The sequence below is a fragment of the Phaethon aethereus genome (assembly GCF_964289735.1).
Source record: "Phaethon aethereus genome assembly, chromosome: 12".
Classification (NCBI taxonomy): Eukaryota; Metazoa; Chordata; class Aves; order Phaethontiformes; family Phaethontidae; genus Phaethon; species Phaethon aethereus.
Window position 1 is genome coordinate 7,110,641 of NC_138588.1, and position 288,358 is coordinate 7,398,998.

The window sequence follows — 288,358 nt, forward strand, 5'->3', positions numbered from 1 at the left end:
ACATCCACCCCAGACGGGCAAATAAACCCAGACTTCCCCTCTCCTTCACTGGCAAAGAAGGTTTGCAGGGTCTCCCCATGTAATTTGCATGGAATTTTATGGTCTTGCCCTCCTTCTTACCCTTCTAGTTGATGAAAATATATATATAAAAAAAGAATAAAACCCCTGCACATTTATTTCATTTCTTGTATTTTTATTTAAAAAGGTTTGCTAACAGCAATCACTACCGTGGCCCAGGCCCCTCGATACAACTGGCTTTAGCAGCCCCTGTGGCTTCACCCCTAGTCTGTCCCTCCTCCGCGCCGGAGACAAACCAGGGAAATATCTGGCTTTAACAACCACTCCTGAATCGCAGGAAGCTCCTCGGGATTGCAGACTTCTTCCGTCTTGCAGTTTCACTCTGTCCCCTCCTGTCTCAGGAAACCCCAAGAGCTTAAGCTGAGGTTCACAGCCAGGTTTAGCTTTATCCTGCAACTAAACTCAAGTGAAAATAATTAAAAATAAAAAAAAGCCAGGTTTTAAAAAACTACATAAAAGAAATAATTTTCTGGACTTGGAAAGAAACATCCCCTTGGTGCCAGATTAACACACATTTATCCACTATAATGTTGCTTATACCTTAATCTTACGCATCTTCATCTGACACTAATTAGCAAGCTGGAGGCTCCTATGGGCACAGGAGCTTCTACGTCCCAAAACATGAAAATGAGCTCTTCCTTTTAGCACTTGAAGCACTCAGTTTTTAAAGAGACAATGTCAAGTATTTCAGTCCCAAACTGTACACTTTTTAACTTAAAAAACACAGCAGTAAGAGGCACGAAGGTGACGATACTCAGCCACGAAAGCATTGCAGCACGTGTCCGAAGCATGTCGGTGTAGTGTTATTTGCTCTACCACAAATTAAACCCACACTGCCCTCACTGAACCTTGGACTCACCTGCATTTTGGCACTGAGCACTAATTAAGAGACAAATAGAGTAGGCTACAGAAGCAGAAAATTAAACAGGCTGATCAGACAATCTAGTTACTTCCCTCAAAAAACCCCAAACTTACAGAAAAGCAATGTGGTTATAAAAACTTCTTTATATTCTGGGTTGTCCCTGAAAAAAGAAAAAAAAGGGAAAGATCATTTCTTTGATGTTCATCACTAGACAAGCATCCCATCAAGATCCATCTGACATCCTATTTAATTGTTCAGAGTAAGAGCTAATTGGAGCTTGAAAGAAAGGACAGAGCAGGACTTCAGGAATACAGCGCTGTATGCTGGCTCTTTGCGGAGAAAGTGAAAATAAATTATTTAGAGTTGACAAAGTCCCTTGAAGTCCTGCAGTCTTTCTGCTTGGCTGGGTTTCAGGCCTATCATCGATATTTCAGCGGTTATTTTTGGAGGGGGAGAGAAGGCAGGCTGCTTAGCAGGTAGCATTTGGGAATTAAGAGCTAGATGTACTTATGGTTTTCACGAGCCCTGACAGATGTTGAGCGTCTTCGACTGTGGCACAGTAAGACACTTAATACTAATGGTGCCGGTTTGCGGCAGCAAAGCTCCTTCCTGCCACGTTCCAGCATCTTTGCTCCTTTCTAAATTGCTCCTTAGGAAAGGAAGAGAAAATACACGCTCAGCATCCTCCTCACTATCCCCCCGGCTCAACGCCGATGTGCCCGGTCTCTGGAGGCCCTCACATCTCTTTTCCGAGCAAGTGCCACTGGGATCAGCTTAGCACAGCTCCCCACCACCTCCCGGAGATCAAGCTGCAACCCAGGAGGCTTCTCCCTCACCTCTCCGAAGGTTGCGCTCAGCCCGGTGGTCCACGTTTCGCATGGATCTGTGCGTGACTCTGCCGGGCACGGGTCCCTGCTGGGCAGGAGACAGGTCCTGCTCGGTGCCGCAGGCAGTCCCTCGGCCGTGAGAGCCGCCAACAAACCTTCCCTGCCCACCCCGCTCCCTGCCCCTTCCCCTCCCCGCCACGAGCACGGGGCCAAGAACGTGCCTTGCTGCAGAGCGCCAGCGTCCTTGGCCAAACAAACTAACTACCAACCTCGGACCAGTCACGACAAACAGCTTAATGTTTACCCATCACCTAACATACCCTCAAAAACCAAGGCCACCTTCACACCTTTTGGACGTAGGTCGAACGCCCTTCCGAGCCCAGCAAGCCCATGGCAAGGGGTCTTGCCCAGGCCAGTCACGCCAGATGCTCCCGCATCTCTCCTGCCCCTTCCTTGGTGAACACCAAACAGTTATAATACTCAGGTCAATATATATAGGTACCACGTATATATATTTGTGTCGCTGTTCTGCGCATTAACAAAGACAACCAACCCCACCAGGCACCACTCGTCCTTTCCACCCCCTCCCCTCCTCCCGTGACTGTGCAGGAACGCGGCCGGGGACCACCCTACGTGGCCCCATCGCACTCCCCCACAGTCAGCTTCAAGGCTCCCTGCTGATGCAGCGTCTTTAAGGCTTTGAACTCCAAGGGCATGGTGTGCGGGCTGGCCTGCGAGGTGTAGCCATACTTCAGGCTGTCGTAGTAGTGGTACTTGACCGGGTTCTGGTTCTGGTCCAGGGGAAAGGGCCAGAAGCCGTAGAGATAGATCTGGCTGCAGAAGCGAGTGGCTAAGGTGTACATGAGGAGGCCGGTGGTGGGTCGCTTGATGTGCACCTTGTTCGTTAGCCAGTACCTGCAAAGGCAGAGTAGAGGACAGCATGTTATTCCCCACACACACGAAGCTTGTGTCTTGCACGTTCTCCCTCTCCAGCCTCTGACTGAGATATATTGGCGTTTCAAACGGAGAGGTTTCTGACTAGCAGAAGAGTTCTCCATGCCAAGAAAAAGCCTCTCTAGGGATTGCTTCATGAATAAGCATCCTCCTGCTCTCTGTCTGGTGGTTACATCACACTTGTTGCTATGGCATTGAAGCATCTCATGCCTCGGCAATCCTTTATGAAAAACAAATTGCTTGCAACAGCGGCCTTCAGTACTTCAGCCTACAATTATCTTCCAATCAACCTAGGAGATCAATACCACAGACCAAACCATCAAGTAGTCTACATGTCAAGTAGACTCCAGCAACCCCGCGAAGCAGACACGTTCTCACACACACGCACCGATGATTTTCATTGATGAATGAAGATTTTTTACTCTGACAGTAAATACAACGGAGCTGGAAAAATGTTTGCCTTGGAATAAAGGGTCACCAGGCTGAAAGAGCTAAAACACACTGCTGTGCTCCCATTACACCCAGCGATTACTACTGTAATCCTAGACCAAAATACATCACCACATGTCGCAACATCAGGCTGAGAGAGACACAATATGGCATATTGCAATATATAACATGCGATGGTCAGCTGTGGCTCACTGCTGAAAAGTGTGTTAGTTTTTATGAGGGATGACAAAAAGAAGAAGGGAAGGAGGCACCCTGTAGTGACGAATGAGCAGAAATAGTATCAGCAGTTGTATTTTGGGCTGCTGAGAAAAGTTATTGCAGCATCCACATCCCATAAGAAGATGTTTCCAGAATTTATTGCACGGGCAATTTATCTGGTTTGCTCAGCAGAAAGACACTGTCGGAGGAGCAAAATCAGAAAGAAGAAGGTCTGGGGGAGGTAGATGTCCCCCACTTCTGCATTCCCTTCTCCTCCAGCACACCTGATGCCGCGGCTTCCCCACAGCAGGCAGGCATGGTGCAGGCAGCGCATCCCGCCATGTCGCAGCCCGTTCTTGCTCTCGGACTGTTTTTAATGGATATTTCAAAGGGCCTGAGTTCAGGTGAGTGACTGGCAGCACTCTGGATAAAAAGCATGAGGAAGCGGAGCAAAGCACGTGGCATTTCCTTGCCCTCACCCAGAGGTTTGGGATCCCGAGCTGGGTCCCGCTGTCGCACGCGGACCCGCGGGAAGTGTCTTGCTCCTCATTCGCACTTTCTGCTGGGCTCCTGAGGGGCTGGCACTCACACAGTGGGAACCCTTGGGAGAGCTGAGCCTTAATCCTGCAAATTAGCTTTTCGTGAAAGACATTAAAATTTAGCAACCGAGGCACAAAACGTACTTGCTTGTTCTCAGCCAGATAAGAGAAAAATTGACCTTCCTGGGTGAATCAAATTCTGGAAGCGGAGTGACCTCCTTGGCACGTGCAGGAAGGGCACGGTCATGTTTACTGGGGTCCCACACCCCAGAGGTGTCCAAGCGCCTGTAGTTGTAGCAAAACACAAGTACAATGTTTTGGGTAGGTCCTCCTTGCCTGACGCGTCCCCTTGGCATCCAGCACAAAAAACGAGCAAGAAACTGGGGGAAAACGGGTGAGAACCAGTATCTCAGAGGTACAGCATCAGCACTTGCTGTGCCTGCCCAGCCATATGGGTTGTGCTACGGGGATGCAGCAAAGCTCGCTGCGGTGCCAAGGCAATCTTCTCCCACAGGTAGTCATAAAACAGCCTCCTTGATGAGTTTATGGGTAAGCACGTTAGACCCCTGGCATGCGGAGAGAAATGGGAGATTATCACAACCATTTAATGCTGTGAATTAAAGTATCCTTACGCAGCAGGGAAGCTACCTGGGAAGAACTGTCAAGCTACATTAAACTGGCTGGCTTTGGGGGAAGACAACGGTCTGGGATTGTCCTGCAGCTACTTTAGCCAGAAAACTCTCCTTCTATCAATTTACCAGCTGGAGCACAGAAAGATACTGGTGACCTTACACCTGCCCGAAATACTAACTTTCGGGTTTTGTTGAGAGGCTGTAAAAGCTCTATGAATGTACAACGACCTTGACAGCATGATGGAAGGGACCCTTGCACACGAGTACAGGGCATTCATGTGACCACCAATGCTTTAAGCATATTAATGATGACAAAAATGACCTGGGTCAAACACAGAAGCGCCCTACAGAAGCAAGCCGTCCTCTGCAACCCAGCACGCACAAACAGCCTTACCAAGACCAACAAGTGTGCGCAAGCAGTACCCAAAAGCAGCCCTACCAAAACCAACCCGGTGTATCCACCTCAGCACACAGAGCTAGTGAGCAGTCACTCAATAATATCGGGGTAGGGAACAACAACAATTCCGTTTCTCATAGTAAAAATTAAAAACCTGGCTCTTTCACCTGCATTTCCCTCTATTGCAGGCATGGCATTGCGAAAACAAGAAGGATGACAAACCTGGCTCCTACAGCATCATAAATTCTCGCCGCTGGCTGCAGCTTTGGGAGGCTGTGATGGACTCCAGGCTGTCCCAGCCCACCCGCAGAGATGACATACCTAATATATAATGCCCAAACCATAACATAGGCCATGCCACAGCACTTGCAATTTTTTCCCTGGTCGGTGAAGGTGGGAAATCCTCTGGTGAGGGCTGGGGAATACTTCTTAATGACTGGTTTGTGACGGGAGTGTGGGAGCTATACAGGAGGATGTTCCTCTTATCTCTGCCACCACTGGCCAGCTGAGACAGCGGCCACATTCCTGGTGCAGGAGACAACAGCTGGGGATGGAAATAAAACCTAATTAATTCTGTAAATCCAAATGAGGTTGTCTGGGCGCACATGGGATGCTGTGTCAACAGCGCACCTTTAATATGTGAGGTCCGGGATTTTAATTAGGAGGAAAGATAATCTTGAAGCAGGCAGTAATTATTTTTCAAATTGGCTACACCAATCACCATAACTATTAAGTGCAACATTTTATGGAAAGAGACAGCAATTAAGAGAGAAGAGCAAAGAGCAGTCCTGAAACCCAATACCCCCTTTCTCAGAGCCATTCTCACAGCATGGACCTCCTTCAAAAGCCGGTGCTGTGTCATTTCTGTAAATTAACCCTCAGGGCTGGAAGCAGCTACAGAGATAGGCTGGTGCCTGAGCGGGGTGCAGCTGTGAACGGGAACCATGATGCTCTCAGGCAAAAACTGTCCGAGACAACTCTTGTTTTGGATCACGATAGTGACAGATGGAAAGTGCCATCAGATACTCAAGGTTATCTTTTGTAAGGAGGCAGGCTAGACACAAGCCCCAGCACCTATCTGAACTAATACTTCATGGTAGCTAAGGACAGAAGCTTCAAGAAGAGCAGCTCAGAGAGTCTCATCCTAGCTGGTAGGTGGTTCTGGTTGCTCCTCAGCAACATCAATTTTCCAAAAGGTTTCCTAGAAACTTAAGAAGTCTCCCAAGCAGAACTGCATAGCACTGCTGCCGGCTGCCTGACCATCAGCGTATGCCTCCGGCGTGGGGAGGAGGCACACGAGAAGCGACCGCTGGATTTGGACCTTAAAGGCCAGTGGGAATCCTTCAGGAGACAAAACGCTCTGAAATTGCCCCTAGGAAGCTGCAGCTCCCACCTGAGTCATGGAAGGTGGTAGCTTCCACATTGCACATCTGGAGCACGCACCCCACTGCGCTGACAGCCCTCATCCTCCCCCGGCATCACCGAATTCAGGGAGCAGAGCCTGGCCTTGATTTGGGCTGAAATGCCGAGTGCAAAACTCCTCCCTGCAGGCAGTGTTTGAGGACTGCTAGCGAGGGCAGGGTCCTGCTCTGTGCTTACCCATCACCTCCTGACCTGTCTGAGGAAACCCTAAAGTAACTTGTACCGTCCAGGTAAGGGTTAACTTGCAGGATAAAATGAACAGAAAGTCCATCGCCCTGATGAAATGAATAAAAGAAACCCAGGTCAATGAAGAAATCCAGTTTCAGCAGTATTAGCTGCATTATTTAGTGATGCAAATCAGGAATAATGCAATTTCAGACTCTTTTAAAACAGCTTATTCATACTAGCGTGATACAAACACAAGCTGTTGTGGAGGTGCTAGTCCTTGACTGTCAGAAGCATATTATCAGTCTGCCACACACATCCTGCTCCCATTAATACTCATGAAAAACCAGCCACAGATAATCAGAGCAAGCGCCCTGACCCAGGTTGGTGCAGGCGAGGAGAGGACTCGTTGCTGCTGGCATGGCACAGCACGTATCCCGGCGGCTGGGTGGATGAAGACGAAGTGCTGGAGCCCAGGGAGCAACTGCTATCCCCCATCCAGCTTCTCCCAGCCCTTTTCTATCCATGTATCCCATCTCCTCTGTCACCTCCACCAAAATAGCCAGGAGCCACGTACAGTGATGAGATCTGTGCTGGATGGGTAGGAATGAGCAGGTCCCCGTTCAGATTCATGCTAATGCTGACTCCAAAAGCTGGAAGAGTCGGGCTTAATCCCCAGGCTGGGCAAAGTCCAAACACCAAATCAGCCCTCTATATCTGAACTGGGTCTGTACTGTGTGGCTTGGGTCTAGTTTTAGTGACCTGGCACAAGCAGGTCAACGCTGAGACTCAACACTGAGTCACGGGTAAATAACTCTTTGCTCATCCAGGTCCTCAAATTTGTGGTGCTCTTTCAAACACACATTGTACTCAACACCCTCAAGTTAAACCATTTCCCAACAGACAGAAGAAGAGGAAAGTAACTGGGAACAGGATTACCCTATTCCTTTCCCTTTCCTTCTTTTGACAAGAAAAGACTAAATCTTCTTTCCAATTGACCAGAACAAATTAACTGTCTTGGCATCCTAGTGCAGACACACCACAGCTTGGATACAACGTGCCTCATTTGCTCCATTGCAGAAGGGGTGAGAATAATTGCTCGCACAAGGGTTTGTTTGTGGGATATCCACTGATCTCACCCACCCGTAGTTTTACTGGGCATTCATAGTCCCCCACATGCTATCCCAGTCACACACTTGTGAACAGCTATTTTTTGCCCCCTACAGACTTTGGCCATCTTCATCCCTCACCTGGGTGCAGGACCACTGTCCTTAAACAGTCTGTGAGACCAGAGAGCTGCCCCTGGGGGCAGATATTTCAGAAAAGCCCCTGTGAGCTTAAGAACCATATGGGAAGAAGCATGAAGGAGCTTGTTTAGAAACCCCACAGCTAGGGGACACTGGCTAACCAACAGCAGCACCGATCTCCAGACACAGAGTGAGAAAAGATGAGCTGGGAGAAGGAAAAGCAGCAGCTTAGGTTTGACATGTTAGAGAAAAGGGGAGCCTGTGGAGGGATGCAAAAGAGCAGGGTGATGCGATCAAAGCAACAGGTTCGGAGAATAACCTGCACACATGTGTCCTGCATGGCTACAAGCAAGGAAGGGCTGTTGGAAAGGATGCGGCGTAATCAGGACACGAGGAGGGACCAGGGGAGGGTTTCCACCATGGCTCAGGGATGGGAAAGGAAGCTTCTGAGCAGCATTGCCCTGAAAAATCCGCAAAGACTTAGATGTTGTTTGGGTGTGAGGACCCTGAGAGACATCTGAGGCAAAACGTTATGCCCCACCAGACTGCACTTCTGAGGATACGTGGCAGAGCTGTGCTACGTAAGCTACAGACCCCGAGCATGGCGATCACTGTGGTGAAGAGCACACGTGAACTGTCATGGCTATTTGGATATTAAACCTAACAGGAGACCCAGACAAGGAACTGGAAGATTTACTGATTTTTTTCTTTTTTTTTTTTTTTTCTTTCAAGAAGCTCTTAACAAAATCTTATGGGATTAGAATTGGTTGCTGCCAAGATACTCTCATGATGGACACAGTGAGAAATGCTAGACTAGATTATACAAGGCAAACTGAAACATGTCCATGAATTCTGCTCAAGGAGTGATAGTCAAACCTCCAGACAAAATTATTTTCCCTTGCTTCCTGCATTTCATGTTATTTTTCTGACAAAAGCTGCTTGGCAATAGGGATTACAAGGCTTTTTGGAGACACTAACAGATGACTTATAAGGGGCTTGCTTGCTTCCCAGCCAGGAGATGAGCAGTGCGCTCGCTGGATGAATTGCTCAGGAGACATGTTAGAGGATCGCTCCGAAGTGAGTCACGCACCCCCGAAACGCATGGCACCGTCCCCGTCCCCACGAGCTGGCTCCCTGCCACACCACAACTTTCCTCCTCAGCCTTAGGTAGTGAGTCAGGTTCCTTCTGAGCTCCTCCATCGAAATGCTGATGGCTCTCTCCCCTCCTGGCATGAAGATGGGGAGTTTAACCATGTAAGAAAGGCCTCCCTCCGTCCTACCACACACATCATCCAGAATCATCAACACAAAAAACTACCAGCAAACATTTAAGGCACCCTCACAGCTAGGAAGGTGATGCCTCAAACGATGCTGTTAAGGACAACAAAACCAAATGCTTTTTAGTTATCTCTGCAATGCACACTCTACAAATGCCCCAAATGCACTGAAAATTATAGGAAAAATGCTCAATTGCCACTGAAATGCATTCTGGTCTGGGGGAAAGCAGAGCAGGACAATAAATAGTGGTTCAAGGAGGAGTCAAGAACTCACAAATGTATTTCGCTGGTAGTGAAGGAAGAAAAGACAAAGCTTTCGTAGCCAAATTGAAGTCAGCTGGGATGTTAGACTTTGCAAAAAGTGCTATGCCTTCAAAAAAAGAAAATACATAAAAGAGTGTCTTGGCTGAAAGACTTCCCCATTTGTTTGAGATTTCCAAATCAACTCAGGATAGATTATAAAGGGTAGCTTTATCCAGCAAAGGAGGAGATGGGACATCTCTGCAACTGCAGCCCACTGTAGCCCAGAGGGATGTTCCATGGGGCTTTGTGGATTATCAATTCCCTGCTGCATGCCACAAAACGTATTCGTTTCACAAATCTCAGATCTGCCAAAGAAAAGTATAACACTATGAACTGGCATGTTCCTCAGAGAGAGCTGGAGAGACAGAGGAAGTTGTTGGAGACCATATTCCTGTAACAACAAGGAGCTCATCAACCAAAAATATATGATCATCATAGGAATTACACAGTATCACAGAAGATGATTAAGTAAAACCCTAGTGATTCCGGTCAGTTTGACCTGAGGAAAGACTCTTTTCTCATCCCAAACCAAACCATATGAATCACCCTGAGCAGATGGTCAAGACAACCCTATAGGTACCTGAGAGACTTCCTATACAGCTCCAAGAGCATCAGCACATCCTCCTCCTCAGCTGTGGCCAGTTCACTCAATACTGCCTGAATCACTCTTAAATTCGACCCGGAGTCCAAACCTGAGGAGGCTGCACTGAGGAAAGGGTTAACATTGACTCTAGCCTTCCCCCAGCACAGCCCTTTGCCCCCAGTCCTGGGTGGTCCCTCTGCACAGCTCCTTGATCAGGCCACAACACAGTGGCTAGGTGCTGAAGTGCTCCCATCAATTCTAGCTAGCGGAAGGGCCTGCAGTTTTAATTATATTAATTGTTAATTAGTAGGCATCCTTGTTTTCCTGCTGATAAGTGCGAGAGCAGGAGGGCAGGTCAGGCAGCAGCTCCCTTGGCTTAGAGGACACCCCCTGAGAAGGATTAGCGCTGGTTTCTCCGGCTATAATTGAATTAGTGCTGCCTCTGTGCAGCCATGACCCACCTTTCCCCATTGCCCCGCAGCCCAGTGACCAGCCCAAAGGACAGGATCGAGGTCTTGGCTGCAGCTCAGTGCAGGTACTCGGAGCCTGTCATCAGCATCAGTTAGTGACCGATGACATGCTGGTACCATATCTATCCCAGACATCCACCAACAGTGGCCACTTCACTTACTTGCTGGTCTAACTGGTTGCATCCCTCTGAGCCCTGGTAGGTTTTCAGAAACCCCTGTTCCTCACACATGACCCCATTAAAACCCAATGGGACACTAAAACATGCAAAAGGAACACACTGTTCCGAGCCACAGGGAGAGGGGTGCATCACTCCATGCACCAAGAGACAGCGCTGAGCCCTTGGACTTGTCCCAAAATCCCTACATCCCCTCCAACCGTGCAGGACCTGCCAGCCACCGATGGTGGCTCCGACACTGCTCTGTGGGAGATGCATGGGGACAACCAGAGTGCCAGCCAGCCCGGCTGGACTGCAGGGCTGCAGCACAGGAGGGCCAGAAAGGTGCTCTGAGTTGGAAGATAAGCTCAGCAGCAGAGCTTGTTGAGGCATCCTCCTCCTCTCCTGCGGGAAAGCGATGCCCAGCCTTTGCCAATCCCTCTGCAAAGCTTCTTACAGGAAGTTTCTGGCACCAGGAATTGTTGCCAGCACAGGATTAGCAGCTTGTTGATTTAAAGGGCTTATTACAGGAGCTTAATTCTATTTTGACAGATGAAAGTAAGTCAATTACAGCTAGAAATAGCTCAGAATTTGGGTTGTGGGGTTTTTTTTTTTCTTCCCCAACCTCCCTTTCTGTGAGTTGTGGTATCGTTTTCTTCCTTTTACCTCAAAGCCAGCTTTTTCTGTAAGATGTCTCTCTGGCCCAGGGAAGCCTCAAACACAGGCGCTTGGGGCAGACATGGTTCTTCTTGTCCGTTATTGCTGCCTGCAATGCACCGCGGCACCAGACCCTCCACTGCTCCCAGCCTGCCTACAAAGCCACCCTTCACACCCCTCTTGCCTGGAGCACCCCCTTAGGCTTGATCCTGTGGGAAATGACCCCAAAATCTGTCCTGTGCCCACCCCCTGCACTGACACGCAACCTGAGCTGGGACAGAGCAACACCCAGCATGGACCAACTGACCAGAAGAGCTGAGGCTCAGAGGTGTGTGGGCAAAGAAGTGCTCAAAGTCATCAAGAAACATTACTGTTGAGGCTTAGAGGTGGGAGCATCAGCTACATGAGTGAAATCCCATCTTGGGAGATCAACAGACTTTTAGTCAGGATCGGAGAGGACAACTACTGCCACTAAATCATCTCCAGCATAAGCCACCGCCTGCCCAGACTCCCTAAATATCTAATGAATAATGACTCTCACCCAGAGAAATAAAGCAAGAAAGCAAGAGCATACCCCATCCCCAACCTATTTGCATGGAAGTCTCACCCCTGGAGCTCGCTCTCTTTTATAACCTCCCCATCGCCACTGCACCATCACCTGTGTCTCCCACATGCCTGAAGTTGCAATAAGGGAGCAAAAAGACCCCTTCCTTGCCTCCCAATAAATCCATTCACCATCACCCTGTCCTATTTATCTGACCAGCAGGACCACACCATGTCAGCACACCAGAGACACTCTCACCCTCGGACGGCGTGCAGCAGGCGCAGCGAGGGGTAGGCGGTCCTGACGTTGATGTGATGCTTCAGGATGAGCTCGTTTACCCACTCAACTCGCTCCTTGCCCCCCTTGGCCATGAACGCTGGGATCCAGAGGATGCTGCCGTTGAGGCTGTGGAGGCGTTGCAGCAGCTTTTCCCTCCAAGTCTCATTCACCAGGTCCTCAAAGGCCCGTTGGATGACCGAAGGGTTCATAGTCACCAGGTCTGTCTTCATGCCCACGTCCTGTGAGTACTCTTGGACAGGGGCCAGGTTGCACCTGCGAAGGGAAACACTGAACAAACAGCCCTTTACAATGGATGCGAGAGAGGGCAGTGACAAACACGAGGGGTGTTTGATGTGAAAAGTCGGGGCCAGTGACAGATGTGCCCATTCGCCCTCGCTTTTGGGAGGAGGAGGAGGGAAAATAAGTCTCTGCAATAAATTAAAGAGGCTCTGACCTCGTAATGATGAGCCATCTTATTATCAGGCCATCATTCCTCAACATGCTGGCATGTGTGCACATATTTCTCTAGGGCAATGCTAATAACAGACATAACTTTGGTGTCTGGTGGGTGGGTCTGCATGGATCGGTATCTCTTCTGGTGCGGTTCAAAAATAACACATAGCAACAAACCTCCCGTCTTTGCTGCCACGGCAGATTTGAACAGAAACGGCCTTTCCCACACAAGGAAAGCACTCGCCTCTTAATTCTAGTCCTGCTGGGCTAATCTTATCCCAAGTTCCTTTTCTCCTCCTGGTGAGTCTCAGCTAACTAACAGCAGACCCGGTGGCACCGGCAGCGACAATGACACCAGCGGGAGGTGGGTGCCAGGACACGACCTCCACAGGGTTTGGCTGTCCGGTGGCTGTGACCTTCAAAAAACATCTCTTTCTGTAGTATTAATTGGTGCCTCGTCTCAGGCTGTGCATGCCATGCAGGCACATGCGCTCCCTTGGGGGCTCCCACGCCACGAGCTCCTGTGCCATGCCGGCGATGAGGGTCGAGGGGCTGCGGGATAAACTGCCAACAAATCACCCTCGTTATACAGTGGTTTCCTACAGCTCCTTGAGGGGGCATCTGCCGCTGTTACGGCATGGCCGTGCCATGCATGTGGCGCTGGGTAAATGACACCAGGGACCAGCTGACGGAGGGATGCAGAGAGATGCTCCCCCAGCATGGCGGAAACCAGAGGGTACCCATGTTTTAGCACATTGTGTGCTCTCCTGCGGTGTTTTACAGTGAAGTTACAGTATTTAACGAGCAGGAATTGCATCCTAACCATCTGCCTTGATAATCAGCCGTTACTACTGTTTCCCCTACTTTACAGATGGGGAAGCCAAGGGAACGGTGTAAAGAAAATCCAGCTACTGGCACGCGGGGCCTTTCTGATCCACTCATCGCAGGAGTAAATTCACTGAAAATGTAGTGATCTTCACCGGATCTGAAGAGCGAAGCTGTATCCTGGACAGAGAGCCCATCACTTGTCACTGCCAAACCCACTGAAAAGGCGACCTGGGTGGAGCAAAACCTTCCTCAGAAAGACGCAGGTTCAAGTGGTGGCTCAGATAACCTAGGGTGGGAAGAGCACGTCCATGCCAGACCTGCGCTAGCACACATGGCTGGGAGAAGTTGCTCAAAATCCCAATCCTTACACCCAGAAAAGCTTTTCTCCTGCAACTTGCTCCTCCTTAAATTTTCCCAGAACTGCAATAAACAATTTTTCCCTTTGCTCACTCTGGTTACACTTAAGGAAGCAAACAATACCGCCCCGTCCCCCGCGGCCAGGACGGAGCAGCCAGGCAGGCTGGAGCAGGGGGGCAGAGGTGACACTACCCTCGTTCCCACGTCACGCCGGGGACCGCCTCTGTGAGCCGCTGATGGATTGGGCTGTCCTCATAATAGACTCGCCAGAAAGCAAATGTCCGCACGCACATAAATCATCGGCGGACTCCTGCAGTCCCTCAACGCACGGATATACACGGGTTTCGGGGAGGGGAGGGCGGGCGCGTTCCTCCTCTGCACTTAAGCGTTTTCTGTAGCGAATTCGGTGTGTGCCCCAGTGGGGGTCAGGACGTGCTGCTGCAGGTCCATGGGGCCGCGCATCTGTGGGGACATCGGTGCCGGGGACGGAGCGGTCACAGGGCGTCAGACCCGGCGCGCGCAAGCGCGGTGCCAGGGCACGGCGCGGTGCACCCGCTGCTCGCCGGCAGAAGCGATGTCTGGAAGGATTCAGCTTGTGTCCGTGGGAGAGTCCGGGACAGGGTTTATTTGCAAGAGGGCAAGTATGCTGGAAAAGAAGAGCGAGTGCTTGGGTCTGGGGGTGCTGGGGGTTAATGGTGCCCTGGGGGGCTAACGGTGCGCTGTGAGAATACGTGGGTGTGTTTGCAAGGTCGGTGAGGGAGCTCTCGCTGGCTGATAGAAGAGTTTGCAGCAGGATGTTTGCATCGGCGAACCTACGCGTGCACACGGGGCTGCAAGGCTGTGCCGCACCACACGGCTGGGACTCCAGCCCCTTTCCACCTCTGAACGCTCCCCAAGCCCCCCAGCCCCATCGTGTGTGGGGGCGGTGGGCCCCTACCTTATCACGAAGCTGTGTGCGTCGATCTCGGGGCCACAGCCACTGCTGAGCAGGACCCCCGAGTTGCCCACGATGGCGCAGGTGGGGAACTGCTTGCCCTTGAGAGGCGAGGTGCGGGGCAGCAGCTCGTACAGGTTCTGCGAGACGTTCATGGTGCTGTCCCTGTCAAAGACGTAGTGGATGACGTCCCCTGGCTTCAGTGTCCCCTTCAGCACCGAAATGTCCTTCTCAGCATCCAGGAATTTCAGGATCTGTTTCCTGAGGACAGGGAAGGAAACAGCCCCATCAGGTGAGGTACAGAGATAATTTGGGTCATACATAAGATGAAGTCTTGCCTCCTGCCTGCCCTTGCTCTGTGGGCAGTCCCAGCCAACTGATGCTCTCCAGGAAGATTTCAAAAGGTATCTCCATCCGTTAAGACGCCCGTTCCTTCTCCACCCATCCCTCCCTGGAGCAGGCCAGCATGGCCAGCCCACCAGTAGTGGGGGGATCCCTGCATGTACCCTGGGTAGAGGATCCCCTTCCCCCCTCCACATCCCACCGCCAGCGCACACTACTTCCACTTGGCCTTATGGAAAGCCCCTTATGGAAAATGGGGGCTTAAGTGCTCCTTGTTTTGTCGTTGCAAGGCCAGCTGGTTCAGCCAGGAATTCATTTCCAAGCGATCGCTTACAGATATGAAGCCTAGCTCAGCAGGAGATAAGCCTTTTATTTCTTCCTCGACTTCCTTAGATGATATACAGAGGCAATTTGCCAGCTTGCACTGGAGAGGACCAAATCTGTCTCTTGTCCTATAGGTAATTACCAGTACCTGATCTTCAAAGAGAGTGTCTGGTTGTGTCTCCATTTGGATGAGGCTGGTTTAATGTTGTGCTTAATGCTTTCATTACTTCTGTCAACAACAGCTGGAGACGAAGAGTCATTTATTACTACTTCAGCTCTAGAGAAAAGAAAGATGGGGAGAGGGAGAGAGACAGGATCCGTTAGCATCCCAATGGCACTTCTAATCACTGTCTACAGCTCCGGATGCTGGAATTCAAACTTCATCAGAAAGGCAAAATTGTAGTTATTAGCTAAACAAGAACTGAAAGCCTGTTTGTATTCTGCTACACTCAAGCAGACAGACAGAAATCCTTAAATACCTGCTCGCTTACCCGAACACAGACTTACAGCCAGGCACAACTCTACAGAAAACACAATCTTACACATCTAGCTGTTGAAATTGCATGCACACAAAAATGCAAGCAGGCTCTGCAAAGACAGGCTGGCAGATGTACACGCACAGACAAGACACCCCAGACCTCCCAAAATTCACCGAGACAGCTCCTATGCCGGCAGCCGCGGTTGCTGCCTCGTGGTTGCACATGAGCACCCCAAAGCGGAGCCAGCTCAGCTCCTGCAGCGGGTTAAAACCCTCATCAGAGAAGTGCAACCTTCACTTCACCCAAAGGAGAAATTAATTTAGCCGAGCTGCTGGGTGCCGCTTGTGAGATTGGGCTGTGAGCATCCCGTATCGAACAGGGGTTGGCTGGCTCGCTGGTAACTCTTCCGACCGTTAGAAGAGAGCATGAGGATTTCAGGATCCCAGCTTTTAATCCCTGCTCTAAGAAGCAAATCAGCCCCAGCACTTCAGTGTCATTTACATCAAATGGCATGAATTAAGGGAGCCTCTGAATATTTGATTCCAGCCAGCCGTCCTCCAAAGAGAATATGTGAGCATCTCATCAAGAAGCTGTGCATGTGTCTGCAGCCCCGAAAAAACCTTCACACTTCAGAGCACTGAAAAATACACAGTCAAAGCACTCGCTGTCAGCTAGAGGGAATCTCCCTCTCTCATGCAAAGGGCTTTTCCAGCTGGGAAATGGTTTGTAAATAAATACTTTTATAAAAAACATGTAAACCCCAAGGAGGGTGAAGAAAGAGAGATGGGGCAGAGCTGGTGGTCCAGGCTCATGGACAGTATCCAGCTCCTGGGAGCACATCTCCAGCCCAGGGAAGGAGCTCCTGAGGATACACTGTGGCTCACACTGTGTAATGTTTCAGAAAGGCACGGAAATGTGTTTATAAATGCTGACCACCAGTGTCCTTGTGTGTGTTTGTACGGTACCTCTCCAGAGGCTTGCCAGTCGAGGCTGTTGGATTTGCTTGCGTCGCATTTTGCCACGTCACTTCGTGTCTTGCAAAGCTTACTTGTAAGGTGTCAAAAATCATAAAGGAAACAGGGTAGAGAAACCTTGGGAATAACTACGATTTTTGGGGGTTTGTCCATTTTCTGTGTTTTGATCAGTTGTGGTGACATCATCACAGAATGACATCACTCTTCCTTTCTTGCGTGGTGTCACTAAGCTTTGCAACCGTCCCACTTGGTAATGCCGGGCTGATGTGAAATCATTGTAAAAATAACAGAGAGAGACACTGAATGAAGCTGTGATGCCATGAAATGACTCTGCAATGGAGCGACGTTACTGAAGTGCATTACGATAAAAAACGAATGAAGTTCCCATGTCAAAGACAGCGCGCTCTCTTCTAATAGCATGTAGTAAAACTACGAAAATGGCAACTCTATCACTGACTTATTTTCACAATAAGTAACTCTCTCCCTCTCATTGCCTCAATCACCGCAACTTGCAGATCCTTGGTTATTCACAAATGATTATTGCACTGAGCTGGGGGAAGGAGGGGGAGAAACGATTAAGAAAATGCAAAGCAGAAGTGAAAAGAAACAGATACATTTGCTAAATAAGAACAGCACTAGCCAGCGAAGAGAAGCAGCAGATTAATAGCTGCCTTACAGCAAAAACAAATGAACACAAAATCTAATTTACAAACCTATTAGATTTGCTATGTAAGCTGTTCACAGCTGATCTGATTGTACCTCTGCCTCCAGAACTCCTGCAAGACAAAGGAAATGCATTATTTATAAACCCAGCTCCTCTTTGCCACGCATTGTTCAACAGTCAAGAGATCCTGCTCTGATGGGCTCCGCACGGAGACACGGCTGCGCCGTTCACGTCCCACCCCATCCAGAAGGGAGACGTCCAGATGCCTGTGAAGGGCTTTTCACACCCATCGTCATCGCTGCCCTGCTATGACCGTCCCATCATTCTGGCAAAAAAGCTTCTAACCAACCCAATTAATAATACCTGTGCATCGAGCCAGCCATCAAAGACATCTGGTCTCCATCATCAAAGCAGCATGCAGCCTAGAGGCTGCATTAAATACATCTCTACCTTTTTTTCTTTTTTTATATCAGGTGTTACCAGTGCATAGAGGTCTCCTCCATCACCAGGTTCCCAAGGGACCTCCCCTGTCCTTCTCAGAAGGGGACTGAGCTGAATGATGTGGACAGGATTCCCACCGCTGTTTTCAACTTGGTCTTTCAGTTCAAACCACACAACATCTCCATTTTAGCCAGACCGAGCCACCAGCCTCCTGGGTGACTTGTGGAGATCTTGTCCTCACAGTGCACCTTCTCCCAGCTCCCGGTGACCCAGGCCAGGCCCACAGCCCCGTTCCAGCCCCCTCTGATTCCATGAGTGCCCTGAAGCCCCTTGTCCTCACCTTTAGAGTAACCTGGCTGAAGCCGTGAGGCCAACTCAGTGCAGTCACTTGCACGCTGGAGCTGACACCTCAAAGTGACAGCCTTGTCACTCCCATGGCCTGACACCACTGCACAAGGACGGGTGCCAGACCTGCCTGAGCGAGACCTGTGGGAACGGAGAGCCCAAGCTTCCAGCACCAGGCGCTAGGCTGATCCTATAATGAAGAATAGGTGGGACCAAGCCCCTTCAGAAACCAACGCCACTCGTAAGACCCGTCAATCCTCACTTAAAAATAAATACATACAAGTATTGGTCTGCATCTAGCTGGCTGCAGAGCCTCTTCTTGCCATAGCTTGCTATTTTCAAAGGGGTCACAAAGAACCAGTCGCCCACTTTGTGATGCTCAGTGGGAGCTGGGCTTCGAGTCGGACACATTTTAACTGCCACGTGCTCATTGGTCTGTGTGATTGTTTCCATTGAACAGATATCAAAATGAACATGCTCATAAAGCAAACCAAATTCTTTATTGTTACCTGGATATATATACCTTAATGAAAATGTATCTCAGGAGCACATACTTCTACCAGTCCTAAAAATATCCCGAATGAATTAGATATAAATGAAAAAGAAATAAGAGTGCACCAACGTTTGGTGCCATCAAAAAAGATTTTCAGACTTGCGGGATGCGATGTAAATCCCTTCGTTAGGCTGAGCACAGCCCTCAGCACCACATAACAGCAAAGCCTTGGAAATACCGTGACAGTTGTCCCTTTCCTCCCTCCTGCCAGAGAGCATCTACAGCCAAGTCAGAGCGATTCCTGCTCCAACACTCTCCTCTTTCCTTTGACAAACCTGAGAGTCAGCGAGCTGTTTCATTTTTTGGTGCATCAAGGGAACAGCAGGACTAGCTTATTCCTAGAGCCTACTGGCATTTAACAAGCCTCCGCTTTAATGGGGTTCACTGCAGGGTGTGGGAGCAAACTGGATTAGTGTGCAAACCACGCATCCTTTCAGAGACATCTCCGAAGGAGCCTTCCAAATGGGATTCACACTCCTTCACACTTGCTGTAAAACAGATAGGGACTGGATTAAGGGCTTAGAAAAAGAAATGCTGCTCCCTGCACAAGTGCTGGTTCACAATCTCTGTGAAAGGAGAAAAAAAAAAAATCACAGAAATTAGGAAGTAGAGAAGACTTGTTAGCTCCCACCTCATCCATGTTTTGCAGTTACAGCAGGACTGATCTGAAGCATCACAACATATTATTCAAATGCATTTATCCAATCTCGCTCTACATGCTCCCAGCCACAGGTCTGTGCATGTCTCCTTCTGAAATGAAGGCAGGCATCGGGGCTGGGGATGCTGGACACGAGGAAGACAAGTTGAGAGCACATCTCCCAGGTCACTGTGAGCAGAGGTGGTGGGGAAAGTCGGCTGCCCAGACTCCCTGCTGAGCAGCCCCTTAGTGACAGTTTTGGGGGTTACTCTTTCCCACACGCACGCTGTGAAAAGCAAAAGTTTTCAAACTATTGCAGTGGAAACAGAGCACAGAGTGTTCTGCCGTCATATATGAACACAGAGGGGGCATCTCGTCGGTGGAGAGAGCAGAGCTCTGCTAGCCATCTTCCTGTGACTTGCTCTGTGGCACTGGGCTTTGCTGGCCACAGCCACTGCTACAGGGCAGCATCTGGCCCAGCAGCAGCCAGGATGCTCTTGGTGGACACCCGAGATGCTGGTAAAGACACTGCTCCCCACACCAGGCTTGGTTTCTCTCTCTGAGCCTTGCAGATTGCCTGAAGCTGAGACATGTCACTTGGCTGAAGGTCTCAGCTGAATCCTAAAATGCTCCTGTGAATTCAAAACCATCAACCTTCTGGCCCTTTGTGTCCTACATTGCAACTTCTGGACACCTGCCCTACAATCTCCCTTTGCACAGTCACAGACAACGTGCGCTGTGAGTATAATACTGTGGGCTGTATTGCCCTGTCCAGCCACGCTGCCCAGCTCAGCCCACCACCCCCAATACCAGCCAGGCAAACCAGCTGCTCAAAACACCCAGAGTTTAGTCAACTGTGATATTTTCCAAGGTCTGCCATACTTCATTACCAACCCAGGCAAGCCAATATCACTGTAGTGCTTCACTTTGCCCCCTGGGAAGAGGAAAACATTAAGAAATGGAAGGCACTAATTAAGAGGCACATGTTAAAAAAAACAACAACAACAACAACAACAACAAAAGTCAGCCCATTTTATTATACCTTGCTGACCTGGAGTTTCAAATCTCTTGGCTTCAAAAGGCAAAGACCAACCTCGATTAAAATTGCACAGATAAGCATTGATTTTTAAAAGCTTTCTAGTGCTACACTGTGTTTAGATTGAATTGCCTTATTAATCTAGTTGTTATCAGTTTGATTGTATAGCCAGCTCCACAAAGTACCAACCTGCTTCCTAATCCTATTATTTACAAAATGCTCTTCTTTTGACTTCCGCTGGGATGTTTTCCCGTGATAAGTCACATCTATATGTGCTAATGCCATATTACTGGCTTATGACATCCTTTCTCATTTTTGCTTTGAGATTTTCAAGCTGAATTTTGACTATCTAAGATATTATATAGGTCAAAACATTCTGTGCTCAGATGTAAAGTGACACTGATTCATATATCAGAGGATAACAAAGAAAAATTGTCTTATGGTTCAGGTCCAAATTTTCTTGGACGAATAATTTCTGACAAATCAGGTATGCAAAGACTTTTCTATTCACAGGCTATGAATGGGCTCTTTAGGGTTTTTGCTTCCTTTTTCATCGTTTCCCACTTCTTAAATGATACTCTTAATTGTTGCTAGGTACGGTTTGGTCTTGCTTCGAGCAATTTTGATACATGAAATCAAAGCTGCTTTGACTGAACAAGTAGGTCACACAGCCTCTTTGGGCGAGAGGATCTCTAAAAGTAGGCTTTATGCATCCATATTCTCAGGCTTACAAATTAAAAAATGTGTTTTCCATGGATATTTTACAACGCCCACCTCCAACTCCTGCTTCCCCCCAACCTCTGCGGCAGAGGATACACAGGTGGGTGTACGAGAAGCATGAACTAGCCAGAAATTTCAGCGGTACCCAATCACTCATTTAGCCACATTTGTGGAGCCCATGTCTGGTAGAACAAAACCTCTGCTTCCTCCTGACCTGGGGCAACCCAAGCCTTCCTCTCCTCCCTCCTCCACAGAAAAAAGAGATAACAACATCTCTGTAACCCCTTGGAGGATTGTTAAACAGAATTCATTCATCTGAATTCCTGAGAAAGGGAGTTCAGAGCACCACAATTTTTATCTGAGTTCAAATGATTAACACCTACTAATTCAGTTTTCACAACCTGCTTATGTGTTAGGCGCATTTTATGATGTGGGGGTGAAGTGGCTGGGCCCTTAACACCAAGAATGACAGTTTCACAAGCCAGGACAGGAGCAGGCACTATGGGCTTACGGCAGACCTGTCCGCTTGAAAATGCCGCTCTTTGCTTGCTGAGAGCGAGTACAGCTCTCACTGGGCGATTGGGTAGGACACGTCACCCAGGAGACCACGGGAACGGATCTGAAAAGGTGCTTTTCAGGCTGGTGAGACATGTAGCCATTGGTCTCCTGAAACGGCTGCAGGCTGTACCCATAAGGCAGTCTATATCTCTTAAAAAAAAAAAAAAATTGCCATCTATATTTACTTTACATTTTAAGGGTGGCTCTGATGTTGTCCGCAAGACCAGAATTGCTATTTTCTACCTGAAAAGCACACAAGTGTCATGCCAGGCCTGGTCAGGGACCACCCTCCCAAAATCACTGTCCTCCCAACCCACGGGCTGTCCCCGAGGCAGCTGGGTGGGGAGGGGACGCGGAGCAGGATGCTCGCAGACCCTCTGCAGGATGCTGCTTCGTGGCCCGACGGACCCCGGCACCGTAACTAATAGGTTTGGAGGAAGGAACACATTGCCCAGCCACTGAAAATGAGCTACAAACACATAGATCGTCCCCCCCCTCCCAAACTCGGTACAGATTTTGCTCCTGCTGGCACTCACAGCGATACATAATCCCGTGTGCATTCACAGGCATAAGCCAGACCTCGCAACGCCAGGAACGAGCTGGCGCCTGCATGCCGCCTCGCTTGAGACGGGCTCGGATGCGCCGGCTGCCCTGGGAGCTCAGTGAATTCCTTTGGCTGGCCAAGAGCAGCGCAGTCATCAAACTAAGCCGCGTGCTCCCCGAGTCCTCAAGGAAAGGGCAGGATTTGCTCAAGCCAGCGTGGCGAATTGTGGATCGGGATACAGCCTTCAACCCTCCCTCCTCTTCCCTGAGATTCACGGTTTGTGCTGAGACCAGCAGAGCAGCGAACGCGACTGCAGGGCTTTGGGGGAAAACTGCCACATTTCCAAGTTGTCTACAAAAGGGAAATAACTGGCTTCCAAGTACCAACCTGTCCAGCCTGTCCCAGAGGGTGGAGAAGTAATCACGTCCCAGGAACCCAAACTGAGCAGGAACTGACCCCAGAGGCTGGTCCCAGGATTACCCAGGGACTGTATCCTGGCTCTCCAACTGCACATCAGGGTCTTGCTGTAAAGATGGGAGAAGGCCATGTTCATCGGCAAGTCCCCTTGTGGGCTTCTCACCAGACACTCAAGTGGTTTCTGTGGGGTTTAGGTCAAAGCCCACCGATACCCATAAAACACTCTGCTATCACAGAGAAGACAAAAAATGGAGAGGAAAGGCTTCACTGCTGGTTAGCCTCACACGTACTCAGCCAGCTCACAAACTGGAAACGAAAGCCAAAGTCAGGTGAGAAGTGCTGGGATCAGAGATGCATTTTTGACCCTGGAGATCAGGTTCTTGAACACAGCATCGTGCACCCTTCCTAACACCAGTCTTCATCCAGAAACGCAGCTCTCACAGGCTCCTTTCTCGTCTCGCCTTCCTGCGTCACATTACATGACGCACCAGGAGGAGCCAGGACACTTGACACTTGCAGATCATTCCCAGTGACATTTCACCCGTCGCTTTTGAGGCTTTCATCCAGGGGTGCGGTGGAGATTGCAGTTAAGAGAAGCGGTCACCGTTGGGTAGCCCTGTGTACCCGCACTCTCCCAGCAAGCAAGGTTCCCTCTGTAGGGACTAATTTGCAAGAGGTTTCTAAAGCGTTTGTCTGCTAGGATGAAAGATCCTGCAATGCATCTTGATGAGACGTTTGAAATCTCACTTCGATGTGTTTAAAATCTCACTTGTTCATATTGTCACAGCTTGGCAGCCTGAGTGTCAAAAACTTCCTAAATATCAGGTGCTATTTTTACTGCTCCAAGTTTCATTCTTCTGTCGAGTCATACGACCACATTTGGGAGAGTGTGCCCATATCGTGGCTTTCAGGAAAATCACCTTGCCCCGCTGGGGTCCCAAGGCAGCTCCAGCGTACGAGCGGCGGGGGCAGCGCTCCCGCAGTCAGGCTGGCAGCGCAGCGTCTCCCAGCAAGCCGAGGAGTCCCGGTGTGAAAGCGCCAGCCGACGCCATCGCTCTTGCTCATGGCGCTTGCTATTACCCGCCACGGGGAAAGGCAGATCTGCAAACCAGCCTTGCTAATTTGGTCGCTCCCTGCCATGCCCCAGTCCCACCTCCCTCGCGTCACCCATCCTGCGGGCTCAGGGACTGCAGCAAGATGGGAAGGTTGGAGGCACTCCGCAGCCCTACCCGTCGGGTGGTAACCGTGGCTCCACATCAGCTCTCACGTAAAGGAGAGCAGGGTTTGGCCCTGAGGTTTCTGCCTGGCTGCACATCGCTGTCTGTAATCACCGCACGCGTACGCCGAGGATGCGGGAATCAAGACGCATGGGTTTGCAAAACAGAGACACCTATTGCTTAATAGGGAATAAGTCAATTAGGCTGAAACGCTTATGTGACAAACCCAGTGAAGAATCAGCAGGAACGGCACAGCTCCGATGACTGAAGAACACGAGGCAACGGGAGGGATGCCCGCGGCAGCCTGCCACCAGGACGCTGCCCTGGTGGGGATCACTCTGCCCTGGGGTAACCAGAGCACCACAACCAAATCCCTGTCCCTGCCTTGAGCTACCTGCCCCGAAGCTGCTGTAAGGAGCAGGAGGATGCTCGGAGCAGCCTGATGGTTACTGCTGCCCGGCAGGAAGCCATGGCCCAGGACTTTCAGGCTCTGCCCCCGAGCCAGCACGCTCCTTCCTCTGAGCCAGAAACGTCCCTCTCGCACCTGTAGAGCATCAGGTCTCACATCCACATGCATTCACCATAACGCCAGCACTGCCTGACTCGATCACCCCGTGATGCTCTTGTGTTATCACTGCTCTAAAGACAAAAATACTCACGCGCTTGTAGGGCTCAAATGTCACACGCTTCTCCTCTCCCATCCTGAGTACTGGCAGGACCTTCTTCATTCCTTCATCTCAGGTCTTCCATTAGAAGTTTATTCCTGGAATTGGTTCAGTTTCTTTGGCTGTTTTAATGAAACAGCCAGCAAAGAAAAAGACATTGAATCAGGCAAAAAGGATCTAGTGAGGGGCTTGGGACTGGGAGGTATGCGTGTTTGTGTATTTAGCTTTCCCCAGCAGGAAAGGAGAAGGAAAAAACCCCAAGAGCCCTGCAAAGACCTAGAAAGGAGCTGAGACAAAAGCCTCACTGCTTAAAAAACATGTCTATGCTATACATTTTTCCTGAGATAGTTTTTTCAGCCAACAGAGCAGAGCTATCGGGGAGTGCAAACAGCAAAACATCGGTCTTGCAGGAGATCCTGTCAACCTGAGCATCCGCGTCCCAAAAGGCAGAAATCCCAGTGGCTCCTGCAGCATCTTGGATGCCACATATCTTGGGAAATGGGAATGGTGCAATATGAAAAGATATCGTGTCTGAGGGGCTGTGGGTCCTCGGGCTCATCTCCCACACCCATCTCTTGCCTACTTTTCCCCCTGCTCTGTGCAGCCCCTTGGAATACTTAGGGTCTCATGTGGTTTCCTCTTCCACTGTTGATGTGGATGCTGAGGACTTCTGGGCATCCTCCTGAGGTGGTTCTTCTGTATGAGCATCCTCAAAAAAACATCTGGTGCCTACACAAAGAACGCTGGTAAAGCCTGAATGAGAGCTGCACCCTGCAACCAGCAGCTGCCCAAGCTATTTGCCCATCATCACAGGCACTCCCCACACAGCAACGGAGCCATCCCAGGACCTTCGCGGGGACTTAGTCCTCAGGTGACAATGTCCAGATGCCAAATACTGAAAAAACAATAGTGGTTTCAGAACTCGGCCTCCTCTCTCCTCCCCTGGCTCATAAAGCTACATCGTGGAAATCCAGGCAGCAGCAAGAATAAGTTTAATTACCAACTGAGCAGCTGCTGGTTGACAGTCGAGTGTGCTTCTGAGTGTCTGGAAAGGCACTGGAGATGCCTTATGACGATGCTTAACCTTTGCAGGGGGAACACGGCCCTGGCTGTAGCTGCTGGCCGAGAGCTTAATTATATTCCCGAGGATGCCGGTAAAGCCAGGGCTGGGAGGTGACGGGTCGCGGTGGAAGAACCGTCCTTCGATGCGGAGCTGCCAGACACACGGGCGATACCTGGAGCCCACTGCGATGCTGTTTGACTGAGGGAAGCCTTGGGAGAACACTTCAGAACTGTGTCGTGACTGTGACAATATGTGCTTTTAAAAGCAGTCCTGCCTGTGGAGAGCGCTGGATGGGGAGGGGTGGCGTGCTCAGCATGCAGATGGCCAGCCTGGGGTTTTTTTGTGTTTGTTTGTGATACTCCCAGTGGATTTCTGTATGCAGTAACAAGGACTTTATTTGCAGTAGCAGTAAGAAAGAGTCCAGCACTTAAATTTGGAAAGAGCTGACCGGGTGCACAAGCAGCCAGCTCAAAGAATCAAATGTCGTGCAAACCAGGAACCTCAGAAGGGTCAACAGCAGGGCCAGCCGAGTTAGCGGGGTCAGGGCGATGAAGCTGCTGACCACCTGGCAAAGGGGAGCGTCCCTACAGCTGACGGCGTTCCTTCCTTATTGTGTCACCCTCAAGAGTGATGACCATCCCTGGGCTGGTGCAGGGACTCTTCCTAACGGGGTTACCTGATGGCAGGACATGGCATTTGCACTGTGGCATCACTCGTTGCTTCAGGAGGGCTGCTCTGGTCCCGCTACCCACGCAGCGGGCACCTTTACCATGTGCTGCCCGCCCGGCGCATCTTCCTTCCTGCTCCTGGCCCGCCCTCCCGCCCCGCACGCCGGGGGGTTTTGGCAGCACCGTGCCCGTCTCCCTGGATCAGCCCTTTCGCTTCCCGATCGGAGCCAGCGCTGCTGCTGAGGACGCATCGCCCAAGGCCACCACCACTATCAAGGCTCCTGCTCAGCCAAGACAGGAGTTGTTTAGATTTACTGTGGGAACAAAAGAAAAAAGGAGATGTAAAGATGCTTTTTTCTTTGTTTTCTTTTTTCTATTGCGTTGCAAGGGGCAGAGCTGCTGACACCAGCCTGTTCTGCCGTGGTGTTTGCTGAAGGACACCTGAAACTCTGCTCCCACAGGGAATTTACTGCGCCAGACAACTCCCTTGTTTCCAGAGGCAACTGGTGACAGAAACCAGAGAAATGGTAAAATAATTATTGTCTAATATTGTAGTTTGGGCTTATTTCTTGCTGCTGAGGATGACCCAGGCCCAGGGAAAACAAATGATGGAGGCAGTAAGAGGAAGTCTGTCTTTGGAACAACAGGTTTTTATAGCAACTGTGCCCGTAGATGTATTTAAGTAGTGCTGGTCTCAGGGATGAAAAAATAAAATACCTGTAGCCTGAAAGCCCAAGGAAAGATAAAGGAGCTCCTGTTAAATGCTTTCCTGGAAGATCAAAAGCACATCTGGCACACAGGTAGGCACCAACGAACAGATGTTTGAGCAGAATAACCATGGTTGCTGCAGAGAATACAGGAGAAAACCGAACCCTCTGTCCATGTCTGGGAGAGGCCGGGAGGGATCTGCCGTGTCACTGCTGGCCACGGACCCAGGGCTTCGCTCTCCGCTCCCGAGTACGGCAGTAGCACGGGGGAGCGGGCACCGTACTGCTGGCGGCTGAGTCACTTAACCTCACCGTTAGCTGCTCAACAAGCCTTCGCTAAATGAACCAACATTTGCAACTCCTTGTTCTCTGCAGGGAGAAAAAGGTTTTCTTTGCCTTCCAGACTGGAATAGTGCATTTGCGGGGTTAGAGGTGGGAAACAAAAAGCTCGCCTGGGAAAAGGGGAAACTCGGAGCACTTGTGGGAGCTGCTTTGCTCTCTTCATTGCTCTGGTCGCTGGGGGTGGGACTGGCCATGGCTTTGGCAACTCTGCACCCAAGAACCGCTGGCTGATGAAGTGCATCCTCCTGCCACAGCCACTGCCGTCCTCACAGGCAAGCTTAGAAATTCCCTCCTTGGGGGTCTTGCGAGCTGTTGACAAGAAGGACTGGACGAAAAAGTAACTTTACACCAACTGTACTGGAAAGCCCTTAGAGGCACCTGTTACGTTCATGGCACTGGGTTTTCTTTTTGTTCCGCTGGACTGCTCGGGGGTCTGCTAGTTCTTTCGATCCTGCTGCTCCCAGCCCTCCTGCCAGACACCGCTTCCCTGCTCCTGACATCCCCTTGGAGCTCACGGAAACATGCTACGGAGATTCACCTCCTTCAGCTTGCTCTAGGCAGGAGCACAGGGGTTTTAGATACGTCTTTGTGGCAGCCACCCCTGCTGGAGGGTGAAGATGGAGATGAAGGAGTGCTTTACTGGGAAGAAGGGGAGCTCTGCTGCCAACCTGAAATTGGCTGCTTGAACTCAAGTTATCCTCAGAAGAGTTGCACTCAAAGCCTACACCGAATATTTTCTTACTCAAATTAGGGCTCCAAGATTGCTTTTATTTTCCAGCCCAATGCGTCATGGGTCTTTTGCTAGAGCCCTGCCATACCCAACAAGTACAAAGGTCTCTCCGTTGGCTCCATTTCCATGAACAGGGTGCCTGTGGGCTTCTGTCCTGCAGAGAGGTATTACTCCTCCAGACCAACGTGAGTAATTGCTGGCTCACGTGCACCCGCTGTGTGAGGGCACAAAATGTATTTTGGTAGAACATAACACTTTTTTCAACAAAACTTCCTGGTGGAGAGCAAGTCTTAGACTGACTCTGGGTCAAGTGCAGTAAATCACAGTCTAAAAGACCTAAGCAGGACATTTATACTCCATGGACCAACCTTGACAAGAAGCGTTATGTCTACAGCACACTGCAGACCACTCAGAGCAAGCACATCAGCCACCATAAAGGACACAAAATCTCTTTGTGGCATTCCTAAGCCTTTGCAAGGCAGGCATTAGAAAAGGGCACATGAGGCAAAAGTGGCAATTTACTGACAAGCTTCTAGGCAAGCCAGCAATATTAGATACTCCAATTCATCACTTAAAAAGAGCAGAATATAATTCCTCTTGTAATCAGGATAGAAAGGCATGCGGTCTGGACTAGCAGAGAAAAGGTTGACTGGTATTAAGTCCAACCCATTACCAGGTGTCAAGTGCTCCCTAAGATGGCTCACACGCTAATTTGAGAAGTCACCTGGTGGCAGCGGGTCACCAGCTCCCTCTACAGACAATCAGGACACAGCCGGACCCCTGCAGAACTGCTACAGCAGACGCATAATAACAAAGGGTCCCTTTAAACTGCCACCAAGGAGCAGAATTTTCCTCCTCTGTCACCGGCAATAATTATTCCACTCGATGCAGAGTCCTTTGTCTTCCGCCGCGGCGAGAGGTCCGGCCCGCTCCCCTATCCCGGGGTGGATGAAGAAATGGCTGCGATTGCATTAGTGTTCCCCAAGACAGATGTGAATGTGTCTTTTGTTTCCTTCCAGGGAAACAAAGAGCCGGAGACGGAGCGACGGAGGGAAATGTAGACGCCACTGGGCTGCAGGAAAAGTTCAGCAGCCCGGAACCAGGTGGCTGTTCGGGAACAAAGTGCCAAGACCATTCGCAATGTTAATACTTCACCGCGGCAGCACACGCCGACAAGCGCGAGGAGCGAGCCAAGGCGAGCGGGACGAGCGTGCCGCCCGCCCGCTGACATCCCGCAGCACCGCCAAGCATGCAATTCAAGCGATGCGTGTATAGGTGATACGTATCTATAATGACAGGGATATAGCGGGATGAAAACCCACGTGCAGGGGTGGCTGCAGGGCGAGAGGAACAGACTAATGAGAATGACACAGCATGAGGAGCAAGAAACTGCTGAATTTTCATCCTTGCCCTGACACCTCTTTGTTTCAGCATCTCCCATTTGCAGGAGGTGGTATAATAATATCTGGAGGAGCAAGATGGGACTGCTTAAGGAGCAAACATCTTCCTCAGAATCATCTGGCAGGCAGAGCAGCTCCAGCCACCCTCCGCTCCCACCTCCCTTCACCTGCGATGCTGGGAACTTATTGTCCAAGGAAACAGCATGATTTTTTTTTTTCCCTTTTGCCAGTAAAATTATACTCTTACTTTGTACCTAATGAACAATTTTGTTCTTTCTTTCTGAGATTTCTCAGTATTTGTAGGTGAGAGAAATATGTTCACCCCTGCTCCCATCTGTATGAGGCATATTCTCCCAAAGACAATCCAAATCACAGGCAGGGGGCAGGGTATGTGTAAAAGTGGGCAAGCTGTTCGCTCCTCACAATAATTAGAGAGTGTTTTGATGCCAAGGAAAAAGAAGAAAAGAGTTGCATGTGCCTGACTTTCCCAGCCCCCCTCGGTGCCGTGAGCCTGCTAGGGGACACCTGGCCGGCTCTTCACTTTCGTTAACGCTGGGGCTGCGTGGACTAAAGCAAAGGTGGTGTCTGTGGGTATGGAGGAGGATCCTGAGCCACACGATCCATCAGTCAAATATTCCTGACCTGGGGAAGAGCTGCACAAAAACGTGGGACCTCCCAAACCTCTCACAGGGAGAAGTTGTTCCCTCCTGGACACACAGAGCGCTCCCGGAAAACTTTGGAAAGGTCTCTTTCTCTACACTGTTGTGCACTTTTGCTGTCACACAGTCCCCTTTACCTACAGGACCTGTTTGCAAAAGATGCTGCTATCACATGGACCTCGAAATTGAAAACCCTTTATCATCCCCGGACCTGTTGCAGATCAGGCACTCAGCTCTCCCGCATCTCCCCAGCAATATACTTCAGCCAGGTCAGAGCATCGCGTTGACCACCACTGGTACCACGGCAGCACAGGGGGTTGAAGTGCTCTTTGTGCCAGGCTCCTGTGCTAAGAGCTTAGGGTGTAAGATGAACAGTGTTTGGCCCCTTGTTGTGTTTGGCGTAAAGGAGCTCGTCAAACCCAAACCACTTCAGAGATGCAATGGGGAAAAGAAGTGGGTGGGAGAGGCCAAAGCAAGAGAAAGGGTGACTTTGCCCTACTTCATGATTACTTCTTAATATAGCAGGGTCCCAACCTTTGCTCTGTGCATCTCTGTATCAGAAGGACAGCTGATGTGGGAGCTTATCTATGAAAAACCAGTCTGGGATTAACATGTATCAGAGGGCACTGGATTTCAGGACCCTTCCTTCACCCCCTGGGGCGTCGGGTACTCCTCTCCTTTGCTAGTTACCTTGTGCACTACAGTTCCTGAAATGCTGTATGAAACAAGCTGCTCGCTATTTCTACAGAACTCATCTGACCCCGTTGCCATCTCTGCCGCTGCGCTGCTTGGCAGTACTTCCTTGGAGGAACTACAGCAACAAACTCAGATGCCAGGGTTTGGAGATAAGCAGCCAGCAAACATTCAATTTCCATACAATGTACAGAAAAGAGAGGAGAAAAAAACCACAACACTGGGAATCCCTAATGAACCAGGGTGAAAAACAGGACAAGTAAGTAACAAAACAGAATAGATTTTCAATAAGGGCACAGCAAGTTCTAGCGGACAGATCTAGCAGATAGATGAAGAGACAGAAGAAAGAACCGATGCCAGAAAAGACAATGGGAGGAAAGCAATGGGATCGGAGCCGCCTGTCCGATGGGGAAGGTGCTTCAGAATTTTTTTAATTTCCTTTATTATCATATAGATAGTGCCAGCTCATTGCAGAGCAACAATCCATCTAGCCTAGTAACCTACAGCCCGGTGCTGGATGCTTTTGAACGAGGCTACTGACCTTTAAGCACTTCTTGCCCGTGGCACCCAGTATAACATAACAATGAAACAATGACAAACATCACTGCATTTCATTTATAGTTTCAAACTCAAGTACCAGGTATTTGTTTTGATGTAACACAGTGGGCAATGCCACCCGGTCCCAAACAGAAAGACCCTGTGCCGTTTGGGTGCTACGAGTGCACCCCACATTACTAGAATTACTCGATTTGTTTTCCCACACTGCTGTAGTGAGTCCCTCAATGCAAACCCTCCTCTCCGCATTTGTTTCTCTCATCCCCTAAGTTTCCAGGCAGCCCTCAGAGATGGGGTTTATGGAGTGGGCATAGTGTTGCTGCTCTCCTCAGACTTAGGGGCTGCTTTAGCCCCTGCCACGCACAGGGCACCTGGTGGTGCCCAGGAAGGGGTGATCACAGAGCCCCTGACACAGCCTGGGGGGGGGACAGACAAGTGCGTTGAGCTCTCCCACCCTGCTCCATCACCCTCACCCAGCTGGTCCCTGCTCAAGCTCTCCCACCCTGTGCACCGGTCCTGCTCCAGCATCCTGCAGACTAGTCCCTTATCCATCGTCCCCACGAGCTGGAGCCCCCTCCGCCACACCCATCCTGACCGGCACCGGCATCCAAGCACCCAGGGCTGCAACTTGCCCCACCATCCCCGGCCAGCAGACTGCCTGCACCGGTATCCCGCCTGGGGACCTGCTCCGCCAGTCCATCTACACCTGAGCACTGCCCGCGCCCAAACCTCTCTCTCCAGGCCAGTATCTGCTCCAGCATCCCCACCCAGACTGGTACCCGCTCCAGCATCCCTATCCGGACCTGTACCTGACTGAGCATCCCCACCCGGACCGGCATCTCAGCGGCTCGAACGGGAGCGGTACCAGCTCCTGCACCCGTGCCCGGGCCGGCGTGGCTGCCTCCCGGCCCCGTGCCCCGGCCTGCCCGGCGGCGGGGCGGTCCCGCCCGGGGCTGCCGCCGGCTCCGCGGCGCTGCGCGGGAGCGGAGCGAGCTCCCTTCCCACTTCGGCGCGGCAAGAAACCGGGAGAGCCAGAGACAAAGAAACTGTCCGGGCTGCCCCCCCCCCCCTTCTTCTTCTTCTTCCTCCTCCTCCTTCGCCGCCGCCGTTCGCCGCCGCCTCCAGCACCCCTACCCTCCGCGCCCCTCCGCGGCAAGGAAGGGGGTATTTACCCGCTCTCCTCCTCGATCTCGGAGATATCGGCGAAGATGAGAAAACCGACAAGCAGCGTGAGCAACGCCAGCGTCCAGCCCCGGCACGGCAGCGGCATGGCTCCCGGGCTGGACCGGGCCGCACCGCACCGCTCCGCGGGGTGCGGAGCGCGGCACCGCGTCCCGGCGCCTCCACCGCCGCCGCCCGGCGGGGCCGCCCCGCCCCTCGGCGCCCGCGGAGCGCCCGTCCCGCCCCGCCCGGCGCGGGGGGGGAGCGGGGGGCGGGCTCTGCCCCCGCCGGCGAAGTTTGCGGCGCGTCCCGGCAGCGGCGGGCGGCGACTGCGGCGCGTCCCGGGGCGGGAGGCAGCGCCGCGCCCCGCCGGGGGAGGCGCCCGCCGAGCTTTGCTCGGTGTCGCCGCTTGCGCCTCTCCGCGCTGGCAACGTGGGTGCGGTAAAGCGGCTCTTTCGGGGCGAAAAGCGCTTTGTAAGCAAAGGCGGTGAGTAACGGATCACACCCATCTCTGTTACCGTTAATGCCCATTCTGGCAGCGATAATCCTTTGCGTTACCATAAATACTGGCCGTCGTAACCACACCGGTCCTGCCACGACTCTTTACATCTCGCTGGTGTTGGACTGACAGAATTTGTTAAGCGCAAACCACACGAGGGGCTCAGCTTCGGAGGCGCTCGCTGCGCCTCTGCCACGCTCGCAGCCCCTGCCAGCAGCCTCCTGCGGCCTACAGGCATACCCTTAGGTTTTGTTACGGAGAGAAAAAGCTGCGGTTTCTATCCAGAAAGGGAGGTGAAAGCGTATGAAAGTTGGGAGGGAGGAAAAAGACACTGGCTGGACCAAAGAATGGCCAAAACAAGACCAAGAGGCCCTTTCCCTTCATCCCCGTTATCTGTTAGTCCAGCGCCAGCCCTGCAGAGGAGAGACCGGCCTGGCAGAGCATCTCCAAATCCCAGCATAATTCTTTTGGATCAGAAAGTTGCTGAAAATCAGAATATCTGGTGATATATGCACCACCGAGCTGGAGAGGGACACAGTGGATTTATAATGCAGCACATAGATAGGAGAAGCACAGATGTGTTGAGAGCGAGAGATACTAATTGCTTACATATTTAAAACAGCATCTTTAGTCTGAATGGGAGGCACCATTAAGCAAAACAGAGCTATTAACAGGGGCCACTTGGAAAGCTGCCATTTTCCCTTCTGTGCACGGTTTTTTGCATCAGTATAAAAGTATGATGCTCAGGGCATGATACGCTGTCAATGTTGTGTGATTCCTACTGAGGACGCCAAGGTGCTTTGCACCGGGGTAAGCGTGTCCATACGTACAAGGATGCATAGCACCGGTATTGTGTACAGGAAGGCATACTCAGCAGAAGACTTTTCTCTTTATCTGGATTAAATGGTGGAAGGAGTGTGTTACGGGCCAATATGCTTTCCCGGGGATTCTAAAACTCTTGTAGAAAGAGACAAACAAATCACTGTTACATTTATAGGTAAAAAATACAACATAGGTGAGTCTGGTACAATTACACTGTAGTATATATGGCAAATTTACAGTCCAGTATACAGCTTTTATAATAGAGCGTGTTCAGGCCCCTGGGGAGAAAGTGATTTTAGGTGGTGTAAGTAGCCTCATAATTTACCTTCCGCATAAATCTGAGAAAAGCCTCATTTTCCTTCTGTTTTATTCTTCTCAGACTCCTTTTGCTCACCCTATTCTGGAGTTTCACAGCGGTGTGACTGCCCTGAGAATGAGGAAACAGGCTGAGGTGACCTTGCTGGTGCAGGGACTCACATCGGGGTTTCCAGAGATGCAGCAGGGCAGAGCACCAGTCCCCTGTGATTCGGGAGCACCGCACCGCAGCTGGTCTCCCTTCTTACACATCCTTGAGAATACAGATGGACATATCTGCTCCTGCATCTTTTTCAGCTCCATCCCAGGTGGTGTTTCAGCTACTTTTGTCTGATCTTTCCGTTGCAGTTGCCAACCACGGTGGCGATGTGCAAGAACAGAAATCTCGACGGAGGCTGAGCAATAAGTGGGGGGATCGTTCAGTGCAGGGTGGGAATCAGTTTGCCTGGAAGAGGGCTCTCACAGGGGCAGGGACATCCTATCTGCTGAGATGTTCCTTCTGCTGAGGAGTAGCTTGTGGTAAGAGACATGCTGGGATTTGACTCTGCTCCTGCGTAAGTGAATGGAAATGCTGCTGTTAACTGAACTGAAAAAACCCCTCCTTGCAGGGTGAGCTGAGAGTTAAGCTTGATGCCCTCCATTGGAGAGCTCCATAGCTCAGGCCTTGCACAAAGAGCTCCGTGAATCCTGTACTGGGTGTCATCTGTTGCTTTATTCCTATGAAAGATGTAGGTCGGAAAGAAAGGTCACTCCTCAGCTGCTCAGGCTTCAAACACAGGGACCAGGACCTTGAATTTTGCTGGTTTTGAATGAGGAGGCAGTAAGCTATATAGAAGATGCAGGAACTGTGCAGCTTGCTGAATTATTTTGTAATCAATTAACGAGGCTGTGTAACAACACCAAGTGTGACTCTGTGATGAAAACCTGGAGATCTTGTTGCATTGCTGAGGGCTAAATTCTGCACCATCAGGAGTCTTACCATGGCGATGGGAAGAAATGAATGCAATAGGTGCTGACTGCAGGAGAAAACATTTTACTCTGTATTCACTCGGAGTCCATCCTTCACAGCATTCTGGCCAGATTTGGGGGAAGAAGAGATAACGCACCCTAGTTTCATGTTGCTTTTTGTCCTGAAGAACTGCAAACTGCTTTGGAGCAATCGCTGTAGTTCCTCAAGTGTTGTCATTCTGCACATTCCATTCGCTAAGAATCCTCACATGATTCAGCTTGAACAGGTGCATAAACGTTGCAGGATCGGGTCCATAAGGATCCAGAGCCTCAATTTTATGTCTCATTTGTAAGATGGGTTGCAGGAAGATGAGAGCAAACTGTCACAAATAAACTGTTGTGGTAGAGTAATATGTTCTGAAACAGAATAAGAGGCTATTATATCTTCTAGTTCCTAATAATTTGAGGAAATAATTCTGTATCCAGAACATTTGCAGTAAATACAATATGGTGTACTGAAAAAAAAAAAATCTTAGCATAACAGCAAAAGTAACTGCACCAGAACAATATTGCATTTTGGTTCTTTGAAGGGAGAAGAGAAAAGAAATGGCATGTTTACATTTTCTTTTGACCTTTGAGAAATATCAGGAGTATGTAATAGCCATATTCACCAACAATAGCTCAGAGGATTCAGGGAATAAGAGTTAAACACCCAGGGACATTTACAAACAACTGGCAGAGAGGCGATGAATTTAAGATGTGGGTATGAAAGTGTGCAGCAATAATACGTATTTAAATGTATTTTATATTTAATAATATAAATATAATAATAAATATTTTATATTTAATATTTAAAATGATTTTAATCTATATGGGAAGCATCATTGAGAAAGGTAGTGGCTCCTGAACAAGCAAAGAAGGGACAGAGAAGATGAACCACAAGGTCTTTTCCATGCTATGACGAATAAGACCTGGCGCAACAAGAGGTCTCAGAGGACCTTTCTCCATCAAATTCATAATGCTGTAAAATACACATAAGCTTTGTCTTATCTGTCAGCCAAAATGAACAAAGTTTACAGCCCATTTTACACAGCTAAACAGTACTCTGACGCAATGAACGGGCATGAAAAATGGGAGCCTGTATTAACCAGGGTCGCAATGTCTCATTGCCTCATTATTGACAACAAACCTGCCTGTAGGTGCTTTCTCCAGTGAAACCCTCAGTACCTGCCCCCAAAATCAGGCAGCTCCCAAGGGGCATGAAGTGTCTTTTCCTTCCTAGTAAGTTCATTAGCAGGAAGGAGGATGCTGATTCAGTAGGTTTGATGCCCTCCATCTTCTCCTGGATGCTCTTGCTGGTGTCAGTGCAAGGAGAATACCACCCCAGCATCTTTGCTTATGGCTGGAAAAATACTGGCAATAATCAAGCAGCTTCCAGAGCTGTCAGGCCCCTCACCTGGCTTTATTTGCTCTCAGGTAAATGCTTTCCAGCTGGATCCCAAAGCAGCTAGGTCCACTACTAAAGTGCATTCACCTGCCTCCTGGAGGAGTTGTGAGTCTTACTAAAGGACTCTCACATGCTGGACAAATTAATGCTTGTTATAGGCAGGGTGATAGGAACATGGTTTGCTTTGAAGAAGCAGACAGCACTGAGATACAGCCCTAGCAGAGGCATTTAGAAGCGTTCTAATGTTGGTGAATCTGAACTTAGCCACATCAGAAGGGTCTGTAACTTTCTAAGGTCCATCCCCTGTTGAACTGAGTGGAGAAGCATCCCTGCTCCTCATGTCTTAGGCTGGACAGGAGAGCCTTTTTTTCCTTGGAGGAAGAGCCAAAACCCTCACGATTTTATCTTCTCAGGGATTTTTGCCATTGGAAAGAGGACTTCTGTCATCTTCCTTATACCCAGAGTGGTGTAGCAGCAACAAGAAAGCTTTGGTGGTTCGCAAGAAAGGGAGAAGAAAATTAAACTGTATTAATTTCAAGCCCTATTAGGAATTTAAGAAAGTGAAATCAACAGAAAAGGATGGGAACATGACCTTATTTTCCCAGTGTCTGAAGGGGAAGTGCACACAATAGAGAGACAAAAACACTCACATCTATAAAACCAGATCAGTTTCTTTGATGTTGAAGAAGAGTTAAAACGCTGACACAAAGTGGCATCATTTGACTGGTGTTTAGATGATGTATCCTAAAGAGAAAAAGATCAAAAGCAAAAAAACCCAACAACACCCAAACCCCACCCCAAAATCCCGAAACTCAACCCCATCCATTAGTCCGTTCTATTTCTTTCTTGCTTGGAGAAAATTGCAAAAATGGTGTGATCCACACAACATTTCATCAAATGCGACTTGCCATTGTCAGAGCAAAATGTTTGATATAAAACAAGAGTGATCCTTCTTTCTTTGTGGTCAGATAAGCTGGCTTGGATTAATAAAAATGCCACATTCACAATGATATTGATAATTTGCATGTGAAAAGCCTTCCACCTGATAATGAGAACAATTTTTCAGTTTTGCCGCCACTAGTCGCAAGAGATAAGGTCTGCCATCCTCCCCCTCACAATTAACCACGGGCACACACAAAAAAAGGGAAAAGGTAGAAAAAGGGGAAAAGGTAGAATATGTGTGACAATCGCAAAGTGGCTGTTATCTGAACCCGACGCTGAGGTATTGATATTTGCGCTGCGGAGCGGGCACGCTTCTCCAGCCCGGCCGTGTGCGCGTGCCGAGCCGGGCGCCTCCGGGCCGGGAAGGCAGAGCTGAGTACGTGCTTGTAGGAAGTTTTTATATTGTCGTAATGGCTTTTGGGGAAAAAAAATCACCCCTAAACCAGTTTGCATTCCCCCACCTTTTTGGTTAGCAAACCACTGGGTGGCAGTGCTGTGTGCACACAGGTGTATGTACACACACAACGGGGGGGACAGCCTTTTTTGGGGGGTGGGCTCAAACCTGGGCATGTTTTGCTCATCCTTGATATACTGAAGGCCATCGCAGCGCCTAAAGCAGAAGGCAGGAGAAAAAAAGGGCTGAAAGATGTTTCGACTTCGAAGCGCGTGGATTGCTGCGTTTCCATCAACCTGTGCGAAACCCCCTCCGCAGCCAGGAGGAGTGAGTGCCTGAAGGTCATTGCCGGTGTCGGCACCCCGGGCTGGTGCAAGCTGCCCATCCTTGCCTGCAAACCTGCACGAGCAACATGTACCTTGCACGGTCATCAGGGGAGCAAAGCAGCCCTTCGCTGATAGTCCTGACACAGAAGAGGCACAAGTTACCTGCTGTCTCCCTGCCCTAACCCCCACGCTTCGCCCTCGCTCTTCCCACCCCATAGAGAAATAACGAACTGAGCCAGGCCGTATTTCCAGTGACTCAGAGCGTGCACGTCTGCTCGGTTACGTATGAAGCATGCACATTTCTTGCATACAACCAGCAATTATTTGAATTCAACAACTCAATCCCCAGAGACAATTCCAAACCGGTAAGTATTTCTCACTTATAAAGGTAGATATTAAGTGTCTGATAAACAGATATAGGTTTCAGATGCCAAACCGAGACCGAGGTTTTGAATTTTGCCTCTTATCTCAGTTCAAAGCAGCTAAGACGTGGCATTTCTTTTCGGTTTGTTTCTGCAGCACACCTTCGTCGCAGCATTCCTGCCTGCCTTTCGTGGCCCTTAACGCACAGGTCTCTATCTGACTCTAGTTTTGGCCTGTTTGAAGTTGGCAGGTTTGATTAATCTTGTCCTATACTTGACAGAAACCCAATTACCCTCCACAACCGTGTCAGTGAGGTAAATCTACCTAGTTTGGATAAACAATCCCACCTGTGGGATGAAGAAATAAGCTGTGTATGGGCACAGCAAAGTATGGGAGGGGGTTTCTTGTAAGGTGAACTTGAGATAGCCGACTGTTCCTGCCTATGAGAAGTCAGAGTGAAAAAGAGGGATGGCAAGGGTGGAGAAGATGACACGAGAATAGATAAAGAGGAGGAGATCTTTATGACCCTCCTTTGGGGCCACCCAAGACAGTGCTGCTAACCACTTAGAATATCTATCACCTTAGTGATGAACACACCTGGGAAAAGCTGCCAGAAGGCTGTCTTGGTTTTCCTGGCCTTCTTACGGTCCTTGGGAAAATTTTGATCTAAATCTTTGCAAAATGTGCAGATTACAACAGCAATTAAAACAACCAAAAAAAGAAAAATAAAATTGCATGCACACATGGTCCTTTGCAAAAAGGAAAACATGAGATTCAGCAATATGTTCCATTTAGCCAAAAAGACAAAATCTTAAGGGGCGATGTAAAGAATGTAACTTATTCTTCTCTCCACCTCTTGCTAACAGCTAAAAAAACTGCTGTGCAAAAGGCCTTAATGCAAGACCTCATTTCAGCTCTAGAAAGGCACTTGATTTCTGTCTACAGTGACTGTCGTTTTGCCCTCCATCAATAATAGATGCTTTTTTCTCCTTTTATACTAATATTTCTCATCCTTTGTGTCCTTTGTGGTGGACAGAGCTGCTGAGTGAATTACTTTGGCTTCAGAATAAAGGGAATTTTGAAAGAGTAAAGTAGGACAGAGGGTTTTCCTCCAAAGAACTCTAGCCAGAAGCTGGAGGGAGAGCATGGCCACCAGGTTAGCCCCTCCTGCAGGTGCAAGCACAGAACTTCACCTAGAGCTCGCCTCTTCGTGGCCAACACCGAGAAAAAATCGCCTACATTTGATCCCAAAAGCTCTTAGGGCATTGCAAACTCCCCAATCACAGTAGGAGTAGCTGGGACAGGATATTTTCAATTTCATACTAAATTATTAATTTAGGGGATCCTAAATTGAAGTTTTGGAATACGTGACCCCGGTTGTGCAGCACCACACACTTGAAAACCCACCTCTTTGGAAACCTGATTTGTCAGTCCAGCAAGCACGTTCCTTGGGAAGGAAAATGTCAGTGCAGCTTGTGCCTAAATGTGATTTTTTGTTCTCTTCTTAGATCATTAGTGTCCTCTGTGGTGAGGAATATGAATGATTGATCTGCTGCCGGCTTGCACCTCGCACAGCGAGATACCAGCAGAAGGGGGAGACTGCACGGAACACTCCTGGCAGATTTAAGTGCTCTGTACAAATGTAGAAGGAGTAAGGAGAGAGAAGAGGAGCCAGCATGGGGGGGGGGGAGACCACAGGCATGTAACAGACTTCCTGACCTACTGATTTATTTATGGCATTCCTAGAGGGGAAGAAGCCATGCAAAGATCAGGAGCCTGCATGCTGCAGTAAGTGGTACGCCGGCATATATTTAGCAAGCGACGATACATGGCACAAAATCTACAGGGGATGAGGAAAGGCTTCCACTCCTTGTGAGGTTATTGCATGATTAAAATCAAGGAGTGAGGGAGTTTTATTTGGAGGAACAAGAAAGATTTCCCTTGCTTCTTTCTATAAATAAATTACAGGAAGATTCTTGGGTTTGCTTCCTTGAAAGCCAGGGTGTTTCCTCTCCCAGCACACACCTCACCACGCTTTCCCCCTGGTCTGGCCAGTTCAAGGGCCTCCGCAGGGAATTTTGGATACTGATAACCATCTCGGGTCTGTAAGGGAAAAGGCTCCGTGCGCACCGAGGTGCCAAGGAGATGTATTTCAGGGCGAGCTGCTGTCTCCAGGGTAGGTGCACAATGAGAGGCGCGTTGCAGAGAATAGACCTCCGATACAGCACATGAAAAGGCAGAACCTGTGTCAGCTGAAACCAGTTGCAATGTTCCCCGGCCTGACACATACCTGCACTGGCAGATGGGAACGTTTATGAACGTACTGCATGAGGGAACGGCACAAAGATTAACTCTGAACTCACTGAAAGGCCTGATTCTGCGAGATGCTGAGTCCCTGCAGCCCCTGGTGAAGAGCCCATTACCGTGGCCACCACAAATAGATGTCATCAAAGTGGTTCACCTTCGCTCCCACCTGGAGCAAACCCTGGATTTCACCAGGATGGTGCAGCCGCAAGTGGGACCTGCAGAAGCATAGCAGGGGACTGCACCCAGCCGTGGGGAGAGCAAGGGGGAACACAGAGTATTCGTCAGACCTTTCGCATCACAAAATATTAAGCCCTAAATGAGGACACAGTCTCCCTTTAGAGCTCTTGACTCTGTTGTCTAAATTTGACCTCATCGGAAACAGAATCTTTAACAAAAGCCTGGGCCACGCCATTGCATTTCTGAATTTAGCTTCTGGTTCAGCCTTGGGGATTTCAGAAGCAGGTAACCCTGGTGGCCTGAGGCTCCTGGAGATCTGTGGGGACACAGGGCACCATGTATTCCATGCACCAGCTGTGCAAAGCTGAGGATCTGATGACTTGAAGAAGCATTAACTTGACTTGAGGAGCTGGATTTAATTACTCCAGGCGTGGACTTAATGCTTGGACTTGCATCCCAATCAAACTTGTCTCTTGTTCATAGATGCCTAGTGGAACAAAATAATCTCCATTTATATATGGGAATATAATAATCAATCAAGCTTTATCACTCCTGTTTCCGTTCTAGCAGCTTATAACCACATCATAAAAGCACATAATGAAAACATCATAAAAACACACAGTAAAAACACATTCACCATGCAAGTATTGCCATCTTAGCACACCCTGGATAGAAATGCTGAAGAGTTCTTGAGGCTTCTGGTATGTACTAGTAACCTCCATAACACTACATCACACCCACCCTTTCCACTCGAGGAGCACTATCTATTTAAATGACAATGGTTATGGAAGATGCATGTAAATGTTAGGATTCAGCAAACAAAGAACATGAAAGGTCTCCAGAAGAGTTTTGCCCTCTTGGTTTTACAAGGTTGGTTAGAAAATTCTGTGAGAAAAGCCTCTTCAGCTGCTTTGGTTGTATTATAGACCGTAATGGAAAAGCCACGAGATGGGTGTTGTATTAACACTTTTCTTCCCTGTAATTAATATTAAGGCTCACCTTCACAGGAACTCCTTTGCTTTACTTTGAAGGACGCAAAAAACTCACTCTGCCTCCCTGCTCTAGCTTAATTTTCCTTTTCCTGACACTTTTTAATATAAAATCATAAAATGGTTTGGGCTGGAAGGGACATTAAAGATCATGTAGTTCCAACCCTCCTGCCATGGGCAGGGACACCTTCCACTAGATCAGGTTGCTGAAAGCCCCATCCAGCTTGGCCTTGAACACTTCCAGGGATGGGGCATCCACAACTTGTTTGGGCAACCTGTTCCACTGTCTCACCACCCTCCTAGTGAAGAACTTCTTCCTTATATCTAATCTAAACTTACCCTCCTTCACTTTAAAACAATTACCCCTTGTCTATCACTACATGCCCTTGTAAAAAGTCCCTCTCCAGCTTTCTTGTAGACCCCCTTCATGCACTGCAAGGCTGCTGTAAGGTCTCCCTTGGGCCTCCTCTTCTATCCTTGCTCTAGCAGAGCATGGTTTGCTCTCACTGTAGAAGAATCAACATTCTGAACCTGCAATAGCGCCTGGACTGGGGGAAGATTCTGCACCCTGATAAAAGATATTTGTCCATGCTAACTCTGCTTTACACCCAAACTGTTTCGATTCATGTCAGATGGCTCTCGCTGTGTTGCGTCGAGATATCAGGGGCAGAGTAGTAGCACTCTTGGACTTCTTTTCCCACCCCATGTGGCAGCGACTCCTTTATCTGGGAAAAGTTGCTTAGGTCAAAGCCTTGCATAGCTGGCCACTGAACTTCCCTCTTGTCCCTTCACATATTTCCCAAGTTTCTCACAGTTATTTCAGTGAGCGAATACAACAGAAATTAATCATCAATCCCTTCAGCGACTTTATCCTTCACTTCAGTAGTGCCAGAATAGTTACCACTCACTTTAATAAGAGCCTCCTGAATTCTTCTCACTTTCAAAGATTTTGTTCTGGGTTTGAAGCCATCATTACAGTGACACTGTGAACTTAAGGGCTGAGCTACAGGTTGATTTTTGTATTTTTTTTTTAAATCCACAGATGTTACTAGCAACATCTAAGATGACTGAACCTGGTTATCTTAGAGATTAAAGGCAATATTGTTCCCAATTTTTTCCAGCTGCTTATTTTGTGTCTTTGGGAAGCACTTTGTACTCACATGGCTTTGCTTTTTTTCTCCATTACTTTTCTTTCCTTTGTTTGCTTGGCACTTTCATGCAGAGAAAGGGGAGAAACATAAACTAAGCAAATGTGATTTGATCACAGAGCTGGTATGGGGCAGGTACAGTCAATCGCGTTGCCTTGAACTCTCTTGTGTGCAATCAGCTGGAGTTTGTTTGGAGAGATTCCCCTGAAATTATGTAGCACAAAGATGCTGATCCAAAGCCCACAGTCAAGGGATGCCTTTGCACGGACTCTGGATTTGGTGTTGTATATATGTAAATATTCCCCCATATAATTTACAGATGTGGGAAAAGCTGGAGGTTGGTTTACCAAAACCCATAGATTGCTTCTGGCGCAGAGCAGAAATTCCTGGCCCCTGTCCTTCGGTTCCTCTCATGAAACATAAAACCACCAGAAGCATTTTTTTTCCAAGTTCTCAGCCTCTTCAGAGACACACTAAATTAACCTGAAGTCCCTTGGTTTCCCTTAATCTTACAAAAATGCAAGAGGCAAAGTAAACCCCATATCAGCAAACACATTACAGATGAAGGCAGCAAAGCTGCCCCCCTTACACCAGCTCTGAATTTGATCCCTGGGATTTTAACTGTTCCTTTATCTACTGAAAAGGAATGTTAAAAAGTTTAATTGGCATGTAATGAGATAACTATAACAAGTTAATTAGTTCTCAATTAAATTGCATTTACCATACATTCTGAATGTGTTGTTAGCAATTAAGGACACCTAATGAACTTGCAGCAGCAACTGAGTTTACAACGATAACAAAAAAAAAAAAAAATGCTCACACGTGGTTTCATAGAGCATTAGAAGCGACAAATGATTTAATAAGTATGTGGTTAAATCACCATATCTTGTGCACCCGCCGGAAGGGGAACATCCAGGAAATTTATTCTGGCACATCTTAACGGGGTCCGGGAGGAATCAATTTGCTTTCAGGATAGGTCTTACTGGGGAAAAAAACTGTAGGAGAATTGCGAAGGAGAAGGGAAAGCAAAGCTACAGGATAAGGTCAATTGTTCTTTTAGACTTAAGAAAGCATGACAAAGAAAGAGCACGACAAACAGTTGGTATAAGGTGGAGATCCTGAGGTGGATGAGGGAAAAGGGTTAAATTCTTTCCTAAAATCACTTAAGCAGGTGAGTATATAGAGAGCAATTTGTGTCTGTGCCTGGAGTTAACCTCCCCTTAAGGCTTTGAGCCATTAGAGTGCCACACTGAATAGGCATTAGAAGGAACAAACCCTACAAACTAATTTACATTGTAATGAATTTTTAATTGAACCAAAATCTGTTGTTTCTGTTTAAAGATGCAGTGTTGACTTTGTGGTCTGTGCTGCTGAGAGCCAAGTGAGATCTTAATGTGATAAAAACAATGATAACGCAAGCTTAATTGGGTTTGAAAGCGTGCCTGGTAAAGTGGCATGGAATAAAAATGTTACGTTCCCGCATCGAAGCCGAGCAGTGGGGCCGGACAGAGCCTGGACCGCTTGGCCGTCCTGGCTGCGATGAAGCAAAAACCAGAGCTGCTACTTCGTGCTAGTGCAAAGCTCAACCAATTGCATGAGCGGTGTGGGAGAGAAAAACCTGATCCCACACGCAACAGGATGACCCACAGTAATTTTAGCTCCATCTTCTCCTGCCATTAGATCCAGCTTTAATGACAGGCAGGACCTAATGAGGTTTCTCTAATCACTTTTCTCTTCATAACAGGCTATATCCAAATACCAAAGCCTGGGAATTGCCGTTTCCAAGGCCAAGACTTGGAGGCAGCAGCTCTCATCCCCTCTCTGTCCTGGAGCATGCCTCCAGCAAAATAAACAGATACTCCCCCTCTGCATCCAAGCCTACCTAGAGCTAGGAGCCAGGAGAAGAGCCCTTACGCAGGAATTTCTGATCAACTGCACTTGGATTTCACCAAAAATGCTCCCCACTATTTAGGTGCACTCATTTGCTTTCTCTCTGAGGTACCTGTAATCCTGTTGCAGACACTTTAAGGCATTTTGTTGTTTTGAATGTCTGGTACAGAGTAATTTGCCAAGTTGACTGTGGCACACACATGCCTAAGGAGCTCAATGAAATGGCAGCAAAGCAGCTATTTTGACACTAGTTTCTTGCAGATCTTCTTTCATCCTTCCTCTGGCTGCCTCTGCTCCTGGGAGGATTGCTCTGTTCATAGCATGCTCGGGGTTTCACATAATTAAACCCCGGTTTTATCAGGTATTATTTATTAGGTTATTGTTGGTTTGGTTGTACAATGAGCGTAAGCTGGGTACACCCCTCACCTCCACAGAGAGCTTGAGCATCTGACACTCTAACGAACCCAAATAAAATCACAGCAATCAAAAACAAGCTATGGCAGCAGCTTTCAAAACCTGTTAAAATCACCATGTGAGCTTCATCTTCAATATCCTGCTGCTACCTGCCAGGTCCTGCATTTTGCACCAATTTGCTCCACTATTGTTCTGTTACGACACTTGAATTTATATTGCGTATGAGTCACTAGCCTTCAATGCTGAACTCTGTCCTTTACATTATATGCCATGTTATTTTTGACTTTTAGAAGGAAGGGTTCCCTTGACCGATTTATTTTATACCTCCTCCCGGTACCACTGGGCAGTAATTTGGTTCCCTGTTAGCATGGGCTGGAAACGTGTTCCGTCTTAAAGAGAGCAAGTTTGTCACTAAAAGCATCCTTGCATGCATAGCAGGCACAAAACAGTTAAGACAGACACCTTCCACCTTGTCACATGCCTGAAACTCTCCTTATTTCTAGTTGGAAGCAAGCAACTTTTCACTGCTGCATCAATTTTTCAACTGCCGGTGACTTCACCTTCAGAGGCGTTAAACGCCAACTTCTCTTTCCCTACTTTGCTGCTGTGTCTCCGCTGCTGCTCTCTGGAGCTAGATCGTCTGAATGGAGAGAGCCACAGCTCTCCTCGCGCCACCTCGGCTTGGGAAATTATTCCTGCCCACCCCTCCGTGCTTTGCAACAGCAGGAGCTGTCAGCCAAGGCTGCAGTTGCTGGGTGCGATAAGCAGAGTGCTCCAAGAATAGCCCTTAGTCCTGACGGGGCATAATCCCAGAGGAGCTGGGACACTGGGAAGTTAGTGGAAGGGGAAAGAAGTCGTGGGGAATTTTGAATTTCCATCAGGGACACCAGGACCCCCAAAGCCACACATACCGAGAGGTAGCGCACCGAGCGCAGGACTCAGCAGGCTCTTGCCTTGGTGTGAGACAGCACAGTGGGGGTTCACCTGCCCGTAGCCGGTTATCAGGACCTCTCTGTGCAGGTGAGGTGCTGATGAGTGCTAGCTTCCCAAGAGCAGATCTGGAAGAGGTTAGTGTGTTTCCAGCGTATTGTGGTCTCTCTAAACTCTTTTTTCGACTTGGCCGTTGAGCATGAGCCGTCCCAGAGCTGGAAGGCTGGACGCAAATCCCGTTAGCAGTGCTGGGAAGCTCGCAGGGGACCGACAGAGACCGAGGAGAGGGCTTTTTGCATGTCTTTCTGCTGCGCTTGTGCAGGAGCTTGTCACTCTCTAGCCCATAGGAACAAGCTATCTTGAAATCCAGGAAACAGCTGCTCAATAGCAGAGATGTCTTTGCATTTATACGATGATCATTGCTGCAGTATGTGAACCCAGGCTTCTGCAGAGAAGTTCTAAACGTGGGTGGGTGCCCCCTCATTTTGCTTCTTGCTTCTTCCCTCAAAAAGGGTCTTTCAGCAAATTGCACCCTTCCTCCCCTGCCTTTCTCTTCTCTCTTTCTTTCTCCTCCCTCTTCCTGTGCTGCTGCTGTGAGAAGTTAAGTGTCAGCTGAACAATTTTCCATTTTGCTCTGACAGTTGCAGACATTTGAGGCCACCTGGAGCTCCTGCGGCACCAAGTGATGGACCAGGCCAAGGGAGCGCCGTCTCCCTCTCTGCTGAGCCTCAGCGGTGCGGCTGGCAGGTCCTGATGAGTGCCGCAGCAGAGGAGTCTCTCTGCCATAGAGGTCATCTCCTAGTCAGCTGAGGACATTTCTGTGAGGGATTTGTAGCTGAGGGCTCTGGCTCTGAATTTAACTTAATCTGCCTGATACAGGCTCTCAGACCCAGACAACATTCACTTTCCTGCTTTCAGAAATAGAATGATACTCAGTAAACCACTCTGGATGCCAGACAAAATAAATGGCAGAGAGGTGAACTACCATTATTGACTGTCAAGGTCTTTGGTGTCTGGTGGGTCCAGCTGTCGTGGCACCTTCAAGACCAGACCTTGTTGCAGAGCCAAGAGAGAAGCACTGGATGTGCAGCTGCAGATGAGTTTTTCAGAGCAGGCCTGGGGGGTTGTGCACTCCAAGACGTACCTTGGAGGTGTATCTACTGCTGGCATCAGCCTGCAAGCAGGGAGAGGGTGGGATGTGGAGCTGGCCATGCTTTTGCTGAGCTTTCACATGGAGTGGGCACAGCTGGTAAGCACAACAAAAGCTGAATATCCATTCCCAAGTGCTACCAGTTACAATTCACTCAAACACTTATTCCAAAGTTGCTTTTGTGATGGGATGGAAAAAAAAACCACACCTGGCTGGTGGTCTTTTTGCCTATTTTAGGTGCCTATGGACCAGCACTACAGAAAAGACACTTCTGAAGTGAAGGATCCCTTAGAGATTGTTTCTATCCATAGCTCTATGTAAAATCTCTCTACTTCTCCCCCACAGCTGAATCAGATCCATTGATCTTACACTGCAAGCTTTGCCTCTCCCTTTTCACCTGCTTCTGCCTCTGTTCCACAGAGTCTGGCAATGATTTCAAGCTACAAGAGCGCAGTCCTCATAACGAGTCCACTTGTATCACAAAGCCTAATTTTGGGTACCTGGAAGGAAAATATTGGCAATGTCTTTAGTTCTGAGAGAAGGATGATCTTGCAGTTCTATTTAGGAAAATGAGGACAACGAAGGGAATTTAGTGCAGAAGGGTCCACAAAATGTCTGTTCCACATACTGCAGGCCACAAAACACTTCCCATCTCTATTTACCAAACTTAATGTCTACAGGAAAAAGTAGGCCCACAATGCATTGTGCTGCAGGAGGTCTCCCAGTGTCCTCAGTCAGCATCTTTGGGAGAGGAAGGTACCTGAAAGATGGGTTAACATGAATGTTGCTGCAGTGGTTTAAGATGTTGCCTCCTCCTCAGAGGGGAACATGGACTTAGACCTCAGTTGCACCCAAGCAGGTTCTGGCATCCTTCTTCAAAGCCACCTGCACATTGTGCGAGATACAGACCTCTGTGCAGAAGAGGCTGAGGTGCTGAGGGGAGAGAAGCTTTGACAGATGGGCAGCAGAACAGCTGGAGGCTGTAATTCCTTAAGCTATTGCAGCAGGAATTAATCTGCCAGCGCTCTGTAACCAGGAGGTCCAAGGAGTATGTGGCTGTACGCCCGTTTCTAGTAAGGCTTAGGTCAATTGTGATCTTTTTGTTCCCCAGCTCTGTAATGGGGATAGGCATAGAAAAGCTGTCTTTTTAAGTGGATTGATATAATTGACTCAAGCAGAGATCAAAAACTCCTAGGAGATTAGGACTATGGTCATCTTTGAATGTGAGTAGTTCCTAGCACAACAGAGCCCTGACTTTGGCTCTTTGACCCCTACTGCAAATTAAAGCGTAATAAATTATATAATGGATAGAAGAACCTAAAAAAACCCCAACACTTCTGCCCAAGAAGGTAGAAGTTATTTTTCAATAGCACACTTTTCAGGTTTTCACCAGGGTTCAGCTGCTTTTTGAATAATGAAATAGATGAACAAGTGAAATACATATGCTTAAACCACAATCCTAATTGAAATACATTATGGTCAAATAGGGCATGTTCTACACAGGCAGAGATCAGTGCGATAAAACAAGGAACAAGACGGCATAGTGCTTCAGAAGTGTTTAAAAGCTCTTCCTGTTCGGCAGGAGTGGCTCACATTTGCAAAACATTTATTCAAGTCTTCGTTGAAAATAAATCCTTGAAGGTAGCTGTGCTATTGAGAGGTTGCAAAGTGGCAGTGGCCTCTTTAATCATTGTCCCATTCAAGTCCTAATCAGCGCCGCATACGCAGGAATGAGTGGTAGGAGCTGAGAATCACCTCCTCAGCAGGGTGAGGTTGTGTATGTCTCTTCTTTCTAATTAGAAGCTCTATTCAAATGTTAATCAGCAACACCATGATTAAGGAGGATTAAGCAGAACACTTGGGCATCGCTTCACTGATGTGGCTAAAGAGGTTTTCCCTTTCTTGTAACAAATAAGGATGTTCTTCCTGGTGGAAGTTTGTTTTCCAAGTCCCGTTTGATTTCACCGTAGCAGCGAGGTTGCCACCCCTCCTCCAAAATGCTGCTGCGACGGAGGGCAGTTGTTTTGCCTCCAAGACCTTTTGTCAGCCTTGTGGACCACTGGTCCTTGCTCAACATCACTGGTCTGCTGAGGGACTCAGCCACCACATCGGAGAGGAACTTGAAGACAACAACTTGGAAATACTGAAGACAAAGATGGCCTGAGAGAAGGTCACAGGAATAAGCTCTCTGTTCCCCCGATATTAGCTTTGAGCTCTCTCCTCAGTTATTCCAGTGCTTAAATGACCTTCCTATCCCATCTCCTCCCTGCCAACTAAGGCTCCTAAACGGCCCTCCTTAGATTTTTCTTTAGAGAAAAGAAAAAAAAAAAATCACTGGTCAGGTGAGATGAAATCAAATAAATCTGAGCTGAAATGGAAGAAGTCAATGAAGGAATATTCATAACTGATGGAAATGGACATAACTCTGGGACAAAACCACTGGAGATTATATCAGGATGACTCCAGACCAGACAGAATAAAGATGGACCACGAAGCAATGGGCAGTTTTCCACCCAGAATTTCTCTGCTTTCCCCTATTCAAAGGGAAAAGGCGCTACATGACTAGAGACCATGTCCTTTTCCAACACCCTCTCCCAAGGTGCCTACATCACATGCCATCCCTTGCTCAGCAATCATTCCCAGGGCCGTCCTGAGCCCCATAATTAGAGGAAACAAAAAACTCTTGTGTTTCTTCTGAGAGATGAGCTCAGCTGGCACAAAATGAAACCACTTGTCTAATGGTCTAATATTTGGAAAAAAACCCTTCAAAGAGACTGTACTGGAACTGGCAAGTTCTCCAAATACATGAAATGATTTAATTAAAGGTGACAATCTAAACAGAAATTTTAGTGGATAGTGATCTCATTGTAAGTCTGCGTTTTGCTATTACAAAAAGTTAGCAGCAGGTGAGATTGCCCTCCCAAATCAAATGTTGTAACATAACCAAAGTTCTGACACAAAAATATTCCTCTGAACTCCAGGGCCAGGGAGAACTGCCTTCATTTGCATCTTTCAAAAAAAAAAAAAAAATCAAAGCAATCACTTCATTTCTGGTAGAGAATTTGGATGCTACCTCTTGCATCCATGCATAATCCTCAGCACAAGCGTTCATTAAGCCGTGATGATTCACGACTGGCTTCTCCAGCTGAGCCACAGGATTGGTTCAGCCCTGAATTGCCCTCGCTATCCGGAGGCATTTAACTCCGGGGGTGACAACATACAGATTGCTGCGGGTATTTTGAGGCTGACTCTGCTCTGCAAAGTTAAGTGTTGACTTCAGCTGAGTTTCTGACAATACAGAAGTAGGCAAGCAGGGATTCGACACTGCACTATATATTATATATGATTGCTTGGGGCAAAAAACTACCAGTGTCTTTAATTCTTCTTGGTACTGTACAGGGAAAAAAATGATGGCAATGATAGGCTTTGTGTGTGTGCAGAGTACTTCCAGGCTAGATTAGTTTTTAAAGTCAGCTAAAGGTTAGCACAGAATCGTCAGGGACTTCTGAAAATCAGGGGTTTTCAAAGTGTACAATTCCCATGTTGAGATGCTGTTAGCAGTCAATATCCAGTCTGAATCTCCAAATATCAGCTGGGCCTTCAGCACACTTTTATGTCACACTAATAGACATACACATCCCAGCCACCACCCCCTAAAAGTGACTTGTCGAACTGAAGTCCTGTCCTATCTAATGGAGATGGATTGTAATCCTGGGAGGCGTATCTATGCCAGGTGTGATGTATCCAGCGTGGACAGCAATGATAGTGGAGGTCCGATGGAATAGACAGTTGTGTAAGCTATACAAGCTCATGGTCTACTGACCCATGGCAACATCCACATCCTTCCACTGTCACTGCTTGCTGGTACCTGCACTAGGTAGATTAAGTGTGGCTAGATCAACCTGCCCACATGACAGTATAGTTATGCAGAAAAATCAGGGCAGAACTGGAATTGTAGCAAAGGTGAGTAGGAAACAGTTGTTCGCTGTTGGTGCAGTAGAAGAATGGGGGATCAAGTGAAATTCTCAAATGGCAGAGTTAAGCAAATAAGCATTTTGCACACATAGTTAAACTGGAATATACTGCCACAGGATTACATGGAGGCCAAAATATTCATGGCCAGAAAAAACTGTCAAGAGCTGTTAAAAAGATAGACTTAAACATTGCCCAAAGAAGTGTACACACTACTACTGCCTAAAAGTGAAAGCACACAGGGAGATGTTTCCCCTCATTCTTACTAAAAGCTTCTGCTGCTGACCAGTGTTACAGACAGAAACCAGAGCAAAGCTGATGTTTGGTTCGGCCGAGTACAACCACTCTTACATTCTTATTAAAAAAATGTTTGTTCATGGACTTGTCCTTTCTGGGGGCATTCAGGATCTCCTGATATAATTTTGACAAATTTTGGAAACTAATCAGACAATCAAATACACCTTTGACTGATGCTGGATGAGGACTGTCTTGTTGGCTGATTGCAATTAATCCCAGGAGTCCCTCCATAGCTTAATGGATTACCACGACTCCTAGAGGTCATTTCTTACCATCAGAGCACTCCCAGGATAGAGGAATCCCACGTTAGCAATGCCATCCATGTCCTTCGGCAGTCAGAACAGCGTTGCACACCGCTCCTCGCGCCCAGGGTCTCAGTGCCTCTGTTCCTCAGTGCGAGCCAGCAGACTGAGAGGAGCCGATCTCAGCTTTGCAGCTGCCCGAGTCTCCAACATTTTGCTGCTGTCACCGTGGCTGTGTCTATCCAGCATAATTCAGCGCTCTGCAGAGCTGTATCAGCCAGCTCCGTGTCAGGCAGCATCTGCACTATTGGCATCTGAGCTGCGTGCACGTGGAGCTCTCTGGAAGTTAACATATACTATTTCTCACCCACTTTCTCTCAAAGGGCTACTTTGGTATCTCTTGCACCTTTTCACCATGGAGACACACCTTGGCTTAACTTTAAGTACATGGTGATGAGGTCTGACATCCTCTTTGCTCATTGCTGAAACTGTGAAGGCAAAAGACTGCAAAGAACAGCTATGTCAGGCTGTGCCAACTCGACACGTCTTGCTGCACTCCTCACCAGCCTTGGGGAGGGGAGGAGGAATACTGGCGGCATTAACAACGCACCAGAAGTACAGACTTACAGTTCCGTGTGGTAGCACAGCATCATCGGATTCAGGGGTGAGGCTTTGCAGGGCAAGCAGCCCGTCCCTCATGGTTCCTGCATGCACAGCCACATCCTCAGCAGTCTGCAGGAGCCCTGCCGGCCCGCCTGCTGCCATAAAGGTCCCAGGTGGTCCAGTGGGCATGTTCTGGCCACATCAGAAGCCCACACCTGGGGACATTTTGCCTGCAGCATAGGTGGGTCACATCTTAGGGCAGCCTCAGGTCTCTCCTTACACTCACTGTGGAATTGCTGTTTCAAGAGCTTGACCTGTAGGCAAGGGTGAAATGCTCTACTAATGAGCTGCTTTTCTTAGCTAGACTGAGATCACCTGGTGCCGCTTAGTTAGGGACATCCAGTAGGTACCACTGCACTAGCACTGTCCTTGAGAGCTTAGGAGAAAGACTGGGAAAGGATGAATTCCCTGTCTCCATATCTTTCACTTAAGGAAAACGTGGCTTTGCATCAGACCGCTTCCATATGCCTAACTATTGGGCACTTTCATCTGTCAATAAAATTCCCTTAAAGCATTTAAAATTAAAAACAAAATCACAGAGCTACAAAATGCTGAGGTTTTGGTCAGAAATCATTATGCTTCCCACATGCTTAGCAATATATTCATATCCTTCTCACTTGTTTATTTCAGCTAACAGCATCTCCAGAGATGTTCTTCCAACCTCACCTATTTCTTGGCTTGCAAAGAAATAAAAATCTTGGTTGGTGATCACAGACAGGTGTGATGAAAGCATCCCAATGAGAGGTACAACACTGTGGCCTGAGTAATGGTTTTCTCCCCTCCGGGAGGCAGCACATATCAAGTGCTGAGCTTGCTCTTCTAGCAGGCAAAATTCTGCACCATTGAGTCTACATAAACAGCTATAAGTTCACTTCATAGGGCAAGAAGAAAGCAAATAGATAAACTCAAAGTACCTCCCTGCTCTTGTCTTTACCCCATTTAACATCCAGGTGTGAGCATTAGTCTGTTGCAGTAGGTCATTTGTTTTAAGATTGCGTTTGGCTCGACAGGGAGTCTGGCCAGAAGAGTGCTCCGTTAATCTGACAAGTTCCCGTTGCTCTTCCAAGCATTGGGCAAATCTTGGACGAGCTGGTGCCTCGAAGGCATAGCTCGGTCCTGCAGGGAGGCTGAGGAAGGGGCTTTACTGCTGAGCAGCCTGGAGGAAATGTCCTGGCTGACCATGCCAGGTCTCCTCTGAAAGCAGGGGAGGAGGCAGCTCATCTTCCTCTGGAGCAGGGCTGAGAGCTTTCAGGCTGCCATGACCACAACACCCTTTTCCAAATTATGAGTTAAAGGAGTGGTGGATAAACTGCTAACGCTAGTGTGAATGAATAGATTGGTTGCTTTTTAGGGCAGCAGGGCTTTGCTTCACATACAGTATAAAGGATATTTCTGTGTAAGACACTGGGTCCTACCTCAGCCTGAGCTTGGACACTGGTGGGACCCAAGCTGGATCCCTTTGCTCTTGCAAAAATCAACAGTAGTTGGAAGCAGCTGCATTTTACTGACATGTCTTCCAAGATGCTCTAATTCTCACCTCCAGGCTGCTTCATGCCATCCAAAGGCACCCTCTTAGTACATCTTCTCTGGCATGTGTAGGGAACCTCTGCCATGAAGACATCACCGTGTGCCTGATTTCTTGTAATGCCATCCACTGCCATAGTCCCAGACAGCCTCTGAGCAGAGATCAGACAACACAAACCCTCTTGGGGCTCACCAGGGATTCTGGATGCCCATTCTGCATATGTGGTTGACAAGCAGGGGTCCAGGCAGCCTACCAGATCCCACTTTGAAGCCAGGCTTCCAATACGGATACAGTAGTCCTTACAGCAGCAATGATCAGCTACAGAGCTGTGGAAAGATGGGCAGGCCAGGTTCATTTTAGATAAGGTAACAGTGAAAAAATGACAGTGTGACAGGCAACTGCATGAGGGGGAAATCTCTCATGCAGTGAAGGCTCTACTGACAAAATGATGCAACTTCCCAGCGAGTGCTGTTCAGTCAGCTCCAGAGCTTCAGCTGCTGGTGTTTCTCAGATGACACATTCCAGGTGGGATTCTTGTCCAAAGAGAAGGAGAAAGGGAGTGAAAGCTATGAGAGATGTGGCTATTCTGGGATAGAGAACTCCTTGAACTAAGGACAAACATGCCCATGGCACTGCACAGTTGGGTTTGTATTTTGCTTTGTTGCAAGATGCTGAGTGCTCTCCCAGCGAGGTCAGGAACCCAGTGTTTATCTACAAGCACCCATCCTCTGTCTTCCCACCCCAGTTGTCCCCACTATGCATGCACATGCACATAATTGTCATCAAATTGCCAGAACCTGCTTCTGAGGGCCAATATCACTAGTCCAAACCCCTGGACGTTACACAGGGCAGGGTGCAGCCGCTTTGTCCGCCTGCTGCAAATAAAGGGCAGCCTGCAACAACTCCGGTGCGGCCAGTCGGGCACGATGCTGGGTGAGAAGCCCACACCTCTTCCCAGCGCCGCTCCTGGCTTGCCTTAGCCCTGGTCATCCCTTTGCCGCGTGGTGTCCAGAGCTGGCGCATGCTGTTGCACACATGCATCCCTGAGGGGTGCAAAGGGGTGGCAAAAGGGATGGGGAGGCAGCTCCAGATAAAGATTTTTGGCCGCAGCGCTGAACACTCCTCTGCTGATGAAATATTTATGATGACATGTTGCCTAGCAATGACCAGATTGCCCTGAACAGGGAGGAGATAAAATATACTATGGGATGCGGGAACCAAGGAGAGACTGTGAAGGATTAAAAAAAAAAAATCAAAGAAAAACCAACTCCAAATGATTTTACTGGGCTCAGAACATTTTACTAGTAAGAGATAAAAAATAGATTTTGTTCAGTAAAGTGTTGGATTGGTCAGACTAATTTCACCAGCTAGGTAGAAGGCTTACAGGGATAAAAGCAGGCAGTCAGGAAGCACTTAGCTGTTATGTAGCAAAATGGTTTATTTTTGTCACTGCTTGGTGATGTGTGTCCGGACAGCACTGTCCTATGGTGTTTTCTTCCCTCTCGTTGTCAATGTGCCAAAGCTAATTAAAGCGAGCTGGGTCTATCTGTGAAGTGGGATTTACTGAAACAAACTAATCAGGAAGGCAAAAATAGCATGTTTTTTTGTCATTTGGTTGGTTCAGAGAGAGGATGGAGAGGAAAGCCGACACAGGATGTTGTCTGTTTTGCCATCTGATGCTCCCTCATTCGTCCTGGTGTATATTCAGAGCACTTTCAGGTTGTTTTTTTGGTTTTCACCTCCTAGATTTAGCCCCATTTCCAACAAGCTGAAGAGCCAACAGGTGAGTGGGCTAGCATTTCTGAAAAACAACCACTTTAAAAAAGCTGCCGGTACATTTGCTGTTTGATGGACCTCGGTATAAAAGAGGAAAAGGAAAAGAGAGAAGCCCTTTTTCTGTGAAAAGATACCATCTCGTGACTTCATTCGCCACATTTGTTTGCTGGAGCCTTTGCAGAGGCCAGCTGTTAATAGATGGGCTGCAGGAGCCTTCTCATTCAATTTATCACCAGTCTTGCACAAAATGATTCTGCTGCTTTTGCAGGGGCACAGTCAATCTAACTATCTATCTCACATACCTAGAGAAGCCCTGATTACTTTACCATTGCCTGGCAGTCTTTATTCTTCCAAAAGCCCTGTGGGGAAGGGATTGTTGCTAGCTCCATTTTACAGATTCACAGAGGAGTAGTGCCTAAAGCCAGAAGGGAACTTTGCATCGTCCAACCTAACAGAGATTGGGACATTTCATCGCTTACCTCGATTCTGTGTGCATGGCTGCTGTCCTCCTTCCCCATGGTACCCCATCCTGCCACCAAGAGATGGAGACTCCCTGGAGAGCTTGTTGCTTTGGTTAACCTCTTGGGAAACTGTATTTAATCTCAAATCAATGCATGGCTGATTTCAGCTCCAAGCTGGACAGCTGAGGCACAGAGAGTCTGAAGCCATGATCCTCAAAAGCAACTAGGCTCTTCCTTTCACTTTAGGATTCAGTGGGCTTTAAGCACCCAAAATTTCAGGGGACTTGAATCTGTGAGTTGCTCAGGGATCCCAAAGAATCAAACCAGAGCTCCTGCATTGGAGATGCAACACTGAACACCCCTTTCCTACCCTCAAGAGGAGCTCTTTGAGGGTTTAGTTTCAGAGGTTTTCACAATCCCAAGGTATTCAGTCAACCTGGGGGCTGTTTGCAACAGCCACAAGTGTTTTTTTTGTGGTGTTTTTTCACTTTTGTTTTTTTTTTCCAAACCATTTCAAAGTAATCCCCAGAGGCTGTAGTGGAGCCTAGAACATGGTTAAAGTCCAATCTCAGAAGATATTGATAAACTGGCGAGAGCTCACAGAAGAGGAGCGAAAAATATTCAGGTCTGGAAGAGGTGACTTACGGTGACAGCTGAGGTAAAGCTCCCTGTGTTGGGTAAATGATAACTAAGCAAGAAGGTACTAATGGCAAATCTATTTGAAAAAGTACAAAATATCAAGAACTGGTTGACTGTTTCAGGTGGGTGCATGGCAGTGTGCTGGGGAAACGTGGGGGCCCGCTGGCAAAATAAGCTGAGGAGTGGTCACATAGGGGTCAGAGGAGCTAATGTGTGACTTTCATTTGGGAATTTCATAATCAGTCTGGAAACAAACCAACAAACCAACCCCCCCCCCTCCCCCCCCCCCCAGATATACGGGATGGACTTTCCTGGCCAGATCAGGAGAAGTGCTGTGCGATGGGACTGGTATTTTCCTCCCCCAGTTCTTAGCACGCTCATGGGTTCTGGTCCCAGCAGGTTTCTTCAGGCATTTTGTTGACAGCTTGAATTTCTGCACCGCTCTGGCTTCATGGAAGCTTTTTCAGCTTCATCATTTTGACAGGCCCATTCTATGACATTTTCTCCTCTGCTGGGTTTGCCAGGCAGAGGCGACACACACTAGCCGAGCTCCCAGCACTGTCCTTCCACAAAGCAAGCCCGGGCACCGGCCTGACTGCAGCCGTGCTTGCCAACCTTGCAGCTTCTCCCCCCAGCTTTTATTCAGAGCAGATGTTTAGCTGGGCCCCTTGGCGATGTTTGCTCAACTGCTTGCACGGTGGAAAGAAAATCCCTTTCTCCAAGGTGGGTGATCACTGTGGAGCTGTACGATGGCATTGGGGTGTTTGTGCCAGCCTCTCGCAGCAGTTTTGGGGACAAGGTTACCTCGTCCCCTCACGACTCTCACTCAGAGTCAGCACGGAGGAACTAATTGCTGCCTTCTTTAATAGATAAACCAAGGGCTGTTTAACCTTTGATGACTGAGTGGATCTGGGAAATGAACAATTTTAAACGCAACACATTGTACGGTCAAAAAGAAGCAGGATGAGACGGCAGGTCCGTTCAGCTGCTAAAACCGAGGCACAAGGGACCAGAACGTGACCCTCTCTCCTCCATCCAAATAAAAGGCTGTCCATCAGAACACGAGTTCGGGAGTGGGGTGATCAGATACGACAGGTTTGTGTCAGGAGCCAGGCTGATCAATTAGCATTGACGGCCTGTCATCGGAGAGATATCCCCCTTGGCACAGCATCAGATAATGCTGAGTCAAAACCATGCCCTTCGGGCGATTTCAGAGGCCCTCATTTCTTACCCAATGTTATCACTTTTATTAGCAGCTGGAAGCGCGAGGTGCAGGGAGCGCAGGGAGGAAGCCCCAGCTCCCCTGGGTTCAGTGCCTGGCTTTGCCAGTGATTTGCTGGATGCCCTTGGAAAAGCCAATTAAGTTTTTTGTTGCCTCGATTTCTCAGTTGTACAATCCAGAGCTGTTTGCAAGGACAATTAACTCATAATCTGACTGCAGTTTCAGGCTTGTGGTTTGTAAGAGGAAGGCATGATTATTTCAAAAATCAGGTATTGAAAGTATTAATAGATTTTTAAGGCCTGAAGCAATGACTGTGCTGATTTATTTATACAGCATTTGTTAACCAGACTGCAGAACTTCTTCCAGCAGTATCTACACCGCAGGCATGCCTATAACTCCTGTCTGTGCTACAGGATACCCTTTAAAAGAGATGGTAAGTCTTGATTTAAAGATCTCCAGTGACAGAGACTTCATCACATCTGTAGGTCAGCTGTTGAAAGGCTTATTTACCTGCATTGCTAAAGTCTACTGTATTGCTAGTCTGAGTGTATCCAGGATCAGTTCCCACTACGAGAAGATTAAAGAGCTCTAAATGTGAGTAGTCTCTAACCCAAGTGGGAAGCTGCAGATGGTGACTGAGTGAGCTCTTTGCATTCTGGTGGATAAACTGAATAGATTAGGGCTTAAGTCTCTCAGAATAAAGCAGGTTTTTGAGATCTTACATCATCCCTGGAACTCTCTCCAATTTTTCCAGCATCTTTGAGTTTTAGATGCCTGAACTGAAGTAGGTACCAAGGCTGATCCCATAGACATTGCATTTAAATGTAACATCTCTGTATTACTTATAGTCTCTTTCCTTATTCATTCATGGCTCATATTTGTGCTCTTAGCTACAGCTTTGTGCCGGTAGTTCATGTTTGACTGATTTTCTACTGTGATTCCCTATTTCTATTCCAACAGAGTTTTAACACTCTCAGGATATCTGTTTACAACCTGATCAATGTTTAGACATAAGGGCAGGATGAGTAACTTGATATTTTGATCTAAAATAACTTAACAAGTGCTCAGAACTCAGTCTGAGTCAGAGAGGTGGAGTGAAATTCACAGCTGGAGTTGTTCAACCAACTTGAAAGGATACCCTGGACGGAGACTGGAATTAACTTCCAAGGTGGGGTTTGCTGCTGCAGCACATCAAACCTGGCATTAAGCTTATGAAATGCACTTTTTTTTTTTTACCCTCACTGTGGCTTTGAGCAAGAACCAGCTAAGGGAATTACACAGGATTAGATGCTGCAGACACTTATTCTACATTTTTATTGCTGAAATGGGAAAATAAAGAGGATCCCTGACCTGATCTGGGACAGTAGACCAAAGTATAGCCAGGAGCAGACGAGCTTGGGTTACCCATACAGGAGAGAAGACAGACAGGGAGAAGAGAGTTTCACTGGTGCATGTGTTACATCTGTTCTTTGCTGGCACCTTATTGAAATACAGAGTCTTTGCAATACATCTGTGGGTTGCTGTGGGACCGCAGATGACAACCCTCATGTACATCCAATAAGGACCATTCTCACGTGCACAGCTGTGGGGCCACAACACCAGAAATTACCAAAAAATCTTTGAGTCACCAGGCTAGAGAAGTAAATTAGAAACAAAACATGTCCATTAAAAATTAATTAAAAAAACCAACCTACTGCTTCAACATGATAAAGGGACTACAGCTTTCAGACATGCCTTCGTGCAAGGGAGGAGGAGGGTGTGTTTTTACAAGGATCTGATGGAGTTGTCTCTCAGAGGCCACCGGCACCTTCTTTGTTTGCTCGTCTTCTGGTCAGATTTCCAACTTCTCCGCTTTGTTCTGTTGCTTTACGTCCTCCACTCCTTGGCTTGTGAGGAGTAGCCTAAGAGGAAAACCAGCAGTGCAAAGTCCCAGCTCGCCCTGGGATGCAGCAGTGTAAAATGCTGATGCTCTTGCATCTCTTCTGTAGGTCACAGAGCAACTCGCCAGAGTCCGACCCAGGTGGGAGACTCTAGGACTTGGCAAGAGGAGCTTTCCTCTGCCGATCTGTGCCGAGCAGCTGGCACGCACCCCGTGCTTCCACCATAGCACTGCTGAAACCTGACTTAAAACAAATTAATTCCCTGACAAGTATTGCAAATGCTCCTAGGAAAAATAACCCTGCGGTGTCCAAAAGACTTCGCCTTGTCACTGCCAAGAAGAGCTGGTGACTGCTCCAGCTATACGCTGGTTGCTTCTAGAGCAGCTTGCACAGACCTAGGATGGTGCAAATCTCTGAGGAGCTTCCTTCTACAAAGCCGTCATCATGGAGGAAGACAGAAATCTGGATGAGGAATGCAAGGAAGATGCAGGACAGTGGAAGAACAGACCGAGGAATGGTCTCTGGGAAAAGCTCTGTGGGATGTGAGGGGTATTGTGGTGCAGGAAGAGGGGATTTCACTAAATAGAAGGTAAGTTGTGGTAAGAAGCAAAAAAAGCCAGGACTTGCTTTAATAAAAAATGAAGAAAAAATATGAGAGTGGTAGAGAGACCTGCAGAGAAACCTGGAGTTAAAAACTACTTGCTTACCTGTACTAAAACCAAGGTTGGCTAATTCCAATTAATAAACCTGAGTTAAGAACTCAGTTTTCTTGCCAAGTGGATATATCCTATTAAGTAGAAGGCACGGTGAAGACAGACAGTGGGCAGAAGGGAAAAAAAAAAGCATACACTGAGCGAGAAGTGTCAGAAGGGTCTACCAGAGGCTATACCAAAAGAGCAACAGACTTGAGTGTTAGCTTTGGAGGGGAATAAAGGGGAAATTGGGGGAATGGAAAATAGAGATGAGAATTGTCAAAACTGAACGATGGCTGAAAATCAGGAACTATAAAACCAGTGGAAAGGGAAGCTGAAGGGAATGGGGACACTAGCAATAGTGAAAGGAAGGGGAAATGGTTTGCAAGGGTGAACAGGAGGAACAAGTTTCTCTGCAAAATTCTGTATTGAAAAGCCGTGATCAATCACATAATGAAATGTTTTGGCCTCTGGGAAAGTCCCTGAGGAGCTTCACACAGCGCTTCCAGCTGCTGTGTTCAGACAGACAAATGTCATCTTCTCGGAGGTTTTGTGCTGCTGTGTGCTGAGCTGGACCATGGGAGCAGGCAGTGCCATGATCAACCATGTCATATATTAATGCTATCAAATTATGGCTCTGTGGTTACTGGGATCTATGGTGGAGTATGTTTTACTCCCGGTAATAAACGTAGTGTTTCCCTTGGGATGTCAATCAATAAAATACCTGCACCAATTGCTATCGATTTATTCATTCATTATAATACTGTACAATGAAAACCAACACTCCTGCATTATCACAGCCCCTGCAGCAACAGCAGCTCTTGCAAAACCCATTTTGCACAGGAAAACTCAGGATTTCATCTGGGCACAAACCTCTGTGAAACTCCCAGCGACTTCAGCTCTCCACTGGGATGCCAAGGGGCCACCACCCATCACTTCTTATTGCTGCAGACAAGGGACTGACGTTCACTTTTGCCTCTTCCATCATCTGCTCCGAGTGGGAAAAGAAAACCTCTCCCTCCTTTCTTTCTACCTCCATTCAGCAACAGAGAACAAAGGTTCCCCTAAGTGCAAGCGTAAGCTTAGATATCCCATTGGTTACAAGGCAGGTTTGCAGCCTCTAGAGATGCTCGGCAGCACCGTGATTGGCTTTTCTTAATAACGGTGACAAAAGCTCCTCATCCTGCCAAAGCAGCATTAAAACCACCTCTGCACAAAGGGCCGGGCGGGCAGCGGCGATGCCACGGGGCTGACGGCTCTCTCCCAAAGATGCCCGGCTTCTGCTCTGTCGTGTTTACAAGGCAAGCGGGTGTTATGCTATTTTTGCCTCACTGGGATCCTGCCAGTATAACAAAACCTCCTCTTTTTTACCTGGGAGGAGGAGAAACCCTTAAGTTGAAAGACTAACTCTGATGTGGCTCTGAAGCTGCTCCGGAGGGACAGAAGCGACGCAGCAGTGCCTCCAGCCTGGAGAGCGGGGGCTCGGGATGGGGCTGAGGGCTGGATTTTGGTTTTAAAAAATAATAATAAAAAAATCTGTCTTTTGCTATTTCCATACTTCAAAAAATGCTGGGGATATCAGGCAGTCCCAGAACAAGGCTGCTGGCCTATAGTACGATATGGAAAGAGGAGCTTCCTTTCCTACCTCGCTGGTACCCTCAGTCATGGCTTCTGGCTTTGTTCTGGAGATCCGCTGCTCCTCCAGATGCCTCTCCCAGATGTGAATATAAGTGCTGGCAATTAGAGCTAGCGCAGGCAACTAGACTTGTGGGGTTTCTCTCTGGTCTCACCTCATCTGAGTGAGTCAATTAATCTCCCTGCATCTCAGTTTCTCCGCCTGTAAAACAGATAATAATGTGGGCACCACCCAGCGTGGATCAACCGAAGTGCTGGCATCTCCCTAGCTGAGCGGGCTGCAGAGGTATGATTTTTTTTTTAATTTATTTGAGGAAAGTAAATTGCCGTTGGCTGACTGGTGGTCATTATACCTTCCGAACTGCTAGCAGCCTGTGCCCACCTCCAGGATTCAGTGGGTCACCTCCAGGACCTCCTGCCCGCTCCATCTCTGAGCTATGAGAGACCCTTCTAAAAATAACAGTACTGGCACTTCTGCTCCGGATGCTTCAGTTCATCTGTTTTTCTTTTTTTAAAGTGCTGATTTCCATGACACAATGAGGAAGGAAGAGAGAGAAATCATTCAATCAGAGGTGAAAATAATGGCCCCGTTAGGCGGTTGCTGCTGAACTGGGCAGCAGGAAGGTGAACTGCAAACATCTCACGTTGGGAGCAAGGGAGTGCGGAGTGTAAGGGTCTGTGTTGCAAATAGCTGCTGGTCTGATGGGAGGAGAGCAAGGCTGCAAAGGGAAACAGCCCCAGAGGGACAACGCAGCTTGCCCGGGGCTGTGCAGTTGGAGTAGGAACAGGGTCCAGCTCTCCTGGGAGGACAGCCCGGCCCCCAGATCACAAAACCTCTCCACATCTCCCTCATCCACACCGCATTATTCCTCACAGCACTACAGAGCATTACTCTGAGCCTTTCTTGCAGTGAAAAGTGACCCAATTAGATTTCAGGAGGAAAATTTACCAATTAAGTAACTTTTCTATAGAGAAAATTGCTGTGCTTGGATACCTGGATGCCGTATCTCTTCAGGAGGAGATGTCCATTAGTGCTAATTGTGCTGGTGGCTTTGGTAATGGAGACACTGGTCTGTTTGGAGTCAGATGGGCAAGCTTAATCCTATTTCAGTTATGCTACTGAGCAGATAGCGGATGTTAATTACTTTAGTCACTAATTCTCTGGATCAGAGTGTAACCCATGATCCAGAGGCGAAAAGTTTTGTACCCCATTATCATACCCCGTGCACAAACTGACGACTCCAAAAAACAAGCAACATGTTTAAATTAATAGTCATTTCTACGTGCTTTGTGACAACTCTATTTTCAGCATCTCCTCTTTAAACACTCAGTATTTGACTGCAGAAAATGTATTGTGTTAAAGCTGGGAAAGCTCTTTATTGGGTATTTTTGGTGTACAATGAGTGCTTCTTTGGCATTAGTCCATCTTATGTCCACTTGGATTTTAAGGTGAGACTAAATGGCTCTGACATGAGTACAAGAGGGTGAACAAATTGAAGAAAATGTAATTGGAATAAATGAACTTTCCAAGACTCAAAGTGGACTGTAAGAACCACCACTCTGGAGTCTGGAGAGTCTCCACATTCCCCAACAACAATTTATTCCAAGAAAAAGCCTGTGGCTCTGCAGCTAGTGGTGTGTATGCAAGCAAGACATGGGAGCTGGGGCAGGCTGCAGCCCTCCTCTGAAAAATCCTTTGTGTTCTCACCAAAACATATACTTCCACACAATAGGCTAGCCATCTTGCCAAAATTTCAATTTTTCATTGGGAGACTATAGATTTGTCTATGGAAACCAATTTCTTCTGACAATTTGTAATTTAGAGACCAAAAGTGGTGGTTTACTATCAAATAATAATAAAAAAATTCGCAAATTCCCGCCTCTTCTCATTTTCTCTTCTCATCCAACCCTCCTCAGTCTGTGCTCATCCATCTTAAAGCATAATAGGGAAGGGATTTTTTTGGGGATGTGGGTTTTTTTGTTTGTTTGTTCTTTTTTTAATAATGCAGCCCTAAAACAACATTTGAAATTCAGGCACTGACATCTCTGAATGGGTGCACTGAGCCTTCAGAATAATTTTTATGACAGGCAGACAGGTGAAAGGGAGAAATCACAGGAGGATTCAAATGTCTTATAAAACACAAGAACCAACCTGAGAGCTCACAGGATGCTGAAACAGATGGCTTTCTGAGAGGTAATCTATTTTCTCAATTTGGTGTTGTGGAAGACACATAAAGATTTCCTAAGGAGAAGACAACTCCTTGTTTTTTGATAAAAAGGCACCTGCCCTCCATGCAGCCAGTACCTGAACAAAGAAGAGAGATAAAACTGGAAAGAAACAAAAAAAAATTAAAAATCAGGTTGCATTTTTCAAGTCTTTGTCGGAAAAAGGATGTGGAGAAGGTGAATACTCCTAATTACTATCTGGGAAGCATTCACAGAGACTAGCTTTGGGGAAGCCTGTGGCAGGTTAAGAGAGCACATCAGCAAGTGCGCACAAATGAGGAGGTACCTGCTCAGAGAAAAAGAATGCATAAAACATCCTGCTTATGCAAATGTATGATGATGACATTACCAGGCACTGATTAGGAAATAAATCTGATTTGTTTAGCGCCCTTTTTATCAACGATATACTGGTTTTTCAAGGTATCTGGTAGCTGTAACCTTGGCTCATTCCTCCTAATTTGGCTGTCCCCTGAGGTTGGGTCCAGTACTGTGGAGATTAGCAGGGGAGGGAAGGCTCCTGCTCGAAGGGTGTCGTGCAAGAGAGACTCCAGGTATGGCTGGTGGATAGGTCAGAGCGGCTTTTGTGCTTGCCACAGTTTAAAAGAGCTTTTATCCATTCTGTAAGCTGGGTTGTTCTTGCTCCTAAGGATGTTCAGGTATACATCAATTCTTCTCCAACCTAGTCTCCAATCTAGTCATGCAGCAGAAGGAAAAATACTGAAATAACTTACAGAGTAGGTTGGTTAGAAGTTCACTTCTTGCTGTGTTTATAATGGATTGTAACTTTCCAGTTTTCCGTGCATGGGCAGAGACATCAGGAAATGGCAGGAGCACGCCACTGGTGTCAGCGGATGTGGTCCCAGGTATCCAAGAGCAGCAAGTCCTGCTTTGATGGTGTTCATCGCTAGGAAGATTTTTCTGATAAACAGTGGCCGTTAGCACATTCTGCAAGTGCCTTTTCTAAGCCCGTCTCATCTTGGCATCTGTGACCTGTGGAGACTGGTTCCTAACTCTATAAATTGGCAACAGATCACATTAACAGATGGCCTCGAGTACACGTGTGCCAGGATTCATGTGCATTTTTTTTTCTTTCTTTCTTTTTTTTTTTTTTTTTTTTTTTTTTTTTTTTTTTAAGAGCCATGTGTGGACTCTATCCGTATGTGGCAACACCTCTCACGTCTGGGATCATGGCGATACACCTTTGTTAGACAAGAAAGGAGCCGTCTCCATTTGCGATGCGGTCCGAAGCCCTCCCTCACGCTCAAAAGGAGCGGAGCATCTGTCTGGTTTGAACAAACAGCTGTGCCGGCGTTTCGGGTAGCTGGGAGCGGGCTGCTGGCAGCCTGCACAAAACAAAGCCACTGGCATCCCTGCAGTCCTCAGCAGACTCTCGGTCTCGGTAGATTTTCCCAGTCAAAGGAAACCTCAAGCATTCCCTCAGCTGAGATTCCCATGACAGCCACAGCACATGGAAAATGGGGCGGGGAGTAGGAATTTTCTGGCAAATGGCAGCAGGTTGCAGACAAACCCACAGAAAGGACGAAGGGAGCCTGGGGTATTCTACTGCTCGGGGCTGCCTCCACTGCAGAGCTGGGCAGGGAACCTCTTACAGGTTGCAGCTAAAGGACATAGGCACCCGCTGACCTAGCAGACACTGGTTTTGAAACTTTTAGCTTAATTTGCTTAACTTCAGGTCTGTGTTATTTACCTGATGGAGAAGGACTCGCCCCTTTGTCTTCCTGAAGATCGCCGTGACTCTGCTGCTTCCCTGGTTGTGCCAACCTCATTTTTTTTTCCTGGGAGAAATATGTCATGCACTGATGTGTCAGTCACTTCTTCAGGGATCCTGAATCTATTAAAAAGAAAAACCTGGTTTTAAATGACATGTCACACTAAACTGTCTCATTACCTCCAAAGTGAGATGAAATGCATTCTCTCTATGTATTATTTTTTCCCCTATGTCTCAGTGTTATTCTTCATTCATGGGAATGGTGCTTAGTCTGGAAGATTATAGACTGGTCATAACCAAAGAAAAGGAGAGAAAGATTTACTCCAATCATGTCAAAGGGACCTCAGTGAATATTAACTGACAAAGTATAACCAGATCTCAGCACACCCTCATTGCCCGCCTGTGAATTTATCCGGCTTGATAAATGGGAGCAGTTTATAGAGCAGGCAGAAATTGATATGGAAGAGGTTTCTATCTGGAATGCTCTGTATAAATTACTGGATGCTTATCTGTGAGTAATTCCCTTGCATATGCTAACTGTCCAGACGCTTACAGCCTATGGCAAAGACATTAGATAACCTTCGATTCACAATTGCTGGGGGCAATCTTCACGCTAAATAAATAGTTCATCTCTTTTGGACTCAAATGATATATCTGTTTGCAAGCATCACAAGTACCGGTCTAGAAATGGATACTTAAGCTATAATTTTTTTTAAGCTGTCCTTCCTTTTTTTTGTGCCTGCAATTTGTGTCTGCACTTTATGTAATTTAGCAGTCTGCTACTTCTGCCTTGTCTATTTTATCCATCAGGTTTCTAATGTGCCTACCTAGGTGCCTGTCAGGTAGATGGACAGTTAAAGACATGATTTTTTAGCTTACTCATTCTTGTTACACACACTCCATTGAGGGCAAACTACTACAAGCACATTCTCATATTTGCCCATTAGGCAACTTTGCCCATTGTTCTCTCTTGCTACAGACCTTTGTGCTGAGCTGAAAAGGAAATATTTTTTCTACTGAGCTCTGCAGGCTTGAGATCAGAATTCATCTGAGCAAAAAGTGAGGCCAGGATGCAGACAGGGTGAAAATCAAGCACTCAACACGTAAAAAGAGCATCTCCCAGCACTCAGACAGGTGAGTGACAAATATCATTTTCTTTTGACATAACTCCCTCCACCCCAGCTTAATACAGACATTGAATAGTGTTTGTTTGGCATAAGCTAGGTTTATAGCTCTATTTTCTAGAAATAAAATCACTGCCTCTGGAAGTCAAAGCAGATTTCCTGCCCCCCCGCCCCCCCGGAACTGCATTGGCACTCACAGCCCCTCTTGGAGGCCAGTGCCAACCAAGTGTAAATGAGCCAGGAGGAAGTTCCTCACACCAAGAGAAAACTTCAGGTTGCCGAAAGGCTCCGGGCAATTTACAGCAGCAGATCAAAACCAGATGGCTGGAAGCTGCTACTTCTCCAGTCTTCAAGCGCTAAGCCAGGGATACCCATCCTGTTGCGACCCAGCTGCTGAGCCAGGGAACTTTTCAGCCTTGTGGTGAAAGTGAACTGAAACTGCAATCGGTGAACCAAGAGCACGTGGCCAAAAGCTGTGGTGTGCTGGGAGACGATCTGCTGTCCCTGCCTGGAGGGACACAACCTCCCACGGATGGTGGGCACAAGGCTCAGGTGGTCCCAACTGCTGCCTTCGACTTAAGTCTGCTGCTACACATCAGTCAAAACACGCACCTTCAGGCTAACCTGGAACAAGCTGAACGAGAGGCTCTGCGCTGACCTCCTCACCCCAGCCATGAAATAATCTGGAAATTATTATTAAAACCTGGGCTTAAGACACTATACACCCAACAATGTTCTTTGCTCTAACTATTGCTCCCTTATCAGTCATGCTGGTAAGTGCAATTTCCCTTGGAAGGTATCAGGGAAGCTGGCTTTGTTTTCTGGATTTGTATTTCTCAGCTCTGGAAGAGATGCTGATCCCATGTCTCATTTTTGGCATTGCCAGGGTCCCTGGCAGAAAACTGTGCACAGATCTCTCCACAGGGAAATACCTCATTAATCAAGTGTGGACAGACCTCCTTGCTACTTTTTTCCCCCCCATGATGGTCAAACATGTCATTTTTGCTCCTAAATGACGTTGCCTGCAATTCTGCACAGCACAGCTGCATCGCACAAGTCTCAGCGGTGGCAGAGGGTCTGGCGCTCAGCCTGTATCATTTGGGAAAGGAGCAGCACTTCCCACCAGGCCCCTGGGATCTTGTAGAGATGCAGACACAGAGCTTGCCTTTTGGCAAGCTTCTTCCACCTTTGGAGGTTCAACAGCTAGTGACAGTCCATTTCTCCCAGTCAGAGCCTCTGTGAATGCCATAAGCTATGGTACCATCTCCAGGCTTGGCTGCCATCTCTCTCAAAGCCAAGACTAACCCAGCCTTTCCCCAATTTGCTGTGTGAAAGCAGCCCCCAGCATGGCAAAGCTAAGTACCTGGAGTTCATACCCCCATCTGAGGTACCCCACTCCCAGATTGGGGTATCCCAAAGTCTTAGGAGGTGAAACAACAAAATGTCTTGTTCCCAATAGCTTTCCTGATGATGTCCAATATTTTGCAAGGTTTTTTTGGCTGCCACTGCACGTTGAACTAATGATATTGGAGAACTGTCAAGAGTGAATCCAAGCGTGCCTGGTCCAAGCTCAGTGCACACAGAGATGGCTCAGATTATTTCCCCCTACATTCATTATGGTCAGTTACACCAAAGCTCAGATTTAGCTATTCACTCAGTTTTCCGAGCTCCTTTTGAGGTTCCCCACTATCATGATGACACTTGACTGCCCAAAAGACCCAAGGTCTTCCTTCTCACTCCAGTTGTGTTGCTAGCAAAGGCACAGCTGAAGGGATGCCCAGTGTGGTTGGGTGTCAGAGGAGCAGATACTGCACATGAAGCTCAGCTCTCTTTGGGCCTCTTGGCCGCGATTTCTGCTCAGAAATCAGAAGGCAGAGTTTACACCACTATTATTTTTTCATGAAAAGCTGACATCATTGACTATAAAGGTCAATGAGAGGAAGAAACCTCTTTGCATTAGTCTCTTGAGCTGAAATCTGGGAGCTGCTGCCCATCTGCCAGAGTAACGCTGGACATAGGCCCACAGTCCAAACTTAGCAGCAAGCTACCACTCCACTAGACCTGACCAGTGCAAATAACATCTGACACTACTGCATGCCTGTGATTTGGGTCGAAGAAGCCTTTTTCTGCATGCTTTCAACAACTTACACAAATTTCTTTAGACCCAGGATCCAACGAGTGTCCTATGCAGAAGGAAACTGAGTGCAAGTTTCTTTCTCTGTCTCTGCAGAACCACGCATGTTTCCATCTCAAAGGAGAGAAAATCTAGATGCTATTTCTGCCTCCACATGGCTTGTTGCAACAAGGACCCTCCCTACTACCTTTCCCAGGGGGGAGAAGAATTGCCTTCACTTCTAAATTTAGCTTTAATGAATGCAAAATTAATAAGGTAGCAAAGGAACTTAATCTGGTTAGCAGAGCAGCAGCAGAAAGCACAAGATGTTTGCGTACAGCACTGTATTTTGGTTTACTGTGCAATTACTGTGCAATCCACGGGAGCATTGAAAGGACTCAAGGCTCCTGAAACGTCAGTGGTTTTCACACACACACACAGATACAGTTGGGTATGAGTTAGGCAGGTAGTCCTTACCGCCAGTGATGTGGCAGAGCTGTATTTGGCCTTGGGCAAACACACATGCCTGCTGACTTTGCTGCTTGGATGCTGTTTACGAAGGGAGAAATAGCACAGGTTGGAATAGATACAGTTCTGTGCAAAATCATCCACTTGCCACAGCTTGCAGATGTACTTCACTCCTAACACATACCCTCTGGCTGTTCCTGCTATCATCCGTGCTCTCCGGTCTGACAATGCCTGGGTTTGCCTTTCTCCTCCAGTCCTGGAGCACTACAGAGCTCTGTTCGTTCATCTAAGTTTGAAGCAAAATTATTTGCTATATTTCTCTAACTCCAAGATCCCAAAACAAGACTATCAATGCACCTCAGCCTTGCTGCAGACCCAACTCTCCGAGTCTCTGCTGATGCCCTTTGGTCCTGACTTGCATTGTTCTTTCCACCCTTCACAACGTTGCTGAACGCAGCTAAGCTGCATTGGCAGTACCGATCTGCAAAATATCTAAATGGATAGGATGCCCTATCTGACTTTCGCAGCTGGGATTTTGGATTTACATAAAACGTTTTGTCCAAGGACCCCAAATACTCAACAAACCTTACAATCCCAAATTCCTCGGTCCATTGCTGAGAAGTAACTCCACGGGCTGAAGAAAACTGGCACCGTTGTAACCAAAGTAGATTCTCTTCCCAAAAGCACAAAGAAGAACAGGTACAAAGAGATAAATTATTCAGATGCCACTGCAGGGCATTTTAAGCCAGGACTCCAGAGTTAACACCTGGCACTTGTCAGAAATGGCAGAGGACTGTTCATGATTGTAAATGATCATGACGTTTCCTTTGGTCTTATATGAAAGCTGAAACTCTCCTCAGAAACAGTCAATTCCCCTAGTTCTGTGCTGATGCCACCACTTTCTACAGAGTCCTGAGGCTTCTTGGAGGTCTCTGGACCAGACACAGACAAAAGATGTGCAGGCTGAATTTCAAAAACATCTCTGCACCCACAACTTCCAGTGAAGTCATCTGAGGAGGCTGCGATGCTCCGAAAACCTTCCCTAATTAGATCAGCAGTCTCATCACCTCCTGACAGAGCTTGGTATATCCTCTGGCTTTTAAAGGAATACTGTATTAAAACCTGAGATCTGATAAAATTGGCGCCTTCCTGAATGCAGAAACAAATGTAAGGACAATAAAGTCTCCCCTCCTCACAGTTTTGAGTAATGGTAGCTAGAGAAAAAACACTTGTTGGTAAAAAAACATGACCCTTTTCATCCAAAGGGATCTTAGTGGCAAAAATTTTTTTTTTTTTTTAAGTCGGAGGGCATTAACAACATGCTCAGTCAGTTTGCTCACTTGGTTTTCAACTTTTTCAAGGCTGTGACCACACATTCACAGAAAAATAAATAGATAATATTATCATTAGTTTCTCACTAATTTATATAGGCTTATTTTCAGGGGATGAAGCAGATAGAAATGTGTATAAAAATAATTTATGGCTATTTCAGGGGATGAATGAAAGCAGTAAGCACCATCAATTATTCAATCAAGCACAGAGGCAGCAAATCAGCCATGTATGAGCAAATGGCTCATATGAATTCCAGGGTCAGTTATCCTCCTATATAAGATATTTCAGCAGTATATAAATTAATACAAAAGGAGGGATTCACATTTCAATGCTCTCAGTTGCCTGGTGTTACATAGATACCGCATGTTTATTTATCATTGTTGGGATGAGGGTTCATTTGTATGAGCAGACATAAAGATGACGCTGGATCTGCAGCTCATAGCATTTGCAGGTTAAGTTGATAGGACAAGGAAACGGTACCTGGGAAAGGCGGCATCATTATTATTATTCCCATTTTACGGGTGAAAAGCGAAGGCCTAAGGAAGCAAGGGCAAGTGGAAGTGTATAAAGGACTGCGAAGTGAATCCTCAACGCATGGTGCTTGAGTCATGAGGCTTACGTCTTCTCAAGAAGCTCTACACCTCAGAAATCCAGCGAGCAGCTGCGAAACTGCAGCTTTACCCTCACCACATCCAACAAAACAAACAGGATTGAGAGATGCTCAGAGATAACGGGCAGCCCAGAGGTCATCAGGGAGCCAAACCCTCACATCCGTAAACCCCGCGGGCGAGACCTATGCAAGCCAAAATGAGCAGACACAGGGGAAGTGTTTGTGAACATTTATATATAAATGATGCTTGAGTATTTTCCTTGGAGATATTTCTGACCTTTGCCATCGATGTTCATACAAATGGTATTTTTGTTTGCAGGAACAATTGTGCAAAGTGAAATGCACAGAAATATGCATTTGAGTGAAGCTTCACTACAAAGGGGCAGAAATCTCTTTGCTGCGGATAAAAGTTTCAGTCCCTGAGGAAGCGAATCGAAGAAATACCATCTAGGTAACACATTTTGCAAAACAGAAAATAGCAAACAGCCAGATGCAACTGAAATGAACTCGAGGACTGAGATACATCACAGATGTGTTTGAATAAGGAACATTGTCATAAAACCCAAGCCCATTCGTTCATGAATAATACGGGACCAAGAGACAGGTCCGAATTTGTCATGTAAATTATTTACTGTAGCTACGAAATGGCCACCTGTCTAGGCTTGCGGCAGTGTTTGAACCTAGGCCCTTTAAATAGAAAAGTAAAAGATAAAGTTGCTTAAGCTAAAGAGGACCTTCGGGGGGGCCTTGCACCTTGTTCTGCTGGTGAGGTGCATTGTCAGTGATGATTTTGTCCATGGCCCCCAAAGGACCCCAAGCCCCAGACAGCTGAGCCTACGAGCAGGATGGCCAAAATGCCAGAAGGCAGCAGCACAGCCCACCACCAGAGAGAATCATCTTCTCCAGAGGTGGGGTTTAGGCTTAGTGAGATTCTAGCTTTTAATACAGAAAAGCTATGAGCTCAGGGCAGGGATGTCTTGGTTGGCAGAGGCACTTCCTATAGGGGATGGACAGCAGCTCCACAGGCCCATCTGCCAAACCACTGTGACCTAACACCGAGGAGACAGCAGCTCTTGGAAACACACCACCTTCACGCCCAGCCACAAGCAATAGCTAAAGATAGAATAAAATCCGCACTGGAAGAAATCTAAAAGACATTTTGAAAGACTCTGTATACACCCTTACATGCTTACCCCAGACGGTTCCTACCATCTCAACTCGGTCAGCTTGTCCGCAGCGACTTGCGGCTCTGATCAACCTGAGCTGGAAAAGAGCAGAGCTGCTCAGGATTTCAATGTGTTGGGGGTTTTTTTGTTTGTTTTTATTTATTTTTAAGAAGCTGTTGCTCTACAGAGTGTTTCCAATCTACAGAGTGCTTCCAAAAAATCCCAGCAGATCTATAATAAACAAGAGCTACTTTTGAAAGCCACCCGGCATACTTGTTTTAAATAACCTCTCTTACTCTCCAATTGTCTTGTTTTTCTCAGGGTTGTCATAGAGAGGAATATATTGATGAGTTAGTGGTGTGTCAGATGCAAGTGAAGTAATTTACTCTGCTCTTGAAAGCATTTGGTTTTGACCTATTTCTCCAGTGTGTGTAGCTACAGCATCTCTCTGTTCCTTCATGTCAATTTGGACATCGGGAAGAGCATCCTGCGGCAGAGGTGGTGCACAGACGTGGTTAATGCTGCACTGCCTGGGACTGGAGGAGTATCTGTCATGTTCAATGCATCTTGAGAAAGCGGACACCTCGTAGCAGGGAAGTCAATAGGTTGTTTAGTTATACCGGGCTTCTAGAAGGCAAAAACTCATTTTCATCTCTCTAAAGAAAGGAAAGGTCTTATATATCAGTGCATTAGATCTTAAGAATATCCCATCAAAACACAAGCTGCTGTAAAGGTTGTTACCTTTTAAGAGAAATGTCTTACTGAAATCAGCAAGGTCTTTGCTCTCTCCCTTATATGAGAAGGGTGATGAATGAAAGCAGGCAGCACGTTCTTAGGCTGTTTTCCCCAGAAATGACCCAAAGCTTTTCTTCCTGCTGCATTCCAGTTTTATTTGCACATAACTAGAAAACTGGAAAAGAAGAGATAAAGGTGAATGATGCCAGGCCAGGCTGTCTCAGAGTTTTAACCATCAAAAGGCTTCTTCAGCAGATGTAGCATTACCAAGAGTCCAAGTCAGCACATATAATGTGGATCAAGAGCTACCTACAAACTCCAGCCCTTCTAGAAGGTACAAACACTGTTGAAGACTTGCCTCTGGATATTTTTACCTAACCTTGCTGAGACACACAGCTTTATTCCCAACCCACACAACACTTCTGTCCTTTTCAGGTATCTCCAACAATTACTCCATTCACACTGGAAGGCCGCATTGCCAGTAGAATAGTTTTGATTATAGAAGTATATTAACTAAACATGCTAATTAACAGATGCCGCCTTTTATTGTCTCACATTTCCACTATCATATGGCCTGCTGTGCTCTAACAATACTTTAAAATTCTAGTTTTGTCTCCCCTAGCTTTTAAATACCCTTGCATTCTCATTGCAGCTTTGTGTAGGGATACACACGCAAAAAAAGAGAAAAACAAACCATGTATTTTGCAGACCTTCATGTTCTTCTGAATGCAGCACCCAAAAGGTTGCTGCTGTAGCAGTTGCTAAAGCCTTCACCAAAGTGATGACAACATTTAATTACAGCTATAATAATACATGACCAGGTAGCTAATTCCAGTGATGGCAACCACAGAGCAGGGAAAGGAAGGAAGTAAAAAGGAACCAGCTCAAATAATATTTGCTGAAAAGATGATCCTAAGTGTTATTAACCTGATTCTCCTCTGCCATCAAAATTACACTGAGGTAGCTCTGGTTCAGTAAGAATCAGACCCTGAAAGGCAACAAAATCCTTTCTGTTAACAAGCCCATAAACTAATGGCACTTGAAAAACTTGGCACACCAGGCTTTATGACCCACAGTGAAAACAGATTAGATGTCATGCAAGGGCAAAGAGAGTCCCCTCAAACCTCATCTTCAGCTCCAAAGCGTGTTCCTGTGATGAGCAGGCTTTGGTTTGCAGCTCAGTACTCTCTTCTACATCTCCATGTGCATTTGTAGTTCAGCAGCATGTTTATGATATTGGGAAAAATAAGTTAAAAAATTAAAATCAAACACCTTTTTGTTCAATTGTCATTTCAACAAAGGCAGGGTTATGTTCTGACTTCTGGCTTCCTCCAGAAATCTACATGTCTTTCAAGTTGCTCTGCTCCTTTCCAGAGGCATTTAGAAGTTGTGTGGGTGTTAGCACTGGATAAGCACCCATTTCAGTGGGGAATTAGTACATGTTCTGAATGGAGAAGATCTGCTTTGTGTACACACAAGGCTTGCAGGAAAGAGGTCCCCATGATTTCAGGTAAATGCATTTCTAATTAATCTAAGGGGAAGGGTAGCACTCAGCGCCCTCTAAGGGCTTCCACGACAACATCATATCAATCATTCATATCATCAGTTCAGCAGTCCCTTTTTTCTTGCATGCAAAGAGAGGGCTGGAGAGATGACAAGTTTAATCCCAGAACCCATCTCCAGGAGAGAAAAGCAGGAGGCGGTTCCACTCCAGCCTGAACATTTCCTAGCCACCTGAATTTCTGGTTGCTGAATTTGCCACATTTCTGCACTCGCCTGCTCTAAGAAGCCCAAGGACCCCTGTTCATCTTGCACAGGACATCTTGAAGCCTTTAAGGGCACGTTCACTCCTCACTGAGTCCATCTGAGAATGTCCCCTTTTCTCTTCCACCCTTCAGTAGATATTTTCCTATCTTGCTGTACAAGATGACCATTTTTATTCTTTCTGGCCATCTCTAAAGGTGAAAATGGGACCTCTGCTGAGCACCATCACCCCAGGCTCAAGGCTTTTAATGAAAACCCAAAATTCCTTCTATTTAAGGCCAGGGAGGTGACTAATAGACTAAACAGCCAGAGAGGTAGAGGAATGGCTCTGCTGAAAAGCACTGTGGCAGCCAGCAAGGTCCATGTGCTGAGCTAATGTTCACACAGCCAGCACACCCCGTGGACCTCAGGCAGGGAACAAACTCCCCTGAAATGCATCTTGTCCTTCTCAAGCTCATATTCAGCTTTTCCCTATCTACAAGGCCAGTGAAAATGCCACATTTCTACAGCTGCTCTTCACCTTCATGGATTTTCACCTCTAAAATAGTGATCCTCTTACTGAGGCCTCTGTATTCTGCAAAAAAAATCAGCTATAGCTATGTAGTCTTTTGCAGCCAGTGCTGTGTTCCTCCCATCTGTGCACAAAGGCAGTGGGACACGAGCAAGCTCTGCCCCCCAGTATGGTGCTCCCAGTAAGAGGGCAAGCATTGCCCCGGCAGGGCAGCGCTGGCAGCTCCTTCCCAGCCCCTGCTGGGAGCACCAGGGAGGAGATGCAAATTTGAGCAGACACAAAGCCAATTTTAAAATGAATGTTTGCCTCAGACTAATGGGGCAAATGCACCATTGGCTTTGATTTTTAAATACATTAGTTCTTTTCTCAAAGACTGAGATCAATGGAAAAAGGAAACCGAGTGATGGATAACCCTTTACTTGCTTGGGGATAGGATTTATCCTCGTACTGTCTGGCAAGAGCGTGGCCTGCTGTTGGCGACTGCGTGCTCTTGCATTTCCCTCACAGCAGCCGAGTCTGCTCCCATTTCTCAGGCAACCACCAGGTTGGTGATGTACTAGAAGTATTTACCAGTGGGGTCTGGACAGGCGAGAAGCATCTGTGAAAATTTCCAGAAGGTCTATATGCACTTGTATTTCAAAATAGAACAAAATATTGAATTACAAAATTTCCACAGAAGTGTAACGTTAAGCAGAAAAGACTTCTTGAAGGCAATCAAAACATTTCATTTTGATAGAAGTCCAAACACTCTAACTTATTTTATACGCTGATAAGATTCAAGCTACATTTTGCCAAAGAAAACTCAAAACGATCCAATTCCAACAAGACACTATGGGCTGAAGAGAAGGTTTCATTTGAATGAAATGTCACTGAAATGGAGATATTCCCACAAAAAGTCCTAATTTTGAGGAAGCGACTTTTTCTTTCCCCCCCTCACGGGGAATATTCTGACTGGCTGCATTTAGCACTTGGTCTTTGCGCTTCACCTGCACAATTCAAAGGCATTTGTGTGGAAGGACAAGTGCCACGTCATGAAGGAGCTGGAATCCACCACAGAGGAGGTGACAGAGGAGATACCTGCCGGGGACCAAGACTCCTCCTTGTGCAGGTTGACTCATGAAACCAGGGCGAGTCTTGGCGTGCAACACCCCCACCGAGCAGGCTGAAAGGATTGGTCATTTTTCCCCTCCATCCCTCGTTTATCCGCCTCCATCTGGTTATCTTTCGTGCAGATCGCAGGCACGTCTGTTGTCAAAGTTTGCGGCGCGCTCGTCTTCGTTACGGCCCCTTCGGTGTCAGGGATGGGGGTACAGCACCCCCCGGGAACGCGCCGAGCACCCTCCTTCTGCCCCATAAAAAAGCCTCCTTACAGCGAGCGCCCGCGTTCACCGAGCCCCAGGCGCAAGTCTCCCGGCTACCTGCGTGACACAAGATGTCCTCTGCCGCACAGAAAGCCAGCGGCACGGAAGCGGCGGCGGCCATGAATAACGCAACGGTAGGTAGCGCGGCAGCACTTTGAAGGCCTCCAGGTACCGCCTGTGCCTAAGCCCTTCGCCTCAGCACCCGAGGCACAGGAGCACAATTCGGCACGGGGCCGTCGGGAACACGCCCGCTCTTCAACAGCGAGATTTGAGAGAGAACCCTGCAGGCCACCAGCCTGCCGCCAGCACTTGCCTGGCCTCGCTGCCTCGCACGAGCCGCGCGAGCCAGGCGCTGTCCCTGCGGAGCTGGGAGATGGGCAGCAGCAAACTGGAGAGCTGTGGGTCAGCAGGCAGCCGCCTCTTGCGGAACGTCCCCTTTCTCCCGGTAAGGAGACGCCCGGGGGCCTGCAGGGAGGAGACGGCAGGGCCCAGGGCTGCTCAGGGCAGCCAGGACACAAGCTGCCTGCAGCTCCCTGAGCACAGGCAGCTCCTGGTCATGCAAGGACAAGCCCACGCTCCTGCCTGGCCCGTATTTGTCACGGGAGGGAGAGGAAACCAGAGACACGGGATAAATGCTTCATTTTGTGCTTCCATGAGCAACATGGGATCTGTCTGTCCTCCCCGACTGGCTGAGCAGGGCTCTTTAAAAAAGGTTTCTGGTACAAAAGTTCACAGTTCCAATGACATGTTTTATCCTTCCAGTATTCCCCGCTCCTGACCTCCAGATTGCTCTTTGCACAATCCTTACTGGGGTAAGCACGCGTCCTAGCGTGCACGCCGGCAGCAGGCACAGGAACAGCTGAATACAAAAGCAAAACAAAGTCTTTTAAGCCTGAACAACTACCTCATGCCACTCAGCCAGTTCAAAGGCACCGTAAAGATCACCTGAGGCTTCAGGAACTGAGCAAACCTGGCACAGAGCTAAGACCTTCTACCTGGACACACAATGACCTGCTCAGCCTGCAGCTCCCCATCACCCATTGCTGCCTTAAACCGAGCCCAGGCTCAGAAGACCGCAGGCAAGCTGGCCTTCGGAAGGCTGCCAGGGTCACACCCTCCACAGCACCGTGTCAGGCTGGCAGCACATCAGCAAGACTTACCAAAGGTCCAGGGACAGCAAGAAGGAGACACATCAGAGAGGGCTGAAGGAGGCAGATAAACTTTCTTACGCTGTTGATGTGCCCCATCTGTGAATCCTTTCTAATTAAAGCCCAGACACACACAGAGCCCTGCTGCTAATTAGGGAGGGCTGAGCACTGACACATTAACCTCCCAGTCTCAAAACATTAACTTTACCAGGTGTAATATCATCTCAGTGACAAAAGGTTAATAATCTGCATCCAAAACAGAATCCAGCTCCGTAAATACCCGATTAACCGGGTTCTGTCAGAGGCAGCAGCAAAATGCAGGGTCTAGGATGGCTGGAGGGAGGCCCTGAAAAGCCGGTGTGGTGTGTGCTGGTGTGCACGCCGGCTGGGGACCTGTAAGGACTGGCCAGAGGAGTATGGAGGAGTGATCCCTTCAGAGGGTGTCTGCATAGGCTCCAGCACCAGCAGTAGCTAGGCTGAGGGAAAGCAATAAAATGAAATAAATAAAAGATTCTTCGCTGTTGTTATTTAGCAAAACATTTTTTCCAGCCTTCCTCCCTCGCTCCGTCCTTCTGAACTGTTCTCCAAAGCTTCCGTTGTTTGAAAGTGAATTCAAAGCAACACTTGGTTGGATTCAAGTTGTATGCAGTAAAATGGAAGGGTTTTTTCTAATTTTTAATCTTTGTTTTGCCTTCTGCCTTCCAGAAGAGGGAACTGGAAAAGGGAACGATAAAAAATGGAATAAACAAGGAATAACTGAATATTCAACTCAGTTTGAATGCAGTTGCCTCATTTAGCATCATTTTGTGGAAGTTCAGGAAAAAATGATTTTCTTTTCACAGAACAGATTTAAAATATGTGAAATAGTGGGCCAAATAAGTGCTTACTTTTATTCTGACCAATGCAGCAGCTAGAACAAGCAGAAATGGGTATCACCACATTCTCAGGAATGCGGCATTGCGCTGGCCCGACCCCATGGCACTGGGCGCGCTGATGAAGGGAGAAGCCTCTGCAGCTCTCGGGGCAAGAAGAGCTGCAGGGGCTCAGGGTGCTTTTGCAGAGCTCAGCCGCTTCACTGAGCTGTTGCTACTTCAGCTAAAAGCTCTTTTTTTTTTCCTTCATAGCTGAACTGACACAAAGAGTGTCAGACACATTTGTCATCCATGAGACCGCCAGCATTTTTCCTAACTGCTCAACTCATGTTCCCTCTGAGCTCCTCCTCATCTTACTGTCTTCCAGGTATTCAAGTTCCCCCATTCTGTAACTGCCTAGGATGTCCTCATTCTCTGTCTCCTTTTCAACAACCATTAACTAAGCTTCATCTTTCCCTTTCCAAAAACCTGCCTTACCTTCTCTGTGACAACCACTTCTTCACCAGGACCTCTCCTCTGAAGGCACTGCATATGCACGGGAACAGGTTCAGCCCCACTGTCATTTCTAGCAAACTTTCAACCTCAACGCCAAATCTCCAACCTGAAATCTCAACTTCTCTTTTACTGAAACTGAAAACTTTCTGGGAGAGATGGAGTACAAGCCCAGCCAGTCAAACTGGGAGAACTGAAGAGATCATCCAGTGAGACAGGAGAAGAATGAAAATAGTGTTTTTAATATCATTTACAGCAAACTTACAGTATGTATTTCACATCACATATTTCTAAACTGCTCATCTGGAAAATATAAGCTGCAAAAATACAGAACACAGTACTCAAAATATATCGAGCATGTGGTTTCTCTTTTTTTTTTTTTTTTTTAAAATCAATTGTACAGTGAAACGTTTCCTTTTCCAAACCAGGTTTTGGTTTATTTTGGAAGTGCTGCTAAACACCTGCAAAATTAGCAGCAGCCAAACCAGCACACCTCAAAGCCCTTTCTGAGAACCACTATCCCCTGGGCACTGCAGGAAAAGACTGACCTACAGCCCGAGGCAGGGGAGAGGCACCTGGGCTCATCCAGGTCCCATGCACACTGCTACAGACCATCTGTGGAGATATCCTACGCGGGAAGAACCTTCTTCACGTACAACCACACACAAATGCTGCTCTGCCAAGGTGACTATGAAGAACAGCAATGGTATGAGGGACAAACATCACTGACTGGTCTGGTATGGAGCCAGGTAGATACTCCTCCAATATTGTGGAACCTGCACAGAGCTCTGTGGGGGAGTTTTGGGCCATAGGTGTGACAAACTGCATGGGGTGGTCTTGTTTCTCCAACAAGACAATCAATGTGGAAGCACCTTCCACACACTGATGAAAGATTACATCCAAGGCCAGCCGCAAACACTTGCTAGAGAATTCCTGAGCTTCTGAAGGCTGGAGGGAACTCTCACAAAGAACCTAGTTAACAGGGCACGTGGCAGACCTGCCTCACTGAAATGTGTTAATTCTGTTGTTACACCATGGAGAAACACGAGGATGGAGAAGGGAGTGGGTTAAGGAACAAAGTTAGTTCCTAATGTTCTTATTTGCCAAAAAAAAAAAAAAAAAAAAGCCCCTCAATGTTTGCCAGAGCCACAGAGGGGCCAGCTGGTTGAGTTAAGAACACAACTTCTTTCCCAATCTGCTTGGAATTTTAAGCTCTCAAGTTTGCTCAGCTGTAGCTGCTGCTAAGGGATCTGAAGGGTGGAGAATAACCAGGTTACATAGGCAAGGCATATGCTCTTGATCAACTTCTGCATCAGGAAAACAGGCAAAGAGAAATCAGCCAAACTAAAACATCGCTTTTCCTCCACCATGAATGAAGCATGGCCAAGGAGCGGCTGGGCAGCACTGTTGCTTCTGCTCACAAAGTGCGTCCAGCCAAGACCTGCTCTCCTCTTGCGTATTTAAGCTGCCCCCACTCCCTCCACTATGGCTGGTTTTCATATGGTGCTTGTGTCTCATCTATACAGGGTAAAAGGAATTTTAACATTTTCTTATTCCAAACATTTCCCACCTAATGCCATTTATGCGCTTCTAGCTCACAAGACCCCAAATGTCCCCATGCCTGGAATGTGATGGAAGTACATACAGCAGGGAAAAAAACATTTCTGCAGACTGCATTTAACTTGTATCAAAATCCTAATGAACACCACATTTATTGTACTTTATTTACATGGTAGTCACGTATAATATAATACAATACAGCGTTCCATTTGCAGTGGTAGGCACTATGGGTTTTAAAAGGTCACAGCTCTTCCCCTGCTCCCATCCCCACCGCTCCTCCCTGCGGACATGGTACCGAAGCGAGCCAAGAGCTCCCTTCTGCACAACCTCAGCGCTGCTGCACTTCTCCACTGAACCCTGCTCTGAGATGGCTCCTTCCCAAAAGCAGATGATGGGAGCCGCTTTCATGTGCTAACACGGAGACTCCCGAGTTTTGGTGGTGGTGGACCACTGGCAACCCTTAATGTTTGTCAGGGACAGTTATGCATAGCCTCATCACCATGCTTTGCACTGAAAACATCGTGAAGGCAATGTGGGGCTGTAGACAAGCGACAGACCTCTGAGCACAGCTTATAGGCCACCTGCGATCAACAGAGCACAGTTTTGGTCCCACTGTGCTTAAGACTAGGAAAATGTCTGTGGGTCTTCAAGAGGGATCATCCTCTTCCCATCAGGCAGAAAGCATTGCATGACGGGGGTCATTTCTTCCTTTCAAGTTCATACAGAGTTGTGAGGCACTGAAAACACAGCACTGAGATGTAGTTTACATGGAGAGGGAAATGCAGTGGTATTTGTGCGATGCCATACCGCAAGAGACAAGGGTTCTGAAGGGCTAAGATACACGTGTCAGGGAAAGATGCCATTCGCTGTCCAACCAACTGGCAATTCAGTTGGGAAGAACTAAGATACGTTAGGCCATATGCAACTCTCTGATTCCCGAAAGATTTTTGCTTTCGATCTAAGAGCTGTGCAAACATCGCAAATAAAATTTGCACCACCTGCTTCACCTTAATACCAATTTGTTTTTGTCTGGGTTCATACCCTTCTCGTGTTTGCTCTCAGCAATTACTCAAATGAACGCAATAACTGGTAGGAACACTGGAAGAGAGAGAGAATTTCAAGCATCTGTGAGAGAATATTCCTGGAAAGTGGATTGTGAGTTGGAAGCCAGCACTTTGGCTGTCCTGGAGCAGTGCATGTCCAGTGGTGCTCTGCCCGCTGGCATTGAGCAAGGAAGATCTTGCTCAATTCCTAATCATATACTTTTGAACTAAACATTTGTACTGATGAGAAAATTCCAGCCTAGGGAACTCAGGGAGCAGAAATATCCCCCACGATTTCTATGTCCAGGCAGAGCAAACAGATGTGTATGAAGTAGAAGAAAGCTTTTCCACACCCCTCCAGACCACAGACGATATGCAGAAATGACCTTGCAAATACACTGGAGGCATTTTCTTGGTTTTCTCAGCAATTCACAAGGACGAAATAAATGGGAAAATTCATTTATGAAGTTGCTATAAATTATCTGCTGAGTTGGACTTGACAAGTTTCTTATTGCTTTCTGCCATTTGAGGACACCAACTTTGTGTAGAACAAGCCCAGCACTACAAACTGTCAGGGTATTGCTAATCTTTTACCTTCCTAGAGTATGACACTCTACTCTGCTGCACTTAATCTGAAAAACGTGGGGGAAACATCACAAACTCATAGTATCCTGAAGATGCCATCCCTGGAGTCACTCTATTCATCAAACAAATGACCGAAGCAAGATTTTGACAAGCAAACCAGCATATACACTACAGGCATCCTACAGTCCCACTCTTGCAGCCATCTAAATGGATTCCTCTGTCCACGTGGCTTCTCCTGAATTCCCTGTGTCCTTTCGGGACTGAGGGATGCTCATAGCCCAGCAGCTGCGGCAAGACTGAAGCTGAAAGAAAAGCGGTCCATGTTCATACTCTGTCAAAGAAAACACTGGTACTGCTTCCGAGTACACGGAGCCTCCTTCTGCGCCACTGGATTCAGGGAATAGACAATGGCCAAAGATATTACTTGGCATCACTAGCTAATAAAGAAGTACCTAATGCCTAAGAACTGCTGAAAGGCCATTTTTCAGCGAAGCAATTCTATTAAGACTCAGATTGGCTAGAAATGTCAATGGAATGATAGAAAACATCATTTGCAGCCTAGAAGTAATAGATTTAGTGTATAAAAGCAGAACAAACCATAATATTTTGAGCATATGTAATACTAGGTGAGACCTGCTGGCATCCCAAGCAAATTTAAATGCCAGTCAATAACTCTGAGCACCTTGTATTGACTTGGTAGAGCTGAGCTGTGCTTTGCCATCGGGAGGAGGGAAGAACTGTGGCTGGAGAAAGGAAGCTGATGGTCATTTTGGAAGAAATGCCCACAAACCGTGGGTCTTGGGAAGGTAGGGCAGGTGGGTCTTATCCAGCGGTAGATAATCCTTTCAGGAACTCCGGGGGGCTCAGCCACTATGCCCTGGTTGTTCCTTTCCTCCTTGGATCAATCTCAATCATCAGATAACTGAAGCTGAGCCTGGCTCATGCCAAAGGCTCCCATCACTCGATTGCCCGTCTGAATAAACTGCTGCCTACGTTCACACCAATTGTATCTTGCCTGCCTTGTGGGGACAGGAGGGTGTCATGGTGGAGGAAAAGGAGAATATCCAGAGTCTCCTGGAGTTGCTGCCAACAGAAAAGGCGAGCACAGCAGCAGCATGGGGTGTTGGGAGAGCTGAACTCAGATTTAGGTCAGAAAAGCAAAAACTCCTAATACAAATGGGAACAGGTTGGTATTATTGCTAATATTCAGGGGTGCTTTTCCCTACACACAGAAAGCCTGTGAACTTTGCAGGCATTAATCAGATCTAGAGAAAGAACAACAACAGACCTGCTTCTGTCTGCAAAGATAGTTCACATGAAATTAGGGGGATCGGTAAGCATGGCTGTGTCTAAAGGCAGGGTGAGAATAAGTCTAGAAACCCTTGTGAATAAAGGAACAAAGCTGTTACCACCGCAGTCCAGTGAAGTATTTGCACATGTCTTTAATACTGACAATTCCCCATGTCACCTGCCAAGAATAAAACAAACATCACACCAAGATTGTCCAAGTCTTAAGAAAATACTGAGCTCAACACACCCAGCTGTGACAAACTCTCATATGGCAGCAACAGCCGTGGCTGAATCAGGGGCTAAAGCTTCACAGCTGGTAGCCTTCAGGTTGTCTTGGGTTTGCTGCAGAGTGAAACTGCTGGTTACGAGATGGAATCATCTTTCTGTCTCCCAGGACCTCATTTGCTGAGAAAAAATACGTCTGACTGAGACACAAAGGTAAACCCAAAGTACATTGCCTCCAACAGCAACGTAATGAACATAAAACTCTGATGGGGATAGGAGGGACTCCAAAGCCCATTCATTCCCTTAATTTAAAAAAAAAAATTGTTCAGGAAGAAATTGCCAATGCATCTCAGCCATTTGGAAATACTCCAATCACTTTCCAAATGTCTGCAGACCATCAGTTCAATTCTGAAGCATTTTGAAGCATAGCTAACTCAGCTAATTGAAGCAAATTCCTCTCTCCATCTTTCCAGCAAGGTGAGACCCAACTGACATTAACAGTAGCAGCACTGAGTAGTTCAGTGCATCTCGCAGTGGTATGGCAGTGTGAGGTCCCTATTAGTTGAACTGCCGAGGAATGGAAGCTTTGTCTAGATAATTCAGGTGATGGCCTTTTCGGTCCCACTGTACATCCAAGATGTGCTGGGGAAAGTCAGGTGGGTGATTTCAGTATGTATAAAAAGAAAGTCTGAAAATGCATCCCCTTGTTAACAAGGATGCAATGGAACCGATTCTAGTGTCATCTGCACCAATTTTAGATTGGGGTCCCCTTTTGATTCCACTGGGGCTATGCCAAGGTGGCATCTGTGCAAGGGAAAGGAAACCCCAACCTGAAGTCATGCAAGGCAACTGGACAATCCCATAGAGACTGCTAAATCTCAAATAGTTTATTTTTTTCAAACATCCCATTCCTTAGCTGACAGCCATGCAGGGAACACAGTGCTTGGAAATGTCAAAATAACATTTCTGCTGAGACTGAGGTCTCAACAAGACCCTGAATTTCAACGGCCCTGAATATGGATTAAAAATTTCCAACATTGGATCTGGACTGCACAGCTCTGACCGTGCCCCTGTTTCTGTTCCAGGAACGGACATTATTCTAACTCCATCCTTGTTCTTAAGTTTCCTGCACGGTTAAGGCAGTTGCGGGATGGAAGTGAAGTGCTGACAGGCAAAGGCCCATACTGCAGTTTGGGAAGTGGGAGAACGTTTGAGACTCTTCATTTGTTATTGTATAAGAAAAATTGGGTCGCAGGCAAAACTAAGCTTGTGGGTTTGAAATAAGAAAAAACAAAGAGCCTGCTGGAATTGATAAAGGTTTTGGTCTGTGTGTTTTCTTTAAGCTCTGTTCTTGAATCTGTACCAAAGCACTGACAGTAAAGCCCTTCATGATGCAGGCATCTGATACATCCTTAAGAAAAATCCCAAGAGTGGGATGGGGAGAGAGCTTTTCAAAAGTCGCATTATCAAAAGAAATAAAACAACAATCACGCAGGTATTTTAAGTTACAGCTTAAAAATAATGTAAGTAACCCCATTGAACTGAGTCTCCCATACATACCAAGAGGAGAGAGTAAATGAAAAAAAAAAAACGAGAACAAAAATGAAAACGTTAAGTACCCTGGAATCCTGTTTCTATAACTCTGGTCAAGGGGGACTTTTGACTGTACTGACAAACCACAGCTCTTGAACACTGGGAGTTTGTTTTGCATCATGTCAGCATGCTATTCTCCTTCACCTTGGACTTTCAGAGGGGAAAAAATGAAATTGTGAAAGGGGTTATAGAATTTCAAGCAATCAGGCTTTTAGAAAGGTTCTATTCTGTGACATTTGTGTTTGAGTCTGAATGTGTGTGTATAGCACAAAATTATGAGCTAACATTTGAAAAGACAGCAATCTAAGTAATAAATTTGCAGAATGAAGAGAACTGTACAGAATAATTTCAAAGGCTTACACTTAACAATTATACATATTTTATGAGACGGTTATGCACCCTGTGCCTTTTTTAAATTCTTTGTTCTATGGATGCCTTATCTCTATTTTAGCAAACAGGATATACTAAACCAATCTAATGGTCTAAAAAGCATCATTTACCACCCAACATAACAATGGCACTGCATAGCTTAGTAACTTTTCTTTTTTCCTTAAACTCCTAAGTGATTCCCAACATGGCTGAAAACCAAGAATCAAATATTTGCAGTTACAGTATTTGTCGAGTATTTGGCACAGTGGAGTTTATTTGATACACCCTTTTTTGTTTTGCCCTTATTGTTGCTGAACATATAATGCTGTGCATAAACTACACACACACATGTAAAGTCAGTCAAATGGAAGCAGTTTGATACCCCACACCCATGTTTCAATGCCTAGTTAAGAGAAAAGTCTGCTAAAAAGGTGTTGAACATGAGTGGAAAGTTATCAACCCTCTGTAATCGTGCCAGCTCTGGGGTGTCCACTGCCAGCAATGGACAAGGACCTGGGGACGATCAGCCCCTCCACCAGCTGCATGGAAGTGACGTCCAGCATTCGGTTCAATGTGCCAGGTTACTTCTCTAAACATCTGCAAGTTCACAACAGCTTCAAATGCAAACAAAGGAGCTTTTTGATTATGATGCTAACCCTTAAAACCCTTCTGACATTTAGTCCACTGGAAATGGGTCTGGTTCCTGGAGAAAATTCATCAAACACAACCAATTTGTATTGCTTCCCAGCAGGAATGTTTTGGAAAAGAAAAATATGCATGCAAAATAAGCCTGACCCAATGCTTCTTGAAATCAGATGAAAGCTTTCTCATAATTTTTGCAGGCTTAAATAAGACTGCATTGCAAAAGCAAAGCCAGATCTGCTCCTGCATGGGTGTCTCTTGAGGATCTGAATGAAAATTTCAGAGGTGATCAATGCTGGTCAGCCCCTGCTCCCATAACCCAGCCTTCCACAGGAACACTATTTGCACATCTAAGGGCAAAATGTGGCCTCCAGGAGGGAAGATTATTTCACCTTCGTCACATGGATTCCACTGAAGTCAGTGGAATTTCTCAGGTGAAAAAAAGTATCAATTGTGAGGGCTGCAGGATTAAGGTCAGTATCCCTTTCATCTTGTACACACGCGCACGCGCACTTACTTTAAAGAAAACATCCACCACACAACTTCTAGATTGCAAATTATATATATATCTTTAAAAACTGGAGAGAACATAAACAGCCTCTCCATATATATATATATGTATTCACTGAGTCACATAGAGTATGAAAAAACTATATTATGTAAATCATCATATTATCTATAATTCTCCAACTGACAATTGTTTTTATAGAGACACAGTGCATTTGTTCTTTTTTTTTAAAAACGTATTATGTGTCTTCATTGGCTTGGTAGCATATTAGAATGAAGGCGTATGGATAAAAAAACACAGAGGATTAAACAAACCCCTCAGTCACATTACGTTTGGGAGAATTAAACAGGATCCTTCCCCAAACGAGCATAAATAAATCCTCCCTATGGAAAAGTGTCAGCGATTTAAGGGTTAACATAGATTTGAAAATAATTAAAAAAAAAATCTTATTAGAGGACTACACAGACAAGTATTTAGAATTCATCTCCCTTTAAAAATGACAGCACGTTTGGCAAGTGTGAGCAAATGTCTTGAACTTTCCTGGGTTTGAGAGATCTGAGCACAGCTATTCACAGACAACCACAAAGCTGCAATCTGCGAATAAGCCTCGGCTGCAAGGGCTGGGATACCTCTGACAGCATTGCTCGCCACCTGGAAGGTTTCCAGCAGCTTTCAAGGTATTTCTCGTGGAGTCGTGGCTGGTGACAAGGTGTGACTGGTGGAACAACTCCAGCACCGCTCCCTCTCTGCCGTCGCAGGAGCGCAGCGGGTTTGAACAGCACCCAGACCGGCTAACCCTCAGCCCATGCTGCGGTGCTCCGCGTACCTCTGGGACCCCGTTTGCAACTGCAAATGCCTATTCCAGCATGGCCGTTATCACCTTGCTTTCTCTATGCCTCATGGCCAAGCCTGTCCGTTTGCCGAGCTCTCCGATGAACCTCTGCAGGTGCCCTTCCTGGAAGCTCGTTCTGTCATCAAAGGGGCTGGTACCCAGCCACAGCGGCTCCCTGCTTTCTCCACCACCCCACAGGATGTCGCAAGTGATCCCACTAGATGATGCTGTTCTCAAGAATCCTGGCTGGGTCTGACTTTGAGAAAAAGACAAAAGTTTCCTGTGTTGCTGTTGTTGTTTTGCAGCTGTGTTTCTTCATTCGTGCTCTCTTCTTGTTTTTATTAAAAAGGACCTTTGTATTATTAATATAGTTCACCCCTCCACAGTCACTATAAAACAGACTCCATATTTTCACACCACTCATGATCTTCAAGGTTATAGATAAATTTTGTCCTATGGGATTGATTTTGGGGCACCGAGTCCCGCCCCAGATTGTCTAGGGTGAGAGTAGAGGCAAAAAACTCACTAGTGCTGAGACCACCTTCGTGGTTCTTGATATATCTTTTATAGTTTTTCCTCAAGCACTGCCAGGTGGTTGTATATAAGATGAATGCAAAAGACTTCAGGGCTATAGCAATACTAACATACAGGTATCTATAGACCACGTTGTCGTACAGCGCGCAGGCTCCTTGCTCGCCACAGAATGTGCTCCAAAACAGACAAGTGGAGTCAATTCCAGCCCCAAAGATCAGTGGAGGTGGGATAAAACCTGTCAAAATAAGAGAGACAAATCATACTTTTACGATCCTTATGATAAAGAGAGAAGATGTGATTGCAGTGAATGGAGAGAGAGGATACTTTATCGAGGTTATCGGTCCCAGCTGCAGCCTGTGATTCTAATTTTTGAAGTTTTAAATCAACCTAAACAAAGTCTGTGGATGAGTTTTTAGTTTGGACTCAACATCTATGGAAGAGATTCGTGCTGATATCAACATGCAGGAAGGATTTTACTCAAGTTTAAGTGGCTTTTATTAAGCTTCTCGTTTGCCTAATGAGACTGAGTGGAGGGATAAATGAAAGAGGAGGAGGACAACCTTGCAGCTTTCCCTCTGTTTAAATATTGGTAATTCTGCACTTTGGGGTGTTCACCTGAAGGATGTCATAGGATTCCAGTTCAGAGCTTGAAATCAGCTGGGGCACTGAGGTCTGGTTTTGGACCTTTCCCTGACACAGAAGAAGGTTTTCTCTGGGTCTAGGGAAAATAAACAACAGCCTCCAATAGATGCCAAAGATTAAATCTGAAAGGAAGGGAAAATTTCAGTGCACCATTAAATGAAATATCACAGCAGGATTCTCCCACAGCCATTGCAGCTAACTACTGATGAGCGTTTCTCAATCATAGTTTGCAGCAGAGCTGCAATCTTCAAGCAAAGTAATCACTCCAATCTCGTTTAACTAATAAAAGCAATGTTTTCCTCCCCTATTTTTCCCCATCCTGCAGGGATATTGTAGAGGGCCCCTGCTTCACATTACCCCAACGGTGGTTAGGACATCCACGTTCCAGCTTTGCCGTCCCCAGCCAGCACACGTGCACCGAGTGTGCAGCACTCAGAAGAAAATGTGGATGTTCTACATATGTAAACCATCTCTCTTCCTTCTGCTATGTTTAGGGGCGGGAGGGTGGGAGTGGATAAACCCTGGAAAAAGCCCTGATCAGTAGAATCATTGCTGTAGGTTAAGGCAGCAAGCAAAGGAGAGCATCATAGCTACTGAAGCCAAATAGCGGGTGGGCACCACCACCCTCAACAGTATGACTGTGAGGTGCTGTGATGCCTCAGACTCTATACATGTGTAGGCAAACAGACACAAGGACTGCAGTTTCTAGACAGAAAAGTATTTAATCTTGGATCCAGTTTCACCATCAACCTGGATTTCCACGCTTTAAAAAAGATACCTTCCTTCAGCTTGTCACGAACAAAATAGTGACATTCATGACACATATCCTAAGACTACAAATAAATTGTCTTCACTGCTCCCTGTAGTAACCAGGATCTCTTTATTTTATTTTGTTGATGACTAGAGTTCTGCAGATTTTGTTTGATCTTCTTTACATGTTAATAAATGCAGGAATTAAGAAAGGCTATATGGGCTGTTGGTACTCATTTTAACGAGTCGTTAATAGGACAAGTGTAGTAAATAAAAACAGATGATACAAAAGCAAGACAATCCTTTTGTTAGAAACACTAGTTACAATCATCATGGCTAAAAATCACTGGTTATGCTCTGGAAAAAATGTCAGTGCCAGCTCCCTGTTTGTGATTTCAGTGACTGGAAATCCCAGACTGGCCTAGTTCTGCTTCTCAGTTAAAAGATGCTGGGTTGGATGGGGTTTTTTTTGAAACCTGTGGACAAGTACGCACTCAACCTGGAATTTAAAAACTCAGCTGGGCTCCTGTCAGAAACAAGCAAAGAGACTGTGCTGCTGAATGCAGTTTGTGTGCCCAGTGCTGCACTGGTGCTGGATGCCACCTAAGGGGGTAACATCCAGACGTGGCAGTGACCATGGAGCCAGGAGCCACACGTTTTCTGGACTAAGAGAAAACTGCATTTGGGCCATAACTTTGAGGTGTGAGCCCCTACTTGTTACCATGGTGAGAGATGTTGGTACAAAGCTTTGGAGATGTACAGGCTGAACTTCAGAGAGAGCTATCATCCCCATCTGCTGGCTTCAGCTGGCTTTCCAGGTTTTCAAGATAATTTGGCCTGGAAATTGCTCCTCATAAGGAGGACCTGTTTTCATTGAACTCCAAAGCTACACCCATGTGCATGCAGGCACGGATGTGGAAACCTTAAAAAAAAAAAAAAATTAAAAAACTTTTAGCAACCAGTGAGTGTTTCAGGTCGTTTTTACCAGAGTTCAAGAGACTCACAGGAGCAACCTGGTGCCTAGACCCTCAGAAAAAGGAGGTGAGGGGTTGCACTGCAGACTGGAAAGTCCTTATGAGAGAGAAACACCGTGTTTCTGTCCTCTTGGAAGAGAGGCAAACAACATGGACTCAGAGGAAGAACAAAAGGAAGCTCCCTGGTAAGTGGAGACTTTGCTAGGATGCATGGTTAACACCATCCAGAAAGGATGCATCCAGGATCTTACAAGTCTAAAACTCTTTGCCATTCCAGACATTTCCATTCCAAACCTTTGGCTTCAATGGCATTGCTTTACTCTCTTCTCCAGGAAACTGCAGTAATGCTTTTATACGAGGACACTGTTAGGCTGCTCTGTCACAGCAGAATTCCTACAGAGTAAGATAATACATCCAGGAGGATACCTGGAGAATTCAGTTGTGTTTCATGTTATTACAGTGAATATTAAAGAGATTCAATCATGTTTTACCTCTTACTACAAAGTGTTGCAAAAATTTCTGCTATTTTATTGCAGAAACTGTAGGGCTATATAAAGAAGCTGCTTCTGTCTTACTGAAATCTATTAGCTACGATTGCACCTCCGGGTCTCATACCTCCTATATTTAATACTCTCCTTTGGTTCAAGAAGCAGCCATAATCACTCTCCTCTTAAGTCAAAGCTTAAAGGTGAACTGAAAAGCTTTTAAAATAAATCAGTAAGGCTATTCTCAAACCTCAGGTTGTTAAGGGCAAGATTTGGATACTCTTGCTCATATTGAAAAGTATCTTTCCTCTTCATTTTCTGTGGGTTATAGCTACATTGCTGATGTGTTTCTGGATGTATTGTCTTATTTCATGGTTATTCCTTAGTGACAGAACAACATATAAAGTTTAAATTCTTGCTATGGCTTCTTTATTGGAAGAAAATAAAAGATCTATTCAACTTAAGCACACATGTCTGAGCCTGGTTTTGGAGGAATGCAAGATGCCTCTATCTCAGGAGGTTTCTCTCTTTCAAAAGGAAAAGATAAAGAAAAAATCTTCCCCCTTCAGTACTTTTTCCTTTGCAAACAACAGCCCACAGCCATCCTCCTTGCACGCTTGCCTGCTGACACTCCTCATTCAGCCAGCGAGAGCTGAAGACAGGCCAAGACCTGAGAGCAGCCCCGACAGCTCAAGAAGATGCTGTCTTTGCAAGGCTTGAACCAGAGTTGACCCAAGTCAACCCAAAAGCTTCTCTGACTTCTCAGAGCTCTGGATAAGATCACTTGATGGAGCTTTCTCTGTGACTGCAGCTACTTCACCAAAAGCAATGAAAATCTAATTAGCTTTATCGTAAACCGCTCTGGGACCCCCATGTCCCTTTCAGCTAAAGGGCAGTAAGTTGTTAGAAAAAATAAGCAAATAAATGAGGTCACTTACTCAAAATGATGTACAATACTGGGATTTCAGTCTCTTACTTCCTAGTGTCTTTGAAAAGATGACATTTTACTCTCCAGCCCATTCCTTTGAAACTGGGGGGTCAAGCAGGGAAGGTACTGCCCATGCCCAGCTCAAAAAGTAAATTCCACCCTCACAACACACAGAAACCCAGTGCAGGAGATGGACCCACACAATGATGAATCACAGAGGATTTTTCCCTGAATCATGAGATTAATGAGCTGAAATATAGGAGCTTTAAAATAGAAGCCATCTCTTCAAAAGGGGAAAAACCCTCCACCCAGATACAAGAAGCAGGTGAACAACAGCCCAGTGTGTTCCTTTTAATTCATACATGAGAAGCACATACTGGTCCAGATGAACAGCCATTTGCATTTTAATGGGATATTAACCCACAGGAAGATACAAGGACTCAGCCTGTCTCATTTTACTATTTTCCTTTCTGAGACACCTAACGGAAGGGACCAACACAGCATGTAACACAGGTCCTATCCCTCAAAGGAGGATGAAAATGCATATCCCTCTACTTCAGCAATATGCAGTACAGCAGTAATTTTGCAAGCTGCTGACATGTTAATAACAGCTATAGAAGAGTAACTGGTTGCGTGGGATCATGGCAGAAATGGTCATTTCTCATGCAACAGCACATTTTCTTCCATTAGCACAATTCAAATGGCACGAAAAGCGCCTTCAGGAGCCTTGACGTGATCTCCTTCATAGAGAGGGCTCAGAACCCATTGTGTCAGACCCCACTCATAACAACCACAGTATTGCACGGAGCAGACATCAACTTTTGCATGTTAAAAATACAGTTTTCCATGAGGAAGGAAAGGATAGGAGAGAAGAACATGAAATTTTTGTACCTACCTAGCAAACGGAGAAGCAGAAAAAGCACCCCCAAAGCGTAAGACTTCAGTTCGGGGCTCACGGTTCTGTAGGGAGGAGGGAGACAGAGAGTGAAATCGATTCTTGTTGTTCTGCTTTGATTAACACACCCCGTGGCCATTCTGTGCTGTCAGCCAGGATACCACCATCACCTCTTCAAAAAGTCATTAAAGGGGTTTTTCTTCTCCCTTCGCCTGAACTGCCTACAGCCCCAAAAGTAATTGCATCAGTGATAAGTTCAGGAGTTTAGCTAAGTCATTAAGAACAACAGCTAATCTTGTCATTGGATGGGGAAAAATTAAATTCCCATCCCAGTAAATCATCATTTATGAGCTCCCCATCATGCTTCCAGGGCTCCAAATGTGGGGAGTTGGTAAAAGAGAAAGCTTTGTGTTCTGAGACTTCCCAGACTACAGGGAACAAGAGAGGGAAGGAAGGCTGGTGGACCAAAAGGTTCAGTCAGTCCGTTAAATCAAAACTCCCAGTAAGGAAGTGCTCAAGATGACCAGTTTTCCTGGGCGTGAGTTTAGCATATGAATTTTTTTATGCTGGGAAGACAACAGTTGCGCTGCCTTTTGCTACAAACAGAACCCACTCCATTGCATTAGAGTTATCCTTCAAAGGTGCTTTAAAAATAATTCCTGGCTTTCTAATTTGCTTAGCTCAAGGATGCTACTGGCTAAAGTTATCCTCTTGTGGTAGGCTCAGCAAAGCCTTTGGAATTTCAGAAATCATTAATTTGGTCTTAAATCTTATAATAGTATTTTATTTCCCACAGTATATAAAGGCTGGGAAAGAAGGACAGTGATCCCCACATGAATAGATTCATCACACAGGGGAACTTTAAAGGCCTCAGCTGCCTCTTCCATTAGCTCCTTACAGGGGTTTGTAGTCAGCACTGCTGGTGACTCCCATGGTGGCAGTGGTGGTCCTCTGTATCAAACTGGAGGGGATTCAGACAATACTGATAAAACAGCCAGATAGAGCAACAGGTTTTAAGTAAAAAGACGACCATTCTGATCACCTGCCCTCATCTCACAAGTTATACAGGCCACGTAACACCATACCATGATCCCTGCATGAAGCCTGTGACCTCTGGATGAATTTTGAGGCAGACCCCCAGGCTCAATATGAAGCCTTTAAGCCATATCCTTCGAAAAATGTTCTAGTGGTTAATAGCTTGGCTCAAATAGGGTTCTACAGTTGCATGGGAAATGAAGGAAACAGAAGAAGTATTAAAATTTATTTTATGGAAAAAATAGATCATCACGTGAAATATTCACTGTGGGTTTTTAATTGGTGGTGGTGTCCTTCCATCCACTTTTTTGTATTTAAGACCAAAGTCAATCCCCATACCTTAAGGCAGAATAAAAGTTGCCACCTGAAGACATCTCCTTTTCTCTCAGACTACAGCAGTGAACAAACAAATTGCCTAGACAAGACACCTAATTTGTAGACATTAATTTTTAAGTTAACCATAGGAGCTGTTGATGCCACTTGTCACAGACACGGACACCAGGGACACACTCTTAGGCCAAAACTTTCTTTTAGCAATCCAAGATGGCAGTTGCAAAAGAGCACGAGGTGCTATATGGTGAAGAGCTCTTCCTCGTACAATTTAGTAGCCACCAGTGATTCTGAGGGAAACACAGTTACTAATCTGGATATGTGAATTGTTTATTTCCTACAGCTGTGAGATGAATATTTTTAATATTCCCTTCACTTTTCTTATTCCCTTGTATTCTTCTGCTGGCTGGCGACTGGCTTCTCACATTTGAAGTCAACACTAAGGCACCTCCATTCAAGATCCTCCAGATGCTGGCAGCTCCCTTGAACAAAGAATTCTTCAAACTTCAAATTATTTTTGCCACAATATTCATCATGAGAAATTTGATTTCCCTTTAGCTACTGTAGATGCAAAGAGAGAAACAAACTAGTAGGTGGAATATCTCATTTTGTATCCTGCAGGGAGACATGCTCTCACAGAGCTGTCCTCTCCAAGATCCACTCAAGAGTGTGTTTCTAAAACAGACTGTATTGATTGAATTTTATTGGAATTTTCCAGGCAGCAGAATGGATCTGCTATTTATGCCTCTGGTTATTATTCTCAGTAAGTGACAGCCCAGACAGATAAGTAATTCTGGATAAATGTGGGCTTACATATATACGTATATCATAAGGTGAAGTGTTCCATGCGTCTGGAAATAACACAAGGTCAGTTATTTGAATAAGCTACTTTTGCACACCTATTCATATTGGCTCAACTCAGAGATGTCCTTCAGGCTTTCAAGTTCCTTCTGTTCTCGGACTTGGTCCAGGGTGAGCGAAGTTAAACTCTAGCCAGGGGGTATTGACCAAAGCTAGCCTTTGCCACACCCTGTCATTTTTCCATGGTTTCTAAGATCTCCAGGCCATCTCTAAAGGTATCTTATTAAGCCACTACATGCTGAGAACACTGGGCTGCAATTCTGCCCTTCCTGATATAACCACCTCACTGCTTGGACTGGAAGCTGCACATCTGTTTTTCCCTTCCAGTGCGAATCCCAGCCTTGGTAAGAACAAGCCCTACCAGCTTTCTTTGTGGCATCCCTGCAGGGATCTTCTCGGTTTGCAAGCCCAGTCCCTCCTCACTCCCATTTTACCAAAGCTGTACTCGAGCAAGTCCCATATTCTCTCTAGCAGGCCACTACTGTAGGCACTGAACTCGGTGGGGCCATGCCATGGACAAACCAAGCAAAACAGTGGCTTAGAGAGAAAATGATGTAATTAGCACCTGAAACAATGGGGCTGAAATTCAGGCAGGACTGCTTGGGCTTTCACATCCCCAACTCCTGCCTGCATATGAGAAAGCCTGTGCCCATAGCTCCTCATTTGCTGAGGAGGTTCAAATTCTTTTGAAAATACTAGCAGCTCTTTCAAGGTGTCTCCACCAGGAAGTGCTTTAGTCAAAGGAGGATTTTCTGATGGCTCGAGCGGAGGTTCAGTCCAAAGTCATGGACCTGGGGAAAGTCAGTGCACCCTAAAAGGCAGAGGCCAGGCTCTGTGCAGGACCCTCGTCTCCCTGCAGCTCCCAGCAGTACCCCATGGCCCCCCCAGCCCTGCTCCCACTGCAAGAGCAGTCCCCAGCGAGCTCATCGCATCCTCCCAGCAGCGGTCCTACCTGATGAGTATGATGACTGACGGCGTCTGCGCCATGGCCCCAATCATGCTGCAAACGCACATCACGCAGAGGAACGTCAAGAAGGCCTCTTCGCAGCCGGGACTGGGGCATTTGCCGGGAACGACGGTGGCATTTTCGGCAGGGACCGAGGTGAGGCACGAACAGCCACTGAGGTTCTGCAGAGAAGCAGAGGGGTTCAGGAGAAGTGACAGTCGCGGTCCCCATCACCTGCTCTCTGTAACGAGGGCTTGCCAACAGCAACTCTGAATCCTCTAATGGACAATTAAGTAACTCCTAAGTGCTTATTTGAGGGGTTTTGGAAAGAATTTCAGAAGCGCGTCAGCTCTGATGCATGCTACCAGCAGGGGAAAGCCATCCCTTGGCTTGTTTCTTTTCTTCTGCTTCTTTCAAGTCTCTCCCATAAATGTCACTGCGACAAAATTATTACCAAGTTACATCCCTTTAGAGGAGAATAAAGAAACGATCTGCGCCTCTGCGACAAGGAAGATCCCCAAATTATGGTTCTAATTACTTTCTTATTTACCCCTGTCCTCTTGGCTGTTGCAATTAAACTGAAGTACATTAAAAGCAGGTAAATCTGCAGCCTGTTCTTGGCTGTGGGTGCGGTGTCTGCTTGCAGCACCCTGAATCCTGGGAAGGAGCCACCCACGATGGGTGCCACGGCTCACCAAGAGCTGAACTATCACAGCTTGGTGGCACAGACACTGCTGGACCCAAGTGCGCTACAGGGCTAATAAATGACATCTGGTTCAGAGGGACTTGTGTCGAGCAAGAGAAACTTTATCAATATGTGATCAGAAGGAGGGCGAAACAACTGCATTTTTCTTTGGTGTCTCCAGCAAGTGCAGGATGTGAAAAGAAGCTTTGTTTGCCAGTCATAGATATAGGGATTTTTTTTTATTTTCTAACTCGCCCTCCTGAATTTCTGAGCGGGGGATGTCAGTGCAATTAAGGCACAGAATACTACTAAGAAATCCCTTAACGAATACAGAACGAAACAATCATAAATGATTCATGGCTTTTCTTCATCAGCCCGCTGGGTTTGCAGGTCACATGTTTGTAAGAGGAGTAACGCCATAAAACACAACATGTTGAAAACCAGCTAAATCTCCTCCCCTTCCCCTCAACCACGTTCAAGCAGAGATTCCTTTGCTTTTCCACTGGGGTCCCCTTAAGACCATACAAAACACACTTTCTGGTTCACTGCCTCCAAAGATAAGGATCCATGGGGACGCTACTCTAGCCCTTCTCACACCAATCTCTTTCTTCTGCATAGGAGTCAAATGATTTTCTTCCAAGTAAGTGCACGGAGGGCAAGAGAGACCGCAGTGCAGAACTCCAGAAGAGCTGGAGTAGACATGCAGGTGCCTTTCTGGCTGGAAAGCAGTAATTAACATAACAAATTCCTGTGCTGTGAGTTAGAAGCTGCCACCTGAAGGCTTTGAGATGGTGACAATTAGCACCACTGCAGTGGTGTTTGCACAGAGACAACAGGAATTGTAGCTCCTGGCTCTTACCTCAGTCCATTGCTAGCAACCAGCCTGGACACAGCCCTGTGAATTAAAACCCAGCTAAGTCCAGGAAACTGGACTAAATACCTGCACTGAAATATCCCGGGACAGAATTCCCATCACAGCAAATACGCAGAACTGGCTGCTTGTTTCCCATGGGCTCTCATCAATGAAGAGAAAGTACCTGTTTCTGGCAACAGTGGGGCAGATTCTCCTCCCATTGGTGTGATTTTTTTACAAACCACAAGACAGGTCCCCACCTCCACTGCCTGAAACTTTGCCCCTCAATCCACTTTTTTGACCATTTTGCACCAAGGTGCTAGCCCAAAGCAGTGTGAGTAGTTTGTACCAACTATATCTACTTGCTTAGCACTGCACCTCATCCTTACCTGGGAGATCTTTGATCTTTTATCACTGACATGCTATACAACTCTCAGACATTAAACAAGGAAACATCAAAGGTGGAGTTTTACCTTTGTCCTGTGGAGAGGTAACTTTTTGCTACCGGTGCTAAATTGCTATAGATTCTCTTGTCTGCAACCCCACTGCATTCAGCCACACATTATTGCAGCCTTCCACTGCCCAGCAGCTTGCACACCCAGATTTTCTGTGTGCATGTGAAGCTGCACAGATGCAGAGTTTGCACCTTTAACAGCATCCTGAGTTTGGGGTAATTATCTATGCAAATCACCCGTGTTTTTAATTTCTCATTTTTTAAACCCTGGCTCTGACAGAGAAGGGACGGGCTGATACTTCAGTGCAAAGCCATCAGATGCCAGCATGGTAATGCCAGGCTGGAATTCATGTAGCTCCAGCCAAAAGGGGACACTGGGAGAAGCAATGGCATCAAACAAACAAGATGCAGTCAAAGGCTTCGTACACAAGGGTCACTCCCAGCAATGGCTTGAAAGAGAAATTCCTGAGGGTGCCAGAGCTCTGCCTATCTGCACTGACACTCTACGGCTTTTCAGATAGCTGTACCCCTGCAACCAGCTCAGTCAGAGAGAAGAAATGAAAAAGAAAAAACTAACTGAGCTACACATTGCTTTTAGAAATTATTCACAGAGGAAAAGCAGAGAGAGGCAGTTAGAAACGTCCAATGCAGTAAAGTTAAATAAAGCATTCAGAGAATTTTATGTCCCAGCAAAAAGCAACTCTTGGCTCATCACAAGCACATAACATTCACAAGACCCTTTAGACAGGTCATTACCTGGATTATGGGTTTAAAACCTGGTTTGGCAATTTGGCTTTGCCTCAGGGCCATTGCATGGCCAAACTGGTCCATAATTCTTGATAATGCCCTTTCCAGAGGATGCTATTGCTTCACTAATTTGTGTTCAAAATGTTACTGCAAAAAAACCCCACAAAACAGTGATGAAAAGAAGCCCAAGATGATGACGAAAAGGCAAAATAAGAAAGAATGAGTAAGAAGGAGAGTGAGGGAGAGCGAGGTTTTTGCTCAGAGGTTTGCTCTTGCAGAGCTTGAGGTCAGGCAGCTGCAGACTAAAGGGGCAGAGCTGAATTTTCGTTGCTGGGCTTTCTCCAGAGGAGGCAGAGCTTCGCCCTGAACCACAGAGTGAGGAGATCGTTCCTGCACTCCAGCCAGACCACACCTAAGGGCTTGGTGAACTGGTGAGACACCATTCTGTGTGCCCTGTACAAGCTGGCTTCCTGTTAAAATGATTGCGTTGCCTCCCCAGGTGTTGACTTGTCTCTTGTTGGGAGGAGGAGGAGGAGAGAAGAGGTTTAAGCAGGCCGACCTCCCAGGTCATCTGGGCTGTGAGGCTGCACGTGCTAGCAGTGTGTTCACACCTCCACTCCCCGGTGCTCGCAGGTGCTTTGTCTCTTCAGGGCAGGAAGGGAGGTTTGAAGTCTCCCCAAAAAGGAAGGACGAAGCCATGGAGGGATAATTGCATGTGGTGAGCACTGATGTTCCTGCAGCTGTGAATGTCACTGCAACCAGGCTGACCTCCCACAGGCTCCACACAGGCGGCGTGGCAATGGTCACCATGCCTGGCACCGACCCAGGCAGGGTGCAAGGACCACAGGAACCCCACCAGTTCCCACCTACAGGAATGGCAGGCACTCATTTTCAGCATAACCCAGAAGACATTAGCATTTCATCAGCAAAAAATGGACCAGCAGGCTTTTAAGATATTGTTAAAAATACCCCACATCTTCTTTACCCAGAGATGGTTTGGTCTTTAAGAGTTTTCTAAAGAAAATAAACTCTTAGATACAGAGAAATGAAAAATGCAGAACGTCTTTGGATGGAGTCTCTGCTCCCTTGACAACTGCTCTTGCTGCTGCCTCAGAGCAAAGCAGGGAGAGAGAAGCAAGAGGAGTGGAAGGAAAGCTTAAACAAGGGTGAATAAAATCAGGATCTGGTCGTATGTGTCTAGGAACCAGATTCAGGAAAAGAACAAGAGAAAAAGAATAAAAGGGACTGGGAAGGGCGAACATGGGCAGGTGGAGAAGTGGGGAGATGGGTAGCTGCAGGAGAAAAGAGAAGCTGGTCCCACAGCCCAGGCTAGCGCTCTCACAGAGTTTCTGGGTTTTGCCAGAGGACAGCCCTGCAGATCTCCTCTTGTGTTCCTCTGCTTTTGTGCTGAGGAGAAAGATCAGAGGAGTATGACGATGGGAAACCCCATCCTGCTCTGTGGGTCACTCTGGCAGACTGCTGCCAGAGTCAGCAGGCATTTATACAACAGAGCAAAAAATGACAGCGGCTCAGGCCCATCTGAGGTATGAGGTTAGCTTTTGGGGCTGTAACCGCAGCTGGCTGTAAATGAGCTACTCTACCAGATACACACTGACCTCACGCACTCGCACTCACAGAACCATTTCTACAGGCGAGAGGTCCTGGGGAAAGCCCACTCACCGTGCTGCTGCAGCCAGCAAAGCAGGCAGATAAGTATGTGACCCCGTCTGCCCCACAGACTGGAGTGAAGGAATCAGTTTGGCATTCACAGTTGTTATTGCAGGGGGAATATGGGTCCAGAGATGAGGTTGGAGTTGAGCTGTAAAAGAAACAGAAAGAGAAATTGTATCAGCCATCAGTGGTATGATATCAGCCAGCTTTTCCAATTGGTGCCACACAAAGATGGCTCTGAAGGGGGGTAGTTAAGGCAAACAAATTACAAGATGCAGTGGGCAAGCTATCTGGGTCTACAGCCTCTTCTTGGGGACAGAAATGCCACGGTCACTAATCCTCTGCAACAGGGAATCAGCTGGGGCTGCTCTGTTACTCCAACAAGAAGCCCCAAGGAAATACTAAGGGATGCTGCAGAGATTGCTCTGTATTCTTCTAGAACAGTAACCGTGAGGTGACGAGAGCCTGAAGTTGTCATCTTCTGAAGAGTCGCCACTGCATACTGAGGAGCACCAGAAAAGAAAATGCAGAATAACTCTCTCCAAGTCCTGTGAATGCTACAGGGTTCCATGTGGCTCATTTCTCCCATCAAAATTGGCCTGGAGCCACACGCACTTTCTCCTCACCATATCTGAATTTCCAGGCATCTAAAACCTGGTTCTACTCCTTAGGCACTTAAATAAACGTACAAAGCAGTGCATGTCGCTTACTGCCAGGAGAAACTGGACGGTGGTGTAGACCCAATGCTATGTAGGTGGCCCTGGGTTCAGAATCAGGTCTGGCACCTCTCAATTCAGTTTAACCGAGTAAAACGCCGTTGTCAGCTACAGGTACTCAACTCTCACAGCGATGAGTGGCATGAAAACCTCCCAAAGCAAGAGCCCTGTGCAACACTGCCTTCTATATCCTTGCTTTATAGGGTTGCCTAAGGGCCAGAGCTGCTTGAAGGCGGCTCGTCGAGGACAATAACATGGCATTTACGTTGGTAAGGCTGCGTGAGACCCTGAAACTCTCTGCGGACTCACTTGTTTCCATAGGGAACAGTAACCCCTGCCACAGGTCCTGTGTCGCATCCCAGGAACAGGAAAGACACGTAGCAAGCTGTGGACACCAGGTTCACCAGCATGGCCATCCTGATGGCTCCCAGAGCAGACAGGCTGAGCTTCTTCACCAAGAGGCCACCCAGGAATATGCCCAAACACGCACATGGGATTGCCGTCATCCCTGCAAGAGGAAAAATCAGTTAGCAAGAAGTGTGAGCGAGGCTCAGTGAACCACACTACTGCAGCTTTTTACTTTCTAGCAGAGAGATCTGTGTGCTAGCATGGGGGAACCTTGTAATGACCAATTGCTGGAGTAGCACCAAGCTAGGGTTGCCCAAAAAGAAAGGAACGGGTGCAAATGGGTATGCTTGCACAGAGGAACCAGGATCTTCTTCCAGTTCTCGTCCATATTGGAGGGAGATGCCAAAATTGCTGAGATTGGCCCACCCTAACCTAAGCAGCAGCATCTAATGCTTCCTGCAAGGCTTGGCAGACAAATAAAGTCCAGAATTTTTTGAGGTGCCTATAGGTTTTGGATGAGCTTGGTATACTTCACAGCAGTCTGATTTTCAGAGATTAGGCAACAGTTGCATTTGAAAATATGAAGTCTCCCTTAAAGAATCTTCTTAAACTGTGAAATGCAAAATCACTGCCATAAGTGACTCACCTTCCAGGCACAGAAAGGCATTATCACACCAAGCTTGTCTGGGTTCTCTTTTATCCCTTTGCTGCCAGTAATACTTCAAACCTTACCTATCTGGGCTAAGCGTAGCAGTGCATCCAAATCCTGGCATTTCTGGACTCCCATAAATGCCATGTGGGAAATCTGGTAGCAACTTTGTTTAAGTGAATCAAATTGTTGTGAGGAGCACAGATGTAGCAAAGTCTCCTTGCCCACTGCCAGGTCAGAAGCAGGATGTGCTCTGGCTCACGGGTGATTCCCTCTTTGTTGACCATCCAGCTGTACTCACATGCTGATGGGCCGGGCATCTTCCACCAAACTTTGGCCTCAAGTTGCGCCAGGGGAGGTTTAGACTAAATATTAGGGAAAATTTATTTCCTGAGATAGTGGTCAAACATTGGAACAGGCGACTTAGGGAGGTGGTGGAGTCACCATCACTGGAAGTGTTGAAAAAAGTGTTGCTCACTGGACGTGGCACTTCAGGACATGGTTTAGTGGGCATGGTAGTGTGGCATTGATGGTTGGACTTGATGATCTTAAAGGCCTTTTCCAACCTTAATGATTCTGTGACTGTGAAACAGCACAGCGGTTTTCCTTCTCCTGGGGGGTCAACAGTGAAGTTGCTTTTCTTTCCTGAAAATTAAAAGGCTTGGCAAGGATGGAAGAGCCCAACACCTTTAAGACCTCCGTCCTTCTGTCAAATCCTATTAAAATTCACCAGTGAGTTCTTGGGCTGCTGGGGGAAGCAAGATTGACAGCAGGGGATTGTTTCTTGTGGAAAACCAAGCCAAAACCAGAAGATATCAATGAGTTCAATGGGAAAATAAATAACTGTCAGTAGTGCAGCTTGCAAGATCCTTATTTTGATATTAAGATCCACCCATTTAATGATGTCCCAGGTTTTGACAGATCACTGCCAGCTGCCCATCTGGCGAGCTGTAGTTGCAGACCATCCAAGATCAACTCGCAGATATCTTAATTGGGTGCTGCTGAGAGAATGGCTGTCATAAACAAATCGCTGGGCCTGCTTGGGAATAAGCAGCAGGAGAAAATAAATGAAGATCCTGCCTGTGCATCAGTATCCTGACAGGGAACAAATGAACGTTAAGAAATATATATGGGAAACCATGGCAGCATGGCATGGTCAGAGGGAAGGGGCATTTGAGGGACAACCAAGTTGCACTAGCTCAGCTGTTTGAACTGCTGACTGCAATCCCATCATTTCCAGTCCAAGGGGAAAGGAGGGACTAGCAGGAGAAACTGGGCTTCCTAACCCAAGTGCAGATGGGCTGGAGAATTCTGGCATATTCAAACCATGAGACAAGTAGTTTGATGGGCAGCCGTGTCACTTGGCGAGCAACTGCAGTCTTGGGCAACTATGACCCAGTTTGGTTGGGATTTCTGCTGTACTTCAGGGCCATCGCAGACTTTCATACCATGGCTGTTATCATACCACTTCTCACGCAATGCACTCAGCTATAGGGGAACTGAATGCAGCGGGCTGCAGTGGAGAGCACGGTCAAGGAAGAAAGACACTGGAGGTCTGCTCTGGGCTCTGCAGCCAAGGCACAGCTGGAGCCCAGCTCTCCCACTCATGGACATAGTTCTAGATGTTGGGCAAGTCACTTTTTGGGCAGCCTAACCAGTGAGCCCAGTTGTGGTTATCAGTGATGCTGAACACTTTGAAATGCCTTTAGATGCTAGAGATTTGGTGGCCCCTGTGGTTACTCACCCAGGAGCTGGTTGGCAGATGAGGTGGTGAGGTTGAACTGCTGCTCTAGGTACTTTCCCAGGAAGGCGGCGAAGCCAGCCACCACTGCGATCTCCATGCAGGCTGCCAGGATGATACAGGTGAAGACGGGATTGGAGAGCAAGTGCTTAGTTACTTTGGGGATCACTAGAAAAGAGGAAAAAGGGAGAGATGTTTTTGTGTAGGCTCAACTCGAGGTGCTGGAGGTGCCTTGCTGCTCTCCTGCAGGACAATGTCACTTCAAATAAGAAACAATTTTCTATTCTGCACAGACACACTGGTTGAAATGTGGAAACAGCAGAACAAAGTGAAATGCCAGAACAGCATCATCTAATGATTCAGATACCAGGAGGGTGCAAAAAGAAGTCACCTGCCATTATCTTTACATCTTACAGATGACTTTGAAATTTTGAAGGATGAGTGTTTTCCAATGTTGCTTTTATTTCCCCCATAGGGAGGTCAATCAAAGCCTAGTATTCTCTTCCTCCTTTCCCTTTCCCCACCTGCTCCCCATGAACAAGGCTGAGCCAGCCAATGGGTGTCATGAGTACTGTACTCAGCACAGCACAAATTCTTGCCAGCTTTCAGACACAAGTTAACCCAGCTCACACTTGGACTTTCTTTCTCCTGCCATCCAGATTTGCCTTATTTTCTTATTCCCACATTAACACTGGCTCACTTGCTGAGAGACACCTTCTTGCAGCACATCTGGGTACAAGCTGAAATTCTTCCACTTAGCCTGGGGCAACCGTCACCCATGGGCATAAGGGACCTCATGCCTGGGACAGGAATGTTTGCCTGTGTGTTCCCACAACCCAGAGCTTCACCAGCCAAGCAACGCCTTCCATGCAGACCCTACTCGCTATGGTGGCTGCAAGGGTGGAAGAGGACATGCTGAACTATTCACCAAGACGTACGCACACTTGCTTTAGTTTCATGATCCCTTGGCTCCTCCCTCCCAAATCATTAGCATCCAGAGTCCTCTTCTCCAAGCCCGTCTCTATTTCCGATAAGCAAACATGAGTTACCTTACAAAGGGAAATCTGGCTAATGAATCAGATAGCACATTTTCTACTTCAGTGAACATTTTAATTATTGCCGAGATAACACAGCTTGAAGAGGAGAGCATCCCAGTACAGAAGAGAGCCTTGCTTTGTCTCAATACCTGATGACTAATTTCTCCCTGAATTAAATGTGAAAATCATTAAGCTTGAAAATTACCTCGCTAAAGTGTAGTGAGGCCTCAATGGACCCCTATTTGCATTTTGAAAATCCATTCCCCACATCCCCTATGGTGTACTAGGGTCTGGCAGATGACAGATTCCTCTGGTGTTGGCTTCTGTTTTCCCTTAGGGCTTTTTTTTGGGTGCAAAATCTAATTGCGCTGGCCTCAGCAAGTAAATGCACAGCTCTTTGTCAAGGCTCTGCTTGGGTTCCCTTGGTTCTTTCTTTGGGGGGAAAAAAGGGTTATAATTAGGTTTGATCCAACCTTTTTGGAAGGGGCCACCCCACAGTTTCTGATCCCTTTATATCACTGATGTTTTTTCATGCTATATAAAATTCTTACTTTCTGAGGATTTGCTGAACATAATGAAGGTACAGGAGGCATAGTATTTTATAGCAGAAAAGGTGGAAAAAAAAAAAGAGAAAGAGAAAAAAGTACCGTTAGGGAGGAACAGGGTGGGGATCCAGATATGGATAGATCTCAGAAGCCACCTGCTGTCTCCTTCAGTTCTTCGGTGGCCACCTACAGAATTTCTCCTTCTTGCCAGGAAAAGGAGAGAAAATGCAAAGGTGGACTTGGCAGCGCTAAGCTTGGAAAGCCATATTTAAGGTATTAATGCCTGTTGTGCCTCTGGATTTCAGTTAGTTCGAGATTAATGGATTTCTCAAGATGTAGCTTTGTGCCAATTCAAATGCAAAGATGCAAAGGTCTACCTCTAACTTTATCCACCAAATAATATCAGTGACAGGCTGTCTTTTGCAGGAGGGAGTTAAAGATCATGGACATTTATTTCTGAAGTTGGCAAAGATGGTACCAACTCATCATGTGTTACCAAGGTCAAAATCCATCCTTCGTGCTTAGGGAAAGACAGCAAAGATTTTGCAGAGTTATTGCACCATCTCAGACAAGACAGGAGGCTCTCGTGCCTATGAGCCCTATCACTTCATCATTGCTTCTCCTCCCTGTGTGTCCAGGTGTGCTTTCTGGGACAGATCCTGTCTGCCACTGCACATTTGACCACCGTCTACTGCAACGGGGCTCTGTACCAGCTGGTGGCTATAACAGAAAACCCAGTGCAAAGAGTGCAGAGGCAACACAGGCAACTCCTGGAAGCCTCTACCATCTCCTCAGCCAGGCCCAGCTCATTCCCTTTAATTTTCTAAGGGAAATAACAGGAGGCTCCCCATAGAAATTAATATCCTTTCATGTTCCTACTGCCACCCATTAAGATGAATCATTTGACACCTGCTGCTGCCTTATCTGTCTCAGTTCTTGGGGTGAAATACCTCTGGGAACAAGATTAAAAGTCAGCAGTGAAGTTTAAAAATCTCTCAACAGACTAGAGCGACATGCTTTCAGCTGTCTGGCATATGGTGCTGGGTATGAAGAGGGAATGGAAAATGTCTGATGGGGGACAGTAAAGCCCTGGGAAACATAACAGCTAAGCACGGTGCTTCTTCGCTGGAGTCGATCCCAGCAGAAGTCATGATAAATATTACCCTGTGCCTTGTTGGCCCAAATGTTAGCTGAGTGCTTTTTAGCGGCACTTTGGAGCTTTAAATCTGAAGTTGAAGTCCCTTTGCCAAATGAGAAAAGGGAAAGGTGTTTTGGATTCAAAAGAGAGTCTCAGAAATCTTCTTGGAGAACCCATGAACTGTATCTGACACGGCACAGAAAGGCTCATCCTCCCACGCTCAGAAGGACCAGCTCATTTAACGTCCTTATCCCAATGAACCCAATATGCTACAGAAACGATGGTAGACAAGTGGTTCTCATTGCCATGTCAAGATACACTGAGAAGAACAAGAAACCTTAGCCTCCTTTCACTGCTGAAGTACTTAAAATCCAACTCTTCAGACCATCCATGTGCAGCGTTGGTCACAGGATCATTCATAGCTTGGAAGGGACCTAGAAGGATGTCCCAAAGCTCTCCAATACCCCTGCTAATCCCTTGACTTCCCACCTTTTAACACCCGTGCCAAGGCATCAAGCGTCCTCCCCATCTCCTGCTGTGGGGCCAGCTGTGGGTGAGAGGCCACGGGCTTGACAAGCAAACACACTTAAGTACACCAAGTAGCTTTGATTTGTCACTAAACATCGGGGAGTACCAGGGATAATTGGCAACCTCATTACATGAGGTTTAACTACTCTCCAGAAACAACAAACTATAATCATCATGTTGGTGCTTGAAATGAATTGTTTGAAACATTACAATCACCAAGGCCCCTTCTTCCAGTTGGAGCACCCTACAGAGACATGTTTTCAATTTGCAGTAAAGATGAGGAACACAGAAAGCAAAGTAATAAATTAGAGGGAGGTTTACAACCCAGTCCACCTAGGACAGTGCACTGAGGGAAAGGTGAAATATAGTGTTGAGCCAAAATACTACTTTCTAACAGCAACGTAGGCAGCAAGTCTCAGATCTGAATAGAAAACAAAATCTCCACCTGGCTTGAGGAATAAGGAATGAAGAAAATAATGCAGGCAGCAAGACGAAAATACCTCTTGGACAGAAGCAGCTCCTATAAAGGAGAAGATGGAGTAAGCAAGAGGTGCTGAAGATATCTCAGGTGAGTTTAATATGCTGAAGCCCATGTGGCCTTGGCAAAATTAGTATCACAAAGGATACGAAGGAAAAGGATGACATCTATGTCAAGAAGGCTTCTTGACAGATACAAGCTTGAAGCAACAGTAATGTTTAGATTGGATATTAGGAAAAATTTCTTCACTGAGAGAGTGGTAAAGCATTGGAACAGGCTGCCCAGGGAGATGGTGGAGTCACCATCTCTGGAAGTATTCAAAAAACATGTGGATGTGGCGCTTCAGGACATGGTCTAAGGGGCATGGTGGCATTGGGTTAACGGTTGGACTTGATCTTGAACGTCCTTTCCAACCTTAGTGATTCTGTGATTCTCATGGATGGAAAGCAGGTCCTTCTAGTCTATCATCTTGCCTCCAGCAACCGCCTTTGCTTGACTTCAGAAAGGGACATAAACCTCCCTCACCCACATCATGGAGGTCACAGCAAGGCACCGTATCTTTTCAGAGACATAGATGCTCTGTCTGCCCTGAGCTGCTGCTCAGCTTCTGCCCCGGAGCACGCAGGCTGAAAGCCTTTCTGAATTACAGCTTCTGATAATAAGGATGCTCACTTTGAAATAAGCCAAGAAGAACCTGCCAACAAAGCCCGCATCCTCATGAAATCCAAGCCAAAGGAAACTCGGAGACTGGCGGAACCTGATGTGGGGCCTTTTATGATCACCTGCCACTCCCTTACCTAAGATTAGGATTTCTCAACAAGCCTTTCAGATGTTGGTAGGGAGCCAAGACCTAAATCCAAAAAGGCATTAAGGTCCTGGTACTCATCTGGATCTGGGCCAAAGACTCACCGCTCTGGCCATGAACGAAGGTACAGATGGAGCCCTCTCCAAAAAGTTGTCACTATCACTCGTCAGAGCCATGAGTTTAAAAATTACTCGTGTTAGCCACTAATCCCACTTAATCTTATGAACCCCCACTGAGGACTACAGGCTCTCCATGGCTCGGGAGCCCTCTGCACAGCTGGGAGCTTCTGGCCCAGTGCTACATGTCTCCTCCCAGGGAGCACTTTTGGGGACAAAAATCCAGGATTCAGAGCAGCTCCCTCTAGGTATTCAGCAGGTTGGTACACAGAGCAGGAAGGCACCGAACAGAAGACAAGACAGTTGTCAGCTGTACATCCCAGCTCTCCTACACTCTTGGAAATGAAGCTGGACAGAAACCAAAATGCTTCCAAATCTAGGGAATTTGCAGCTTTGAAATTAATTTAATTCCACAGTGAGGTTGCTTTTAATTCCTTGTGAATGAGCTTCTCTCTCCAAACCTGAAGGATTCCATATCAGTTTCAGTCCTTTTAGGTTTTTAATCTCTCTCTCGCTAGACAGACAGGCAGAATGTAATGCATTTCTCATTTAAATCACTGCAAAAAACCCCCAAATGTAGAGCAGAATGTTTCAGGGCTGTTAAAGACAAGGAAGCATTTTGAAACCAACTGTCATAAGAACTGACCATTCAACTTAACGGAAGCGACGTTTCTGTATGAAAAAAGTGATTTTAACAAAACATTTCCAAGCAGGTCCTAGAGCAGGGGGTGGGTTAGAGGCAGCGTGTTAACAGCGAGTGACGGGGCAGATGCCGGACAGCCACGAGCAGAGGGCACGGGTGCCCTGACACAGCCGAGCATCGTCTCCAGCCCTGAAGAGCAGAGAGGTCCCCAAGGCAGACGAGAGGCAGGAAAGCAAAGCTGTGCCCCCAGGACAGCAAGGACTGCCACAGCCCGCGCCTCAAGTGCTTTCACAGACCATACGGAGAGCGCAGGGCTGGAACAACCCTGCCAGGCTGCCAGCCGAGAGCAAAGAGCAACGGCAGCATTCAGCCATCCTCTCCCTGCTATTAATCCTTCACTCCCCTGTGCTCCTGAATGGATTCGTGCTGCTTAACCGAAACACTGATCAGGTAAAGCGGTGCAGCATTCATACTTCAGTTTAACACCTCCCAGGGCTGTCCCAGAGCTTTCTTGCCCGAGCCGTCATGCCGCTGCCCGCGCCGCTGCGCGGAGCTGCCGTGGCGGCCGCCCGGCGCCTCCACCACCTTTGATTGTCCCCTCATCTTGTGCCGTTCAAAGGCACGGTTTTCGTTTCCAGTTTGAAGCTCCTCTTAAGGATGCCCCTTATCCTGGCATGAAAATATCCCGCATGAAGAGATGCCGTCGCTTCCCAAAAGTTGGGCCCTCCCTCCTCTTCACACCTTGATACAGGGTAAAACACTTTTTGACACTTTGAGCTGGTTCCTTTTGTATTAGTTCTAACTTTTGTGAGTGCTATGGCTAGAGACAGGCAAGGAATCTCACCCAGCCCTCCACCTCACTGTCTTTCAGCAGATCTAGCAGCGCCTCGAGCATCCTCCCGCGTGCCAGCCACTGCTGACAGCCGTGACCCAGCTGGAAGCACATCTCCCACTCACACCACCCTGCATCCCCTCCTGCCATGTCCACTCACTTGCAACAGTCACTGCAAGGCTCAAAAAAAGTAAAATAAAATAAAATAAAAATCAAAACCCCTTCAATAGCCAAAAAGGAGACTCAGTTCAGCACTAAGGATGCACCATTGATACACAGTGTGTTTGCACACTCAGCCGAGAGAAACAACTCTTCCTCCCCGCTCTGCGCACAAGAGATGGACAATCCACACCTCCTACAGACATGGACTTACAGCTGGCACACAGGACCGAGCTCCAGAGACAGCACTTGCTAAAAAGGAGCCAGAGTTATGGCCACACAAACCCCAGTGAGCATCTCCACACCCAAGGCCATGTACAGGTACATCCTCTGCTGTTCAGCTTCATAAACACATGCAAACCCCAAGCCCATAACAGGACAGAAGACGTGACTATGTGTGCACATGTATTTTTAACCTCTGTATATAATTACCTAGGATCTTTTTATCCTAGGAAAAAGGCTAAACAGTCTAACGTTCCTCAGAGGAAACTTCACATAATGAACAACTAGATTAAGGATGCTAGGTCCTGCCACACAGTAATGCATATATATTTTTCAGCTCCTGGCAAAATAATGTATACGCACAGCAAGATCCAACCCATCACCTTAAACACTGCTCATCAGAAATGAGTGAGGCACGTTTGCCTTCCCTTGTGCTACGTGTCTGAACATCTCCTCCAGGTGGGCACTTTAGCAAACATGACTCTTGACCACGTTCCAACTGTGACAAAAGTGGCAGCGGACTAGAAAGATGTCAGCTACCAACACCGTGTTGTCTGTGACAGCCTCAAAGGCATAACTAAAAAGGTCATTCCCTGTCTTATTTCATGTGCTGTAAATTATATTTCAAAGTCCATCTACAAAGAGAATTTTGGGATACTGACTGATCCAAAATGGGGTTACCTGCAATGAGGAGGCTAACATGGAAGACTGTGGTGCCTCCTGATGTAATCGGTACTTTGAAGCATATGGATGTGGCAGTTTAATTTCTACACTTCAATGGGCAACAGATGCTCTAGGAACCCCCCCAGGGCCTCCCTGTGTGCAAGAAATTCAGCTTGCTCAGCACCATCCTCAGGCAGAACTGCTGCCCCTCCATGCAGCAGGGCATGCTGTATCCTTTCATTTTTCTATATGAAAACCTGCAAAAATTTCCAGTGCCCATTCCAAAAACTCAGTGGCCAGAAAGCAGCAGATGCTTGATAAGTCCACAACAAAAGTCACAGAATTATCCAGCTGGACGTACCATAGGAAAAACACATTCCTCAAACTTGAGAAAATCCTTGTAACAAGAATGAAAGGATGAAGAAATTAATTTTACTGACAAACTTTCAAACAATTTATCCCTTTACCTTTCTTTTGGATTTTCTCATCAAGTCAAAATTCACATCTTTGACCTTCCCTTAATGAACAACCACGTCAACTATTCAAGGCATTTTTACATTTAAGAAAACATTTTTTTCCCCAAAGACTCTTTTGCCTTCCCACTCACACCTCATTCAACTCCCAATTAAGGCATCTGCAGAGGGAGTAAGTGATTTTGTCCTCATTTATCTAAATGCATCAGGCAGTAATGAAACCCGCTCTGCTACAGTGACAGAGTGGAAGCAACCACCAGTGCTACAGAACCACTCTCAGATGAAGGATTTTCCAGTGCAGCCTACGGAAAGGATATCAGCCCACACTCTCACACAAAATGCTGGATCCTTAGCTGACCTTGATTACAGCCAGGTCCAGTTCCATCGCTGCAGGACACAATGTGGGGTTTTCTACTCTTAATTTGCTACAAGCCATATTCTGCCCTGCCACTTTGCTGCTATTCTGGGCTGGTATCTACCTCTTCCCCCTCCCAGTTTAAGAGCTGTGGTGGTGCCCAGCATCCCTGCTTTGTATCTGGGATCGCACTAAGCTGCAGCTCTGATGCCGGGAGCTCCCAATTTCTTTTAACTGCTGGCTTGCTCTCCATTTTGGGAGGCAGGACAGTAGGCTGGAAAGAAGTTCATAAATTGCTTTGGCAGCTGTGTTTCTCTTTATTTTTTTATCAACTCTACAGGACTATCGTGGATTTCTGAAGCTTTGTAGTTTAAAAAAAAACCCCAAACCTTTCAAGTGGAACAAAGTCTCTCTTTAAAATGAGGACAATGGCAGAGATAATTAGAAGCTAGGGACTGAAATTTCAGGATACTGAGTTTTGGGGGAGATTTTTTTGGGGGTAGAGGTAGATAGCCTAAATTAGAGACCAATTATAAATCCAACCAGCTGTTAACCCGTTGCTGACTCACAGAAAACGTGACAAGAGCCAGGGTCTCACCTCGCAGCTGCTGGAAGCAGGTCGTGCTGCTCTCCCCGTCTAGCGCGTGCCGCAGGACCCCGTTGCTCGGCTTGGGTCTCTCGTAGTCCCTCTCGGGAAGCATGGCCTGCTCGCTCTCCCCGGCGTGCTCCGGCCGGGGGGGCAAGGACTGAGGGAACCCGAACATCGGCAGGGACGAGAAGAAGAGTAAGGCACCACACAGCAGGAAGCCTCCCCACCATGCACCGATCCACCGAGGGTCGTCCGGGGTTATGTCCAGCTTACCTGCAAAGGCACACACACACGTCAGTGGCTCAGCCGCGGGGAGGGGAAGATGACAGTGCTAATGATCCTGTAGGCTGGAAGATGGTTGTTGGGGGCTTTGTTGGCTGATGAGGAGTTCCCAGGCACATGGTGAGGACCCACAGTGCAGCCCACGCCCATACCATGTGAGCCATCAGTGCATAATGACCTCCACATCCAAGCGGTCCATAGGACAAGCAACCCATCACCTTGTCTATCTAGATGGTACATCCAGCTTCTGCAACACCCTGTAATCAAAGCTTCTCTCCAGTGTCTTTGGCTCTGCCAGCTCTAGGAAGCTGCCATATACCAGTCAGTGCCCGCCGTGCTGGCACTGAGGTTTTGGACATCACTGTCCCAGCGTGTCAAATGTGCACACAAAGCTGACATACCTCCTGGCACCAAGACCTGCATGGAGAAGCAGCAGCACAGACAAGGACATTGCATCTCCACCCTGGCCTACCCCTTTTTTCCCAGGAGGTCAGTGCTGTCCTTCCTTTGAATTCACAGCCCTCTTCAGCAAAGGAGAGATGGGCATTTGGGCTTTATGGGCACTTATGACTGTGTGGAGGGTGAAACAGTCCTAAATATTGTAAAAGAAACCCACCCTCTGCATCAAATGGGCTCAGAAAGGTAGCAAAAACATCAGAAAATGAAGAAAAGCAAAGCAAAAGGCAAGAGTATCCTGTAGGCCATCACTCAATGGAGATAAGGGAAAATAGGGCTCTGGAGTCAGTTTGGGGGAATAAAAATAAGTAACAGGAGAGAAGAAACTGTGCTCCTAACAGCCACCTCGCTGCCACAGCCGCTCAGCCAGCCGGCGGAGGGTGCCCAGCGCCGGAGCTGATTCCTGGGGGAGACCCGGGTCTGTGTGGCTGGAATAACAAGCTCCTCCATTCATGCTGTCTGTCTGGTTACTGCCACTCTGAAAAATGTGTCTCAAGTGAGGCAATCAAGTTGTCTCTCAAGCAGAGATGGAAGGAAACTCTTTTCTCCTTAGGGAAAATAACACGTAGCTCTCAAATATATGTAAGGTTTGGGAAACAGTGTTTTGGAGGGATTGCATTCTTCTGCTGTTATTTCTTCCTGCCTGAAGTACATTTTTTTTCAGGTTCTTGGGAACATAGCCACATGAAGAGCCAGATAAACCGAGGTCTTCTTCATATCCCCTTCCTAAAATAGGTCCTGCATGGAGGGCAGCACAGCGGCATGCCATGGCATCCCACACCTCCTGCCCAAAACAGGGAGCACGACAGGGCTCAACCCTCTGGAGCTCAGTCTCCTCATGCCACCCCAAGCTGCAAGGCAGAGCCAGCTGCAACGTGGAAACTCTTTCCCATACAGAAATAGACAGAGGCCATGTGTGCCCCAGCCTTCACGTGACAGCCATGGACCTTGGCCAAAGCCAGCTGGACCTGCAGCTGGAAAGTGCTATACCCTCCCTAAGACCTGCTGAGCCGCAGCCCCTCGAGGCTTCTCAGTGATAACGCCCCACTGTTCGCCTCCGTGGCTCTGTATTTGTCTGGGGCTTTTTGAGCTGTAAATACTGAGCACTGCCTTATGTTAAAAAATAGCCAGATCATATCAAACTAACTTTTTAGCTAGGCCAGCATCTTGCCTCTGATGGTAACCAGTTACAGATGCCCAGAAAGTCCACAAGAATAAAGTCAACATACACCTGATACTGTTCTTGTGATTTGTGGCTCAGGGGCTTTCTAAGCTAGATTTGGTGTCATGTTCATTTTTTCTTCTATAAACTCATCCAACTGTTTTTAAATCCATTTGTAGACTTTTAACACCCTGGGATGAGGAGTTCCACAGCTTCACCTACTGGAAGAAGAAATATCATCTTCTGCACATTCACGTTTAGGAGTAATTTATACTTAACGGTCAAATATATAACAGGGTTCAAACAAGCTCCTCTGCATACAGGACCAAGCGAGTCTTTGGCACATCTTTGCTAAAGCAACGGAATGAAAAGGGGCCATGTGGTGGTTGACCAAGCTGCAGCTAAAAGTCTGAGCCATCAAAAAAGGTACATCCTTCCTGCTCATTCAATATTATTTAGATTTCTTCACCTGCCATGTGCATGCAAGACCAAGAAAAGGCAGTAGCACTCTTCCAGATTTGCACAATTCTGTTCTGAGTCCTGCAAGGTTAAACTCCCTCCAGATACATCCCATGAAGATGTATTTGCAACATCATAGAACTGGGATGCACCCTCAAAGGGGACAACACCCCTGCAGCAGGATGAGAGCCTGTGGGATCAGATGGAGCTGAGAACTGTAGAAAAGGCATGTGAACAACTGAGGGAAAAGAACGAAGCATCAGGTTTGCAGTCTATAGCCACAGGGCTTGGGGAGCAGCGGAGAACAGTCTGTCACACATTGCCCTCTCATGGCAAAGAGCACGTAGTGCAGGCAGCGATAAAGGAATTTGCAGATTTTTTGCTTAATGAAAAAAGGACGATTTGCAAACAATTTCCTTTAACCCAAATGCAGAGTCAAGGTGAGCAGTAATTAGCAATGCTTTGGGAAAAAGCAATGATACTATGAAACTGAACCTGTCCATCCAAACAGGGTCATTCACAGAAGGTGCCGGGCATGGGTGTTACTGGTGTGCCTCCATCAGAGAGCCTGGACAGTCCTTGCAGGTCCTGGGGATGGCAGCTCTCCAGATTTCATCCCGTGCTCTGGACACAGCTCCCCTGGCAAGACTATGTCCATGGCTAGCAGATGTGCCCTGCCACAGTCATATTTTAAGGCGTCCTCTAAGAGCTGGGCTGAAACTCATCTCGCTGTTAGAAAAGCCCATGGAAGGGAACAAATTTTAGCTACTACGAATCTGTTATCTATAGGGATAGAGTTGTAAACTTTTGAATCCCAGTCATAAAACCCCTCTAAAAGTGACACCCATACATGCAAGAGGCACTCAAGATGGAGCAAGAAGCAGTTTCCTGCTTGTAAGCGTCAACCTTTTTGTCCTGCTGATACAACATTAGCATATTTGCTTTGAAACCAAACTCAGTTCTCCTTACTTGTGTCAATGAAGACAGCATCCACATAGATTTTGGTACAGAAGGAGCCCAAGATAAATCCACAGGCTGGTCCAAATACCAGCATCGTAAACAGGATCCCTACAAGGAGAGAGAAAAGAGGAAATTAGTACTAGTCTCAGGTTATTCATTGCAAGTTGTTCTGCTTGTCTCCTGCAAGGTGATATTGCCCTGCTGATGCCAAATAGATAGGGATATGTCTCTGTGTTGAATGCTTCAGGCAAAAGAGCACCCTAAATGCTTTTTGCTTTTCCGTATCTCTTCAGGAAAAAGAATAGATGGAGCTGTGATAATGCTGAAGGATTTCTACTGAGCTGAGAAGACAATGTGGACCTATACTGTGGTCAGCTGGCTGCTTTAAAAGACGTCTTACTCAAAAGCGCAAGGTAAAGCAGACCTGCCCTCTCTCCACAGGGAAGTATTTACCTTTGTCACTTCCAGCTAAATTCCTGGTCGACAGGGATATTTTCAGAATTTAGGGCCAGCAAATCTACGAAATGCAGCATTGTCACAGACTGCTGGATGAAATCCCTTTACAGAAGTAGAAGCACTCTTCCAAAATCTGTGAAGCCCTTCTCTCCATCGTACCCACATGGCAAATATTCCCCAAGGCTCACGGCTCTTCCAACCTCTCACAATGGCTCGCTCCTCCTGCAAAACCTGCATGAAATCACCAGTGTAATGCCAGCCGAAGAGCTATTATGAGTAAATTACTTATTTGCTTCAATACGATATTTAGAAGCATTTATTCTCACTCCTGTTTTGGCCCTGAAACAGGAATGCTACAGGCACACCGCCAACTCTTAATTATCCAGGGCAGAAAGGCAAGGGGACACAAGGATAATCCAGAAAAATAAGCAGCAAAGATAACACAAAAGATTTGTAAATTAAGACAATAGGAGCATATTTGATACCCTCACATTTGGAATAGAAAAAGAACAAAAAGGCCCCAAGGACCTTGTAAATGGCTTTCTGAAGGAAGCAGGGACAAGTCTGAGCAGCACGGAGCAGAGCAAGCGCCTGCTTGTTTGCTCTGGGGCAGAGCATTGCTGATGGAGCCACGGGCCGGCGAGGGCGGCAGCTCTTCGGGGCACGGGGCCAGCGACGCGGCAGCCTGTGCTGGCGCTAGTCCCGGTGTCGCCGCACTTCAGGAATGTCCCACGAAGGACATTCGCATCTGGGTGCTTTGCTCGCTCTCCTTTGGCAGCGGGGTACATCCCACATCTCTCTCCCAGTCTTTCTGGGGGTGCTGCCTGGCATCTCAGTGCATTCGTAACGTGCTTCACAGCTATCTCAACCCTCAAGTTCCTTAACTGGAAACTTAATCCCCAAGCTCGCTCTCTGTGCATTCCTCAGGAGCAGGAGAAATGACCAGAGCTGCAAAATACTTCCAGCAGACCACCAGCCCTATGCAAGGCAAACCACACCTGCCGATGACAGCTTAGCCAAGCAGAATAAGCTGGTATGGTCAGAAATAACTTCATCTTCGTTTTAACAATACAGACTGCAAACTAATTCCTCCAGGTTTGTGGCACCGTGACTTGGCTGGATTAATACAAAACTCAACATCTCCAGCCAGCTACCTGTGCAGAAACCCGATGTGTTAATGCCTTCACGGCTATCGCTACAGAAGGAAGAGGGAGAAACAAAGGTGGTGGAAGAAAAAAAAGTGTCAGGTTGTATATGAGCCGCGGTAACGAGTCACTGCTGTCAGGACAATGGCAGAAGCTGCAATCCCTCACCCCATCTCAGCTCAGCACGCGCCGCAGCCCATGCTGCCAGCTTAAATAAGCGCCCAGGGTCTCTGCCCGCGATGCCCACGCCAGCCATGGAGCGAGCCATCTCCCCTCCTGCAGTCACCTTGTCCCTGGGCATTGGGCTTGTGCTCCACGATCCTGCAGTAAATTGGGCAATCTGTGCTCCTCAATCAACAGAGCTGCTTCGGAAGCCCGTGCCTCGCTCCCCTGGGGATCTCTAAAGCCTCACGTGGGGGATCCCAGTCCCTGGTTACCTGCAGAAGCACTTTGTGGGATGTGAAATGAGGGAAGAGACAGGTTGGGAGAGCAGGGAAAAGGGATTTCTTTCCCCAGTGCACCCAGCTCCGTCTCCCTCCTTCCCAGCCCCAAGGCCTGCCCCACTTGGGGCCATAAAATTTCCAGTAGTATTTCATGAAATATCCACATCGCACCTCTTTTTGTCACTAGATGGCATTAGTGTCTGCCATTCATCCCACAAGTGCCATGTGGAGCGGGCTGGGTGATGATGCAGCCCACCACAGCTCCCCAAACGGGATCACGATCGCATTACTGGGGTCCTGCAGCCCCTGGGAGGACCGCACTGACGGCAGGGTGCTGTCTTCACCCACGTATCTGCCATACAGGCAATCAGGTTGTGCCCTTTGGCTGCTTGCATGTAGGAATTTGCAGATTTTAGAAAAAACTTGTTCTAAACCTGTTTTTTTCTCAAAGAGTTTAAACAGACAACATAGAGAAGAGGAATGGCCACGACTATTAGTCTGATGAACAAGCTGGCAATCAAAGATCTGGTTTACCTTTGATGACTAAATCATGAATTTCGATGTAATTATAGTCAAGCACATAAGGACACACTGGGCCTCACAGCAGCCTGGGGCAAACATAGCCCATGTTTCAGATGAGGAGCTCTAGGATTTCAGCAGGACTCATGACATTGCTCTGCTCTTACTTCCCTACCCTAGGAGGAGTAAGGTGAAGGAAAACCCATGCAGATCTGAGCACCTCCTCTTTCCCAGTCCCAGATCCTGGTACCCATCACCGCAGAGGGCACTGGCAGAGAAACCTGCTCCTCCAGAGCTTCCCAAGGGTTCGCATGCGCAGGGATGATCCTCCCCAAAGGAAGGTTGCTGTGGGCACCAAACCACCCCAGGCTGTGACAGGTTCCCACAGGCACCAGGGAGCCAACGGGGCTGCTGAACTGCTGTGCCATTGCCCCGGTGGGACCTGTGTGTGCCAGCAAAAGGATTGCGTGGCCAACAGACAGCCGCTTCCAGGGCACCCACCACCCAGGAGAGGGCAACTCGGCAGCTCTCAGCACCGCAGGGCAGGTTTAAGACCTTGAGGACAGGATGAATCAGGCATGACCTGCTCTCCACAGGCAGCAGAAACTTGTTTTCCTTTTTTTAAAACATATTGCTGGTTGATGATTTTCTGTAAGGGTTTAACAGCTCTGGAGAACTGGGAACGCACAGAAGTTGTCATTTGGCACCGATGCAGGCTCATGCAGCTAGGCATGCAGAAGGACAAGGACCAGTTCTAATCCTCTAGGCAACACTTTTGGATGTACCAGTGTTGGGTTGAAGAGGGACAGAAGTTTGTCCCACAATGATCTCCAAACCCACAGGCAGCGTTGTCAGACTGCGTATACAGGCAAAACCACAGAACTGAAGCGTGTTTCATGGAGCAAAGGGCTAAGAGAGAGAACACAGAAAAAGATCATCTTTCACCAAAGAAACCCCAGGGAATATTTGCCTCTTTTTCCAAAGCAGAAGGGAGCAGGGATCTTTTGCTAATGATCCATCATCTGCAGGGAGATGCTCGCAGAAGCAGCTAGCTCAAACAAAAACCAAACTCTAAGCAAGCTGCGGCCAGCGCCGGTAATGCGCGCCGGCACCCGCGACGGGCGAACGCTGCTCCTCCTCGCTCTGTTCGCATCACATGGCAAACCTCTACTTCAGAAACAAGCCATGGCCTCAATTATTAAAATACCGCGTTTCATACCCCGGTGGCTGCAAGCTGGAAGGTGTTATTTGGTCTGCAATGGCCTCGCTAGAGGGCAATGTGGGATAGAGCATCCACCGAACAGGGAAACAGGTATCTAAGATCTTACAATAAAGCATTAAATTATTATTCACCTCTAGGCTAGCTTAAAAAACCCTCATGTTAATTGTGTTTTTACTTTTTCTATAGTTTTCTAGTTTGTCCTATAATCAAGAAAACAATTGGCTCACCCCATGGCCTTTTCGTTATCTTTTTTTGAGACTCCAACAGAATCCTACTGTTGCAGTAATAGTATTTTACACTTCATGTCATAAATCAAGAAGGTTTTGGAAAAACCAAAGGCATGGACTGTCATGATGGATAGTCTAGGGCCTGTACAAAGCCAGACCACGCTCAAGGATCAACAGAGCGCACTACTGGGGACAAGAATTAGACTACTGGGTGATTGGGATAGTGCCTGTGGTTGTACATGAGGGCTCAAGGGGAAATTAGCTGAGTTAGAATTAGCTTAAGACAACCTTCCTCTTTTGAGAGATTCTGCACAATTGCTAGTCACCCCCACTATTAGGAAACACTGTCCACATCACCCACCTAGCGATGCAACCAGGAAGCTGCTGCTTAGTAGAGAAGGAGGTCTAGCAAAACCCCTTTTCCCTGTCCTGGGGTTGCTGCTAAGGAGAAAGATGTGCTAAACTTGCAGATGGCTTTAACACCACTTGCTAGGTGTTTTCCCATGCCTCCCTCTAACTTTTAGATCAGCGTGATTTGACAGAGCCAGAGGGTACTAATACCAGTAGCAAACAGATCAAAGGTCTAATCCTGGCTCCATCAGTCTCTCGCAAAACTCCCACTGATGGCAACATAACTGGCGATCAGTATGGGATCCTGCAGCCTCTTCCCCTTCATTCTCAGTTCAAAATTTATTTCTATTGCTCAGAGCCAGAGCAGTACATTGAGCAACAAACATCCTCCTCGAGAGGCTGGCTGAGCCTCTTCAAAGGGTCTGTGCTTGGTCTTGCATCCAACATTTCAAGGAGGAGCAGGGCATGTCCCTGGTGTAGTTAGCCCTATACAGACCAGTGAAAAATAGAATGAGAACGGTTTCTCCTTTATGCAATTTGGTGTTTGTTTGTTTTTTAATTTTAGATTTTTTTTTATTCTTTCCAAATTATGGCAATTCTTAGAAATAAGTCATGAGCTGTGAATTAAAAAACAAAATAACCTTGTTTTGGGACAATTCAAACATTTTATGTGATAACTCACAAATACTTCTTTTCAGTTTGGGCCCTTTTAAAGCACAATTACATTTTATTTTGAAAACAGCTAATCATTTCAGCTTTCCTACTCTATCCCCTTCACCACTCTCTTTGCCCCCAGAAAGGCAGGGGAAAAAAAAAGCAGCAAGCCAGGCTGGACTGCAAAATCAGAAATATTTTCCTCCCCATCTTTTCAAATGGAACAATTTGCCAAATCCTACTTTGTCCTGCCAGACATTTTCCAGGGGCTGAGGCAATATTTGGGACAGAGGGGAGTTATTAGACCTGACATTTTGTGATGGGATTTTATCACTAGTAAGGCCCCGGACTGATAATGCAGTTTTCCATTAGAGCAAAAGAAGGAGCAGCAGCAGCAGGTACCACTACATCTGTGGGAAGACTGTGGCACTGAGATGCTCAGTCAGTCATGCAGAACACACAAGAACCAAGCTGCAAAGACAGGGATAAAGGACGTCAATATTTCAGTAATAAAGAGCTGTCCCTTGGTGATCCAAGTTGCTTTCCAGCAGCAACAGGATCTCGAAACACAAGCAAACTCGTGTTGCTCGCAGCGCGAAGCAGGCGAAGCATCAGCTCGATCTCTGTAACCAATTAACTGGGGACGGCAACTCCCAGCAGAAACCCTTCTGGCTCAAAATAAGACATCGAGGGAGATGCAGCAAGGCTTGCCAGCCTCACCAAGTTGCAGTGAGGAGGCATCACAGGTACAGCTCGCCGGGGACTAAGAGTAGGTTCAGCACACAGTCATGGGCTCAGAAAAAAAAAAAAAACCACACCCCACCACGGGCAGCTAAAAGACACCAAGTCACTTCGCTTGAAAGCCTCAGCCTCACCAGGGGCTGAGGACATGAGGAAATTTATTTTTGAGAGCTGCCAACAAGCACCAGGCGAAGGTGAACTGGGTAGGTGAGACAGGAAGAGGAAAAGCAGCGTCTTCCGCAGCAGGCCAGCACGCAGAGCTATCAGAGCAGGAGCCATTCCTCTTGCAGGAGCCACAGATGTTTCCCATCACACCCCCATTTCTCCTTCTCAATCCCCTTCTGATACGGCGTTTCCTGTGTCTGTCCTCTTCCACCTACAGGCTTCGTTTCTTTACATGAAACCCTGAAGCAAAATTGTCAGGAGTCTGGGTTTTGTTTTGCTTTATAAAGGAACTAATGCACTTTGTAAGGAGATTTAGTGAATAGTGGTAGGAATGTCAGAAGTACCCTATAATGTGGAGAAATGAGAAAATGAAAAAGTCGTGTTAAGCTGTCATCTTGTCCTATCTCACATTCCTCCTAAGCCCTGATATGAAGCATTACCAACATCTGCCACTATTTTGCCTGGTAACAGACTATGCAATAATGTGTAACAGCAGGATACGTATTTCTGATGTACTCCTCACAATGTTTAGATACAAGTTAAGGCCAGCTTCAGGAACATATCTGAACCAAACTCTTTGACTGCAGAGGAACTGGCCCAGGAACACAGGCGGAGGTGCTATAAACGATGAGTTTAACCCCAAAGACGTTGAAGGCTTCTGTCCTCATCTGCCTCGATATCAACTGGTCCAAACATCAAATCTCCCAGCCAAGAGTCAGTGCCACTTCCAGTTTATCAGCAAGGTGACCTGCTTCATTCCTTTGCTCTGTGCACTGGGTGCCACATGTCTAACATTCAACTTAAAGTTTTTGGAGATATACTATTTGGTGAGCATCTCAGCTTGGTACCCAAGAATCCACCTCGTACTGCAGAACCCATCGTACTCATCTCACAGCTCCGCACAGGCATCCTGCTGCCAGGACTGAACTGCTATTCATATTTGTGCTAGCTGCTTTAAAGCCTACCTTGAGCACACCTTCCTGAGCTCCAGCCACCAGTGGAAGCACACCCTGAGCCCAAGGGTTACCAACCTTCCTGACCTTAGCAAGCAGCAGACTGAGATGTGATTGAGAAGCACTCACTTTGGAGAGGTGGGGGAAAGAAAAAAGGATGGGAGATCACACTGAGAAACGTCAACATTTCTCCAGTGTTCCCAGCTGCAGGATGGAGCTGGGTAGGAAGCTGAATTACAGTCCCTGTGGCCCCTGCTCACTGACCTCTTCCCAAAGTCCCCCTGACAGTTCTGGCAGCCCTGCTGCCAGTCCCAAGAGTCAGCATCAGCAAGAGAAGTCATGCTCCAACTGTTCCCAAAGTGAGTATTTGATGCTGAGAGGAAGGAGATTTGTTTGTGATGCACTTTGGAAAAGTTCAGATACAAAGCCCCTGTGCAAAGCAACCCTCTGCCAACAGAGCGCTGGAAAGTGCTATGAGAAACGCCTCCTCGGACTTGCAATTACACTGAAAGCTTGCTTGAGTCATCCAGACACTGCTGAAAAATACTGCTTACAATTTCTACATCAACGCAGGTCACCCTTCTAGGACCAGCCCTGAGCAAACCCCTGGTATTGCAGAGGATCCTGTGTTATTTAGCCAAGGAGATGTGGCTGATCTCTGCTGGCTGGGCTCATGGTCCCCTTGAGCCACGCTGCTCCTGTCTTGGCATTTCCATGAATTAAGAATGTAGAACATTGTGCACTGAGCTCCTGAGGAGCAGCCCGCTTCCAGTAAAGCATATGGCCAAAGCAATGCCTCTTCCCCCTTGCACCACCCCAAGCGACAGCTTTGGAGGGTAAAAGCCGGTCAGTTTGGAAGACGTGGGAAACTCCCTCCATTGCGAAGCTAGCGTCGTCATCGCATCAAGGAGCTACATCCCCTTGGCGGAACAGATCGGAGACAGAAATGTGATCTCTGTCGAGGATGAGAGCGACCAGGTGGTTCTGCAACTGTCAAAAAATGCACGTATGGGGTATGCGGAGGAGGACAGAGCACGCACGTGCGCTGCTATGGAGCTGGGGATGCTGCTGCGGGCATGGGACAGCATCCCGCCGGGGACGTCATCCCCAGCCTGCTGCCCGCTGCAGGAGCAAGCCCTTCGTAAAAGCACAAAGGGAACTGGCTTTGCAGAGCACGAGATAATCTCAAAACCCTGCTTGTCCCACATTTCCCGCTGTGTGGAGGACGGGGCAGGCCGATGCGAAGAGATTACTGGAATACCGTAATTTGTGTGCTCTGCGAGCTGCCCTTAAAGAGACACCACCGCAGCACAGCCCGGGGGACTCAAGGGAGCAGCACTACAGACTGGAGAGGCTGCACCCTCCTGCGCGCGAGGTCCTGGCCCTCAAGCGCTTGGGATAAAGGCTTCTGCACTCGCACCCGGTGGGCAGAACTGTCACTTCAGTGGGTTTTCTCTGATTGCTATCAGTTGACATAACCTCAAAATCACACAGTAAGGACAGGGGGAGGCTGTTTCCTAGCCAGATGGCTTCTTCCCGCAGCAAAACCCACCGGAGTCATCCAGCGCTGCCCATCCTCCTCGGCAGACAGCGTGCCCACGAGCCGCCCTGCTCCCACGTGGGCGCAGGGATGCCTGCATTCCTGCAACAACGCTCAGCCACTGGTCTTTCCGTCCCAGCTTTCCTGGAAACAGCTTTCCTCATTTACCATAGAAAGACATAATTTTTCCTGCCACGCGACCCCTTGTCTACCCAACCTGCTGCCCATCACCACCTCCCACTCCCTTATCGCTCCTGCTTACTTGCACTGCTGCGATCGACTGTAGGAAACTCAAATAGGTGGTGTTGGACCGATGGCATGTTTTGATTTGTTCTGCTTCCTTGGTGCAACCACTGAAGCAAAGGGAATGTTCAAACAATCCTGACAGATGTTTCCAAGCGCCTGCAGCTGTCGATTAATGAGGAGCAACTTTCGGATAATTCACTTTAATGTTTAGTCTTTTTTCTGAGGGGGATCAAAGCGGTTCCAGCCCTGTACTGGTATGGGATGAGATGGGAAGGGGGAAAGAGGTTGGTGGGTTTCTACCATCTGTACAGTAGCACACATATTATTTATTAGTTTTGCTTCCAGGAGCTGAAAACCAGTAGACCCCTCAGACGGGTTGCTCAATGATGCCACCAACTGGGAAGGGTGTCCTGGGCACTCCAGAGGTTAGCGAGAGGCTGAATTCCCTGCTCAGCCGTGACCTTCCCAAGGACCATTCCCCGCCTCTCGTCGTTTTTCCACCTTTTAACAAAGGCTAGTCCCTCCTTATTAAGTGTTGCAAGATGCACGAATATTATGCAGTGCTTTAGTAATCAGGGACAAAAAGTGAGTTAGAACAAACATCTGAATTTTGGTTCTGAGCGCTTCTCATCGATTCCACTGTAACAGCTCGTTGCCTGCATTTGTGTGTGCAATACAAGACCTGGAAAAACAACCGGCAGAGCTGTCCCGAGACAGCGTATTTCTCTGTCAGACCTGCAGCTGCTTTTGGCCAGGGAAACAGCTCTGGCAAACAGCAAGCCTGCAAAGCAGAAGTGTTAGATTGATCCTGACTGCTCCCGTTTCCATGGGACCACTTGTGACGGCAACCCCATAGAGGGGTCCTATATTTGACTGCCCAGCCTTTAGCCAGTGAAATAAAATCTTACTCAGTTTGAAATCAGGCAGCCTTGGATATCTCCCATCAGCTTCTTCCCCTCTTCTCCTATGAAACCTTTCCATCAGTTTACCAAATCGCTTCCTGTAGCCTTTAAAATCAGCTCCTGCTTCGTGAGGATTTATTTTTTAATACAAGCTACTCGTCACCGTATGGAAATGCTGCAGAACCCTATGTTTGTTTACCCCTGTTTTTAATAAGATAAGGCTGTATCTAATGCTGGTTGAGGGGCTTCATTTACTTATCAACAGGCAGGAAAAAAATGGACCCACACTACAGATACAACAAACTTCTAATGTGATTCTTCCAGGGTTGCAGAGAGAGCTCATGGCGGTGGCCTTCCTCCTGCCAGCTGAAAAAGACTTCTTTACTTCTTCACAGCACAGTTCTTTGTTCTGGCCTATATTCAGCATTCAGATGTTATTCCCTAAAGAGGTCGGTAGGACTTGAAGGTATGTTACATACCAGTGTCCCTTTAAATATTGATTTCCATCAGAATTGAGGATTTCTCCAAGGAAATGTCTGCTGACTTTGAGATGAAATCTGATTCCTATAAGCAGGTATTTTGCCTGGTGAACTACCCTGCATTTTCAATTATTACCAAGCCTTAAGTTTGTTTTATCAGCAAATCCCTGTCCCCAGCACTATCAAGGCTACATTTGAAAGGATCAATGTTATGCCAACAACCGACAGTCCTAGAGGATCCCGATTCACACACATAATGTTTGCAGAGTGGCACAAAAAGTGATTGGACTTTTGCATTAGGAGCACAAGCTCAGCATCCAGCCCTGAATTTTCCATAATGACTTCTGACAGCTCAAAACCACACTCATTAGCTGGTTTGTGCCCTCATTCTGATAAGCACAGAAATTAAAAAAAAAAACAAGCAAAAAAAACCCCCAAGCCCCAGCCAACCAAAAACCTATCCCAGAGCCCTATTTGCATTGGCCTTCAGGCCACGGTTTTCCCCAGCTGCTGAAACAGGATTGCCAACAAGACTGCAGAGAAACAAATCACGCAACAATGAAAGCTCCACAACCCTCAAAATTGCATTTGCAAGCAAAACAAAAATTAAAGGTAGCCAATCTGTGAGCTCTGCAAGGTAAACTACGGGGATGCTCCTACTACAAGTCTTGGGATTACTCTGGTCCCACCAGCTGACACTGGGAGCAAACCGTTTCCCACTCCTAAACAGTTTTCCTCCTTCGCATCCCAGTACCCTTCCAGGCAGCGGAGGGACTGTTTGCTGCACTTCTCTCCTTACTGATGGGAAGCTGGGGAAGAAATTTGCTTATGCTAATCAGTCCCTGGCACCAGTCATAGGAGACACTAATCCTCCAGCAATCTCCATCACTCTCTGCATATTTAACTAAAGCAGTGAACACTCGTGGAGGATTATGAACGTGGTGGTATTGTGGTAGCAGTGTTTTCCTTCTTAAGCTGCAATCACTCTGACACCCCGTCTCCTAATATTTACATATGCTCTACATATAAACAACCTGCAGACCCACATCAGTCCACACAAGCATCCTAGTCAAACGCTGCCTACAAAAACACAAGCACCATGTGGCGATTTAATAGACCTCCCCATGCCGTACAATCCTGTCTCCATTACCCTCTGCCAAAATGCTTATGTTCACGGTGGTTATTTACATAAAGCAGCATCCTTGAAGGTATGCATATTGCTTAACGCTCTTCCTCCAAAGGATTTACAGGTCATTTGGACACGTATGCATCACAAAAGATTAGAGACTGGGTTGAGCAAACTATTTCAAAAAAGAGTTTAATAGTGCGGTTTTCCATCACCTTCTGTAAAAAACAAACAAATAAACAAACAAAAACCCTGCCCAAACCCATGCCCTGTCCAGTCAGGTGTATCACAAAAGCCGATGCTGAGCACCTCTTTAGTGTCTCTGAAATGTAAGGCCAAGTCACTGGTTCCACCTACCCTGCTGGCTCACATTCTTGTCCCTGAAATTTGCTTGTTATCACATCAGAAGCAGCCAACTCAGTTTCAGAAGCGGGTGTAAGAACATACCCGACTACAGTGTGCAAATCCAGGGCAGGCTATATACACCCTGATGCACGAGCCCATGAGATGCAGATTCCATGCTTTCGACGTATGGTGCGAACATGCCAGACGTAGCTGTGGGCTTGAACTAGCAATTTCCACCTTTCAAGCAAATTTTCTCTGTGCTAATTACCTTGGGAAGCAGCCACCAAAAAGACTCTTGAAAGGAAAAAAGTATGCTCAAATGCCAAGTACATTTTTTTAAAGGGTTTAAGTCACATGCCTTCGAGCTGTGTTCATCTCTTCCCAGCCGTTAAATGCAAACACCTGTTTTACCAGATCTGCAGTGCTGCTTTAGCTAAAGGTGGCCAGATTTCCTTGCGTTGATTCCCAGGAATTGTGCCTACAGTAGGTTAGTATGCAAATGTACTCCCAGGGCACTTTTCCCTCTCTACAGGACCGTAATTCTCCTCGGAGTTCGCTGACCAATTTCTCATTTGATACCGGGTGGTTTTGATCCTACAGAGAAGTATAGGGATACATTAGGCAACTGCACAATGTCCTTCCCATCCCTCTGTCCCCCGCTTGGACAAGCCATCTACCACACCTGCGAGCACAATCTGTGTTTGCTAAATAGAGACATGAGCCCCTTCTGAGGGTCTTGTACATTTTTGTCTCCATCACTTGAACTCTGTAACAGCCAGGACCTCTCACTCTCCTTATACACTAAAATACACTATGAAAAAACCCCAACAGATCGTACAACTGAGAGTACAGTAAGCTATTCACACACAGAGGGCAAATCTTAGAGTCTGAAAAATCTGAATTTCGGCATTTGTCAGTTTGGAGGCTGGTGCAACACCGCCTTCCTTGTTTGTTTATTTTTTAAGCTGTGCACCGAGTTCAGCACAGACGTAACATGTTTGAGGATAAGGCTGCCAAGCCTGCCTCCCTCTTGCTTTAACCTCCGTCTCGGTGGGGTATCCCTTCCCATCCTACACACCTTAAATGAGAAAACGGCGAGTCCCATTTCTAACTGACATTTTACGTCAGTACAGACAGCTTGCCGCTCTTTTAGGTGATGATGCAGTCAGGAAGAAATGTTGAGCTGTTTCCTCCCCACTGGACCTCCTCCACACCAGCCTGGATGCTGGGGAGGCTCTTCTCTGCAGAGCTCCCCACTCCTCCTTCCCACCTCTCGCCTGACAGCCGCAGAGGACTGCAGCTGCGTTTCCAGTCCCTGTAACGCCTCTAACTTAGCGTTTGCCGTTTCTTCCTTGTGCCAACAATATCTGGGATTTCAAGCCCCCCAATGCCCAGCATCAGCCAGAGAAGCTGTTTTCCAAGATCAGAGGACACCGATTCATTCAGCACACCCCGACAGCGTGCAGGTCCCCAAATCCCCTCTTCCCCCCGGCCGATCAAGAACACGCATACATATGTAGTTATCCATACCTGCCAGAGTCCAGCTCTCCAAAACACAGCTGGAAAGTTCGTATTTCTGCCGTTCAGGCATTCCTGTGCCAAGGAAAACCCCCCATCACCCCACAGTCCCTATCACTCCTGCTCCAGGGCTGCCAGCTCAGCCGACAGCTCCCTGGGAACATTAGCCAGATTTAATTTTTTTTTTCTCCTTTGTTTCATGTTTTTTCAAAATGTCTAGGAGGGAAAAACTCAGGGCAATTAAAGAGCAACGTAATATATGGTTTGCTCCCCTAGAAAGGAGAGCAGGAAAAAGAGCGTGGCCAAAAAGCAACAGTTCCCTCAAGAATTGTCCGGGCAACTCTTTGCCCTCCCAAAAGCCAACAGCAAAACTCTCACTTTTAGCAAGAGCAGTTTTTACATCTTTTATGACGTTTTGCAAATCTCTCTTTGCCTAGCGGCTACTCAGGTAGAGACTACGCCGCATGGCGGAGGATGACTCATGGTACTGAGTAAGCCCATCCTAAATTCCTGAAGCAAGGAGAGGCCTGGGAATCACCGATAACGTCAGGCAAGTTGCTGGGAACATAGAGCTGATAACAGTTATCTGTACCAGCCATTTAGGAAAGTGCTGCGCTTTCCCCTACTGAATAGATTTAATCTAGTCTAGTAATGGCTGAGTTGTCCGGAAGGAAAGGAAATTAAAAGCAAAACTTCTGTTGTTCTGCTTCCTCATATTGCAAATGCCGTTAGAAAAACCTATTTGCTCTTGACAATAGTCATTCTTTGCACTGACCCAAATCTCACTGAAGTTTATGGGAAGTCTTCTCCTGACCTTAACTGGCTTTGGATCAAATCCACCATTTGCTTCTTACGGAGGATGGCCAGGCATTTCGGGTGCTAGCCTGGAGCCTGCCAGGCTTTTACTAGTGAGCAGCCATGACTCGACACTGGGGTCATCGTGCCTCTTTCCACCCACCTCCTCCCTTTGCGGTCCCTCACTGCGGGGGCTGCAGCTCCGCCTGCGTCGCCAGGACAGCGGCGAGAGGACGCGGGGTCTGCCCGTACCGCCTGCGGGGATCGCTGCGGGCAGCGCGCGGTTGTGGTCCAGACACGCTTTGCTTCATGGCAGTCACACTTCTCAACATGCTCTATGCAAACTTCTCAGACAGAGAAATTTGGGAAGTCTTCATACACGCTGTTGATGGGTGGACCAGCATGATGTTCCCACAAAACATTTCGGAGCAGGCAGCAGGGGTGGTCCGGCCTGACAACCCCCTCCAAATATCCCCCCACTCAGCCCATGAGGCGAAGTCGGAGGGATGCCAGATGCTAGCCTGTTCTGGGGGATTGGGAGGCTGGCTGGATGCAGGATAATCCCACAATCTAAGATTACTTCCAATATAATTTCTAGCAGTCGGTTGCATTATAAGCACAAACCTCAGAGGCTGGATCCAGAGGACTACGCTCCTTGACAGTGTGTTATTCAGCATCCCCAGTGCCCAGCCCTCGCTTCTCAAAACCACAGGCCACGCAGATCTGCTGCTGAGGTTTTGTACAAAACCAGAGGCCACGGGGAGCCACCAGCTTCCCCAGAGCTGCTTTCATAAAAGCATTTTCCTTCATGCCAGGGAGGACCCTGCCCCTGGAGAGTCTCTTTCTCCCCTGGGGAGAGAACAGCTGCTGCTATCATTATGGGCTTGTTTCCCTTAATTTAAGTATCCACAACCACAGCTGAAAGATAAAAACAAAGCCCTTTTCCAGCCCTCTAGGAGAGGGACAGGATGGAGGCTCTGGAAGAAGACAGCAATTCTCTCCCACAGTAGACCTGGGATTGCCAACTTCAGTTGGGAAGTGAATTAAAAGCACCCAAATTAAAAAATTTGAAATCAGACACATCAGAATGGCCCAGTTAAGGGTGTTTAGTGGGAAGTAGCCCTTGCCTGAGGGAAGCAACCCTAGTGGGCCAAGTAGGATGAACGTAGGAAGGTGCATGATAGCCTCTTGTTTCTGAAACGGGACCGCCAAAATCGTTCCTGTACTCCTCCTCTTCGCAGGTGCTCAGCGACCTTTCAGGAGCTGGTGTGGCTCTGTGCAAGGTCACTCTCCTGGGAGTAATGGCTGAATGATAAATGCCAAGTTTCCACTTCGTTCAGAGATGTCCACCTCTGCGTTTGCTACTTTTTGATGGGATTCATACTTCCAAGAGGATGGAGGGGCAGGTTTGGGTTTTTTGGTTGGTTAGTTGCGTTTTTTAAAATTTTTTTAATTTTCATTTTTAAATTAATACAAGCCCCTTAAATTTCCATACCAGTGGCTTCAAGCTGCTTTTGTTTGTAAGTATCCCTTCATCCTGGTTAGACGAAGAAGGGGCTGCACTCAACCTAGTAATTGCAAATGTCTCAGAGTAGTATCCTTAAAAGCCACCCTGGTACTGCCACCCCCTGGCTCCTGCCCACCTGCAGCGTGGCTCTATTAATGAATTCGTGGGGACTCTCATTTCTCTGACTGTTTATTACCCTGCTCGCAGCAGTCACCTCCAGGAAGAAGTTAAACCCTCAAGACCGCACAGGTAAGCGCTAAGCGCTCCGAAAATGAAACCATTTTCAGACAGCTGAACTATTCTGGCTGGACCTGAGCTGGATTAAAAGGTTTACGGAGCTTGTTACCATCCATATGTTGCAAGTCCTGCCAGCCAAACTGCCGGTGCTGGCATTTCCGAGCCCAGCCCTGCAAAGCAATCCAAGTTAAGATACTCATACTTTTAAAATAATCCAGCTGAAAGAAATACTAGAGGGAGGAATTCTACGGAACATGTGACAGGAGGTTGGAGGAAACAGCAATTTCCAAACCAGCAAATAGAGCTGCATGCTTCTTGTATCAGTGCTTCATAAGGTTTATCTTTATTGCAAAGTCCTGGTAAGTGAAATTGCTCAGAAAGCCTTTGATAGACCACTGTGCCACTGGAAAAATGCAGCGGATGAAGTCAAGAGGCTTGATGAGACTATGGCTGCTTATCCTTCTTTTCTTTTTTTTTTTTGGGGGGGTGGGGGAAGGACAGGATGTTGAAAATTCTCCTCAGAATTTCAAAATGGAACACATTATTATTTTGGGGTTTGAAAAAAACATGCCACCTTTATGTGAAAATTTTTTCATATTGCATGATATATAGCCATATAAAAAAACGAAGATGTAAGAAAAGCACCGATCTCTCAGGCATTTTGTTATCAAAATATTCTGCTGTGGAAAATTTCAAAATTTGCTATATTTTCCTCCATGCAGAGAAAAGAAGACCTGTTCCACGAAAACTCAACACCTCGCAGGAAGCCGAGCCGCTGCGGGCCGCCCCGCACCGACGAGCGCCAAGCCCTGCAGGCTCTCGCTTGGCTGGCCCGCACAAGCTGCCACATGTTTCAGCTGGTGTGGCTTTGGATGATGATCTACTTTTGTTATTTCTGGCAGAGTTTGTCATATTCTTTTGGACAGTAATTACATTTTCCAGGGCAGGCTTTCTGCCAGGGCTCAAAATGGTGACCAACAGGCCCTTTTTAACCACCTGCTATGATTCCAGCCTTGATTAGTTATTAATGTGCTGTTGAAACCCACTGCAAGAACCACCCTTTCTGGTTATGTTACCAGCCTGGCTTCAGGGAGAGGTAGGTTTGAAAGGAGAACAAGGAGATACCATAAGCAATGAAGACAGAAATCTGAAAGGTCTGAAACCGCAGAGATTTTGTACAACGGTGCGTGCCTTCGTGACTACTCAGGCTGCACCAGCCGTGTCCGCCACTGTTCCCACATCAGCTGGGACTGAGCAGCTTTGCTATGATATGAGCAAACCCAATGCTAACAACAACCAAAAATGGAAATAAAACTTCTTGTAAAAATCGGGGGTCTTTTTCAGCTGACAAATATCAGGCTCCCATTTTCTTCTTCTGCTCTAGTTGGGTCCAGGGAATGCAATAGGCTTGAAAATGCTGGGATTCTGCAGGTGCCAGGGTACATTCTGACTGCTTCCTCCCTAATAAATACTGGCTTCATGGAGTCATTTATACCTGATAAAGAGTAGGGCTCTTAAACATGCTAAATACTTATGACTGGCACGAATATGTGGTCATGAAGAGCAGCATGAGCTCTGTTGCTAGCTCCAAAGGTCAAGCAGCAACAGCTTGGCCACAAACGTTGCCTGTAGTTATAGGTATTGTAGATGCTTATTATGGGGTATCACAGAGAGATCTTGAAGCACAGTCAGAAGTTCATCTGTGGGTTGGTAGGATGTAGCAAGTTCTCCTTGGCAGGAGAACAGGTCTTTCAGTCCAAAGAAAACCTCTCATTTCCTCCATCCTCTAACCTCCACCCTCTAATTTTTACCATCTCCTAGTTTCCAAAAAAGAAATGATGGTTCCTGACACAGGGGGGTCAAGCCTTGCACCAGGCAGACTCACACTCTCTCTTGCTGAAGGGAAGTAGTAAGAGGCTCCTGTCACTGCGTATGAGACACCTCAGATATTTTCTTCACTAAACCAGAGAAGACAGAGGATTGAAGCACCAAGAGCATAAGGGATGCAACCAAGGATATTCCCAGGGTTTTAGGGAACCAGGATCCTAATCCTACACCTCCTTTCTCCAGAACTGCTATCAAAAAATGACCAGATTCCACATTAGATACTTTACAGTCTGCTCTGATGGATCCCTTCTCATAGTTTGTGCAGTCACCCACTGAACTGCATGTCCTTCTTTCAATAATCATCAAGTCTTAATTTTATCTTCAGTCATCAAGCACAAAAAAGAGTCAAGGGCTTGGCACACATCACAGGCGCAAAGGTGTAAAAACATTATCCTGTTTGTGTTCCTTTTCTCAATGAAGCTGCAACTCTAAAAGCATTTTAAGTTAAATTCCCCTCAACACTTTTTTCCTTTATGTGGTCAAATCTATGATTTAGTCAGGTTAGCACTCCATGGAGATAAACCCCTACAAACATCATGGTGGTTCCCCAGTGCACGCCGTGTCGCCAGGAAAAGTAAAGCACACAACCCTCAGCTTTAGTGGCTTAGGTTTCTTTCTGAGAAGTTAGGCAAAACAGTTCAGTAAAAATAAAAGATTTTTCCATCCCTATGGAAATACTGCCTTTAGTCCAACGTTGAGACAAATCATCAGACCTTTTGTTATTTTTTGCCAAAAGAAACAGTCTCAAAATGCTTCACTGAAATTATTGAAACATTGTGTGTTGATAGAGTGAAAAATAGCTACCTTAGAGTTTGTTTCATCTCATTATTAGATTATATAAAGAAAATCTTTTGCCCTCATCCAAATGGCATAATGTTGACAATCTCCTGTTGAATATTTGGACAAGTTTGATGCAATCCTGCACAACACTTCAACTGGAATGATTCGACCTCACAGAAAATTGCCAGAGTGAGAAGTGTCCAGCAGATGCAACCCAGCAATCACCCTGCAAGTTTTACTGTGCAAACCTGACGTGTCTTTTTTCCCCCAGCAGAAAGGTACAGGTTTGACCAAGGGGGTTTCTGACCTGAAAGCGACCTGAACGTCCTGAACCACGGAGGCTGTACCAGAAGGTTTTAATCATTTCATCGTTGCATTTTGGCAAGATTATGTACATGACTGTAGCAGGGTACGTGTCTAAAGGAAATTACCTGGGCACTGAAATAATAGACTGTATTCATTCTCCAGCGCACTAATTGAAGCCTTCAGGCAAATTACTATACCTTTCCACTTAGGAAAGAGTGTTCTTTCCCACTGAATGACCATTAACCACCTAATACTAGGAGGGGACAGTAGGCCTTCAGAATGATAATTGAAGCGTGTCACAAAGAACAGTTTGGCAATATGCGATTTTCAGAGTCCAAACAGATTACAGTCCCTCTAGTTCACTACTAGAGGAAAGTGTATTGCTGCTCAGCTGTATTCGGGCAAAGCTCTGTTGGGTCACATTTACTTATCACCATGGTCAGTGTAGGACTGCTCTTCCTGGCTTTGTAAGGGGATAATTTTCAGATGTCCACATGTACAATTTTACTATGCAAAACTAAGCATTTATGCTCTTTGTTAATACTGAACTAGTGGAGAAAAGGAAGATAGGAAAAAAGGGTACTCAGTGTATGTGAAACCTATTATTTCTTTCAACAGCAGGTGCTGTAATACAAAAAAAAAAAAAAGGTGCTGACTGACACAGTCTGAAATTATAAATCCTTCTGGGGACACACAGATCTATGATGCTGTTTATAAGGGGCCCTTCATCCATCCTGAAGTGACAACACTACACAGGCACCGCTGCAAAAGGTGTGTTTAATCCAGCCTTCGACTGCTTTCCGCAGTTGAAGGCTTGAAAAGAAACATGCTGCAACCACCCTGTTTAGCGACAGCAGGCAGCAAACAAAGCCCTGGCCACCGAACCACCGCTTTGTGCCATTTCTCCTCCACTGTGATCTGCAGAAGAAAGCGCTTGTGGTCCTGTCACAGCAAGAAAAGATAACATGGAGGAAAACAGGTCACCTCTTTGTGCATAGACCTTTATAGCCCCTTTAATTAATGCGGGCTGAAATAATTCTGGGCTTGCACAGAAGCGTTGGAGGTAGAGAAAGGTTTTAATGTGTTTGAAAGGAGGAAAAGGAGCTTGATGAGAGACATCCATAGGTGTTATATCTGTGGCATGCAGGATGTCCTCACCTGCCCTTGGAGATAGGCACTGAAAGTCTATCCCTTTGCATTGGGAGCTTGCTTTCATTTCACTGTTCTCATAACTTTTGTCACAGGTTATTATGAGACCTGAAAAACCCTTCAGATTGAGTAACTCCACTTCCAAACCTCCTGAATGTTCTCTACCCAGCGCTTTCAGAAAAAATTCCCAGCGAGGACTATTTTTGGGCGGTTTTGTTTCATTACCATGATCAAAAATACCTAACCTCCCCTGCGCCAAACCCATGCTTCATAACCTGCCAAAGGAAAAAGAGGCAGCATTACCATTACTAGCCCAGGCATTAGAGCATTGCTCCCTCACCTGCCTGCAGGAGACTACATTTCAGTTCCTTCCTTTGCTGGAGGAAGAGCCTGCAGCACTCTCCATCTGATCCCAAGTTTCACACGTGAAATTCAGGTGGTGTGGACATGGAGAATTTGTTCCTGAATTGGAACCAAGCTACTGGTTCCCAAACTTCCCCCCTACTCGTATGCTGGCTCAGGATCTGAATTTTATAGCTCGGGAAGCACAAAAAAGTGTAGCAGCCGTCAGAAAAAAAATCACATTTGTGGCATACTAAAGATCTACACCTTTTGCTAACGAATGCTTTTCTCTCAACACAGAGATTCTCAGACACATCTACATAAAAGGCCTGAGTGAGTTTAGCTCTCCAGAATATGTGTCACACCAGACCCAAAATCACAGTGCTGTGATGTCACGGCCAACATCAGCTCAACTCCCAAGACTTGCCTTTTTTGCACCGAAATAGCAGTTAAGCCTGAACAGGAAGTTCTGAAATATTCCTTATGATGGAATTAGAGGTTAACACTTAATCCTCATTACTCACGATGGGTATTTAGGCAGCATACTGTGTGGCTCGTGAATAATCCAGAGGCAGAAGGCAAAAGAAGGTAATATGTGTGAACATGGTACTGCCATTTCAGAAAAATTACTCCGTGCTGCCTATTGGCCCCATGTAATCTCTGTGGGCAGAGGGAATGCAAATACCTCTCCTTTTAACTGTCACTGTTAGAAAAAGTAGAACTGGCATGAATTACGAGAGCAGACACTTGCATATTCTGCTTCCAGCTACCTGGAGCCGCACTTCAGTGTATGAGTTGCACTGAAACTTCCTTACCGATTTAAGGACAATCTGGTGGGTGGTCCTCTGTGTCCACACCACCTTGTCCTCCCAGCAGCAGTAAAAAAGACAGAAGAAACTGAGCCCAATATACATGCCTCACTTCCCACTGCTAGCAAACAGCAGAGAAGACAATACAAGCCAAGCTTCCTGGGGTGTCCCCAGCGCTCCATCACCAAACACCTCTCACACACACGCTGTTCCAGGTACCACGTTACCGGCCTTTTTGGCTGTGCTGCATCTCCCGTTCGCTTCTCCTACAAGGACAGGAAAGCAGCAGCCAAGCTGAGGATTCATCTGCCTCCGTCACACAGACTTCCTTACCCTCCAGCCATGGTCTCTCCTCTCTCTTCTGGATGAAAGCTCCTGTTTCATCCCACTGTCACGACCAAGGCATCTCCCTTCCACTCAACACACTAAAGCCCTTCAAGAATGGACGCTGCTGCATTCTGATAACACCAGCAAGCACCGGGATTTCGAGTAGAAGCTTTGAGTTTGCTGCAAAGGCATCAGCCTGCCAGCCCGCCAAGCAGCGATGGGGAGAGGGGCATCCACAGAGGCTCTGTACTAAAAAAAACCCCACCAACACCCAAACAAAAGCCTTAAAAATGGACTGCCAACTAATAGAGCCCTTCAAAGCATTGCAGGGAAAGCAGTTTTCCTCCTTATTCTTTGTAGTATAAAGATTCACTGGATACCCTGTAAATGAGGACACGTTGGGTACCACCAGCTACTCCATAGGTTCTGCAAGTCATTTCAATGACGGGGGACAAATGGACAAGTTGGGGACATTGCCACCACAGGCAGGGCTGTGACCAAGTTGTGACTACAGCACAGTCGCTCCAGCTGGCTTCCAGCCTGCCAGCACTTGTATGCCTGCAAAGCGTCACAGAACCCATCTCCAAAGCAAAATAAATGGTAAAAGTAAAACCTTATTCTCAACGTGGGAGGTTCTTGCATGCGTCAGGCAAGTTTAAAAGCAGCTCAGCTACCTGTCACACTGCAGAGCAGTCTCCGTCTTAAAATGAGAGGTGGCGTAGGTCAATGCTCAGGTATCTCCGGGTGGTTGTGAAAGGCTTTACAGGTGTGGGATAGCAGGCCAGTTGCCAGCCCTCTAAGTTTGTGCAAAGCATGCTGCAAGGTAGCAGAGAAAGAAGAAAAGGAGATTTACTCGTCAACATGCAACAAACTGCCAGAGCCTGTCCTTCCCACCACTGGATTCTGCCCTGTGGAGAGAGAGAGATGTGTAACCACAGAATAAAGCAGGATTTCCACCTCTGACATTAAAAAAATGAGCAAAAAGCCTGCTGCTTACTCACAGCTCCTTTGTGCCGTCCCTGTCACGTGGGCAGCAAAGCTGATAGCAGGTTGCCAACAGTAGTCGCCACTGCCATCTTCAAAATTGCCATTTGCAACTGATTAATTAATGCTGCTCGGGTACAGACTGTAATGTTAATTAAGCTAAGGGGGAGTTTTAGAAAGCAATACAGATGCGTGCTACAAGGCACTAGAAGGGGCTGAACATGGCTGTCTTTCCCCTCCAGAAACAGTGAAAACAAACAAATGAGTAAAGTATAGACCCGAACAAAACGGGTCCTAGTACATTTTTAAACAGATTGCGTTTGGTTAATTTCAAATAAATGCTATGCCATTTAATTTCCAGGGCTAGAGGCAAGAATAATACAGCCCTGCTGTGTTGTCTTCATCTGTCTTCTAATAAACTGATTAGAGCCCAACACGTTAAAGCCCTGCGCACCATTATCTATTATTCAGGTCCCTAAAAGACGTTAATTAACCCACATGTTCTGAGAAGCTCCATTGTAACACGTACAATAGGGAGCCACATGGCACAGTCAAAGCACGTGTTGCTTACTCATTTTGACTTAATTACATGGGCATGATGCCAAGGTGGTTCTGGAGGAAAAAATATAGTATTGCAGAGACAATGTCCAGATGCACACATCGGTTTGCAGTTCATTATTTTACTAGAAAAAAAAAAAAATCCACCTTTCTTTGTTCTTACACAACAAAAAAATTCTAGCTTAGTCACAACTAGTTTAGTATCAAATTTAACTGTCATAACCAAGGTATGTTTGGGTTCAAAAAGCAGCACTCAAAGAGTTGATCCTGCCATGTAGGAAGATCTGAAAAACAAGTGCTTTTTCGGTTAAAATACAATCTATAAACTAAAGCAATTGTAGAAGGAGATGAGTGGGGTTTTGACTCAGTTCCTGGTCCCTCAGCCATTGAGAACGGAGAGGGAGGGTTAACCAAGTACAAGAAACCTCTTGGCCAGCTCCTGCAGCCATGGCATGTGCATGCTCAGTACAGATGAAGAGTCTGGAGAAGGTGTGTTACGCAGATCTGCACCAAACATACACAAGATAAAATCTTTCAGAGGTTCAGCACAAAATAAAACCTTTCAGAGCTCCAGGTAAAGCACACTTCTGTAGTGATGACAAAAGGCTCCTGTTAAGACTTCAAAATTATCTCTCCCCAGATTGCAAGGCATGGGAGTACATGATAGCTGTAAGACTTACGTTACTACCTAAACATGGTAAAATAACATGTGTTCAACCAAAAACACTGAGACACAGTTGTTTGTGCAGAATTTTTTTTTTCCCCCTAAGAAACTAATCCTGAGGTAGACACTTTGCTTGGAAAATTTAGGGTCAAATTTTGAAAGTTGGCAAAGTTGTTACAAGCGGTAAAGCCAATGCAGTGCAAAGGGGTATGATCTGCCGGTAACGCTTCTTGCTCCATCTGCCATGCTGCAGGGCACAGAGTTAACGAGACCTCAGGCAGACCACAGAGGTGAAGTCAATGCAAACTGGGTTTCTGAACTGCTGGTGACTGGTTTCCCAGGGTGGGGTCTCTGGTTCAGGTGGTGGGCAGCTTGTGCTGTGCTGGTGATAAAGCACCATGCTGAGTGTCCCCACAGGTTAAAATACATTACCTCTGAAACAGAGGTGATGAATATCAACGTAAATTACTTACAGGTGTTAACCACTGATTTGGGGCCAGTCCAATCATTACCACAGATAAGCAAATACCACTCCTACAATAGATCAAACAGGATGAAAGCCAGCACTTTGGACGTTATGCTAACTCACCTTTCTTTTGCAAAGCTCTCCCTTTTTCCCTTTTTACAAAACTTTCAAAAGTAAAACAAAAGGAAAAAAAAAAACAAACCCACAAGCCCAGACTTTTCCTACAAAGCTCGAAGGATCATGGGCAAGGTGAGGTTGCAAGAGGAGTAGAGCAGTCCCTGGTGGGACTGGCTCTCCTCCTGGGACTGCACCCGAAGTAACAGGTCAGGGCTTGGCTAGAAGCACACCATGCTCTTGTTGAAAGGAGTCACAAAATGCAGCTGACAGCAAATGAGCTCAAACCACTCGCAAATGAGCTCAAACCACTCTTCTGCAGCCAGGCACCTGGCTCCAAGCTTGCTGATAAGGGCAGGACTTTGCTCTGGGGCAGGAACTGACTCTGTCCCCAGGGCCTTCATGTTCTGTTTCTCTGCCATAAATCTAAGCCAACTCCATAAATCTGCTAACATAAAACTGCTGGTGGGAGTTATGCAAACACGACATGTGCAACTGGAGGTTTGGAGAGAGCCGTCCTTCTTGTTCATCTCCTAGCACTGCTAGTGTTTTTTCTAAAAGCCTTTTAAGAGCTGCTACATGTGCCAAGCGTGCATTTCCGCCAGCACAACCAACGGCCTTTGGGAGCATATTACTTCGTGGGTTATATTTTATGGCCACACAACACCTTTGTGATGGGGCTTCAGATGTCTCTGGTGTCAGGATCTTGTACTTAAATGCAGAAGGACAATTTGTTCCTTGTTCTCAGAAAAAAGGAACCTGAAGACATGACAAAATTTGTATTAGAATTTAATGTTGAATAAAAAAAAATTGAAAGGGCTACTTAACTCAAGCTGTCCTTAAGCTCTTGTATGTTGGAGGGAGCCAAGTAGCAGGGACAAGTTATCCCATGTGTATTTATCAGATCTCGTATCTTTCTTCACACACATGGAAATCTGGAGAGGAAAAAGGCAGTTTGAGGTTCCCCCTTCCATTTATCCCACCGAATCAAAGATTTCTCTTTACCCGTGCAGCTCCTGCTTTCCCTAATACAAATGTCAAGATCTGTCTGTGCCTCAGTAGTGCAGCCCTTACAGATGGACCACTGGACTGGAGAGATCATGGGTTTGACTCCTTCACAAAAAAAAAAAACAAACCACCACCCAACCCGACCGACCAACAAAAAACCAGAAGAACTTAGTTGCTGAAATATCTACTCAGCAACACAGAAGGCACCCACCGGAGGTTTATTCTGCTGGTAGAACTGCAAGTGCCAAGCAGGTCCCCTGACAGTAAGGGCACACCACTAGCCAAGCACCAGCATCACCAGGATTTTATTGCATTTTATGTCAACCCTTCTGCACATCCACCCAGCAATTTCTACTGCTGACAATGGCAGTATTTTTATGATCAACGAATATCAATGCAGATGCCATTAATATGTCTGTGTATATCAGTGTAAGTAATAGTGCAGTGTTAATTGAATGGCTCGGTGTTCATTTCATCACGCATTAATGCTGCTGAAAGTTATATAATTCAGTTCCCAGGGAACATTTTACCGTATACCATAAACTACCTCAAGAAAAAAAAAGCAAAGACAAAGCAAATCAGAAGATCAGAAGGCTGAAAGCTCCTAGCAGCTTCTCCTCTTTTGGAGGGCTGTTATTTAATCAGCTTTTATTTCCATTACTTATCATGTGAAAGCAACTGTGCTGTTTCAGTTGCTGTAGCTTAAAATGTAATAAAATATGGTTGTGACACAACAATACCTGGATCCTCCAGCCAAACCCTGCATTTCAGTGTCAGGATGTACAAAATATTAATCATCTGATGCAGCTGCTGCCGCCTTTGTGAACAGAGCATATATTTCACTGCACCCTGGCACATCTCCTGAGGGCTTTTACTAAAACAGAGCCTGTAAGTTACTGAACTGTAAGGTTTGCAAGCCAGAAATTTGACCCAATATCCAGGTTCATAATACTCTTCAAAATTATTTAAACCAACGAGCAGACCCAGACCCTTAAAGCACAGCAAAATAACACCTGACACACCATTATACAACAAATCTTTTTTAAGAAGAGGCGGCTGATAAAGCTTAGCTCCTGGCATCATTATTTGCAATATTTTGTAACCAAGGAGGCCAGGTTCCTACTTTCAGATTAGGTTAACAGATGTAGTCAGAAAACGCTTGGGCTGACAAGCCCCTTCTTAGGCTTCATCTTCGCGTTGTGAGTTTTGCAACTCTCTCATGCAGGAGAATATTAGCACAATTCAACTGCACAGTAGCAACACAGGCTTTGCTTGGAGGGGAGCACCGAAGGGCAATCTCCTGCTCTGACGACACTGACCACGCACGCAGGCTGCCGAGACCAGGTCAAGGCTCATACACCAGAAGCATGGCTCCAGCTCCCTGGAGCAGCCCAGCTTTCAGACCAAGCTCATCTGTCTGTTGACCCCAGACTTTAAGAAAAAGGAATACAGAAACACAAAGGAGGAGAAGAACGTTTCTTTTGGCTGCAGTGTCAGTCCTGATGAGAACTGGGTCATTAAAGAACAGCTATTTCACCCATTATATCTAATTACAAAAAGGAATCGGTCTCTAAAAATAAAACTTCAAGTGCATGAACTATATTAACGGCAGATAATTAACAATCACATAGAAGAGGCCATCTTCCCCATGACGTTGAGTCCAGGTCTCCCACTGAGACGTATCATTCAAGTGTATCACTAACACGGCAGCCCCATGCAAAGGACAACAGCCACAGCTCCTGACTGATGATACCAATACACAGTAAGCACTTTTTCAGTGCTTTTGAAAACAAAGAACACCACAGCACTTTTGGGTGTTTTTGCTGCTGAAGGAAACTTGTCTGCATTGAATTCGCTGATACAACTGACCCATGAATGGGCCAAGTATCTGTTATCTCTCTCCATCTCAGATGCATCCCTACTATTTAGACACATAAGGGATGCATCTAATTTATAGATACTCCATCCTTCAAGGACTGAGAAACATGCTCAGAGGTAATTCAGTCCACCCGAGACACAAAACAACCTGTGGCAATGCCTACCTCTTTCCAAAGGCTCCGCAGTCAGCCTTCTATCTCTGGAAAAAAGTGCCAGACATTAGGACTGTCCCTCCAGATGAGGATGTCTCAAGGCCATCCTTCATCCCAATTTTGGCTTCTTGATGGGAGTTCAGAGCAAAACACCTTTGGAACAAGGAGGTGGGAAACAGGGTGCAAGATTGCACAGCCAGCAGTGGCTTGTTTGATGTACATAAACATGCCAGAGATCAGACGTATCTTTGAAGCTCTTGGAATTGCAAAGCTGGAGTGGAGTCTCACAAAAATAATCTTGCTCATGGTACATCTTGTTCTTCCTATTTCTGAATGTGATGGGAACACTGCGAGAACAGCCTCTGCCATCGCAGAGTGGCATATTGTATTCCCAGGCCGCACAGCGACAGAAAAGCAGATGTGAATGGAGCAAAAAAAAAGCATATCACTTCGGCATTATCACCTCCAAAAAGACTCTACATTAAAAAAAAAGCCCAAATTGCCCAATACGCCATTTGAAAGTTTTTCATACCTATTTTATTATCAGAACACTTCTCTTGAGGACAATTTCACAGAGAGGACCTAAAAGTTAAATCAGATTTAAGAAATTCATCCATGCTGGGGTGAATATCCTCCTCTTCTCCAGAAGAGCGTGGATGCAATTTATCTATGCAAAACCAAGAAGAAGGGCAAGGAGGACAGAAGGGAGAGATCCAGTCCAGCTGTGATGGAGGAGAAGGAAACACACCAAGGAGAGCAAAACAGCATCCAGCCGCTGATGGGGCAGTTCTTGCCCAAACCTGAGTGCGTGCAGAGCAGAAAGCTGTCCCCACTGCCTTCTCCCCTCCCTGCCCCAATCTTTCCTAGACTATTATCTCTTGCTCATTAAAAGAGTACAGCTATTAAAAAAAGACAGAGTCAATAGCACCTTTACGGATTCATGTAAGTCCAAAAGGGATCATTATGAACATACACCAGACAGCCTGCAAAACCACCAAGAACTTCACCTAGCAATTTCTACATCACCCCAGAGAATCTGTTTGAGCTAAGGCAGATCTTTTAGACGAACATCTAGGCCTGAATCGAGAGATTTCCCATGACAGAAAATTGTTCAGTAAATTGTTTCAATGGTTAATTAACCTCAGCATAAAAAAAAAAAATGCATTCCTCATTTCCTATCCGAACACGCCCAGCTTCAGCTTCCAACTACTGGATCTCGTTTAGCCATCTCCTGCTCAGCCAGAACACCCACTGCTATTGGATATTTGTCCTGTTAAAATCATTTGCTGGGTACTTGTATACCACAGTAACAGGCATTGTAGAGTATGAGATTTAAAAAGGCAGGAGATGGGACAACGCAGACACGTGCAGAGCTGCCAAGCTGGAATACCCAGATGTAAAAGGCGGCATTTGCAAGCCCTCCCTGCCCTTGTCCCAAGCTGCTGGCCAGGCAGATGGCACCAGGGGAGCAATCAGCTTCAGCATAAACAATGCTCCAGCTCAACACAAATTCCTTTATGGGGCTTAATAGCACTTCATGAAATCTGTTAAGTAACTTTGGGAGCCGTTGTGCTGCTGCTGGTGAGCTCACTCTCTCCGACGGGAGTGGGAGGCCCCTGTCCCTGAGGCTGGGAGATGCAGATGCTCTGAAGCATGGCTAAGCTGTTGGTTGTTCGTGCCATTGGTGACAGGGCTAAAAGAACCATCTGCTTTCCATGTAGGCATTGCCCTCCCTCGGGTAGTGACAGACTGAGGCAGGGCAAGCCAGCACATAGCATCAGTTCAGGAGCGTTTTCTACTGTGCTTAGTGGTGAAATGAGACAAATTGCTTCAGCTCTCTGTTCCTCAGTTTCCCTCACTGTTAAACTGAGGTGAAGATCTACTACATGATGAACTACACAAAACATGGGTATTACCACCAGTAAAGTGAAGAAAAGGTAGTGTACTCAAGCCCAACATTTGCTCCTTCAAAATGATCAAAACTATGCACAGAAGAATGGTCAAAGTTCCCTTGAATGACACTATCCTGGTCTCCCTCTTCACCCACCCCTTTCCTGGCCACACTCTGCTCTTCCACTTCTCAGGGCCGGGCAGTTACCTGGGTATTTAAGAGCATTTGGATGAAAAACCCGGGCAACGAACAGACTTGATGGGGAACAGACACTCATAGTCCAACAAGCTGCTCAGGATGGTCAAGACCTGGGGTCGGAGTGCGAGCATACGAAGATATACTCTTAGGAAAGGTGGCAAGGATGAATCAGACAAAGATAAAGTGAGATGAATCAGATGCAGAAACCCCTGAAGCAGAGATGACCAGGCAGATGATGCAATTTGTGACAGCAGCTTTTTCAGGTTCTGTTTGAACCATACTTTCCCTCCCTTAGAGGATCATTACCTCACACTATCTCCTCCCTCTTTTAGCCAAACTCCTTTCATTCTTCCCCACCTCCACACACAACTAGTACACACACCATTCACCTGCCTGTAAATCACTTCTCCCCGCTCTGTGTTTACCACGTCTATTCAGATCCCAACTCTACAAAGACGCTCATTACATCATACCTGCAAAGACTTTGTTAGCTAGACTTTCAAAAGCTTACAAGTGGGATTAAGCAGCATCTGATAGATACTGAGTTGCGAGTATCAGCAAGTTTTTCACACAGGGCCATTCAGGGTAATTACTAATCACACATACATTGCAGATGCAACCTTTTGTGACCCAATTCTCATTAGGCAACATCTGTCTGCCTGCAAAAACGTGCATCATTGTGCTACAACTCCTGTATAAGTAAAAAGGTGATATTATGTACAAAAAGCCCCCGGTTTTTTTCAGAAATCTTGCTACAGATTAGATGAGTTTTGCCACTCTCTTGCACTACCTTCCTTCCCTTGCCAACACCCAAGGAATGTGTATCACTTGCCATTGCACCTCTTTGTGGCCATGGACTCTCCCACGCTTCATTGTTTACCGAAAACTCGTCCTTATAGACTGTGGGATGCTCTCTCCTGGTCCTAAGAAGCTGGAGTGCCAGGGCTGTTGCTGGGGTTGAAAGGTCTTGAGGGTGGAGAAGAAGCAGGGAAGGGCTGTCTAGCATCCGAACCTTTCCATTACTATCCAAACATCTCACAGCTCCAGCCAAGCCAGTCTGTCTGCTTAACTACCTGATAATCCAGATTTGCTCACTGCTCACAGGTTAGTCACCTCCTCTGAGAGTGGTACTAAGGGATGCTGAAAGGAAGAGGAAACTGATATATAATCATTTTGTCACTGGTTAACCCAGTGCAATTACCACAAAGTTCATGTTCCATAATAGGCAACAAGCTCTTAAGAAAGGGATGTTGTACAGAAGACTCCTGTAGATCGCAGCTGGGAGCACGGCTGAGAGCTAGGAAGCACTCCTGGTTAAAAATAGGACAGTACATGGAAGAGGTAGAATTTGTGACTTCTAAAAATAGTCTTCTCTAAAAGGATGCTTTTTACCTTGCTTACACGTCACATGTCATCAGGCCCCTTGGCTAGTACCAGCAGCCATACTGGGATTTTTGCCTGGTCCTAACTTATTATTTCAGAAACATCTAATCCTAAATCACCAATTAAAAAAATTAGTATTTACCATAATGACTCATTCTGAGAACCACATTCACAAATGCTCCCTTCCCCCTACCAGGAGACACATTCCAGAACCGTGTGAGCAAGAAAACACAGTGGCAGTCTCCAAATAACACGGGCTTCGCTTATTTAACAATTTTGGCAAGCCTCTGTTTCCTGATTCAGTGTTTCAGATTTGCAACAGAAGTGAGAGATTACAGAGCAGGTTTGCGTGGAGGCTGAGATAAAAGTAGGTCAACCAAACTGCATTTCCTATGAAGTGTAGGAGAGCAGTGTTGTCACACCATAATGGTCTCCAGCTGTTACGCCACCAAAATACACAGCTAACATTTACAATACATGCTTATAGTGCTTAAAAGCATGTACAAAGCTGGTTCGCCTGACAGGAGGTCTACAGGGCAGAGTCACTAATGCAGGACTGAGCATTTATAGAAAGCAGAGCGAGCGATCACTTGGTGACACTGTTTACACAGGTCTGTTCCTGTTACGTTAGTACCTCAACTAAATCATATTGGGACAAAGAGGATAAAATTAAATGATTCTCCAAATTCCTGCCGCCTTCTATTGCTCTGCCAGCGTCTCTGCTAAACTTGTTGTTAATGCATCAGAGTTGTTATTCCACAGGGACTGTGAGAAAGCACAAACTGTGCTGCTGGGCAGAGAGGAGGGGGGAATGTGACCCAGCAGATGCAGCACAGGACGAGAAATGGAGCTGCTGTTCCCAGTCCGGCTACTGGCCCACAGTGCATCCCTGTGCAATGAAATCCGCCTTTTTATGCTCTAGTTTCCTGACCTCCAAAGTCAGATTTTTCTGTTAAGGTCTTTAAGATCCATGCATGTTCGAGAGCTAGACTGGTTTCTGCTAAAATGAGGGCAACAAAGCCTCAGGGCCAATAAAGACCCAGGGACCACCTGAGCAAAATGCCTAAGTTAGTGGAATTCCTCCAGTTTTTCGTTTGTCCATAATAACCAACAAGCCACAATGCTGGCAGGTTGCCACGGGACTCTGACAGCAGCTGGTAAAAATTACGGGTTCGGTTTTTCCCTCGATTTGGGCACGATGAGGGAAGAGCGCTGAATGTATCGATCTATTTTTAAGCCAGTGCAGTAAGCGGCACCATCTGACAAAAGCGCTGGGCATTACAGATTTTCAAAAGGAAAAGACGCCTCAGTTTGGACTGTCAAAAGGATATTGCCTTTCTCTCAGTGGGCTCCACAGCCCTGACTGGAAGACTGGTGTGATTCCACAAAACATGAGGTAGAGGGCCAAAGTCAAGGTAACCAGAATTAAGTGTCTTTCAAAACGCAGGTCTAAAGACTCTTTTTGTAGGTGCTTTGACTTGGCCTTTGGCAGAATAGGAAGGAAAGAGAAATATAAGCATTTCTTTCTCTTCTACATCCTGGGCTGGCTACATTTATAATGCCACACAAATTGTTGACAGGTTGGTTCAAATGTCATAGTAGCAACACCTGAAAAAGCCTCAATTTCCTCAGACTCCTTCAAGTGGTACACAATAATAAACCACGTATAGTATGATACAGTTGCTGTGTAACCAGAACTCAAGCTTTGCTCTCCAGGTAGACAAGAGATGCATTTGCACTATTTCTACCTCCCACATGGGCTCTAGGAGGCAGCTCAGGAAAAGTTCATTTGGTACAACTTGCCTTAGGGATTCTTTTCAGCTTTAAGATTTTTATAGGACAGAATGACCTGGGAGCAACTTGAGACACATCCAGTCACAACCAACTGTGGGTAAATGGACTCTCCTTACATTGCAGAATTGAAGAAAGAAATTGAAGATGAAAACTTCCCAGCATTTAATGCCAGAACAGATCCTTCTATCAGCTAATCTTAGTTTGCTTTGCAAAGTCAATAGCTTCATCTATGCTTTCATCCAATTACCCCATGCACCAAGACCTCAATCACTTGTGCTTACATATCATCTCTCAGAAGGGTGCTTAGTCTTGAAGACTTCAAGAGATGGAGAAGTTTGTCCACAGGTTAATTGTAGAGCACTGGAAGGAAAAGCACTGGCAAAGCTGACTTACGATGGGCAGCTTTCCTGCTATGTGATGTCCTGGCTCACTGGTTACCAGTCAGGCTGACCAGTTTCTAGCATTTGACGTTACAAGTTTGTCCGAGAGCTGAAAGGTTATTCAGCAACAACAAACGGTGGAAGCCTGAGGAAGACATCTGCAAACGAGCCTGCTCATGGCATTATGGCAGAAAAAAGCAGAGCTATCAACTTTACACTACTGTAGGCGATGAAATTTAGCAACTCCTCTATCCTATATAATAAACTGAAAGAATCAGAGGGAATTTGAGGTGGCTGAAGGAAAGAATTGCTTGTTCCTGGGATATGGGTGTAACTTGAGGCTGCATGTTTGTATTTTGAGGTGAAAAAACCAGAGCAGACAAGCATGGTGTACTGTACCCTGTAGGCACAAACACCTATTGCATCTCATCAGATCCACCGCTCAAACAGAGGTGACCATGAGACATTGACCTCCAGTAACGTGTAAAAAGCAGCAAAAAGGTTTCTGTGTTTTGTTGTCTTTACTTAGAGCAACAGGCTAGCGTTTGGGCAAGCAGCTCTGGTGCCATGTAAATCTGTGGCCTCCCTATACGTGCAAAGGCACTGAAAGACAGGAATTCATTAAAGAATCCAGTGATATGCCTTTGATGAGTCAAAAGCTACGCTGTCTGCCTCTCTGAACAACTGAGTCATAATCACAAAGGAAACTCCTCTGAAGTTTATTTCTTCTCTAATTTGCATCGTGTTTTCTTGCTCCTCTTTTGTAACTTGTGCTTTGAAAGCACATTTCCCTGCCAGGAGCAAAGCAGAGCCAGGGAGGTGAGAAACCTCCCTCCTACCATCGCAAGGATTCCTCGCTCACTGCCTGTGTGTCTTCTAACACTGAGCTGATCCTACCCACCTGTGGGAAGTGGGGAGCTCCCCCGTTACCCACCTGCAAGGGCTCTGGAGAGACCTCCACTCCCTCTGTTGCACTCCAACACTTGGAAATAAATTGTGCTTCATCAGAAGGAAAAAAGCTATAGATGCTTACACCCACCCCATCGCAATGAATGCATACTCCTGTGCTTTCCTTAGCCTAATTTCTGAGAGTATGACTGGCCTAATGCAAACTTTGCAGCTCCAACAGCCACTCTGAGCTCAACTATCTGACCATGACAGAGCATCAAATTCTTGGGCCACAGTCCCTGCATTTGATTGGAAAGAACAATAGTACATTTAATAGTCAAGACATTTGCTGAATAAGGGCAGCTAGGTACAGGTCTATGAGAAAGTTTTGCACTTATCTAACGTCCTTTATGCAGTGTAACGGAAGCACATTACAAATTCCAACATCTCCCTCAGCCAGAATTTGTTTTCACTTTGGCTCTTTCCAAGGGACCATGTTGCAGCCCTGAGCATTAGGGTGGTCCCACCCTACACCCACACCTTTGTAGCGTTCTGTGACTGTGGCCTCCTAGGATGTGGTTTAAAACACATTTATTGTTTTGTGAAGGGATTTTAAATACAACAGCATCTCATGCTGCCAAATTCCAGTGGAAAAAAAAAATTGCAATGAATAGGCATCAGCTTTCAACCTCTCTACTACTGCAGGCCTCTTTTTGAATCTAGAACTCATTTTTTGAGGAAGTCTATTAAAATAACTAAGAGACCATAAGAAAAAGGTACTTTAGTCATACATTCAGACCACTGTCTGCAGGGCCCGTTTTGCCCTGCAGGATTTATTGCTCTGACCTTCACACTCCATCAAGGAGCAACACATAGGCTGGGCAGAGCTTGTACCCACACCTCCAGGTTCAGTGGGTGACCCTAGAACTCAGCAGAACTGACAGCTCTGAAATTATGCAAAGTTTTTGCATCGGAAAGACAGATTTATCAAGTTCCTGGCATCCTAGCAACGGCTCCATGACTACAGCCTATATATCTAACCCTAAATGCAGAAAGAAAGAAAAAAAAAAAAAAAAGGATTTCAAGGTCAAAACGTTGTGTTTAATTTTCTCATGAATAATGCAATAGCAGCAGTATGAAATGTTGCCTCCTGCCCCAATCATGGTTTCTCAGTGATCAGAATTCTAGCGGTGTCTTTCCATCTCTCTCTGACTCTCATAGGTACATACTTGACAATTCAGTAAACTAAGCTGAAATGAAGGCTCAACAGAGCACAAAATTTGAGGCTAGTTGCAGCCTTTGAACCAGACCATTATGATACTTTGGGTCAGTGAATAGGAAAACAAGTTGGGATAGAGAAATGTCAAAGTGTAAAACTATCAGAAAAAAAGGAAAGATGTCAGAAACAATATACTTTCATTCCTCCCTGAAGATAACTCTGTTTGTGATACAATAAAAAAATCATTTTACACACCAGAGATCCATAAAGTCCTTTCAGATGGAATGGCAGCAACTGATATCTCGCTGTGGAGAAAGTACAGTGAGCTTCATCACTCTTGATGTCATGTTTCAAGAGTTGACTTTGACCATGAAATTTTATTGGTAACACAAAAATTTTTCAATATAGCTACGCTGATGGTTTTATAGTGCTGAGAAAAGATGACACATTTATTTTTATCATTTTATCTTCTCAGAGACAAAACTAAGAATTTAGAAAGAGATGTAAGCTTCAAGTCACAGATCTACATGGTTAAGTTGAAAGTTACAGTATTTCCTTGGCTAGGAAACACAGAAATTCAATTAATTTACTGGTCATTCAAAAAGCCTGACAGTCAACCTGGTAACATTGCCTTGGGTTTGTTTGTTTGGGGTTTTTTGCTGTTTTTGTTTTTTTAAGCAAACTGCTACATAGAACCTATAATGTCATCACTAGAAATATCCTTATGAAAAGGTAGCAAAGATACTTGGTAAATCCACTTAGGATAAATTTGCACTCATTCATGTATTAAAATCGATGACAAGAGATAGAAACATCTGAAGCGATGTATGAGCAATGCTGTAATTCTCAGCTCAGTTGCACCCCAAAATAACTTGGCTGAAGTTTTTCCAATTAGACAGTGCAGGGACTCAACAATTAACTTTAGCCAGTCTGTGAAGTATCTAGTGTAACCTCACTGTAAAAAACCAAATAATTTGTAACTGGAGCAAGAATGTATCCCATGAGAAACATTTCTGAGTATATATAACATAGTGGGGAAGAAACAAGTGGAAGGCTCTGAAGTGCCTCAGAAAAATCACAAACGATGGGAAGTTTCAGATTTCACCTAAGAACGAGATCATCAGTAACCACAAGCGGTCATTATCATCCTATGGCTATTAATGGATTTATGTAAAAACGCATATAAACGTCTCCTGCCACAGCTTGATGCGTGACTCCCACAGCGGCGTTAACTGGGGTCTTTGCTGAAAGTTCAGTGGCAATGCCAAAAAATCTGAAGAGACGCAAGTTTGAGTTCACCCTGGGGTGGTCACCGAAGGACCACGCAAGAGGAACATCAGCAGCCGCACATGGGGAGCTTTCCCCACTGCCCCAGCTCTCTAGATAGAGAAGGATGCTCTTCAGGACAGACAATCTGGCACTCATGAGCATTAAACTACTTTAAAATGATAGTTTTAAATTGACATCCATTTTCTTCTGTGCATTAACTATTGAATTGAGTCATCCCCTTCCCTCAGCTCCCAGGGGAAACCTAGCATGAATATACTTTGTCAATCACAAACTATCAGTCTACAGCCCAGACTTCCCAAGGGGTACCACAGCATACAAGCCATTTAAACTGGACTGGACGGGCCATCAGCATATATATCATTGGAAATCATTTTGCATTCAACCCTGAGAGGACAGGGTTGTAATAAATATTTTCAAACTCCCATTTCTCTGATTCCACTTGATGTACTTTTGTTAAAAAGATAAAACAGAAAAAGCTGAGTTAAATTAGCCATTTGCAGAAAATGCTCAGCTTGATCCATCCAGGTCAAGGATCCTGGAATGTAAATACAATGCAACAGAAAGCTATACAATAATGGACTTGATTGTTTTCAAGTGGGTCTTTCTCTCCAGAACTGCCTTTATATAAACCAAGGTGCCTTCAGAAATACAGTGCCCTCAATTAGCAGTAGTATTCTTTGAGTGAATCTGTTGAATGTAATCTAGGATCTAGAAGTCTGCTCTTTTCTCATGCTTATTTCCTAATCAGGTAGTTATTCAGAAGGAGAGAACAGCAAAGACAATTGTCAAGTGTTATCATCAGCTGAAATGTGTCTCAGATGCCATGTAGATGACCCCCACCCCACCTGTGATCACACAGCCTGTCACCCCCCCTCACCCAGATCATTGTGCCAACCAGAGTAATTCCTTCCCGAGAAAAGCAATGCTACGTATATGTCTGGCAACGTATTTTAGGGCACTTAAACAGCTAAGAAGAGGAAGATCGAGCACCAAGTAATCAACCAGGGATGAGTCAGCTGCTTCCTGCAGATAGCTCACAGGGAACAATTTGGCTTATTCTAATATTTATTGTATTACTGTATTCCCAAGCTTAAACAAGCTTTAAACAAATGGAAGAAAATATCTTTTTCCCCAAATCAGTTTTAAGTTGTGGAACTCGCTGCCACATGATGAAAGCCAAAAGTTTAGATAGATTCAGAAAGCAACTGGACAAAAGAAGAAATCTGTCTTACTGCCAAGTAAGATAGTATGTGTGTGCAGACAGGAGAGCGCAGCATTTCACTTAACTCTCTATGAGATGGGACAACGGGCAACAGCAATGAAGAGTTAGTATCACACTGAAACCCCGGCATTCAATATCCCAGCCCTGGTCAGTATATGAATTTGAGGAGACAGACACTCAACTTATATGATCCAAGGATATTCTGCTGGTTTATATTTGCTCAACATTTGGCCCATGAGTCTTCCATCATGGAGAGGTCCTCGTACAGCCATAGAACCATGGCAGAACAGGCAAGAGCTCCTATGCTCCTCTTGGTGGCCAAGCTTTTATCGATGGCACCAAGTCACAGGTTTGTTGATATTGATTCTGACTAGCATTACAGAGCCCCAGGAAACCTCCCAACAGCTTTTAAGAATAAAGGAACATTACTACTTTTGCATAAACATATATAGGATGAGACACTGAGGTACAAAGATATTGAACTACAGGGTCACAAACAAGAGGCAGAAGCCAAACAACAACACTGATCCCAGTCCAAGGATCCTCAGTCCAGTAATTTAGGCATATCAGCATGAAACCTTGAAGTGGATTCTCGCTGCAGCCACTGTGGTTAGAAGCTCTTTTCTTTGTCATTCCCCTCTAATCAAATGTTTTACTTTGCAGAGACAAATTACATTCCTAGCTTTTATTTACTCAGGGGCTGCTGTGACCCAGCAATCAGCTCCAACACTCTTCTGTCAGGTTCAAAATGCTGATGGCCAAATAACAGGAGAGCTGATTCATCTTTCAAATACATCAGGCTGCTTGTAATTGCCTGACTGCTTTTCACACACCAAGGAATGGCTGGCTTAGGGGTCTGATATTCAGAGGAATATTCAGAAGAAATAGGATTCCTCCAAGTGACATTTACAATACATTCACAGATGTCCCACACCATTATATGTAGGCTCTTATCTTCTTGAATTTCATTGCACAGGGGAAGGTATGGAAATCATTCATCAATAGGCAGCGTCTCTATAAAAGAGTGAACAGGTTCCAGGAACAGTTAGATCTAACCACCTCTCCTGCTACCACATGCTTAAGATGGTGGAGGAGCCTCATTTTGCTCCCAGGCATGGCCAAACTGTAGTCTGACACCATGAGCACAGCGGCTTGACAACACGCAGGCTACCAGCTGGCCAAAATTTTCTCAAATCTTATTTTATTAAGAAGCAGTTTTTCTATAAAAAGGTAAACATTAATTCCAGTAATTATTTTTCCCAATAAAACTTATTTAAGAGAGAAAAAACTAATAATCAGGAAACTTGAGAGGGAAAGGGTGATTGTCAAAAATTGCTTAAGAAAACTCAGTCCATCTCCTTCCAACTGCCATGGTGGGAGCACGATGCAATTCACTGGGGGGCCTCAGCCCAGCAGACTGGCTGCTCATAACCACTATTACACACCCCCAAACCCAAAGTCCCTCCTTCTGTCCCAAGTGCTCCTTCTGCAACAAGAGGACAAAGCCGATACGCAAAGATATGGATAGATGCCTTTGTTCCAGCTGTTCAGTGGACAAAAAGCAGGGCACTTAATTAATGCTTGCAGCTGGCACAAATTTAACTTTTCTTTGGAGATATGGACCATAAAAGACAGCATAAATCTCCATCCCAAAAATCAAACAACTGTAAGGTATGATTTCCAAAGGATGCAAGTCGGAGAGGCAATGGCTCAGCATATCCTCTTAAACTTCTGCAAGCAGAAAACAAAAAATAAAATAAGGAGAGTCCAGCACTAATTCTTTTCTTTATTAGAAGTCAGTGCAGACCATATGTGCTCCAAGTTTCTGGACTCAAGACAGCCACGTGGCACCAAAGCACTGCACCCAATTAGTGTGATGGATTGATTTCTCCAGGAGACCAAATTAACGCAAAGCATTAGTGTTATCCAGCTTGTATCAGCATCTCACAGTTCGCAGAGCGGGTGACACCAGCCTGGCAACACTATGAAGATACGGGGGAAATATGCCCCCCTAATGCTGGCTGGCTGGTCAAGCACACAGCCAGGATTTGAGGAAACCTCGGGTGACTGCCACGAGACCTCTGCTTAGGTAGGAAACTTCACTTAGCTCCTGATGTCTGCAAGCTTGACTGCAACCTGCTAAGAAGTCTTTTCATTAACCAGTTGCTCTTTGCCCAGTAAATCCCATGCCTTACATCACACTTCAACACCTTGCCAAAAAGGACTTCTTTTCCTTCTCCCATTTATGCACAGACAATACTTTCCTCTGCCTCTCTGCACTATTATAGGCAACCTTGGGGTCCCATGTTTTGTTCACAGAAGTGCTTTTTGCAGGCAAGAGAACTGGCAAACTTCATCTACCAAGCCCTCACAACAGCGGTAACGTGGATCACACTTAAAGGGTCCCTTTGCAGGTCACAAAGTCTTTTCAATCTAGAAGTAGCCAAACAGCACTTCAGGAACTCTCAGTGTAAGGAAAAAATAGCCCTGGAGACCCAACTGCCCTAACAGACCCAACAGCTACGGCTTCAAAAATGAGGCAGAACTTTCGCTCCCAGGTGGAGTACAAACATGCACTGTAAGCCACAGAAACAGAGAGTAATGAAAATAAATAATTGTTTTTTTAAAGCTGAAAAAAAAAATTAATATGGTGCACATTTATTTTAATTTAAAACTGCAACAACTGTACCAATAAACTTATTACAGCCTCGTCACAGATGGATGGGTTCAGGGCAACACCAAATGTTAAATTACGACCACAAACTTTCAAAACCACAGGCTGCTAAACACAACCCAGCAAGTCAAGTTCATATTTGAGAGTAAAGCCCTAGTGACATAACTATAATTTAAATAGGGAGCAATAACCTAGATTTCCCAGAACATCAAAAAAAATACGTTTATTTTGGTTTTGATGGGTACACTTTCAGACAGACCAGTATGTTACTCTAACATAGAGTGTTTTACAGTAAATGATGCTGTGAACTATGCAGCACAGAGGCATTTTGCTCCCACCTGTGAGCCCCAGGCTTCTCAAGGTAGCTGGGCGGGTGTGATTTTGAGAGAGCAGAGCATCAGAACAGACAGTGCAGGAACCAGCTTAGTCCTTTGGAGGAAAGGACTCAGTCCCTTATTCCAAGAAACAATTAAAGGGAAAGCAAGGAAAGCAACAGGGGTATCAAAAGCCTGATTTACTGATAAATTGGTGATTTTTTCCCCTATGTTATCTTTACAGGACCAGAAAAGGGAAGAAAAATAGGAACAAATAAAATTGTTCACAATTGGAATAATTTGGTCAGGCAAATATCTTCCCAGACACTCTGTTAACACAACGGCTAAGCAAGATCAGCCAAGCTGTGATCACCAAGCCAAGCAGACCTTACATGCACTGAAATGTCTGAGAGATATGGCAGGAGAGGAGAATAAGCATCACTTAGAGCTGGAAAGGGAAAAAGCATTAACGGTTTCATAACCTGGAAAAACATGAGGGAGGAAACATCTACAAATTTATGCTTGGGTAAAGATCACCAGGGCTTATAATGCCCATGTTTCCTCCTTCCTTCTCCTCTCTCCTGACATCCTTGCCTTGCAGGGCTTTGTTGCAAGACAACTCCTTAGTTTCCTCTTCTTTAAGTTCTTTTTGACAGGTTTGCCCAAGGGCATGTTGGAGCAGCACCTCACAGACATCTGTTGCTCTGGCTGCCTTTTCAAGCTTGCCAAGAGACATCAACTGGATTACTTCGCAAATACAGTTGGGAGAGTGCAACCTACAGGTATAACCTACATGGCATCCCTTTTATAGGTAAAAATAATAAAAACAGCCTACGTGCAAGCTCCAGTCCCTGCCATTTTACAGTATCATATTGTGGTAACACCTGGCCACTTCTGTCAACACCCTGCTCTTTGGCAAAATGGAAAACAGACACTTACCTACAGGGATCATAAACCAGAAGGCTCTCATCTCCTGGAAACAGTACATACCGAGATCAGTCGTGATGGAAAAGTCACCCAATGTCTGTTTGCAGAGCACTGACAGAAAAACACAAGTTCTGCCTTCCCCACAGCATCATTTGCAGAAACATCTCAGATGCCAACCACTCGGCTCTCAGCTTGACACGGCCAATATCATAGCTCTGGCTTCTGCTAACAAGATGCCTGCACTTCGGGAAATTCTTCACAGAAGAGGCAGCTCCCTTCTTCATGTGAGACTGAAGGGTCCCGCCGCCACTGCCCAGTGCGGATGCCACCTTCCAGAAACAGTCTGAGGACACTGTGGTGATTTCCACCCTCGGATGTAAAGACTGAATTAAAACTGGCTTTTGGAAGAAGCACCTGAAGTACGCTCTCAAAGTAGTTCAGTGCCCGTCCATGAGATGGGAGTGTGCCGCTCAGCCAGCGCCAGGAGCAGAACGAAGAACAGCAACCACGACGAGCGTTGATGCGAAGCGAGACAGACGGACAGGAGGGCTGCAGACAAGCCTTCAGAGTGCAGTAGCATGGACTGATGGAGTGCCAGATGGTTACGCAGCAAAGTTTTGACTTCCTTTGTGGCTAACAGCATTGCCCTTTGAGCAGCTCCACTGTCAGTGTAAAATCTGTTCTTGTTCAGGGTTTCATTGATTAATATTAATATTATATTAATATAATGTTCTCTAGTCCTACTGTGCTGGTGCAATGTAATGATGCACAAGTCCCAGCTGCTGCAGTGGCTACAAGTAAGAGGGGAAGGAAGGCTCTCAGCCACCTACAAATGAAGTGTTTGTCTTGCAGTTTAGACCCAAATAAACCACTTGGAAGCTTGCCCAGTGATTCTGGTATTCTATAGACTCTATCAGATGCCTCAGCGAGAAGCTGGGTGCCTGGTTCGTGTGGACGGGAAAGGTTTGCCTGCGTATGTCTGTGCACACATGCATGGGATGATCCAGGCTGCCTAAAATAACTGCATAAGCACTGGCAGTCAGAGGCAGATGTCTCCGATGACCTTGATAGTGAATTTTTTGGAGGTCATGGGAAAACTTTAGCTGTGACCCTGAGCAAAAACTGGGGGAATGGTCCACTATCAGACCTAACTTACACCGCTGTACATACAGAATCACAAAACCAAGCCCCTCTATACTACAGGATTTGGGAGACTGCAGATACCATCACTTTGTTCTGCCCTATCTCACCCTCAAGGCCGGTCTCTCAGTCTCTGGCACCTGCAAGGAGCTTTGGCACTGATGGGAACAGAACAAGGATTGCCCTCTTGTCTTGATGCAGGCAGATTTTTGACAGCCACGTAAGTGAAAGCCACAGAATCAACCCTCAACAGTCCACAATAATCTACTGCACAACATGTGTATCATTAAAGAATACTACTGGTTCAAAAAGTAAGTTTAGTATTTGAAGGGACTTGCAAAGTGTCAGTGGGGAATGCACCACCGTTCCTCATGAACATAGTAAATGTTATTGCCACCATGCAATTCTCCAGCACAAGTATTCCCAAAGTTTCATCCCCTTTCTCAGGAGAGGCGGTGAGCAGCACATTAAAACAGGCTCCTGTATACAAAAGTCCCAGGCAAAACTTCCAGCTTCTACCTCCACATGCATGCACTAATGACACCACAGCCACCTGCGATCTATAAAATTACAAATATAAGATTACAGCACCGGTAATGATATAAATAGATGGAGATGGGCACAGATGACGACAAAGACAAATGGTCAGGGATTTACTGTCCGTCAGGTGTTGTGTTAGCAGATTACGGCCAACAGCAGCAGAGAAGCCCACAGCCACCCTCGACGCATTTGCTCCATTCATATCTCAAGCTCCAAATCTGCTGTAAGAGTTTCCACTTCCTGAGCAGCTTCCAGTATTGGCACGATGGTGTTTCCAGACCACATTATCCATAGATGAAGCTGCTGCCTGACCCCAGCTACATCAGGGCAACATGCCACTGGACCCCATCGCCTCCCTGCACAGCAGGGATGTGTCCTGACCCCCATGCCGCGGCTTTAAAGTCCAGTGCCGTGTGGTGACCTACATCAACCAGCGTGACCACATAGGCAGGCTGCTTAGAGCTAAATGAAAGGCCTAAAAACTCGAAGATTTGGAGGATTACAAGGGAGATGAAGCTGAGTCAGGTCCTAATCCTAAGTATTTGTCTGATTTTGTATGCTAAAATGAGATCTCTGTGATACCACCTACTGCAAGTTTTCTTGTTTGTGTGTTTGTTCACAACCTTGTAGTGTTTTCCATCTCAGCCCCTTTCCTCCCCATAAATTTCATTACTAGAGCCTGGAAGAATATGCCTTATCAGCAGGACACCTGATTCAGCCCTTTGGATTTAGTGTTATCTTGAGATAGAGACAGACCTGAACACACAAATCCTCCCTTTCCCCATTGCTCTAACTTCATGCCAGAAGTCAAAGTAACAAAAAACCCCAAGTGTTGAGTAAGTTCAAAAAAATGTTGCTTTTTCACAGCATCTTCTTGACTAGGTATGTGTAGAAACATCTTAAAGAGGAAAATCAGGATCTAGAGCTGTATCCCGAGGTGCTGGTAAAATACTGATTGCTCAAAACATGTAGAACTGGATGCATTTATTGTCCCTCAGAGCTGTTCCAGTAATACAAATGGTCTATAAAGAAGATATAAAGAAGATGAAGCTAATCTGTAAAAATTACTTCTACTGTATTGGAAATCCTCATCAGATGAGGAGAGCCCTGTAAGCAGCAGTGCAGCTCGGTCAGCACAGGCAAGGCAGTGGTCGTGTGTCAGCCAGTACTTGCCGCTGCTCCCCTCTTGTCACAGCCTGTCCCCGGACATCGCCGGGGACAAAGCCAGGTGAAGTGGCTCCGATGGCATTTCACAGCCACACCACGTGTGTGTCAAGCAGTCCCGCCTGACACCATGCAGTGATCAAACGCTCCTCGGCCTAATGAAACATCTTTAAATATCTTAATTAGACACTCCGTCCCTCTATTCAGTCACACAAATATCACAGGACAGCAAAACGCAAGTTGGCAGTATAGAGAAGAGGAGGAGGAAGCTCAGGAGAAGATGGGAGAGTACTCTCAGCCATAAGCTGCCCAACTAAGAATAAGAAATTCACAAGTGGGATTTTTGGTTTAAGCATCCCATTTCCATTACATTTTCATAAGAAAAGAAATATCCATGCTCTAAAGGTTCAATTACTGACAGGACAGCATCAACGCAGGAAAAGCACTTAGATTCCCAGAAAAGTCAGAAAACCTTAACTATGGTTTAAAAACTGATCCACCACCATCACACTGTAAGACCCCGATGAAACTTGTACAGGGCCTTTAAGGCTTTCAAGGGAAGTTTTAGACAGAGCACTAGCATTTCACGGATCACACAATCCAGTTGAAGGGTTTGCCTATGCTAGGAAGTTTGGTGCTTTTACCTGCCTGCGGTGGTTAAAATGGCACCCTGCTCACCCAGCCACGTGCCTCAAATATGGGTGCAGTTGCGCATGTAATAGTAATTGCACTTCTATAACTTTTCTAAGCAAAATAAACTATACCAAATAAGACAGAACTCCCCTTAGCCCTGCACTGGGAAAACCATGAGTACAAAAATAAAATCACATCTCTGACAACACAGTTATTTATCAGCCTGTGTTTTCCAGTGTAGGCAAGTATTTGAACACTTATGGAGACAGGAGGTGAGCAAAGAGCTGGGAGAGAAGATGAAATACCTCACTTCCCAATTTGCATGGATTTGCTAGTGCCTCAGCAGTGATGTTTCACAGTGTATTTTCCCTCAGGAAAGGAGGATATAGGCTGACATCCCACTATCTTTTCCACCCTGTGTTATATCACCTCCAAATTAGCTCTACATGGAAATAAACTCTCTCCTGAAGCACATAAAACTTTTCCTCATAGCACAATAAGTTTTTCTTCTAACTCAAGACTCTACCATTTTAAACACAAGTTTGCTTCCCTTACACCAATTTCTTGACATTAATGGCATGACACACAGACACAAAACAGGATTCCTGATAACCGCTATTCTTTGAACCTTGGTCAAGATGTGATATTAGCAGAGCCCCAGATAACATAACAATTTATTTGAGCCATTTTCACATCAGAAAACTTAGTTTCTCATGGTGCAAACTGAAAGTGACAGTTTCAAGTCCCTTGTCTTCCAATCACTGTTTGGAAACATTTTTGAATCACCCCAGTATTTTCCCCAAGATGCCTTCAAAATGAATAATATCATATTTTCCAGTCTGACACAATGTTCTGCTCAGAAATTTCAAATTAAAAGAAAAATTAAAAAGTAAATAAATATTCCAAAAGATAATCTTTGGTTTAGTATCTGGAACTTGCTTTTTGACCACAACACTTAAAATTTTAGTTGTTCATTCTGGCTTAAAGGGAGGGGAGACAGCACTGCTGCTCCAGTCAAAGTATCCCAGTGCGGGGAGAAGTGAGGCTGGCAGTAATGCCGCAAGCTGGGCAGAGCAGTGGGATTCATCTCATCCTCCATTGAGAGACACCTTCATTTCAGAGGACGAAAGCAAGGCAACCGGAAACACCATCCTGACCCTTCCACTGACTCCCTGCTTTATCTGGTTGCAACGTTTCCTCCGACCTGCACTTTTGAGGGGTTGGGGGGGGTGCCTGGACACCATCCTGCCTCCTTCACCCGCTACGACAAGCGCAGGCTCTCACTGCAGCACGAGGACACCAACAGCCAAAGCGCAGACAGAAGTTGCTGGGTGGCACTGCCTTACCCACCCAAACGCACAACTAAGAAGTATTTTATTAGCTAGCATGGCTTCTGCACTGGAGCTATTTAGCTTGTTAGTCTTACAGTGCCTCTCCAAACAGATCCATGGTATTTCTTTGCCCAGGGTGGCTTCATGGATTCATGCAAACTGCTCTCCCCCCCTTACTGCTTTTGCCTTTCCCCAGAGAAACCCAGCCAGCAGACAACATGTACAGAGTAGCATCCTGCTTTGCTTTTCTCTTTGTTATTTAAACTGCTCTGTACATTTCTGGGATCCAGAACACGTTCTTTATTAAATAATGTAATTAGCCACTTGGATCTGGAGCACTATCATTAGTCTGCAGCTTAACAACATAGGTTAGGAAACACGCAGTTCATATAAAACGCAGTGTGGGGACTCGGGTCATGACTCAGTGTCAGGGTGTGCTCAAGTACTGCCAAAAGCACGCAAACTTCCTGAGCACTCAAGTCCCACAGAGCTGGACTTGCACACAGTTTCTGCCCTTCCTGTGCTCACCCCATGGTCTTCTCTTCCTCCAGCCACAAGCTGCAATATCTACAAGGCTGGTTTTTGGAAGCTCTTCTGAGCTCACACCTCCCAACAGCAGGGAACACTGGTCCTTCAGCAGAGCCTTTCCAACACTCCCTTGCAGCAGCAACCTTTGCTTTGCCAGGTAGACTCAACACATGCACAAAACCAGGCTGGGATGGCAGGAGAGCGCCCTGGCCCGCACAGCGGACCCTAGCACAGCTCAGAAAAAGAGCTTATTCACAGCTTGTGCAACTAGAGCTTGGTTCAAATTAGTTTAAACTTCCTCTGTGGTTTCTCCTTCCACTCCATCTGCTCTTGGATAAGTGAGATTCTTCTTATCTAGATACCCATTTCTACATGTGGTTTCATTACGCTGGTGGATGAGGTTTTCTTATCCTCTGCAACCCACCAGAGTGGTAAACAGAACTGGCTCATGAATAACAGATGGTCAGAGAGAAAAAAAAAAAAAGGGAAAACCAAGGCTCACTTATCCTTGTTTCTGTGGTGTTTTTGAAGTAGGTTTCCATTAGCTGATAAACACTCTGACAGTGCAATTACTCCAAGAGAAATCATCATGCAGAACAAATCAGTACATCCACGAGGCTGTCTCCATTCTCCAGCCTCCAAGGGGACCACTTCCCCGTCGATCAATGCATAGGGGAAGGAGATGCTAATTCTTCCTAGTAATACTTTGCCTTTCATCTGAGATTTTCAAAGCACTCAACACTGAGCATTTGTTTTGTTAATGTTTAGAGGGCCCAAGAGAGCGGAGGACCTCGCTGCGTTAGGAAATCGATACAATCAAAACAGCATCATCCCTATGCTGAAGACTATGGTCTCACCAAGCCGGACAGATAAGGTGCATCAGAGGAAACTGAGGCAAAGGAATTTGTATAGAATTACCCAGCGAGATGATTACGAAGACAATTCTGTTTCCCTGTCTCTCAATCTTATTCACTGGATCAGACTGTGAACGTTGCAGCCAAGCTCCCCGCACCAGAGGCACAGTATCCCCACGCAGCAGACAGGAGAGGCTGAAGGAACTTCGATTTGCAGGAAGCAGGAGAAGTCAAAGAAAAGAGACGTATTTCTCTGGCCCCTATAAAAGGCTCCCAGGAATCTCCCTGATAGCTAAGGCTCAGATACCTGCACAGAGACAGATCCACCATAAATGCCAGGAAGAAACATGTGGAAAAAATGTGTATGTGAACAATAGTCACTCCTCTTTTCAACTTCAGTGTTTTCTTCCAAAGCAGAAAGTATTGTATGTTACTTGGATCTATAAATAATTTATGTATCTGAAAGAAAGAAGGCAAGGTCTTACAAATTTAGGTGCCATATGCCCACATACACATATATATGCATAGAAATATATGCACGCACAACGTTCTGCTATTCCAGCACGTTGTTTTCTTTGACAGCTCATTTCTTTCCCCTCTCCTCTCCTCCTTTGCAGGATGACTATAATGAAGTTAGGCCTGGCAACATTAGTGAAACACTTATTTAATCCACCCTTTCAAATTCAACTGATATCTGCCCAGATAATATCAAGAGAGCAGCTGAGGGCCCTTTGTCAGCAGCCTTGAAGGAGTCATAAGCAAGATGATAATATGAAATCGTATTACCAGCTTGGCGACGAGAGAGAGAAAATAGGAATTTGGAGAGACATATAAGCCAAAATCGACGCTAAGGAAACACATGTGAATAGGGCTTTCAAATGCAGTACATCAGGAGAGCCCTGTAATAGGGTTTTAAATGTGTATAACACACCTAACCAATTAAAAAGGCATTTTATCAGATGTTGGGCAGCTCTATCTCTGTCAGGACACGGAAGTAAATACTTATCCCCAGCTGAAGAAAATAACTTGCCTTTCTGTTTCAAGTCCAGGGCATGAGTTTTCTTCTGTTCTCTCCCCTTCTACACTACCAATGAACAGAAATGGCATTCTTGGTTTACAGAGAATGCCTTTACATATCTCTTCAGAAACACAGAAATTCTCCGCATATATCTGGACATGCCATCTAAATCTTAAAATGCATCCCCGAAGTTGATTTCAGTAACAAGATGCTTTTGAAATAAGCCATCTTGAAGAATAATAGCACTATATATGTGCCTGCAAAGTAACTGAAGTCACCTTATTTCTTGGAATTTCTCAAGAACCAGAGACATGGCATATTTTTATGAATTATTTATCTCGTATTTCTCAAAGAATATTGTTTTTTGGCAAATTGTGACCAACTGGCATTTTTATACTCGAAGCTGGCTATCAGTTCAAAAAATATAAAGGGTTTGTAGTCCTGCAAGGAAGATGCAGCCATATAAAGAAATCGCAAACAACATTCTGATCACCAGAATGACATACACAAACCCTTATGGTAACTATTATTTCTGAATTAGTGATTCCTCCACTTCCGTCCTCTTTCCTTAAAATAGGGCTGGCACTCAATTACCCATCTCCTGGCAGAACTCCAGTATACCACTGTTTAAGCTTGCACAAGATGGGAGAGGAACTTTTGCTAGCGAAGGCACAAGTACCCATCATCACTATACCTTCAAAGCCAAGGCTAAGCAATGCTTTGAGGAAGACATTTTCATTGACCTGAGTCTTAAAAGCAAAAGGTAGAAGAGGATGGCTTGTTATTAATGACAGACAGCTCAGTAGCGGATCTTCACAAGAGGAAGTCTGCATTGTTTCCACAAGTTTTGGGGCTTGGAAACCTGGGACACCATGGAGGTGCAGTGGTTTGCCAAGGGGCACTCACAGTGACTCTGCTCCTTCTGATGTATTAATAAACTCTATATACACTGACTCAGCTGGAAAAAATGATGGCCTCTAAAGCCAGATGATAACTGGTTTATGGCCCAGAAAGGTAACACGGGTTGAGCATATTTCTAAGTACATTTCTAAAACCAAGGTTATATTTACATGCTCATATGTTACAACTGATCTCACCACAGAAGATGAAGTCTATTGTGCTTTGCAGAATGTCTTACTGGAGGTAGGAATAGTTATCTCAAACAACTGCATGTGGGTTTTTTTTTGTTTGTTTCTGTTTGGTTTTTAACTTAAAAAATAGAATAAGTAGCATTTCAAGTTGGCCCAAATACTTGGCTTCACGTGACCCATTTCTGACTATGATGACCATACACACATCATTTACAGGTGACCAAACTCTGACTTGCAGTGAGGAGCACGGCAGCTGCACATCAGCCCAGAAACCTGCAGTAACATCCTACCCTTGCGCCTCACCACTGAGAATCTGAAGCCTCATCACCACAGTTTTGGTGCAGAATGACCATTTCCAATGGTTACATCAATTGCAGATCAAACATACAGTCAGGACACAGGACGCAGACCCATCTGACCCACTGGCATGACCAGCTTGGATTTGAAGATTCTTCATAAGCTTGGGAGACGCTCACTTGAAGAATCTCAGCCTAGGCCTATCAGTTCTCCTCTTGGTTGAGTTCAACATAGGATCTAACACCAATAAAAGATAAATTAAAGGTGGACAGTGGCTAGCTACAAGCAATAACTCACTCGCAATGAGAACATCTCACCCCTGCACACTAACCTACTCTGACCTAGGGGAAGGTGTGGACTGCTGAAGATGATGATGGATCTGCTCTGCATCACGTTTGGGATTTAAACAAAAATTAATCAAGTCTGCAACAGAACTATGGACTGAGACTGTAGGTCTACTAGATAATGCTAATATAGCATATGCTGTTGCAATAGGATCCTTATAGAGACCCCTATGCAACCCACGTTGTTCCAACTCCTGCACCAGCCCTACCAGTGTGGTCACATCTCTGCCTGGGATACACCTGGGAGCTGTGCTGACTTAGTTCAGCTCTGTGCGTAATCAAAATTAAAAGCCTCTTAGAAAGACTGCAGTCTGCCAAGACTTCAAAGGAAAGGTTAGTTAAACAGCACGACTACCTGCAGACCCAGGAGAATGAGATTTTCTTTTACCGACAGAACTGAAAGTCTGCAACTGTATATGGCTGCGTGTTGTGGCAGGAAGCCGTGCAAAGAGCTCCTTTACCTCTCCGTGCTTTGCCCATCACTGAAGAGTTATTCCTCCCGCCCTAGCAGCTCTCTTCCATAGCTGCTATGTCAACAAGGCACTTCTCCAGCCTCAAGGATCTGCTTCTCCTCTTCAGCCTCTCTACATTTAAGAAGCACCAACTTTAAGAGCTGACAGCTTACAGTAATGGTGGATGCCTCCTGTCTTCACACATCCGTCCACAGACCATGCCTTGCCAGCCCCCAGTGAGCACTTCAAGAGGTGCTTCCCTGGTTCAGGGGGAAGGGAACTGCAGAGCTGTGTGGCACTTCTCCAGTAATCACATGCGCTTCCTGAAAGTGGATGTTTCTGAACGATATTTGAGAAGTTACTGCATTCACTGACACGATTGCACACCTTTCCGTTGACGTCTAAAGATGCAAACAGATGTCGCCTGGCTTTCATGGACATCGTTTCACTCCATGGGCATCAGATCCCAAAGGGCAGACAATATTTGAGCACAGTTCAGCGTACTGCCCTAGATGCCGCAAGCTGGCCTTATTCTGCTGCTGGCTTCGATACCTGCCTGACTGCACATCCTGTCTTTGGTTTCCACAGAAATTTATCAAGATGCTCATGTGCCCATCCTAACTGGACCCTTCCTGACCAACTCTGAATTAAAACTAATCACCAGCTTATTGCCTAAACTTGATTAGCATCTATGAATGGCAGGAAACAGGGAACATTCTATAAAATTGAGATCAGGGCCAGGCTTGATAAAACTTGATAATAATTATCTCTGGAAATAAGCGTACTGATGGTGTCTGAAAACAGAGGCTCTGTAACAAGGTAAAATAGCCTGTCCAGAGCTCTGAGGCTCTGTGCTGAACCTGGGCTATAGCCTGTATAAAGCTCTCTATGTATCTTAAGTGTCAGATGACAGTTCCCGCTTTTTATGCAAAAATCTTTAGATGGATGATAAAACCAACCAGGAGATAAAGACAGGAAGACAAGACAAGGTATAGGGAAATGTAGCAGAGCAGTCAACACATCAGAGGAGCAGCCTAGCTATGCTTTCAAGTCAAAGGATCCTCTCTGTCACGCACACTGTTTAGAAGACCAATGCTGGACTGCAAACCCATGCCAATGTCAGGGAAACTCAATGAATACCTGATACCAAAGAATACCCTGAGCAGCTGCATGCTCTGTCCTTTGCAATGGGGACAACATTTGGAAGCTGCTGTCACAGAAGGGGAAGTCATCATACCTCCATCTATGCAGAAGGCACTCAGCCCTTCACGAGGTACTCACATCACCTCCAGAGCTATATGGAGGTGTCCAGATGAGAATGCAGTTGGAAAAAGCAAAAAACACATCATCAGCTTTGCTGTTCTGGAACGTTGTTGTTTGCAGAGCTAAAATATTTTCAGCCATATATACAAAAAAAAATTTAGATCTTCCTCAAATTCAGTTTTTATCATTAGATAATTTTTTGTATTCTGACTGACCCTGTATTTTCAGGGAGGGTTATGTTAGTTTTGGGTAGAAAATATTGACTACCAGCTGCTTCTTTCACCAGTGCAGATAACTATCCTGCCTCCCCAGCCTAATTTATCACTAGATCCCTGGGAAAAGCAAGCTTGCTTTGTTCCAGGGCTTGTTACAGCAGGAAACAAGACACACGGTAGTGCTGAAGTCTTGTCATGACACCAACTGCTGTCAGAGTTAAACTGGCAATCTCTCCAAAAGCTCAAGTAGAGAAGTGATGCCTGGAAATGAAGCAAGGAGGGGCTGTTTTTTCAGTGCAACAGCTGGGAAAGCTTCTTTTCAAGCCCAGCCCTCATTTAACTAAAAGGATTAGAACAAAGTCAAACAGTAAGCCACTCTCAAACTGACAGAGCAGGAGAATACCACATGCATCAAGCAGCCTGCATGCAAAAATCAGACAGTTGAAGAAGCAACACTTTTAGTTTCCTCCTAGAAAGGAGACTGAAGAGTTAGACATAGCTTGGCTCTGCAAAACTTTGGAGAATATCATCTCCCATTTGATCAGCATCCTTTCCCACACCCTTTCCGTAGCAGACTTAAAGGGCAGCTTTCAGAGGATCACCGTAACACTACAGGAGGCAGCACCGCAGAAAGGCTCCAGCCTGGACGGCAGACTCCCACCTGGTATCGAGGACCCGAATCTCAACCGTTCATCCCAGCCGGCCCTCCTACGTGTGCAGCCAAACTGGCTGGCAGCTCTGGGTGGAGGTAGAGTGGAGAAACACATTTATAAAACATATTGTTTTGGGAGATCTACAGCACCTTACAGTAACACAGCTTTACAGAGCAACTAATTAAGCCCAGGTAGGATGCAGGAATTCTGCTCCGATCTTGTTCTCTGTGCCAGTGCTATAAAGACACCATTAAAAGCAGTAAGTATGACTGATATGCCTCTTCGGCATAAGGAATGCCCACTGCAGTTGGTAAGCTGTGCCACTAGCTCATTTGGCACTAGGAGATCTGACTCTTGGGCAGATGACAATAGGAAGGTACCTGCTGCTCCCTTCTCCTCAGGGCAGGGCCATAGCTGTAGGACCCAGAGAGCCCAGTGGAAAGCAGAGCATCTTTGTTCTGGTTCCTGTATGAATTGAGTGGAAGGATCAAGAATAGAACATGTACCTCAATCAAAACTTCCTGGACTTTCCTCTACTTTTACAACTTCCAAACCACATCAAGTAGCACATCTCTGGTTTCAAGGAAGTACCACATGTCACAGCACTTCAGTATTTTTTTGCCTTGACTGCAAGTAGAAAACACATGGATAAACTGAATACCAGTGATTACCATGATCATTAAAGCATTTGACAGTATCTCAAATGAGAGCATTTCACCACTACAAATAAAACCTTCACTAAAACCAGGAAATGTCCAGCCACAGCCCATGATGAACAACTGGCAGCTCTCTGTGGTTTGACAGACATTTCCATCCTAGTAGCAACCATTGCTCTTACCTCTTTCAAAATATTGCTCAAAGCCCACAACACCCTGTAGAGTTTTCTAAACAGGGAAAGCATAATTGAAATAATTAATCCAAAGTTTTGGAGAGACAGTGTCTCAACTGGTCTATAATCCAAGCAATTCTTCTCCAACCCTCCTCCCTGAACATGAGCTCATACTCGGTTGCTGAGGATTCAATAACAACTAATTTTTACACCACAAAAACCTAGCTTTCTTTGCTGACAGAGTTCCCATTCTGCAAACTATATTATTGTTGTTATAGGAACGCAAAGGAAAATATCTGACAATGAAAAATTAAACAGATTCCACCAAGTGCTTCAGCTCTGTACAAAGAGCAGATGTTAAACCTTTGAGTGGTGTCAAAATATCTCTCTCAAAAGTGGCAGGTTTTGAATGGTTTGGTAATTAAAAACTCTGAAGATTGTTGGCTTTAGTTCAGCACACTTCACATCCACGGAAAGGCTTATTTCTTCCCTCCACAGTGCCAGATATTGATGCATGACCGAGATATTTAAAAAGCCAGTCAGCCACCAACTGCCATGAGAGAATGGCAAAAGCCAGCAATGCTAAAGTCCCAACATCTGCAGAGACTGTTCACATATCATCAGTCTGCCTGGGTAGAGACAAAAACTTGTAAAACCACATAATGCCACAACCAGTGTTCATACCTTGCAGGTGAGGGAAGGGTTTCTTCTTTCGGGTGTTGCCAACTCTGAATGGGGAATGAGTTAACCAGCACCTCAAGAACAACTTTCCAAGCGTTTATCTCAACTCTGTAGCCACCGTATGCCCTTTATCAGGCGAGTCCCTAATGACATGGCACAAGCTCAAAGATCACCATCTTTCCCCTTGATTTCTTTTTAGACCTTAGTACTACCACATCATCCTCTTCACTGAATCCTTATATTAGAAAGAAGCCCGAACATCCACACAAAATTGTAGGCAGACCAGCTCATTTTACTTTGAGGCGAATCATTGCAACACAGCTGCTCAGAAACATCTGCAACACCAATTTTCAGTATCGCTCACTTTGTCCCTGCACATCAGTGCCAGGGTCGCTGAGCATCCACAGTAGGGCCACTGCCTACCTGAGGCTACTCCAGTTCAGCCACGTGGTGAGGCGGATTATGTGCAAGGCAACAGCTTTGGCTTGGAAGTTTTTACCCTGTCTTGAGTAGGGAGGAAAGCAAGCTTCCCCATAGGGACTTCAGGGCTAAAAATGGAAATTAGCAGGCACACAAAATAATCCAGAGGCGAGAGAAGCCACAATGGTCCAATTCACTCAGCAGCAGAGAAGGAAGACGACCCCTCTATCCCAGCAGCTGGAGAGCAAGTACTTAATGGAGATTTTAAACAAAACCCAGGGGGAAGAGCAAATGAAAAGCAGAGGAAGCTCAAGCAGGACATGGAAGCAACCAACACCCAGCCACCTTCGGAGCCAGGTATTGCCTAGAGGGAGCTCTGTTTTGAACACACTGAATAAGAGGCTCCAAAGATGTCATAATTTGGCTGAGCTCCATCACTATTTTAAGAGGAGATTTGGGTATATTCCTTCCAGGATATACAGAGCATACTGAAACACTCAAACTCCCCCATAAACATGTTATAGATCAAGGAAAAAAGCAAGTCCTCTTTTTACACCAAAAATATTTTCCACACAAAAGCCATGTTAGTAATTACATTTTTTCCCCTAAAGTTGTGCACACCAAGGGTTAGTCATATACCTCCCATTGACTCTAATGAGAGCCTTATGGCTAGAACAGCAAACAGCTTTTTCCAGAACATGGTGGGTGGAAGTAATTTCTATTTCAATAGGCCAAGAGTAGCGAGAAAGACAGAAAAGCAGAAAAAATAATCCCCCTGCATGCTTGGAAGTGGAAGAGATATGGCATATGTGTTCTCTGCCTCATTTCAGGGACTTGAAACACATCTTCAGATTAGTTCTTAAAACTTCGTGACAAAACAAGAAACTAATTTGCAGAAGAGACGTTGTTTTGCTTGACTTGCTCCTTCCTATAGGATGAACAAATTCCACATGGAAAGCACAACACCAAGATACAGGCACGGAAGCTGATAAACACAACCTGGGTTTGAGAAAGATCATACAGAAAATTACATACATTGTCAGTGATTTAAGGCTGGCATAGCTAGATTACCAGAGCTGGGGGCGGGGGGGAGTCTCCTCCGAAGAGCCACGACGTTTCAAGCAAACTTGAATTCCAAAACGGAAACTCACCCCCTCGAACCTATACTTAGAAAGAAAATCCCTAAAAAGTACAGTCTGAGATTTCATTTAGGAAAACTGAAAGCAGTCTTGTAACTGAGGATTTTCAAAACGCTTCTGAAGGTCCTTAAAATGCCTAAAGCTCAGCTGCTTGCAAGCTGACAAGCCGGGCAGCCAACATGAGAACTTGGCTGTGAAGGGTATTTTAAAGCAGAAGAGACTTGCATGGTGCACAGATCTGAGCTGGGACATGGGAAGCCCCACAAATCCCACCTCCAGAACAGCAGACATGGAGCTTGGAAGCCCAGATTGCTATATAAGCATGAAGATAGTTCAACTTCTTTTATTTGACAATTCTGTTATTCTAAAGGGCCTATAACAATAACCTTGATATTTGCGTAAGCTTTCAAAACTCTGCACAAACATCAATTAATCCTCTCAACAAATTTGTGATGTAAGCAAAGGAGTATTATAATTTCCATTTCATGGATGAGAAAGCCAAAATACACAGACGTTAAAGACAGTATTTTCAAATGAGCAGGTGAACAGAACAAACCTGCATTTCTGCTTGAGTGAAAAGGCAGGCTGGAGACATATACACACACAAACATGCTTTTGTTCACCTACAAATCTAGTCAAACTGGAGGCACAGCTCACGGGTGCTTCTCCAGGCTCAGCTACCTTGCTCAAGGACACAGAGTGAGCGAGCTGCAAAGGCAGAGGAATCCTGCCTCCAATTCCATCCAGTGCTCAAACCCACATTGATCTCTACTCAGATTTTTAACCAAATAAACACAGAGGTAGAGGTCTAAAAACAAGTTCGTTCCTACAATTTTGACAAAAAAGGCAGAAAAGCTCAACTACTCTCTCTAAGAGAGAAAAATTGCAGTGGGAACCCGTATTTTACCAAACACCTGGAACTCCACATTAGAGAGAACCTTATAAATGCATCCCAAACAGGAAAGGATTCAACTGGGCATATTAACTTTGCAGACAAAGTCAATGAATCTCAGTCCCAAATCCACGGGAAAACGGGCACTTTTAGTTTCAGTGCTCACAGGAACTCTTAAAAGTATTTTTAATGCTTTATCAGTGACTACCTAGGAAAGGCAGCATCAGGTTGAGGGGAGCATCCCAAAAGTCTAATACAGATCCCTTCCTCCAAACTATATTACTTGCAAGTCTGGTTAAATATTCAGGTTTCTGCAGAGCAGGGTATGTGCACCGTCGTGCGGAGTGTGACAAGGTTTTCTGCTCAATATTAACACTTCTTACCATACCTGATACTCATCTTCATCAGACGGAGAATTCTGCTTGGATCTGATAGCGATAAGTAAGAAGCTGCTCGGTGAGTACAGCAAGAGATGGGTCCCAGGATCTTTCTTCCGTGAGATACTGAATATTATTCTAACAAGCACCACTCCAACTCTCCCTGTAAACAGCTCACCCCTTAAATCCCAAAGGTCAAAGCTGTCGATACACCAGTTACAGCTGGGATAGGAGGTTTGATTCTCACCCAGCAGTGCTCTTCAGGACAGACTACACGGGTTGCGTCTTTCCCAGTGCCAGGGAGCTCACTCAGTTATTGCTGTACACAGTAGAAGTGGTCACTAGGTTTGTTTTCATGTCTGGTTTGTTTTAAATACACTTGTCAAGGACACTTAAATATTTGGGCTGGGCTTTTTACCATCTAGCTTCTATAAATCCAAATAAACATCACATCTGCTAGAAAAGTGGATTACTTATTAAAAAGCACAAACGTGAACAAGCAAGAATACTTCTTTTTTTAAGACCTCAAAAAAAGAGGTCTACATGTCCAAAAGTCATTAATGTCTGGAACGATAAAAACCCAAAATGAAAAATTAGCAGCACAGGCTAATTTATATGAGCCAAAATCCTTTTGTACAGAGGATACTGAACTGTGAAACAGGTTTGATCATGGGCCAAGTCGCATTTCCTAGGCTGATGCATGATTATCCAGCATGACTTTGCATTATAGCACAAGGACACTGGTGTGATCTACAGCACAGCGCTGCAGAGAAATTACAGGTGAAGAGCCAAAAGCTGAGCATTTTCTAACAGAGGAAAAAAAAAAATTCTACATTTTAATTTCAAGTACAAGAAGCTTTGAGTTGGGCCAGAGTTTTTAATTGTGGGAATGGGGAGAAGAGTAAATTAATTATTGTTTGATTTATACTAAGCAAGAATCTAGTCCCTTAGATGCTTTTATTGCTGAAATATAAACATATTAGATATATTAAATTGATGACAATGACACTTATCTTGAGAGTCAAGATGCAAAGTAACAAATATGGATTTGCTGCCAGAAGCACATGGATTAAGACAGATTTTCATAAATCTCAGCTGTTGCTCAGGCAACAGCCACTTTTAAACAGCTAACATGCAGAGAGCATTTTCACAAACCTAGCCTGTAGCATGTTTGTGACTCAGTTTACTTGCTGCAAGCAGCGACGAGAACCTCAGGGTGAGAGAAAGCAGCATGTGCTTCACGGTCCCTGCGTGAGGAAAGCCTCCCTGGGGTCACTAAAAGCTGATGCATCCCAGGGAGAAAGCTTTGCCGTTCACTATCTAAGCAAGAAAGACTTGGATGTGTTCTGCTACCCTCCCTGGGTAGAGGCATGATGTGCCAGGGCTGCCAGGAGGAAGACCTCCCTGTGGCTGTACAGATGTAGAAGCCCCAGAGACCAGCTCTGCCAAATACAAGAATTAACAGACCTGAAGCAAACTTTCTCCTGATCCCCATGGCTACAGAAGCCCAAGACCTAGAAAGCAGCTACAAGGCAGGGGGAGAGCCTGCATTCCCCAATTCCCTGCCTCCCCTTCTGTTAGAGTGGGGTTTTTCTGTCCTCCAAAACAAGTTAGCTCAGCAATTTAATTTTTCCTCCCTTTGTTTCTCACTGCCCATAGAGAAGCAACTCGTTCCCTGCCAGCCTGTTCCTACTCACCTGATCCTATTGTTTCAGCTCATTCTGACTGTCTGCGTGGGAAGGAGGGCTTAGTGAGTGCAAAACATGGTGTTATCAGATATTTCTTTATGTTTTCTAGCAAGGCGGTACATGTATGTCAGCATGTTTCAATTTTTCGTGCTGACCAGTTTGGGTATAACGTCAGAGTTGTTTGGGATGGAAACCTGGTAACAAAGCTCTGCTTCAGTTTGTTCTGCTCTCAGAGCACAGAGCTGAATTACTTCACATTTAAGTATCATACCCAAAAAAGATACTTCCTGAAATAACCCTTAATGTTCAATGAAATATAAGCAGCCTTGCTTCGCTCTGCATACTGTAACAACAAAAAACTCTCATTTCTCTCCTCCGATCAAATAACACTGGAGGTTTTCAGACTTGGACAACATTAAAATCTGTATTTTCCAGCAATCAGTAGAAGATGCATGAATAACTGAATGGGGCAATAAGGCATAAATGATTTTTTAGGTGGTAAATCCCACCGGTCTGTACCAAACACAAACTGGAAACTGTGGGGCCTTATGCAAGGGCTGTGTTTTCAAAAATTGAAACAAGAGCTCTAAATAACACTTGGGGAATAAGAAAAAGAAATCACTAACAAATATAAGGAATAAGTGACCGTCTTGCCACAGGCAAGACCATAGTTGGCATGCAAAGCAGCCTCAGGGCTGAGGAAAAGGGGCAGAAGAAGAAAGGGACTCAAATGTGGAGCCAAAGCCAAAATACCCAACAAACGTTGCTTTGATTTGCCTGTGCAACAGCACTCGTTACCTGAAGAGACCCTTCCGAAGGAGCCCAGCAGCAGCAAGGGTTATGGGGAGAGGCTGTGGCCAGATTGTCATAGAAACGCAAGGTATTTTATCAGGTTAAAAAAACCCCAGAAAACAAGACAGTTCCCTCCTCACGTGGCAGCAAAGCAGCAGCCTCTCTGCTGACCTCACGGAGGTAAAAAGGCAGAAAGACAGGAGGGTTTGCCTGAAATTAGATAGACAGTGGGTTAGTATAAGATTTTTATCCTTGACCTGGCTTTCTCTATTGCAGACAGCTTACACCCAAACAGACTGGCAAAAGAGAAACCAGCAGACAAGGGATACAATTTTGCTTTGGCACAATCAGAGGAAGGATGGAAGTCATCTACGCTTTTCTCTACACAATGTAAAATTTGTTTCCTACAGTCATAGGAAAGCTGCCCCTTCCCCCTTTCCCAAACCCACCTAGCAGTATTCAACACAGCCATATTCAGCCCTGTACCAGGTTGCTTCCACTCCCTCAGGGATAAAGAAGAAATTATTTTTTTTTTTTTTTAATTTTTTTAAAATTCACATCCTCCATACATCCAAGATTTACCTTTGAAAACAAATGGAAAAGGTAAGAGCTGCAGACAGTGCTATGAAGGAGGATTCTCCTCTTCTCAGCCAGTTCAGAAAAATGCACATGAATCAGAAACGAACCCCAGGAAGTTTGCTGTCATCGTTTCATTCACAGCATGAGGGTTTCCCTTCCCCAGCCTTTCACAGACAGAAGCTGCATCAATAACCACTTCATCCTACACTCCAGGATGAGACACTGTAGGCAGGAGCTGGCTTTCAGCTAAAACAGAGTCCAGAGCATTTTCTGCATTTAGCCTAGCAGTACAGCCTGCAGCCCACCCCGCGCTGGCAGCTGTATGGGGAATCTGCCTAAAATAGTTGTGTATCTTATTAACTACAAACCAGTTCTACTTCAAGTCCCGTAGAGACAGCAGCTACTTAAAAACTTCTTCAGACTAAGTAAAAATCTTAAGGTCAGGTGATAACTTATTTTAAGCTGTAGCATACAAGAAAGCCTCTGGCACACCTCTTTTCCCCATCCCATTCCCATGCTGGCTCTGCACCCCAGCAGGGTAAGGCTGAAGCAGCCCTGGCTCTCAGCACCCGTTCAGGATCCCAGGGACCTGGAGGACTTTAAAGTTCCTGTCTTGGCAGCCACAACAGACCCATGCAATCAGAGTAAGATGTGGCACTAAGCCAGTAAGGTGGCTTTGGGAGGCAAAGCTCTCCTCCCGGGGCCCCCGCCACCAGCTCTGCCTGAGTGCTGTAGGGTTGGGAGATGGTGACATTTCTATCTGTGCAAAGGCTGATGCAGGTGTGAGGGATGGCAGCAGCAAGGCAGCCCCTCCATCCCTTTGTCAAAAGATACACCATTTCTTGCTGGGCAATGAACTGAGATTGTCCCTTTTCTTAGTATGTTTAATTTTGAAACAACCTGCAAAAACACCTTTGCTGCAAATACCCTGAGATGTCCCAAGCAACCAAAACTTTGAAATACTTTCTCCCCCCGCCCCCTTTTTGCAAAACTTTTCAAGTATTGGCTTTTTGAAATATTAACTTTTTGAAATATGTGGCTGATCCCACAGATCCCCAGCCATAGGCCTTCTTTATCCCTGCTCCCATCAGTTTGGAACTCTACCAGTGTTATTTGGGTATTCAGAAGTAGTGTTAAAACAAGGCGTGACATGAATCTCAGGATGGTGCATTCTCTAAGCAAGGAACACCTGCCTTTCCTGATAATTTGAAAATAAGGACGACTTTGCTTGTCTGTCACAAATCCCTATTCAATATTTCAATTTAGTGGACTTAAGTTGCTCTGGCATGTAATGTAGCCAAAGGGAAAAATGCTCCCCTGAACAGTTGCAGTTGCAGAATAACCCCGTGTAGCTCCTCAGGATGGATCACTGGAAACACTGGGATTCTGTGACATTAACAACCTATCCCAAGATCACAGATGTAATCCTTTGGCTTTAAAACAAAAGCAAACTGAACCACATAGGGAACATTCTCCTTCGGGTCCTATCATCCTATGCAAATACAGTCCAGGAAAAGTTTTACCTACTTCTGCACTGCAACCATCTCTCTGGTGAAATGAAGCAGCGGATTAATATCTTACAGAAGCATCCTAGTATGCTAGGATGGGGAAAAGAGGTGTGCCAGAGGCTTTCCTGTATGCCACAGCTTAAAAAAAAAAAAAAACCATCCTAAAGCACAAAACATTGCTAGTGTTTCCAGTGGGGGAGGTAGGAGAGAACCAGAACTGCACATGCGCTCATCTCTAGGGCTGTCCCGAAAGCAATAGTTCAAGATTAGCTCACATGAACTGCTACAGCAGCTGAGTTTTCCGGGGTTAGAGGAGGAAATTTCAGTCCTTAAGCAGTTTTGCTTATGCAAGTCACATGCTCTTGGAGCAACCTATGTACACGTGCATTTTTACACGCATCTCCTTGCCCATATATTGACCAACAGCAAGCACGCTCTGTCCTTTCTTCAATTCTTTAATGCCAACACTGTGACTGCAATTCAGCTCTGCGGTAAGGAATAAGCTCTAACAAAGCAGGGGGAAATCGATACATGACAACTATAATTCTCTGCTCAATAATTACATAGAATTTACACTGCTGAGTAGGCTCCCTCCATTGATTTTTACAAAAATATTTACTGCAGCAGGAACACAGGTATAAGGCTAAGTTTTGAGGCTCTGCCTTTTCAGTGCATTAATTTCAAAATAATAACCAATTTCATACAGTACAATGCTTTAATACCTTCAGAGACACACCTCCACACAGGCAGGCACCTGTGCCTACAGTGTTCTTTCCCCCTCCCTACTTCTCTTCCTTTGTTCAAAAAAACAAAGGATTCCCAGTCCAATTGCTCATAAATCCTGCTCTCAGCTACTTACTGCAGACTTTCCAAACAAATCACATTCCAGTTTAGCAACTCTTGAGTATTTATCACAGTCTCAGTAAGAAATGAGTCATGTTATAGAAGGTCCTGAGTCCCACAAGGTAGGAGAAGCATCCCTGGAATCAAGTCAACCAGCTCCACCCCATGACACAATTGCAGGGCTGTCAAGATCACTGGACAAGTATACTGCTTTAGTATCTCAGTGCCAAGTTATTATAAAGCTAGACAATGCTCCGGCTGTAAATCACACTGTTGTTGGGAAAAAAGAAAACTTCATTTTCTGATACAAAAAAAAAAAACCTCTTAGAATATGTTCTGCAAAACTGGGAGGGGAATTGAGAAGGGAAAAAAACCACTATGATGTCACTGTCTAACTTTGAAGCAAACCTACATCTTGTATCAAATCTGAATGTCTGACCAGCCAGCCAGGAAAGAAAGACGAGACAAGGAAATTAGAAATATGGAATGGAAACATGGAAGGAACGAGCCACTGGACTGGGAATGTAAGATGAAAACAAGAAGTGATTGAATTGCATGGAAGAGGTGAATAAAAAACTACTCTCTCAGGCCTTGGGGGTTCCTAGGCAGAAGATGTAAAAACAACCTGAAAAGAAGAATTTAATTTGTGGAACTTGCTGCTGCAAGATGTTGCAAGGCCTAAAATGTAAATCAGTTTAAAGTCAGGTTAGATAAATTTGGAAAGCATAGGCTCACCAAAACCAGCAGCAGCCCAGACGCAACCTCCGAACCACTGAATAGTTAGTCAAAAGCTGGTTGCAAATACCCATCCTCACCTTGCATTGCTTTTTCCACCCTTGAATTTGTTACCCGTTACTGTGTGAGACAGGATGCAAGCCAAGAGGGACTCTGGCAACAGCTGTTCCCAAGTTTAACGTGGCATAGAAATCCCTGAACTATTGCCAGTACAAATGGCATGAATGTGTATGTGAAGGCAAGGGCAATTCAGCAGCACCGTAGAAAGATGGACACAAACTCCCCCCAATCTCAAGGAAAAAAAATAAAATCACCATCCAATTACTTCTCTGCTGTTGATGCTGTCCACAGGGAAAAAGCAAGAATGACCATGAATCCAAGATCGCTGTTCAACAAACCACCAGTGTACAGCAGCTCCTATGGACTCTCAACAAAAGGAACTGCCCCTTCTCTTTAAAATGAGGAAGGAATGTAAGCCTTTGACCCAAGAGCAGAGGTCTGGATCCAAACTAATAAGTCACACTGGTACATAAGATGAAGGGTAGCTATATTGCTTCCTGTATTTTCCTCTTAATTGTGATCTTTTGAATTTCATTTTCTCATCTTCTATATGCTATAAAGAAACTCTGTTTTAACTCCAGTAAAAAACAAAAGGCAGAAGGTCAATACTGCATAAGAAGTCTCACTTCTCTTGGTTTTCCCTCTTTAGAATGCTGATGCTACTAATGTGCCATGAATTTCATAAGGCTGACTCATTACCTAAGTAATAAAACATTATGCTGCTTTCCCCCCTCCTTCAACTTCTCCAAGAGCAGGGATTTTTAGGAGCATGGTCAGGATAACTCACCACGGAGGGCACAGGGGCCACAGCTGCATGTGCAGCGGTGGATGCAGCATGCACATCTTTGAAACCTCTTGCAGGTGCTTTGCACAACCATGCAATGATGAATGGCAGATTAGTGTCTGACATGCTAGAGGAGAGCTTGCTGTTGCCTGCTGTACTTACAAGCAAAGCAGAAAGGCAGAGACAAGGCTTCCAGGAGACAAGCATTAGAAAGGTTTGTCGAACAACATTTCTTGGGGTGGCAGTGGACCCTTTCAAAACCCCTGCAAGCCCTTCTGTCAGTTTTTCCTGTGCTGGGGACACAGTGAAGCCACATGATAAGCTGCCACAGGAACAGTGAAAAACTAGTAAGAGGAATAAAATCTGCACAAGGGCTACAGAATAATAAATATTTATTGCCTTTCCTTTTTGCACATTGTGAAAACAGATGCAAAAAGAACTTCAGTGACTTGTGGGAAGTGAGCCAAAACCAGCTCTTCTGCTGCTGCAAACAGACAGAGTCAAAGAAACAGCTCCTACTTACTTTCTTAGTGGTGCAAAATATGCCTGTTTATCCTAGAGAGACCTGGGATACCGTACTCTTCTCCTAACCTCCGACATCACCGCTCCACTCCACATGTACCAGTCCCCCCAGTCCCATGTGCTCAGCAGCCCTCCATGCTTGGAACTGCAGATCCCTCAGTGTCAGGCAAGACAATACACTGACAAGCAGCCCTTTGAAACATTGAGATGTACACTACTTACTCCTCAGGTATTGCAAAAATATAGTAGCTGTTGCTACTTTGTCAGAAAGCCAAAATTTTAATAGCTCCTGTTGTCCATAGACCCAAACACCAGCTCCTTCTCTTCTCATGTGAAGAGAACCTGGTATTGTACCTCCACGCAATTTTCAAGAAAGCCTGTTATATTCTCTCCCAAACCCTTCCTGGCAGGGCTACCGTCAATCCCTTCACCCCCAGACTGTACTGATACCAGGGGTTGCCCTGACCCAGGTATAGGGCCCTGCACTTGGCCTTGTTGAACCTCATGAGGTTCACCTGGGCCCATTCTTCGAGCTTGTCCAGGTCCTTCTGGATGGCACCCCATCCCACAGGCATGTCAACCGCACCACTCAGCTTGGTGTCATCTGCAAACTTGCTGAGGGTGCGCTCCATCCCACTATGTCATTGATGAAGATATTAAACAGTACTGGTCACAGAATCACAGAATAATTAAGGTTGGAAAAAACCTTTAAGATCATCAAGTCCAACCATCAACCCAACACCACCATGCCCACTAAACCATATCCCAAAGTGCCATGTCCACACGTTTTTTGAATACTTCCAGTGATGGTCCCAACATGGACTCCTGAGGGACACCACTCGTCAGCGATCTCCAGCTGGTCATTGAGCCATTGACCACTACCCTCTATATGCGACCATCCAACCTATTCCTCATCCACCGAACAGTCCACTCATCAAATCCAGATGCATTTCTTTCCATAAATGAATGGCTGAAGTGCATCACACATTGCCAGAGGCCATGAGAGAAGCATGTAATGTGAATCAGTTCAAGGAAAGCGAGCGAAAAACCTGGGGTGGAGGCTGGCGATGCAGAAACCAAGCAGGTCTCTGTGCTGGAGAGGAGAAAGCCTGAATACACTGGCAAGGGACCACACTTATGAAGATCTCCAGGTATCACCAGTAACAGCAGGCGAGATGGGTCAGTGCAGTTTCACATGCTCAGGAGAGGCCTCTGCAAACAGCAGCACATGCCAGACAGTCGAAGCCGCTGCTCTGTCTCCATGCACACTCTGCCCACCGTTTACTAATGCAGTTTTGGTTTTTTTCCTCCTCCATGTCTGAAACCTCTCCAGTTGATTTAAAAAGCCATTTTCTTTTTGTGGAAACATGAAACTTCTCCATTATTCAGCACTTATTCCACATGGATGAAGGTCATCGGCCTCCTTAAAGAGCTCTCCCACAGTGTGTAACAGTAATAGCTGTACCAAGATGAAATTAATTTCATTTTCTGAGACCTTACTTTTGACACTGAACAAAAGTGGGTGGGACGGGAGGCAACAGCAGCAGCAATTCCTTGCATGACTTTAGGGGAATTACACCTCAGGCACCAGGACCAAACCCTACAGATCATTTCTGCCCTCTCCTCCAGGGCATGCAAAGGCCTCTGGGATGAACCGGTCCATACTGGTTAGCACCAAATCCCAAACCCTTGCTCTAGCATATGATCCTTAATACTTCTAAATCACAGTCAGTGCCCCCCATGAGTGCCATTCACAACATGAGAGCATGTTCACAGAAGACTTCTAGGAAGGCTTACCAACACTTAGGAGCTTAATAAGGTGAATTACTGGGTTAAAAGGTACTTTAGTCATCAGAAAAAACACCCACAAGATTCACACTATGCCCATAAAGGAGGGAAGAATGGAGGAAATGAGAACCAATTGCAGTGAACGGTGTCAGTTCCCTCTCCTTTTACTAGGAAAAGTCACCATTTCCATCATATTCCCAGTGTCAAGGGCTGGGTCCCAACAACTGCAACTCTGGTGGGGATATGCAGAGGTGGGGGGAACCCCACATTCTGCCCCCCCCCCCCAGTTCTCACTGCAATGGTTACAGCGTTCAGAGGTCTGTGTGAGCCCCCAAGCAGAAAGTCTAATAAACCTCTGAAGATACATCTGATGCTCATTATGACAGATCCAGGCCATACAGCTGGTCCCAGGATCAACTCCATCAGAGCAGCAAAGTTACGACCTGGGCTGAGGCTGTACCTCCCCTTCATCTGAGGCTTGACCCTAACAGAAGAGCTCAGAGGTCAGGAGCCCAAATTCCCCCATGTACAGCCCCCACTAAGGGGTGCAGCACAGAGGATGCTGCTGCAGTGACAGACATTTCGGCAGACCCCAAGGTTAACGGGTACCATCCTCACTGCCAAGGGGTTCTTGCTCCAGTTGCTCCTCACCTCTCCCTACCAGAGGTCACCTCGCAAAGTCACCTCGTACAGCCACCCCCAAGCCAGCTCTGCCAAAACAATCCATACCAGCTTTAATCCTTTAAACAATTGATCTTCTGATCTGGATCTTTATGGTGACACAAGCATTTCTGCTGGGAGTCCCAGCAGGATGGGACATCCCCCATTAGTGACCCACAGTCAGAAGAGAAACAGAGACAGAGCCTTAGGAGTACTTGTCTGGAAAGGCAATAAGGCCACTGAAGGGTTCTGAGGCTGAATGCAAACCCACTTGGGGTGGAAAAGGAGAGAGTTTGGCAGCAGGGAGTTGCAAAGGAAAGACTGAGCCAAGGGAGTGTAAGAGGAAGGCAGGGATAAACCAGTGTTGTGACCTGCCTTTTTACTATGGGTAAGGAAAGGATAGCAAGGAAAGTAACACCAGTGCCCTGCTTTCCACTGCCCTGACCTATCCCTGTTTAGTTCACCAGTATCAGATGGTATAAACAGCCCAAAGGAGATTTGCCATCATCATGTAGAAATCACATGCCATTTAAAAGCCCTGGAATTAAGTTGACTTTGCAATTCAACAGCAAGCACAAAAGGAAAATAAATAAAAAGCCAGTGGGTTAAAAGTCAGGATCTCCCTCAGTGCTGGAAACACAGCTTGCTTTTAGCTGTGCTGCACAGCTCAAAGACTAAAGCTTAAGCCATGATATTAAGGTTCATATGGCTGAGAAGATATTGGCATTTGGGCAGACATCAGCAATTCTTTCAAGCAAGTTACAGATACCAAGGGCTGGAAAGTCAGAAGCATTTCTGCTGTGTAAAATGTGACATGCCAAGATATTTATTCTGTTGCAAATGATGCTCCACGTGAACCTTGAATACTGGACTTCTTGCAATTGAAAAATAAGACACCTCATTCTATATACATACCATTTACACACACAGAACTTGGTCCAGGTATAATAATGGTCTTGATCTCTTCCACTCACCCCAACCTGTGACACCTCACGGGCCGCTTGGGACTTGCACAGCATCCAAAAGCCCTAACTCCACGTAGCTCTAGGGAGAAAAATTATAGGAAAATGCCTTTACATTAGCCATGGCCAGGCTTGTGAGCGAGACTGGGCGACGAGTGCATTTTACTATCACTGACTACAAATCAGAGGCAAGGTACAACCACATATTGCCTATTAAATGATCAGTTTGTGTTTTCAGCAAGTCTTTCCAGCCTATGCACCCCCTGGAAAGGGCTTCTTGCTTTTCTCTGAAGGACACGTGGAGGAAGCAGGACAGGAGAAGGGCAGCCCAGGACACGCTGCCCATTGCAGAGCTCCCAGTAGGAGCACTGCCAGTTCCCACGGCCGGTGAGACCGCTGCCTGCAGCGGCTTTAAAGCAAAGACCTGGGCAAGCTGTGACCCTGGAGGCCAGAGCTGCCCAACTGAGGATGCTTGTAACCTCACTGAAAATAACAGGCTTTTTAGCTGCTGGCCAAATGTAAAATGTCACTTTCATGCTAATTTTCAAGCTTGGACACAAGCATTTGTTTTTCAGAGAATGCTCCAGAAAGCTTCTACCTTCTGCACAGATGGGTACAGCCAAGATCTAGAAAACAATCCACCAGAACTGACTTATGAAAATTGATTTTACTCCTTATGAAATTATTTTATCTGTGATTTTGTTGAATATAAAAGCTTACAGTTAAAAGTTGGAAAAATGAAAGCAGAAGATGGCTTTCAAAAAAAAAAATATTGCCAGTACTTCTGCTACACAAGAAGCATATTAAAGGCATTCCTCTATTCAGAAATTAATATTCAAGTTAAGCATTTGATTTGTTACATTCATTTTTTGCAAGGGTGGTGTGGGTTTTTTAGTGTGGGGGTTTTTTCCTTTTTTTTTTTTTTTCTTCTGAAATAAACTCTCTCCAAGCTCCTGTCCCATGTGCTTAGGCTGGGTGTGCAAGGACACAATTGCTAATATCTCCACTGTGCATCAAGCTCTACATCACCCTTGAAATGGGCCAGGACCATAAGGCACAGATGAACCTTCAGTTTATTAATATCTTTCTTTGCTCCCTAGAGAGATAACATTAAAAAAAAAAATCCCATTTTAATTTCCCTTGAAGTAACTTGGGAAATGATCATTCTGACTTAACCTTGGGAATTTTTTTTTTTTAATAGTCTACAACTTCCTCTGAAGGAAGCAGTAAACTAGTTGTCTGTAAACGGAGTTTTACTTGGTCACCAGTCGTATGCAAGTGGAATTAGATCTTCATCGTCATTTTTAGAGCATCATGGGTGTATGCACAGCACTGCACAAATGAAGAGCTGCACCAGACAAATAACAGGTCACCCATCCAAAAGGGTTTACATTAATTACGTTAATCCAGCAGAGACAGAGGAGTGTGATTAAACAGTCTCTACTGCCTGGGATTTGGCTGCTACCCAGTGGTAATCCTGCACAATCTGAAGTGTATGTGTAAGGGGGATACTCTAACCACCTACCTTCAATGTCAAAGCAAGAGACTTTGGTAGATGACAGCATCCTTAGATGCACGAGCAGTTCCTGGAGAGCAGCGTCTCCAGAGATGAGCCCCGAGTCCCTCAGCTTAGGTCCTGCAGAGCAACCTGTCTATCCCTTGACTACTCTGAAGCCAAGGACATGGGGGAGTTGAAGTTAGGTAGTAACTTTAATTAAACCCCGAAAGTCTCTTTAAGGAAGAGAACTAGACACAAGAACACAAATTTGGTGCTAAGCCTTAACCCTAAACTGTTCCCTGTGTGCCTGGTACAGGACAAAGTCTCTCTGAGGAGAGCTAGACTCAGCCACACTGACCCTCCATGCAGACATTTCAGGTTAGATTGGGACCCCCTCTCCAGGAGAGGGGAAACTCCACACAGAAGGAGGCTCACCTGCACGCTGCACAGAGTGCAGTAGGCTCACTGACTGACAACAAAGGTGTCACCTTCAAATCTCCCTTTTCTTCAGCCATAACACAAGCGTTGTGAACACAACTGGCTGAAAAAGGGTACCAGTTCACATGCAGCAGCATAGCCTAGGGCATCAATGGGGTCACAAGCCACGGTCTCTACGAAATCACGTTTGTGACCAGCAGGTAAGGAAAAGACCCTTTGGGCAACTGAAGCCACTTTGTGCTACATAGGCACGCTGCAACTAAGAAGCTTTTAACCTGGGCTGGAGGCAATAAGTCTCAATGGTCAATACTCGCCCTTCTGCTCCTCTTCTACCACCTTCCCACAGAGGGCCAGAGGCTACAGAGAACAGAAAGTGCAGACTCTGCAAAATTGGGCTTGCGACTGCTTTGTTCTGCTTCCCCACCTTGCCAAGCACGCCCACCGTCCCCAGAGGCAGAGGGTGGCACGTGGAGTGACACAGCAGGCTGTAGCCTGTGCTCCTGCAGCTTCAGCACAGCAAAAGGTTATCTCAGCTTCTGGCTCAGCTGGCAGCAAACCCTCACCACTGCTGTGAGGACCCTGCTGATTTAGTACCCACCTGCTGTAACCAGAGCCCAGCTCATCTATTTGCTCTATCTCTGGCAGGCTGTCTCCCATCCAGAGGCATTTCCCAGGGAAAGGGAGCAACAGCTCTGAATCACTGCTAGCAGGCACAGGGAGCTCTGCCTACCCACTGAGCAACTTTTACCAGCCCATTCGGTCCTAAACATCACCTTTGGCAAGCACACAGCAGTTCTGTGCTACCTAGCACAGCTCCAGAGAGAAGCTGTCAGGAACAACAATGAATCATCTGCTGAACTTTAACTCGAGACACTGCTAGTGTGGAGTCCACCGTGCAGCAGCTAGATCCAGCACTGAAGGCTGTGAGGAGCAGAGCACATGCACATTTTCTGGGATGTGAAATGGGAAAGGTCCACTCCTAAACATCAAATCCCATTTCTACACTCACAGCTGACAATGAAGACCTTCAGTCTAAAGGAATCTATTTAAACAAATCCCATTCCCCTCTTGCATCTCTCTAAGAGACAGAAAGTCTCCAGGTTATTGTGGAAGAGTAAAGACACTCTCATAACAAAGGCTGAGGTCCCAAGCCTCCTTCTCCCTGCTTTGTACAACAGAAAGTAACAAGTAAAAAGGCAGGTCTGAGAAATGCTTTGTTGCTAAGTCTCCTGGACAGAAAATCAAGGTAGTTAATTTAAATATATACTTGCAGAAGAAGTAGGAACATGACTAAAATCTGTTTCTAAATTCTCAGTCTCATTTGCCAACTGAGATGCTACACACAGCAAGTCATTTCTCTGTCTCAGCATGGGAGATAGCACAGAAATCTAGTCGACAATGCAAAGAAATGCTCCTCAGGCAGGAATTAAAGAGTCAATGCTTGGGAAGTGCCTGGGTAGCACAAGGTGCCGATCACTGCTGCAGAAGTCTGGCTTGCAATGTGTTATTTCACACTATGGTGGAAAACCCTACTCATAAAAGCGAGGAAGAATGTGAAAGTATAACCATCCTACTATCAACTTTGCAGTGAATAAGCTCAATGCAAACTCTTAAACCCACACTTGTGGGTTTGCTGTATATGTCAGTCCCAGAACCTCAACTCAGAGATGCTTTTTGATGAGCTGCTGACAATTGATTTGTTCCAGGTTTCCATTTTGTTTGAAAAGCCCAACATCCCCAGAAGGCAAAGCAACAATGTTTTCCTTGGGTCAGCAAAACAGGGCAAATGCAGCTTTTATTTTGCACCCTAACCCTACATGGGGGAGGTACGGCTCACGCTCAGAGGCACAAGTATCTCAGCCACACGGCTGGGAATGAGTTTTGCTCTGTAGCTGTGTAACATCATCCAATTCACAGTTGGAGGTTTTCCAGTTAATAAAATAGCCATATGGGGTATCAAAAAAACAAAACCAAAAAGTAAAAAGTATTTCCTTCCTTTACCACCTCCACTCTCAAAAATCACTCCAAAAAATGCCAGCCAAAAAGTAAAACAGCAGTCAGTGGTACTCCTGAAATTCAAGAATGTTGGTTTTTTTTCCCCGTACTGGCTTTTTATTCAGTGCCAGTGTTATCAGCACGTTTGATCACTGTGCTATGAGCAGAAGACAAATAATGAGGGGTTGGAGGCAATAATTAGCATTTTTGGTAAACACAGGGATCTCTTCAGGAACAAGGCTCCTAGCACACTCGCTTCCCCTCCTAACACCACCCACACCCGCCAAAACACACTGTTTATTCACAAAACAAGCTTGCTTTGCAAGAAAACGGAGACCCTGTGCATCCCGTGGCCTAGGAGGCACACAGCAATGCCCTTGAGAATCACGCAACAATTGTGATCCAGAACAGCAACTTTTAGCCCAGATTCTATTTAGATACCTAATTCCCATGGTTATTAAAATAAAGAGCCTGAATTTTAAGAAGTTAAAAAACCTTTTGATGTGAGGATCCAGGCTTCTGTAGACTTAATGGAGATCACCCATACCACGTTTCTGCTGTATCAGCTTAGCTCCCATCTTAACTCTAGTTGCTTCAATACCTGTTGCATCCCCCCCGCCTTAATATGCTGCTGCTCAGGTCTATACTTCACTTTCCCACTTTACCTTGCTTTTGTCAACATCCTTATTCTTGTCTTTGTTGAATGCAGCCTTTGCTCATGCAGGTTTCCCAAATCCTTACCCCATCCCAAGGCACCTCCAACAGCTCCCTAGTGCACTGTAGATTTGATTTCAAATTGCCTTCCTGGGCTGCAGTAAGCAGCAAGGACTTTCTCAAGCATATCCTTATCCAGCGCTACACCTCCTTGCTTGCCTTCTCCTCCCTCTGCTCCTCCAGCTCAGCTCTAGAATTTACTGCTCCTCCAGGGCTAATAAAGCCCAAACTCACTGATTTTAAGGCACAGAGTAAGTCTCATCTGTTTACTCAGAGCTGGAATACCACAGGACAGCGAGACTGATTTATTCAGAAAGCTTCACTCGAGCTGCTCTAGTCTCCACATTACTACAGTTTTGGGGCGTACAGATGAAGTCAAGGAGCTACACGTGGGAGTATTTTATCCAGTAACACTGGAAAGCAGCACAGCTTTTCACGTCTGTTGTTTATCTGAAATTTTCACTTCAACAGGTCTTTTATGCATTGGCAAAACCCATTTAAGACTAGATTTTTCACCTTATGGGATGGTCTCCCCTAATCTTTGCCAGCGGTGCCAACATGTGCCTTACCCCCGCCACCCCAGTACACTTTCTCACCAGTCCAAGGAATTACCAGAGCACTTCCATCAGTGGTGGGATGTAGCAAGGCCAGGGCAATGCCATGGCTGCCATCTCTGGCAGCAACAAGATTTCTGACAGGCAGATGCCACGTCTAAGATTTCCTCACTCCAGGAGAACAGTTTCCTGCCACTTCACCACCTTCACAGCCTTAAAGCTAAAATCCTAAGCATCCAGGCAAGAAAGTAACAGACTTGGGAAGAAAAGTGCACAACCTAACTAGGAGGTGAGAAAAGCCACGGGGAACTGTGGATTTCACTGCCATTTCTGTTGTGCAGGCTATAAGCATATGCAAAGTTCAAAATTGGATGGACAAGCCCAGGGCACACGTCCCCTATGCGGGGGAGTTCCTGGAAGCTGGCTATGGAGCAGTGTGGAGTCCGACTGTCCTCAACCTTCTTCTTGCACTTCATTGACTACTGTGTGAAGACAGTGGTGATCTTAGTTTAAGCACCCAACTCTTGGAGACAAATTGAAAATAGCTTGCAGAGTTTTGCCCTGCTAGTGCAGGGCAGCGCTAGCAGACAAGAAGCCAAACCCATTAAACCCTCTGACACTGAGAAGGACGGGCTCTCTGCACCCATGGAAGCTACACTGCTTGGCTGGAATACAATGAAATGTTTTAGGTCTCAGAGCGATTGCAGGGCACTGGAGTCAGAATTCCTGGGGTCTATTCACCTCCCCACTAAACTTGTTTTATAAGCCTGGAGACATTGCTAGAGTAAGAGTATTTGTTTAACCCATGCTTAGCTTGAGTTTTGCTACTACTTACAAATCAAGTACCTCCAGGATGCTAAGCACCTAATGAGGTGTGGTATCCAATTACAGAAGAGACTGGGCTTCCATTTGATACAGAATTCTCACCAACACAGGAGGGGAAGCTAGGTCTGGGAGTACAAGAACTACATTTTACCAGATCAGGTGGCAGCTGGGAAACAAAAAGTAAATCCTTAAGTATGAGTAGCCACACTGGTCAGAACAAGATCCACCAAGCATGAACACATGTGTTTTCCAGCTGCCCCAGCTGATCAAATAGAAGGTGTTCTCTCTCCCTACAAACCTCTTCACAGCTTACACAGAACTACTGAAAATAGTTTAGTTCCCTGCAACACTGCCTCTTGGACAGTCTACACCAGTGTAGTTACCTACCATGAGCACCAGAACAGCAGGCTTTTACAGAGGACAGAAATGAAGACAAGCATTCCCATAAAACGACAGCGCAGTAAAACAGCCTTACGCTTGCATTGCAGTGAGTTTTTTATACAAAATGCAGAAAGGGAATATTGAACACACACACCCACACAACAAAACCACCGAGTGCCCAAAATGAACTGAGCGCTAAGCAGTGACCCACAGACAAGGAAAGTAAAGCGTTAACTGATGCTCAAGACACCTTGGACTTGTAGCTAAGTTCTCACATGCCATCGCCCCTTTCATTCCCTGCAGCACACAGTTTATAACTCTGCACAGGGAAAGCTTTCTGTAACAAGTATTATTCTTTTGATGATTATTCTGATTGAATTAGGACATCCATATGTTGCTAGCCGATGGCCAACAAAGTACAGGTGGTCTTTCATCACAAGGGTGATTGGTCTCTGCAGCAATGCCTAATACAGCAAAATCGTCCCAGTTGTCTTTTTCCCCCCCCAATATTATTTCTTTCCAACACTAACAAGCAGTATGACTGTCTTCTACAAACAGTAACAGGAATGGCTTGTCCAACACTGAGGATAGGAGTGTAAAGAAAACTGCAGGGAAAAAGCAAGGTAAGCAGAGAGAGGCAGGGAGGAAAGAATTGGTGCACAGTGCATCTTGCACTTCTACCTGTTTGAACTCTTGAATTTCTGCTGTTGCTGTGATCTGCTGCCTTTGGCCAGATCCTGCACCTTGTAATAAGAGGCAGCCTCGTTTAGCTGCAGTGAAGTGCTCTGAGGTATTAAGTCAATGAGCAAAGTGACCTGTTGTTAACATCCATCTGCGAAACTATTTAAATCCTCACATATTAAGCAGTTAATAAAGGGCTGAATTTGGATAGCCTTCTCCAGACAAATATCCCTATTATTGAAATCAAAAGAAGACTTAGTGAGAGCAGGCTTCCCTCTAAGGAAAAGACAAATACCTCACTAGCAACACAGTTAATGAAATGGCTGTACCTTGGCAAAAAGAAACCTGCAAAAGGACCTTCCAAGTGCTTTCAAAAGAGCAAAGTTGAAAGGGCCGATTTAGGGACCAAACACCGAACTTTGAGAATGAAAAGCCAAAATGATTTGTCCAAAACCAACAGGAAGCCTCCCAGCTGAGTAACCCCAGACCAGCCAAGCAGAGGTCTCCTGCAGCCCTTCTCCTGCAGCGTGGGCACCGCCAGCTTCCCCTTCCCCACACCGGGGCGCAACGCCCGCAGCGTGCGGCACTCCCCGGCTGGTGTGCGGTGATCCCCCGCCATGCTCTGGATGCATTCGGCTGCCAGAGCCGCAGCGGCAGCAGTTGTAGGGGATCTACCCACAGTGCAAAAAGCACATCCCTTCTTGGAGTCCACAGCCCTGCAGATTGCCTCCACACTGCCCACATGGGGGGAAGAAAAAAAAAGAAAAAAAGTAGTCAGAAAGCCTCAAGTTTACTCCTAGGGTGAACCATACCCTATGCATGAAAGAACACCATCATTTTGCCCTGCACCGTTTTCAGCCAGAGCTTCTGCGGCGCGGACGATGGCCAATTTCACCTTTCTCAAGCTTGGTTTAGGTCCTTTACTCGGCATTTTCCTTGTGACAGCAGAGCTGGTTTGGAACACTGACAGCTGTGAAGCGACAGGTTAGTCAGTGGGGAAACACCCTGGCACCAATACAGCATCGGCGTTCCCCGCCAGCAGTGCGCACAGTGCCCCAAAATAAGCAGCCACGTCTTCGGTAGGTTAAAGCCCAGCGCCAGGCCCCGGGCGACACGTCTGCCAGAGGAGAGGTTTCGGTTTGCCGCTGAGCCCCTGCAAACCCTGCCTTCCCCCCGAGCCCACACCAACAGCTGGGAAGGGCTCCCACTCCGTAGGCTCACCTAATGGCTTATAAAGTGACCAAGCAGCACATCAAGGAATTTTCTGTCTGTTTTGCAAGGTGCCCAACCACTTGTGGCCACACTTTTTCCTCCAGGCTGGTCCATCGGGGTAGTCAGACACTTGTAGTTACTGAGACTGCACCGATGCCTCCACAGGCCTCACAAACAGATACTACTGGGCCGTCTCACACCTTCGATTCGTGGCACGGCTGTTCCTCTGGTATTAACGCCATTAATTTTTAATTACTCAGTTTCATACACTGAACCTGCCACATTGGTCAGGCACCTGCTGGACACCTCACGGCACCTACACAGGCAGCCTTGAGGAAAAAGTCTCATCCAGGGCCTGATTTGCCATCACTCCTTGATGTCTCTCACAGCCTCTGGAAAAAGCTCCTCCAGCCCCGTTCCCCACAGAAGGAGCTCTGCCCTTTCAGCTGCCACGTCGGGGAGTGACCTGCGCAGAGCTGCCAACGCACAGCAAAGCGGTCATGATAAAAACACAACTTAATGGCAGCTTTGGCAGCCGAGTGCTGCCAGGCCCCACGTGTCAACAGACCGCCGCCTGACCCGTACATTTGTGCCATGGCACTGCTTAGGACTTTGCAAAAACAAACACTTTTAGGAGGTTACTCAGAACGGTGCTATCTGGCACCCAAAGGGTGTGAGCATCAGCTGTCCCGGAACCCAGCTCAAACCTGCAGCAACCTCTCCAAATGGCAAAAAAACTCGGTTGAGCACCTCACCCAGCGACAGAAGAGGCAGTTGTGAAAGAGGGAAAACAGAAGCTTTTGTGAGAGTTTTGCGTTCTCCTACACACTCATATAAGCACCTTGTCCTGCAGATGACTGAATAACAGCTAGCCACAGGCGGGGAGGCGGAAAGCCAGGCTGGCCAGCTTTCCCTGCAGCTCACAACATGGCAGACATCACCAGCAACAGGGGTCTGAAGCCCTGCTGGCACTGGGCAGTAAGTGTGCGTCAGGATATACAATAAAGCAGTAACTATTTGCAACTTTAAGGCCGTGATTATCTTTTAACACTACTTCAGGTCACTGCCCCTTGTTGCAAGGTTACAGTGGTACAGCAAAATTCGTGAAAGCCATCTCTCACTCACTTGGCTGAGGACAAGTAGGATAATAATTTCTGACAAGTACTAAAGTATCCTCCATGACAAATCCTTTGTTTCAGTAGAAAAGGGCAACACAAGCCTCAGTATCGGGCAACAAGATTTCCACCACTGCTTTGAGACCAGTGCCCTGATTCGTGCTGGCAAAGGGGCAGATCCTGTGCCTTGTCCCACCATGGGAAGGCACATGCCACACACCTCTCCAAGCATCCTCAGTGCCAGCCCATAAATTGGGACCAAAACATCTGGAGGCCCCTTAAGTGCAAAGAGTTGGGGAGTCTCACATCAAATTCCCAAGAGAAGGGCCAAGACTGATGGCACAAGCCAACTCGCTCCCCCTTGTGCCATCAAGGAGGTACAATACAGCCTTCAGCTCTTGATGTGGTCAACTCAGCACCTTCCAATCTATTTAATTAACGTTATGAACCTTAGTACAAATATGTAGTCCTCTGTATGTCTGCCATTTAAATGACAAGGACATGACTTTAGAGGGGCTGCCCCAGGAACAATGTACGTCACCAGGCTCTCCCAGCTGGTAACTGTTTTAAATACACTACAGAAAGAAACCAACATGCTCAAAAAGCTAAATGATTTTTACAAGACACCAGAGTCAGCAAATCCCAATTAATGCAAAAAATCAGCTGCAGACTACACAGAGAGCACAGAGTAACATGGAAACAGCTCCCACCTTCAATATGCTCTCACACAAAGTCATTTGTGTTGGACTCAAGCTTTATTTACTCAGCTCATAACAAAAAAAGCTATTAGCAGAAGGTTAAGGTAACTGGAGCAACTGCTGTAAAATAACGGAGCCCATAGCAGCCACAACTTTGTGCATATGTACGTTTAATTGAATACATCCATTCAGCTACTGCCTTTCACAACCCAGCCTTCCTGCCTGCAGTGGGGAAGGTTATTCCCATTAATTGATTATTGTTCCTGCTCTAATACACCCTACACACTTGTTTACGTTCCCATTTAATTTTCCAGGGTATTACCACTGGCACTGTAAAAGGGGACCTGTAACCGAGCCAGCCCCGCCGACACACAGCAAATGAGAACACAGATCTCTCCCCAAAGGGGAATAATTGTAAAAGGCTGCAGGTTACCAATGGATCAGTGGCTTAGGCCAACGTAGTTAATACCAGTATATTCGCATGAAGCCATGCGATTTAATCCGATCACAGTCCACCGGGAAGACAACGTAGTGAATCTGATGCAAAGACACCTCTCAGTAATGAACAGGCATCACAGCACCGACTTTGACAACTGCACTCCTTTTAGTTTCGTGTTAATACCGTTTCTTTCTCAACCCCTTGGAGACTGGCAGAAAGGCAAGGCTCCCCAAATCACTCATAGGAGGACACATTTACTGAACAAAACAATTACAAAATTCCATCAAGTCTTTAGACTAAAAATATTACATACTTACAAAATTGCATATACCAGCAAGGAGAAAAGGAATCCTCTGGAGCAAGTTCTCACGCCTGCAAGTGCATACGCCCACATGGAGGTAGACAAGCTCACAAAGCAGCTCATGGGTAAGGAGCAGACACGCAGAGGAAATACAACAGGTAGGAAGTCAGCTAAGATCCACTCTAAAAGACCTAGTAGAAGGAGGCTTTTAAAAGGAAAAGGGTTAAGGAAAGGCTGGCAGAGCCTAAAGTCGGTATGTTCTGAGAAGCATGTTCCAGCAAAAAGGGCTAATGTGAACCAAGTACACATGTTGCCTGCAGACCACAAATAAGCACACAAGGATGGAGTACAGCCAAGTGGGAAAGGCTGTAAGGAGTGAAAGGGATAAGCAGCCAGGATGGGCAGAACTGTACAGACCTCTCAAGTGGGTCCTAAAGACTCTCCAATCAATACACGTCTACAGAGGGCCTCAAGAGGCCACTGATATGACCTGTATGCTATAAACAATTATTCCACTTGCTATGGTTTAGAAATGTAGGTTCAAACATACACTTCAAGAAATGTGAGAAATTTGGAAAGGGTAAGACTGAGAAAAATGCATTCATGCTCTGTGAAAGAGACTTTTCAGCAGAAAACTAGCAAGCACCTACTGGAAACCTAAGTGAATTTCCTAACAGGAGGGGAAGAAAAATTATTCTACAGAATTGTGAACGGACAAAAACAATGCGCATCTCAACACATTTTTCTGGGTACCCAGGGTCCTCACTGACTTTACACAGAACCTATCACGCTGTACATATCAAGCTATGTAAAGAGAATAGGCTTCCAGCCTGCAAGCCAAACATATGGAAAATTTGCTCTTTCAGCTCCAAAATATTCACATTTCTCAGAATTATGTAGTATGTCCCCCAGGAAACAGAATTCTGAAAGCCTCAAAAAAAAAAAAAGGGAGACATTTGCTATTACAAAGTGTGCTGTCACTGCCCATTCTACAGTCCTTCCTACAAGAATACTGGTTAGATAATGGGGGTACATCCTGCAGAGGCTTGGGGTTTTTGACTCTCCAATTTCTATGGCTTTTTCTTTAATGGTATTGAACACATTTCCCTCTTTGTTTATAAAATCAGAAACCTCATTTCCTTTTTAATTTTTTTTAGTATTTAATTATGTATATTAGTGTTCATCAATATCAGATACACAGTAGATGAATGGTTTCAAAATTCACAGCAACTGCTTAAGTTACCAACATGAGCTTCCTAATAGAAATCCATGTCCTATTTCTTTGTATTACCACAAACAAAACATTGACTCAAACTCTGATGATTTCAGCCTCTTATGCTGATAACTTGCTGTTAACTCACCGCCATAGATACTAACTCTCAGATTTAATTCTTGTCAGTTGAGAAGACGTTTCTGCTTCTCCAAAACATAGTGGCTGCTGTCATTTTGACTGACATAAGCTACCATAAGTGATTTTTCAAATGGACAAATTTATCCCTGGGGACAGCAAGATTCCAACTAGGGCATGTTTGTCTTCCTTTGCAGCAAATCTTGAGTTGGTGCTTAAAGCAAGCAAGAAAGCATCAGAAGCGAGAGAACATTTCTCTATGGCTGTCATTGCAAAACAAAAAGTGCTTCCACACATTTGGTGCAAAATAATGCCATACTGCTGTGAAGGTCAGAGTCAGCAGTGACAATGCAGGGTCCTGTCCCACTTACTGGGCTAGTCCCATCTGGGCAGTTGTGGAAAGAGAACACGATCCTGTTGAGTTCTCCTCTTCTACCAAGGGTAACAGCTGGAACAACCATATGATAAACCACCAAAATACACACAGAAAAGGCCAGAGAGAAGCCTGGGAGATGAGACAAAGGAAAGCAGCTAAACAGACACATCCAGTGGTGCCAAGTTTTCCATTTTTCCACTCCACCCTTCCATGAAGCAGGCCAAGAACAGCTCTATACCCCTGAGCACACTACGCTCAGGCACACCCTTGCATCACCAGGAGCACTCATCACTCCTCATCACTTACTCCTTGACTCAAGACTTGTTCCTTCTGGAATTTCCTTGAAGTCGTTCTTCACGTAACAGCAGTTTCTGCAAGTCAGCGAGGAGTCTGAAGTCATGGGTCCTGAACGCATGGGGTATGTGTCCATGAAGTTTAAACACTAAGACAGCTTCAGCAAACTTAAAGAGAATCTCTGACACATTGAAGATCAACACAGCATTCTTTTGCATGAGCCACACAATCCGGCTGTGCTCCCTCCAACATCGATATCAATTTCCTCCATCAACAGGAGACAGAATAATAGCAACTTCATCTATATAATGGAGCCCTTAATTGTCCCAGATCAAATACTGGCTCCCAGAGGCTATTCATTGTGCTCTACAGGTAACTGTGTTCTAGACAAGATACAACAACTTTTATCAGCAAATGTTAAATGCTGCAGGAAGCCCAGAAGGTGAGTATGGAGACTGCTAATAACATCAATCTACCACATCATTGCGCTGGCTGTAACTGAACACGCAAACCACTGCTGAGAGCAACATGGGTACTCCAGTGACCAGAAAACACTTGCAAGGTCTTGCACATCTGAGAGGCAGCAAATCCATACAACCATTGTCAGATCAGGTTTTTTTCCTCCCTAAATCAGCTCCATGCCTTGTCTGAATGCCCTCCTAATGACAAAGCCTTCACTGATTTCAACAGAACTTCGCAAGACCTAGGAGAAAATGAACTAAAGAAGAGAGGGAAATGTCAAGCGAGTTCTTAGTGAGTAAAGAAAGGAACTGCGTAGTAAGTAGTCTTCAAGATACTTTTTCTCCTTTAAAATAAACACCACCACAAACTGGGGGAATCCTTTGACATTAGTGAAGCTGCAGCAATAATGAGCCCTGCACAGTCTGCAGGAGTGAGGAATTCCTCAACTCAAAGGGGTTCCTTATGCCAAATGCCAATAAGTACACAGGTGAAATTAACCTGCTTGTTTGGAAATCTCTAGATGGTAGTTCAGATCTTAAATACGAGAGCAGACCCAAACAGAGAAAGGAGCAAGCAAACCAGTGCCAAAACAGAAGATTTTTACCAACTTCTAACAACTAAGAAGATACCTTTACTTTTTCAGCTTTTGGCTGCTATTGCCAATGTTATGACCTTTGTGTTGAGCAGGTGCTCGGCTGCCGAAATGGGAGAAGAATGTATTTCCCATCATTAGCAGGAGCAGGCATGCTCCCGCTATGTTGCTAACTCTGTTACGGCATAGATGTGTTTTCTTTTGAACATCCTTTGGTGCGCACTTCCATGCATGCATCTTTTTCATTTGATTTGCCCTCAGTTACCACAACACAGCCCTTTTCCTAGGGCTGGTTACTACAGCAACAGAATCTGTTTGAGTTTGGTAGCAACACATTGCAGGCATCAAAAAAAAATATGCTCTTCGCTTGAGAAACATGAAACTACACGTCAGCAGCCCATGCCAGAGAGATACCTTCCTGTAATATCTCGCCCCTGGCTCTAATTATGAAACTCTATGAATCCCCATGTCCTTCACAGAGCAATCTCTGCCTTCAAAGGATGCACAGAGGTGCACTGCCCACGATCATCTCTGTGCCTGCCATTGCAATAAACCACAATGAGACAGATTTGATGGACTTTATGGCCAGAAGTATATTATATTCCACAGATGCTATTATTTGCACTAGCAGTTAAAGCCAAAGTTCCACCTTAAATTCCATATTGTATCACATCTGCGTATTTCTGCACACACGTACTAGTATTAATAAAATTTTTTAAACTAGAAGATTGGCGGGAGGGGGAGTGGAGGGGAGGCAGTTTGGAAGAATCTTCCTGTATTATCATTTCACTGCAGAGAGGCTGTATTAGATATCAAATGAAGTTACTCCACTGAAGTCTTGTACAGCTTGGAAGAAAAAACAAACTCTTAGTGCACTAGGTTATTTATCTACTTCTCTGCCTTGGGACACAACAGGGTTTTTATTGCAGTAGGTGAACAATTACTAGTACTTAACTGTCAGGTGAGAGACTGCTTCTTCCCCCCCCCAGCTACAAAAGAACCCAAATGCAGCATATGCATACTTGACATTAGCAATATACTAATGACAGCATGGACTGGTCAATCTGATCATTTCTCAGCCACGGCCAGCCATGATGGAAAGTTTGGCCAGACTATTACCGCTGTTATTAATTAGTTTCTATCCTGAGGGAACAACCTCTGCCAGATTTGTTCCTAATTTAAACTGAGGGAACTTACCCAAAAACGTTTTTTTGCAATCACACATAGTGTAGCCCCTACTGAGTGTGCTATTACGAGAAAGCAAACTGATATAAATATAGCACAGTGACAGTGTAAACTCCATAGTTACTTCCTCTGCGAAACGGAGAAGAATGAAGTGGGTAAGCTGCTCAGCCAGCTTTCTGCTAAGGACAATGAAAACTGCATTCATGAAATCAACAAAAAATAATCAGTTAAAGACAAATGTGAGCAAACGATTCCCAAACAACATTTGAAAATGTTGAATTGGACTTCCTCTCAAGTATTCACAAGCCTGAGAAGACACATACATTTCCACCAGCTTCTTCTCCATTTATATTAATTCACAGAATAAGTTGGGGTTTTTTTTTTCCCTGTATGGTTTGATTTTTACTAGCCAAACTGATTGCAGGTTGATGTAAGAATTAATCACCCCGTATCTGAAAACCTACTTGTGTTGGACAGGCTGGGACAGGGCAGACATTAAACTTCATTGTTGGTGTGGCTCACTGGTTGAGTGTGCACGCACATGCACTCTTCTGCAACCCGTAATTCCTACATAGAAATTCAGATCATGATTTTCATAGCCAAAGCTTTACAGCAAACAACCCCAAAATACTTGGGTTTTTTTTAAACTCTACATGTAGAGGGGAACATGGTTAGAAGCATATGTCTGAAGGAAAAATAATGAAGCAGCCTATAGTAAGCAGAAATAAGTTTCTCGCAGTATTTTCCCAGCTACAGTTGAACTGCCAACTTTTTAAAAGTTATTTTAGCATACAAGATGAATGTACCTCAGGAACAAAAAGAATCACTCTTCCTAATCCTCATATCATGCACCCTCCTCAATCCTGTTCTCAGACGTGAAGCATTGCCTAAAAAATGCCCATGGAACGGACTGAAAGTTGCTGCTTCTCTATATAGTTATTTATAATAGATAATCTTAGAATCACTCTTAATTCCAGCTTATCATTTATGGTGTTGGCAAAGTGGCTGCAGTGAATTTAGTCTCATTATTCACCTTCGGAGTATACAGTATCTTGTATTTTATATATCATCCTGCTTTGTGCAGTGGATCCCTCACAAGCACTTACAGAACCAAGTGAAGGTGAGTAACAATCCAAGAACAAAGCTAAACGCTTAAATAATATGATTTTATGGCCAGTTACAGGAAAATATGGACACACTTTGAATATGTAGAAGAACCTCTAAGTAAAGTACCAACACATCCAGGAATACCATAGCATGCTATATAGTTAGTCTTTCCAACAGGCCTCTGCACTATCCCAAGACACTGAGCAGCATTCAGAATGTCAGCAGGACCGTTCAGCGTTACTGTCTATGGTCATACCCCAGCTGCGTTCAGCTATGCTTGGGAACTTGATAAAACCACCTTCGCAAAAAACCCGCGAATTACTAATGGGATGATCCATTCAGTTGACACTCAAGACAAAACAGGGATGATGGGAGAAGCGCACAGAGTTTTGGTTACTAGAAACTACACTAACAACTGCTGAAGGATCACATTAATGGCAGCATACACTTCACTGATTCATTGCATTGGAGCCATTTATCTAGTGACAAGTCCTGCAGAAAAAAGAATGAGCCAAGCTGCTAAGTTTTTTCAGGAAACTACTATCACCCACAATATCCTCTTTAAACCCGCTGGAGAGTGTGCTACTGCTGAAACCCATGAGCACTCTACCCCAATAACAGAGATGTTTCATACTGGGTAACTGAAGCCAAATTTCATATCTTAACCATCTGAAAGAATTTTGCAACATGATCACCAGAATCATGAGTTCTACTTCAGGCTCAGCATCTCTCAAAATAGATCTCACCAGCTTCCGCATCCCATTCCATTACAGGGATCACATTATCTGGGTCCTGCCAGAGCATGCTGGGTCACAGCACCTACTCTGTAACAGGCACTTCCTTGCTAAAATGTGATGTTGGTAGTGATAAGACATGTGCCTCCTCTCAGTCTCCTTATATTGCCACGATCACTCACAGACAAATGCTTCAGAACAGGGAGGGAACTAGGGTATCGGGGGGTAGGGGAAATCATCATCACATATGCCACTTGAAATTCTTCAGTTAAAACTCAACCATAAACCACCAATATCAAAATTTAAAGCAATCTGGGCAAACACAATAGAAGGAGCAAGCATCTTCCTAATAATCCAGTAATAATCAACACAGCTGTCAACCTTTACCATTGCTACAATAAAAGCAAATATCACTGTGTTTCCCTGCTGGTTACAGTCGCTTGTTGTAGAGACCCATGCCAAGTTACCTTCACAAGCACAGCAGCACATGGAGAAGAGGCCTCAAGGTATCCCTCCCACTGACATCAAACAGATAAGACAAGAGCGAGCTGCCAGCCCACAGGGAAAGCCTTCAGTGAGAAGAAGTTCAGAGCGCCTTACCTATGTACAGGGAGGAATCTTTCCGCCTCACGTGGTCATCAATGTAGGAAACTCCCAGGGGCTGGACTGGGGTAGCACCAATGCCCAGGAGGACCTGTGCTCCAATGAGCAGCAAGTACATCATGTTGGTAGCAGTCCTATTCCTGCAGATAATGTCCGGGTCTGGGCCCTCATCACTGGTGGACCCGTTGGCAGCACACACATCCCTCCCTTCAGCCCCCCAGCGTATTTCTCCTGATTCATATTCATACTGGTGGGTCAGAAATTCAGGCAATGCAGAAAGGAGGGCACCTAAGGCCATGACTATCCCTCCACATCCTATCAAGCGTGGCCGGTGTCCTCGGGCTCCGAAGTAGCTCACGAAGAGGATAAGGGCCAGGTTGCCAATCTCGAAGCTGCTGGCAATGACGCCCACATCAGCGCTCTGAAGGTTGAATCGCCGCTCCAAGGTAGTTAAAACACTCACCTACAACAAAGAAATCCAGAGAAAATTACTGAAAGGGAATACAATCTGCCTTCTGTCCTCCCCATATGTCCTGCTAAAGCATAAGTTTCCTTGACTTTCCCTTGGAGCCAAAAACATACACATCAACAACATCCAAACCACAGTAGTTGACCTCCAAGCATGATCTGACTATTCAAATACAGCCACATCAGAAGGTCCTAATACCAAGTGACATTTCACAGCCTACCACCTGTCTGAGCACATGTTCACTTCCAAATTCCTGTGTACATCAATGTATATTTTGGGTGTCCGCAGAGACCCAAGACTCCCTCTCTTTGGGCTCCGTTTCTACTTGAATGCACAGCCTTCACGTGGCAAACACTGTCCTACAGAGCCACGGCACAAACCACACCAAGCCTCACATCATGCCAGGCACCCAATCTTTCGCTTGGAAAGAATTGCAAGTAGCAAAAAACCTTACGGATACTGGGATCGCACACCAGCACAAGGCCATCAAGTCAGAGACAGTGATGCACAAATAGGCAATTCGGCCAGCATAGAAGGCTTCTATTAAAGTATATAAGTAAAATGTTGATCAAAGGGTTTAAACTGTTTGTGGATTAGTTAATGACTGGGATTGTCACTTACAGAATATTTTCGAGAAGACAGGCCAGTTAAGATTCACATAGAAGATTTAAATCCACCACAAAGAAGGGAAGATTTAACAAATAATGGTTACTTAACACTAAGGAAAGAGAATCACATGAATAGTCTTCAAATATTTAACATTGCTGCGAAAAGGAATGACCTGTTCTTTGTATTCAAAATGGGCAGGACAAGAAGTGACAGGTTTAAATGGCAACAGAGATTATTCAGGTTAAATATAAGGTGGGAGAAATCAGACTTGTACTGGTAAGGACTGTGAAGTGCTGAAATATGCTGCCTGGAGAGGCTGCAGAGGTCTTTAAGAGAGCATAGACCAGCATCTGTCCAGACAGACACAAGTATGACTGATCTTGCCATAGGGCAGGAAAATGAACCAGATCATCTCTTGAGAGCTCCTCCAGTCTTGATTACATGGTGCAATGAAACATAATGTGGATTTTTCTGCAACAGTCATAGCACTGATCAGAGTATGAACATGAAACATTAGGTACCTCACTTGCTGTCATCCCTGCTCAAGGGAGAAAACTCAGCACATTTTCATGTCTATAGCAGTGTCCCCCTTATACAAGAAAAAAATTACAAAAGAAATCTTGAACATATCACAGAAACGCCAAAAACTTCTCCCTTGGATAAAAGACTACCTTGTTTTTTCAGATTGCAAGAGATGAAGATATTTAAGGTTGTCCTAAAACAAGCAGGTTTCTCTAGACAAAAAAAAAAGTGATAAAGACCTCAGAGCAGAAGGTAGCCCCTAGATAGAATAAAAATAGCCTCCCACTGGAGGCACTGCAAATCTTTGCTGATAAACCTCACAAAGCAGGAGTCAGTCTGACCGACTTTAAAGTATTGTGACAGCATCTCTTCTCCAGGGGCAGTTATCCTCTGTTAGGGTACACCAGGGCACAGCTGGACAAAGATAGCCCCATCAGCAACAAAATGGAAAAATGGAAACAACCCACTTCTGCTGCTTTGCATAAACAAAAGCTCCCAAACCTGACCCTAAGTTTCCAAGTCAGATCTCAAAAAACTGGACTGTTTTCATAATTTTTGAAAATTCAGCCTTCATCCCATACAGGCAGTTATCATTTTACACTGCTACTGTAATTCTCTCCCACTAAAGACCCAAGAACTGAGCAGGGCAAAAAAAACCCTAAAAATCAAACCCTATGACTGAAGGCAATGCAATAGCAATAATTCTCCCCCATGCCAAAGCCAAGTGAAGACGCGCATGTCAGGAGAAGAGGCTGCCACTTCATCCAAACCACCGGGTGCAGGTACCTGTTGGGATGAAATGATTCTGTGATCCACCGGGGAAACAGCGTCCTCTTGTGCGAGGGCACAGCATGGGCTGTCCCTGCTCCAGTGGCCTCGGCCACGCTGCTCGGTGAGCAGTGCTCGAGCACATATCTAAGAGCAGTGTCACTGTTCACAACTCTCCATGGGAGCCAGGGTGACAAACCCGAGCAGATGGGTTCAGATGCTGCTAGCAAACACTACACCGGTATTTTCAGAGCAAGGCACACCAAGGTGGAGGGACACTGACATCATCGCATCGCCCCAGGCTGCCCCACCAGGCACTCATGCGGCAGGGCTACATTTATCATCCACAACATGGGACTGGTTTTATTACAAGGTGGGATCTAATGGGGCTTGTGCAGTCAGACTGGCAGAACTCCAGACTTCAACACCACACAGCAAAATCAACCAAGCAAAGCCCTTGCTATGGGAGGCCTCCTTTGTGCTACCACCTCCAGCACATCCCCAAGCAACATGGCTATAGTTGAGGTCCCATGAACACCAATTGCAGCAGAATAGGTGTCCTGGTTTCAGCCAGGATAGAGCTGCTTTTCTTCACAGAAGCTAGCGTGAGGCTATGTTTTGGATTTGCGATGAGAATCTCTCCAACGTAAGCAAGTAACTCTGAGCGTGCAAAATCATGCCTATGGTGCTCACTTCTGAGCCGGACCTAGGTAGCAAACTCATAATTACTCATTACAGCTGTGTAAACAGGCATAGAGCACAAAACATTAATGAGACAAGTACAGTCAACAAAACTAATTTGTGATGGAGTAACTTAGGCTGGAAGATTGAAAGCCAACAGAAGTGATACCCCAAGGCTATGGGGTGCAGGGAGGCCATGGTGAAAGAATAAAACCATCACATCAGCCTTGAGCATCCAGAGGAAAACAGCATCAAAGTACAAAGTGCTGAGACCAGCATGAGCAGAGTAGCCTCCAAAACACTGACAGTCACGGGGAGGGGCAGAAATATCCCAAAATAAAAGTACGGCTGAGAAATAAACTGTCAATATGCAGATTTTTAGCCAGAGAACACCAGGAACACAACTGCATTACATCCAGGGTGGCTGCAGCCCGGAGAGCACAGCCCAAATTCTTGCTTTCACATTGGCTGTGACCTTAAAATACACAGGCCGACTACAAAACAGCATTAGCACAGCAGATATGTTACCTGCATTTATTTTCCAGAAAAACCTCTGCCCATGGCTAGAATCATTCTCCCACCCTCCTCTATACCCCACTTTTATGGGGCTTCCTGCATGTAAGGTGTAACCTGACTAAATACTTGCAGTTTGCACATGGGATGCTCCCGGTGCCCTTGTAACTGTTAGATAAGAGGACTGACATGCCCATATTTCCTTTCGCAAGCTTGCTCCCCAGCAGATAAGCCATCACAGCTCCTAGATGCTAACTCTATTCAAGAGTTACATAAAATATTACGAAAGACACGACAGGTCCCTCAAATACTAACGTCATGTGAAAAGGCTGCAAGGATTATAAAGAGTCCCTGTGTGCTGACACCAGGTTGAGCATTCAGGAGTGCAGCTCACGTGGATGCTGGTTTCATAGCAGGGACACAGGGAATGAGCAGTGTGGCAGCACAGCGGCTTCAGTTAGACAACTTCCTGCTAAAACACAGCGGGAAACACCAGGAGCCCACGTTATTAGCTGCGAAGCTGCTATTTCCTGGCTCCTGTCAATTTACACAGCTGTTTTGCCAGGGCTGTAAAGAATAGATTAAGAGGATATTCAGTTAAAAAGGCTTCTAACACAAGATGAAAACAGTTACCAGGAAGCTATTACAACATCCAGTAAAATTAATGCAGACAAGATATGTGAGACACATGCGGCTTGGCCCCAAAGAGTTAGTGGTGTGCAACCTCCCACTGGACCAGACAAGTCCAGAGAAGGCATGAGAGCACAGAGGTGGAGACAGTGTTGTGATCGGGGACAAATGCTGGTGCCCATGACACTGGGAACAGCACTGAAGCTACAGCTTCGTATGGGTATGCACCTGTGCTAAAGACAGCTGTACCTTGCCTGCTACTTTTATGTCCTCATGTCTGTCCTGCAGATCAGTCCTTAGCAGGTCACTGAGGCTCTGACCAAAGTACTTTATCTACAGCACTGTACACAGCCCTCAATCGTGTCAGCCTCATTGCCTTTTTCCATGTCCATCAGCCTCCATCAGCCCCTTTGATAGGAACTGCCTTTCTGTCTCTAACTGCATCCTCTGTCTCCAGAGGGATTCCCATTTTACCCACTCCAGACATCTCCCACCCAGTCTTTAAGAGCAGCTCCACTAAGATTTGGCTATGGCATTAGAGAGCTCATCAGGACCACATGGCTGTTGTTAACTGCACAAGTTCATGTTCCTTCAGACTAAGTCTACACCAGATCAGTCAATGGGACCACAGTAAACTAAACCAGCGTGGGTATCTGCACATCTTGCTCATGCAGAAAGCAGGCTTGGAATCTAGGAAGATCATGTAACCCAGCCTCCTGCCTTTCTGTGGACACACTGCCTAACATACGATAACAAGAAGTAATTAAAGCTTGCACCATGCTTGCACTATCTCCTCTTCTTACAGAGCCATAAAAGTCTGTACACACGCATTTGTCTCGGGCAATTTCAAAGACTAACCTCAAAAGGACCTGGGCTAAAGGGTCCTCCTGAGTCGACCCTAAAACACTCTTCAATGATTGAAAAGGGAAAGTGATCTCACATAATGCACAGAGTGATAAATGACCCACATTAAAAAAAAAAAAAGAAAAAAGAAATCAATCACCACCTTAAAATTTTCCAGCCAAAGCAACTTATATTGCAACCCCTGTAAGTAAATCCAGGGAAGCTTTTGCCATGCCATTCCGGACTTATTTCAACAATACATGCTCACATTCATCATTCTAGTCTGTCCCAAACCCATAGATTTTGGCATTTCTGAACCAAGGTAAATTTGTTCTCCAAGCTGTTTATTTTATATTAACATGCAGCAAAAATGCAATCCACAAACCTGCTTCACACTATTGCCCCACTTTATCACTAAGAAATGAACTGAAGGCTGGGGGCACCATTATGGAGTCAGAGGCACAGTGCATTCAAAATGAATATGATATTGTTCGTATCTCCAATGATCAAGTCATATTCACCCACAGAGTCTACAGATAAGTTCACTGTATTAATAATACAGGGTTATATATAGAAAACACGTTGACTTTATGCCTGAAGGGCCTTTTAAAAAGGCTTCTTTTTAATGTAAAATACATTTTCTCAGTTATGTGGTAAAAGACCGGACTTGAAGAGACATGTCTGCAGTGCTACAGGGTGTAAAATAATTGCCTGGCAACTATGTTCCCAAAGGAAAACAAATGCAAACTGTCTCCTAGAGTCTCCATTACAGAGCCAGGAAACACAAGATTCCTCGAAGAGCCAAAGTGACCATCCCAGAAAGCAAGCCACTGCTCCCACGTGCCTCCACCCACTTCAGCTGTCACCTCATCCTCTCTTCCAGCATCCATGTGGGACGGGGCAAAGGGCATCCCATAGTTAGAGGCAAGCTCCTCCTCGTAGAGCTGGTACCTGTGGGCTCAGCCTGTCTTGCCACCCACCCTCCAGCTGACAGCACAGCCACCAGGCACAGGCTTTAAGCCCAAGGGAACAATGCTGATCTTCTGCTCTGATGTTTTTCTGCTCCACGATTCCAGCATTGAGACGATCACTTGTGGTTGAGCCCAGTTTTTTAAAATGCAGACAATTCCCATGGCATTTTGCCCACTCCTCCGCTATCGGATGGCTGGGAGGATGGCAACAAGCTTAATACCTTTTGCCCAGCCTCAGGCATCAGCATTCCTTGCTGCTCCCCACCTCACTGGAATAGTGAGGGCATCAAGACTTCCCATCTCAGGCTGCTGATCACTCGTGTCAACACCATGCCTGGTCCAATAAAGCCATTGGAAACTTAAAATATGTTCTCACCGCGGATGCCGACACCCGTGCTGGCTTTGGGCACGCGAACATAAGGGAAAGCAGAAAAGGGTGGCGATGTGAACACACCCAAGCTGGCTCTGCTTAAGGTCTGGAAATCATCTCTGCATAGAAATTTGCATTCACATGACAGGGATAATAGATGCCGCAGCTGAAACACTGCTGAGAAGTAGGGTGTTATTAGCTTGGCTGTTGCTGCATGTGTCTATGCTGTTTCTAGGCCAGCACTGGAAAATCTGCAAGTTACTGTACTGGTGCCACAAGGAGTTTGCAGCTCGGATCTATGCCTCACTGGTGTGAAAAACTAATTTTATATTCTAATGACCAGCTCCGAGATTACTGACACAGTCCAAATTAAGCACACATTCAAGGTCAGGATTTGCAGTGGCCTGAGTAGAAAGGGTATTACACCATGCAGCCAGAGAAACAGCACACCGCACTCCTAGTCCAGGCAAGACATGCATTTTTGGCAACCCCCTGTCCTGGTTTCAGCCAGGATAGAGCTGGTTTTCTTCACAGAAGCTAGCATGAGGCTATATTTTGGATTTGGGATGAGAAAATGTTGATAAGGTGCTGATGTTTTGAGTTGTTGCTAAGCAGTCAAGGACAGTCCAGCTTCTCGTGCTGGCCTGCCAGCAAGAAGGCTGGGGGTGCACGGGAAGCTGGAAGGGGACACAGCCAGGACAGCTGACCCAGGCTGGCCAAAGGGATATTCCATACCATACGGCGTCATGCTCAGTATATAAAGCTGGGACAAAGAAGGAGGGGTGGAGGGATGTTTGGGGTGATGGCGTCTGTCTTCCCAAGAAATCATTACGTGTGATGCAGCCCTGCTTCCCTGGAGATGGCTGAACCCCTGCCTGCCCATGGGGAGTGGTGAATTAATTCCTTGTTTTGCTTCACTTGCATGCGCGGCTTTTGCTTTACTTATTAAACTGTCTTTATCTCAACCCATGAGTTTCCTCACTTTTACTCTTCCAATTCTCTCCCCCATCCCACCATGGAGTGAGCAAGCGGCTGCATGAGGCTTAGTTGCCGGCTGGGGCTAAACCACGACACCCCCCTCCTCTGGCTCCATGCAGAAAACTTTTTTGCCATCTCTTGTTGCCCACTGTGCATCTCCTCCTCACATTTCAGCAGTCACAGCATCCTGTGCCACTTGCCCTCAGCCAACGCAGGGCACAAAGCCAGCGTTACCTGGGTGCGCCTTTCTCTGGGTTACGCAGCTAATGCCACACACGCTCGCAGCAATGCTATATGCTTGTTGCACATTGCAAAGAGAGCAAAGAGCAGACAGCACCCACAGAAGATATCCTGTTTGGTCAGGAGTTGATACACTAGTGCAAAGCCACAGTTTGTTTCAAAAGAGTTTAAACCAGAAAAAAGTCACGTGCCTCTTGCAGTTGAACGAGTGTATTTTCCACTACTCCAGTGAAACTGGGATCCATACTGATCAAATGTGCAACATAAAAACCTAACCTCTAATCCAAGTAAACATTGAAGCAAAACAGGCTGTCGTCCTCTTCCCAGTTTTCTTCCCAAGGATCCTGCACGGGACACAAGGCACTGACCTGACCTCTTTCCCTGCCTTCTCCAAGGGAGAGGAAGGAACACTGCCCCATTTCGAGAGGTGTGAACAAAGAGATCATCGGGGTGTTATTTGCAACCTTCCCCCTCACATTCATCATGGAAAGTTAACATGAGTCACTGACAGCTCAAAATAGACCCAGGTACAGAGCACCAGGCCACATCGAACTTCCCAGCAAAACTTGAAAGGCTTTTTCTGTTGCTCTGAAATGGATGGGCATCATGGCCAAGATCTGCCGGTTTTTTAACCTTTTGAAGCCCCAACCTATAGTGATATTATTACAACTGCAGACTCAGTGTCCACACAAGCTTTCTGCCTCCAAGCCTGCTGTTCAAGATTCACCTCACTGTGTGAAGACAGGTGATATTTTAGTCTCTCACAAGGGATCTACATAAATACATCCAGTGCCAGAATCCATTTGTAGCCTGCATTGCTCTTTAGTAGCACACATACAACGAAGCTAGTGGATATTTGAATCCTTATTTATTTTTAAATGTTATGTCATTTCCACTGGCAGCAAAATAATGCATCATAAGCATGCAGAGAAGCACAAACCTCAACCTTGTAACTGTGTTTTTGTGTGCTTTAAAAACTGAACAGTGCTGCCGGCACATTTCAAACCCGGAGGATGAAGAATTCCACATGGAATAAGCGCGTAGCAGCAGGGGCTTATGAGCAGGAACGGCCACTCAGCTCTGTCAAAGCAAACAGCCAAGGGAAAGCAGCTGGGGCATCTTTAACACATTGAAACAGATCTCTTTTTTTTCCTATGGCCAGCAAGCCAGCTAAAGAGGAATTTAAACTGTATCTAACTTAAGTGTAGGCTTCTGCAACATCAAAGGCACTCCTGGCCATGTACACAACTGGCAACAAGATTCATACATGGGCCCAGGACTCTGCAAACAAGGCACCATCATCCTGGGTCCACTCCCAGTGGAAAAGAGGAGATGAAACTCTTGTCTCTGGAAGACTCTTACCAGGAAAAAAAGCCCTTCCCATACACTATCAAAGCACTGGAGAGGCAGGATCCTAGACTGTCGCATTGCAACACCCTCACTCTTCCACCTCCCTAAATCAATGCAAGTTTGCTTATTTATCTAATAAAATACTTCCTAACACAACACTTTTACGCCTGCACAGAAGGCTTTCTACTATAAACAAGGCTACTTACCACAGCAGAAACCATAATGCAAGCCTGACAAGAAAACCTGTCATGCAGTGGACTTCCTGTTGTCTTAATTTATGATGAAGAGCTGAATTCAGGGCTAAGGGTTGCATCTGAGTTATGCCACAGTGCAGATCAAGAAGAGAAGCATTCCCAGCTGCCAGGCATGAACGAGGGCAGAAGTGACACAGGCAGGACACTGTGAAGCAGCATTAATAAAAGCTTTAATGGAAGCTGAATTCAGTTTTCACGGTTGGAGGACAACGGTGATTATATAAAGGCTATATACCGAGAGAGGAGGTTTTCTGACAAGTCCTACTACTTTTCTCCTCATCTGCTCCGGCTCTGCTGATATCTCTCATGCTCCTCGCCCTACCCAGCAGCAAGATGCCTGGCTACAGCAAATGGGAACCCAGCTTAGGCAGAAGTTAGAGGCATTTCTCATCAACCAGTACATGAAAAGCTTTAATTTAGTACGCCTTGAGAGGAAGCAAGGGAACCAACAAAATGGCCACATTGCATTGTCAATCTACAGCACTTTGTAACAACTTGTAAAAGAAATACCAAATTACCATAAGCATCTGCAGGTGGAATTCAGGTCTCTCTAGCACCTAACTGGCAACATCCTGAGCTTGTCCCAAAGCCACATGAGCTGCTTGCTTATTCCCATCTCACACCCTGCAGCCCACACAAGAGCTGTCGGTCTCGTCCTGCTTATTTGCTAAGTAACACCCTCCTACAAAGCTGTTCACAAACTATTCATTTCTCCTTCCACGTTGTCTCTGTGCAGAGCCAAGGCTACGAACGGGAGCTGCGTGCTGGCTGCTGCCGAACTTCCCGTTGAAGAATGGGGCAGGTTGGGAGGTGAGCATAGTGGGTTCATGGTGTAAACAGGCAACAAGTCGAGGCTCGAAGGTGATCTTAAATCTGTTCCCATCTGAGAACCTGGTTATTATCTGAATATTTCCTGTGTGAAGAATGGGGGGTGGAAGTTGTAAAGGGCAGACTTGTGACATGTGCATGTTTAAGTTTGTTGGTCCCGAGTGCAACACAAGCCATGCAGCTTTATATTCTGTACCATCACATCATCTCCCCATTTTGCCACTTCTCAAATTGAATGTTCAATGCCACTAACCAATTGGTTAGTGCAGCCAACATGAGTGCCATCTCTTTTCACCCTGTACTTTCCCAACCTTTGGATTCTCTTAACCCTGGTTTTGCAGGTGCACGACAGACCACCCAGGACGAGAGCTGTATACGTGGCTGCAGTATTCCCACCACCAGCAGGTATCTGTCCCCTCCAGGTGCATTGCTCAAAGCCATGCGAAGCATCACTGGGAGATACACAGCTAGCAAAGGGAAATGAAATCCATATGCATGAAATCAAGCAAGACAAAGCCCCTGATATCTCAAAGCAGCCAATGCAGCCCCTGAGCATGGGTTTCTCAAACTGGGAGATGAAGCTAGTGGACCTGTGATGGAGAACAGGGATGCGTCCAGTCCAGCTTGCATGGGGGAAGCTGGAAAACTGGCACCTGCATTAGCCTGGCTGCAGGTTACATTAACTGAGAGTTTGACTGGTGGAAGGATCATTCTCACTCATCCAGTCTCACTAACTGCTATGCTAGATCTTTTGTTGTCTTTAACCCAAGCCTATTAAAGTTTTTCCTCACAGCTCCATGCTCATTTTCTTCCCATCACAAATATCCTCTGCAGCCGTTTCAAATCCCACGTTTTCAACTCCTTCCACAGCTCTTCACTCAACCTTTGCAGGCAGCTTCTACATGAAGTTCGTTTTCTTTATACTCAGCTTCTCCCTGGTTCCTGCCTCCCCAAGGTACTAATTACATTACAGTTTATTAGCCAGGCACATAACATTTAGATTCTAAATTTGGCCTGCTTTAAATGAAGCTAGACTCCACTGCAGTCAATAACAGGGAAAGAAATTTTTTCAAAAGCACTTAAGTGGCTTTGGAACAAGAGTCCTATTTTCAAAGAGACAGAGTAAGTCACTTTCGTCAATGAGAGTATGGCTCAGAAAGCATCTTTGAAAAATAATACCCTCAGGCTCTTTTAAAATCCATCACTACCAAAGAGCAAGTAAAGCAGCCCCAAGTAGTCTTTTCATGTGAAGCATCAAAAAGCAAAGGGCTAGGTGCTTCAACCCTGTGGTTTCAGGCAGGAGTGAAGGAAGCAGGGATACCATTCAGCGGGCAACAAGGCTGATTCATAGCCCAGGGTGAAGGGAGAAGCCTCACAGATCAACCACAGGAAGGATAACACAGATTTACCAGACCATTAATTCAATTAATTCAACTTATTATCGTAGCTGATAGAGACCTGGTTCAGGGTCCAAGCCAGGGTGCCTCTTTCATTCCAGTTACCATCACTGTAGCAGCTGAGTGCCCATCATCCCAGCCCACAAGAAGCCCACGAAGCCAGATAACCATAGCTAGCACATTTGCTGATGTAGAGAAAAAGCCCAACGAAGGCCTGGGGAAGTCCATGACAAAGCCAGAAAATGAGCCCAAACCACCCTGGTCTGCATCTTCACCAGAAAATACAAGTAGTAGCTGTTCCTCAGACAACAAGCATTATCCCATGGGCAAAGCTGTGCTCTCCCAAGTCTGCCACACATTGCATTGTCCAAATGCGAATGAAAACAGATTTTGCTGGGCATGAACATTAGCCTTGACTGATGAAGGGAGTCAGTTTAGACATGACAGCTCTGGACAGCCAGCTGCAAAGTAAAAGCCTGAAAACAATTGAAAACATTACCCACGTGTGGCAGGAACATTCCTTTGTCCCTGCCAAGATGCCACCACCAACAGAATCTGCCTAGCCAACAGGAAGCCTTTCCTTCCTGTTGGCTTAGAGGAAACAAGTTGCTGTTGCCCCATCATTTAATCTCTCACTTGCATGAGCAGTGGGGGTGAGGGAGATGGCAAGGAAATACACAGTGACATGGACTCCTGGAAACACTCCATGAACTTAATTTTTTTGTGACGCTGTCTGGATACCAAGAATTCTGAGCATAATCAGGATGCTGAGAATCAAATTGAAAGTGTCTGAATCTATACACTATGCACCATAGGGGGCAAATAAAGGAGAAAGCAAAGGTCATTTTAGTTTCAACTTGCATTTCTAGTGCATCACAGTTCTGTGCATCTCTTAAAGACCCCATACCTTGAAGCCTCAGTGCAATGCCTAACAAATCCATAATGTTTTGGTCAAATTCAAGATTGGAATAACCAGACACACTCCATTCATTCCAAGAGGCACTGTTAGCTAAACCAGAAGACCCCCCCAACATCTTTGCCACAGGCCATTTGTAGAAAATTTTTGTTCATTTTGGCCAGCCACCCCCCCAAACAGTAATGCTACCGCAAGGCACTTTGAAAATGGGGACATAGAAGTATTGACCTGGGACATTACAGGAGAGCCTGGAAAAAACTTCCAGACATGAGACCATACAACCTTATACCGATTCCCAGACTCACTGTGGCTTCCACAAGACAGAAATCCAATTCAGTGAAGCCATATAACGACTACTTGCTGCAGCCCCACTTGAAGGACTTTCTCCATATGTAAAAGCAGCTCTCCATTGCAGACTCTCCCACTCTCCCTCCCTTGACTCTAAATTCCAGCTATGCAAAGTCCTCAACTGGTTTCAAGCCCTGACCATGAAGAAATAAAAATTTCATGTCCTGGATGAAAGCAAACCAGTTTCTCCCACCAGCAACCCTCTGGTCCCAGAAATGCAGTGAAAGCAGAGAGAACTTTGCATCCAGATTTACCTCCAAGTTATTACCTTGCGAACCAGTTGCTCACAGGATACCTGCCCGCAGAATACCAAAGATGCAGCTTATTCATGTGGGAGCATCTTGAAAACTCAGATAACAAGGAACCCTGGGCACTGTTCAGAGATACACTTCAAGAGTTTGCAATTTGAAAATGGCACAGAATTGATTCTAGAGGCTGCATCCAGTATTTCCCAAGAGTCATTATACACAACTACAGTAATTCACTAGGGAACTATTTAAATAAGAAGGCAAAATAAAAATTCTGGCAAAAAGCTTGTCCAGCATTGAATTAAGCTGAATGATTCAAATCAATAAATGCCATCTCAGCTACGAGAGGCTACATCATAAACCCCAAATGATTCCAGAAAACACAGTGAGAAGAAATTTGAAACTTCTGCCATCTTGATAAGAGCTAGCACTGAGATTAAGAGCAACACAGCAGCCTTGATGCACCCTAATCCACAGAAAACACTGGACTTCTGTACAGGGCCAGCATTTGAGAAAGCTTGTACAGTTGTGCCAAATGACACAGCAAACCCACAAAGCTGTGCCTCTAGCACATGGTCTGCTAGTGTGGCTTAACTTCAATAGCCATCAAATAACTCTCAAGCTGGTTTTGGAATCCATTCATTTGGAGAGATTTGTCAATGCAGAAGTGGCCTCAATTGAGCAAATAAACTCTTGGAAGCGAGCAGTTTATCTAGCTCCATGGAATACTTGAAGTCTTCCCTTTTCAGTCTTTGCTCTTGAGTTCTTTAAAGTTGGTAGGTTTGAAACCCAAAGACTATGGGAAAGCTTTTCAGTAACCCCAAGCCATCTCCCTTGATATACTATTTTAAAATAGTATTAAATATCACAGATTATAGCAAGAGAAGAAACAGAAAACAAACCCAACCTAGACTAGCATCATAGCACTGTGACCCAAGGGCTCAAGCTTGCCACCTTTTGATGGCAGAAATATAAGTTTAGGTCAAAGCACCCTTTTTGGACCAAAGCTGGAGAACACAAGATGCAGCAGGTTCCTGCAGGAACACAGTGGAGCTCAGTGGGCGTTCACTGCACTGAGCGCCTCGGATCAGACCAAATACAGGATCACCCAAACCAGCTGATACTACAAAACTAACATCACTGCCCTTCACAAACAAGTACCCCTAGACAAGGCATCCCTTCAGCTAGAACTCCTGTCCCTCAGCCAGCAGCTGCGCTGACTTCTGACATAAGGACCTGCATTATAACTAGCCATAGGCACCACGAAACAAAGTGTGCATCTCATGCAGAGGCTGAAAGGACCATTGTAATTAACCGCTCTCGGCCCTGTACGTTGAACAAGACAAAAACAAAACCCACAGTTTTCTTTTGCTGGTAAGCCCTAAAAATGCTGCCCACTATTTCTCATAAAGGGCCTATACGCCCAACGCTTTCTCTGCCCATTACACAAACTGCAGCACTTGGCATAGGCTATGGGGAAGGTTAATGTCCACAATAATCAAATTTTACAGACAATGCCTGCAGGACAGAAAGAATATCGCCATATTTTAGTCACACAGACAGGTGTTTCTCCTTGGTCTGAACTTGCTTGTTGCCCAGTGGCACACCACAAAAACAGTGACTGACCACCAAGTGCAGACAGGATCCAAGCACAGCGAAAACCATTTACCCGATGCCAGCCAACAATTCTGCAAAGAGCATGTCGGTGCTCAAACATGATTAATCATTTACTCTAGCTCATGGGGGAAGGTGTATGCTCTCCCAGAAGAGCACAGCAAGCATCTGATGGAGACATGCTCCCAGTGATCCTGGGAAGAACAGGTGGGATGGGGGAAGGTGGTATTTTAATTCTTGCCTTTGTTTTAAACATCCAAATCTATTTTAATTGGCAAAAAAAATTAATTTTCCCCAGGTCAAGTCTGTTTTGCCCCTGACAGTAATTGCCAGTCTTTATCTCAACCCACGAGCTCTTCCATCTCATTTTCTGCCCCTGCCCTGTTGAGGAGGGGAATGAGAGAGCAGCTAGGTGGGCATCTGGCTGCAGTCCAAGGTTAACCCACCACAATACCTCACCAAGCAAGGTGGATACTCTTTAAAAAGAGGAAAGTTGAAGCTTTAAGAACAACTTGGCAAAAATAGCTTTACCAACCCATGACAATTAAATCTCTTTCTGCAGCTCAGAGGAACAATGAGAAGCAAGCCAGAGGACTGAAAAACTGGAAATCTAAACTCAAGTTCCTCCTCTTTAAAAATCAAGACCTAGTTACATATTGTTATTTCTCTGTCATTTCCCAGTTACAGGGAAAGAAAGGAACAACCCCTAATTTGGCGTCTCAATATATCATGCAACACTCACACTGTGTCAGGATGAGAAGCAAGCATGTTTCCAGCAGGTGAAAAGTCATTAGCATGGCACAACAAGCAGCAGGATACCACTGGGGGCATTTCTCCTTCATGTTTTTCAAAATCATTTTCTTTGAGACAGTATTTTTAGCTTCTCTCTTGGAAGGTTCAAATGCTGCCCCTCTTCTGCCCCTCGGCATTTCTCAGCATAGACACGTGTATGTGTACATACAGGTCTGGTATCAGAGGTGCAGGGGACTTGTCCTGCTACTGCATCAAGGAAGGCACATGCCAGTCCTCCTGCAGCCTTTCAGAGACTCCCTTCAAGCCAAGCAACTCTCTGGTCTACTGCTAATGATGTGCCAAACTAGGTTTGCAGGAAGCTGAGGAGAGAAGTGGAAAGAGGTAGCAGCTAATTTACATCCTCCTTTTCAGAAATAAAAACAAAGAACCCCAAAACAACCTCTCTGCAGCTCTTCCTGTTGAAGTCCTACCAGAGAACACAAAGACCATTCATTGCTGAACACGACGAGTTGCAATCCTATGAAGTTATGGTATTTTCTAACTCCCTGTTATCCCTTTGGAGAGTTAAAGGGATGGAACAAATATCAAACTACAAAAAACTCTGGTTTTCTGTCCTGGTATGGCAAACATACTCATCACTGCTATCCTCTGGCCATCCTGCATTTGAATGTAGGTGCTCCCTCCCAGCTGAAAGCATGCAACGCTCCATCTAATACAGGTCCCAAACAGGCTCCAGGAAAAATAGTTACTTTTCACCTTACATAAATGTATAGAATTCATCTGTTTTAGGGACACATAAGGCACCACTACCCGGCACCTCGACTGTAAAGCAATTCCACACAATTTAATTTGATTCTTCAGGCATTAAATCATCTTAAAATACATATATACAACATATACTTCAAGGCTATTTCTTATATATTGACCCAAAACCAATGTTGATTTCAATTCAGCCAAAAATTGGGAGGTAAAAAACCCCGCAAAATATAAGTTTTAAAAAGGAAAAGTGAAGCATTTCTGAAAGGTTTCTGTATTCTTCCACACCCCACAACTCTTCTCAAACACCCAAGCTTTCTTTCAGTTTCTTTGTGGTAGAGTTTATAGTTGCCTTTTTATTGGGGGGGAAAAAAAAAACCCAAACCACACACAAACAAAAATAGAGAAAATGTCAGATTCAGATGCAAACATCAAAGCACCAAAAAAAGAAAAACCAAAGTTGAAAGCAAACCTGACATAGTTGCTTCAGAAACCATAACACTGGGTGAGTCATGAAGACCTCAATACAACTGAATTACCCAGGTTCCTTCAAAAACTTCACTGTCATTTTTTGGATCACCATAAAACTGAATTTTAAGTCTTTTTCCACTTTCAGTAAACTAAAGCACTGTGAATGATACAGCTGAACAGCATGGTAAGAGTTTTAAAAGGACTTCTAAAAACAAGACGATTCCGGCAATCCTTACCCAGAAAACAGATCATTACGTAGCACAGAAAAACAAACAGTTCTGTGCTCCCACGCCTGCCCTCACAGCCACTTATCTAAAAGTCACTGGGCCTTCAAACATGCAGAAATCATCCATGCGATAGCTGCAGACACCAAAAAGATAAAGATGTTCAGAAAATACAGGGAAATAAGCTGGCTGCTTGGTGAGGAGAAAGGATACGCTGAAGGGAGAGGCAACAGAGGAAAACCAAAAACCAAACCACAGCAAATTAAGTTTTCTTCTTCTTAAATCATAGAAAATAAATAACAATGCATTTAATAAATTAAATTTTATTGAGTATTTAATAAATATTTAAATAAATATATTTAATATTTAATTTAATATTTAAATAAATATATTTAATAAATACTCAGACAAACCCGAAATAAAGATTTTGCTTTTATGCTGCAAGTAGTCATCTGGAATTACTGAGGGCGTTCAGGCCCTGCTGCAACGCGAGGCCCCGTAAGAGATCTGCAACTTCAGGGGACGGGCACGGCACGAGAGCAGGAGGCGGCCGGCCCCCTCACCTCAGTAAGAAATATTTAGGTACCGAAGTGCAGAAGCACATCGCATTCGGAGTGAGGCTGGACTAGAAAGAGTTTCTAACCAGAGAGGTTAAGAAATCTAATTTTAGTTCTGAGGTCTTTCCTAGATTTCCTAAGTGAGGAGGGGTAGATCCAGTCATACTTGTGCTCCAAGTCTTCAACTCTACAGGAGTACAACTGCATCCCCAGTTAAAACCGGGAAAAAGTAACGGTTCCTTTTCTCCATGGAGAAAAGATGGATCTTTTGATCCATCCACTCAAACTGAGACATCTTGGATGCAGGGTGCATCTCTCTAAACACTATGGAATGCTCCCCATAACAGGGCAGAGCCCTCTCAGCACTGATGGGGCGAAGTGCCAGGCACTTCAGGAACCCCCCAAACAGCTAACTGATCTGTCACTGATTGTACAATACTACCGATTGTATCGACAGTGTATGAGGCAGTGTGAAATCTCCACTTTGTGGAGCAGGCGATGTTATTTGCATCACAGCATGTATCTACAGAGACAGAAAGTCTAGTGGTTGCTCCAAGGTGACCTGGAGACGGGACTCTTGGGGTTCTAGTCCTGGTTTTTGCTGCAGAGTTAAAATGAAACCTTGTAAATCAAAATCGGTGGCCCATTTTTCTATGCAGTAGGAAAAATTAATTCTTCCGAACTTCAGTGGAGCACTTAAAGGAGCTACTACACAAAACATTATCACGTGTTTATTTAAACTTCCTTGGACAACGCTTAAAATATATCACTTCGCAGCTTCACCTGGTGTTGATCAGAAGACACAGCTACACTAATTCATCCAAGCTGTAACCTCACCCGCTAAATAGTATGCCGTTGTTTAATCTTGCTACTGTGAAGGAATAACTAGAGACCAAGGAGTGTACAAGTAAGGAAACATTTTAGATTATTTTACACAGAGGACAAATTCTTTTTAATGAATTGCAGCGTAACTCTTTTGAAGCAATAAGCAATATATTTACACCGCTATAGCAGAACAGAAGGTGGCTTTTGGTCTTTTACAATATCCTGAAAGTAAGGGAAAAGAAAGCCTGTGCAACCTGAGAGACACCCCTTTCTGGGAAACAGGGAGTATCTGCTCTCCCTCGCAGGGAAGGAGAGCGAGCAGAGCTCAGCTGAGCCCTCTCTGGGACAGGGGCTCCATTATGATTTTTAAAGAGTCACACTGAATAAAGTTACTAAGCAAGAACACCCCAGACCTTCAGACCAGCGTATTCTCCGATCTAATTCAAGACCCCTTTAAACCTCAGCTGCATTAAATACTGCAGGCCATTAGCTCAGAGATAGCTGTCACATAGGCGCACAGCAAATGCTAACGGGATTTTGGAAGTGAAGGCTGGCCAAAAGAAAGGAGACGCTGGTTTTACGATGGATCATAACATTTCTAACAGGCTGCTCTTTCTTTCAGGGTTTACAAATATCACTTGGCCCTTGCAGAGAAAAGGAAGACCCGTCAAACTTTCTGATAAAAAAAAATTAAAACACAAAGATCAATTAGTCTGCACTCTTACACATAAAGTGCATTTTGCCTTTAAACGCATTTAACCAAGAAGGCATCAGATTGGAAGTTTGGATTTATTCTGCAAATGGCACACAGTATATAATAGCAGAGATAAATGTTGCTATCTCTACATCATTTCATCCATAGTACTAGATAAAAGAAAGCTTTAAACCAAAGTATAAATGCCAGTTACTCACAAGCCTTCCTCGTACTGAAAAACCCAAGCTACACCAGATCCAAATTTGTTTCCACTAATTCATATGAAGTTTTTACGTTAATGAGTCTATGCCACACTCCCGACCCAAGCCCCACAGGAGTCTGAAGGCATCAGAACCCAGAGCTGGATCTGGTTTCTCCTCCACCCTGCAGTCAGAGACCCAAAAAACATCAAAAGGCTTCTTAGAGAAGAAATATTAATGTAGTCAAAAGAGCTAGTTTAGAATAACTTTCTGCGCAACTCAGCTGCAAAACAGACAATATTCTCTAATGGGAAAGGCATACTAGAAACAACTTTCCAGAAATAACATTGCCAGCAAGATATATTAAGGGAAAATGAACTGTAAGCAATAACCAGCCAATGCTTGGCAGTCTTCACCCCCACTAAAACATTTATTTTCACTCCATGTTTTTTTTTTTTCCCCTTAAATACCCCAGTGACAAATAAATTATGAGCATTACAGCCAATTTATTACTCAGCATTGCTGAGGATGGAAAGATGAAAAAAAAAAGCAGTATTGTAAAGCCGATTCTTATTCTAGGAAATAAATACTTTAATAAAACCAATAATAAATTCAGTGGGAAAAACTGCTTGTGCAGTTCAGTGATTGGACTGAAGCACCTGAAACTGGAATTCCTTGCTCTGCCAGAATCTTCTGTGCCCATGCCTAAGCCATTCAGGCTCTGCTGCTGTTAACCAAGCAAAAGCTTTATCAGTAACTTCAACAACAGAATCAAGCTTTTAATTTCTGCCTCAGTTTCCCCACCTGCAACATTTCTCCCACCCAGTCTACTCAGACTGCAGATATTTGGGGGAAATTATGTTGTACAGCACCAAGCACAACAGAAAGCTCTGAAGCACTGCAGTACTCTTGTATTAAAATTGCTTTTAATGACGTCCTCCATGCGGACCTCTCCACCAACGTCAAGGAGAGTTTGACTGGGTCTCTACAACAGGAGACAGCAGCTTTCCATAACACGTAAGTAGTATTGTATTTGTCACATGTAACACAGGAGGGGAAGGGGTTGTGCACCAAAGCAACTTAAAAATCCAAGAGCCAAATTCTGCTCTTCATCCCCCAGTTCCCTGGTGTCCATCTCACAAGGACCCAGCAGGTACCCTTTGATGATTGACTTCTGCATTTATCTTTGATACTTCTTTCTTTCCTGAACATGGAATTTTAACATTTTCATTAATATCCCTAACCCCAGTAACAATAAAACCGAACAGAAAGCGCCTGTCTCAGATCACATACACACACAGAGGCACTATTTTTACTGCAGATATGGTAAGAGGGCTTTTGCAAGCTGCAGTCAAACACTGCTACATAGGCAAAGCTCTAGCCGGGAAGTTAAACGAGGCTCAAAAGTTTTCATCCAGCAAAACAAGAAACAATTTGACATTCATTCCCACGCAAACACCAGTGCACCCTCCTCGGGAGGGACCAATTATTTTCCTTTCCATCGCATGCTCAGGCCAGTCATCCTCTATCACTTGATAAAACACATGAATAGCTGCATTCAAAGCTGCAGCACACAGAGATCTCGGTAAAGCGCTGTAAGAACAGCTATCCGGAGCACACCAAATAACTGTTTCTCGACTCATGCATGCCCATTTCTCCCGTATGCATGCCCTTTATCTACAGAAGCCCGCGTCTTTGGCAGATGTTGGGTGCTTGCAACTAGGTCAGTTTGAACCGGAGCGAGCCGAGGCAAAAGGCTAGGGAAAGAAAATTAAATTGCGCTCCTGCTCCACAAACGGTGGCTGTCAAACCGAGAGCTCTTCGCCTTCTGCTAAAGCAATGATTTCACCGCTGGCTAGGCAAAAGATTTGACTGGCAGGGTGATGAAATGCCTCAACGATAAACCGTCAGGAGCACTTGGAACATTATTACCAGTTGAAATATTCCAAAATATAATGCGTGTAGGAATTCAGGGGTGGGGGGACAGGGAGGGAAGTGTTGCCAAGGTATGTGAATCAGCCTTATCGAAATCCTCGTCGCTGCACGGCCGGCATGACTGATCACACTGCTGCATTTGCCTGAAAGGCACAAGGCTCCGGTTGGAAAACGGAGAGGTTCCAGCCTTTCCCTCCTGGTGCCAGCTGCACCAGTAACACTCAGCTCTTTAATCCACAGACCTACGCTGCAGGAGAGCAACCGGGGGTGGAAATCATCTGGGCTTTAAAAGTTGCTGCAAAAACCCTGAGTAACTTCTGCAGCAGGAATGCCTGCAGACTACAAGCAGCGTTTTCTCCGCTGCCACTGCAGTTGCTGGGAAATTTGAGTTTCCAAAGGCACGCAGGAGTAATTAGATGAAGCCAAATAAATGCATACATAAAACCTTACAAGAATATGTAAATAATAGGGTGTATTCAGCAGTCCCAGAAATTAAGGCAGCAGCACAGGCTTGTATTTGCATAAACTATGCAGGATATGGCAGCAAGTCATTTTGGAACATGTGCATTTTGCAAACAGCAAGCACAATAATTGGCAAATATTTTGGAACACGACATCGATCAAATACTCCCTAAAACTTCACAGGAAGAACCTGAGAGACACCGTACTAATTAACCATAGACATCCACTGTTGGCATCCTGGGGTATTTTTACTGTTGAGTTCTGTGGGAAAAGATTGGACTTTATAGATTTTTATCAGCATTTATTATTTATAAAGCCCTGCTGGCAAGCACAGTGTTTTATGAACAAATAAAAGTGAATGATCTTTGCTTCAAAACCACATAATGAATGAATGTATGCTTCGTACATATATTCAAGTAGGCACTGCTAGTTTATTGTGCAGTGAACATGGAAAAAAGAAGTTTTTACATCTCTAAAAAGAAATAACAATATTCACTTCTAAATGTACTGGCACGACAGCCAAGACAAATCAAAACTGAGCTCTTCAATCACTCCTAAGAAGCCAAGCCCTTGCCTTGTTTTCTTAACAAGCTGAGTTTTTGCCCTCGTGGTCTCCCTGTGCAGAGCAAGGCAGACAAAAACTGAGGAAATCAACTTGTCGCCGTATAAGGCAAAAAAAGGTTTCTCTTCCTGAGTTACAAATACCGAGGGAAAGTCACACATGTGGCCAAGCAAAGCAGAAGTATGAACACAGTACTCTCTCAATGCTGACAGGCTAAAATTAGTAGTTTATTCAACTACCCAGAACTACACACTGTCCGTCCTCTGCAGCATCTCCCTATTTGTCTGTCTTTCTGTTTGCTCTCCGCTTTGTCTCGCCTGCTAATTTGTCCCTCGGGGAGCAGCCCGGCACGCCAGCGCCGAGCCCAACAGCCCCTGCTCGTCCCAGGAGCCTGGGCAAATGAATATCCACTGGCAGTTACACCTGGGCAACTCTGCGGTGCCTCCACCGACTTCACCCCCAAGACACCACCCGAGCACCACACTTGGCCCCATCGGACTCGGTCCGCAAAAATGAGTAGATCCTCCACTCTTTCCACCAAGCATCTTTCCTGCTCCTGCTCTCACTCTCCCGCGACACCTGTAAGCACAGCCCTCATCCAGATTTGCTTTAAACATAGATTTACCCTCCAAAGATAATTCCACATTTGCATCTGTTCATTGTATGAAGAGCTGCATGGTATTTGCAATGACGGAAGATACATTATATAGGGAACGGAGAACACTTGCCCAGTGCAGCTGGGCCACTGCTTGTACATGCTGGGGATTGTTTTGAGTTTAGTTTTCTTCCCCCCCACCCCGACCAGTTGTCCGTTACTGTTTGTGGATCCGGCTGGCCATGGGGCATGATGTCATGCTGGTCTGGACAGTCCTGGAGAATGGAAGAGGGTAGAGAAAGCAGCACCTCCAACAAGTTAACCCCTCAGAGGAGGGGATTAGGACTCTGGGAACCGCAACGGCAGTGGTCTTCCAGCCGGCAGGACTGGGAAGCGCGAGAGGGAGCGAGCATGGTACAAAACGTGCCGTGAGAGTTGGGGGAAAAGGGAGAAGAAACAGTAAACTGGTGAGGAGAGAGCAACGCAAAGGAGTCTGAGGAAAATGCCACGCTAGGGACTATTACTGCTGATTCTATGCTTAGGCACTGTAGCAAAGTGTGCCAATATATAGTCCTCTAGCAGATCTATACATTCCCAGCATACCGGTGCCCACTGGGTGACATCACCTCAGTGGGTTCTTCCTTGGCCACTACTTTGACGAAGGATTACCCCGGACTCATTCACGCTGACAACTCATTTTACAAGTAGCTCATCGGAAACAATGTAGTTCCTTACTAAGGTGTCACTCACATAAAAAACACATAGTCCTGTCTGGATCCTACAAATTAAGTGCTATCCACCTATACTCACATAAAGTATAGAATTACCTAACTTATCTCAAGAGATGTGATGTAGTTTCCTTTGGAATTACAAATACATTTCAAACTAAACTTACATGGTTTATTATATCGAGATGACTGCTAATTTCCATTTCATATTAATAGGGAATATTAACCATAGTTGGTTTAGCCACATACCTTGAAAAATTATAGATGATGTTCAGTACAAATTTGCATAAGTAGTTTGAGCACGTGAGAGAGGAGCAGTGCTAAATACTGAAGTATGGAATGCAGAGACCTTACACTTACTGTAAGTTACGCGTATGGCCTCAAAAAACCTCAGAGATTATGAATACATTTCTTTTCCATGGAAACTATAATTCAGCAAGCTATTTTGAGAAATTTAAATCAACTATACACTTACATCTGCTGGAAGAAGAACAGTTCATTTTCACAGGCTGCCTCTCTCCGCGTACGCTCAAAGGCACAAGCACAGCCGTATGGACATCTTTCCAACTCTTCTACTACAGCTCTGCCTCTGACACCAGCTCTCACTACGCAGATTCGGTGCAAAGTGTTCTTTCGGCTGTTCCCTACCTAACACCAAGGCTGACGGGGCTGCTGTACTTCACATCGCTGCACCGCTCGCACAGGACAAGGAAAATCAGTAACGCGGGAGGCATGAAGTAAACGCCCCGCTAGATTTCCGTGGTATTATTTATTGAGTATAAACTGGAAAGGCTGGCGTTTGACCCGGGTTACCGGCCATCTGGGAGCCCAGCAGCAGCGACCAGCCGGCCGGCTGGCACGGCCGTGCCCCGGCGTTTCGGGACTCCAGGGCACCGGCTGCCGAAGTTTCGGCCGCGCACGGGAGAGGGACGGCGGGAGGGCAGCCCCTCGGCACTGCTGAGTCATTTAAGCCGCGAAACGTTGTAAAACCCCTCCGGGGCGGCGAGGGCTGCCCGCCGAGCCGCCCCGGGGAAACTTCCCCACCGCTTCTGCCGGCGCCCCCCGCCCGGCAGCGGCCGCCGGCGCAGCCCCGCCGCGCCCGCAGGTAGCGCGGGCCGGCCCCACTCACCAGGTAGGCGCCCACCGTGCCCTGGGCCAGCATCAGGGCGCACTCGGACACCAGGAAGAGCTGGATGCTGGAGAAGCAGGAGACCTTCCTCCGCCGCCTCCGCTGCCGCGGCGCGCCGGCCCCCGGGAGCTCGCCGCCGCCCGCCGAGCCCCGCTTCCCCGGCATCCTCCCGGGCTCCGCCGCCGCGGGATGGCGGGCCCCGCGGCTGCTCCGCGCCTTCCTCTTCCTCGGGTTGCCAATCACAGCAGCAGCCCGCGGCGGCTGCCTCTCCGCCCGCGGGCTGCTGCCATGGCCAGGCTCGCCGCCGCCGCCTCCTCCTCCTCCCTTCTCCCCTCCCCTCGCCGCGCTCCCGCTCTCCGCCGGCCCCGCGCAGGCCGGATCCGCGCCCCCGCCGGCGAGGGGCGGGGGAAAGCGCGGGGCCGGCGGAGGCTCCGCAGCGGGACACGCGTGGGCGACGCGGCAGGTTCTTATCGCCGCGGAGGGGGCGGCCCCCGCAGCAGCTCCCCCCGCAGCCCCTAGGCCGGCTCCTCCCGGTGCGGGGCCGGGGGAGCGAAGCCGGCAAGGCGAGGCGGGCGGAGAGGGCTCCCGCACCGGGCCGGACGTTCCTCGAGCAGGGGCAAGGCAGGCCTGGCCCGCATCCCCTTCCTGGCACCCCCCGGCTCGGGTGCCCCCATTTCACGCGCCTGCAAGTGCTCCCTTCTAACGGGTGACGGGAGCCCGTGTAAAGATGGCACGTCCAAAAAACCGAGCGGCTGTCGGTGTTGCGCGTTGCAGCGCCGCTGCCGCGCGGGCGGATTTGGCTGGCGGGCCCGTGCTTCGTGTCCCCGGCCACGTGTCTGTCGGATGGTGCCTTTTGTTGTCGCCCCCACCTCGAGTTCTAATTTCAAGAGATACCTTCTTTCAAAAACCACTAATCCTCACTTCTACTATTACAGATCACATTCCTTGTTGGCATAACAGCAAAACCTGATCTTTTCATAACAGCAAAACCTTTGCTCTTTTCCAGTTCATTTCTGGGTCCACACTGGGGGCTGCTGCCTTACTTCCTTACGTTATGAAACTTCCAGCTAAGTGGAAGTTTAGATACTTGTTCCGTGTAGTACTGGGATGTCTGTGGCCTTTGAGAGGAACAGCTTTCTGTGGAAGCATAGCTTACATTTTTCAAAAATAACTACATGACCTGGATCCTAAATTTCATTTTCAAATGTTGTTGAGGCTTCGAAACTCCTGAATACCTAGGAACACACCTTTGAAAATGGAACTTAAGAACATTCTAATTTTTCCAGGTGTAAGCCAGTCATCACCTGTCACACCAGCAAGTCAAGAGAACTGACATCTTAAGCAAGCCCCTTTTTTCTCCCAGCACCTTTTTCGAGTTTCTCCTCCCAAAATATCATCATTGTTTGGGGGCTTTATATTTTGACCTTATTTTCTATGCGTACCTTTAATAAATATTATGCTGAAAATTAATCTTGAGCCGAGTCTCCGCTCAGGATGATGAGTCTTTACCAAACCCAGCGGGTGCATGTTGCCCCAGCAGAACTGCAAACCGTTGCTGGAAAGAACTGCAGGAGACCTGGCACATTCAGCTGTTGCCCTTTGCTCATCAGCTGCCAGTAGCTCTCTCCCACGCTGAACTTTGGCTTGCCACAGCTTTTCCAGCAGGTCTGGGCCATATCAACAGGTGTCAATAGTCCCGTCTACCCCAGGGACACTGTCTTCAACACTGATGGCCTGAGGCAGCGTTGTCAAACAATTAGTGGGGAGAACAGTCTGGTGCGTGTAGCTGAGTGGTCTTAATTTTAATGAGATACATATCAGTCTTTCAGACATTGTGCACCTCACAAGATGCATGTTAGAAGCCACCTGAGGCCTCAGATGCCAAGGTTTTTGCATGAGGTCGTGAAAAACTGGCTCATCCGCCAGTTCATAAGGTGTTTTACATCCTGGAAAAACTGGTTCTTCTACCAAAAGAAACCCCAAAATCTCATTTTCCCGAAATCTCTCTTGACTACAAAAGTGCTCATCTCCTACCTAACATGTTTATTTAGGGACCTCTGCTATAAAAATTCTGGAGTTAGAAAACTAGAAAGGTCTCCATCTCCAGATGGGTAGATTTGCAGACTAATTCAATTAGCGTGGCTAAGACAGATGCTTTGCTCCAGGTGGATGCTGTAGCGCATCATAAACAGGATGGACAATCTAACAGACTTTTCAATAGGTGAAAATCGAGTGGTGTCTCTTAAAATACTTGAGCGTGTAGAATTATGGCAGGGGAAGTCTTAAGATTCCCTGCAAAAAGAGCCCAAAACATTTTTGGGGCATGCTGGTCTTTCCAGTCAGCTTTTGCCTGTTCTATGTTAGGTGCTAAAGGCAGCAAAGCTCTGAAAACTCATATAACTCACCAAGTGTGTGTCTGGAGACCCAAGTAAACTCCTGCACGTGCTACTGGAGTTGCCAATATTCAAGTCGATGCTTTAAAGCTCTTGAATATATATATATAAAAAAAATATATGCAAGTGCCATCACATGTCTTGATCATGTCTTACACATCCTGTTGGAAGAGTTTGCCCAGACTGAGGAAGCAGATATACTGCTTTTCTGTCACAAGGAAAACAGCTGCTAGAAATATTTGACTCTAATACTAATTATCTGAAACATCTGGTTGGTTAGTTTATCGCAGCAGAATACAATTATCATTTAAATTTGTGTCCAGAAGCGACAGAATGCCTGGATTTTTATTTTTTTTTCTCTTCTTTGTGTGGTATACTTGCATTTATTTTCTTTAGAAAAATTTCTCCTGGATTGCTCTGCTGAAAGAAATGAGGCGCTTGCATCGCCACTCAAGTACGTCCATAGACCTGAGTTTGCTTTCTGCCACCTTTCAACATACCACATTCCTGAGCGATCTCAGTAGAGTGCTTCAGGGACAGACAAGTGACCTGTTTGGATTTAATAGTTAATTATTGCTATACCCAAACAGTTTTTCTGGTCTAAATTGACCCAGCTTTAACTACTAATGTGTAGAATACTGATGTTCTTGGATTATCATTAGCCTAGAATGAAAAAGGACTTTATAGCTGGAATATTCCCTTGTCCTCAGGGCTCAGTAGTTTTGCCAACGCAATTCTCAGCTATTTTCCCAACCAAAGCAAGCATTAGCAACTTTTTTCCCCCATAATAGTTTGTATTAAATTTCTTGCAGATACCTTGTCAGATTTTTATAAACACTTGAACATTCATACCTGGGAGGCAACGTGCTGCCATAGATAAGGTTGGGCACTACAGTCTTTAATGAGTCCGCTCCCCTGAGACAATCTTGCTACATCTTGTCTGCTGGACATCTCCTCGACGAGTACCTGTGGGCTTGTGTCAACATTCACCTTTGGGTAACCTTAGCAGCTGGAGTTTTCTTCATCTGTCACCATCCTAAAACAATTTTTACTTTAGTTCATTTTTTTTCTCCTGTTTGTGATTAATCTTATTGAAATTTAGCTGTATAGTCATGGCATAATTATTTTTCATCCATGTCTAGAGTCAGTGCCTATGGTATACAGGGTTTATGGCCAGCACAGAAGGACTGAGGGAGAGCTATGAAAGGTGAGGATCTTAGTGAAGCACTCGACTGAAATCCTGCACCTCAAGGGGCAAAAATGCAAACTTAAAAAGCAAATCTAAGCTTAACCATCAGCGGTGTTGGTAACAGGAGGAGGAACAGTAGGGGAGGATTTTCCTTAAGCAGAGCTGGTGGAAACATCTTCTGTGAAACGTGCCAAAGGAAGCAGCTGATCTGTATCATCAGGCATCTCTACAATTGTCATTGGAATCATATTCCCAAACCTTCCGGACATATTTCACAGTCCAGAGAGCTAATGTGCACCTCATCCAGTATGGCCACACTGGAGCAGCAGTGGGCACCCATTTTACCTATTCTCGCTGAGAATGCGGCAGAGAAGAACAAGGACAGATGCTAAGAGAAGACGACGGTCTCAGAGGAGACATATCGGTCCTGCGGTGTGTATTAAAAAAAACCCGACAAAAGCAGTGCTGCAACCATAACTATTGCCATCTCTCACCAAAACTTCCACCGCAGGTCTCTGGATATTTTGTACAGGGCGGCTGTGTATTTTATTGCTCTCCTTTACACTGCTGTAGGTCAGGAGCAGCTATTAGAGTCTGATACCCAAGTGTCTGCATCCTCACCCTTGCCCATGGCTATGGTTTTAGGACAGATGTGCAGCGCAGCGTTAGGGTTTCTCTCCTGCCCTGTGGCCCTGGATGCCAACCTAGCTGCAGATCACTGTTAATCTGGTGTAATTGCAAGAGAGACTGAGGAACATCCTCCTGAGAGCCACCTTCGGGGCACGCTTGCTTGGTCTGCCAGGTTGGCGCTTGTTCTGCCCCTTGATCTGGCGGAGTTGACGCTTTCACCGAGCGGTGAGGGTGTCACAGCGCTGCATTAGGTGCTGGAAAATAACGTTCCTGATAGGTTTACATTCTGCTCCATTCAGAATTACTCCAGTGAAGTTAAAAACCAGGCACAGCTGTCGCAGATATCACTCTCGGACTACACCCATTTGGCTTTCTTTCCAGGTCTGTGCAGCCATGTTGAGGCCAGTTTTCATTTGCTTTAAGCCATTTGGATGAAAGGAAAGCTCATGTGCTGCCAAAATGGATTTGCATGTAGCATAAATTGTGTCTCCTTGGCACCAGATCTGCACCCCTGGCTGGTCCTACTTGGTGCATTTGTCTGAAGGAAGGCTTACATATTAAGAAAATGGGGAATAACTTCAGATATGTTCAAAGAGCAAGGAAGAACACATAAATAAATAAATAAGAGATCCCAGGACTCCAGCCAAGAGGCTTTTCCTTGGGATGGCTTTGAAATTCTGTTTTGTGATTCTCTGGTGCAAAACCCTATGGATCAGTTGGTACAGGAGGGAGGTGACAGAAAAGGATTTTAGTCATCTACCAGTGTAGAATAGGGGTGTAAGTATGTACATCAGCCAAGGGTGTACAGCAGTAAGGAGGGTTGAGATTGGGACAGCTTGTGGATATATCAGCAGCTGTCATTTCCAAGATAGCACGATGCTAGCAGTTTTAATGCAATTTCTTTCTATAAACACTTCTGACTTTACTGCCTTGGTATTTTGAGTCCTGCTGGAGACTTGGACTCATTAAAAAGGCATTTCCTTCAGACAAGCTGATTAGATAGCTGTTCTTTCCCCCAGATGATGAAAGACTGGAGAATACCTCACTGAAGCTAAAAATTGCAGAAAATTAAGACACGTTAGTTTAACAAGGGGTGCAGGTTCACCTTGAAATATACCACTATGAAAACAGTTAAAAAAAAAGAGGAGATTCTCAAATGCAAGAATTGGATTACTTGTCTGCATAAATCTGGCTACTAACCTCTAATTATGGTTTTCCCAAATAAATGAGACTCAGATCTGAAGGCAGCTGAGTAATCTCTAATGCCATTGACTCCATGAGACTTGAGGCATGCAATACTTTTACAGGAGAATGAAGCACCAAGTAGGATCATGGTCTAAATGGAAATCAGAATGACTTTTGAATTAAAGCAATGTGATTTAGCAAACACAGTATAATTGTGGAGTACCTGCAAATATTGACATCAGCCTAACGCTTCATTTAGTAGGAAAGTTAATTTGCAGAATCAGAAAATGAAAAGCAAATTACTGGACAATAGACTACCCCTTTCCTGACTGTTAATCAGCATCTCATAAAGCAATGATTGTCCAAACTATAAGTCAATATACAATAAAATTATTTAATGTCTTTATTGTAAGGATGAGACCTTGAACCTCTAATTCTAGAAGATAATTCTGTTTAGTCAATTGAAAAATAAAAAAGGGGATGTCATCTGTTTGTATTTTACAATTTGATGTACATTTATGAAACAACTAAGATACCCGTGGTAGGAACACCTTATTGCAAATGTTCTGCAATGTCATCTGTTTGTATTTTACAATTTGATGTACATTTATGAAACAACTAAGATACCCGTGGTAGGAACACCTTATTGCAAATGTTCTGCTTTCCTGCCACTGTCACACTCTGGAAAATATTCTTGGCCAGACTCATCCGTAGCTGATGATGCAGCAGAAGGCAGTGTTCTCTGGAGTCAGTAAGTATTCATCTTCCAGGTGGTGGGATAGTACAAGGAGTGACGGTGCCATCTTTTGTGTAGGAAGTCACAGCAAGCGCTCACACAGTTGCTGGTGACACATGGACACTTCTGCCCAACTCTGAGCATTAGTCCTAGTGGGTCAGACCAAAGTGCATTCCTGGGATTTAATTTTGAGCCCGCCCTTTGGTTTTTTTGTGCTAGGTTTACACAATCTGGTTCCTTCTAAGTGCTTCTACCTTGTAAGTAACTTCCTTTAATAGCAAAACACAGCAGAGCTTTTATGTGGAAGTTTGTGAAGTGCTTTGGACCGAGGCGGCTCTAAGCACTTGCTTTGTGAGTGAGTGAAGTTCCAGGCAGACACTGAGCAGTTGTGCCCTGACGCTTCTTGCTAGATGATAACTTGACAGACCCAATACTTGTAAATCAACCTGTCTCCTTAATAAAGAAATTGTTTACAGAGATACTCAATGGCATCTTGAAATCTAGCTGTGTCTGCAGACTGACTTCCCGTCAAGCCTTTTATTTACTGTCCATGACCGTATTCTCTGCGGATCTTGCACTCTTGCGTGAATGTTTTCAATCTGCCATTTGCGCTTGCTTTATTCAACACAGTCATATTTTTTTTTTCTCTGGACGTGATGTGCAGCATGTATCTGTCTCATGATACTAGTTCCTGAGTTTATTGAAGTTACTGGTCTATCTCTTCGCTGAATAGGTTTTATTAACATCTCTGAGCTGGTAAAAAACTGGTTTAGGGCTTTGCTGGATTAGCTGGATCTTCCCAATGGAAGTGACTTTCCTGTGTGATTTTGTGGTGAATTTGTAGTACTAGAGTCTCTGTAACACACGTTGTAGTTGCACATGAAAGACCTGCCGTATGCCACCGTGGAGGACGTTACTTCTGCCAAGCTAAGGTGAAAATGTTCATAGGACAGTTTGAAGCTAAATACTGAGCAGATGACAATTCAAATAGTGTCCTGTGCTATCAGTGAAAGAATCAAGACAATTAGCAACCGCAAAGTAGGACCAGTACAGACAGAAAAGGGAGGAACTGCATTGACAGTATTGTGATGTTGCGCAACAGCGTCTTAAAATAAAACCAGCTCCCATAAAACAGCCTTTTTATTGTCTCTTTTTTGGCCAAAACTGAATTCTCTCACCCCTTCATCTGACTCATGATGCCAGTTCAATTCAATAGCTGCTTCTTAGCAGCAGCTAACAGTATTGTTGGGTGTTACCTTATATACTTATGTAATTTCAGTTGAGCTAGCTTGATGTAAAAGAACACCCTGTTGTCACCTTAGCTATACCAATACCTTCAGGTACCATAAGGTCAGTCACAATCTTTTTGACTGGACACATATCCCTGAGTTGAATAGTAGTCTTTTGGGTTCATATTAATAAGCAGCAATGTGCCTTTGAAAACCGGCTGCATTATCAGTGTATAATGAGCATTTTTGCCAAAATTAGATGTTTTTTCTTCTGTCTTGTACTCTGAGAGCCTGTAGTAATTGACTTTCAGCATTCTTGACAGCCGTTGGTCCTCAAAACGTTTGCACACAGGCTAAGGAAAGCAAGTAGGAACCCTAAGAAAGGAGTTGGATTTTTTTTAACTTATTTTATTCTGGAGAACACTGGTTAACCCTTACTGTCCTTTATTGGTTCAGCTTTTAGCATTAACAAGATCCCTAAATTACTCTGGGTCTGTGAAAGCATGTGAAATGTCTATAACACCCTGTTGCAATAAATAACACTCGAGTATACTAACTGGCATTTAAGGTGATGGTCATCTGGTATAAACACTTAATCAAGCTTGAGGGGAACCTTTACTGACGTCACTGTGACAGACAGGCTGAAGACCTTGCTGTAGATTTCCCGTGGATCTGTAGACAATCTGTATCCAAAGAGCACATGAGTCTTGCTGCATCGTTTTCATCCTTAAGTTTTTAGCGGCAGGAACTTCCTCTTATGAAGGATCCTTACAGTGTTTGGTATGAAGGAGTCTAATATCTCTGAAGTAATGATAAAAATGCAGGATGGAGGAATGCAGGGGAGAGGGGAGTTGTTGACCTCGCTGGAACTTAGATAAGTCAGTGGAAGATAAAGAGAATTCACTTGTTCTTGGACTGACCTCCAATATGAAAACAGGGCAACACAATGAAAGGTCGAAGAATAAAAACAAGTCATTTGATAGCACCTCAGTAAGGCAGCAAAGAGTTGTTCTACTTGACCTTGAAATAAGCAAGGCCAGCAGGGAAAAACTGCCCAGTTCATTTACTTACTGTAAAGCTAACAGAGCCCACATTTTTGATTGCTGTAATAGAACAACTTTCCTGTGAACCCCCCCAGAAAAGGCAGGGTGTGGGAGAGGAAGGTGTTATTAAAAGACAGTTCTGAGCTTGTTATCTTGATGCTTCTCAAGCACATCTGATTCTTAATTCTAGAGTGCTTAATGAACATTGAGAAAATAGAGCAAAATGAAGAGTGGCAACAAGGAGAGGAAAAGGCTGACAGGTTCTTATCAAAGTTATATTGGTGCTCTACTTTTCATTGCTATTTTAAAAAGAAAACAATTGGGTTACAGGAAATATCCTGAATTCTTTCACATTAATGTTTGCTGTCTAGGTAGAGTGACCCACAGGTGTGCACTCAGCAGTTATTTTCCATTAAGAAAGAGCCACAAGTTCTATCTCCTACATTTTCAAAGTGTAAAGGGTTGTCTGCAAGCCAAGAATGGCATGCTGTTGATGTTGAGGGTGCAGCAGTGAAGATCTGGATGTTAACCGTTATCTCACGGCAGAGAATGGCATGGCTAGTTCAAATGGATTAAAAGATAACTAATCTCTCACAACTCATTTAAATTTCCCTCTCCTCTAGAATAAGAAACTGGTCCCAGCTTCTTATGCATACGATGGTACATCAAGAGATGGGATTCACTCCCCCACTAAAATAGTTCATTTTCCCAGAGATCATATGCACTTACACAAGAAAGTTACAGGCAGCACCTAACCCAATGAAAGAAACGGTCTTGAGACACTGAGCTCAGTGGGCTTTGATGCCGTGAAGCCACCACAACCAATATTGTCACCACAAGGATGGGAACTATGTCCCGCTACCTACTCTAGCTCTCATGTTGTCCTGCAATGTATTTTCTTCTTCAGGTCTGCCCAGGAGATATGTGAATAAAAACAACCACTTGTAAATGCCATCCAGTATCAACCTTTGCACCTATACCTTAGCTTCCTTTATGACTTTCAAAGTCTCTTTTCTGAGAACATCCTAACTTTCAATTACCGAGGATATGTTTGGCTGCATAATTAGGATGAAGGACAGTTGTTCAGAAAGCTACTGTTTTTTTAATATATCTATGGTAATATAAAAATCATCCTGTGAATCAATCATAAATGTCTCTTCAGTGATTTATGACCAGGATGTGGAAGCTGAGAGATGGCTTTGAATGCAGATTTTGTTATAAATTATTTCCTTGATTTTTTGTCCTAAATGCAATCATTTACTATTATTAATAGTCTGTGCACATCACATTGAAACAAAATGGAGTACAACATCTTAAAACAACCAGCATACCTATAGAAACCTTTCTTGCATAACTTCCTCCATGTAGACATATATCATTAGTCTTTTGACAAGGAGAAGGAACTTGATTCTTTCCTCTGTTTGCACCAAAGAAAAAATGCAGTTCTGGAACAGAGTGGTGAAGTTGTACATCTGCTAAGGGGATGAGAATCAAGGTCTTTAAAAAAAAAAATTGGCTTTGATAATATTCAACTTCGTTGACTTACATAAATTGCAGCAGTGCTGAACTGATCCGTTGTGGACTGAAGTTCTAGAGGTCCCACTCTCCCAAGGGCAAAGTCTGAGTCTCCACTCTCCTCTACATGGATATTCATTTACCACCTGGACAACATGATATGAGAATGATCATTCAAGAGGGTGATTTTGACCGCAGTCGTTCAGCTGTATCAACATGCCTTTTCCTAATCGAGCTGAATAGCCCATCAATGAACTAATGCTATTTGCTTGAGAATATCTCGTACAGATCTGATCAAAGTATTTATATCAAGAGATGCTTTCCCCATAATAAATATGCATGTATCTGTGAAACTCAGCTTTTTATGTAAATTTTTACTAAAAGCAGCATATTTTGTTTACTTGATTTTCTGTCAGAATTCTTCTTTCAATAAGAAAAAACTACGATGATTATTTTAATACCTTTTATCTATCTTTTTCTCTCTGTTTATCTATGAAATTTAATAAAAAATGTAAAAATACATCCATTTTGAGTTTAAAAATGGAAACTGAGACATCAACATTTTTGTCAAATTGCTTTCGCTATCTTGACTAATTAGCCAGCTGTAAGGGCAGAATGTATCTTACAGCTCCTTCTATATTGTGAATTAGTCTAGTATAGCCAACATTACCACAGTTTTCACATCCTACCGAGCTTTTTGTGGTTTTAGTTTTCCTAATAGAAGCATTAGAGGGGCACATTTACATGCTTGCCCTGATTTATGACTACATTTTATTTATGGGGAGATTAAATTTTGGTGGGTTGGATCTGTTTGGGTTTCCTTGATAGCCTCTGATTAGTTTTAATACAGGTAGCCCTCACAGTAAATCAAGTGTCTCAGCTGATCTACAACAAAGTGGAGCTGTGACTCATTACCTGGTAGACGAGCCTTTCCTCATATGGTAACTCATTAAACTGAAGAGATTATTTATGATGTTTGCAGTCATCCCAGCTGATGGTGTCATTTAGGAAACCCAAATGCTCCATATAGCATGTGAAATATTTGATAGTTCCTAGATGACTCATTAAGATCTGAACAAGTTCAAAATATGCTTTTCTGAGGAAGGCTCAGCTGGGTGATGGATGTGACCATCACTGGTCTCCAGGGGTCACCTGGAAGCACAATATCGCCTGCCTTTGCCCAAGGTTAAAATACATAAAGTTTTTCTTGGAAACTCAATGTTTCTGCAGTTCTGTAGCCTGCAAAGCGTAATGAAGAAAGTGCATTCCTAAAGATATGTAGGACCCAGCCTTGGCTGCCAGGCTCATTGTTTTGGAAGTCAGGCATGAGAGTCCCGCAGAAATAGTACAAGGACAGGCTTCAAGCTGGAGATGTCACGAGCACTGCTGAAATAAAGAAGTCCCTGAGCTTGGAAGCATGGCTAATACAAGCCTGAGGGCATGCAAAACTTAGATACTGTCCAGTGTTTGCAGAGCGTCTGAACCTAGTCCTAAAGAGGGAATTTACCAAACCCGCAGTTTGGTTGGTCTATTATCTCTCTGTTATTAAGCATCTGCAAAACATTGCATTATACTTCCTTTCTTTCGCTCTTTGGGGTCCATGCTAATAAAATACCAGTGCTCAAATCTTTTTGCCATCATGCCATTCTTAAAAACTCAAGCTGTACCATTGTATTTACTCTTCAACAGCAAAAACGAACCCAAAATCCCGCTGTGTCCACCAGCGAGCTGCCCTGCCTCTGCTGAGCACTGTTACAGCCATACCAAAAGGATCCTGGCCTTTCTGTTTGTGATAGGTGTTTTATTGCCACTTGGACGTCTAGTCCATCACCTGGATGGCAAGCAATCTGCGATGAGGTCTGTACTCATGTTTTCTGTTAAGTGGCTAGCACACAGGGGAGGTAGAGGGAGATATTAAATAATAATGACAATAATAATAATACATCTGTTAGAGTTCAGTTCCGCTTTAGAACTAAATGGAAAGCTGAAAGCCTCCCTATGGATCTTTTCCATTTCGAGCACCAATGATTGTAACAGATGCATCAGTTTTAAATTAATGACTTGCATGACAAATAATACTGATGCATGTGTTTAGGAAACCTGTGCCCAACTGGCATGTTTTGATTAGCTGCAAATGATGACACTGCCACGTCTGTAATGTAACTCATGAAATGTATAGATGTCCCCTTCTTTAATTGGAGCAAGATCTGTTAATATAGTGCGTGTTCTTTACCTCCAACTTTATAAGAATCTTATGAAATAAAAATAAAAGCAACAAACAAAAATTATTTAATGTCTGAATGCTGCTAGAGTATTCGAGTGTCTTCCATGTTGAGCTTAACAAACGTGCAGTTTTTGCAAGACTTCAGGATGTCACTGGCTTATCCCTCGTTTTGAGGTACAAACTCTCTGCTCCGTGCTTTTGGCGGGGAATGAGGATGCTGGGAAAAGCAATATGAGCAGTTAATGTGAGGAATTTCAGCAGTGATGCCTCTGTTCTGAATACTCTTTCACCTAAAATAGAGCATTTACCTCCTCTCGGGTGCCTACCCAAGCAACTTTCTGTCCTTGTCCTTAAAAAAAAAATAAAAAATTGTACAACAAATCACTACATTCTTCCACAGGGGACTGTAAATGCCACTTTACTCATACCTTACTACTCCTTCAACTATCCCATTGCCTAGTGCTAGAAATAATGATGTCAATACCTCTATGTCAGCCTTTTCTATCATGATTAAGAATATGCCAGTCATAAAGATCACCGTATGATAGACTATAGACCACAAGTCCCCACAAGCCAGTGTGACTAACAAACACATTAAACATTGGATTGCAGCTTGGTCAAGTGACTAGTGTAGTGTGAGAAACGAAATCAATACTCACCCTGGTGAGAAATGTTAGAAATGAGCATTCACCATCAGCCACGTTCAGATGGCTGAGAGTCTGGAGTACCATATTTTCACGTTTGTAACCTAGATGTTGCCTTAAAACATCACCCTGAAGCTCAGTAGCAGTGGCAATGCTGAGCACTTACTCCTGTAAGTCTTTCTTCAAGTTTATCAATGTCCTCTGGTTTTTGAGCATCAGCCTCCTTCTTGGAGGTCCTGAGCCGTCCTGCCCCTGCCGTGAGGGACCTGCTCTGCCCTGGGCACCGACTCCAGCAGAAACAGCTGCACTGGGGAAGATTTGGGTTGCTCTGCCTGGAAAAAGTACTCCCAACAAAACTGTTGTGGCTGCTTCAAGCTACATTGTAGTTCTATCCCTCACAAAAGAAATATTCCAGCTATAGCTAGATGCATCTTTAATGACTCACATGCACGTCATGGGGAACAAAAGCCTTTATTCCCCCCGTCCTTTCTCCCTTCCCAATCTTCCCCATTTTTAACATGTGCTTAGCACCAAAACAGACAAATCTATCACTGGCAATTTCAATAATCTGTCATCGTGATACCATGTTAGATCTTGTTGAATGGGAATTAAACACAGATGCTTATAGAGGGCAGGTTGATGTCTGTCTCAGTATCTATTTTTCAGCTGTAACCTTCTCTGTTTGGTCTTCAAACACAGTTCGATTTTTTCTTTTACATTTCATTTTGGTTTCAAAGGTGCCTCAGTTGAGCAAACATATAGGATTTCAGATTGATCTTATTATCTGTTTACAACAGGTTGATTTTGAGTTCAGAAGCATCACTGTTTAAAAAAGCATTGAAGTTGTAGTCATGAATACTGGAGTGTGTTTTATGTACAACCTTCTGGTCTTGAAAGTAAAGAGAAGTGCTGAAGCATTTAGCATGTGCATCCCTTGAATACATATATTTTCCAGGCCAGTCTTAAAGGTAGCCTCTTCCTTACAAGAGCAACTCCAATACTGAAGCAGTAAGCCCAGACACGCTCTTAAAGCTCGGCCCTGTCTGAAAAATAATTAATAATAAGAAATAAAATTTTGTTTGCGTAACCTTTCTATAGAAAAAGCCTCTAATTGGTACAGGTATCAGTGCAAAGAAGCGCTCGGAAGAAGCATTGATTACAATTCACATTGGGACATCTCTGGCTAAGGCAATCACTTCTTTTATTAATTGCTTTAAAAACAAGATTTGGAGAAAGCAGCATATGAAATAATTATGGGACTCTAACGATTTCTGCTGTAATCTGTGGCAGTGTTTCCACTGACTTTAGAGGGAGAAAGTGGTGCCCTCTCTTTCACCAGCAAAAATCAAAGCCACAGCTTGGATGGGCCCTTTTATTCCACCTGGGTTTGGTTGTAAGGAAATTGGCTGCTGAAAAGGTGAGTGTGGCAAAGAAGTGCCAAAACCACAGGTCTTGTGATCGGCTGCTGTACTGAGAACACATTCACTGCAAACACCTCAAAAAGCGCAAGAGAGAAAACTACGTCTGGGTATGTTTCATCACTCCAGGCAATTTTTCTTCCTAGGTTACAAGAATCTATTCTTTTCAGTTGTTTAATAAAAAAAGTCACAGAGTGTAATTGTTAAAGCGAGCGGTGGGAAATGCAGCAGTCTGACAAGAAATTACATGTCTTATTTATTTCCACCAAAGTTGCTCCTCCAGGAGGTGCGTGCCGGTGAGATGCATTGCACTGGAGCGTGTGCCTCTGATGTTTCTCGGAGGTACTTCCCCGCGGCTCTGCAGCGGTTTCCTCCCCACTGTAAGTCCTAAAGGTAAATGCAAACCCAGGCTTGGACTAACCTGTGAATCTTACCAGAGACTTATTTCACCCCCCTGGCTCTCACTATTAATGTTGAGGCAGAACTGAAGCAGGTCAGGCAGAACTTGAGATCTGTGGGTGGCCTCCTGACTGCAGGAAAAATTAAATCAAAGCTCAAGGAGTCATTATCCCTGGGGAAGAGGGCTGGTGCTTGCAAGCTTTCTCCGTAGATGCTTGAAAAACTGCCCGAGCACGATGCGTAGCGCACAGTCCCAGAACAAGCAGCTTTGGCTGAAATAGAGATCAGAATAGATAAGACAAGAAGAAAACAATGTTTTGGGTACATTTATTTCATGGAAGTGGCAGTATAAAATCAGATCCTGATTAACCAGGTTGGAATTCTTCTGTGCAATGATTTAGCAGCATGCTGATGTGCTGATAGCATTTGCCGTCAGCTTAGTTAATGCTGGTGCACCATGCTCCAGTCCTACAAAAATTCACTCATTTTCACAGATAGCTATCTGAGGGCATCCAGGCTCTTCTGAGATGGATGGCTTCTTCTCTGAAGACCCTAGCTACTATTTTGATCAGCACAGTGTAAAAACCTGAAGGGAATTTAAATTAGATTTAAATTATTTCTTCAATTTTGCTGTCATTACTTATATTGGGAGGAAAGGGAGCAAGCAAGTAATGAACAATATCGCAATTATACCTTCAGAGGGTTTGGCTTATGTAGGGCAATTGGGCCAACAGATGGTGAATGCAATTTGATGTACAGAACTATGAAATAACTGATCTGGACAGAAGGATTTAAGTGGGGTGTGCGTATAAATTGAACGTGGATCACAAAAAGTATATTGGGCTATTATGGGAAACCACTGAAGCCTGAGCACAGATGCTGCGAAAGACAGCAAATCAAACTGCACTGGCACAGTAATAGAAACAAAGACAAAAGGTGAGAGTGCTATTGTTTTAGTCTTTTGTGAGTGGTGCAGGCTTTGATCTGCTGCAAGGAGAGAGCTGCCCTGGGGGAGAGGCACTGAGGGATCTGGTCGGAGCAGAAAGTTCACAGGGGCTAGGCGAATTTGCAGGGTGATGTGGTGATTTTAGAGAAACACCGTTAAGGAAAAGCTCCACCAGGGCATTGTGTTTCTTACACTAGCACGCAACAAGACAGAGCATCTTATTAGTGTTGGCAAAGGGGCCTGGATGAGGCGAAAAGACCAGGCTGCCTCTTCCAAAGCATAATGCAAGCACAAAATAAGTAAAATGAGGACACGCGTCTGAGAGTACATAATGGGAGCACCAAGTTTTTAGTTGATAATAGCCACTTAATCAAACAGGCCTTACATAAAGTCCTACTAATCCTAGCTCATCAGCAGAAGCTATGCATCACTGGGGTATTCCCAGGACAGAAGTACAGTTTAGCTGGCAAACACGACTGAAAGGTATTAGGAAATTTGGGCAGCGCTTCTAACCATGCTTCTCGCTCTCTAAGGGAATGTGTGCACCAGAACTGGTTGGACTTGATGATCTTAAAGGTCTCTTCCAACCTTAATGATTCTGTGATTCTGCTGCATTGGTGGGGATCCCCAGGGAAGTGCTGGCTGAGCTGGGTCCCAAGGTGGGCTGGGGCATGGCATCCACTGATGCCGCTTCGGGAGTCACACCCTGCATCTCTGCACTGCTCTGCACGGTGCCATGCACTCTGTGCAGCAGGACAGCCCACCCTGGATGTGCCCCTGAGATGAGCATCTCAACCAGTTTACCCATCTGTATTAAAAAACCTCAAGTATTAACCTGCTTCAGGTGGATGTTTTGAGGAAGCTGACGGGGATGGCAACGCTGTCCCTCCCCGTTTTTGGGAAAGAATGCCTCAGGGTGTCCCCTTACCTATGCATGGGACCGCAGAGTTGACAGCAGAATATAGGCTCTGGGGATCTTTTGCTGTGATCGAGGAAGAGAAATTGTGGGGTTCCCGCTGGAGTGGTCCAGTATGGAAGGACCCCTGAAGGATTCCCCAGAAGAAGGGAAAGGGAAGGGCTGTGGGGTATTCGAGTTGCCGAAGTAGCTCATTGCAGCACTGTATACGTGCAACAAACTATAAATTGAATATGCTACACCAGACAGCCATGACCAACCCTTCTGCCTAAACCCAGAAACACTCTTGTCTTCACTGTTAAGCTCTTCTAACAAAAGTGTGGTGCCATGGAGTCCCTGCTGATCTGAACCTTCATGGCATTGCCTTCCTCCCTGGGGAGGAGAATAGCATATGGCTGGGCTGGACCAGCATGACATCGCTGTTTTTCTTATTTCCTAGCTGGCTAAGTTACTTTTGGCTGGACATTTGGTGGGTGGAGAATTGCTTCAGTTCATTTCCCACCCGTAACCGAGCGAATCAACTCATTTACTCTTAGAGCTTCGATTAACAGAACTGATAGAGAGGCACAAGGAAGTTCTTGTTTGCTTTTTCATCCACTCACAGTCACACAGTCCGAAATCGAATTAAACCTTCACCCTAGAAATATGTCCTTTTGTGAGATGCTCTTAATTCCTGCAAAGGCCCTTGGAGTGCTGAGGAGTCAGAACGGTGCAGCCTGAAGGGCTGATGCACAGTAAAAACCTGACTTTTGGATTTAATGGCAGAAATAGAAAATAAGAGCATTGGAAAAAGTCAGTTTAAGGCAAGTAAAAATGGATATTTCAAAAAAATAGTTTTCTTCAGCTTTGGATTATGTACCATTACAAACTTTTCTCCCTTTTAAAAAATCAGTTCTAGGTCAATTTTTCAGTAAAAATTCTTGTCTCAGCATGAAGAGACAAATCTGTTCAGCTTGAAAACATACCCCTGCAACTGGCATGCCTGCAGTGAGTTATTTTGTTTTAAAAACGTGAACATGACCGTTAAGACACATAAACTGCCCCCCTCACTTTTTCCAGCCCTCGTTGTTAGCCTAAGTCAGATCAATTGCATTGTCTCAGTCCACCTGAGCTGCTATTTTTTAGGGAAATTTTCTTGCTGAAAATGCTTCAGCTGGATCCTTGTGTGGAGCCACCAAATCCTGAGGTTCCAATTCTGTTTGGTCTTTTTTGTTCCCTTCTTTCAGAAATCTGGGAGCTGACAAACTGAACAGAGAAATTTGCTAACTTGTTTGACCATTTCTTGCTTTTTCTCTTCTCCCCTGTTCTTACGGATGATCTCCACTCCCCCAGATCCCAGAACTTGCCACATCTGGAAAGAAGTCATCAAACTGGATGACAGGCCAGCGATACATAAGCCAGGAGTATGAGTAAAGTTACAGTAATTAAGGTGGAGTGCTGAAGCAAAAACAACCCTTTAGGGATAGGTTAGTGTTAGTTAGCTTTAAAAGAAATTACAAGAGTGTTCTCAGACCTTATTAGTAGATATTCCCTGGGTAAAGAATATATAAGACATCTTAAGCTTTAAACTGAAAAAGAAAAGCTTCAGTAAGGGCTACTTGGCGCTTAGGAAGGACCAAGAAGGATTTCATTTAGATTTAATGGAGTGAGAATTTTCTGGCTAAGAGATTTTACCTGTTCTCTTTGAATCTTTGCTCTTAGAGCAGGATTCACTAACATGACAACTATCCAACCCTGTCTGTAGGTGGTACATATAGACCATGACAAGTACAAGCCAGGCAATGATGTGCAGGATAAAAATCCCACTGTTATCACCGAACAAAAGCTGAGGTGCCTACACCAACAGAGAAAGCCTGTAGCATGGGTGCGAAAGCAGGTACTGGAAGGAATTTGAATGGCGTGTACATGGCATCTGAAATGAGGCAGCAGGGAAAGGCTGGGGTCCCAATCTCCACTAGATCGGAAACGGTAGCAGAGAAAAAGTGCAGATAATTATGTGTTTTATTGGACACGCAATGTCTCCTGGCTCTCACTTACTTTCTGCCCCTTCATCCCGAATTCGGAAGACAAAATACAACGTAGCCCAGCAACTGTGGGAAGTTCTCAATCCCGTGTCTCCATCCCCTTACGGAGATGCTGAGATGGGCCCAGTGGCGGCGAAGCCACGTTCATGTGCTGCAGCTCCTGAGCAAGCAGGCTGTCGCTCCTCGAGCCGTGACAGCGTTGCGGTTTCCTGAGCTGGCCTCACTGCGCGGGCACAGCTTGAGCTGCTCCGCATGCACAGTGTGGACGCTCCTTCAGGTGCCTTTCTGTGCCCACACTGGCAGCGTCATCGTCCCCGATGTAAGCCACACTTAAGCACCGCTGGGTAACGCAAGCCCGGAGGAAAGGCTCGGTGCGTGCTGGGTGCTGTACGGGTGAGTAACAACGTGTGTTCGTCGCCGAAACGCGGAGGCCGGGGGAGCAGAGGAGGAGATGTGACCTCAGCAGACGTTCAGGAAGGAGAGGGGGAGGATGTGCACTGCAGTGAACTGAGGTTAGCATAAAAGGGAAGGTGTTAGCCTCGTAGCTGTAATGCGTGCATTCAAATCTGGAGTCGGGGCTGGCAGCAGTTCTGCTCTCCCAAATTTCTAACCACACCACCACCGAGCTCCTCGCTTTCGGCACCGCTTGCCGTCCCTCCTGCAGCCCAGAGGGACCTTTCCTCCTGCCCCAGCAGCACGGGCATCCCCCACTGCTCTGACCACCGTTCAGAGCAACCAGCTTTTCCGAAGTCTTCTACATCTTCACCGCATTTCACAAACGATAGCTCGTGCCACCTCTCCAGCCAGTCAATGCTCTTATGACATAAATTTTTTTCTTGGAGCTTTAGTATAAAAGGTTGAAAGGAAAAGGTGTTGGCACAATGCTTTCCCTGTCAGAAAGCCGAATCAAGTGTGGAAAATTCAAACTGGGTATAATGAGATGTAAAGATCGTCTTCGCTCACGCTGTTGGTGCAAGAACTATGGTTAATATTTAAAGACACGAGCCACTGTTCCTCATGCAATGTTTCTTACTCTCCATAGATAGTGTCTCGCAAAATGTGGCCATTAAAAAAAGGTAATAAAAATAAAAAAATAAAATAACTTTTTGCCTGCATGCAGTATCAATAAAGTCTACACAATCCCACACCCTGACCATACTCCCTGATGTCAACCCAGATGAAGCATTCCTGTTTTCCAGAAGAAACAAATTGTTGTCAGATTTGTCACCTTTAGGAAACATAGCAGCCTTTTTTTTTTCCGCTGGTTCATCTCTGAAGCACCTCTCGCTTGAATGACTCCAGTTTTGATGATTAACCAGCCCATTTTCGAACACCTATAAAATGCCTTTGCCAAACAGGGAAGGATCTGGATATTAACTCCAGCAGCGTTGTGCTCAAATACAGACCCATTACTGCTGTTCGTTAATCATCTTGGGAGACAGTGTCTGCAAACATAACCATGCAAGGACTCTCCTCTGAGTTTACAGAGTGTTTGTAGCTTCTGTACCTTCAGTGAAAGGCAAAACCAGTGTTTGTTGATACATTAAATCTTCACGCTTCGTTTTGAAGTTTTCTGCTGAAGCTCAGCTGTAATGAGATATAACGAAAGCACTGTTGTGTGCTGCCTGCATCCTCAAACTCATCTTTGCTGGCAGGTCAGATGGATGGCAGGGTGAAGCCATTTGCATATTTAATAAAGCCAAGCACTAGTGAAGGTTGGTTTCCTACAGCGGTGTGCTCAGTGGTTGTTTTTTGTAGTATTCTGAGACATTTGAACCCTGGTCTGATCTATTAGTGTCTCTTTTGTGAGCGCAGTGTCTAGTGGTCTAATAAAGATTAAGATCACGATTCAGCCTTTCCTTCAGCTGAAAGCGGGCAGAATTTGACCCACAGGTTCGATAGTTTGGGGGCAGGTTAGAGGCAGACATGTAGATATATGGATACGCAGACAGAATGATCTCATGAACCTTCAGAAGTTCAGCAGGAAGAAAACAGTGAGGAAAAATGCCAGAAAAAAAAAGCTAAGCTCAGAGAAATCAGAATAAACGTATCTCTAGGGGTCATCTTGGGGAAAACCCACATAACTGGATGGATGTTTCTGCCCTTCTCCTTTCGTCCCTTATGGTTTTGCAACCACAACCAGAGATGATCCTCCCCGCTTCCCCGGGCTGAATTCAATCTCCCACCATGTCAGCAGCTGGCACCTCCTCAGAGCTCACAGAGACATTTTGGGCACTGCCAAGACTATTCGTCTTGCCAGAGGAAGGATTATTATCCGCTGAATCAATGAAACCTGTGTCAAACTCAACTGTCCTTCCAATACTCTGAGCACGATATTGCTGCATGTGTCCGAGGAAATGGGAACTCTTTAGTGGTAAATACTGGGGCACAACCTATACACCATTACTGCAGGTGTTATATGCTCTAGGTTGGCACAACCTATACACCATTACTGGAGGTGTTATATGCTCTAGGTTGGAGTCATCTACATGGGAACCTGAAATAGATGCAATAGGTATTTGTACTTGTTGATGCATCAATTTTGAGCTAGTGAAGTACAGAAAAATACCCTTCCTTTCTGGAAATGAAGGAACAGTCACAAAGGTTAAAAATTGTGTAGTGGCATTGTTTGGGCTCGAGTTATAAAACAACTACATTGTTAGAGCTGTGTGTGGAAATTTTTCAGGTGACCTCAGCAAAGAGAAGTTTGCATAAGTTCCCTTTCCAGCAATGCTTTATCCAAACACATATTCACACATGCTACACAAATCCTGGCAGTTGGCCTCCTGAGTAGAGTGGGCTGAACACATGGCAGGCACCATGTGTGTGCAGTATACTTTGCCCCAAGCTGCTTGAAATCCCAAAGATTTCTAGAGAATTGCAAATGTTGCACTGTAGGTTGGCCATTTCCACCCTACACAGTAATCTGAATTCTCCCTCTAACTTCTGCCAGTATTTTTAAACAGGGCTGGAGCAGCCCATATCTATAAATACTCCTCTTCTATACCAATATTTGAGATTCCAGCCAATCAAATTCTGTCTGTTATGCCACTGTTTTATTATTATGTATTAATGCTTTTCAGTACCCATCTCATTTCTCGGCCCTCTTGTCCTTGCTAGGTGACTTTTGCTAGGACACACTCGGAATATGGAGATTTACAGAAGAAACGTGTGTTTTTCCCAAACCGAGAGCCCTGTAGCTCACAGCCTGCAGTGTTTCCAGGATGTGAAATAACACAGTCAGCAGGACAACATGTCAGTCACTAGCACAAGCCAAAAATAGCATGTGTAAGGCCAAACGCAAAGGGCTGAAATGGTGCACTCTGAGCAGATGTTTAAAAGCTCGTGCACAAGCTATAAGCTTATTAGCCAGCCTGGATCAACTGCAAAAGGCCTTTGGGAAGTATTAAAACTCATGGCTAGGACACTCACTTCTCTATTGGAGGCACTGAAGATTAGTCATACTTAATAGTAAAAATAAAAGCGCTAACCTGGGCTGAAGACTTGCTCAGAGATCTCCTGGACCTGGCGTCATTCCTGTTTTGGGCCAAGTGCTCATTAAGCACAATAGGAGTTTGATCTCAGAAAGAACTAAACAGGAATATTTATGGCTCAAGAGAGCGTTATCCTAAGGAGAATGGGGTAGAAGCACCACTGGAGAAATGGAGAAATGCAGTAAGGGCAGATAACAGATGGGAGGTTTTACAGTTGTGAAAGACAATTTATTCAAAAACATCTGAAGAAAGAAGACCGCAAGATTCCTGGTTGAGACAGCCTCGGTGGCAGGACTCAGCACACCGGCAATCCCAGCCTCCTTTTGCTTCTATTCCAACATCTACGGAAGCACCAGATCCCGATGTGTCTCACTTCAGTGCGAACAGGCCATATTGATGACTTTGTCTTTTTTTGCCATTCCCCCTACCTGGTATCTCAATAACATTCCCCGATGAGCAAACCATTTCCCATCCACCTTTACTGTTTCTGCTGTAGCTCTACTTTTGGACATTTTCTAGCTATAACACTGTGTCTTTTGCTTGTTACCGTCGCAAGAAGGCGTCCTTATGTGTCATTCACAGTGGGAAACCAGAAGCCCTAATACTCCACAATTTTGCAGCCTAACGTGTGAAAACATTAGCTAATCGGGAAGGAGAAAGCCAGCTTTCACCCTGAGGTATGGATGTTTGGAGACAATTCCCTCAGTCACTGAGCTTTTGGCCAAGCAGCACCACTCTTTTTTGGGTTTTTTTTTCCCATCACAAGAAAAAATACCACTGAAGCTTTTCCTGAGTGCCAGATTCTACAAGTAACAGGCTGCAAGTAATTACTTCATTAGGCTGCATGCCTTCCTTCCCACACCTAGCACATTATAAAAAGGGTTAGTTGGACTCAAAAGTGAGTGAACAATTTAGCTGGTAAAGAACAGAGAAGAAATAGATTGGGGTAGGATGGTGGAGGAAAGCAAAATAATAGTTTCTTTATTTTCTCTCTTTCTTTTAACAGAAATGAGTCACATTTATTATTTTCTTTGGCTTTAGCTGAAGCTAGGTGGGTGCTTGGATGCCTGTTGAGGGAAACCCTGCAGTGATGGTGCTTGCTCTTGGTCCTGTGAAGAATAAGGATTTTTTTCTCTGATAAAAACAACCACTGTGATATTACAAATTCCACCCAAATATGTGCAATTGTTTTCTGACCCGTCTGGCATAGCTATGTGAGAGCTCTACCAAGGGTAGATCATAGAAGTCAGGGTAATATGGAGCTATTTTCTTGCAGAATAGGGCAGGAACAGAGAAATGATCAGTGGTGCAGCTGAAAAGATCAGGTTAAGTGCTGGAACGAAAGTCCACTGAGGAATTAATTAATTTGTAGACTTTGCAGAGAGTAAGGAAATGAAATCTAGCTAAATGAGTTATTCATATTTCACCCCCCTAACAGTAGTAAGCATGAAATGCTGAATTGTAATACAGTGATGCTCTGGTACACCATCAGTGGTATATCTGTGTTAACTGGCTCATTCATACTTACGCAAGGTTGTGGGTAACAAGAAGCTTTCATTAAAGGCTGATCTCAAAAGGAAGGAGTTTTAGTCATCATTCAACCTTTTCCAGGCACTCCTGGGAAGACGTGAAGCTTGCTTGAGCTGGGGGGGGTGTCCCGGGAAACCTGGTGGCATGGTCAGGCCAGGAGGTCTGTCTCCCGGTGGTACAGATTCCTACAGCTGCCTGTGCACTTTACTCCTCCCCACACATGGGCTCTGGTTCCCTGTCATCACCTGAGCTACCTGCATTGTTCTGATTGGATTTGGCACCTGGAAAACATTTCTTTCAGGAATGAGGAACCAGCAGTACAGCGTGGTGCAGCTGGTGTCATCCTGGGAGTGAGAAAGAAGGCTGGCAGAAAACTGAAGTTTGACCTACATAGAAAGATCCATCTGTCTAGGGAAATAGTCCTATCCTTCCTAGAGTCAGCTTCTTCACCTGCTTTACCTGTTGGTGCTCTGACAGCTTTGCAGAAATTCTCCCTTTTTGCTGAATGGGTCATCTTTTTTTTCCCCTGCTGGAACCCCTTTCTCCCAAGATTGTTGCCCAAATTGTGGTGCTAGGGAAGTCTTAGCCATCTAGACTTGCCATCCTGACGTCGTTTTCAGCAGCATCCCAAGAGTTCCCCTGAGACTGTCCTGCTCAGTCATTCCCATTGCCTTCCTGGCTGTTTTTTTTCCGTTCCTTTTTTTTCTTTCAGCTGCCTGCAATTCACATGAACTGTTGTATTAAAAAATGGACCTTTCCCTACACCAATCAGGCAAACATATGGAATATGGAATACACGACAAAGCAGTCCTACATCTTTCATACCGTCATTGGTCTTCATGTCTTGCAGGAGAGGAATTTCCTCCAGCTGGTTTCATCACGGTTGAATGATCTTCAGTATTAGATGCAGGGCAAAAGTTAGAGATCACGACACCAAAATCCTTTGTACGCAACATTACAAATGACTCACCTGCAAATGGAACGAAATGTCAGAACATGATACCAAATAAATGAAGACATCACCACAACTACTCATGTGGAGCATAATGTCCCAGACCTTCTCTCTATTATTTCAAAAGCACTCACATTTCAAAAGAGTGGGAATTTTTTGCCTCCTCATCATAGGGGAAACTGATGCTGTAGAATTGAAAACGCGATTGTGGTGCGTGCTGTGTGAGAAGCAGTCACTTGCTGCCGTGGAAACCTTGAAAAGACCGTGTCTCTCATTCTAGTTTCTCTTTCTCTCACCCTCTAATTATGTAAGCCCCACTCATTTAGGTTTGGATTCAGCCTGCTTTTCTTCCCAGTATCCATTACACCATGAGTCTGTTGCGATGTCAGAGTGACCTGGTGGGAGGGTTTAAAAAAAGTCGTGGGTTAATGGAGGAAGCAGAATGTTTTCCCTGGATAAGCGTTACTATAAGTGGGATACAATGGAAGAAATTCTCCCTGTCAACGGTGGTGCCAGTGTTACGGCACAGCCACCCCTCCCATTCAGCCATCAGGGTGGCTGAGCTGGTAATTTAGATGTAATTGGGCACCACTGCTTCTGTTTAATGGGGCTCCTGATAAATAGCTCTCCTGCCTAATTGGTACAGTTACCATAGGAGGGACTGGCCCAAAGTGTGAAGCAATACAGGCACCTAACTCCCACTGAAATCAATTATGCTGAAATCAATGAGAGTTAAACAGCTGAATAGCTTTAAAAATCTGGCCCTCGGTGCACCCCAGAGCTATAATTTATCAAAACACCAAATAAATGGCATGCCTGGTTGATTTCAATGGGTGTGATTGGTTTATGGGAGTTATTACTGGAAAGCCCCCAGCTTTTAATACATCCCCTGTTATTTTTCCAGAATCTGAGTCTGTTGATGCACAAGAGCAAAGCCAATGTACTTGAGTTTCACTCTGCTTCAGGAAGGCTATCAGGTGGTGTCCAGCCTATCTTTTGATTTTGGCCGTGATGAGGAAGGGCATACAGGATTAGACACACCTCTGCTCTCATCCTATGCAGCCGTTTGCGCAAGTTCTTATCAGGGCAATTGATTTGAGGCAAAATTCTAAGGTCTTTCCCCCATCAAAACTCTCCTGAATTTCACTGGGCACAAAATCAGCATCGACCTTGGGGTTGGAGCCTTTTCTATATACTGCAGTGCTGTCCTGCACACAAAACCAGGAGACCAGCATGAGTGCTTTATTCTTTTGAAGAAAAAGATAATTCAGTTAGGGTGTACTGGCAGTTGCTGGCATGACCTTATTGCTCTGTTACGGCTGCTAAGCTAACCTTATCTTTTTATAATTGTTGTAAAGTGCTTCACTGCTTTGCATGTTATTGTATTTCTCAGTAGCACCAGATACTAAACTATGTCCCAGTCCCTACGTCCCTGAGAAATGGAGAGTCACACCAGGACTGGTGCTGAAAGGGCATTTGCTTCTACAGGGGTTGGTATTTAAAAGCGCCTGGCAGTGAGTGGTATACTAATGACTGACTGACTTATGTCCCGCTGTAGTAACACATTACTGTTGTGTTTGTTAGTTTAATCACAGTACATTTTGGGCAGTTTTCTGTCTACTCTTCTATTTCCTCATGCCTGTTGATCCTTTGGCTTCGGAGTCTTCTCAGAGGTGTGAGTTGTTTCCTGACGTGAAGATTGGGGTGGAAATATGCTGGGTGGCCTTGGAGGATGACTCACCAAACTCACGTCCTGCAGAGCCCTCAGGTGTTCCTGGGAATCCCAGTGCCTCCGGGATCACAGTGGGGTTGTTTGTAGGCTCTGATGGATGAACTGAATTTCTTCCTTTATGAGGGTTTTCGTGATGCCTCATAACCTGTCAAACCAGATGTCAAGTGTCAGTCTTTTAGAGTGTGACAAATCATTTCCATTCCGAGATGGCTTCATGTTGCTAATCAGACTGCTGATGTGCCGTCAAAGACGTCAGATTCTGGCATCCTTACTTGATGACAATATGTAAACTCTTCAGTGATCTACATATTGGCTCAGTGACTGACTTTGTCCTTTCCTGCTCAGAATAGCAGTATTTCCTCACCCCTCCAGCGAATGACATGTTTCTCACATTTTTGTGGTGCAGCTTGGTCAAAAGGCTTGAAGGTGCGAAAGAAAAGTAGCAACAAAAAGTTGCATCACTTGTTCCCAACATAACTCATGCTGGCACTGTTTATATTGTCCTTGTTAAACGTGCCAGCATGCACTTGAATTTGTCGTGCCACATGGCACAGGCTGCTCGCAGCTGTGCTGCCAAGGGTGAGCCAGTCTTTTTCTCCTCTCGTGATACCCAAATGTCTTCACCCAGCAGGCCAGCTAGTTTGCTCCAGCCTTGAGCCAGACTAAGGAGACGGGGTGGTTAATACTGAAGACCTGCTCAAATGTGAGCTGAAGCCCTAGCTGCAAAGGATGTATCTTACAGTCTGTGAAATCCTTATTGGATGGAAGGCAGCTAAAGATGCAAGGAGCCTCTAGTTGGATCTTTGGAAAAATCAGGACACTTCATTCCACATGAGGAGAGAAGCCATGAGGTGCCTTTCTGTACTTCATTGTCTTTGGAAATAGCACCTTGAGTTCCTGCTTAAAACCTCCTGCTGAAATGCTCAGTTTTGTGCAACTGATACATAGCTGCCTCCAAGAGCTGAGCTCTTGATTCCAGTGGGTTTATTTTCTCAAAGATGCCTGGAAAGGACACATTTGAAACAATAGTTGTCTATGTTTGGACTCACATGCTTTTTTTTTCTTTCCTTCTCCACCTTAAGTTTCTTTATGCTTCCTTGAGGCAGCAAGCATACTCCTCAATATAATCTGATCTGCTCCTCCAGAAGCTAATCTAGGTCACATTGTTCCAATGACAGCAACTGAGAGAAGTATCTATCAATATCTTGCCTATTAATGATACAACACATCAAAGAAGTTCCTTCAAACCCATCCCACTTGTACTCACAACAGACCCCAAGTGTTGCCTTCTCTCTTCTTTCCTTCCTTCCTTGCTCCCAGACTGATGCATTTCCACCACTGGGAAACATCTTTATGAATTTCTGTATTTCTTGGAATGACCTTGCTGGCATTTTGACCACAGTATGTGGAAGACCTGAAATGTTTGCAACCTAGTAAAAAGAATTTAATAAATATGTAAATCAATCTATGTTTATTTATAGCCTGGCAGAACTCAAAGACCCAGATTCCAGCCAAAAACTCTGTGTTATTTGTCATTTCAAGGGGCTTAACACTTCAGAATCTCAAACACCAGGAGATGAACATGTACAAAAAAAAAAGACTCTTTTTGGTAAAAAATAATTAAATTATCCATCATTTCCTTCTGTGTTCCAGTTTAAAAAAAAAACAAACCCATTTTTTCCTTTCTTTGTTTCTTTTTCCTTGCATGGTTACAAGGCATTAAGCGACACACCCTTGATTACACAAAGGTTGGTCGATATAGGAAGGTGTATCTCCATTCCCCTCTGTGGTGGTTCACAGAAGCTCCATTCACGTGGGCACAGTGACTGACATGGCACCCTTGTTAATGGTGCTGCCATAAAGGGCCACTTTGTATTTATTTACTATAAAGGATGCCTGGATCAGAGGATTACACCAAAGAGTGAAATCAAATCAGCTTAAAAAAGGGGAAAATAGGAAGCCTCAAAATAATGCAACATGGAGCTTTCAAATCCTGTTTATTTACTTTTTTGTTTGTGGGTGGTATTTCCTTCATTCCCTATCAATCATGCCAGCTATTGATATTTCTTCTGTCAGACACTAACAGGATCTGACTGACTGACATTATCTGCCTATTGAGTGCCTCGGTTTTCAACCTTTTTGGATTTGCAGCCCCCCTAAGCATTTCCCAGCTGAGGAATTTAAGCCAACAAAGGAGCATTAGTCAGAGTTACTCTTCATGGGCCTCTCAGGAGTAAACTGGAGACCTCAGAAGCCTTAGGTGGATAAACCTGATTCTATAGGATAGATATTTACATAACACCATTGATGTCTCAGGTGTCAGTCTCTAGCTGGATGAAATACAGTCAATAAGAAATTGGCAGAAAATGCAGAATAAGAGTTTTCTGGGCATTAGGTGACCAAATCCATAGCTGGATCCATTTTCTGTCTCTCCGGGCTGAGACAGTTTCTGAGGGGGGCATTCCCTCATCCAGGGGGACAGATGTGATCCAAGCATCATTTACACTCTGTGTGGGTGCATAAGGAGGAGTTAGGACAGCCTCTACAACATCTCACCGTCATGAGAGACAACATGGGAGACTCTAACTTAGATTCTGTCTCTATACCGAATGGTTAATGTGCGAGCTATGACTTGCATAACACTTGGGGGCTTAATTTTCAGAGGTACCTTTGCCCCATGGAAATCAGGAGGAGCATAGCATATTGCTCAGTTTTCTCTTCCCATCATTTCTTAAATAAATATAAGAAAACCATATAGTCATGGGTAGAGATTCAGCATTTCTGCAATGTTCAAATGTCATTCAGATTTGCAGCCTCTGCTAGACTGAAGATTTGGATTTTTTTTTTTCCCCAGTCAAACCTCAAAGCTGAAGTTTTGAGGAAGATCATGTCCAACAATTTGATATGGGTTCTTCACAGTCAAGATGTTTAAGGGCACATGGATGGATGAAGCTGTGTTGGTTTAATTTAAAGTATGACCTGGTTTTATCAAACTAATTGTGGTTTCTGTGATGGTTTACATTTCCTTTGCTTCACTTAAGATTAAATTGCTAAGTAACTGTCTTGGGCTGGAATATGATAAAACAATTTCAAAGTAGAAAAAATGTCTTGAGGTGGTAGGAAAGAGCACTTCAACTTATAGCTGGCTTAGTTACACTAGAATAATTTGTGCGTAGGCTAATCCAGGGAAGTTTAAAAGCCATTCCTTTCTGGATACTATGCACCAGTGATGAAGGAGGAAAGTTGCCCTCCACTCATGTTCTGACTGTTCTTATGAGGTGTTAATGAAGCATTTCATCCTTTAATGGGACCGCTGGGATTGCAGTTGTCTATATTTTATTTTAATTGTTGTTCATTTTCCAGGGATCAATACCCAGTTCCTAGAAAAGATGCAAAAAATTCCAGTAATGTAAGACAGAGAATTACTATGTACCTTGAGGACTGAAATGTAGGTAATGAAATCTACTCTGCAGTGGGAGCCAATTTAAAATCCTCCACAACATTGATCTTCCTTTTCAAGATGCAGAGCGGAAAGAAAAATCATGTCATGTAACAAAAACTATCTTGACAGAAAAAGAACCCAGTAGCTTATCACATATGTGTTTTGGACTTCAGTCATTTAACAACACAGCATCAGTGGTGCCCTGGCAAGTGAGATAAAAAAGCCAGCACGCAGGGCAATCAGAGAGGCCACTAATAACTTAGAAACTGATGCCAGGATTTGTTGCCACCAACTCTGCTTGACCTTATCCAGAAGAGACTTTGTGTTTAATAGAAGCAGCAAGTGTACCAGACAAAAGATTTTTTGGCAAGACTTTGCTTTGGTCAGTTTGGTATCCAGTTGCCATTACTTGAGGGCTTGGCATGAACAAAAGCTGCAGGATTTAAGTACTTTACAGTGCACTTGTTGCATTTTTTTAAAATGCTTATATATCTTCTGTGCTGTAGCAGTCCGTTTTTAATTGTCGGGTTATCTTCTAGTACAAGAGGCTTCCATGGGAAATTTTTACCCGTCTCAGGAGTGACGGTGAGATGCTATTAGAACAGAAACAAGAAAGTGCTGTGGGAAAAGCCATGATTTCCATGTGTCCTGGAAACACGGCTGGGTCCTGTCCCCAAACCAGGTTCATCACTATCATCTGACTCCATGAACTTTCCAGTGTCATATGGCAAACGTGCTTTTCCTTTCCTACCTCAAACCATCTGGAAAAGTTGTTCTCAGCTGCTAATGTAAAACATAGTAGTGCTGGCTGGAAATTTTCAGACGGACTTGTTTCCCCATCAGAAGTTTGCAAATTCAATGAAAAAGCAGCACCCCAATCTGCTGGAGTTCCTGTGCAAGTCCATCAGGTATCTGAAGAAACTTTCCTTACCAGCCATGTTTAAACCTTGCCTGGTTTTCTGCTGGGCTGGCACCTCAGAAAACCTTCTAGCAGCCCTGGTAATGCTTTGCTTGGCAGCAGCTCTATTTTAGAACTGTTTTTATTAAAAATTGTAGCACATACCCCAGAATGAGAATTTCAACCTCTAAATGATGCTGCTGCACTGATGTGGTGGCTGTGTTTCCATAAATCCTGTAATGTGATCCTTGTGCGTGAGGTTGGTAAAATTCTTTGTAAAGATTTTCCCCAATCACTTGGAGATTTCAGAATCAGACACACGATTTTCCTGCATTGTTTGTTGTAATACGAAGTGCTTGATTATAGCTTGATTATAGCTGACAATATGCTATTGGATACTGGATACTGCTCCACGTACAGCAAGACAGAAGAGCTTGTAAGGTGTGAAATGAAAATATACATTGTATTCTGTGGGCATGGAACTAAAGAAAAGAGAGATTGTCTGCTCCTCTATGCTGGAATTAGAAATAACCTGGGTTTGAGGACCTGAAAGGATGTCTGTCCCCCGTATTTCTGGATGACAAACGAATAGTGGTGTTGTCTACGGTATTCTAAAAGGTGGCTGGGAAAGATTCAAAGCTTTTCTGCTGCCAAACTGAGCTTGTGGTGATAAGCTGTCAGGAGGGAGGTCAGACAGAGCCTGAAATCTTAGTTTGGACCAAAGCAGGTTTTGAACAGAAGGGTGGATCTGTGAAAATTGTGAAAATTGTAAAAATTGTAATCATGAGGGTATGTGGGTTTCGGTAGAGTCCAGGGTATAGCCAGTAGGAGGAAGATCTAAGACAGGTTAAGATCCCACCCCAGCCTTCTCCGAAAAAGGCAGGAGTCCCTCCCCAGGTCAACGCTCTGTGTAATTTCTCCCATCTATTGCTTCTAGCAATGTAGGATCTGCTCCCGCTTCTCCACAGGGGCTACACGCCACGTAGCATCTCGTGCAGGCCCAGAGATGGTTTCTCATTGTCACCTGCGAAAATCAGATGATTTGTGCCCCATTGCAATGGAAACAGCCAAGCGCTCACAGTGCCACCCAAGCCCGAGAGGAGAGCTGGCGACCTCCCCGCTGACGTTTCCCAAAAACCTCGCTGTGCTTTCACTGCTAAATGATGCGATGGACAGAAGCACTGAGACCATTCTCCCTGTCCGTTCCAGGGACAAGAATTTCAGAGAGATGCAATTAATCCCTAGTGATTACGGTTTTTTCGCCATGGGGCAAGGCAATTAAGTTTGGGGAGGGGAGAGCAGGGTGGCAGCATGGGTGGCTGTAAGGAAGGGGACTGTCAACCCCAGTGCCTGGCAATGTTAAACTATTGCTGCATCACCCGTGAGTTTCAGTTACCAAAGCGCTCTATTTTGATACACGGTAATTATGCTTCCATCTCGGTTTTTGTCCCTTTCATTTGTCGCTGCCATTGAATTTCAAGCATTATGTGTCACGGTTGAGAAAGACTTGAGAAATCCATTAAAAGCTTCCACAAAGAGAGCGATTTTTCAGACAAATGTACAAAGAAGAAACCGGTCCCCTCCAATGATTAATACCAGTAACGATTCATCAAGTCAGGTGCCAGGCTTTGCAGTAGGATAGGAGCATTAAGAGCTGTGATGAGTAAGGTCTTCCAGCCCTGAACCTAGAAACTAAATACATCAGCAAATGCACGGGCAGCAGCTAGCAGAAATACAACATTAGTTTTAGTCACTGTACTGTTAAAACATGTATTTTCACTGTCAAGCTGCAATTGCCAAACCTTCATAAATCTTTCCATGGAGCCAGTGCCATAAGCACCACTGGTTCAGCTTTAATCCTTTGGGTTGCTGTAATCTTTCTCCCTCAGGGGGATTCAGATGACCCCACACCCAGACTGTGCCTGGCTGTTGTCAGTGGGAGTTTTGGACAAAAACTCAGGGCAAAACAACCTGAGAGGTTTAGTCTACCAGATGTGTAGCCAAGCCGTGATAGCTTCTAGCTGTAGCTTAGGTACTGGTGGTGAATATTTAATCAAAACTGGTTGATATACAGTACAGAGGTCAGGAGTTTGTTGCAGTCACGTTTGAGCAGAGTTGGTTCAGCAGCTCAGGCTGTGGTTTGCACTGGGAGCCGGAGAGCAGCACTGGTTCAATGCTTCATGTGTCATCAGGCAGCTCAGTGACCGCCCCCCCCAGTATTCAAACAGAAATCCCCCTCCTTGAAATGTCACCACTTCTCTCTGTCTACTAGACTTAATTTTGTACCGCACAAAGTGATGCCCCAGATTTCCAAGAGACTATCTGTTGGGTCACAGCTCTGTGTATTTTGTCACAGGAGTTGGAGAGCAGACTTTTTGACTATAGCTTGGATGAGTGATCTGTTTGATGAAATGTTTTGAGTACATATCCAGTGGGGTTTTCTCCCTTTCGGTCTCCTTCGCAGAAAAAGGAGCCACAGGGAACGAAACACCTCTGGCATCCTGCCAGCCTCTACTCCCGAGCCTCCTGCTCCGATCCCAAGTAAGCCAAATTCTCCTTGAAGTTACACTTGGGTAATTCCATTGAAATGAGTAAGATTTTCACAGTGCGATCAAGAAGAAAACTTGTCATACAAGTTTTTTAAGATATATTTACTTCAGTCTCTTTTTTTGCTGGCAAAAGATGTATTTAGAGCATTCTCCTTCCTGCTTGCTCTCTTGTGGGTGTACCTCTTGTGAAACTTTCCATTGTTGGAAATGTCTGTAAAAAAAAGACAAAAAGAGACAAGCTGAATGACATTTTTTTTTTCTTAAAAGTTTTCCTCTGCAGAAGAGCTTGCAAGATGCGTAGAGAGAACATGGGAATTTAGATACATGTAATTCTAAAGTTAAAGTATGGGCGCCTTTAGGATGTTAACCTAAAAATGAATGGCATTTTGATCAGAATACCAAAGGGAATATTGACTGTTCCCTAATGATGGATACCTAAGATACAGAGAAATCAAATGATATGCCCTTAGTCTCACACATGTGCACATAAACACACGCACACAATCATGGAGAGCTTTGATCACCAAGCCATGGATTAGTACATTGGCCACTGGCAAGTCTTTATTTGTGGTTAGTCTGCTGCTAATAAGAATAAGCCAAAATACCAATTTCCATCCAGAAGTCTGTAGGAAGTCAGTGTTAATCTTGAGCTAAACTGCTGTATTTCATCTCTAATTGCAAAGTAGAGTTTTGCCATCATGCTGATCCAAAATGTCTCACCAGCAAAAGATAACTTGCTCAGAGACTATGTCTACATTATAGCCCAGCAGGAGCCAACACCCCCCAGTAGTTTCTGTTTAGTTGATCATAATGGCAAGAGCAGGAAAGTCAGCTGGCTACCGTCATCTGAATTCTTATACGGGACCCTGCATGGGTTTGCTGAAGGCTGCGATATGGCAATCACTCTGTTATCTGAGCCTAAGATAACTAAGCACGGTGGAAGGAAGAAGAAAGCAATTACTTACGAAACACATCAGCAAGGACAGGGAAGTTCTGCACCCCGTTACATTCCCATATTCATTAGATAATTTCTCTTTTTTATTGTTAATTTTATTTCAGCGTTTTACAGCTCTCTAAGTGCACAATATTGAACATGCAATCGTTTATTTAATTTAGAATAAAATCTATAATTCACTGACATGTAACCAAGTCTTGGAACTACCATCCTGTAGCAAAGTCAATCTTTCCTTGCTGTTCGGTGTTTGAAAGCTACAAACTGCGATAATCATCAACCTTCTTGATTGTTATTCCTAGCGGAAAAAGGAAGGACTTGGGAAGATACTGCTTTCCAGAAGAGCAAATTCCACCTCCTTCCTTAAAATGTTGTGCCAGTGTCTTTCTTTTACTTCTCAAAATTAATCTAACTCTAAAAAGCAAGGGTTTTTTTCAAAGGATCGAGGATATTTCTCCATAGTCTGACCTCAGTTTGGCACTGTATTTAATAGGCAAAGCTCAATACAGAGTAGAAAGAGCTCATTTTTCATAAAAGTTTATCCTCTTTTCCCAGATGAAAGTACAGTGGGGCACATCTTTGGCAGCTGAGCCACGTCAGACTTTAACATGAGACTTCTCTCACTAAGAAAGTTTGCCTCTGGCTGTCTCCTTTGCTTTCTACCTGGTGCTGACTTGTTCTGTGTTCTTCTATGAACACAACTCTTCATATTCCTTAAACTTCATCTGTAAAATTGTGTCAGAAAAAGAAGCTTTAAGAGGATGTTAAGGTTGTATAGTCAAGTGCTCCGTGTGTAAGATATGCCCTGAATTCTGTTTGCCTAACCAGTGTTAATTCAGTCCCTTTATACATATGAATTTTGAATAAGTAAAAACCAATTTTTCCCCCCTGCAGGATCTGATCTGCAGGGGATCTTATGAGGAAAAGCATTCAGCAGCTTCGCTGTGAACATCACCTCTAATTCTGCCTGTAATGAGAGTATCATTGTTCTCCAGATAAAATGCCGTGGTATCTTTGTGAAGCATTAGGTATGAGCTATCATTACTGCATAGACGTACAGTGTTATTACTGTATCAGACTATGTTTCTTGTTCTATCATCTATAACCCTCTATCCAGTATTTCACTGGATCTCCAGGGAGGGCCCCTTTCAAGGCGAGATAGAGACTCTACACCAGTAGAGCAGCGCTAATTGGGAGATAACAAATGTTTGCTGTTGGACCTCTGACGACGGTTGTGATCCTGGATCCCAGCTGTCTTCTAGGATGACCAGTTTATTTAGGCTGACTCAGATAATTAAATACATGAGTAAAATTCTCCTCAGTCAGCCTCTGTTCTTTCCTCATGCGACTGCAGATCTCTGAACTTTTGTTGCGTTGTTTTGTTCGCGGATCATCTATTTTCTTCCCTTAGGAAGCATTAAGTCAACTAATATTTGGTCTCTTCCAAAGATTACAAAGGGGATCTGTCCTTCAAAATACCAGTAGACATTCCCTAACAACAATGGAAAACATTCAGCCACATACAGGAGACACTGCATAAACAGATCAAAGGGTCTAAGTATTTGATCTGAAGAGGACAGCCAGTAAGCCCATACCCAATGCTTTGGGCAGATTAGCTCTTGCTTTGAGGAACACAGCCTGAACACCTGCCTGTAACATCAGGGAAATAGTCCTATGGTCATAACCTCGATGCTTCTCTGTTTAGCAGCCCTCTTTCCACCCTAGGAACAGATGCTGCCTTTATTTTAAAGATGGTGAATCAGCAGGGAAGTAGCTTCAGTCCCAGCAAGCATCTGCGAACATCACTGGGATGGTGTCCTCAGGACTGTGTCCAGTCTGCATGGGGTCCCAGCCCAGAGCTGGAAGTATTTCTCCAGGGAAGAGAGGAAATAATTTCACCCTCAACCTCTCTCCAGAGCACCAGCGAGCAGACCAGTGCGCCTGTGGGGTTTGGGTTCATCTCTCTGCCAAGAGCTACTCAAACCCTCATTCCCTGACAAGACACCACATAAATTTTGCCCGTTGATTTACAGCAGGCTGTGAAGAGAGCAGCTGAGGGAAGCTCCCCACGTCTGCCGCAAACCCACTGGCAGTCCATTGCTCTGCAAGATCCTTGTATCATGCTCCCCACCAGCCATGGATGCACCAAGGAGCTTCCTCAGATATTGCTGGGTGAACTTCAGGTAATGAAGATGCTTGAGAAGACCCTGTAAACAGTTTACAGGAATAAAAGAAGGGAACTCATCTCTTTAAATAAAATAGCCACTTAAGGGAATAAAATTGTACATGAATTTATTTCAGGTTGAACTTTTATACAAGTTTATGCACTTATTTTGCCTCACAGAATCTTTTCAAGCATCATCAGTTCTCGTCTAACAGGAGGCACATTTCTACCGGTGCTGGAAAGCCCCTCCCAGCTGCACCAAAGCATTCACAAACCATAACTGACTTTACACCGCACTCTCCACCCACATCCAGTACTTCTGCTAGTCATCAGCTCCTGACCATTTTCCATTGCTGCTGCTGTTGTGTTCAGATTTCTTCTCCAGGGGTACCAGAGCATCCGTGGACAGCAGGCACCGGTCTGAGCTGAAGTGCTCTGACGGCAGGTCTGGGGGACCAGCCTGAGTCCCCGCAGACACTGCGGGGTGACTGGCAGCAGTGAGGGTTTGAGTTTCCCAGCCTGAAGGAGGCTCAGCTGAAAGACCCCTGTGTCCACTCACTGTGAGCACCCTACAGACTCGCTCGCTCCTGGTGACAAGCAAAAACTGATGAGAGCAGCGCTCAGGTCTTCCGAGCCGCAACCTTCCTTCTCCCTGTGAAAGTCACTGCCTAGTTCGTACAATCAGATGGACTTCAATGTCCTGACACATCCCTTCTAGCAAAGAAAAACGCTTAATGTACAAAACCCCTACACCAGCACTTTGAGAACATTTTCCAATAAAATAAATCAAATAAAAATAGAGGGAAATTGCAAGCTGATAAGATTGGCCCAGCCTGCCCTAAAACAATCAGTCATACCTGGAAGCTAAGCTCCCATGAAAGGCAAGTACATCTTCACGTTGGTAATGCTTTTTGTCATTGCAGTATGTCTTTAAGGTACCTCCGGCCCAAGTATGGCTAGTTTAACATGATCTCTTCTGATAGCAAATAGGAATTTTAGCTGTAGTCAGAAAGGCTTGACAGCGTTGCTTTCATCTTTGTACCATCCCTGTTAAGGATATAAGCAGAAAGATATCACGAACAATACATCAGCTGGCTTATATTGTCACAAAGACTTCAAAAAAGACACTACTGCTTTTCTGATGACACCATCATTAAATCCAGCTACCCTGGAGCACGCTTAGTGCAAACACAGACAAGACAACATTGAGGATAGCAAAGTGAACTAGCAATATCTACTCTTTGAGTAATTCTGAGTCATCACTGATTATCTGGTGCACTATCAAGGAAGGAAACAAGCAAAGCCAATTTGATTTATGCTCCAGATGCAACATACTCTGCCAGACTTAGGCTAGTGTGACTACATTTTCCTTAGAACTGACTGCCATGGCTCTACATCAAGGAAAAATTTGGATTAGTGTATTTTGAAAAATGAGCGCTTGCTAAAAGGAAGCAAGATAAAAACTGGGAAAGGCACTATTTTGATTCATTTTGTGATGTGATGTTTTATAAGTTCCCTTGGAAACAGTTTGGTGTTTGACAGCTGATGCTTTCTAAATACGTCGCTGTGTGTGTAGAATTTTGAAGAAAGAACCTGTAATCATCATGACCTCTTTAATGCACCACAATGAGATCTGACACTAGCAATAAATCATAACTCATCCTATTCTATTCTCATTGATTTTGGTGGAATAAGGACTTAGCCCAAAGGAATAAAACCACGTGAATAGTTTGTTAGCTTCCCATCACCTCTTTCTCAATTCATTACTACTTTGTTTTCTCCTTTGATGACTGGTCATGGAAGGTAATTCAGTAAATAATGCTGGTGAAGGATTAATGCTTTTCTTGTTGTATGTGAGAAAACTATTCGTGTTTCCTCTGCAAGGAGATTTGCAGGGGTTAAATCTTACCAAATATGTAGCCAATATGATACTGTTTTTTTCTCCTGATTAGCCGAGAATAACGTATAATTTTTGACTTTCAGGTACAAATATTTCCAGCTGTGTCAAAATCTACCTGCTGGGAGGTTCGATGTGTATGTAGTGCTCCAGGGGCATAGACCATGAAATGACATTTCTTTTCCTCATATTAACTTTTCCTGGGCACCTTTAGTTTGACCCTGCCATCCATATCACAGCTCTGAACTCTCAGATATTTCAGGGAACTGTTGGGGAAATATCAGGGTGCAGTAATAGAATTTTGCTTCTGAAATCATTTTCACGGGAGCGAGGAGTGATGCAGCTGGCTGAGCTAAAAGTGGTGGTTGCCACAATGAACTAACTTAAATTTCCTACACAATTTCTTTTTCCAGTGAACTGGACTTAATAGTCAGGCACAGAAAGATGGATTATTGGAAAATAGGCTCTGGTAACCAATGAGGATGTTGAATGCATTTGATCAGGTTTCTATTTAAAGAGGGGTATTCTTCAGGAAATGGAGTTTCACTCCTAGTTAGAGGCTGTGATACAAGCTTATCAGCTGAGGGGAGGTTTAGGTAACATTTCAACTAAACAGCCGCTAGTTGTACAACGACCCCTGATTTTAAAGGAATAATTGCTATATCCAGATTAGACTTAAAAATGGAGAAAACCAGACTCACAGGGTACAGCAAAGGAAATCTCATTTCGATTTTAATTGGAAAGCAGCAAGGAGGAGACATGTTGTCCTGTGGCTGTCGGTGCAATCTCACTGCCTGAATAAGAAAGACTTGAAACGTTGGCACGAAGAAGCAGCGACAGCACCAGTTCTGTGCAAACCTGTATCTCCTGCATGGGGAAGGGCAGATGAGGTATCAGGTACTTCCCTCCTCCCCCATTTCCTACATCCCATTTAGCTCCGATGTTAAGCAGCAGACAAGAGGTTAAGAGTAACATTTCCAAAGCAGGGCAGAAGATCTAGTGGTGAAACTCCTGTTGACATTAAATCCTAGACATTGCTTTGAAAATTTGCCACCTAAGCGCTACCTTAAATCCATAATGCAGTAATGGTATTAAATAAGGCAGGGACATTAAAGCACTGACTTAAATCTTGGATTGCCATAATGCTATTAAATAGCATGAGAGCAAAATCTAGCACTCGGTCTGATTAATTATGTGAGAGTGATATGCTGGACTGACCAGCACCATCATAGGCAAATTGCTTATTAAAAAGTTTATGCTCTTTTCTTTTCCTTCCTAAATACCTCTTAAATGCTCCATCGGCTCCATCTGAAAGGAAAGAGAGGGCATCACTGAGGTTAGCTGCAGGGGAGCATTCCCCCAGGACAGCCTGCATGCTTTCCTCTACTGCTGCTCATGCCAGGGCAGCAGGACCAATCTTCCTGCTACCCATGGGTGTTGCAAATCAAAAAGTATTCGCTTTCCGCCAAGCAATGCTTTATATTCCTAAATTGCCTCTATTTTGTAAGGTAAAGAGCAGATACCCACACTCTGCTGGTTTTTGCAAGAGAAGATGAGGGCCAGGAGGTGCCTTGCTGAACAGTCACAAGCATCTGCTTTTGTTTTGTCTTTTGCTGATGGCTCCCCAGCAGTAAATCCTTTTGCTTTACGATAGAGAGATGAAGAGCATCAAAGACAGAGGTGAGAAACACTGATACAAAGGAGCTACCCAGGACCATGGGTAATTCTGCTCGTGCCAGCCAGAAAACTGTTTGAAAGAAAAAGAATCAGTGGTCCCAAGTGGCAACCTCACCTTGACTGCGTGTTATCTCCTCCATGGCTCAGCTGGTGTTGGACATCTGCCTGCAGCGGAGCAAGAAAGCTTCTGGAAGCCTGCTGAGCACGTAGAAATTTGGTGTTCAAGAAAAAAAAAAGCTGTGTTTGCCCATGTTCAGTCGTGCTGGCATCTCTGTCAGCTGATAGAGCCTCCCAGGAGGGAATTTGACCCAAAGGAAGTTTGCAAGCACCCCAATCCCAAAGCTGACCGGAGAGGGTAAAGGCTGCTGGACCACAGGGATTATCCAAAACTGTTTCTGGCATCTCTGGATCCTCCTAGATCTAGAAGGAAAAGGAAACCAGCCCCATGTTCAACCCACAATGCTGGACAAGTGCATTTTTCTTTTTCTATTTTGATTCTTCCTTCTCTCCTTCAGTGAAGTTTGCCTGCAGAGAGGATACCAATATTCTTAGATGCTGTTTTTGACATTAGCAGAGCTGCTAAAATATTTCAACTATTTAGAAAAAGTTGGGTTTTTTCCTCCGAGAAATGCAATTAAGATTTGTTTGAAGCTTCTGAGAAGCTTAATGAACCATGTCCTGCCTGTAGCTTTTTCACATTTGAAAACTTTTGTTGCTAATTAACTTCATTAATAGTACTTAGAGGCACATTGGCCAATATTTACCAAGTGCTGGCATTGCTGCAAAGTGCCAACGGACTCAGTGGCTCAGCAAATGGATTCCCTACAGAAAAGTCTAGCGGAGTTGAACTCATCATGGCCAGATTGTTCCTCCTCTGCAAAAAAAAAAAAAGTGCCTCATTGATGCTGCTGTTTAAAAAAATCACAATGATGTCAAATGAATAGAAGGAACTTCCTAACCCTGCTGTGGCCGTTATTGATAGCTGCATTCCTACAGCGAATTCGCAGTGCGCGCAGAGAGCTCACTGTAGGATCGCGGCCTCGAGCTGAACACAGCTGCACGAGAACGATCCCGGCTCTGCACGGACACCTCTGTGCTCGAGGGAAGATGATGCAGAAACATCCGTTCCCAAACGAGCCCGCAGACCGAGATGTGCTTGGCGGCACCGAGGGACATGGCGAGGGAGGCTGGCGCGGCCTCATGCCTGGCCTGTTTCGATCTGCCTGGATGACTTCAGCAACAGTCAGTCTGGCAAAATTTTTGACATCCTGGCGTCCACTGGGTAGTCGCTGAGCGCATCCTCTGTGCACAGTGGGATGGTGGTTTTTAATGAGATCACCCTACAAAAAAAGACTGCTGCCCCGATCCGATCTGCTGAAGAGGGATTGGCATCAGACTCATCTTTCCGTTGCAGCAGGGAAATGCGGGGGGTTTCTTGGGCACAACGAGCTGAAGTCCAGCTAATTGGACACCACTGCAGCTGCTAATTGATTTCCTGTAAAACTACAGAATTTTGTCATCATTGCAAGAAAGGTAGCTGGAAGTATTTCTCCCAAGGATTTTCACAAATATCTCCCTATTCTTCTTTCCTGGTTTTTTTTTGGTCATCTCTTACCTCTTTCTTAACCTCTCTTATTTACAGTACACCCTTCAGGGGACACTGTTGAGCTATTCACTATAAAACTAAAATATATATATCTAGGTTGGTGTGTGTATATACATATATATGTGAAAATAGATTAGTCTCTTTAACTTACATTTCTAGTCAGTCTGTCCAGATTACCGTGTTCTATGAAGGGACTTCTACTGAGCAGAAAAACGTTGAAACTACATTTCCTTTTTAATGTCACAGGAGCATTTCCATTGGTATGGTGGTGCTGGGAGGCTTCTCTACAGCCCTTTTGGCTTTTACTTCACTGACAGAATTTCAGTATATACTGCTGGAGAAAAAAAAAAAATTGCTGAAGTCCCCTGGGAGCAGAATCCTCCCCTTCTGTTTTGCTGCAGCTCTTCTCTCTTTTTTACATGAGAGTCCAAATCATGAGAGATTGCCGAGATGGTGAGGGCATCTGGAAAAGGAGGAATAGCTTAGCAGGCACTGGCTGCAGAAGCAAGGAGCTTTATTAAAACTTTCTTATCTCCATGCTATTATCCACAACACCAGATCCTCTTAGGTCTTGTACAAAAAAGGATAACTCAGGAATTCATTCCCTGGTATCTCATATTGTGAATGGCAGAATGTCTCATAAGAATTATTATTTTTCCTCTTTTATTGCCCATGAGAGTGGGATGTGGGAGAAAGCTAGAAATACAGGGAAAAAAACTCTTTTGGGATGCCATAGTTTAGGAGCATCACTGAGGGTCCCTGGGTGCTGTGTGTGCTGATGTGGAGGAGGTCTGGCTCAGCTCCTCTGTCTCATGTATCTTTGGCAGATGATAATTTCTCTGTGCCCGCAAGGCCATGCCAACCTTGCCTGAGGACCCTTAGCACACTGCTGCCTGTCACTGTAGTTGGGATCATATTCCACTTCTGCACGAAAGTGCACGAATGGAAGGTTGGCTCTCTGGAGAGCAGTGTTCCTCCAAGGTTTGCATTGGGTATAAACACTCCCTTTTCATTTAATTTTTTTTTATTCTGAAAAAATTGAAGGGTTTCAGATTTTTTTTTTTCCCCTGCATGTGAGACCTCACACAAAAAAATAATGTCTGGTACTGTAATTAATAACTTAAAAGCCAGGATTCATGCTGGTACTTTCTTAGATGAGAAGGGGAAGATTGGTATTAAGTACGGTTTTAAATAATCAAAGAGGTATGTGGAAGGAAGACAGGAACTTAGGAAATGACAGTGCTTTAATGTAATCTATCAAAATGACTGAACAAGAGCCCTTATGCAAAAGCCAAAAGGAGGAAACACTTGACCTGCCATGTCGGGGCCCAGTTCTGCTCCTGCCTAGTTATCACCAGCCAAACTCCCAGAAAGTGATTCTGCAAATACTTAGTACAAGGCACCTCATTTCTTTTTGTGTCACTGACTTCAGCAGACCAGTTCCGCTGCCGACTCTGCTACAAGCAGGCTCGGACCACTGCTGTCAACGAGAAATGGAAAAGAGATGAGTTGCTGCAATTACAGGGACTGGAAGAGGTATTTGATGTAAACAGCAGCAAGACATTCAGTGTACTCCTAAGGCGTTTCCATCACTGGCCAACCTCTGTGGGCTGTAAACGGGTCTAAGGCTTTGGAATGATTTAGCCATCTCTAAAGGGCTCTAGGGGTTTTATCCACTTCAGCTCTCTAAGCCTTTAGTGCCAAATCACGGTTCCTTGTAAGTCTCCAACAGAATCACCAGTGGTTTCAGTGGGTGCAGAATCAGGTCCCTGGAGCACTTTAAGTAATTTAAACCACCCTAAATCCTTGAAGCAGCTTAAGTGATAAGCTACTTGTTCCAGAGTTTTCAGCTCACAGACCCAGCCTGTAAAATACTCCAGGCAGCTCATTGTGTACTTGACCATGAGCACACACAGATGCATCTGCTTTAAAACACAGAGATAACATGACGAGCCTTTGTTATCAAACTCTCAAAGTGTTTTACTTCTAGACACAGTGGGACTTTTTGTTATTTTTTATATGTAGAAAATAACAATTTCCAGCACTTATCGGATGAGATGCTGTTCCCTGAGCTCAGGCAGGAGATATCATAGAATAACAAAAGTTGAAAAAGACCTTTAAGATCATCAAGTCCAACTGTCAGCCCAACACCACCATGCCCACTAAACCATGGCCCAAAGTGTCACATCTACATGTTTTATAAACACCTCCAATAATGGCGACTCCACCACCTCCCTGGGTGGCCTGTTCCGATGTTTGACCACTCTTTCAGTAAATAAGTTTTTCCTAATATCCAGTCTAAGCCTCCCCTGGCACAACTTGAGGCTGTTTCCTCTCATCCTATTGCCAATGGTACCGAAGGCTCTGGGTATTCCCAACCAGCCTTTGTGCCACCAGGAGCACCAGAGACTCTTTAACATACCCTGGGAAATACTTCACAAACTCCCTTCTGTCAAAAAGTCTTTTTGCATCTTTGACCCTGCAAGGGATCCTGTGTCTTTCAAACCAAGCGACCTGGACGTTTCCAAGTGACAGATACCCTGCAAAGTGCCACCAACCTTTTCCAGTAGTACTGGTGTAACAGGCGAGGGAGGGAGACTTCCCCCTCCTCCCAGTGCAGGTATTTCTGTGTCAGGATGTGGCCTTACTCTAGGAGGGAGGTTGAGTAGTGAAGCTGCCATCACCCCCAACCAAGCAACACCCATAAGACAGGTATGCTCCTGTGACAAGGACGACTATATTTCCAGGGATTTCTTCATTGCTCTCAATAGCACCAAGCTCTCACAAAGAATGGCAAAATTATAACCATTTCAACGTTTTCCCAGCAGGAACCAAGTCTATAGCAATGAGCTCCTCTATTTTCCATGGGAATAGTTGTGCTCGCAACATCTCCTCAGTCTTGTGGATTAGGAAGGAAATCCCCGGGAGTCCCTGTGGTTCATTATCAGCCCTGATTATTAATGTTCATCTGACTGAGCATTCTCACATCTGAATGAAGTTTGACATTGAGTAAATGGCCAAACGTCTTGGGGGCCAGTGGGAAACAAGTACCTGTCAGTCTGTGAGCAGCAGTGGCATTTGTGGATAAACACTTTCCACCTCATGGTGAGAAGCACTGCTTCTCCCAAACCCTAATTCAACATGACATGACACCTCCATCTCTGTGTTGAAAGTTTAAGTGAGCAGCTGCTCTTCCTTATTGTCCCTGAAACACGCAGAGAAGGAGGGAGAGGGCAACACATGCTTGTGAGCCAGTTAGAGACAAAGCTACAAACCTTTCTGAAAGCTGATGATAAACTTCAGTGCCTGGAGGTTAGAGAAAGGTGAGAATCAGAAACATTGCCCTTTCCTCCAAGCCCTGGGAAAGAAGTGGGTCAGGCACTGCAGGGACAAAAGCATATTTCAGTCTGCAGCAGCTCCAGCCACTTTGAAAGTCCTAGCAGATCACCAAGCGGTATTTGGGCAGGACTGCTGCAAACAGGTAAGTGTCTTGAAAGGGAGGGAGAGAAGCCAGACAAAAATTTCACTGCTTTCCTATCCTTTCATTTGCATGAGAGCACCTGTTTCACGCTTGTCTTTTCACCTATTTTTTGCACATCTGCAAATCAAGGCAATTACAGCCAGGCCTAGCCAAGGGGATATTTTAGGGAACTTATTAAGTCTCGCTGAAATCACAGCAGTTTGCTACTTGAAGCATAATGGCAGAGGCCGAGATGCTGTCTGAGGCTTTAGTCAAACGGTCTCCCTGGAGATGTCTCCTTTCCCTGGAGGAGGTTCAGTGTTCCTGCAGTAACGTGGGAGGCTCTGATGGTGCCCAGCTCACATCTCCGTGAGCTCCAGGAGCAGACATGGAGATGTAGGGACTGTAGCTCCCCAGTGGTTACCACAGTATGAAATCTTTGCTGTATCTGCTGTATAGCACTATTGCTAAGCAATATTTCTTCTCCGTCTTCAAGTCCATCTCTTCCCCTGCCAGCCCAAGCTCCTTTCTTTCTCCGACTCCTAACTTGAAGATACTAGCAATTTTCTTTCCAATTTTGTACACTTCTTTGCCGCCTCTTTCCCCTTTCTCGTTCCTTCCCACCGTGCTCATCACCCCTGCCTTTCCCCGCTTCCTGCCCTCCTCTGTCTTCATCAGCCCTCCCCTTCTCAAACGCACTTGGTTGTCTCTACATAAATATCATATACTGAATTACAGCTGCAGACCAGAGCCCAGGACACCCGGGTCTGATTCCTGCCAGTCTTCGGGAGCTTTTGTGACTCGGCCTCTTCCTGACTCTCCTTCCCCACCTATAAGCTAAATCTGGAAAAAAATAAATAGGGGCCATGCATCCCTTTGGTTCAGGGGACCATATAAATGCAGGGTATGATTGCCATTAACCTCTTTCTGAGAAAAGCTCGACTGGCCAGATTTTCTGGTGGAGGCCACTGGCTGCCCTTCTTGGCTATCATGTATGCCATTCTCATGCAAGGTTCTACTGAATTTATTTTCCCCCTTTTCCCCCTCCCAGGCTGCAGTGTGCTTGGCACAGGAGCTGCAATCCATGCATTACTATTATTAGGCAATAAACAGTGCCAGTGACTGATTAAAACCCAGGCAGAGCTGCCAATATTGATTTTTAAGCTCCATAAAGAATTGCATGGAGTTTTTTTAACGGGCATTAGTGGGACAACCCAGGTTATCCATGGGGAATCTTTGAAATACCACTCCACAAGAATGCAAATAGTGAAGCTTTTGAGTTGCAGAGGCTCTTTCAGGGACCCATGCCCTGGGCTGCCACTGCCAGCAGCAGTGGTAGGGACAAGGCATTGTCTCCAGGGGTGTAATTTCCACCCTATAATGAGAACAAAACTGCCTCCCTGCTGGGAAGAGCAGAGTGAAGCCTGCAGAGGGGATGCAGGAACAGACTGTGCAGACACTGATGGATGTTGGTAATATTTTCTGCCTTTCTCCCTGGAGTTTCATATGCTAAAGAACTTCTGGCACAGCCCTTCCTCCTCTTCTGCCTGCTTTCCAGTCCCAGTGCTCTCTCCTTTCCTTCCTTCTCACTTTCTTCCCATCCTCAAGTTAAACCATCCCCATTGCCATGATGTTTACAGCCATCCATTTTCTCACTCTGTATATTTTATCCTATCTCCACTTATTAGTCCTTCAGGACAGACAACATCCACTTGACCTTCTTTAAGAAGTATACCTACACCTGTGGACTTCATGCTGGAGCAGGAACACTCACACCTCTTTAAAACTCACCACCTTTCACAAGGTGATAACCTCCACCAAAAAACTGGTAACAAGCAGGCTGTTTGAGGGGGTCTCTTTAGCCACCACTGTTATTTCCATAGTAGTTGTCTAAGTAAGGTACCATCAGATTCTCATCCCTAAAAGCTAATAAAAAATACTTTGCATTCAGGTGTTCTGTGTTCAAATTAATTTACAACTATTTGTGTGCAGAGAAATAAAGAAACATTACAGAAAAATGCCTAAGGTATATATGGGAATTGGATCCCCAGCCCTTATTAAAAGTCAACAAAATTGGTGTGTAAGAGTGGTTCATGTCTTTGAAATGCTCTCCTTTTGCATCAAAATTCCTCAGTGAAGACAGAAGGCATACAGCTTAACACACCCTTGTGACTTAGCAAGATTTGGCTTAGAGTTAGAAACCAAACCCCATTTTAACAGTCATCTACACACCTCCAGGCCCAGCTTGGAAAAGAGCTCAGAAGGTGCCTCTGCACATGTAAACCTCTCATCCTGCACAGCTTTTGGAATTGAAAATTTAATGCACTGGAAAGCAGCGATCCTTTGGGTGTTAGACGTAATCTCCTGGATGCCGTCCTTTGCTTTGACAAATGGTGAAAAATAAAAATAAGCTCCTTTGCAGAACAAGATATCTGAAAAGCAAGCCTAAACCCCAGGCTGCAAGCGATGCTAGCGAGAGGTTGAGTTATGCATGTGTGCAGAGAGGAGCAGAACACCGGAGCAACGAACAGGAGCAGCAGGAGCCCCTGCTGCCATGCAGGAGCTCACCGGGGAGGGGGAGAGACCCGCGCGACACATCTGGGACCACAGACACTTTTCATTACCAGAGGTCACTGGAAAATAAGCCTTCTGTAAAGTGGAGTTAATTTAATTAATCTTGAAACAATCAAAACAAAAATCACTGCCAGCTATGTTGCTTTCACATAGGAAGAAATACTAAGTAGTTCTGGAGATTTCAACGGGCCAAGATTTAGCATCCTTTATAGACCCATCTGCCTAAAGGCCTGTATCTTATCTGATCATTTCCATGGCAACAGCTCTGGGATTAGAAAGGGATGAACATTTAGGAATAGTTGCTGGAATTTCATGGAAGATGATGAATCGAGGATTATTTCACTACCTACGTGTTACCATGGAAATGTACATTTACAAATTGCATAGGATTTAAACCACCACCATTATTAGTATAAATTTGTGCTGCTTTTCTAAAGAGCTCAAGCAAGAGAAGGTACTGCTCCTGTTTCACACCTCTGCCCCATTGAGCACATGCATGGTGCAGAACCGGAGTGGTGCTGGCTGTGGAAGTGGAAACACTCATCAGATCTTGGACCCAATTCTCTTACCAGACAACCTCCTAAATGAAATCCAGGTAGTGATAAGGGTTAAAAAAAAATTAGTGGCTTTTCTCTGCATGAGGTACACTCAAACTAAAAGTCACCCTCCCAATATATGTATATTTAATGGAATTTGATAAGCAGATGAATGGGTTTATGAAATACCACATCTGACCCGATGACTTGGAAGACTCCTTTCAGTCTCGCAAAACTAAGGTCATTGTTAAAACTGTTTTCATTGCTTTAGTGAAAATTCTTAGTTTAAGTGTGAAGCAAAATCTACACAGTCTCTTTTGTGAGCCATTTGTACAAAATTTGATATTGTAGTAACCTACACCTTACCTCCAGGACTGAAGTCGGACTTGAGACTAATTCTTAGCAAAACCTTGGAAAATAGACAGTTCCCATCTTTGAAGCCCAGAGCAAAAAGCAGCAGAGAAATAATCCCCACCCATACATAAACCATGAAAATTCAGAGGGTTGGATAAATAACTGCTGGAAATGCTTTTAGCACAGACACACCTATTCTTCAGTAGGGCCCAGGGAAGCATCTACCCACACAAAGAACTGCAAATATCATAACAACATAGAATGACATAATAACTCAAAGAAGGGTATTGTAGCTGAACTGTGAGTTTCATCCAAAGGACCCAGAGTACCTTTGAAACAAAAATGAAGGTTTGCAGCGTCTTGAGAAGGAAATATTATTAATGTCATTTTGTATATTGGGAAACTGAATCCAGAAAAGCTACCCTGAGGGTCAGCAGCCTGGCTGAGGATGCAGATCCAGCCTGGTATTATGCAAAACCAACTGGTATTTGCTGGTCATTAGTCTTCAGTAAGGGATGGGTGTCATAATGATGTATGTGATAGTGTTGAAGATGCAAGCATCTCCTTGAGGGAGAAGTGAAGGTGTCCTCTAGAGAGCTGTGTGGCTGAGAATTCCAAAACAAATTCATCAGCACTGATGGTCCTATCAATGCCAAGTCTGTATTTAGACTGACATCCTCACTCCCTAAAACTGGGCAACCTACTCCAGAGTGAAGTCTTTAAGGGAGGCCAGCTTCTGTTCATCCTGTCACCATCTTGCACTCCTTGTTATTCTTCACAGATCTTTAGAGATCCCAGGCTTGCTGCAGATATGCCATTATGATGCCAAGAGGCTGCACTGGCTATCTCAACACAGAAATCACAAAATCATTAAAGTTGGAAAAGACCTTTAAGATCATCAAGTCCAACCATCAACCCAACAGCACCATGCCCACTAAACCATGTCCTGAAGTGCCACATCCACACATTTTTTTGAATGCTCCCAGAGATGGCGACTCCACCACCTCCCTGGGCAGCCTGTTCCAGTGCTTGACCATTCTCTCAGTAAAGAAATTTTTCCTAATATCCAATCTAAACCTCCCCTGGCACAACTTGAGGCCGTTTCCTCTTGTCCTATCACCAGTTACATGGGAGAAGAGACCGACACCCACGTCACCAAATACCTGAAAGGGGGTTGTGTAGAGAGCGATAAGGTCTCCCCTCAGCCTCCTCTTCTCCAGACTGAGCAACCCCAGTTCCCTCAGCCGCTCCTCATTAGACATTGTCCAGACCCCTCACCAGCTTCATTGTCCTTCTCTGGGCACGCTCCAGCACCTCAACATCCTTCTTGTAGTGAAGGGCCCAAAACTGAACACAGGATTTGAGGTGTGGCCTCACCAGTGCCAAGTACAGGGGCACAATCACTTCCCTACTCCTGCTGGCCACACTATTGCTGATACAGAATGGGATGGAAGATGACAAGTCACCCTGTGAAAGGCAGAAGAGGCACATCAGTTCATTCTCTTCACAGATATGCCCATACTGCATTTTTGGTATTAAGAACCAGTCAAAACCCAAGGACATAGTGGCTCTGAAGACACATTGCCCACTTGACCTTTCCATGACAGGGTGAAGCACTCAGTGATGGCCCAGGCATGGGGTTAGCAGTCTTTTGGAAGCTGTCATGATGTTGAGCTCATCCCTCCTTTGCACTAGGGAGAAAGAATAACCCTTGGACTCCATTGGACTAATAGGACCCCCCTCATCCCTAGGTTTAGTGACACATTTGGGTGCTGGCAGGTGGCCAGCTCGAGGCCTGGCATGCTCGCCATGGGCTTGCTGAGGAATGAAGGTGGCAGCTGGTGTTGTGTGGGTGTCCCGGCCCCCAAACTCCAAAGCAAAAAAAACTTCCCCACAAGCCAGGGCCAAAGCAGCTGACAGCAAAGTAATAAGGGAAAAGCAAAGATTTTTTTTTTTTGTATGTGCTAGTCAATCTCCCCAAGCATCCAGGCAGCCATCCCTTGTAATTTCTGCCTTGGCGGTCAGTGTCCCACAAAGGGCATGCGGCGAGATACTGTGTACGGAGCAGTTCATGGGGCACCCTGCTCTCCACGCTGCACCCACTCAAGACCCACTGGCCATACACACAACAGCTCTAGGGCCCAGGACTGCACTTGTACCCTCACCCATGTGATAGGCTCTCCAATTAATGCAGCTGCTAATTAGCCAGACTGTACTATACCCAGTGACATTATTTACAATGTTGTTGGTTTTTTTAAATGCTCTCCTTCCCCACCTCTTTCTTGCAGACTTTTTACTTTCTTAAACCACATCAGTTTTCTTTCATTTAGATTTTTTTTTTTAGTATCAGACAAATGACTTTTAGGCTGTGGCTTTCCAAGAGAAACACAGGACAAACCCCCCTGTCCACCTGGAAGCCCTGCTCCCCCCTGGTTGACCTCCTGCAGACTCACAAGCAATTAGGAAATACCTGGAGCAGTCAGAGCTGTGAGGAGGCATGGCATCTTCCCAAGGGTGAGAAAATCAGAAGTGAAGCAGCTGTTTGGAAAACCTCCACCCTTTCCTCTAGAGATAAGCTCCACCACCAGACAAAACCAGAGACAATGAAGGAAAGCAGCCTGGGTGGGGTTTCCACCTCCTCCGGCTCTGACCTTCAGGAATGGCGTTTCCAAAGGCTGTGAGCCCCTGGCTGGCTTCACTGCCCCACTTCTGCACGCTCGGAAATACCCCCAGCACACCAGAGCAAGCATGTTTTCCTGGAGCCCAGCCAGCCACCAGCACACAGAGCATCCAAGTGCTACTACCTCTTTCAGTGTGACTGCGCCAGCTTGTTTAGAGGAGGTTGTGCAAGACTTCAGGTGTCCAGAAGTCGCTGCAGCCATGTGGTTTTGCCTGTGGAAATGGGTGGCTGCCCAGCACCCTGCCACCTGCTGCCTGGGGGAATTGGGAGCAAGCGTTAGGATGAGTTGCTTGCACACTTCTGGATTGCCAGCTCTATTTTTGGCTGCTGCAAGCTGGAGTGATTGCTGTAGAAGAGACTCATTAAAGCTCAGGCAATGAGAGTCTTCTAGTTTTCTTAGCAGTTTGTTGACAGTTTTTAGCTGAAGTTTAAATATTGCAGAGCAATAAAAAGGCTGTTTTGGAGGACGGCGGGGGGCAGCCAACAGCTTGAATAGCCTTTTCTTCCAGCTCTGCACAAATAAAATGTTTGTAACTTTCCACACACAAGAAAAATGGATTTTAATTACCAAAAAAATTGGCTTTGAAATCAGTGAAACCAGAATGGAAGGATGCCAGCCTTAGGGACAAGGGTGCTTCTCTTAAGAACAGGGGTTTGGGACCAACCTGAACCCAACCCCGACATCTGCCAAAGACATCTTGAGATCCTGGACAAAGCTCTTCACCACTGTGTGCTGCACTGTGCTGCTTGTAGCGCGGGGACAGTCGCTAGTTTGCACCTGCCTTCTGCAGTGCAGTAGGATGCACGTTGTGGGACCGTCTCTTCCTGAAAGACTAGCGCAATAGGAGCTGACCTCAGCATCATACACACCACGAGATAGTTGTTCTTCCCTTAGTTACATGCAGGAAAACTGGCAAACCTTTTAAAACCTTTTTCTGAGTTGCTTTGTGTAGAAAAGAGCCAGAAAAAAATATTTTCACATTAAGAGAATGCAATCAAGTACCTCCAAGATGTTTAACCTTGGGAGATGAAAAAGATCCCTAGTTGTTGTCATCTTCCTTAAACCGTTATCAGAGCAATTATATGTGATTTAGTAGTTTGCTCTGTTGCAATGCAATTTTCTACATTGTCTGACATGATAAATGGAATTGCAGACCTGGCCCCTGCATGACTTCCCTGAATTTGCCACATGGGACAGGCGAGAAATAATACAGCAGGGTAAAAAAAAAAGCACCGGGTGATACATGGGAATGAGCTGGTTCCTGCAGGTTTCTCTACATGTCCTTAGCAGTCAGCAAATTATCAAGGCAGGAGAGAAGTTACACAAAGTTAAACAGGGAAAACTGGCTTCACCATGCCTGAACAGATGGAATCTGGGTGCTGACTGGCACAGCCGTTCTCCTTATCTGTCCTGTATTTCTGAGCTGTTTCAGACAGTGATGACTCTCTGCTGCGTGGTTCCTGTCACAGGCAAGGTCTGGGAGACAGGTGATGATCCCACTGTGGGAAGAAGCCACTGTCTCTCCAGTGGACACTACAGAGTGATTTATGATAAGCACAAGGTGTTTATAGGGGTCTGATTTCCAGAGGCCAGGAATGCTTTTTTTGGCCCCCCCCCCCCCCCCCTTCTTATTGAGATTTAAAAATAATTCCAAGCTCCGCATTTGTTCCTTTGGAGTTCTCAGGACATCACTGCAAGTTTGCCCCTCAGCCATGAGGTTTGAAAATATCCTTTATCTGAATTTAAGGAGATGGAGTGATGTGATACAAAGAATGCCAGGAGCTGGATCCCAAATATTTCAATACTTAGGATAAAAATGCTGCAGATTTCCAGCTCTGGTAACTTCAACTCTTAGAGAAGGCCCATGCTGGAGGTCTCCAGGACATCCAGCACTACAGAGCAGACAGGGTTTGTTTTTGGAGGAGGACAAGGAGGCATTTGGCATGAAAGAACAACCACCTCGAGACTGACAACTGCAAACTTGCTTCTTAAACAGAGACCACATACATCCCACCACAAGGTTTCCTATACTAGTAACACTCCTACAGATTTTGGATTACTGCTGCAACACTCACCACCACAGGCATGACTCCACAGTGCCTTGTATCTTGAGGTCCTTTACATCCACACAGAGAATCTTTTACACTTAGACAGTGACATTTTGTCCCTACATGAATGCACGTGACCATACAAGATCAGGATACAGAGGCTGCTCCAGTCCAGGGACTGCACAGAATTGCCTTGTTCACTAACGAAGCCTGTAACTTGTAAGTGGGAAGTCCCTGTTCAGCACCTGGGGAGAGCAACAACAGAGGATGTGGGGTTCAACACACCTCAAAGCCAAAACACGCTGCAGTTTGCTAGAGGCAAACTGAAGAAGTGAAATGCAGTGATAAGGGCTTCCATGGAAGTGAATGGCAAAGCTCCTGGTGACATTAGTGATGCTGGATAAAAATACTCAAGTCTTGCTTCCCCTCACTTTCTTTCTGTATGCTTCCAAAATAGCTATAGGAAGTAGAAGAAACATGACTCAGACAGACTTTTCCTCTTAAGGCCCAGCTTCCTTCCTTGAACAGTTGGGAGAAATTTCAGCTCTATGAGCAGGGGCTTTATTTGAAGTTCTCCTATTGTTAGGAGAACCCCACCAAAAAGCCTGAGGCCTCTACAACAGACATCCTGGGTCAGGCAGGTCAGAGTACAGGATCTTGTTGCTTTAGGATACTATTTTATCCAAGAAAGCAGGATGCAAGGTTTACCCTGGCCTTTTACTCTTAAAGAGGCAAGGACTTCAGCCTTTGGTCCCTGCAAGACTATGTTCTGGCACGAGGAGCTTACTTTAGCCATATAACCCAGCAGAGACAGAAGATGCAACCTGTATTATTTGGCCTGCCAGACAGGATAGCCTCATCTTTGCTGAGCATGGCTGCCCAGCAGAAGCACAGCCAGGCTCCATGTGAAGCTTGAAGGTTGGAAGCCACATGATGCTGATGTTCACAGCTGGAGATTAGCATCCTCCCTGGGGCTGTATAAACAGATTCAGACAGCTCTGCTGAAGGGAAAAAGAAGAGCAGGATTTCACAAGAGAATCTGAGGTCTCAAGGTTGCACCAGTTCTTGAAGGGTTCTGAGGGGACCTGTTTCGGTGTGGGGATTTTTTGAGAGGGCAGAGAAGTAAGCTCTTTCTGAATCATTGCTAAAATGTCTTCCATTAACAAAGATGACATTTTTGTACTGAAAACCTAGATGTTTGGTGAGTGAGAAGTTTTGGGAGAAATGTTAAAAGCCCTTAAACAGCATCTCAATAGAGCTCAGATGAAGACATGGATAGCATTTCAGCAGGCATGCAGGATTTCAACAGTGGTTACAAGGGTTTCCCATTCCTCTATTTACTACTTATGGTGTCAACTCATCCTCCCAGTCAGGCCAGAAGGCCTGTCACAGGGGAGCTGGAGATGCTCTGGAGGAGCAGGCAGCTGGGGGCAGCAGCTGGCTTGCCTCTCTGTGCTGGGAACCCCCAGTCTTCACAGCTTCTGAGACTGAGCAAGTGTTCATTTCCACAGGCAGGTTAAATTCTCCTTAAGTTAAAGAGACAAGCAATATGCTGTTTCAGGGGCTCTAACCCACCTGGAAGTGTGAGACCAAGAAGAATTATGCCAGTCAAGCAAAAAGTGCTGCTTCCCATTTTGCAAGGCAATGCTGGCCCTTTTCTGCATTCTTTTGGGCTTCCCAATCCTGTCAAATGGGCATGGGTACTGCTTCTTTAGTTACATTTACAAACATGAACATTCTACCAACTGAATTTATCCTTGAAAGCACGGTAAAACAACTCCCTGAAAGAGTGTAGAAATCAGGAAAACATCACATCAAAGTCATAGCTACCACTCTAGTCTACTAGGTTGCGCCCCTCTACTCAAGACCATAGCCAAGCCTAAGTATGCTGTAAACAAAATATCACATTCTTCAAGCTTAAAAAGCCTCTCGAGGCCATTACCAGCCAGCAGTCATGGCAAGCTCTGAGGAAAGCTAGATCATCATAAAACGTGTCCAAAAGATACAATAAAAGTCTTAGCAAAGCACACCAAAGGGAACCCTGGGTCTTGCTTTTCCAAAGCTGAGGAGTCTCTAGGAGGATCTGCAGTGATGTTATTACCCAGAACAATCCCGAATCCCTTGCCTAATTCTGGTAATTACTGTGTCTGGTGATTTATAGGGTATCTCACAGGTTGTGACAGGGCAAGGTCACTTTGGATTGATAACATGCTTCTAATTGCAGCAGTTTGTCACTTCTTGAGGAGGAAGCTCGGGATAGTAAAGCATCACAGAATTCTGGTGTTGGTGCCTCTTGGAGGTGCCATCTGTCCATCAGCCGAGCTGAGCGCAGCCAATGCACTTACCCTGCGGTCATCTGCTTCCACCAGCATCAAGGTGCAGGCACTTGATGGATGAGCACAGGTAGCTGCATTGCCATGCAGCTTGTGGGGTGCTCAGTGTCCCAGAGGTGTGTACACTCAGCATCACTTTGAAAATCTGTTAGAACAGATGTTGTGCAGTGCTAAATCTCCAGATGCTCCCTGTGCCACTCACTCCCCTTAGAAATAACATCTCTGCCTCTTTTTGTGTCCCTCAGTAGAAGCAGTTGGAAATAAAGAGTCAGATCTAGCCCTGTAGTGATTTCCCTTCATCCTGCTTCACACCCTCCCTGCGCATCCCAGAGTGGATACCAGGCATAATACAAACTTAACAGAGGTCTTTGATCCCTGCTGCCCTGGAGAGTTTGGGTGCTGCAAGTAATCAGTTAACACAGACTAAAGGAACAAAAAGCTCTCAGAAAGACTGGGGCTGCAATCAACTCTGAAGTTTATTTGTAGTATCAAGGATATAGTTACTGTGAAATCAGGGAAACCTGTAGAGATCACAGCAATGCATCTGCTAGTCCTTCCCTAGGTCTGGATCAGGAGGAGGTTACTTTTGCCCTGAAACTGGGGGTTCTGGCTTTCTATTCCCTGCAGTGGGTCACTTCTCAGTGAGGAGCAGAACCATACAGTCAGAGCCAGCACCTCAGAGGCTCCAAGAACAACTCCAAGTCTAAGAGTTAAAAAAGCTTTAGTACAAAGATGCAGCATTGCTGAGGCACTGAACAGGCAAGCCTGGGAAGAGCAGGAAAGTGAGATTTGTCCTCTTCACATTGGAAAATTATTTTTCCTTCCTAGAAATCCATTGCAATAAAAGAACAAAAACCATTCTCACAGCTGAGGTGCCAGTCCTCAACCCTGTTATTCAGAAGGGTTTTGGCTTCATTTTTATAAAACTTGATAAACTGTGCCTGCAGCTTTGGAAAAATACCTATTTGAAACATCATTTAAGTTTCTAATTTTTCAGTTCAGAGCAGTTTTTTGCCACCTGGAACACCCTCTTCTATTTTGTTTTTGCGCTGGTGTCACGCTGAAGAAACATACAGTGATGGCAAAGAACAGTTATCTGAGCTTTCCATGGCTAGGCAAATCTAATGCCGATTATAGTATTTTGTATCTGTACAATATTTCACTTACATGATATCACTGTATTTTCTTGTAATGCTGTAAGAGGACTCAAAACTTATTCTTCCCTCTGGGTGGACAGAGAAACTGAGTCATGCAAAGTAATCACTATTTAGTTCTGTATTGAGCAAGGCATTTAATTTGATGCTTAAGCCGTTCTCTGTTTCATAAAGCATTTAAGCATGTCCTATATGGGACAAGCCATCAAGTTGTCAGTTGAAGAATTTATTTTCCAAAGCACTACGCACTTGGGAGCTCCAGTTGAAATAAAGCGTGGCCTTTAAGACAAATGTCATCCTTTTATTTCCAGCCTCATATTTCCACTTTAGTGAACAGATGAAAGCATGGTAAGCTTACTGAGGTTTTTCTATTCCAAAGTTGGGGGGAAAGGGGGAATACCACCCAAACCAGGGCCAAGAAAATCTGAAATGAAGCTGTAGAAAATATGCTGCCTCTGAACACAAAAGGCTTTTTCTGATCTGAATGGCAGTGTAAACTTGTAGGTAAACAGGAAAGAAAAGGCAAAACTGCCTTTCAGCAGGCACTAGACCTAGAAGGTTCACTCCAGCATTCCCCCCTCCTTGTGCTATCAAGTCTAGCAGAGGCTAATTTCAGAAGTTACGTCTTTCAGCAACCTCACATTCCCTTAATGAACACACCACAGGGTGATGGACCTGTATAGTCTAATAATATTTCCTCCAAGATGATGTATCTCCAACTAAGTACAGCCTATACCCTCTTCAAAATGCCAGGTGAGTAAAACACCCCCTGAATTATATTTGTCACTATCAAACAAGCCAATATTTGCACACCTGGGAATAAAGACAATTACCTTTTCATATACTCAAAAAGGATGTTCCATAGTCACCAGATTGCTATTTATGTAATTCTACAACTAAAAACAATGAGGATAAAGCAATTTAGAGAGCCAAGAGGATTCTGAAGATTCAGTTTAATGATCTGTAATTGTTTAATTGGACTGTAAACTGGCCCCTGCAGGGAGCTGAGCACAGGTACAAGTATACACTTCACATCCCTACCAAAAACTGCTCAATGTTAGCTTTTGTGTAAGCAACAGCTTCTAACCTCTCCCAGCAGCACAGCATTTCAGCACTGCTAAGTATTAAAACCACATTAAGTTTCAGCTAGGGAATGCATCACAGTGCCTATAGCTTAGGCTGGACATATAGGTATTCACAGGTAGCAGAAGTCAACCACAGTACCCACCATGAGCAGACCTTGAGGACAGCACGTGGGGGAAAAATGCCATTAACAGTGAGAAAGGAAGAGTTTTAGTTCAATTATTTCACAAGCCCCATTGCATAGAAACAGCACATGGTGCTGCAGGAAACAGGAACATGTCAAATCTACCAGTTTCTGGTGGAAATGTACCCAGTATCTTTGATATGTGCTCTGACAGATCCAATTCAAAACACATCTGGCTAGATATTTCTTAGATGCTGGCCAAAAACTATAAAAGAAATCTAAGTTCCCCACAGAAACATCAAGGATCTCAAACCAAAACAGGGACAGTGCTTGCCTTTGAGCTGAGGGTCCAGCTACACTCCCTAAACTATCTTCTCTCCCTCCCAGCAAGGATGAATGGGGCAAGGAGATAAATCATTGCAAAAGGGCAGCAGGTGTCTGGAGGAAAAAAGGTCAGAGAACCTGAGATTATTTCTGCAGCAAGACTAACTGGCTTGACAAATGAAACATAATGGAAAGTGCCGACTCTGCTCCACTCTCCATCCACCTCTCCTCTGGTCATTTCATTTGCCCTTCTTCCTCTCAACAAAATAATATGAAATGCATATTTTACTGTAAGCTTCTTTACAGTACAGGCTGCAAGAGGCTGGAGAGCATCCCTAGGGGGAAATGAGCTAACCAGCAATTGCTTCATCCTTTAATTCCAAATGCCAGGAACTTTCATTTTCAATTTCCTTTTATCCAGCATTTTTCATTATGTTCAGGTTGCTCCTCCACACCCTTTGAGTGACAAGTGTGCTGGAAGGTGACAGACAGACACCATGTCTGGGGCCAGTACCAGAAAGAAACATCTCAAAACCTGCTTTGCAAACTGAAAGATCTTGATGAGTTTCTGGATTATCCAATAAGGTTTGTCTTGGTATTGAGCTATACAGCTGGGCACCAACCTGCCAAGTGTGATTAAAAATATCACTCAAAAGCACCAAGGCTACCAAGAGATCAGAGGAGTGGTTGTCAATACCTTGTAACCAGCTTTTATACAGCCACACACAGATCTGGCTGGGTTTCTTCATGGGACTTTATGACCCCCTGTTTCCATCACTTGGTTAGATAGGACAGGACAAGGGAAGCATGTCACAGGGATGGAGGACCGAGTCCTTGACTATCTGCCTCTCTGGAGAGCATTTTTCCTTAAGCCATCCACCTTTGTAAAGTATGCATTACATTAGCTCTTGTTACAGCCTGGCTAAGACACCTCAGACCATCGCAACAGGCAATTACAGCACACCCTGCCCAGGAGGGACTGACTGCCTTACCATAGGAAGTAACTTCATAATTTACATAAAAGGAAGACAACCATAACAGTTTAATACCATGCAATGTACCTATCCCTATACTCATTAATGGCCAGGCAGGCCAAGTCCAATGAGTCAAACAATTATCCAAGACAACCAGAAAATTTCACTCTAAATTCCCGTGACAGATCAATGGCTCTGAGCCAAAGTGTTGCCAGAAGACTATCATCCACTGCAATGCCATGTCACACACACATATGCCACCACCCGCCTCTATCAGTCCTGATTGGCAACAGGTTGCCATACCAAGTGGGTTGACCATCAGTTAACCTCATATTTAGAGATTGTTTCCCAACCCCCCAATATCTCAGACCTTTGTGATTCTCAGGAGCATTTTGAAGTGGCACAACTGAGTATTAGAAACTCTTGACTGTCAGACAATACTCTGCTGAGACACTTATCTGGCAAGTATGACCCCTGGGGAAGAACCACTTGAGAACCAGCACTGGAGGCTATATTAATTTGAATGGACCAGGTAGTCCAATCCTGCACAGCAATTGTGCATTATATATAAACATATGTACATTGATATATGCATACAATAAAAGTGTAATTTTACAGGGATTATTGCATGTCTGTCGGTTCAAGTTAGCCAGAGGTCATCATTAGGTCCTATTTCTAGGAATTCCCAAGCACGGCATAAATATGCAGAGGGGAATTCTTAGTCATCTTTCTCCTTAATTAATTCTCAAAAATATTATGTTGCATGGTCATCATGCAGTTATTTGTAAAAAAGGAAGCTGTAATCACACTGCATTTCCATGAATGGAAGATGTAATGCATCTATTATTTCACATTTAAACAATAATTGAATATGTGAAGAACTAATTACAGTGATATATGGAAAACATCTGCAGCCCAAAACTTGCAATCCTGTGTCTTAATTCAAAGAAACTCAGACTTTCCCTACTTGTGAGGTTGTTTTTTTTAATTCCTCATTTCCCACTTTAAGTCTACCTTGGCTTATTGTGAATTTTAAGGACATGGCCATTTAGGGAAGTCCAGAAGACTTGGCTCAAGATTTTAATGACTTTTAAAATATTCCAGCCAGAATATTAAGTAGTCCATGAAAATCTTGAGGGTGTGGGGTTTTTTTTCCCCCCTAACCATCACTAACACATGGTTCAGCCTAATGCCCAGTGCTAGCTGGAGAGAGATGAAGAAGCAAGGGCAAAGGAAAGACACTGTCAAGTCAGTATGTAGAAACATGTGCTGCCTTCTATCTCTGCTCTCCTCCATCTCCCAGGGCTCTGGACCTGTTAGATACAGTTGAAGAGCCAAAACTTAGCTTGAGCCCACCTGGTTCAGCCTGGATTAAATGCCATGATCAAGCCAGGAACATTTTCCTTCCAGATTCTTTTGAAGACAGCAATAAACCTGTGCAAACAGATACCAGAAGTGGCCAAGCTCCTTACATTCGCTTTCAGCTCTCGATTACAAGCATCAGGAGCCAAGCAGCAAGGAAAGGAAAACAAAAGCAGCCAGCCAAACCCTGCCATCAATTTTCAGATTATAAATCCTAAAAAAGTCAATAGATTTATAGCAGTATAATCTTTGTGACTGATCAGAACAGGAACAAGAGGCCGAGATCTTCCCACCATGACATCATTAAATCAGAAAAAAGTCAGCTGCTCATCAAAATGATACTCCACATTAACACAGCACAGCATCTACTCTACTTTGCAGCGAGCCCATGTGGTCCCAAGCTCTGTGGCATCCCCTAAGTCCCCACTGCCTGTGCCGAGCTCAGCCTGCTGGGGCCAAGGTCACTGCCAAGCCTCACGTGGGAAAACAAATCTTTACATGAAATTATGCTGGCATCACTAATGAGGGAGAAGGAAAGGGACAAAAAATCTTTGTGCAGCCATGCCCTGCCTCACCTGTGCAAGCCCTTCATTTCTTAACACTATTTCCTAATCTGTTATTGAGCTTCTGACCCAGAAGGCAAGCTACACTACAGCGGGAAAGTGCTGCCCTAAGAGTATTAGCAGTGAGCACAACAGGCACTGCAATCACCAAGGTCCTCACTCACAGAGCAGTGGAGCTTAACTGCTAATTCTTCAAGGTTTTGTGGCTGCACATTTGCCCTGATTTCTTCTAATAGAGGCCAGTGCAGCTGCACTTCAGGGAGCAATAAGCTGAGAAGTAATGAGGGATATTCCATTTTTCTGTATCAGATCAAATCCTTGATCATTCTAGCTTAAGAACAAAACTGGCTCACTGATGCAGACTCCTGATATTTTTTGGTCAAACGCCCACAATGCACCATTTTGCTGTGTTTACACAGGAGCAGGCCTGCATGGCAAGGC

At 45.5% G+C, this 288,358-nt stretch overlaps 2 protein-coding genes across 3 annotated transcripts; both read right to left on the minus strand.

Moving 5' to 3' along the window:
* Nucleotides 1–2,396: 2,396 nt before the first annotated feature.
* ST8SIA2 (ST8 alpha-N-acetyl-neuraminide alpha-2,8-sialyltransferase 2) lies at nt 2,397–32,614 on the minus strand (the record flags this gene model as incomplete). 2 transcript variants are annotated; one of them, XM_082005426.1, is made up of 6 exons in its annotated part: nt 2,397–2,682; nt 12,019–12,312; nt 14,615–14,872; nt 15,426–15,554; nt 17,444–17,506; nt 32,517–32,614. In XM_082005426.1, the coding sequence occupies 6 exons, from the start codon at nt 32,612–32,614 to the stop codon at nt 2,397–2,399; spliced, it is 1,128 nt and encodes a 375-aa protein (XP_081861552.1). The 2 variants fall into 2 exon arrangements, with proteins under 2 accessions (XP_081861552.1, XP_081861553.1); XM_082005427.1 differs by lacking the exon at nt 17,444–17,506.
* A 56,643-nt stretch (nt 32,615–89,257) lies between these two features.
* Nucleotides 89,258–227,128, minus strand: SLCO3A1 (solute carrier organic anion transporter family member 3A1; the record flags this gene model as incomplete). Its single annotated transcript, XM_082005273.1, has 10 exons — nt 89,258–89,637; nt 94,077–94,141; nt 97,255–97,430; nt 101,668–101,806; nt 102,684–102,882; nt 105,116–105,280; nt 113,705–113,968; nt 117,024–117,122; nt 202,521–202,986; nt 226,964–227,128. The coding sequence occupies 10 exons, from the start codon at nt 227,126–227,128 to the stop codon at nt 89,258–89,260; spliced, it is 2,118 nt and encodes a 705-aa protein (XP_081861399.1).
* Nucleotides 227,129–288,358: the final 61,230 nt, after the last annotated feature.